The sequence below is a fragment of the Cherax quadricarinatus genome, chromosome 26, assembly GCF_038502225.1.
Source record: "Cherax quadricarinatus isolate ZL_2023a chromosome 26, ASM3850222v1, whole genome shotgun sequence".
NCBI classification, from domain to species: domain Eukaryota; kingdom Metazoa; phylum Arthropoda; class Malacostraca; order Decapoda; family Parastacidae; genus Cherax; species Cherax quadricarinatus.
The window spans coordinates 13,443,379-13,699,710 of record NC_091317.1 but is presented as its reverse complement, the minus strand read 5'-3'; the positions used below and the strand labels follow the sequence as shown (position 1 = coordinate 13,699,710).

The 256,332-nt window shown below is 42.5% G+C and overlaps 2 protein-coding genes and 1 long non-coding RNA gene across 7 annotated transcripts; 2 read left to right on the top strand and 1 right to left on the bottom strand.

Annotated features, from left to right (window-relative positions):
- The first annotated feature begins 41,494 nt into the window (after window positions 1-41,494).
- pyd3 (beta-ureidopropionase pyd3) lies at window positions 41,495-89,900 on the top strand. Its single transcript, XM_053780579.2, has 10 exons — window positions 41,495-41,622; window positions 42,790-42,904; window positions 55,352-55,456; window positions 55,722-55,876; window positions 56,059-56,153; window positions 56,425-56,631; window positions 57,085-57,209; window positions 69,345-69,537; window positions 69,820-69,906; window positions 88,884-89,900. Exons 2-10 carry the CDS (start codon window positions 42,804-42,806, stop codon window positions 88,971-88,973), a joined length of 1,158 nt encoding a protein of 385 aa, XP_053636554.1. The 5' UTR covers window positions 41,495-41,622; window positions 42,790-42,803; the 3' UTR covers window positions 88,974-89,900.
- A 1,779-nt stretch (window positions 89,901-91,679) lies between these two features.
- On the bottom strand, window positions 91,680-197,151 carry LOC128705108 (glycerol-3-phosphate acyltransferase 3-like). 5 transcript variants are annotated; one of them, XM_070088787.1, is made up of 9 exons: window positions 197,018-197,151; window positions 189,413-189,690; window positions 158,420-158,590; window positions 157,584-157,832; window positions 157,245-157,347; window positions 155,270-155,385; window positions 134,392-134,500; window positions 107,702-107,889; window positions 91,680-95,936 (listed from the first exon to the last, which is right to left on the bottom strand). In XM_070088787.1, the coding sequence occupies exons 2-9, from the start codon at window positions 189,682-189,684 to the stop codon at window positions 95,759-95,761; spliced, it is 1,386 nt and encodes a 461-aa protein (XP_069944888.1). In that variant the 5' UTR covers window positions 189,685-189,690; window positions 197,018-197,151; the 3' UTR covers window positions 91,680-95,758. The 5 variants fall into 5 exon arrangements, with proteins under 5 accessions (XP_069944888.1, XP_069944889.1, XP_069944891.1 ...); XM_070088788.1 differs by having other exon boundaries at window positions 157,245-157,335; XM_070088790.1 differs by lacking the exons at window positions 134,392-134,500; window positions 155,270-155,385.
- Window positions 153,687-154,789, top strand: LOC128694161 (uncharacterized). Its single transcript, XR_008407805.2, has 2 exons — window positions 153,687-154,347; window positions 154,500-154,789. It is a non-coding gene; the product is annotated as an uncharacterized lncRNA (long non-coding RNA).
- Window positions 197,152-256,332: the final 59,181 nt, after the last annotated feature.

The window sequence follows — 256,332 nt, the reverse complement described above, 5'->3', positions numbered from 1 at the left end:
CATGAAATATGAACATCAATGGCAGCGCTGTGGTGACCTAAAGGTTTTTGCTCTTGTGATGGGCTTGCAGGGCGGATGCACCAAGTACTGCTGCTTTCTATGTGAATGAGACAGCTGTGCAAGAGGTTCCCACTACATCAGGAGAGACTGGCCACCTCGTCAGTCATTGGAACCTGGGATGAAAAATGTTCAACATCCACCTCTCATTGAACCAAACAAAATTTTACTATCACCACTACACATACGCTACACATACATTAAGATAAGAGAGGGAGTCTTCAATGATTCTCAGATTCAAGAGCTTCTTAACCCTTTCAGGGTTTCGGCCGTACTAGTACGGGTTACGCGCCAGTGTCCATGACGTACTAGTACGCATAAATTCTAGTGCCCTCAAATCTAGTGAGAGAAAGCTGGTAGGCCAACATATGAAAGAATGGGTCTATGTGGTCAGTGTGCGCAGTATAAAAAAAATCCTGCAGCACACAGTGCGTAATGAGAAAAAAAAAAACTTTGTGTTTTTGGATTAAAACAGCGAATTTTCACTATATTTTCATATGGTATTTATTATTGCATTCTAGTTTTCCTGGTGTCATTGTATAGAATGGAAGACATATTACAGAAATTGAGGTGATTTTGACTGGTTTTACAATGAAAAGTACCTTGAAATTGAGCTCAAAGTAGCAGAAATGTTCGATTTTTACCAAAGTTCAAAAGTAAACAAATCATGCTAAGCATCCAATACGCATCAACTGGTGAGTCTAATATTCTTTCACAAGAGTGCCGATATTAATTATACCATTTCTACACTAATGCAGTAGTCTGCATAACAGTAAATCTTATTTTTTTGTGAGAAAAAAAAATTCAAAGTGGAAAGCAAAAGAATGTAAGAGGGGCCTGGGGACGTGACTAATGAACAGAGGAAATGTTATTTTAGTGCCAGGAATGTCTTTCTTGTTTATTCTGGACCCTATTTGGAAATTGGCATCTTTTGAAATTTGTGTGAAATTGGCAAAATTGCTAAATTCTGAAAACTGTATTGGATAGTTGAAATTGGTAAATTGGTGGTTTCTTGTACTCATTCGATAGAAAAACTGGAGTTCTAGTGAAATAGTTGTGATTTTTGTCGACTAGTAGATTGGAATTGGCCGAAAATAGGGTTCAAAGTGGGGAAAATCGCTGATGCATAAACATCATCGAGACCACTAACTTCGCGAGAGCATAATTCCGTAAGTTTTCCATCAATTTTCATACTTTTGGTGTCACTATGATTGGGAAAAGATTCTCTATCTTTTCATAAGAAAAAAATAATTTTTTTTTTCTTTTTTTAAATTTGGGGGACCCTGAGAACAAGTCTCTGAGAGGGCCTGTGGATCTTGAATCAGGTGACTTTGAATCAGACCTTCATGGGGAGGAGAAAGCTAGTTGGGAAGCATTCAGGTTAGTGGCTAAGGGATTTCTCGGAAACAAGGTAAGGCAACTGTGAAAAATTCGTGGAAAACCTCATCAAGGCTTACAAGAACATGGAATGTAACATGTCACTTAAAATCCACTTTTTGGATTCATATTTAGACTTTTTCCCAGTGAACTTTGGGGCAGTTAGTGACGAATTAAGTGAAAGGTTTCACCAAGATATTTCACCATGGAAGAGTGGTACCAGGGCAAATGGGGCACAAGAATTCTTGCAGACTATTGGCAAGAGGTAATTCTTCAGCCCACTATAAGCATCAAGCAAAAAAGCAGAGAGTAGGTATGGATTAGAGTTTAAAACATACTGACACACATTGTATTTTATAATAAAATAATCAACTATTACATGTCTTGTATCTTTTAACCTATTGCCAATAAGCATTTTTCAAGGAGATATTTGCATTCAGGACATGAAAATACATAAGAATTGACTAATCTCATTTAAGAAACATACAAATTTTCAAAAATTGTTGACCATCAATTCACAGGTTTTTGGAGGCTTGAATTGGAGGCTGTGAAATGACAGTCAACCATCATAACCACAGTTACAAGTGTTCATTATGTTCTCATAACTCAGAGATAATATAATGGGACAAGAACTTGATTCTGCCCTGGGCAGCTCTACTTCGGGATGCTCTGTTAAAATGGCAGTTGGGCAAGGGTTGGTAGGTTCTCCAAGTCTCCACTGCTCCAGGATATGGTAGGTTGGAGAGCACCCTAATAGAAGTGGTGCTAGCCCAGTGGATAGCACAGTACACTGTCATTTCAAAGACTCCTCTTCAAATCTCCAAAAAGATCTTCGAATACATTTTGTTAGTATATAACCTCTCAAGGAAGTTGCCGTCACATTGATGAAGGTTTCTTGAACCAAGGATTTTTTTTTTTTTTAGTGGTAATAAGGAATCAATTTTTTCAGATCATATGCCTTTCTGTACTGTGTATATAAAGAAATTGGCCAAAAAATTTTTTAGTGATAGATTTTTTTTTTTTTTTGAGATAGTATTCCTTACTGTACTGTGAACAATAAGGAATTGTTTTATTGTTTTACATGACGGTAGGATTGGTGGTGTATTTTTTCTCTCATAAACATGTGAGGTACCAGGTACGTGTATGTTGCTACTGGTACTTATGCTTAGGTCACACTACACATGCATATACATGTATATGCATACCCATCTGGGTTTTCTTCTGTTTTCTTCATAGATCTTGTTCTTTATTTCCTCTTGTCTCTATGGGGAAGTGGGACAGAATTTTTCCTCCGTAAGCCATGTGTGTCATAAGAGGTGACTAAAATGTGGGGAGCAATGAGTTAGTAACCCCTTGTCCTTTATAAATTACTAAATTTAAAAAGAAAACTTTCATGTTTTTTTGACCTAAAATGAAAAACTTTCATTTTTAGGTCACCCTACCTTGGTGGGATATGACCAGTTTGTTGAAAAAAAGACCAGTATTCCTTTCTAGTAATATAACAATACACCTACCATCCGACTTATGACCTGCTCGACATATGACCAGTCGACTTACGACTGTGTTTTCTATGCCAAATTTCTGGGAAATAAACAAGTGTTTGTGTTGTACACAGTGTTTATCCTAAACCTTACAGTAAAAAATACAGTACTAACAGCATAAAAAGTAAAGTAAAAAATGAAATACCAAAATAAAACAATAAAATAAAGTCATTACAAAAATGTGATGGTGATATTCACTAGTAAAGTTCGACTTATGTCCATTTTGACTTACGACCAGTTGGTCGGGACCAAGCTTGGTCGTAAGTCGGATGGTACCTATACTCAGTAGGGTCTGACAAAGACCCCAATATTGTGATGTCTGTAATCCTGTTTTTTGTGCTACTGTTCACAGAATGAGCACAGGATGCGCAAAAAACTAGCCATTCAGGTGACCCAATAACCGTCTCTCCTTTAAACAAACGTGAATACAGTCTCTCCTCATTTAGCAACGTACTCATTTAGCAACAACTCGGACTTACGACTGGCTCTCTGACCAGTATGCAAACCTAAATAATGTATATTACAGCTAATTTCCTCTATTCTGTTTATTACAATATACAGTACACTGCTGTACAAACATTTAAAAATATGCTACTAGATACATTATAAATGGTGCAAAGGTGACATTAAAACAATATCAAAGATGGTTTATACAAACCCACTATCATTATAGTATGCTCCTCACTTAGCGACGAATTTGTTTACTGACGTGGTCTTAAGAACGGAACTCCATCATTAAGTGAGGAGAGGCTGTATCCCTCCCATTTGCTCAGGTGCTACATGATCATTTCAGGTTTAGCATTTTTTTTTTTTAACAAGTCGGCCGTCTCCCACCGAGGCAGGGTGACCCAAAAAGAAAGAAAATCCCCAAAAAGAAAATACAGTGGACCCCCGCTTTACGATCAGCTCCCAATTTGACCAATTATGTAAGTGTATTTATGTAAGTGCGTTTGTACATGTATGTTTGGGGGTCTGAAATGGACTAATCTAATTCACAATAGTATTCCTTATGGGAACAAATTCGTTCAGTAATGGCACCTGAACATACTTCTGGAATGAAATAATATCGTAAGCCAGGGGTCCACTGTACTTTCATCATTCAACACTTTCACCTCATACATAATCACTGTTTTTGTAGAGGTTCTCAGAACACAACAGTTTAGAAGCATATACATGTACGTATAAAGATACACAACATATCCCTCCAAACTGCCAATATCCCAAATCCCTCCTTTAGAGTGCAGGCATTGTACTTCCCATTTCCATGACTCAAGTCCGGCTATATAAAATAACTGGTTTCCCTGAATTCCTTCACTAAATATTACCCTGCTCACACTCCAACAGCTCGTCAGGTCCCAAATACCATTCGTCTCCATTCACTCCTATCTAACACGCTTACGCACCCTTTCTGGAAGTCCAAGCCCCTTGTCCACAAAACCTCCTTTACCCCCTCCTTCCAACCTTTTTGAGGATGACCCCTACCCTGCCTTCCTTTCCCTACAGATTTAAATGCTCTCCATGTCATTCTGCTTTGATCCATTCTCTCTAAATGACCAAACCACCTCAACAACCCCTCTTCAGCCATCTGACTAATACTTTTATTAACTCCACACCTCCTCATTTCCACACTCCGAATTTTCTGCATAATATTTACACCACACATTGCCCTTAGACAGGACATCTCCACTGCCTCCAACTGCCTCCTCGCTGCAGCATTTACAACCCAAGCTTCACACCCATATGAGAGTGTTGGTACTACTATACTTTCATACATTCCCTTCTGTGCCTCCATAGATAACATTTTTTGTCTCCTCATGAATTTAATAATAATAATCATATACATATAAGTGATAATGAAAAAAATTTTTGGAATATTGTATAGTATCATCAAGCTGAATATAGCTGATAGTAGTATGTACTACTCACTTGATCTCAATGATTGCAGTGCACTGTGAACAAACTATAGTGTGACTTGTTTTAACAAATTACCCTGTGACTTTTTAATAAAATATATTGTGACATTTTTGAACAAGCGTGTCAGCGTGCCTCGTTGTGCTCCCGGTTTTTCTGGTGTTTTCACGGTCGCTCTTACGTGCTAGAACTTTAATTTGTGTCATCAATCCTATACGATACATCCCTCTAGCGCCTGGAACCAATCTTGGGCGGAAAACATTATATACTGAGTAAAAAAAGGAGAATTAGTGTGCACTTCCTAGCAGAGTTTACTGCCAGAGGGGAATCATAGGCCTGTCCCGTGTGGAAAAATAATAATATTGAACTTTGTGTCAGAGGAAAGAAAGTCTCCCTGAAAGCATTGAGTATACATAGTGTATAGTGTATACTACAGTGGCTCCCTAGTATATTGATGATAAAGGCTAAAGTGTCATTTGAAAACAGGTGAATTTGTAAATGAAGTGATAAGCCTATAGAGGCAGGTGCCAGAAGTCGCCAGAAACTTACCACAGGTCAGCTGTTTTTTAATAATCTTCCTGGCCTGCTAGTGTACTCGCATATAATCTAGTGATACCAGTGAATAGCAGAATACAGTGTTGTAGTAGCAACTAACCAGTATTATAATGGTACTTAGTGAAGTGGAGTGACTTTCATTAGTTTCTTTTTCTTGAAATACCAGACGTTACTGTGAATTTCATATAACCTGTAGTTACCAGCGGTCGCAATATACACAACGAGAAGCAATTATTACTACAGAAAAAGCGCCCTTCCTCCAAAATTTGCACCAGTCAACTATAGTGATAATATAGCATTTATTGTGGTGGAGACGAAAAAAAAAATAGAGAAGCTAGATACAGCGATTGATAAACAAAGGTGGAGGCTCGACCGTTCGTCATTGTAGCAGTGCCAGCAGTCACCGGCTCTTCAACACGCAAGTTATACTTTTGTATCAATCAAATCACATATTACTCGGGTAGATAATTTCCAGTAGATCCTTCATGTGTTAGCTCAAATCACCGACCAGTATGGTTTAAATAAGTGACCCACTGATCAGATCAGATAGACTGGTCCGAACCCTTGACTGGTCCGAACATTTGACTGGTCCGAACCCTGGACTGGTTTCAAACGGTTTCGTTGTGCACCACCTAGCAGGTTATTAATAGAATATTCAAGAGGTTGCTAGTAGAATTGCAGTAAATCAACCATTCAAATCATTATGAAGCTGTGTGTAGTCTGTGGTCAGTCAAACAAACGGGCTTCCACATGCATAAATTGTCATTTCTGTGGAAAATGGTGTCACGCCCCTTGTGCAGATATCCAAGAACTAGCTACAAGCAGTATTAAAACAGGGAAGTGTTTTTGGGTATGCCCAAATGAGATAAATCTGTGGACTAAAATCACAAGGGTATTAAAAGAGGTCAACATCAAAGCTGCTTTCATAGAAAACCTGGAAGCTTTCTACAACAGATGGGAACATAAAAAGTCCGGGCTGAATGGTACTGCCCTTGATACTGGCCATGTAGTCAGAAACTGTAAGGCTGGAGATGATGTCCTGGTAGTCAGTAAATGGGGGGCTGATAGTGCTGTCCTGGGAGACAGTAATGGGGAAGCTGGAGGTGCTGTCCTGGGAGACAGTAATGGTGAAGCTGGAGGTGCTGTCCTGGGAGACAGTAATGGTGAAGCTGGAGATGCTGTCCTGGGAGACAGTAATGGGGAAGCTGGAGATGCTGTCCTGGGAGACAGTAATGGTGAAGCTAGAGATTTTGTCCAGGTAGTCGGGAATTATACGCAGGAAGGAATACATATGAATGACCGCATAGGGGACAGGAGCCATAGTAGGGAAACAAGTGTAGTCAAAGATAAGATAAAACCAATATTGCAAACTAGAAATACCGCAGGAAATAGCAAACAAGAGGACTCCACTAGCAATAGTGAGGATATATTACCAAAAACAAATGGTGGGAGCTCCATTGTTGGTGCTAGGGAGGATAGAAGTAAGACAGGGAAACATGCACCAACAGGGAATACAGTCACAGAAACCCAAGGCAAACGGAAACCAAGCCTGTGCACATACTATGCACTCGGTATCTGCTGGCATGGGAAATCTGGAAAAACAGATGGGACGTGCAACTATGACCACCCTAGGAAATGCCATGCCCATATGACAACAGGAAAATGCAAACTCCCTTCCTGTAAGCTTTTTCACCCTGAACTGTGTACCTCTTCAGTACAGGAAAGACTGTGCTATAACTTAAATTGCCAGGCATACCATCTAAAGGGGACAAAAAGATACAAAACATCCAGGCCATGGGAAAACCTGGGTAGCCACAGCCACTCAAGAGGGAGAGGTTTTTTAGTGCCAGGAAGGAAAAAAAACTGGCAGGAAATGGCAGAAATCGTACACCAAATCCAGTCATTCCTGGAGTGGAACCACAGTCGATGGCCTCCACTCCAAACCAACAGATACAGATACTAATGCCTGAAAAAAAATCCCCCCCCAGTACCAACAATACCACCAGTCCGATAACATTCTTCTTTGCAAATATACAGGGTCTAAAGCCAGCAACAAACAACAAAATACCTTTCATCCGTGGACTGCTTGCAGAGGCAAAGGCAATGTTCGCGGCTTTCACTGAGACCCACATAAAGGATCACTTGGACAACGAAATATGGATCCCAGGTTACAACCTATACAGATGTGACAGAGTGAACAGGCAAAAGGGGGGGGTTGGCCTGTACATTGCAGAGTCACTTGTTTGCACAGAACTGCTAAATGCCTCAAATGATGTAGTGGAAGTTTTAGCAGTAAAGGTCGAGAACCAAAACCTAGTCATTGTGATAGTCTACAAGCCTCCGGATGCAACATCCCAGCAATTCCAGGAACAGCTGTTAAAAATTGACCACTGTCTGGAAAACCTTCCAGCTCCTGCACCCAACATCTTGCTCCTGGGGGATTTCAACTTAAGGCACCTAAAATGGAGGAATATAGCAAATAATATTGTTGCAGTAATAACACCAGGAGGCAGCTCTGATGAAAACTCACACTCATGCGAGCTTTTAAATCTCTGCACAAAATTCAATTTAAACCAGCAAATAATAGAGCCTACTAGACTGGAGAATACACTAGACCTCATCTTCACTAACAATGATGATCTGATAAGAAATATCACCATATCAAAAACAATATACTCAGATCACAACATAATTGAGGTTCAGTCATGTATGCGCGGAGCCCCAGACCGACATAATGAGATTAGTCACGAGGGAGCATTCACCAAATTCAACTTCAATAACAAAAACATAAAGTGGGACCAAGTAAACCAAGTCCTAACCGATATAAGCTGGGAAGATATACTAAGCAACACAGACCCCAACTTATGCCTAGAACAGATTAACTCGGTAGCACTCGATGTATGCACAAGGCTTATTCCTCTAAGAAAAAGGAGGAGTAGATGTAAAACAGAAAGAGACAGGCGCTCCCTTTACAGGCGACGGAAAAGAATAACAGAGCGGCTAAAAGAGGTCAATATATCTGAAATGCGTAGGGAGACACTGGTCAGAGAAATAGCAAGCATCGAACTTAAGCTAAAAGAATCCTTTAGGAGTCAGGAATCGCGGGAAGAACTAAAAGCCATAAATGAAATCGAAAGAAACCCAAAGTATTTCTTCTCCTATGCCAAATCAAAATCGAGAACAACGTCCAGTATTGGGCCCCTACTTAAACAAGATGGGTCCTACACAGATGACAACAAGGAAATGAGTGAGCTACTCAAGTCCCAATATGACTCAGTTTTTAGCAAGCCGCTAACCAGACTGAGAGTCGAAGATCAAAATGATTTTTTTATGAGAGAGCCACAAAATTTGATTAACACAAGCCTATCCGATGTTATCCTGACGCCAAATGACTTCGAACAGGCGATAAATGACATGCCCATGCACTCTGCCCCAGGGCCAGACTCATGGAACTCTGTGTTCATCAAGAACTGCAAGAAGCCCCTATCACGAGCCTTTTCCATCCTATGGAGAGGGAGCATGGACACGGGGGTCGTCCCACAGTTACTAAAAACAACAGACATAGCCCCACTCCACAAAGGGGGCAGTAAAGCAACAGCAAAGAACTACAGACCAATAGCACTAACATCCCATATCATAAAAATCTTTGAAAGGGTCCTAAGAAGCAAGATCACCACGCATCTAGAAACCCATCAGTTACACAACCCAGGGCAACATGGGTTTAGAACAGGTCGCTCCTGTCTGTCTCAACTATTGGACCACTACGACAAGGTCCTAAATGCACTAGAAGACAAAAAGAATGCAGATGTAATATATACAGACTTTGCAAAAGCCTTCGACAAGTGTGACCATGGCGTAATAGCGCACAAAATGCGTGCTAAAGGAATAACAGGAAAAGTCGGTCGATGGATCTATAATTTCCTCACTAACAGAACACAGAGAGTAGTCGTCAACAGAGTAAAGTCCGAGGCAGCTACGGTGAAAAGCTCTGTTCCACAAGGCACAGTACTCGCTCCCATCTTGTTCCTCATCCTTATATCCGACATAGACAAGGATGTCAGCCACAGCACCGTGTCTTCCTTTGCAGATGACACCCGAATCTGCATGACAGTGTCTTCCATTGCAGACACTGCAAAGCTCCAGGCAGACATCAACCAAATCTTTCAGTGGGCTGCAGAAAACAATATGAAGTTCAACGATGAGAAATTTCAATTACTCAGATATGGTAAACATGAGGAAATTAAATCTTCATCAGAGTACAAAACAAATTCTGGCCACAAAATAGAGCGAAACACCAACGTCAAAGACCTGGGAGTGATCATGTCGGAGGATCTCACCTTCAAGGACCATAACACTGTATCAATCGCATCTGCTAGAAAAATGACAGGATGGATAATGAGAACCTTCAAAACTAGGGAGGCCAAGCCCATGATGACACTCTTCAGGTCACTTGTTCTATCTAGGCTGGAATATTGCTGCACACTAACAGCACCTTTCAAGGCAGGTGAAATTGCCGACCTAGAAAATGTACAGAGAACTTTCACGGCGCGCATAACGGAGATAAAACACCTCAATTATTGGGAGCGCTTGAGGTTCCTAAACCTGTATTCCCTGGAACGCAGGAGGGAGAGATACATGATTATATACACCTGGAAAATCCTAGAGGGACTAGTACCGAACTTGCACACGAAAATCACCCACTACGAAAGCAAAAGACTTGGCAGACGATGCACCATCCCCCCAATGAAAAGCAGGGGTGTCACTAGCACGTTAAGAGACCATACAATAAGTGTCAGGGGCCCGAGACTGTTCAACTGCCTCCCAGCACACATAAGGGGGATTACCAACAGACCCCTGGCAGTCTTCAAGCTGGCACTGGACAAGCACCTAAAGTCAGTTCCGGATCAGCCGGGCTGTGGCTCGTATGTTGGTTTGCGTGCAGCCAGCAGCAACAGCCTGGCTGATCAGGCTCTGATCCACCAGGAGGCCTGGTCTCAGACCGGGCCGCGGGGGCGTTGACCCCCGGAACTCTCTCCAGGTAAACTCCAGGTCCAGGTCTCCAGGAATAACCCCCACAGATGTTGCTTTTTTTTTTTTTTTGGTGAATATAATAGCAAACCCTTAATACAGCAGAATAGTAGAGAAGAGCAGGTGTGGTAATGGCAAGTGTGATAGACAGAGATGAAATTTTTTGCTGTGATCATAACAGTGATGGATATTTCAGTTCTGCAAACAGTGGACTTTGTCCATTGCTTCTGAACTAGTTAACCAGGGGATTTTGTCTTGTATTTCCGAAGTCAATTAAATTGAGGGTTTACCTTATTAATGGTCTGAACAAAATAAGCCCTCAAGGGAGATGTATTGATGCCAACGAGGGGCTCATAATCCAAAGAATTGTACCCGGGTATCCCTTCCTTGCATCAAACTTAACCTCTGTTTCCTTGGTTTTGTTTGATCCCTACAGATTTATTTCTCTCTTTACCTTCCCTTCTTGCTGATGGACCCTCCTTTAATCCTGACTCTCTCATTGACTTCTTGACAACGACTGATTTACTCCACAAATTTTGATGATGATACCTTTCACACTCCCCTCAGCCCTTTCTACATCAATCTCTTGCTGCCCTCTACCCTTTCACCATCCACTGCCCCGCTGTTCTCCGTAACCTATTACTCATCCATGTCCTTTTTGCCACCTGATACCCTCGCTTCCTTCCTGCCCTGCAGTGCTGTATAGCCCTTGTAGTTTAGCGCTTCTTTTTTATTATAATAATAATACAGATTTAGTGCTCTCCCTCTCCTCCCCCCCTCATGCCTGTAATAATATATGACCCCCTAGGGATTTAGAACATACTCCTAAATATAGTACGTATTAATAATAATGAAAACCAGAAGAGTTACTTCGGAATTTCATACTTTATGCATCTATAGATGTCTTCAATAAATCTCTGTTGAAATGTTGTGACAGTCCATTGTTTTGCACAATAAATTTTTATTATAATATGAATGCAGGGAAAGTTTCCCTGATGGGATGGCAGAAATTATTTCAGAGATGCTTCATGGTCTTGGAAAATATGCAGTCATTTTGAGGGAACAGGAGCCTTACACATCTAAAAGTATTACTCTTCTAAATATGAGCACTGCAGTAGGCCTATTGGCCATGCTATATAGGTCTACTCAGGGAGGCTTCCTGCTACTGGTGATGAGCTCTTGATACAAGGAATTGGATCTATCCTTCCTCTGAACTGAATCTCAGTGCCTCCCACAGGCACTGTATAATCCCTACAGGTTTAGCGCTCCCCCATGATTATAATAATAATAATCAGTGCCTCCCATCTTAATGTGTTGTTGGAAGGTATTCAGGCTCAATTCAGGGAACCAGAGCACAGATCCAATTCCCTAGATCAAGAGCCCCTCACCAGCGTCAAGGAACCTCCCTTGAGGGGTTTCCCCTATGTATAATATTAATTTGCAGGGTCTACTCTCAGCCACTCGTACATAACTCTGTTGCTAAACCATTGTTTTCCTAAATACACACATATGAACAGGAAAGGACTATCTCAAACTATGTAGATCCTTCTCAAATCCAACTCTTCTTCATATATTTATCCAAAATATTTTAAAAGCTGCCCAATCTGTTAGTTTTGCCTGGCAATTTGTTACACTCACTGACAAGGCGCCAGCAACCAGAATGTAAGGTAAGGTGAAGGTGGCTTATTTATCTATTTTAGCAATATGTACATTATTATAACCCTCACACAGTACTGTATGATCACTATGGCCTGGTGGCTAAAGCTCCCGCTTCACACACGGAGGGTCCAGGTTCGATACCCGGCGGGTGGAAACATTTCGACACGTTTCCTTACATCTGTTATCCTGTTCACCTAGCAGCAAATAGGTACTTGGGTGTTAGTCAACTGGTGTGAGTCGCATCCTGGGGGACAAGATTGCGGACCCCAATGGAAATAAGTTAAGCCAGTCCTCGATGATGCCCTGACTTTCTTGGGTAATCCTGGGTGGCTAACCCTCCGGGGTTAAAAATCCGAACGAAATCTTATCTCTTAACCTCATTACATTCAGCTGAAACTGAATCCATGGATTTCAGTATTGACATGCATCACTAACCAGAATGTAAAGTAGTGTAGGATAAAATTGTTTTATGGCAGGGGTGCCATGTGTACACTAAGAGGCATCACAGTGTCTGGGGCCCAAGACTGTTCAACTACCTCCCAACATACATAAGGAAAAATTATCAGTAGACCCCTGGATGTCTTTCAAGAAGGAGCTGGACAGGCACATAAAGTCAGTACCTGACCAGCCAGGCTGTGGTTTGTACGTTGGTTTGTATGCAGCCAGCAGTAACAGCTTGGTTGATCAGGCCCTGATCCACTATGAGGCCTGGTCATGGACTGGGCCGCTTGAGCACTGACCCCTGGACACCTTCCAGATATACTCCAGGTATACCCAACAAAGCCTAGCAGGGCCACATCCACCCCTCCACACATGGCCAGATAACAAAGCAACAACTACAGTATATGCTAAGTTGTACATGACAAATTATGTAATTTTATTTTTTTTTGAGTTATCATTAATGTCACCCTATTTTTGTATGAGTTCTTTAATCCATGTATTGCCACTACATATAAAGCAGTGGGTTTCAAGAACAAAACCCATGTAAATGTGAGATTCTACTAATTTCGATAATTTTCGCTGCTAATTATCCTTTAACGAAGAGGGGAGTCATGATGCTGGTCAAGGACTCTTGATCTAGGGAATTATATGTAGCCTTCCTAAGATCAAATCTGATTACTTGATTTATTAAGCCTTTGTATGACCCTCTAGCTTTCGCTCTTTCCCCAAAATAACAAGAAAGGCACAATACCGTGTCTGGAACGATACACAAATAACCCGCACATAAAAGAGAGAAGCTTACGACGACGTTTCGGTCCGACTTGGACCATTTACAAAGTCTTTGTAAATTTCCCCAAAATATAATCACATAAAGCAAGTTCACCATTTTTTTCTTTCGCAAGAAATTTATTATGATATGAAGACACCCAAGTTTATTATTTGTACTTAAGGCTTTCAACAGTATATCAACTCTTGATACGCCAGTAGGTTTGTAGATTCTTGATAGACTTACTGGTGAGTAGGCTCGGTATGCCTATAGTTGAGTATGCTTTTTATAGGCCTATATGGTGGAAGGTTCTATATGCCTATATGCTGACAGGTTCTTGATACACTTATAGATTGGATGGCACCTTACATGCCTATAGACTGGTAGATTCCTGATGGACTTGTAGGCGAGCAGGCTCTTGATAGACCTGTAGGCTGGAAGCCTTTTGATATAAATATAGTCTAGCAAGCTCTTGATACATTTATAGGCTGGCAGACTTGATATGCATATAGGCTGTCAGGCAGATTCCTGACAGACTCCTGATATGCTGACAAATTTTTGATACCTGGAGAGGGTTTTGGGGGTCAACGCCCCCGCGGTCCGGTCTGTGACCAGGCCTTATGGTGGATCAGGTCGTGGTCAACCAGGCTGTTATTGTTGGCTGCACGTAAACCGGCACATGAACCACAGCCCGGCTGATCAGGTACTGACTTTAGGTGCCTGTCCAGAGGCTGACTTTAGGTGCCTGTCCAGAGCCTTCTTAAGACAGCCAAGGGTCTATTGGTAATCCCTCTTATGTATGCTGAGAGGTAGTTGAACAGTCTTGGGCTCTTGACACTTATTGTGTTGTCTCTTATCGCTCTAGTGGCGCCCCTGCTTTTCATTGATGGGATGTTGCATCGCCTGCTGAGTCTTTTGCTTTCGTAGGGAGTGATTTTCATGTGCAAATTTGGTACTAATCCTTCTGGGATTTTCCAAGTGTATATAATCATGTACCTTTCCCGCCTGCGTTCTAGGGAGTACAGGTTGAGGAGCTTAGCATTCCCAGTAATTTAGGCTTATTGTCGTACTTATGTGTGCCGTGAAGGTTCTCTGTACGTTTCCTTGGTCAGCAATTTCACCTGCCTTGAAAAGCACTGTCAGTGTGCAGCAATATTCCAGACTAGATAGAACAAGTGATCTGAAGAGTGTCATCATGGGTTTGGCATCTCTAGTTCTGAAGGTTCTCATTATCCATCCTGTCATTTTTCTAGCAGATGTGGTAGATACAATGTTGTGGTCTTTAAAAATGAGAGCCTCTTGACACTCACTCCCAGGTCCTTTACATTAACTTTTTGCTCTATTGTGTGGTTGGATTTTGTTTTGTACTCCGATATAGTTTCAATTTCCTCATGTTTTCTATATCGGAGTAATTGAAATTTCTCTTCATTGAACTTCATATTGTTTTCTGCGGCCCATTAATTTGGTTGATGTCTGCCTGGAGTCTTGCAGTTTCTTCAGTGGAGGACACTGTCAAGCAAATTTGGGTGTCATCTGTCTATGTTAGATATGAGGATGAGGAACAGGATGGGGTCGAGTACTGTGTCTTGTGGAACAGAGCTTTTCAGAGTAACCGCCTCAGATTTGATTGTTTACTACTACTCTTTGTGTTCTATTTGTTATTAAATTATACATCCATATACCAACTTTTCCTGTTATTCCTTTAGTATGCATTTTGTGCGCTATTACACCATGGTCACACTTGTCGAAGGCTTTCACAAAGTCTGTATAATACATCTGCATTTTGTTCGTGTTCTAGGGCATCCAGAACCTTGTCATAGTGGTCCAGTAGTTGGGACAGGCAGGAGCGACTTGCTCTAAACCCATGTTACCCTGGGTTGTGTAACTGATGGGTATCTAGATGAGTGGCAGTTTTGCCTCTTAATAATATCAGAAAAGTTTGAATCCACCGAATTCTAAGTCTCAGTCATAAAAAATTAATTTAGGTCTTCGACTCTTTGTCTGGTTAGCAGCTCACTAAAAACTGAGTCATACTGGGACTTGAGTAACTCACTCATTTCGTTGCTGACATCTGTGTAAGACCCATCTCATCTAAGTAAGGGCCCAATACTGGATGTTGTTCTCGACTTAGATTTAGCATGAGAAAAGAAATATCATGGATTTCTTTCAGTTTTCTTTATGGCTTTTAGTTCTTCCCGCATTTCTTGTTTTCTGCGAGATTCCTTTAGCTTAAGTTCGACATTTGCCATTTCTCTGACTAGTGCCTCCCTTTGCAGTACAGATATATTGGCCTCTTTTAGCTGCTCTGTGATTCTTCACCTTCACCTGTATAGGGAGCGCCTTTCTCTTTCTAGTTTACATCTTTTCCTCTTTTCCTTAAAGGATACCTCGAATGCCACAGAGTTAATTTTTCTAGACATAGATTTGGATCCATGTTGCTTAGGATATCTTCCCAGCTTATTTCACGTAAGACATGGTTGACTTGGTCCCACTGGACATTTTTGTTATTGAAGTTGAATCGTACACCAAATCCAGCCATTCCTGGAGTGGAACCACAGTCGATGGCCTCCACTTCAAATCACCAGATACAGATAATAATGCCGGAAAAAAGTCCCCCCCAGTACCACCAATACCACCAGTCCGATGACATCCTTCTTTGCAAATATACAGGGTCTAAAGCCAGCAACAAACAACAAAATACCTTTCATCCGTGGAATGCTTGCAGAGGCAAATGCAATGTTCGCGGCTTTCACAGAGACCCACATGAAGGAACACTTGGAAAACGAAATATGGATCCCAGGTTACAACCTATACAGATGCGACAGAGTGAGCAGGCAAAAGGGAGGGGGGGTTAGCCTGTATATCGCAGAGTCACTTGTTTGCACAGAACTGCTTAATGCCTCAAATGATGTAGTGGAAGTTTTAGCAGTAAAGATCGAGAACCAAAACCTAGTCATTGTGGTAGTCTACAAGCCTCCGGATACAACGTCCCAGCAATTCCAGGAACAGCTGTTAAAAATTGACCACTGTCTGGAAAATCTGCCAGCTCCTGCCCCCAACATCTTGCTCCTTGGGGATTTCAACTTAAGGCACCTAAAATGGAGGAATATAGCAAATAATGTTGTTGCAGTGATAACTCCAGGAGGCAGCTCTTACGAGAATTCACACACACACGAGCTTTTAAATCTCTGCACAAAATTCAACTTAAGCAAATAATAGAGCCTACTAGACTGGAGAATACACTAGACCTCATCTTCACTAACAATGATGATCTGATACGAAATGTCACCATATCAAAAACAATATACTCAGATCACAACATAATCGAGGTTCAGACATGCATGCGCGGAGCTCCGGACCGACATAATGAGATTAGTCATGAGGGAGCCTTCACCAAATTCAACTTCAATAATAAGAACATAAAGTGGGACCAAGTAAACCAAGTCCTAACCGATATAAGCTGGGAAGATAGACTAAGCAACACAGACCCCAACTTGTAAATAACAAAAAAAGGCACAATACCGTGACTGGAGTACTTACACAAATAACCCGCACATAAAAGAGAGAAGCTTACGACGACGTTTCGGTCCGACTTGGACCATTTACAAAGTCACACTAACCAGAAGTGGAGCAGGAGGGCTATATATAGGCAGGAAGAGGTGGTGGGGCGGGGGCGTTGATCCCCGGAACTCTCTCCAGGTAAACTCCAGGTAAACTCCAGGTGAAGGCTCCCTCGTGACTAACCACATTTTGTTTGTCTGGGGCCGCACATTCATGTCTGTACCTCTATTATGTTGTGATTGAGTTTATAGTTTTTGATATGGTAATATTTCGTATCAAATCGTCACTGTTAGTGAAGATGAGGTCTAGTGTATTTTCCAGTCTTGTTGACTTTTTTATTTGCTGGTTAGTTTATTTACCTGGAGTTTACCTGGAGAGAGTTCCGGGGGTCAACGCCCCCGCGGCCCGGTCTGTGACCAGGCCTCCTGGTGGATCAGAGCCTGATCAACCAGGCTGTTACTGCTGGCTGCACGCAAACCAACGTACGAGCCACAGCCCGGCTGATCAGGTACCGACTTTAGGTGCTTGTCCAGTGCCAGCTTGAAGACAGCCAGGGGTCTGTTGGTAATCCCCCTTATGTATGCTGGGAGGCAGTTGAACAGTCTCGGGCCCCTGACGTTTATTGTATGGTCTCTTAACGTGCTAGTGACACCCCTGCTTTTCATTGGGGGGATGTTTCATCGTCTGCCAAGTCTTTTGCTTTCGTTGTGAGTGATTTTCGTATGCAAGTTCGGTACTAGTCCCTCTAGGATTTTCCAGTTGTATATAATCATGTATCTCTCCCGCCTGCATTCCAGGGAGTACAGGTTCAGGAACTTCAAGCGCTCCCAGTAATTGAGGTGTTTTATCTCCGTTATGCGCGCCGTGAAGGTTCTCTGTACATTTTCTAGGTCAGCAATTTCACCTGCCTTGAAAGGAACTGTTAGTGTGCAGCAATATTCCAGCCTAGATAGAACAAGCGACCTGAAGAGTGTCATCATGGGCTTGGCATCCCTAGTTTTGAAGGTTCTCATTATCCATCCTGTCATTTTTCTAGCAGATGCGATTGATACAATGTTATGGTACACATACCCATCCTGTGGGCAGTAGTCAAAAGATTACAGAGGTACACACTGGGTCCAGGGACTGGGACCCAAAGTTATGATAGCTGAACTAGTTACAAATTTAATGAACTCTATGTATATCTGGTCACAATCATGGCAAGTTACAAAGGTAATGAATTAGCCTTACTCCTACACATGGTTACGATCATGAGCAAGTTACAAAGTAATGAGCCACTGATACGTCCACACCTGGTTACAACTGTAATGAGTTATAAATTATTTTTTTTTTATTATCACACTGGCCGATTCCCACCAAGGCAGGGTGGCCCGAAAAAGAAAAACTTTCACCATCATTCACTCCATCACTGTCTTGCCAGAAGGGTGCTTTACACTACAGATTTTAAACTGCAACATTAACACCCCTCCTTCAGAGTGCAGGCACTGTACTTCCCATCTCCAGGACTCAAGTCCGGCCTGCCGGTTTCCCTGAACCCCTTCATAAATGTTACTTTGCTCACACTCCAACAGCACGTCAAGTATTAAAAATCATTCGTCTCCATTCACTCCTATCAAACACGCTCACGCACGCCTGCTGGAAGTCCAAGCCCCTCGCACACAAAACCTCCTTTACCCCCTCCCTCCAACCTTTCCTAGGCCGACTCCTACCCCGCCTTCCTTCCACTACAGACTGATACACTCTTGAAGTCATTCTGTTTCGCTCCATTCTCTCTACATGTCCGAACCACCTCAACAACCCTTCCTCAGCCCTCTGGACAACAGTTTTGGTAATCCCGCACCTCCTCCTAACTTCCAAACTACGAATTCTCTGCATTATATTCACACCACACATTGCCCTCAGACATGACATCTCCACTGCCTCCAGCCTTCTCCTCGCTGCAACATTCATCACCCATGCTTCACACCCATATAAGAGTGTTGGTAAAACTATACTCTCATACATTCCCCTCTTTGCCTCCAAGGACAAAGTTCTTTGTCTCCACAGACTCCTAAGTGCACCACTCACCCTTTTCCCCTCATCAATTCTATGATTCACCTCATCTTTCATAGACCCAACCGCTGACACGTCCACTCCCAAATATCTGAATACATTCACCTCCTCCATACTCTCTCCCTCCAATCTGATATCCAATCTTTCATCACCTAATATTTTTGTTATCCTCATAACCTTACTCTTTCCTGTATTCACTTTTAATTTTCTTCTTTTGCACACCCTACCAAATTCATCCACCAATCTCTGCAACTTCTCTTCAGAATCTCCCAAGAGCACAGTGTCATCAGCAAAGAGCAACTGTGACAACTCCCACTTTATGTGTGATTCTTTATCTTTTAACTCCACGCCTCTTGTCAAGACCCTCGCATTTACTTCTCTTACAACCCCATCTATAAATATATTAAACAACCACGGTGACATCACACATCCTTGTCTAAGGCCTACTTTTACTGGGAAATAATTTCCCTCTTTCCTATGTACTCTAACTTGAGCCTCATTATCCTCGTAAAAACTCTTCACTGCTTTCAGTAACCTACCTCCTACACCATACACCTGCAACATCTGCCACATTGCCCCCCTATCCACCCTGTCATACGCCTTTTCCAAATCCATAAATGCCACAAAGACCTCTTTAGCCTTATCTAAATACTGTTCACTTATATGTTTCACTGTAAACACCTGGTCCACACACCCCCTACCTTTCCTAAAGCCTCCTTGTTCATCTGCTATCCTATTCTCCGTCTTACTTTTAATTCTTTCAATAATAACTCTACCATACTCTTTACCAGGTATACTCAACAGACTTATCCCCCTATAATTTTTGCACTCTCTTTTGTCCCCTTTGCCTTTATACAAAGGAACTATGCATGCTCTCTGCCAATCTCTAGGTACCTTACCCTCTTCCATACATTTATTAAATAATTGCACCAACCACTCCAAAACTATATCCCCACCTGCTTTTAACATTTCTATTTTTATCCCATCAATCCCGGCTGCCTTACCCCCTTTCATTTTACCTACTGCCTCACGAACTTCCCCCACACTCACAACTGGCTCTTCCTCACTTCTACAAGATGTTATTCCTCCTTGCCCTATACACGAAATCACAGCTTCCCCATCTTCATCAACATTTAACAATTCCTCAAAATATTCCCTCCATCTTCCCAATACCTCTAACTCTCCATTTAATAACTCTTCTCTCCTATTTTTAACTGACAAATCCATTTGTTCTCTAGGCTTCCTTAACTTGTTAATCTCACTCCAAAACTTTTTCTTATTTTCAACAAAATTTGTTGATAACATCTCACCCACTCTCTCATTTGCTCTCTTTTTTTACACTGTTTCACCACTCTCTTAACCTCTCTCTTTTTCTCCATATACTCTTCCCTCCTTGCATCACTTCTACTTTGTAAAAACTTCTCATATGCTAACTTTTTCTCCCTTACTACTCTCTTTACATCATCATTCCACCAATCGCTCCTCTTCCCTCCCGCACCCACTTTCCTGTAACCACAAACTTCTGCTGAACACTCTAACACTACATTTTTAAACCTACCCCATACCTCTTCGACCCCATTGCCTATGCTCTCATTAGCCCATCTATCCTCCAATAGCTGTTTACATCTTTCCCTAACTGCCTCCTCTTTTAGTTTATAAACCTTCACCTCTCTCTTCCCTGATGCTTCTATTCTCCTTGTATCCCATCTACCTTTTACTCTCAGTGTAGCTACAACTAGAAAGTGATCTGATATATCTGTGGCCCCTCTATAAACATGTACATCCTTAAGTCTACTCAACAGTCTTTTATCTACCAATACATAATCCAACAAACTACTATCATTTCGCCCTACATCATATCTTGTATACTTATTTATCCTCTTTTTCTTAAAATATGTATTACCTATAACTAAACCCCTTTCTATACAAAGTTCAATCAAAGGGATCCCATTATCATTTACACCTGGCACCCCAAACTTACCTACCACACCCTCTCTAAAAGTTTCTCCTACTTTAGCATTCAGGTCCCCTACCACAATTACTCTCTCACTTGGTTCAAAGGCTCCTATACATTCACTTAACATCTCCCAAAATCTCTCTCTCTCCTCTGCATTCCTCTCTTCTCCAGGTGCATACACGCTTATTATGATCCACTTCTCGCATCCAACCTTTACTTTAATCCACATAATTCTTGCATTTACACATTCATATTCTCTTTTCTCCTTCCATAACTGATCATTCAACATTACTGCTACCCCTTCCTTTGCTCTAACTCTCTCAGATACTCCAGATTTAATCCCATTTATTTCCCCCCACCGAAACTCCCCTACCCCCTTCAGCTTTGTTTCGCTTAGGGCCAGGACGTCCAACTTCTTTTCATTCATAACATCAGCAATCATCTGTTTCTTGTCATCCGCACTACATCCACGCACATTCAAGCATCCCAGTTTTATAAAGTTTTTCTTCTTCTCTTTTTTAGTAAATGTCTGCAGGAGAAGGGGTTACTAGCCCATTGCTCCCAGCATTTTAGTCGCCTCATGCGACACGCATGGCTTACGGAGGAAAGATTCTTTTCCACTTCCCCATGGACAATAGACGAAATAAAGAAGAACAAGAGCTATGTAGAAAAAGGAGAAAAACCTAGATGCATGTATATATATATATGCATGTGCATGTCTGTGAAGTGTGATCAAAGTGTAAGTTGGAGTAGCAAGATATCCCTGTTATCTAGCGTGTTTATGAGACAGAAAAAGACACCAGCAATCCTACCATCATGCAAAACAGTTACAGGTTTCTGTTTCACAGTCATCTGGCAGGACGGTAGTACTTCCCTGGGTGGTTGCTGTCTACCAACCTACTACCTACCTATAAATACAAATATTAAGTGGATCAAACACCCACACGAGCACGCGCACACACACACAAGAGGATGCAAGCACAGACACATGCACACGAGCGTACACACATACGCATACACACAAGCACGCACACCCCACACACATACAAACACCATACACACACACACACCATACACACACACACACACACACACATGGGGGTCCCGAAACATGGAGAGCCAAGATGATGGATGTGGTACTGGAAAACCTCATGCATCAACATGTTAGAGACACTACCAGAGAGAGAGGAGAGGATGAACCAGCTAGACTGGACCTTGTATTCACCTTGAGTTGTTCAGACATCGAGGAAATCATGTATGAAAGGCCCCTGGGAGCTAGTGATCATGTGGTTCTGTGCTTCGACTACATAGTTGAGCTCCAAGTGGAGAGAGTAGCAGGAATAGGGTGGGAAAAACCAAACTACAAAAGGGGGAACTACCCAGGCATGAGGAACTTCCTTCAAGACATTCAGTGGGAGAGGGAACTGACAGGAAAACCAGTACAAGAAATGATGGACTATGTGGCAACAAAATGCAAGGAGGCAGAGGAGAGGTTTGTTCCCAAGGGAAATAGAAATAATGGGAAGAACAGAACGAGTCCTTGGTTCACCCAAAGGTGTAGGGAGGCAAAAACTAGGTGTACTACAGAATGGAAAAGGTACAGAAGACAGAGAACTCAGGAAAATAAAGAGATTACGTGGAGTTTACCTGGAGAGAGTTCCGGGGGTCAACGCCCCCGCGGCCCGGTGTGTGACCAGGCCTCCTGGTGGATCAGAGCCTGATCAACCAGGTTGTTGCTGCTGGCTGCACGCAAACCAACGTACGAGCCACAGCCCGGCTGGTCAGGAACCGACTTTAGGTGCTTGTCCAGTGCCAGCTTGAAGACTGCCAGGGGTCTGTTGGTAATCCCCCTTATGTATGCTGGGAGGCAGTTGAACAGTCTCGGGCCCCTGACACTTATTGTATGGTCTCTTAACGTGCTAGTGACACCCCTGCTTTTCACTGGGGGGATGGTGCATCGTCTGCCAAGTCTTTTGCTTTCGTAGTAAGTGATTTTCGTGTGCAAGTTCGGTACTAGTCCCTCTAGGATTTTCCAGGTGTATATAATCATGTATCTCTCCCTCCTGCGTTCCAGGGAATACAGGTTTAGGAACCTCAAGCGCTCCCAGTAATTGAGGTGTTTTATCTCTGTTATGCGCGCCGTGAAGGTTCTCTGTACATTTTCTAGGTCAGCAATTTCACCTGCCTTGAAAGGTGCTGTTAGTGTGCAGCAATATTCCAGCCTAGATAGAACAAGTGACCTGAAGAGTGTCATCATGGGCTTGGCCTCCCTAGTTTTGAAGGTTCTCATTATCCATCCTGTCATTTTTCTAGCAGATGCGATTGATACAATGTTATGGTCCTTGAAGGTGAGATCCTCCGACATGATCACTCCCAGGTCTTTGACGTTGGTGTTTCGCTCTATTTTGTGGCCAGAATTTGTTTTGTACTCTGATGAAGATTTAATTTCCTCGTGTTTACCATATCTGAGTAACTGAAATTTCTCATCGTTGAACTTCATATTGTTTTCTGCAGCCCACTGAAAGATTTGGTTGATGTCCGCCTGGAGCCTTGCAGTGTCTGCAACGGAAGACACTGTCATGCAGATTCGGGTGTCATCTGCAAAGGAAGACACGGTGCTGTGGCTGACATCCTTGTCTATGTCGGATATAAGGATGAGGAACAAGATGGGAGCGAGTACTGTGCCTTGTGGAACAGAGCTTTTCACCGTAGCTGCCTCGGACTTTACTCTGTTGACGACTACTCTCTGTGCTCTGTTAGTGAGGAAATTATAGATCCATCGACCCACTTTTCCTGTTATTCCTTTAGCACGCATTTTGTGCGCTATTACGCCATGGTCACACTTGTTGTTTAGTTTAATATGTTTATTATGCACCCCATACCCATCCTGTGGGCGGTAGTCAAAAGATTACAGAGGTACATAATTGGTCCAGGGACTGGACTCCAAAGTTTTGATAGCTGAGCAAGTTACAGAGGCAATGAACTCACAATTTACAAAGGTAATGAACTCACAATTTACAAAGGCAATGAACTCACAATTTACAAAGGTAATGAACTCCAGGTAAGTCTGGTCACAATCAGATCACACTTGTCGAAGGCTTTTGCAAAGTCTGTATATATTACATCTGCATTCTTTTTGTCTTCTAGTGCATTTAGGACCTTGTCGTAGTGATCCAATAGTTGAGACAGACAGGAGCGACCTGTTCTAAACCCATGTTGCCCTGGGTTGTGTAACTGATGGGTTTCTAGATGGGTGGTGATCTTGCTTCTTAGGACCCTTTCAAAGACTTTTATGATATGGGATGTTAGTGCTATTGGTCTGTAGTTCTTTGCTGTTGCTTTACTGCCCCCTTTGTGGAGTGGGGCTATGTCTGTTGTTTTTAGTAACTGTGGGACGACCCCCGTGTCCATGCTCCCTCTCCATAGGATGGAAAAGGCTCGTGATAGGGGCTTCTTGCAGTTCTTGATGAACACGGAGTTCCATGAGTCTGGCCCTGGGGCAGAGTGCATGGGCATGTCATTTATCGCCTGTTCGAAGTCATTTGGCGTCAGGATAACATCGGATAGGCTTGTGTTAATCAAATTTTGTGGCTCTCTCATAAAAAAATCATTTTGATCTTCGACTCTCAGTCTGGTTAGCGGCTTGCTAAAAACTGAGTCATATTGGGACTTGAGTAGCTCACTCATTTCCTTGCTCTCATCTGTGTAGGACCCATCTTGTTTAAGTAGGGGCCCAATACTGGACGTTGTTCTCGACTTTGATTTGGCATAGGAGAAGAAATACTTTGGGTTTCTTTCGATTTCATTTATGGCTTTTAGTTCTTCCCGCGATTCCTCACTCCTAGAGGATTCCTTTAGCTTAAGTTCGATGCTTGCTATTTCTCTGACCAGTGTCTCCCTACGCATTTCAGATATATTGACCTCTTTTAGCCGCTCTGTTATTCTTTTCCGTCGCCTGTAAAGGGAGCGCCTGTCTCTTTCTATATTACATCTACTCCTCCTTATCCTTAGAGGAATAAGCCTTGTGCATACATCGAGTGACACCAAGTTAATCCGTTCTAGGCATAAGTTGGGGTCTGTGTTGCTTAGTATATCTTCCCAGCTTATGTCGGTTAGGACTTGGTTTACTTGGTCCCACTTTATGTTTTTGTTATTGAAGTTGAATTTAGTGATTGCTCCCTCGTGACTAGTCTCATTATGTCGGTCTGGGGCTCCACGCACACATGTCTGAACCTCAATTATGTTGTGATCTGAGTATATTGTTTTTGATATGGTGACATTTCTTATCAGATCATCATTGTTAGTGAAGATGTGGTCTAGTGTATTCTCCAGTCTAGTAGGCTCTATTATTTGCTGGTTTAAATTGAATTTTGTGCAGAGATTTAAAAGCTCGTGTGGGTGTGAGTTTTCATCAGAGCTGCCTCCTGGTGTTATTACTGCAACAATATTATTTGCTATATTCCTCCATTTTAGGTGCCTTAAGATTAGCCGAAGAGCCAGAAACGAATATGCACAGATAAGAAGGGAGGCTCAGCGACAATATGAAAATGACATAGCATCAAAAGTCAAGACTGACCCGAAGCTGTTGTACAGCCACATCAGGAGGAAAACAACAGTCAAGGACCAGGTAATCAGACTGAGGAAGGGTGATGGGGAATCCACAAGAAACGACCAGGAGGTATGTCAGGAGCTCAACACGAGATTTAAAGAAGTATTTGCAGTGGAAACCAGTAAGACTCCAGGAAATCAGAACAGGGGGGGAGGCACCAGCAAGTGCTGGATGAAATACATATAACCAAGGAGGAGGTGAAGAAGCTGCTGTGCGAACTTGACACCTCAAAGGCGGTGGGACCAGACAACATCTCTCCATGGGTCCTTAAAGAGGGAGCAGAGATATTGTGTGTACCATTAACAAAGATCTTCAACACATCATTTGAAACTGGGCAACTCCCCGAGGTATGGAAGATGGCAAATGTAGTCCCAATTTTTAAAAAGGGAGTCAGACATGAGGCACTAAACTACAGACCTGTATCACTAACGTGTATAGTATGCAAGGTCATGGAGAAGATCATCAGGAGGAGAGTGGTGGAGCACCTGGAAAGAAACAAGTGTATAATTGACAACCAGCACGGTTTCAAGGAAGGAAAATCCTGTGTCACAAACCTACTAGAGTTTTATGACAAGGTGACAGAAGTAAGACAAGAGAGAGAGGGGTGGATCGACTGCATTTTTTTGGACTGCAAGAAGGCCTTCGACACAGTTCCTCACAAGAGGTTACTGCAAAAGCTAGAGGATCAGGCACACATAGCAGGAAAGGCACTGCAATGGATCAGAGAATACCTGACAGGGAGGCAACAACGAGTCATGGTACGTGACGAGGTGTCAGAGTGGGCGCCTGTGACAAGCGGGATTCCACAGGGGTCAGTCCTAGGACCTGTGCTGTTCTTGGTATATGTGAACGACATAACGGAAGGGATAGACTCAGAAGTGTCCTTGTTTGCAGATGATTTGAAGTTAATGAGAAGAATCAAATTGGATGAGGATCAGGCAGGACTACAAAGAGACCTGGACAGGCTACAAGCCTGGTCCAGTAACTGGCTTCTTGAGTTTAACCCTGCCAAATGCAAAGTCATGAAGATTGGGGAAGGGCAAAGAAGACCGCAGACACAATATAGTTTAGATGGCCAAAGACTGCAAACTTCACTCAAGGAAAAAGATCTGGGGGTGAGTATAACACCGAGCATATCTCCTGAGGCGCACAACAATCAGATAACTGCTGCAGCATACGGGCGCCTGGCAAACCTACGGATAGCGTTCCGATACTTCAGCAAGGATTCGTTCAAGACCCTGTATACCATTTACGTCAGGCCCATACTGGAGTATGCAGCACCAGTTTGGAAGCCACACCTAGTCAAGCACGTCAAGAAATTAGAGAAGGTGCAAAGGTTTGCAACGAGACTAGTCCTAGAGCTACGGGGATTGTCCTACGAAGAAAGGTTGAGGGAAATCGGCCTGACGACACTGGAGGACAGGAGGGTCAGGGGAGACATGATAACGACATATAAAATACTGCACGGAATAGACAAGGTGGACAAAGACGGGATGTTCCAGAGATGGGACACAGACACAAGAGGTCACAATTGGAAGTTGAAGACTCAGATGAATCAAAGGGATGTTAGAAAGTATTTCTTCAGTCATAGAGTGGTCAGGCCGTGGAATGGCCTAGAAAGTGAAGTAGTGGAGGCGGGAACCATACATAGTTTTAAGGCGAGGTATGATAAAGCTCATGGGGCAAGAAGAGAGAGGACCTAGTAGCAATCAGTGAAGAGGCGGGGCGAGGAGCTATGAATCGACCCCTGCAACCACAAATAGGTGAGTACAAATAGGTGAGTACACCATACACACACCATACACACACACACACACACACACACACACACACACACACAGACACATACACACACACACACACACACACACACACACACACACACACACACACACACACACACACACACACACACACACACACACACACACACACACACATATCTTTCCAACGGGATACCAGATCCTGAGGAAAGACAGAGGTAACAGAGGGGGTGGAGGAGTGGCACTGTTGATCAAAAACCCGATGGAGTTTTGATGAGCTGGAGAGAGGAGACAGCAGAGAAGCAAGCGATTACATAGCGGGAACACTTCACTCTGGAGGTCCCAAGGTGGTAATTGCAGTGATGTATAACCCACCACAGAACAGCAGGAGGCCAAGGCAAGAGTACGACGAGAGCAATAGAGCGATGGTTGACACACTGGCTGCAGTGGCCAGAAGGGCTCATGTATGCAGAGCAAAGCTCCTGATCATGGGTGACTTTAACCACAAGGAGATCGATTGGGAGAACTTGGAGCCGCATGGGGGCCAAGACACATGGAGGGCTAAGATGATGGAGGTGGCACTGGAAAACTTCATGTACCAACACGTAAGGGACACTACAAGAGAGGAGAGGATGAACCAGCAAGACTGGACCTAGTATTCACCTTGAGTAGTGCAGATATTGAGGACATCACATATGAAAGACCCCTTGGGGCCAACGATCATGTGGTTTTAAGCTTCGAATACACAGTAGAGCTACAAATGGAGGGGGAAGCAAGAAGGCAAGGACGAATGAAGCCAAACTAAAAGAAAGGGGACTACACGGGAATGAGGAACTTCCTGAACGGGGTTCAGTGGGACAAAGAACTGACAGGGAAGCCAGTTAATGAGATGATGGAATATGTAGCAACAATGTGCAAGGAGGCTGAGGAGAGGTTTGTACCCAAGGGTAACAGGATTAATGAAAAAGCCAGGATGAGCCCATGGTTCACCCAAAGGTGCAGGGAGGCAAAAACCAAGTGTGCTAGGGAATGGAAGAAATATAGAAGGCAAAGGAGACAGGAGAATAAGGAGAGCAGTCGTAGAGCCAGAAATGAATATGCACAGATAAGAAGGGAGGCCCAGCGACAATATGAAAACGACATAGCAACGAAAGCCAAATCTGACCCGAAGCTGTTATACAGCCACATCAGGAGGAAAATAACAATCAAGGACCAGGTAATCAGGCTAAGGAAGGAAGGAGAAGAGACAACAAGAAATGACCGTGAAGTATGTGAGGAACTCAACAAGAGATTTAAAGAAGTGTTCACAGAGGAGACAGAAGGGGCTCCAGAAAGACGGAGAGGTGGGGCACACCACCAAGCACTGGACACAGTACACACAACCGAGGAAGAAGTGAAGAGGCTTCTGAGTGAGCTAGATACCTCAAAGGCAATGGGGCCAGATAACATCTCTCCATGGGTCCTGAGAGAGGGAGCAGAGGCATTATGTGTACCCCTAACAACAATATTCAATACATCTATCGAAACAGGGAGATTGCCTGAGGCATGGAAGACAGCAAATGTAGTCCCAATCTTTAAAAAAGGAGACAGACATGAAGCACTAAACTACAGACCAGTTTCATTGACATGTATAGTATGCAAAGTCATGGAGAAGATTATCAGGAGAAGAGTGGTGGAACACCTAGAAAGGTATGATCTCATCAACAGCAGCCAACATGGTTTCAGGGACGGGAAATCCTGTGTCACAAACCTACTGGAGTTCTATGACATGGTGACAGCAGTAAGACAAGAGAGAGAGAGAGGGGTGGGTGGATTACATTTTCTTGGACTGCAAGGCGTTTGACACAGTTCCACACAAGAGATTAGTGCAAAAACTGGAGGACCAAGCAGGGATAACGGGGAAGGCACTACAATGGATCAGGGAATACTTGTTAGGAAGACAGCAGCGAGTCATGGTACGTGGCGAGGTGTCAGAGTGGGCACCTGTGACCAGTGGGGTCCCACAGAGGTCAGTCCTAGGACCAGTGCTGTTTCTGGTATTTGTGAACGACATGACGGAAGGAATAGACTCCGAAGTGTCCCTGTTTGCAGATGACGTGAAGTTGATGAGAAGAATTCATTCGATCGAAGACCAGGCAGAACTACAAAGGGATCTGGACAGGCTGCAGACCTGGTCCAGCAATTGGCTCTTGGAGTTCAACCCCACCAAGTGCAAAGTCATGAAGATTGGGGAAGGGCAAAGAAGACGCAGACGGAGTACAGTCTAGGGGGCCAGAGACTACAAACCTCACTCAAGGAAAAAGATCTTAGGGTGAGTATAACACCAGGCACATCTCCTGAAGCGCACATCAACCAAATAACTGCTGCAGCATATGGGCGCCTAGCAAACCTCAGAACAGCATTCCGACATCTTAATAGGAATCGTTCAGGACCCTGTACACCGTGTACGTTAGGCCCATATTGGAGTATGCGGCACCAGTTTAGAACCCACACCTAGCCAAGCACGTAAAGAAACTAGAGAAAGTGCAAAGGTTTGCAACAAGACTAGTCCCAGAGCTAAGAGGTATGTCCTACGAGGAGAGGTTAAGGGAAATCAACCTGACGACACTGGAGGAAAGGAGAGATAGGGGGGACATGATAACGACATACAAAATACTGAAAGGAATTGACAAGGTGGACAAAGACAGGATTTTCCAGAGATGGGACACAGCAACAAGGGAACACAGTTGGAAGTTGAAGACACAGATGAATCACAGGGATATTAGGAAGTATTTCTTCAGCCACAGAGTAGTCAGGAAGTGGAATAGTTTGGGAAGCGATGTAGTGGAGGCAGGATCCATACATACCTGGAGTTTACCTGGAGAGAGTTTCGGGGGTCAACGCCCCCGCGGCCCGGTCTGTGACCAGGCCTCCTGGTGGATCAGCGCCTGATCAACCAGGCTGTTGCTGCTGGCTGCACGCAAACCAACGTACGAGCCACAGCCCGGCTGATCAGGAACTGTCTTTAGGTGCTTGTCCAGTGCCAGCTTGAAGACTGCCAGGGGTCTGTTGGTAATCCCCCTTATGTGTGCTGGGAGGCAGTTGAACAGTCTCGGGCCCCTGACACTTATTGTATGGTCTCTTAACGTGCTAGTGACACCCCTGCTTTTCATTGGGGGGATGGTGCATCGTCTGCCAAGTCTTTTGCTTTCGTAGTGAGTGATTTTCGTGTGCAAGTTCGGTACTAGTCCCTCTAGGATTTTCCAGGTGTATATAATCATGTATCTCTCCCTCCTGCGTTCCAGGGAATACAGGTTTAGAAACCCCAAGCGCTCCCAGTAATTGAGGTGTTTTATCTCCGTTTTATCTCTGCTTTAAGCAGAGGTATGATAAAGCTCACGGTTCAGGGAGAATGACCTAGTAGCGACCAGTGAAGAGGCGGGGCCAAGAGCTTTGACTCGACCCCTGCAACCTCATCGAGGTGAGTATAACTAGGTGAGTACACACACACACACACACACACACACACACACACACACACACACACACACACACACACACACACACACACACACACACACACACACACACACACACACACACACACACACACGTGGTAATGCATTATTTACAGCTAGCAAAGTCAGGGTATTTCTCCAGAATGGTCTGTAATATACCACTGTGGATAAAATACTTTGACATTTCTTGAACATTTCTGAGTGAGTTGTCTCTAAATTCATTAATTTTATCGCACTCCAGTACACAATGACGCAAGGTGTGACAATAGTCCATCTGGCAAAGTTTACATTTCGTTTGGTCTACATCTGGTGATGGTGATTTAACCTGCCAAAGATACTTGTAACCCAGCCGGAGCCGGGCGGTAGTGACATCCAAGAGTCTGCTTATTTTGTTGGATGCACCATAGACATGTGACTCCTCCTGCATGATAGAATGATGGTAGATGGACTGACTAGTGTCAATCTCCCTGAGTCTCAAGTCAATAAAGTTCAATTGAAGTTCTTTTCGTATTATTGTTCTCAGACTACTACCTGACAAGCCAAGATTGTAATCTACCTCCTCTTTGAAAGCATACAGCTTAGCCAGTTTATCAGTTCTATCATGCATCTGAAGACCTATTTGCTGGTTTAAGGTGAATTTGGTGCAGAGATTTAATAGCTCGTGTGTGTGAGAATATTCATCTGAGCTGCCTCCTCAGGAGGAGGAATGTAGCATTATTTGCTACATTCCTCCATTTTAGGTGTTTTAGGTTGAAATTCCCCAGGAGCAAAATATTCGGGGCAGGAGCTGGAATATTTTCCAGGCAGTGATAAATTTTCAAAAGCTGTTCCTGGAGCTGTTGGGAAGTTGCATCCGGACGCTAGTATACAACCACAACGACAAGGTTTTAGTTCTCAGTTTTTACTGCCAAAACATTAACATCATTTAAGATGTTTAGTAGTTCCGTGCATATCAGTGACTTTATGACATACAGGCCAACCCTCCCTCCCCTCCCCTCCTTTTTGTCTGTTCGCTCCGTCGCATCTGTATAAGTTATAACCTGGGATCCATATTTCATTGTCATCATGATCCTTTATGTGGGTATCTGTGAAAACCATGAACAATGCGTTTGACTCTGTAAGCAGTCCACCGATGAAAAGTATTTTGTTTGTTGCTGGCTTTAGTCCCTGTATATTTGCAAAGATGAATGTCGTCATATTGATGGTATGTGGGGGAACCTATTTTTTTCCTAGCATTAATGTCTTGTTTTGGAGTGGAGGCCACTGACTGTGACTCCGCTCCAGAAGTAATCAGAGTTCTTGTACGATTTCTGTCATTTCCTGCCAGCTTTTTGTTTTTTTTCCTGGCACTAAAAAGCTTCTCTCCCTGGAGTGGTTGTGGCTACCCAGGTTTTTCAATGATATAGATGTTCTGTATTTTCTTGTCCCCTTAAGGTGGTGTGCCTGACAACATAAGTTTAGGCATTGTCTTCCCCGAACTGAAGAGCGACACATTTCAGGGTGGAAAAAATTACAGGAAGAAAGGTTGCATTTTCGTGTTGTCATACGGGCACTGCATTTTCTGGGGTGGTCAAAGTTGCACGTCCTCCCTGTTTCCAGATATTCCATGTCTGCAGATACCTAAGGATAGAATTTGCACAATTTTGATTTCTGTTTGCCTTGGTTTCTTATGGCTGCATTCCCTACTGGTGCGTATTTTTCTGATTCTTTTCTATCTACATCACTTGTACTAACATTGGTGCCTTCACAAGTTTTTTTCTGGTAGGTTTATATAACCCTCCCCATAAAGGCAGGTTTCTTGATTCCGGTGAGGGGCTCTTGATCCAAGAAACGGACCTGACCTCCCCTTGAATTGAACCTGATTGCCTCCCATTCCCCATGTTAGTTTAATATCTTTATTATGCACCCATACCCATCATGTGGCTGGTAGTCAAAGGATTACAGAAGTACATAATGGGTCCAGGGACTGCCCATGGTCATTATTATCCCAACAGTTTCAGTGTTCCCAAATCAATGTAAAAAAACAGCACTAGGCTCAATATCTTAAGTGATTTTCTCTGTCATCTGTGTGTGTGTACTCACCAATATATGGTTGCAGGGGTCAATTGTCAGTTCCTGTGTGTGTTTGTGTACTCACCAAATTATGGTTGCAGGGGTCGATTCATAACTGGCCTCGCCTCTCCGCTTGTCTTTACTAGGACCGCTATCTCCCTGCTCCATGAGCTTTATCCTCTTCTTAAAACTATGTATGGATCCTGCCTCCACTACATCGCTCTCCAGATAGTTCCACTTCCCGAGAATTCTTATGACCGAAGAATACTTGCTAATATCCCTGTGACTCACCTTAGTTTTCAACTTCCAGGTGTGACCCCATGTTGCTGTGTCCCATCTTTGAAACATTATGTCTCTATCCATCTTTTCAATTCCTCTCGGTATTTTTATGTTATATCCCCCCTGTCCTCTAGTGTAGTCATCCTGATTTCCCTTAACCTCTTCTCATACGACATACCTCTTAGCTCCGGGACCAGTCTTGTTGTAAACCTTTGTATTTTCTCTAATTTCTTGACGTGCATGACCAGGTGTGGATTCTACACTGGTACTGCGTACTCTAGTATGGGTCTGACATAGACGGTATATAGTGTCTTCAGTGATTCCTTACTTAGGTGTCGAAACGCTGTTCTTAGGTTTGCCAGGCGCCCATAAGCTGCAGCAGTTATTTGGTTGATGTGCACTTCAGGAGATGTGCTCAGCATGACACCCCAAGATCTTTTTCCTTGTGTGAGGTTTGCAGCCTTTGACCCCGTAGCATGTACTCCGTCTGCAGGCTCCTTTGTATTTCCCCAAGCTTCGTAACTTTTCCCTTGGTGTGGTTAAATTCCAGGAGCCTTTTGTCAGACCAAGCCTACAGCCTGTCCAGATTCAGTTGTAGCCTTTCCTAGTCCTTGTCTGCACGGAGGGCCCGGGTTCGATTCCCGGCGGGTGGAAACATTTCGACACGTTTCCTTACACCTGTTGTCCTGTTCACCTAGCAGCAAATAGGTACCTGGGTGTTAGTCGACTGGTGTGGGTCGCATCCTGGGGGACAAGATTAAGGACCCCAATGGAAATAAGTTAGACAGTCCTCGATGACGCACTGACTTTCTTGGGTTATCCTGGGTGGCTAACCCTCCGGGGTTAAAAATCCGAACGAAATCTTATCTTATCTTATCTTAGAACAAAATTGTAAGATTCATTCTGGACCTGGGTCCAAGAAAGCATGTAGGCCAGGATGAATTACAGCAGCTGGATATGCTGAATGTTGAAGATAAAGTGAAACAACTGAAGCTAAATCATGTTTATAAAATCTTGCTACCAATTTTGTCAAGGTTGGGAACCAAAGCAATCATAGTACTAGGGGGAGAGAACACAACTTTGTAGTACCCACAGTCAGTGGCCAGGCTTCAAACACCTTTTATTGTACAGCAATAAAGGAATGGAACAGACTGCCCGCACATGTCAAAGCCAGTCATAGCATGAACCAGTTCAAGAAGAGTGCCAAAAGGTGTCTGATGAATGTAGCTACAGAAAAGGAGGGGAATGATTTTTTATTTTTTTTAGCTAACACACGTGTAATTTTACCTTATTCCTAGTAATGACCCTCGTATTGTAGATAGTCTTAATGACCCTCGTGTAGTAGATAGTCGTTTTAGTATAATAATAAGATGTTATCTTCATTATAGAATAATAAGAAAATATTATAACCTTTATATTATAATAATAAGGTAAAAGGACCCCAATGGAAATAAGTCACTGTCTGACTTTTTTGGGTTATCCCAGGTTCTCTACACATATGCTGCTATGTATGATAATCTATGTAACTGTATTTGTGTATGCCTGAATAAACTTACTGTTCTACCCCTTGACAACCAGCAAAGACGAACCCGAGGGCTCGTCCCTGCCCATGTGGGTACTCCTGGTGGGGCCCCCGGTGGGACAAGTCTCAGTTGTCATACAGTATTAAGATAACTACTTCTTTTGTTAAGGGATTAATATAGAATTTTTTACATTGATAAATGAAAAGCTTCGTGAGGAGATGTTAGGTGGACAAAAATTAGCTCTTGTTATAATTGGGACTTTCTATAAAGTAGTTTATTCATGTCAGTTATTTTATCTACCAACCCATGGTCCAAATGTAGAAAATAAACAAACAGGGTCCTGATATAACACGAGAGAGAGTTGGCAGAGATGTTGCCATGGTGACTTAATGCTCTCAGACAGCATTAGTTCATGTAGTCTGATTTTATTTAAGTTTTCCCATGGTATCCAAATATTAAAGGCACTACTGCTGGTCTGTTACTTTTGAGCTTCACCAAGCTTCAGTGTTATACATGATATTAATATCTCAAGTTATGTACGCATTTCCAGCATAAAATATAGATAATTTGGCAATTGTCTTCTCATAGTGGTGTTGTACCATGTTACGTGATGGGTGTATTATGTAAACAGTTCTTGCTGCAAATATTGCAATGTAAATGTGTAGAAGAGAGGAGCTTACGACGACGTTTCGGTCCAAGTCGGACCGAAACGCCGTCGAAAGCTCCTCTCCTGTATGTGCAGGTTATTTGTGTATCGTTCCAGTCACGGTATTGTGCCTTTTTTGTTATTAAATGTGTAGAAACTCTAGGCTTGGTGGTAGTCATGTCCTAGATAAAATATCATCAGTACAAAAACTCCAGACCAGCAAGATGTATTAAATGTTGTGTATAAAAGAGTTGTACACACCGGTTATCTGATCTCAAAAAAATATATCAAGGGATGCACACAATGCGTTAGTCACTATACTATTTTCCTTTAGTTTTTGCCTGCTCCTCTAGCTTTTGTCCAGTCCCTTATGCAGTACTTGATCAAAAACCTTATTGTCCAAGAAAATGCAGTTTGCCCATCCATCTCTTTTCCGTCTTATGTTACCATGTATGACTCATATGGGTTTAGCTCTCCTCATGAATTAATTTAATCCCAAAAATAGGGACCCAAACATTAAACTGCTATTGTAATTTGCACATATGTTACTATGTATCATAATTGTGCTTAAGTGTACGTGTACCTAAATAAACTTATGTATACTGACATACTTCCGTATTTGCACCTCTCAGTGCATATATGTTGTGCTTATTACGCAGAGTCAGTCATTCCTGCCGAATTTCCCTGCCGGTAGATATGACATGACAGGCTAGGAAGAGGTGAAGAAAAGTAGAACGAGGAGGTAGAGAGCCACGAAAAGAGAGTACATAGTAGGTAGTAGACGGGTGCTATTACTTTTCGCCATTGGAGCTTTCGGTCATCTGACCGAGGCCTTTCCCTGGCTTACCGGTCCACCTCTTTAAAAATTATGGTCGTAGTTATAACCATTTTTAAATTATCAAAATAAAACAAACCACATTGTGGCTATAATTAACTTATTTATGTATCGGAACACATTATTTATATAGTAATATAAATTCCTTTACACCAATTCCTTTACACCAATACATAAAGGTGGTGACCCTACAGATGTAAACAACTATAGGCCAATATCAAACTTACCATTGCTATCCAAAATCTTCGAGAAACTCGTGCACAGGAGACTATATTCATTTATAACGTCACAAAACATACTCAACCCCTGCCAATTTGGATTCAGGAAAAATAAAAGCACTAATGATGCAATTGTAAAAATGCTAGACCTGTTTTACACAGCATTGGAAAATAAGGAATATCCGCTAGGAATTTTTATTGACCTAAGAAAAGCGTTTGACACAGTAGACCACGGCATCCTACTCCACAAACTTGACCACTATGGTATAAGGGGCCATGCGCTTGCATATTTCAAATCCTACCTTTCTAATAGGTATCAGTATGTCACCATTAAAGACATAGCCTCATTAATACGGCCACTTGATACTGGAGTTCCGCAGGGAGTGCCCTTGGACCCCTGCCCTTCCAGTTAGAATGATAACAAATTCTCACTACAGGCAGCACACTCCACCAATATTCAATACACTAAACCTACTCACCATACAAAACATCCATACTTATTACTGCACCTATTACATACATAGAACACTTAACTCTGATATTAACCCTCCCCTCAAACATCTCCTTGCCAACCTCAACAGAACACATGACCATAACACAAGGCACAGATCACTCTTTGATGTTCCTCGTGTTCATCTCACACTATGCAAAAACTCAATGCACATAAAAGGCCCTAAAATCTGGAATTCATTACCTGTAAATATAAAAGAAACACTACCTGTTTATAAATTCAAGTCTCTACTCAAAGATCACTTACTCACCCAAAACCAAATAAATACTGAATAACTGAACCTTATAAATTGTATATCTTAAATGTTTCTCACAATTATATCACATAAATGTTAAACCTAAAACCGAATCTAACTTTATTATTTTTTTAAATACACTACCTAACAGAATCCTTCATATGACTGAATGCAACCATATGACCTGTCTTTGTAATACTCACTTGTGCTTTATAGTAATCTGTTTACATTAATGTTTTATCACTGACTTCATCATTGCTTAGTTAATCTTAAGTTAATTTTAAGCCAGCCCGTAATGCTATGCATAGTATAAGTGGCTTTGGCATGCTGCTCTTATCTGTATTTTTTTGTACCTCTGTATGTGTGCTCAAATTTATAATAAATAAAAAAAATAAATAAATCAATGATCTCCCAAACATATCCCAACACCTGAAACCCATTCGCTTTGCTGACGACACGACTTATGTCATCTCCCACCCTAATCTTGCCACCCTCAACACCATTGTTAACGAGGAGCTGCTCAAAATATCGACTTGGATGACAGCCAATAAACTTACACTTAACACTGAAAAAAACCTACTATATTATGTTTGGTAGCAGAGCAGATGTTGCGCAACTTAACATTCAGATCAACAACACTCTAATTGCCAGACATAATGAGGGCAAATTCCTTGGCCTATCCCTCGACAGCAACCTAAATTTCAGCACCCATATCCAACACATAACAAAAAAAGTATCCAAAACGGTTGGGATCCTCTCCAAGATACGATACTACGTGCCGCAAACTGCCCTTCTCACACTATAGCAGGTTAGGTTAGGTAAGGTTCGTCAGGAAACAGGACAAATGTTTCCTGACGCGGGTCTTAGTCAGATGATGACCCGCCTTTGGAGCTTTTGGTCATCTGACCGAGGCCTTCCGCTGGCTTACCGGTCCACCCCTTTAAAAATTATGGTCATTTATAACCATTGTTTTTTTACACTATAGCATTCGCTTATATATCCATACCTCACCTATGCTATTTGTGCTTGGGGTTCAACTGCAGCAACACACCTAAAGCCAATAATAACCCAACAAAAAGCCGCAGTAAGAATAATCACTAAATCCCATCCCAGGCAACACACCCCCACTCTTCATAGATCTAAACTTACTCCCTGTTCAGAGCATCCACATTTACTACTGTGCAATCTATATCTATATGACCTTAAATTCCAATATTATCCTTGACCTAAAACGCTTTCTTGATAGTTGTGACAGGATCCACAGGCATAACACCAGACACAAACATCTCTATGACATTCCCCGTGTCCGACTAAACCTTTACAAAAATTCAATGTATTTCAAAGGACCTAAAATCTGGAACACCCTACCTGAAAACTCGAGAATTGCTGACGCATTCATCACTTTCAAATATACAGTTAGAAAACGTCTTATCTCCCTGATACACCCCGACAACTAATTACATGATAACCACCTGGTGGTTCACAATTACACTCACTCACCCACTGACTATAAACACAGAAATACTAATCTTAATCTTAAAATAATGAATCCTAACAAGTCATAAGTTTGCTTATGATACTCCAATATAGACACTTTGTATTGTGCCAAAACAAAAGCATTCACATTGCTAAACTCACAAATTATGATGTAGTCACTTAGCCTTAATACCATAATCTGTAAGGATTTAATGTTAAGAATTAATCTAAGCCTGCCCGAAATGCCTAGTCATGCTAGGTGTCCTAGTGGCCCCCCTCTGTAATTAGTATTTTATAACATGTAAACCACACAATACCCAAAACCTGTAAACCCCCACATTGTAACCCTTATAGAGAATAAACTTAATTTGCACAGATACCTCACACACTGAGGTCCGGAGATCGAATCCCCGGTACGTCTGGAAAACATTAGGACGTGTCTCCTTAAGACACCTGTTGTCCTTGTTCACCTATCAGTAAAATAGGTGCCTGGGTGTTAGTCGACTGGTGTGAGTCGCATCCTGGGACAAAATGACAAAAATTTGCCCGAAATGCTCTGCATAACAAGCGGCTTTCTATATAGTAGTATGTTATTGATGTCAGCTAGGACTGTATACCTTGTACATGTACTGGTAGAAATAAAGATATATTATTAAAGATCATTATATTCAGACGTAAGGCGTTAACTTGGTCCAGAATAGTCATAGACAACTGGGCAAGTAAGTAAGTAAGTAAGTTTATTCAGGTATACACAAATACAGTTACATAGAATTATCATACATAGCAGCATATGTGTAGAGAACCTAGGATAACCCAAAAAAGTCAGACAGAGTGGCTTATTTCCATTGATTAAAATGTAATCTAATGAAGGGAAGGCTAACTTCTATTCTCTGGATCAAGAACCTTCACAAGCATCGAGGAGCCCCATTTAAAGGATTTTTCACAATGAATAATAGAAAAGCTTTTACGATATCAGAATTAGCTGACAGAAGTAAGTTTATTTAGGTACAGGTACACATAAGTACTATTATCATACATAGTGTAAATTACCTAGGATAACCCCAAAAAAAGTCATAGTAATTTATTTCCAATGGGGACGTAACATTGTGCTAACATAAATCTCATAATTGTAGATGAGTGCAGACAAGTGAATTAATCTCAGTGTAGAAGTTTTATATTACTGTTAACTATGCAGGTGGTAGTCAAAAAAGAAGTAACGGGTCCAGGGACTGAGTTCCACATAGTAACAACAGATCAGATACCACAAGTAGCAGCCATACCAGTAAAAAAAAAAAGACCGAGAGTTACATCTGTATGATACAGCAAATAATTCATCACTGTTCAACATCAAATTTAAGTTTTTATCTTCAATAAATTCCTAATGATCATACTAGAAACAAATGCTGATTTTCTTATTACTGCTTTCTGGTAATTAATTTGCTGTATTGTCATTACAGGGACAGATCATGGAGAAAGATGGTAACTGAGTGGAGGACCTCCCGCCACAAGCGTCATGTTGCCAAATTGTTGTTCCTCGACTTGCATTTGTTTGTTAATGTTTAGCTCAGTCTGTGTATATCCTGCGTTTTGCTGCTAATTTAACACTTTTTGATTAATTTATATCTTTTTTGCAATCTAAAATTTTTCTATCTATCTATCAATCTATATCTATCTATCTATCTCTCTCTCTCTCTCTACATACACAAATAACCCGCACATAAAAGAGAGAAGCTTACGACGACGTTTCGGTCCGACTTGGACCATTGACAAAGTCACACTAACAGAGGTGGAGCAGGACGGCTATATATATAGGCAGGAAGAGGTGGAGGTAGTAGTAGTAGTAGTAGTAGTAGTAGTACAAGAATTGTATATAATACCGACAGGATGAAATGACACATGCACAACACCCGGGCATCCCCACCGTAGACGTTTCGCCATCCAGCCAGCTCTCTCTCTCTCTCTCTCTCTCTCTCTCTCTCTCTCTCTATATATATATATATATATATATATATATATATATATATATATATATATATATATATATATATATATATATATATATATATATATATTGTTTGAAATAATGAAATTGAAACAATTTTAAGTTTGAAGTAAATGATCAAATAGTAGAGCAGTTTCAATTTATTTAGTTTTTTTTTTTGGGGGGGGGGATTAATTTTGAGTAACTGGTCGGTATTAAGTTTCCCTCAAGGGAGGTTCCTTGACGCTGGTGAGGGGCTCATGATATAGGGAATTGGATCTGTGTTCCAGTTCCCTAAATTAAGCCTGAATACCTTCCACATCCTTCTCCCCAATAGGCGCTGTATAATTTTACGGGTTTAGCGCTTCTCCTTGATTATAATAATAATTAAGTAAAGTTTAGGCCGATGCCACAAAATGTTTTTGTAAATACTGTAAGTGTTTAATCGCGTCTAAATTAAATGACATTGAAAGGCAGAAAAATACTGCCAGACACAAGATTATTATTATTATTATAATCAAGGGGGAAGGGCTAAACCCGGAGGATTATACAGCGCCTTGGGGGGGGGATGTGGAAGGCATTCAGGCTTAATTCGGGGAACTGGAGCACAGATCCAATTCCCTAAATCAAGAGCCCCTCACCAACATCAAGGAACCTTCCTTGAGGGGTAAAACCAGACACAAGAAAACCGAAGAGTGATTGAACTCGGCTCAGGGTACGACTTAAGACATAAGGGACGTGTTTCCATATGACACCTGCTGTCCTTGTTCACCCATGAGTAATGGGTACCTGGGTGTTAGTGGACTGGTGTGGGTCGCATCCTGGGACACTGACTTAATTTGCCTGAAATGGTCAGCATAAGAAGCGGCTTTCTATATAGTAGTATGTCATTGATGTCAGCCACGACTGTATACCTTGTACATGTACTTGTAGTAAATAAATATATTACTATTATGTTATTATTATTGTTCAATTTGAAAAGCTGAGCGATGATGTGAGAAGAACAGAGATGAGGAGGAGGAGGAGCAGCACAGCAGTAGTGCTCGTCACGCTGGTGAGGAAGGTTGTCTGCTGTTCTCCCGTCTCTCTCAGGTAATATACATTGCCTTCTTGTTAATTTAAACTGACAGTCAGTTACAGTTATATATATCATCATTTTAAGTCCAATAAGAATAGGGAATAGCGGTTTAAATTTTAGTTAGTGGTTTAATTCAGTTTTGATTTAGGTAAGGACGGGCTGGGTGGGTCCAGCCTGATTTTCTTAGGTTTGTTGTTTGTTTGATGTGATTTGTTTGTTTTTGTATTAAGAGTTCTTAAGGAGTACTATTGTCATACATTAATGCATATATTATACTGATCTTTAAATTACGAGAGCACATATTTGTATACTTTTCACTGTTATTTTGAACCTTCGTCATTTTGCTAATTTTTATTAATCATTACATTATTGGTGGCATGTATAGTATATGATAAGCATTTGACTAAATATATATCATTATTTTAGGTCAGTAACAGGATAAAATCTTCACTCTTCCATTATTTTACCGAAATTAATCTGCAGTATTGTATATTACAGAGTCAATAAATCGGCTGATAACATATATTGGAAACTTGGTTTATAACTTTATTATGCACCACATACCTATCATGTGGGTGGCTGTTTTTTTTCTATCATGTGGGTGGCTGTTTAAAGATGAGAGGCACATGATGGGTCCAGGACCTGGACCCCAAAGTTTTGATAGCTAAGAAAGTTACAGTAGTAATAAACTTTTTACTTATTTGTCTGTTTAGTCTTAATGAGTTGTGTATGCAGACGTGAATTCAGTCACAAAAATATAAGTATAACTTGTGTACGAGTGGCTTAATAAAAATTGTCTTTTTCTGCACAACCAGTTTATAGTTACATTGTATAGTTAGGACTGCCACTGTAGATTGTTCCAGTCTCGCTTGACTGGATAATCATGTGTGGTATAATTGTAGGCTATTGGTGAATTGAATGACAGTTGCAGGCAATTGAATGCAGTCATTACAGGCCGGCCAACTTGTAGCTCAAAAGCACGACTAATTAGATTATTAACCATGAAGGGTTAACCGTGGATAATCCAAGAAACACAAACACTGTCATGTCTGTGGCCCTCAGTCAAGAAAACTTGAATGATGGGGAAATGCATTTCAACGTCTGGGTTATCCAACCTTAGTGGGGGACACAGTTTGGTAAAAATAAATATTTAGGTTTAATGTTTGTGACATTTCTTTCAGATTTAACTGCAATCATGTCGAGTGAGTTTGTAAGTTTGGAACAATGTCTGGAAACCCACATCCCTGAGCAGGAGCTGAAGGAAGTCAAAAGGATTCTCTATGGAGGCGAAGTCCCGTAAGACTGGCGTATTTATTTTATTTTCTCAATATATTACACAAGTAAATGATACTGTTTTCAGTCAGACCATTGTTCATTGTATAAAAATGTGTATTACAACATATAAATTATGTACAGACTAAGATATTTATAGTGATAATAGCCAAATAATTTTTGGCCTAAATGTAATGATTAATAGAGGAGGGGGGAGGGATTCTCCATTAATCAGAATAATGAAAGTTGCAGAAAAAGCACCAGTGCTCTTATGTATACTTAGTATAGTAAGCTACACACAATTTACAGATACATATATATTGAAATAAACATTGAAAATAAATGAGACAGTAACAGCCTTGTTGATCAGGCCCTGGTCCATCAGGAGGCCTGGTCACTGAGTGGGCCATGGGGCCATTGACCCCTGGAACTCCCTCCAGGTACATAGAGGTACTATTTTAATATCCTAGGGTTTACTATATGTATGTGCATCACAATTTTGTGCTATACTAAAGGCGAAAGGTAATTTTAAGACATTAACATTTTATAAAAAATATAGAATAATAATATTTTGACATGATACATGTTTATAGAAAGGAATATAATTCAGTGCACATGCCAAAAGCCCCTTTTTATGCAGAGCATTTTGGGCAAACTTAAAATTAACCTTAGACTAAAAGGCAATAATGGTACATATTGTCATTAGATGAATTACAATGAATACAAGAGAATTGAGTATTCAGTTAGGTCATGCTATATGGCTTAAATCTTGTAGAGAAGACGTACAATTTTGATTATTAACCTTAGACAGCCACAATGTAGTGATTAACATTTAAGATGAATACGTACAGATATTGAGAGTAAGTATATATCGATGAGAGGGTTTTGCCCTTGTTCATGATATTGAGCAAATGCATGTATCGTTTTTACATATGTATTTATGATGGGCTGGGATAGGTTAAAGAGATAAGGTGTTTTTTTAACCCTTTGAGTGTTTCGGTCGTATATATACGTCTTACGAGCCACCGTTTTTGATGTATACATACTCATAAATTCTAGTGGCTTCAAATCAAGCAGGAGAAAGCTGGTAGACACACATGTGAGAGAATGGGTCTGTGTGGTCAGTGTGCACCATATAAAATCCTGCAGCACGCAGTGCATGAGAAAAAAAACAACTCCAGTCAGCATTTTAATTAAAATAAACTGTTTTTTTTAATTAAAATGCTGACCTTGTGGTCTATTTTCGTATAGTATTTATGGATGTATTCTCGTTTTCTTGGTCTCATTTGATAGAATGGAAAACATATTATAGAAATAGATTTTGTTTAGTTTTACTATGAAAAGAACCTTGAAATGGAGCTCAAAGTAGGGGAAATGTTTGATTTTTGCTGATGTTCAAAAGTAAACAAATGATGTTATTTTCCAATAGTCCAAGTAGCCATTCTAATATGCAGTCATGAATGGGTTGACATTATTTATACAATTATTACAATATTGCAGTAGTCTGTATAATGATAAATCTTCTATTTTTTGTTTGAATAAAAATTCAAAATAGAAAGAGTAATATCAGAGGGGCCTGAAGACATGACTGATGAATAAAGAAAATGTTATTTTAGAGCCAGGAATGTCTGCATTGTTCATTCTGGACCCTATTTTGAAATTGTCATATTTTTTAATTTTCGTGAAATTGGTCAAATTGCAAATTTCTACCCACATTATTGGGTAGTTGAAATTGGTAAATGGGCAGTTTCTTGTATTCAATCGATAGAAAAAATGGAATTCTAAAGAAATAGCTATGAGTTTGGTTGACTGGATCAATGGAATTAGCCGAAAATAGGGCTCAAAGTGGGCGAAATCACCGATTCATAAATATTGCCGAGGTCGCTAACTTTGTGAGAGCGTAATTCCATCAGTTTTCCTTCAAATTTCGTTCTTTTGGTGTCATTACAATTGGGAAAAGATTCTATTATTTCATAAGAAAAAAAAAATTTTCTCGGTAATTTTGCGACACCAGGAGACACCTCAGGATTTGGGGTTGTGACAGTTAAGGGGTTAACTGTAGTTTTAAAAATGCTAGCTGAGCGAGTGGTTATGGAGATTTCTGGCAAGGAATTCCAGATTTTGGACTTTTTTATGTACAGTGAGTTTTTGAAAAGATTTGGCCTGACACTGGGAATGTCGTAGAAGTTTTTGCTACTAGTAGTGTCTTAGTCCTATTGCAACTGTCAAGAAAGCGTTTCGGGTCGGGATTTATATTAGGATTGATTGTTCTATAAATGTAAGTTTCACATTAGTATGAGTGAATGTTTTATATGGTGTGTAGGTTTAAGTCTTTGAAGAGGGGAGGGAGGTGTTGTTTAGCAGTGGATTATGTGATCATTCGCACTGCGGCTTTTTATTGTTATTGATTTTTAGGTGTTTTTTCGTTGTGGAACCCCAGGCACAAGTAGCATAGGTGAGGTATGGGTAGATCAGCGAATAGTATAGTGTAAGAAGTGCTGTTTGTGGTACATGGTAACGTATCTTTGAGAGAATGCCAACTGTTTTAGAAACTTTTCTTTGTGTTGGATATGGGTGTTGAATTTCAGGTTATTATCAAGGTGTAGACCCAGGAATTTTCCTTCATTATGTTTAGCAATAAGGGTGGTGTTCAGCATAATGTTTAGTTAGATCTCGCTTGCTCTACTCCCAAACAAAATGTAAAAGGTTTTGTCTACATTAAGTGCAAGTTTTTTGACGATCATCCAGGTTGGTATTTTTGTGAGTTTTTCGTTAACACTAATGTTGAGTGAGGCTAGATTTAGGTGGGAGATGACAAAAGTCATGTTAGCAAAGAGAATAGGCGTAAGTTGTTGTGAAATGCTGGGAAGATCATTGATGTATAAAAGGAAAAAGAGGGGGCCGAGAATACTACCCTGTGTTACACCAGTGTCCAGGGGTCTTGTTGAGGAGATTGTGCCCTTGACAGAGATGTATTGCCTTCTATTAGTAAGGTAGGACTTGATAAATGCAAGTGCATGGCCTCTTATACTGTAATGATCAAGCTCAAGGAGTAGGATGCTGTGATCTACTGTATCAAGAGCTTTCTTAAGGTCGATAGAGTCCAAGCAGGTATTCATTTTTTTCCAGTGCTGTGCAAAGTAGGTCTAGCATTTTTATTATTGCATCATTTGTACTTTTGTTTCTCCTGAATCCAAACTGGCAGATGTTAACCCTTTCAGGGTCCAGAGGCCAAATTTCAAAGTGCACACCACTGTCCAAGAATTTTCAAAAAATAATTTTGTTATTTTTTTCTTGTGAAATGGTAGAGAATCTTTTTCTGAAGGTAATAAAACAAAAAGTACGAAATTTGATGGAAAATTGACGAAATTATGCTCTCGTGAATTTTGATGTGTCAGCAATATTTACTCGTCAGCAATTTTGCCGACTCTGACTCCCATTTTAAGTCAATTACCTAATTGCAGTCAACCAAATTCTTAGCTATTTCACTAGTATTACAGTGGACCCCCGGTTTACGATATTATTTCATTCCAGAAGTATGTTCAGGTGCCAGTACTGAACGAATTTGTTCCCATAAGGAATATTGTGAATTAGATTAGTCCATATCAGACCCCCAAACATACACGTACAAACGCACTTACATAAATACACTTACATAATTGGTCGCATTGGGAGGTGATCGTAAACCGGGGGTCCACTGTACTTCTATTTTATTGACTGAGCACAAGAAATCGCCAACTCATCTGTTTCAACTACAAAATAGTGATTGGAAATTTGTAATTTGGCCAATTTAGTGCAAAGTTCAAAATATTTCAATTTCAAAATAGGTCCAGAATAAACAGTGCAGGCATTCCTGGCACTAAACTAACATTTCCTCTGTTCATCAGTTACATTTTCAGGCTTTACAAATGAATTACACTTTGATTTTTAATTCACATAATGAATTTTTATTCAATCCAAAAAACAGAAGATTTGCTGTCATGCAATATTGTAATAAATGTATAAATAATAACCCATTTGTGAACGTATATTAGACCCACCAGCTGGTGTGTATTAGACATGGTCATTTGTTTACTCTTGAACATTTGCAAAAATTTAACATTTCTGCTACTTTGAGCTCAGTTTCAAGCCACTTTCAGTACTAAAACCAATCAAAATCATCTCTATTCCTGTAACATATCTTCCATTCTATCAAATGAGACCAAGAAATCACAAATACAACTATAAAAAACATACGAAAAAACACTGCAAAGTTGCTGTTTTAATCGAAAATTATGGTCTCAGTTTTTTTCTCTCATTATGAACTGTGTGCTGCAGGATATGTTTTATGAGGTGCACACATACCACATAGATGTATTTTCTCATATCTAGGCCCAAATTTACTGCTCACAGCTTATCAGAGTGAGCTGAGCTCATGGCGTAGATCTACAGTTTGGACCCTGAACGTAAAGCCGTAGATCTACGGCACGGACCCTGAAAGGGTTAAGGATATTTTGGCATGTTAAGAAGAAGTATGACCTTTTGTGTACGAGTTTCTCAAAGATTTTGGAAAGTAAGGGCAAGTTTGATATTGCCCTGTAATTGTTTGTTGGGTCACCACATTTATGTATTGGTGTAATCCTTGCTAGTTTGAATGATGCCAGGAAAGTATTGGTGTCTAGTGATTTGTTGAAAAGTAATGCAGTAGTGGGCGAAAGGATTTGAGCTGCTCGTTTATACAGTAGTGGTGGTACTTGGGTTACATTTCCTGATTTGTTTTTTAGAGTCGATAATCATAGTAACTTCAGTGGGCTCTGATGGTGTAAGATAGAGGGATGTTGGGAAGTTTCCGTCCAGATAATCATTAGCTCAGGCATTGGTGACTGGAATTTTACTGGTGAAATTTAATTCTGTGGTTGAGAAGAAATCATTTAGCCCTTTGACTGTTTCAGCCGTATATATATATGTCTTACAAGCCATTGTTTCGGACGTATATATACTCGATAATTATAGCGGCTTCAAATCAAGCGGGAGAAAGCTGGTAGGCCCACATGTGAGAGAATGGGTCTGTGTGGTCAGTGTGCACTGTATAAAAAAAATCCTGCAGCACGCGGTGCATAATGAGAAAAAAAAAACTCCGACCGTGTTTTTGGATTAAAATGCCAACTTTGAGGTGTATTTTCATATAGTATTTATGCATGTACATGTATTCTCATTTTCTTGGTCTCATTTGATAGAATGGATAACATATTACAGAAATAGAGATGATTTTGATTAGTTTCACGATGAAAACGACCTTGAAATTGAGCTCAAAGTAGCGGAAACGTTATCACACCACACTTCCAATACACGTCAACTGGGGAGTCTAATATTCTTTCATTAGTGCACTGATATTATTTATACCATTTTTACAGTAATGCAGTAGTCTGTATAACAGTAAATCTATTTTTTGTGTGAATAAAAAATCAAAATAGAAAGCAAGACTAATATAAGAGGGGCCTGGAGATGTGACTAATGAACAGAAGATATGTTATTTTAGTGCCAAGAGTGTCTGCATTGTTTATTCTGGACCCTATTTTGAAATTGGCATCTTTTTTCATTTGCATGAACTTGGCCAAATTGCCAGATTCTGACCACTTTATTGGGTAGTTGAAATTGGTAAATGGGCAGTTTCTTGTACTCAATTGATAGAAAAAATAGAGTTCTAAAGAAATTACTATGAATAGTAAGTGTACCACATGACTGTGACAGAATGGCAAAAGCAAAAGCCAGAGAGAGCATCATATTCAACCAGCAGGTAGGCAAGTCTGGCAAATGCTGACTGCAAGTGAACCACATTGCCTCAACACTTGGTGGGCTCGCCTGTGATTGGATAATGAACCAAGGTACTAATTTAATGACAGGTGCCCTAATACAGTGGACCCCCGGTTTTTGTAATTAATCCGTTCCAGAGAGAGTGACTAAACCCGAATCTGATGATTTCTGAATTAATTTTCCCCATAAGAAATAATGGAAATCCAATTAATCTGTTCCGGACACCCAAAAATATTAAAAAAATAATTTTTTTACTTGAAATATACATTTACCTACACAGAAAACAATAAGACATGCATAATAAAACAATAATAAAATGACACTTGCCTTTATTGAAGACTTGTTGATGAGTGATGAGATGGGAAGAGGGGAGAGGATGGAGGGGTACTATTGTTTGGAAGGGGAATGCCCCTCTATAATGACTTCAGGTACCAAGTTCTTTTCTGGGGTTACTTTCCTTCTTTGTTTTTTAATGCCACTAGGACTAGCTTGAGTCACTGGACCCCTGTCACTCAAAAGAGTGTTCCAGAGAGGTCTGTATCTGGCATTTCTTTAACCCTTTGAGGGTTTCGGACGTACTAGTACGGCTTACGACCCAGGGTTTTTGACGTACTAGTACGCCTAAATTCTAGCGCCCTCAAATCTAGTGGGAGAAAGCTGGTAGGCCTTCATATGAAAGAATGGGTCTATGTGGTCAGTGTGCACAGTCTAAAAAAAATCCTGCAGCACACAGTGAATAATGAGAAAAAAAACTGACTGTTTTTTTGGAATAAAACAGCGACTTTGCACTGTATTTTCGTATGGTATTTATTGTTGTATTCTAGTTTTCTTGGTCTCATTTTATAGAATGGAAGACATATTCCAGAAATTGAGATGATTTTGACTGGTTTTACAATGAAAGGTACCTTGAAATTAAGCTCAAAGTAGCAGAAATGTTCGATTTTTTCCAAATTTCAAAAGTAAACAAATCGTGCCAAGCGTCCAATACACGTCAACTGGCGAGTCTAATATTCTTTCACAAGTGCGCCAATAATATTTATACCATTTTTTACACTAATGCAGTAGTCTGCATAACAGTAAATCTTATATTTTTTGTGAGAATAAAAATTCAAAGTGGAAAGCAAAAGAATATAACAGAGGCCTTGAGACGTGACTAATGACCAGAGGAAATGTCATTTTAGTGCCAGGAATGTCTTTCTTGTTTATTCTGGACCCTATTCGGAAATTGGCATCTTTTGAAATTTGTGTGAAATTGGCAAAATTGCTAAATTCTGACCACTGTACTGGATAGTTAAATTTCATTAATGGGTGGTTTCTTGCACCCATTCGATAGAAAAAATGGAGTTCTAGCGAAATATTCATGTTTTTTATCGACTAGTACAGTGGAATTGGCCGAAAATGGGGCTCAAAGTGGGCAAAATCGCCGTTGCGTAAACATCGCCGAGACCGCTAACTTCGCGAGAGCATAATTCCGTAAGTTTTCCATCAAATTTCAAACTTTTGGTGTCTTTATGATCGGGAAAAGATAGAGAATCTTTTCATAAGAGAAATTTTTTTTTTTTTTTTAAATTTGGCCGACCCTGAGAACGAGTTTCGGAGAGGGCCTGTCAACCCTCAAAGGGTTAAAACTTCCCTAAAATGGGACACAACATTGTCATTGTACATGTTGCCAACACAGCCTGCAACAGCTTTGTCAGGGTGAAGTTCATCCATAAATAAAAAAAAGGTACAATACCGTGACGAACGATACACAAATAACCTGCATAGAAGAGAGGCACTTACGACGACGTTTCGGTCCGAATTGGACCATTTACAAAGTCATACACCATAAATGTTTGCACCTCAGTCCACTTTGCACAAATGTCCTTAATCTTTGAAGAAGGCACCTTCCTCCATCTCTCTTCCTCCTCCACTGAAGCAATTTCCTGAGCTGCGGTCTGTTGCTGTTGCAGGTGAAGGTTTTGCAGCTCTTTAGTGATTAGCTCTTCATCGTGGTCTTCCACGATGAAACCACTAACCTCCAACCCCATGGGCTTCCCCAATGCCACAGTAGATTCCACAACTGGCATAGGCTCCTCAGGGTTAGCCCCAAACCCTTCAAACTCCCTCTCTTGTACACATTGCGGCCACAATTTTCTCCAAGCAGAGTTCAAGGTTCTGCAAGTCACTCCCTCCCAAGCCTTACCTATAAGGTTTATGCAACTGAGGATACTGAAGTGATCTTTCCAGAGCTCTCTTAGGGTCAGGTCAGTGTCTGAGGTCACTTCAAAGCACTTTTGAAACACTGCTTTGATGTACAGTTCTTTGAAGTTTGAAATGACCTGCTGGTCCATGGGCTGGAGGAGAGGAGTGGTATTAGGGGGCAAGAACTTCACTGTGATGAAACGTAACTCCTTCACCATTTGCTCTTCCAAGTCTGGAGGATTTATTTTCCAGGAGGTATTTCTTCACACTGGGGCCAAAAACTTCATTGAACCAATCAAGGAAAATGTCCCTCGTGACCCATGCCTTACTGTTTGCTTTCCATATCACACACAATTTACTCTTGGCGACGCTTTTTTGTGAACACTCTGGGATGTTCAGAGTGATACACCAGTAAAGGCTTCACTTTGAAATCCCCATTAGCATTACTACAGAACATGAGAGTTAGCCAGTCTTTCATAGGCTTGTGTCCTGGTAGTACCTTTTCCTCCTGTGTGAAGTAGGCCCTCCTTGGTATTTTCTTCCAAAAGAGGCCTGTTTCATCACAATTGAACACTTGCTTGGGTTTGAATTGTTTAGCCTCTATGTACCCCTTGAATTCCTGAGCATATTTTTCAGTCGCATTTTTGTCAGAACTGGCAGCCTCATCATGCCTTGCCACGCTGTGTATGCCCCTATGCTTCTGAAATCTCTCAAACCAATCTTTGCTGGCCTTAAATTCACTAACATCAGCACCTGTTGCAGGCATTTTCTTCACGATCGTCATGCAACTGCCTTGCCTTTAAACAAATTGTTGACTGCATAACACTATCTCCTGATAATTGTTTCTTGGTGATCTACACCAATAACAGTCTCCACATCTTCCAGCATTTGTGATCTCTGTTTCGTACCTTTCGCAGCAGCTTCCTTGATTTTCTTTTTCTTGGCCACGATAGAACCGATGGTTGTATGGAGTTCGTTATACAACCTGGCCAGCACTGTGACACGTACTCCACTTTCATATTTTGCAATGATGTCTTTCTTGAATTCTGTAGTGTTTCTCGCCCTCTTTACCAAAGGGCTGGCACTAGAAGCTTTCTTTGGGCCCATGGTGGCTTATTAATAGTTACAAGCACTAAAAAGAATGGAATAATACAAAATGTATTGTATGAATGTGTGGGATCGTCTTCACTGGCTGATAAACAATGGCACACTGGCTGTAAATGGTGTGTCGGGCCGCTCGGACCTTGAGAACACGTTCGGGATGAATTACGTACTATTACCGAGTTCACTGACTATCACCAAACGAATACAGTGGACCCCCGCATAACGATCACCTCCGAATGCGACCAATTATGTAAGTGTATTTATGTAAGTGCGTTTGTACGTGTATGTTTGGGGGTCTGAAATGGACTAATCTACTTCACAATATTCCTTATGGGAACAAATTCGGTCAGTACTGGCACTTGAACATACTTCTGGAGTGAAAAAATATCGTTAACCGGGGGTCCACTGTACTTGACGAAAAAACTTTACTTATTCCGAATATTATGTAATCTGACGATGACGTAATCCAGGGGTCCACTGTAATCATTAAAGCCTTAGCATCTGGTTCACTGGTTGGGAGGCAGCCTATATGGGAGTGCGAGATACGCTGAATAAATTGTAACATACTCTTTGCATTCCACAAGGTCTTTGTCTCCTCTCGTTTCAGTGAATCTATTTGAATAGTATAGTTTACCTGGAGTTTACCTGGAGAGGGTTTTGGGGTCAATGCCCCCGTGGCCTGGTCTGAGACCAGGCCTCATGGTGGACCAGGGTCTGATCAACTAGGTTGTTACTGCTGGCCGCATGCAAGCTGACACACAAACCACAGCCTGGCTGATCAGGTACTGACTTTAGGTGCCTGTCCAGTGCCTTCTTGAAGACAGCCAAGGGTCTATTTGTAATTTCCTTATGTATGCTGGGAGGCAATTGAACAGTTGGGGGCCCCGGACACTTATTGTGTTGTCTCTTGAAGCACTCGTGGCGCCCCCTGCTTTTCATCGGGGCAATGTTGCATCTCCTGCTGAGTCTTTTGCTCTCATAGGGAGTGATTTTTGTGTGCATGTTTGGTACCAATCCCTCCAGGACTTTCCAAGTGTATATTATCATGTATCTCTCTCGCCCGCGTTCGAGGGAATACAGATCAAGGACCTTCAACCGTTCCCAATAGTTTAAGTGCCTTATCGTACTTATGTGTGCTGTGAAAGTTCTTTTTATACTCTCCAGGTCTGCAATGTCGCCAGCCTTGAAGGGGGCCGTTAGTGTACAACAGTATTCTAGCCTAGAGAGCACAAGCGATTTGAAGAGAATCATCATGGGCTTGGCATCCCTAGTTTTGAAGGTTCTCATTATCCATCCTATCATTTTCCTAGCAGATGAGGTAGATACACTGTTGTGGTCCTTGAAGGCGAGATCCTCTGACGTTATCACTCCCAGGTCCTTCACATTACTTTTCCGCTCTATTGTATGGTTAGAATTTGTGGTATACCCTGACACATTTTTAATTTCTTCAAGTTTCCCATATCTGAGTTGCTGAAATTTCCCCTTGTTGAACTTCATATTGTTTTGAGTGGCCCATTCGAAGATTTGGTTGATGTCCGCTTGGAATCTCAGTGTCTTCGATGGAGGTCGCTGCCGTGGTAATCCAGGTGTCTTCCGCAAAGGAAGACAGCTATGGCTTACATCTCCGTCAGAAATGAGGATGAGGAATAGAATGGGAGCGAGTACTGTGCCTTGTGGAACAGAGCTTAAACTTTCTGATTAATTTGGTGGGAACTGACGTATAGTGTTTGATAAATTGTCTAGTTATTAAGCCCCTTCTATGTTGTTTCTCATATTAATGTTTTGTATTGATGGACCTTAGGATGCTGTTAGTAAGCCATGGGCAACTTAGTATTTTATGGGTGATCTGTTTAGTTTTTGATTTGACAATGTTTGTTATTGTAATTGTTTTATATGATGGTAGGATTGCTGGTGTCTTTTTTCTGTCTGATAAACATGCAAGATTTCAGGTACATCCTTCTACTTCTACTTACACTTAGGTCACACTACACATACATGTACAAGCATATGTATACACACCCCTCTGGGTTTTCTTCTATTTTCTTTCTAGTTCTTGTTCTTCTTTATTTCCTCTTACCTCCATGGGGAAGTGGAACAGAATTCTTCCTCCGTAAGCTATGCGTGTTGTAAGAGGCGACTAAAATGCCGGGAGCAAGGGGCTAGTAACCCCTTCTCCTGTATAAATTACTAAATTTAAAAAGAGAAACTTTTGTTTTTCTTTTTGGGCCACCATGCCTTGGTGGGATGCTGCCAGTTTGTTGAAAAAAAAAAAAAGAAAAATGTTTGTTATATAGTCTTTGAATTATAGTCTTTGAATTTTATTTATCTCTACTCATTCATCAATACCAGCAAATGAATGGAGAAAGACAGTAAGTACTGGAAAAATTGAGGAAATGATAAAAGTAAGGTGCTTAAAAATCCAGTACCAGCAAGCATGTTAATTAGTGACTTTTGGTATTTCACATTTTGTTGAAGTATGAACGTGCATATAATTTTGGTTTAGAGTAAACTGGTTTGTTGTACTTATGGATGTGGGTAGTTGCTACCTGCAATTTACAGTTTTAGGCAAGCTTTAAGCTGTGGAACTTGTTGGGAACAAATCTCAATAAAATTTTCATATTTGTAATTGAAGCCTGTTTTTGAGTGTTTATAAACAGTTTGCTTATAAAACCAAATTGATAATTTTTAAAGTTTTGATGGCAGTTGCACTTTCACATATTTTAAACATAAGTCTAAAATAGTATGCAATATACTATTTCCAAAGATGATTAATAAGTATTTTGAAAGCATTTAGATAGAAATAAGATAATATGTACTGTACTTTGGATAAATTGGCAAATGTTAATTTTTTAGTACAGCATTAAGAAAGTGTATAGGTAATACTAATAATAATCTTTTTCTATAAGTACATGTACAAGGTATACAGACCTAGCTGACATTCTATATACAGAGCCCCTTGTTATGCAGAGCATTTCGGGCAAATAAAGCCAATTTTGTTCCAAGGATGTGACCCACACCAGCTGGCTAACACTTGTGTAACTATTTTACTGATAGGTGAACATGGACAGCAGGTGTTTTAAAGAAACGTGTCCTAATGTTTCCACCCATACTGAGGATCGATCTCTGGACCTCAGTGTGTGAACTGAGTGCGCTAGCAGTCAAGCTACAGGACACCTAAATGATTGTGTACTGTATGAATTAATAAAGTAAATAGTTAAACTTCTTGAATATAAGTGGATAGGTATGTAAGGAAATAATGTAGGAAACTTAACCTAGACAAGAAAAGATAATTTGCTTTTACTAAGAGCAAACTGGAATAATAGAATTAATAAGACTAACTTTAACTTGGGTTTATAGATTGAAGGTGATTGATATTTCTTTAATTTTCAGTCTTCTTACAATACCAGAGCAAGCTGAAAAATTATCTCAGAAGCACAACTTTGAAATAAAGGGATACCAGATTAGTGCAGCCAAGGAAGATTTAACCTCTCCAAGGTAAGCACATGTCAATGAATTGCCCAAAATTTGGGGAATAACTGGAATTTGATGTATGGGGAGGATTAAAGTTTTAAGTTGGAGAACCCCTAAAAAAAAAAAAAAAAAAAAAACAAAAAAAAAAAAAAAAAAAACAACTTGGTGTGGTATATTGTTTTTTCTTTGATTGGAACATAATGACAGGGTGAAACAAAATTTACAACTTATTTTTCTGGATCCCTCTAAAAATTATATACAATATATCATGTGTAATCTTTTTCTTTAGAATTGTACGTGTAGGTATAACTCAGCATTCCATAGTAGCTGAGACAACAGCTCCAGTTTCTGCACAGCGTGCTGCTATTCATGAGAAAATTACTCTGATGACTGAAGCTGCAGCTCTTTGTGGTGTTAATATACTTTGCTTCCAAGAACTTTGGAGTAAGTCCATATCTATCAATATTTGGAATAATTTTTAAAAATTATTGTAATTATAATTATTTAAATTTTTTGTTCTTACAAATGGAATATTGCCTGATTGTCTACTGTTCTTAAGCTGAAAAAATTATGAGATAGTAGTGTCATTATATGAGCTTATGCTTTCATTAATTTCTTCCATCTAGCTATGCCATACTTTTTCTGCACAAGGGAAAAGCAACCTTGGTGTGAATTTGCAGAATGTGCAGTCTCAGGACCAACTACACAGCTTTGTCAGGAGGTATTTTTTTTTTTTCTTTTCTGGGTACTTACTCCTCATGATCATTACTAGTATAGGTACCCTCTTTAAGGAAATAGCATCTTAATTCTGGAAAAGAACTTTGATCCAAGAAATTTGAGGAACTTCTCCCTGGATCTAATCTGATTGTTTCACTTTCCCAGGGTGATACATGACCCTTATGGATTTAGTACTTCCCCGTGAATATAATTGTTTTAACTTCAGGTAACATTGATATGCAGAACTTTCCATTCTCGATAGTTTCTTTTTCCAGCTTGCTCGAAAGTACAACATGGTGATTGTATCTTCAATTCTAGAAAGAGATCACACTCATGGTGACACGCTATGGAATACTGCAGTAGTCATTAGCAATACAGGATATTACTTGGGAAAATCCCGGAAAAACCACATTCCCAGGGTGGGAGATTTCAGCGAGTCCACCTACTACATGGAAGGAGACACTGGCCATGTAGTCTTCCAGGTAAGCATTTTGTACTAAAGGTAAATGTCATTGAAACAAAAGCAAATTATAAATATTGATAGTATGCAGCATAAACAGGAATTTGACAAACCTGCACTGTAAGAAAGTATTCATTCCTGGTTCTAATTTTTGTAAGTTTAACTTTTGTATGATCCTTTGTTTTTATAGTTGACTAAAAAAAGTTACTGCTGAAGGGATAACACAATCAACATATTAACTTTATCTTGTTTCAAGCATTTCTAAATGTAGCTGAAATGCTTGCATACTGAATCTACATAAGGCCTCTTCCCTCAAATAGTTACAGTACCAAAGAAAAGCATCTTAAAATTTTCCCCACTGACCAAGTGGTACAATATTAATCACTTGCAACCTTTATAGTTTTCAGTATGATACCTCAGTACTTAAAACTGAAAATATTCTGATATATCCAAATGCTATTTGTTCTTTATCTAGACCCATTTTGGTCGCATTGCTGTCAACATCTGTTATGGCCGCCACCATCCCCAGAACTGGATGATGTATGGTGTAAATGGAGCTGAAATTGTCTTCAATCCATCTGCTACTGTAGGAGGCCTCAGGTTATATGCACCTGCTGTTTGTTCATTTATTATCTGCTCACTTTAGTAATTAATTTATTAAAAAATTGTATATGGGAGGGAGGGGGGTTGAGGAGTTGTGGTGCTGTCAGGATGAGCAGGTAATGAAAAAGGATTCCAGTTATCTGGACTTGTCTAGAGATATGAAGAATGATGCCTGTACTCTGCAGGATGGATTAGGATGTTAGAGTTCAGACAGACCTTTGAATTTTAGTGATTGCATACTTCCAACAAGCTTGTTTGAGCATGCTAATAGGAGCAAGTGGAGGCAAGTGAGCTTTTATGATTGACGTGCTGTTGGAATGTGAGTGAGGTAATGTTTATGAAAAAATTCAGAGAAACCGATTAGCCAGACTTAAAGTCCTGGAAATAGGGCCTGCACTCTGAAGGAGGCCCTCTGAAGAGGGCCATCTGAATTGGGGTGTCATTACCCTTCTTTGAAGTGTGAAACAGTGAATGAATAACATGAAAATTTCTTTTTCAGGTCACCTTACCCTGGTCATTAAAAAATTTCTTGCAAGAGCTATTGAGTAATGGTGATTTTTTTTTGTTTTTTTTTGGGGTGTGCAGTCTTGGTGGGAGACTTTTATCTTTTGTATTTTTATATTCAATTCATTTTGCATAGAATGTACTATAGTGAGGATGATGTCTGTACAGAATTCTACATGGATGTCAATATTATCTAGGTTCATAATCTGAAGTTATTTTTTTCCCTCCAAGTGCTTTAAAATATATTTAGTCATTGGATTTACATAACTTCAAACTGGGATTTTTTTTTTAATTTAAAGCAGAAGTCAGCAGACTTTTTTTGAGTATTACCCCAAAACAAATTTGTGTACAGTGAAATTGCCCACTTGACTAAAAATTATTTGTTTGAAAAAATATTACTTTCATAATTTTCCTCTCTTATTAAATAATAAATTTCTGTGCAATTTCATTTGTTTATTGAGCCTTTATTACCCTGAGATTTTTATTTTTACTCCATTTGGGATACTTTACACCAGTTCTTTGACCTCTGTTTTAAAGGCTAACTATTGTATGCATTTAGTAATGTTTGTCTTGTGATAACCTATTTGACCTAGTTGCCTGAGCAGTTATGCTTGTGGCATCTTCATTGTTTTAACCCTGTTGGTTTCGGTCCTGTTTGAAGCCAGTGTTGGTCCTGTAGTACAACGCCATGAGCTCAGCTCACTTAGATAAGTTGATAGCGGTAAATTTGGGCCTAGATATAAGAGACTAGGTCTATGCGATAAGTGTGCACCATATAAAAAATAATCCTGCAGCATGCAGTACATAATGAGAAATAAAAACTGATTGTATTTGGATTAAAACAGCAACTTTGCAGTGTATTTTCATATGGTCTTTATGGTTGTATTCTCATTTTTTTTTAATCTCTCTTGATAGAATGGAAGATATATTACATTTGATTGGTTTAAGGAAAGAAAATAGCTTGAAATTGAGCTCAAAGTAGCAGAAATATTGAATTTTTGCTGATTCTGGAGTACACAAATGACTTTGCTTGTCCAATACATGTCTAGCTTGCCAGTGTAATGCACATTTAAGAATGCACTGACATTATTTAAAGATAAAGATTTTATTTCTTTGCAAGGTTACAATGTGTATTTACAATTTTGATTAGTTAAGTACAAGGAAAACCACTATCATACCCGGGCATTTTGGGCAGACTTATCTGACTTATCCTAATACATAATAACTACTTAAGTCTAGACAAGATAATTGTGGTTAACTTTTTAATAAATATTTTATCTTAACCCTTAAACTGTCCAAACATAGATCTACGTTCACTCGCATGGCGCTCTGAATATTTTGAATATTTGAATATTTTTTCTTTCAACAAACTGGCTGTATCCCACCAAGGCAGGGTGGCCCAAAAAGAAAAACGAAAGCTTCTCTTTTTAAATTTAGTAATACGTACATGTATATACAGGGGGAGGAGTTACTAGTCCCTTGCTCCTGGCATTTTAATCGCCTTTTACGACACACGTGGCTTACGGAGGAAGAATTCTGTTCCACTTCCCCATGGAGATTTTCTACATGTTATAGGATTCAAAAAAAAATTTAGGGTCAGTACTTACCGAGATATAATACCGTGAAGTTGGCACTGGATGCTCACCTGTTGGCAACATCGACTCCTGCCGCTTGCAGAAGTGTTGCCGATATACCTTTTTTCTCGTTTTTATTTTAATTTATATATTTTTTATGTTCTAATAATTACAATTTATAATTGTTCTTGTAATTTCATAGCCAATCTTTGTTCTGACACTAATATTAGGTACTTAAATAGTACTCAAATAGTCAGTCACTTTGACAGGTGAACATTTACACCTGCCTGGGTTATTTACTATTGTCTAGAAATATATACAAAGTATTTATAGGTCCCAGCAATGTTTTAGATACCCTGGCATATACCTTGAAGCATGGTGTTATGAAAAGCATCCCTATACTTTTGACATCCCAGTAACATTTGATAAATGACCACTGCTCCAGCTAACCCTCCCTGTATATTTGTTATCGCTGTTACACGCAAACATGTCTTGTCTCTATCTGCCTGTCTATCTGTATCTGCCTGCCTGCCTGTCTGTCTGCTTATCTGTCTTTCTGTCTGCCTGGAGTATATGTATATCACAAGCCTTGAAGAATCGTGTTGTGACATCTGTTATCAACTCGGTGACATTTGATAAATGGGTGCTCGGGGAACCCTGGCTTTATTTTTCACTGATACACACAAACATGTTTCTGTCTGTCTGTATGTCTATCTGTCTATATATCTATCTGTCTATCTTTGCCTGGAATTTTTGGGTTATCCTAGGTAATTTACACTATGTATAATAACTGTACTTAGGTGTGCATGTGAGACAGAGATGTAGCTAGACAGAGATGTAGCTAGACAGAGATGTAGCTAGACAGAGATGTAGCTAGACAGAGATGTAGCTAGACAGAGATGTAGCTAGACAGAGATGTAGCTAGACAGAGATGTAGCTAGACAGAGATGTAGCTAGACAGAGATGTAGCTAGACAGAGATGTAGCTAGACAGAGATGTAGCTAGACAGAGATGTAGCTAGACAGAGATGTAGCTAGACAGAGATGTAGCTAGACAGAGATGTAGCTAGACAGAGATGTAGCTAGACAGAGATGTAGCTAGACAGAAGTAGTGTCATCTGCAAATAAAATCGGTTTAAGGAGTTAAGATGGGTTTGGGAGGTCATTGATGTAAATGAGAAAGAGATGTGGGCCAAGGATACTCTGCTGTGGGACTCCAACAAGAACTGCTTGTGTAGTGGAGTTAGCTCCATTTATGTATACACACTGGGTTCTATTGCTAAAATTAAATATTAGATAATCGAGAGTGTCCTCTGACCCCGTAATGTTCAAGTTTTTGGTGCAATAGGTCATGGTCAGCTGTATCAAAAACTTTTCGTAAGTCTATGTAAAGACCCAGGGGAAATTCATTTTTTCGAGTGCCGAATATATTAGCTCAAGCATGTGTAATTGCATCATTACGTATTACTTTTTTTCGGCCTGAATCCAAACTGATGGGTTGAGTATGTTGTGGGATACTAAGTAGGAGTAGACTTGTTTGTGAATTAATTTTTTGAAGATTTTTAGTGGAGGCAAGTTTGATATAGGCCTATAATTGTTCAATTCAGTTGGATTGCCACCTTTGAGGATTGGGGTGACCCTTGCTGACTTGAGTATGGATGGGAAGGTGGAAGATTCAATGGAAAAAGTTACAGTAATTGGTGACACATGAGAAGCTTTTTTATACATGAGTGGTGGTAAGTTATTTAGGTCACCTGTCTTGTTCTTTAGTGTTTTGATGATGAGTGAGATTTCAGTAGGATTTGTTGGGGCTAAAAATAGAATATTTGGGTAGTTGCCAGTGAGGTAGTCTTTTGGTTGAATGTTTAAGTTTGGAATTTTGTTTGCTAGCTTTGTTCCTATGGTCTTGATATATGTCGAGTTGGCAGTATCGGTTGGCTGGAGGAGAGGTTCGTCTGGTTTCGTTCAGTTATTCATTCTATTTTGTGACAGCTTTGTAGATCCTAGAATTTCTGATAAGGTTTTACAAGTCTTTTTCACATCATCTTTTATGTCATGAAATCTGTTTTCATTAGTTTTTTTTTACTTCCTTATTAGATTGCTTAGTATTATCTAGTAAAGTTTTGCCGTATCCTTTGTTATTACAGTGGAACCCCGGTATTCGATATTAATCCGTTCCTGAGAGCTCATCGAATACCGAAAATATCGAAAAGCGAATCAGTTTTCCCCATAAGAAATAATGGAAATCAAATTAATCCATGCAAGACACCCAAAAGTATGAAAAAAAAATTTTACCACATGAAATGTTAAGTTTAATGCAATAGAATAATTACAGTAACAACAATAACAATAGAATAATAACAATAGAATAATTGACACTTACCTTTAATGGAGATCTGGTGATGATTGATGGGATGGGAGGAGGGTAGTGTCGAAGTTGTTACTGCTTAGAAGGGGAATCCCCTTCCATTAGGCCTTGAGGTAGCAAGTCCTTTTCCGGGGTTACTTCCCTTCTTCTAATGCCACTAGGACCAACTTGAGAGTCACTGGACCTCTGTCACACAAATCTGTCCATAGAGCTCTGTACCTCCCGTTCCTTTAAGATTTGTCTTAAATGGGCCACAACATTGTCATTGTAAGTCACCAGCACGGCTTGCAATAGCTGTGTTAGGGTGATTTTCATCCATAAAGGTTTGCAGTTCAACCCACTTTGCACACATTTCCTTAATTTTTGAAGTAGGCACAATGGATTCCACAACTGGCATAGGGTTCTCAGGGTTATCCCCAAACCCTTCAAAATCTCTCTTAATTTCCATACTAATTCTCACCCTTTTTACCACAGGGTTGGCACTAAAAGCTTTCTTGGGGCCCATGGTGACTTATTTTGCAGAAACAAGCACCAAAAACAGTGATAATATGGAGTGTACCGAATGTATCCTTAGATTCGCGCACACTGCCTGGCTTGTAAACACTAGCACACACGGGGCAGTTCAGGCCACACGTGGACACGTCACGTATGAATCGCATCGAATACCGAGGCGAAGTTTTTGCGTTAAAATGCATCGAATACCGGATTTATCGGATGCCGATGCCATCGAATACCAGGGGTCCACTGTAGATCCATTCTGTACTGTTTTTCATATACTGTAATGTTTTTTATTAGTAGATTTGAGGATGCTGTTTGTAAGCCAGGGGCTGTTAAGTCTTTGTTGTGATCTTAGTTTTTATTGGGCAGTGCATGTTATAGAGGTTTTGGTTTTTTTGTAAGACAATATTAATACATTCATCAATATTGAGGTTGATTGCTAGCTTGTTTTGCCAGTCATTGTTATTTAATGCTGAAGTAAAGTTATTGACAGATGACTCGTCATGCATTTGGAGGGTGATCTTAGTTGTCCTGAGGTAATTTACGTAAGTTGGTAATTATGCCTGATTTTAATGGGGATATTATGTTTGTCCAGATTTTGGTCTAGTAATGAGGCTTTTGTCTCAGATTCTAGTAGGTTTTGTTCAAGGGTCATGGTCATGGATGAGGTTGATGTTGAAGTTCCCTGTAAGAATCAGGTGGTGTTTATTCAATCTGTGTCAGTTATCATGTTTCTTAGTTTTTCACTAAATGAGTAAATATTTACACGATGGTAGGATTGCTGGTGTCTTTTTTTTCTGTCTCATACACATGCAAGATTTCAGGTACATCTTGCTACTTCTACTTACACTTAGGTCACACTACACATACATGTGCAAGCATATATATACACACCCCTCTGGGTTTTCTTCTATTTTCTTTCTAGTTCTTGTTCTTGTTTATTTCCTCTTACCTCCATGGGGAAGTAGAACAGAATTCTTCCTCCGTAAGCCATGCGTGTTGTAAGAGGCAACTAAAATGCCGGGAGCAAGGGGCTAGTAACCCCTTCTCCTGTATATATTACTAAATGTAAAAGGAGAAACTTTCGTTTTTCCTTTTGGGCCACCCTGCCTTGGTGGGATACGGCCGGTGTGTTGAAAGAAAGAAAGAAGAATAATTATTATTAGTATGTATGTGGTGATGGGCTCTTGATCTAAGGAATTGAATCTGTGCTCGAGTTCCCAAAATTAATAATAATAATAATAATTACAATATGTATATAATAATAATAATACGTACATGCTAAGAATAATAATTATATAAATAATACAATATAATAGTAATAATAATAATATGTTGTCATTTTTAGACATTTCTCATAATTTTTTTCACATTTTTGTGCCAAATGCTTCAAAATACAAATTGGTAACCCTCTGGGTGGCTGTAGGTACAGCTGCTAGACCATAGGTATCTCATTGCCAACAAAGGGTTACAAGGAATAGGCGGTGTGCTTCTCTGAGTGACCGCAGCAGACCCTTGGGATGGTAATTTTGTCTTATATTGTACAAATTTCTTTCACAATGCCTTACCCAAAGAAGTATTCACGTACAATCAGCAAGAAGCGATTAGAAACTATGAAAAAAGCTAGAGAAACAAAGAAGGCAGCAGCATAGAGCTAGGCAGCTGGCCATCACCACCACCACTGTGGCCGCTGCCACCACCACCCACTGCGGCCACAGTGATCATGTCTTCACCTATACATGTATATACATCTGTCTTGACCACACCTGTGGTTACATATGTGACATCCTCACCACTAATCATAGATAAACACAAGCTAGGTGTGGAGCTATGGACTGGGAAGATACTAGAGTGGGAGAGTAAACGGCGGATGCTTTCTGCCGCTGCCGGTGTCACCATCACTTGCCATATTATAGCCTGTTTTATTTGTTCTAGAGTATATATCATGTTTCTTTATTATTATTATTATCACACTGGCCGATTCCCACCAAGGCAGGGTTGCCCGAAAAGAAAGACTTTCACCATAAGTCACTCCATCACTGTCTTGCCAGAAGGGTGCTTTACACTACAGTTTTTAAACTGCAACATTAACACCCCTCCTTCAGAGTGCAGGCACTGTACTTCCCATCTCCAGGACTCAAGTCCGGCCTGCCGGTTTCCCTGAACCCCTTCATAAATGTTACTTTGCTCACACTCCAACAGCATGTCAAGTATTAAAAACCATTTGTCTCCATTCACTCCTATCAAACACGCTCACGCATGCCTACTGGAAGTCCAAGCCCCTCGCACACAAAACCTCCTTTACCCCCTCCCTCCAACCTTTCCTAGGCGGACCCCTACCCCGCCTTCCTTCCACTACAGACTGATACACTCTTGAAGTCACTCTGTTTCGCTCCATTCTCTCTACATGTCCGAACCACCTCAACAACCCTTCCTCAGCCCTCTGGACAACAGTTTTGGTAATCCCGCACCTCCTCCTAACTTCCAAACTACGAATTCTCTGCATTATATTCACACCACACATTGCCCTCAGACATGACATCTCCACTGCCTCCAGCCTTCTCCTCGCTGCAACATTCATCACCCATGCTTCACACCCATATAAGAGCGTTGGTAAAACTATACTCTCATACATTCCCCTCTTTGCCTCCAAGGACAAAGTTCTTTGTCTCCACAGACTTCTAAGTGCGCCACTCACCCTTTTCCCCTCATCAATTCTATGATTCACCTCATCTTTCATAGACCCATCCGCTGACACGTCCACGTCCTCCATACTCTCTCCCTCCAATCTGAAATCCAATCTTTCATCACCTAATCTTTTTGTTATCCTCATAACCTTACTCTTTCCTGTATTCACTTTTAATTTTCTTCTTTTGCACACCCTACCAAATTCATCCACCAATCTCTGCAACTTCTCTTCAGAATCTCCCAAGAGCACAGTGTCATCAGCAAAGAGCAACTGTGACAACTCCCACTTTATGTGTGATTCTTTATCTTTTAACTCCACGCCTTTTGCCAAGACCCTCGCATTTACTTCTCTTACAACCCCATCTATAAATATATTAAACAACCATGGTGACATCACACATCCTTGTCTAAGGCCTACTTTTACTGGGAAATAATTTCCCTCTTTCCTACATACTCTAACTTGAGCCTCACTTTCCTCGTAAAAACTCTTCACTGCTTTCAGTAACCTACCTCCTACACCATACACCTGCAACATCTGCCACATTGCCCCCCTATCCACCCTGTCATACGCCTTTTCCAAATCCATAAATGCCACAAAGACCTCTTTAGCCTTATCTAAATACTGTTCACTTATGTTTCACTGTAAACACCTGGTCCACACACCCCCTACCTTTCCTAAAGCCTCCTTGTTCATCTGCTATCCTATTCTCCGTCTTACTCTTAATTCTTTCAATAATAACTCTACCATACACTTTACCAGGTATACTCAACAGACTTATCCCCCTATAATTTTTGCACTCTCTTTTGTCCCCTTTGCCTTTATACAAAGGAATTATGCATGCTCTCTGCCAATCCCTAGGTACCTTACCCTCTTCCATACATTTATTAAATAATTGCACCAACCACTCCAAAACTATATCCCAACCTGCTTTTAACATTTCCATCTTTATCCCATCAATCCCGGCTGCCTTACCCCCTGTCATTTTACCTACTGCCTCGCGAACTTCCCCCACACTCACAACTGGCTCTTCCTCACTCCTACAAGATGTTATTCCTCCTTGCCCTATACACGAAATCACAGCTTCCCTATCTTCATCAACATTTAACAATTCCTCAAAATATTCCCTCCATCTTCCCAATACCTCTAACTCTCCATTTAATAACTCTCCTCTTCTATTTTTAACTGACAAATCCATTTGTTCTCTTGGCTTCCTTAACTTGTTAATCTCACTCCAAAACTTTTTCTTATTTTCAACAAAATTTGTTGATAACATCTCGCATGTTTCTATGTTATTAATATTGTTTGTCATATTAGATGCATTGTGATAGATAACTAAGCCATGGAGTTGATATTAGCATTATTTTGTCATGCTTCCTGAGAGGCTGGAACGGATTAATTGCATTTCAATTAATTTAAATGAGGAAAATTGTCTCAGCACACAAACAAATCAGGATACGAATGGATTAAATTCGTAAGCTGAGGTTCCATTGTATTGGTATGTAAAGAATTGTTTTAAAGAGATTTTTTTTTTCTCAACAAGTCGGCCGTCTCCCACCGAGGCAGGGTGACCCAAAAAGAAAGAAAATCCCCAAAAAGAAAATACTTTCATCATCATTCAACACTTTCACCTCACTCACACATAATCACTGTTTTTGCAGAGGTGCTCAGAACACAACAGTTTAGAAGCATATACGTATAAAGATACACAACATATCCCTCCAAACTGTTAATATCCCAAAACCCCTCCTTTAGAGTGCAGGCATTGTACTTCCCATTTCCAGGACTCAAGTCCGGCTATATAAAAATAACCGGTTTCCCTGAATCCCTTCACTAAATATTACCCTGCTCACACTCCAACAGATCTTCAGGTCCCAAATACCTTTCGTCTCCATTCACTCCTATCGAACACGCTCGTGCACGCCTGCTGGAAGTCCAAGCCCCTCGCCCACAAAACCTCCCTTACCCCTTCCTTCCAACCTTTTCAAGACCGACCCCTACCCCGCCTTCCTTCTCCTACAGATTTAACTGCTCTCCATGTCATTCTACTTTGATCCATTCTCTCTAAATGACCAAACCACCTCAACAACCCCTCTTCAGCCCTCTGACTAATACTTTTATTAACTCCACACCTAATATCCACACTCCGAATTTTCTGCATAATATTTACACCACACATTACCCTTAGACAGGACATCTCCACTGCCTCCAACTGCCTCCTCGCTGCTGCATTCACAACCCAAACTTCACACCCATATAAGAGTGTTGGTACTACTTTACTTTCATACATTCCCTTCTTTGCCTCCATAGATAATGTTTTTTGACTCCACATATACCTCAACGCACCACTCGCCTTTTTTCCTTCAATTCTATGATTAACCTCATCCTTCATAAATCCATCCGCCGACACGTCAACTCCCAAGTATCTGAAAACATTCACTTCTTCCATACTCCTCCTCCCCAATTTGATATCCAATTTTTCTTTATCTAAATCATTTGATAACCTCATCACCTTACTCTTTTCTATGTTCACTTTCAACTTTCTACCTTTACACACACTCCCAAACTCATCCACTATTATTATTTTTTTTTATTATCACACTGGCCGATTCCCACCAAGGCAGGGTGGCCTGAAAAAGAAAAACTTTCACCATCATTCACTCCATCACTGTCTTGCCAGAGGGGTGCTTTACACTACAGTTTTTAAACTGCAACATTAACACCCCTCCTTCAGAGTGCAGGCACTGTACTTCCCATCTCCAGGACTCAAGTCCGGCCTGCCAGTTTCCCTGAACCCCTTCATAAATGTTACTTTGCTCACACTCCAACAGCACGTCAAGTATTAAAAACCATTTGTCTCCATTCACTCCTATCAAACACGCTCACGCATGCCTGCTGGAAGTCCAAGCCCCTCGCACACAAAACCTCCTTTACCCTCTCCCTCCAACCTTTCCTAGGCCGACCCCTACCCCACCTTCCTTCCACTACAGACTGATACACTCTTGAAGTCATTCTTTTTCGCTCCATTCTCTCTACATGTCCGAACCACCTCAACAACCCTTCCTCAGCCCTCTGGACAACAGTTTTGGTAATCCCGCACCTCCTCCTAACTTCCAAACTACGAATTCTCTGCATTATATTCACACCACACATTGCCCTCAGACATGACATCTCCACTGCCTCCAGCCTTCTCCTTACTGCAACATTCATCACCCATGCTTCACACCCATATAAGAGCGTTGGTAAAACTATACTCTCATACATTCCCCTCTTTGCCTCCAAGGACAAAGTTCTTTGTCTCCACTGACTCCTAAGTGCACCACTCACCCTTTTCCCCTCATCAATTCTATGATTCACCTCATCTTTCATAGACCCATCCGCTGATACGTCCACTCCCAAATATCTGAATACATTCACCTCCTCCATACTCTCTCCCTCCAATCTGATATCCAATCTTTCATCACCTAATCTTTTTGTTATCCTCATAACCTTACTCTTTCCTGTATTCACTTTTAATTTTCTTCTTTTGCATACCCAACCAAATTCATCCACCAATTTTTCTTTAGAATCGCCCATAAGCACAGTATCATCAGCAAAAAGCAACTGTGTCAATTCCCATTTTGTATTTGATTCCCCATAATTTAATCCCACCCCTCTCCCGAACACCCTAGCATTTACTTCTTTTACAACCCCATCTATAAATATATTAAACAACCATGGTGACATTACACATCCCTGTAACTTAAATTTAAATCCTTCTTCATCTTCTACAATTTGGTGATTTTTCAGCTCTTCAGTCTGTTTTCTTTTACACAGCATACATATTTGAAAGCTTGAATAGGTTTGGCCTCAAGGAAAGTGCCTTGATACTGCAGAAGGGGAAGTGGGCTTTTGATCCAAGGACTTTTTCTTTCCCTAAATTGATTCTAAATACCTCCTATTCCCCAGGTACTATATGTCCTCTATGGGTTTAGTGCTTTCTCTGATTAACATAAAATTGTTTGGTTTGTCTTTGCTCTAGTCTTTTATTTTTCATGCTTGTTTTAGTCCTAAGGTTTAGTTCTGGGTGTGATAGCATTGTCAAAATTTTACCTTGGGTGTTTTGTGTTGTACTTTATTGCTAAGCGTGCGGCAATCTCATAGACAAAAATAATCTTCAAATCTTGCCACTTCCTTTCCATTTGCATGTCAGTATATGAAATATCAGTTTAAATAGTAACAATTATAAATTTGCACTCTATCAATTTCATTAAACACAAAAATGTTGTGTTTTGAGGTATGTGGGTGAATTTGAAGTATATCTTTGATGTGGTATTAAATGTTAATCCATATGTTTAAAATGAGACTTCCCATATAGGATGGAGGGTAGACAAAATAAGCCTTAAAGTTTGGTGATAAGAGGCTCTTCAGGGTGTGAAGGGATGTAATTTTTAATTCGTGAGCTTTAAGAGGCAGTTCTGAAGAAATGTCTTGCCTACTCCTGAAATTAACTTTAAATTTCAGTGAACCTTTATGGGGTGTTGAAGCAAGGAATGCAGCAGTTGCTAACAGCTACTTTGCATGTGCCATTAATCGTGTTGGAGTTGAAACTTTCCCCAATGAGTTTACATCTGGAGATGGAAAATCAGCTCACAAAAACACCGATTTCTTCTATGGATCTTCGTTTGTAGCAGCACCTGATGGTTCTCGAACTCCTGTAAGTAGTGTGCATCTATAACAGTTTAGGTTTCAAACCTTCTCAAGGAAATCATTGTTGTAAATGACTGATAAAATGATAAACTTTGGTAACTGGTAACAGATGAAGTGTTTGAGTATGTGCAAACATTTTCAGTAATTGTTAAAACTAGTTTGTTAGGTAGACAGATGTATGTGAAAAGTTGTCATTCAAATTATTCTCTTCATTTTTGGTTATATGTATTAGTATTCCTTAATGTTAGATACCTTTTGCCTTTGATAGTAAAAGGTTAAATTTTTCCAGGGATTGTCTAGGACTCGTGATGGACTTCTTGTCTGCGAGATGGACCTGAATCTGTGCCGACAAGCAAAAGACAGTTGGGGCTTTAGGGTAGGTAAAATGAATAGATTCATTATCCATCCTGGGAGCCACATTACTCGGTTACATGAGTGAAAGAAGTTGAGGAAAATTTTTTGGCAAATTTATCTTAATTTTTTGGTTTGATATCTCCCTTTTATTCCATTAATTTATTGGCAGCTATTGTTTTTGTACTTGAAGGTGAATTATTATTACATTGATGGAGTTCTAAATCCATAGGGGTTCTGCAGCACCTGGGGAGAGGGAAATAGAAAGCATTTAGACCTCCTGGAGAGGGTCACAGCCCAGCTGATAAGGTACCGACTTTAGGTGCCTGTCTAGTGCCTTCTTGAAGACAGCCAGGGGTCTATTGGTAATCTCCCTTACATATGCGAGGAGGCAGTTGAATAGTCTTGGGCTTCTGACACTGTGTTTTCTCTAAGCATACTCATGGCTCCCCTGCTTTTCATTTGGGGGGATATTGTATCTCCTGCCGAGTCTTGCTTTCGTAGGGAGTGATTCTCGTGTGCAAATTTGGGACTAATCTCTCTATGATTTTCTAAGTGTATATTATCATGTATCTTTCTTGCCTGCATTCCTGGGAATACAAATCAAGGGAATTCAGCCGTTCCCAGTAGTTCAGACACTATAGTACAGCCTCTCCTCACTTAATGACTTGAGTTCCATTCCTCAGACAACGTCAGTAAATGAATTTATCACTAAGTGAGGAGCATAATGGTAGTGGGTTTGAGCCAACTATCTATGATATTGTTTTAATGTCACCTTTATACCATTTATAACATTTTTGGTATATTTTTAAATGTTTACACAGCAGTGTACTGTATATTGTAATAAACAGAATAGAGGAAATCAACTCTAATATACATTATTTAGGTATGCATACTGGCCAGAGAGCCCACCTAAGTCCGAGTCGTCAGTAAATGAGTACGTCTCATAAGTGAGGATAGATTGTATTTATGTGTGCCATGAAAGTTCTCTATACATTCTCCACATCTTCAATTTTGCCTGCCTTGAAAGGAGCCCATTAATGTTCAGCAATACAGTGGAGCCCCGAGTTTTGGCCGTAATCCGTTCCAGAAGTTAGGCTTAAACTCGAAATGGCTGAAAGGTGAAGCAATATTTCCCATAAGAAATAATGTATATACAATTAATTTGTTCCAGACTCACAAAAATATTCACAAAAAATACATTTTATAAAGAATAAATATAGTTTTACATACAACACAGATAAATACAGTAGGGCCCCACTTATACGGCAGGTTAGGTTCCAGGCTACCGCCGTAAAGCGGAAATTGCCGTAAAGTGGAACACCCTTTTTTTCCCACTTATAAATGCATACAAATACTAGATAACAAGTTTACACTAACATATATTAAGTTAGCAATAGAACTAGTCATCAAAAAACAATAAAAAAGTACAATACACACATAGTGCACTCATTACATACCTTAAAATATTTATAGTCTTAATCTAGGGTGAGACAAGTAGTATTTATTGTAAGAAATCGAGTGTGGTTTGTATGGTAGTCAGCCGGGCTACCATACCAGGCCAACCCACCCACACATATATTCTATGATATTTAAGCATCCCAGAGCGATAAAATGTATATACAGTTCACTCATTACTTACCTTAAAATATTTGTAGTCTTAATGTAAGGTCAGGAGTAAGTAAATGAGATAAAACGAATAAATGAGAGAGAGAAAGAATGAGTGCATGAGAGAGGACAGGCGCCGAGTTATGTAAACAAACCAGGCGAAGGTAAGTTTTGTAAACAACAAAGTGTACACGTCTGGTTTGTGTACAAGTTACAATGTGTACCGTGATACGGTAGAATAAATAAAGAAGAACACTCCCATTCTCATGTAACATCATTTTGAGAAGAAATGACGCTCTGAGTGAAAGCAGGAAATAAGAAACTCTGAGTTTTTTTGGTTATCCTAGGTTCTCTACACATATGCTGTTATGTATGATAATCTATGTAGTGTATTTGTGTATACCTGAATAAACTCACATACGTACGAAAGGAATGATTTTCTACAGTTACCCCCAGTAACACATTTTCTCTTACGTTAGATTAGAGAAAATGTTATTCTTGGTGTCACTTGTACAAGTTATCTGGCTACCACATCTCATATTTATGTTTATTTATTCTATTGTGGGGTGTATTTATCATCTTTATATGTTATGTATCATGTTTATTATATAATTTTAAAAAAATATCATGGATGGATTAATGAAAATGTGTATATTAACGTAATATACGACATTTAATGAGACTTTGTGATTATTATTTCTAATATGGCCTCACTTGTGCAAGTCGTCTGCTACCACATCTCATATTTGTTTATTTATTCTACTGTGGGGTGTATTTATCATATTTATATGTTATGCATCGTGTTTATTATATAATTTTGAAAAAATATCATAGATGGATTAATGAAAATATTTATTTATTTAATTTATTTATTTATTTATTTATTTATTTATTTACAATTTGAGCATACATACAGAGGTACAAAAAAATACAGATAAGAGCAGCATGCCAAAGCCACTTATACTATGCATAGAATTTCGGGCTGGCTTAAAATTAACTAAGCAATGATGAAATCAGTGATAATACATTATTGTAAACAGATAACTATAAAGCACAAATGAGTATTACAAAGACAGGTCATATGGTTGCATGCATTGTTGTACATTCAGTCGTATGGAGTATTCTGTTAGGTAGTGTATTTAAAAAATAATAAAGTTAGATTGGGTTTTAGGTTTAACATTTATGTGATATAATTGTGAGAAACATTTAAGATATACAATTTATAAGGTTCAGTTATTCAGTATTTATTTGGTTTTGGGTGAGTAAGTGATCTTTGAGAAGAGACTTGAATTTATAAACAGGTAGTGTTTCTTTTATATTTACAGGTAATGAATTCCAGATTTTAGGGCCTTTTATGTGCATTGAGTTTTTGCATAGTGTGAGATGGACACGAGGAACATCAAAGAGTGATCTGTGCCTTGTGTTATGGTCATGTGTTCTGTTGAGGTTGGCAAGGAGATGTTTGAGGGGAGGGTTAATATCAGAGTTAAGTGTTCTATGTATGTAATAGGTGCAGTAATAAGTATGGATGTTTTGTATGGTGAGTAGGTTTAGTGTATTGAATATTGGTGGAGTGTGCTGCCTGTAGTGAGAATTTGTTAACATTCTAACTGCAGCCTTTTGTTGGGTAATTAGTGGTCTGAGATGGTTAATTGTTGTTGAGCCCCATGCACAAATTCCATAGGTTAGATAGGGGTAAATAAGAGAGTGATATAGGGCCAGGAGGGCTGACTGTGGAACATAGTACCGTATCTTCGATAGTATGCCTACAGTCTTGGAAATTTTCTTAGAAATTTGTTGTATATGTGTATGAAATTTGAGTCTATTATCAAGGTGGATTCCTAAGAATTTTCCCTCTGTTAGCTTTGTGATAGGTGATCCGTTTATCGTTATGTTAAGAGGGACATCTGTTACTCTGTTACCAAACTGAATGAAGTAGGTTTTGTCAATGTTTAGTGTAAGTTTGTTAGTCCTCATCCAGGTAGATATTTTCTGTAATTCGGTATTTACAGTATTGGCTAGCGTGACTGGGCTCGGGTGAGAGAAGACGTATGTAGTGTCATCTGCAAATAGTGTGGGTTTGAGTAATTGCGAAGCATTTGGAAGGTCATTTATGTATAGGAGAAAGAGAAGAGGGCCAAGGACACTTCCCTGTGGGACACCAACTGTAATTGGTTGCGCAGAAGAGTTTGCCCCATTTGCGTACACATATTGGCTTCTGTTGCTGAGGTATGACTTGAGGTAGTTGAGGGAGTGCCCTCTTATACCATAGTGTGACAATTTTACGTGGAGCAAGTCATGGTCAACTGTATCAAAAGCTTTACGTAAGTCAATGAAGATCCCCAGTGGGACTTCTTTTTTCTATTGCAGTGTATATATGTTCTAGCATGTGTATTTATTTATTTATTTTATTTATTTATTTATTTAAAAATTTGAGCACACATACAGAGGTACAAAAAATACAGATAAGAGCAGCATGCCAAAGCCACTTATACTATGCATAGCATTACGGGCTGGCTTAAAATTAACTTAAGATGAACTAAGCAATGATGACATCAGTGATAAAACTTTAATGTAAACAGATTACTATAGAGCACAAGTGAGTATTACAAAGACAGGTCATATGGTTGTATGCATTGTTGTACATTCAGTAGAATGGAGTATTCTGTTAGGTAGTGTATTTAAAAAATAATAAAGTTAGATTGGGTTTTAGGTTTAACATTTATGTGATATAATTGTGAGAAACATTTAAGATATACAATTTATAAGGTTCAGTTATTCAGTATTTATTTGGTTTTGGGTGAGTAAGTGATCTTTGAGAAGAGACTTGAATTTATAAACAGGTAGTGTTTCTTTTATATTTACAGGTAATGAGTTCCAGATTTTAGGGCCTTTTATGTGCATTGAGTTTTTGCATAGTGTGAGATGGACACGAGGAACATCAAAGAGTGATCTGTGCCTTGTGTTATGGTCATGTGTTCTGTTGAGGTTGGCAAGGAGATGTTTGAGGGGAGGGTTAATATCAGAGTTAAGTGTTCTATGTATGTAATAGGTGCAGTAATAAGTATGAATGTTTTGTATGGTGAATAGGTTTAGTGTATTGAATATTGGTGGAGTGTGCTGCCTATAGTGAGAATTTGTTATCATTCTAACTGCAGCCTTTTGTTGGGTAATTAGTGGTCTGAGATGGTTACTTGTTGTTGAGCCCCATGCACAAATTCCATAGGTGAGATAGGGGTAAATAAGAGAGTGATATAGGGCCAGAAGGGCTGACTGTGGAGCATAGTACCGTATCTTCGATAGTATGCCTACAGTCTTGGAAATTTTCTTAGAAATTTGTTGTATATGTGTATGAAATTTGAATCTATTATCAAGGTGGATTCCTAAGAATTTTCCCTCTGTTAGCTTTGTGATAGGTGATCCGTTTATCATTATGTTAAGAGGGACATCTGTAGCTCTGTTACCAAACTGAATGAAGTAGGTTTTGTCAATGTTTAGTGTAAGTTTGTTAGTCCTCATCCAGGTAGATATTTTCTGTAATTCGGTATTTACAGTATTGGCTAGCGTGACTGGGCTCGGGTGGGAGAAGACGTATGTAGTGTCATCTGCAAATAGTGTGGGTTTGAGTAATTGCGAAGCATTTGGTAGGTCATTTATGTATAGGAGAAAGAGAAGAGGGCCAAGGACACTTCCCTGTGGGACACCAACTGTAATTGGTTGTGCAGAAGAGTTTGCCCCATTTGCATACACATATTGGCTTCTGTTGCTGAGGTATGACTTGAGGTAGTTGAGGGAGTGCCCTCTTATACCATAGTGTGACAATTTTACGTGGAGCAAGTCATGGTTAACTGTATCAAAAGCTTTACGTAAGTCAATGAAGATCCCCAGTGGGACTTCTTTTTTCTCTATTGCAGTGTATATATGTTCTAGCATGTGTATAATAGCATCATTAGTATTTTTATTAGGCCTGAATCCAAATTGGCAGGGGTTGAGTATGTTTTGGGAGATAAGGTAGGAGTAGATTCGTTTATGAATTAATTTTTCAAAGATTTTTGAGAGAGGGTGTAAGTTGGATATTGGCCTATAGTTATTCAACTCTGTTTGGTCTCCTCCTTTGTGGATCGGGGTGACCCTTGCTATTTTGAGTACTGTAGGGAAGGTGGAGGATTCTATGGATTTGTTAAAGAGTGTTGCAATGATTGGTGATAGCACTTGTGACAGTTTTTTGTATATAAAGGGTGGTAAGGTATTTAAATCTCCTGCCTTGTTTTTTAGTGCGTTGATAATAAGGGAGACTTCGTATGGGTTAGTCGGAGCTAGGAACAGTGTGTTCGGGTAGTTGCCGGTGAGGTAGTCATTTGGTGGGGTATCTGAGCTTGGGATTTTATTGGCAAGGTTTTGTCCTATAGTGGAGAAGAAATCATTGAGTCTGTTTGCTGTTTCTGTTGGTGGGAGTTGGGGTTCATCTGATTTTGCTAATTTTATTTCGCTATTTCGTGATATCTTTTTTGTTCCCAGAATTTCTGATAGGGTTTTCCAGGTCTTTTTTATATCACCTCGTAAGTTGGATAATCTGTTCTCATAATACAATTTTTTTTGCCCTTCTTATCAGGCTGGTTAGGATTGACGAGTAACGTTTTGTTTGGTCTCTGGTTATGTGACCCATTCTGTACTGTTTTTCATATTGGTGTTTTGTATTTATGGATTTGAGAATGCTGGGTGTTAGCCAGGGACTGTTCAGTCTCTTAGCTGTCATCTGTTTAGTTTTTTTAGGGCAGTGCTTGTTATAGAGGTATTGGGTCTTTTTTAGAAAATTATTAATACATTCGTCAATATCTGTATAGATTTCTAGCTCAGTGTGCCAATCAATGTTTGCTACTGCTGTTGTGAAGTTATTAATGGCTGCCTCATTGTGAAGTCTGAAGGTGACTTTAGTAGTGTCTTGGGGTAGTTTACCAAGAGTTGTTATGAGGAAAGTAGGGTAGTGGTCTGTGGTATTATCTGTAATTATGCCTGATTTTAAAGGGGATATGGTGTTGGTCCAGATGTGGTCAAGTAGGGAAACACTAGTCTCTGTAACTCTTGTAGGTTTTGTTACTGTTGGTAGTAACATACAGTTACTCTTTGTGTTTGTGAATTCAGTAACGTGTGGGTCCTGGTCTTGCAGGAGATTTATATTGAAGTCACCTGAGAGTAGTAAGTGATCTTTGTTCATGCGTGCATCAGTTATCATACTTCCTAGGTTTTGACTAAATTGGCTAATGTTTGACTGTGGAACTCTGTAGATGTTTATCAATGTGAGAGGTTTTTGTAGGTATTTGGATTTGAATTTAGCTATTATATATTCCCCATGTTCATCCCTTGTGCAAGTATTAGTGATACATTCTAGTTGGTCTGAGTAGTATATGGCTGTGCCACCCCCTTGTTGGTCTGGCCTACAGTTGTGTATGGCTGTGTAACCAGGAATGGCATAGACATCTGTACTATCAGGCTTTAGCCAGGTTTCAGTTAGTGTAATGATGGACATATTGGCATGTAAGGAATTTAGTAATGCTATGAGGTCATCGTAATGCTTGCTTAAAGATCTGATATTGTAGTTAGATAGTTATGTTGTTGTTGGCACTGAGAAGTGCCTTTGATTGTTCTGCAGTGTAGTAATTACAGTAACTGTTTGATTCATTTAAGTCATTAAATAAGAGGTTGGTATCAGGATCAATGCTTGTAATCATAAGATTTGTAGTGAATCTATAGTTAGAATTAAGTATAAAACAAAGTAAATAGTCTTAAGCTAAAAAATAGCACCTGAATTATTTAACAAATGCAAAATAATGAGCTAAGGTAGTTTTTTTTTTTTTTTTTTTTTTAAGCTAAAATAAAGGTGACAATATAAAAGGGACTAATACAAATAAAGTGATGATCAAATAATGGAGCTTGGGAATATGATAGTAGGTAGTACTATAAAGGTAATTTTTTAAAGTTAGAATTATAGTATAAAATTATAATATAAAAGGGGCTAATATAGGTTGTGGTGAACAATAAAGTGGTAATCAAATAAATGAGTTTTGGAATATAATGGCAAAATTGTGAACTTATTCTACTTTAGCACCTGAGAATAGCACCTTGATTATTTTAACAATTGTGAATATATAAACTAGGGTAGTTATATAAAGCTAAAATAAAGGAGAAAATATATAAGGGACTAAAATTAAGTAATGGTAAACAAAGTTAAATGGACAGATGGTAGGAATTATAATATAAACTTATAATATAAAAATACAATTTTGAAATGGTACTTGCAATTGCACTAGAGTCTGGTATAGGTTGTTGACAAGATCAAGATTATAACTAGATTTAAACTGACAAAATAAAATTCACTATTAAAGTACCAAAAGAATAATAGTAAAAAAATAACAATGGTAATGTCTTGGTTATAATATGATAGTAAGAGGGTAGACAGGTACATAGGTACCCAGGTACCCAGGTACACAGGTACACAGGTACACAGGTACACAGGTACAAAGGATAATATAAAGGTTGGGGTTGAATATACAAACTTGAAAATTTGGCAACAAAATGTTATGGGAAGTATAAGATAATGTTTAATGTATAAGTAAAATTGACTGGTAGTAAATATGGTGTTTAATAAAATTTTAGTAACTAATAATGATTACAAAAAAGTGAAAAAGTAATGTTTATTTCATTCAATATTGCACTGGTAGTTATACTTGGTTATATGGCAGTACAAGGTAATTAAGAGTAATCTAAGATAGTAAATGTGGTCTTAAAACAGGTAAAGGTAATTAGACAAGTAATGGTTATTAAATGTCAAAAATGTATATCAACGTAATATACGACATTTAATGAGACTCGATTATTATTATCATTACTAATATGACGTCTGGAGACATAATCAAACTTACCATTGCTATCCAAAATCTTTGAGAAACTCGTGCACAGGAGACTGTATTCATTTATAACGTCACAAAACATACTCAACACCTGCCAATTTGGATTCAGGAAAAATAAAAGCACTAACGATGCAATCATAAAAATGCTAGATCTGCTTTACACAGCATTGGAAAATAAGGAATATCCACTAGGAATTTTTATTGACCTAAGAAAAGCTTTTGACACAGTAGACCATGGCATCCTACTCCACAAACTTGACCATTATGGTATAAGAGGCCATGCGCTTGCATATTTCAAATCTTACCTTACTAATAGGTATCAGTATGTCACCATTAAAGACACAGCATCAACAACACAGCCACTTGATACTGGAGTTCCGCAGGGAAGTGTCCTTGGTCCCCTGCTCTTTCTCATATACATCAATGATCTTCCAAACTTATCTAGACACCTGAACCCCATTCTCTTTGCTGACGACACGACTTATGTCATCTCTCACCCTAATCTTGCCACCCTCAACACCATTGTTAATGAGGAGCTGATCAAAATATCGACTTGGATGACAGCCAATAAACTTACGCTTAACGTTGACAAAACCTACTACGTTATGTTTGGTAGCAGAGCAGGAGATGCGCAAATTAACATTAAGATCGACAACACTCTAATTGCCAGGCATAATGAGGGCAAATTCCTAGGCCTATACCTCGACAACAACCTGAACTTCAGCACCCATATCCAACACATAACCAAAAAAGTATCCAAAACGGTTGGGATCCTCTCCAAGATACGATACTACGTGCCGCAAACTGCCCTTCTCACACTATACCATTCACTTATATATCCATACCTCACCTATGCTATCTGTGCTTGGGGTTCAACTGCAGCAACACACCTAAAACCAATAATAACCCAACAAAAAGCTGCAGTAAGAATAATCACTAAATCCCATCCCTGGCAACACACCCCCCCACTCTTCATAGATCTAAACTTACTCCCTGTTCAGTACATCCACACTTACTACTGTGCAATCTACATCTACAGGACCTTAAATTCCAATATTAACCTTGACCTAAAACGCTTTCTTGATAGTTGTGACAGAACCCACAGGCACAACACCAGACACAAACATCTCTACGACATTCCCCGTGTCCGACTAAACCTTTACAAAAATTCAATGTATGTCAAAGGCCCTAAAATCTGGAACACCCTACCTGAAAATTCCAAAACTGCAGACACATTCATCACCTTCAAAACTACCATCAGAAAACATCTTATCTCCCTGATACACCCTGTCAACTAATAATACGAATACCACCTGGTGGTTCACACTTACACTCACTCACCCATTTGACCATAAACAGAAATATCAATCTCAATCTCAAAATAATGAATCTTAACTAGTCATAAGTTGGCCTGTGATACTCCAATACTGAAACTATGTATAGTGCCAAAAAAGCATTCACATTGCTAAACTCACAACTAGTATTTAGTCACTTAGCCATAATACCAACTTACCTCATAATTTTGTAATATTTTAAACTTACGATTTAATATAAGTCTGCCCGAAATGCCTAGCCATGCTAAGTGTTCTAGTGGTACACTCTGTAATTATTATTTTACTACATGTAAACCACACAATAACCAAATTCTGTAAACTCAGCATTGTAATCCTTATAGAGAATAAACTTTGAATTGAATTGAATAAAACACTCTTACTGATTTTAATGTGTACCTGCACGCCAGCACAGTATGTAAGTTTATTTAAGTACAGGTATACATAAGTGTAATTATCAGAGTATATATAAAATATGAAATAACTTTTAAAAACACTTAAAATTTTGGAGTTTCCAGACATAATGGAGAGACTTAGTGCTTATGGATCTCAGAGAATGTAAACAAACCAGGTGGGGCGCGGTGACCGTATTAGAAAGTCAGGTTGGGGGAGCCGTATAGCGAGTTTTGGTCATAATTTGAAATGACCGTATTAGCGGAACGCCGTAAAGCAAAACGCCGTAAAGCGGGGCCCTACTGTACATATATATTATACAATAGATAAATTTAAAGTAACATTTACTTACCTTTATTGAAGAGACTTGCTGGCATCTGGAAGATAGGGAGGAGGAGAGAGAGAGGACTTACTGTTTGGAAGGGGAATCCCCTTCCATAAAGACTTTAGGTAACAAGCTCTTATCTGGGGTTACTTCCCTTCTTTGTCTTGTAAGGCCACTTGGACCAGCTTGAGAGTCACTGGACCCCTGTCGCACAAAATAACTGTCAAGAGTGCTCTGTTTCTGGCGTCTCTCTAGGATTTCCCTGAAGTGGGATAAGGTTTTGTTACTGAACACGTTGCAGATATGGCTTGTTTTAGCTTGGTCAGGGTGATACTTTTCAACAAAAGTTTGCTACTCATTCCATTTTGCACACATGTCCTTAATCACTGAAGAAGGCACCTCCTTCACTCCCTCTTTCTCCTCCTCTGAAGCAAGTTCCTCAGCTGTGGTCTGATGCTGTTCCAGTTGAAGCTCTTGCAGTTCATCACCGGTTAGCTCTTCCCTGTGGTCCTCCAACTCTTTCACATCCTCGCCACTTGCATCCAACCCCATGGACTTGCCCAATGCCACAATACCTTCCACAACAGGCAGAGAGTCGGCAGGGTCGGGGTCAGCCTCAAATCCTTCAAAATCCCTCTGGACGACACATTGTGGCCACAATTGTCTCCAAGCAGAGTTCAAAGTCCTGGAAGTCACTCCCTCCCATGCCTTACTTATAAGGCTTATGCAATGGGAGATACTGAAGTGCTTGCTCCAGAAATCTCTTAGAGTTAACTGAGTGTCTGAGTTCACTTTAAAGAACCTTTCAGACACTGCTTTGGTGTAGAGTTTTTTGAAGTTAGAAATGACCTGCTGGTCCATGGGTTGGAGGAGAGGAGTGGTGTTAGGAGGCAAGAACTTAACTGTTATAAAACTGAAGTCCGTAGACAATAGGTCTTCCAAGTTTGGAGGATGAGCAGGAGCATTGTCCATTACCAGGAAGCACTTGAGTGGCAAATTATTTTCCATGAGGTATTTTTTCACACTGGGGCCAAACACTTCATGGACCCACTCTGAAAATTTGCCTCGTGACCCATGCCTCATTATTTGCTTTCCACAAGACACACAGTTTATTCTTGGTGACATTGTTTTTCTTGAACACACTTGGATTTTCTGAGTGATACACCAGTAAAGGCTTCATTTTGCAATCCCCACTAGCATTAGCACAGAACAAAAGAGTTAGCCTGTCATAGTCTTGTGTCCTGGCAATGCCTTTTCCTCCTGAGTAATGTAGGTCCTCTTTGGTATTTTCTCCCAAAACAGGCCTGCTTCATCACAGTTGAACACTTGTTGGGGTTGAATTTTTCAGTCTCTACGTACCCCTTAAATTCACTCACAAAGTTTTCAGCTGCATGTTTCTCTGAACTTGCTGCCTCAAGATGCCTTACCACATTGTGTATGTGACTATACTTCTTAAATCTGTCAAACCAGCCTCTGCTGGCCTTAAATTCACTAACATCAGCACTAGTTCCAGGCATTTTCTTTATAAGATTAGCATGCAACTGCTTTGCCTTCTCACAAATGATCAACTCTGAAACACTATCACCCGCTATCTGTTTATTGTTGATCCACACCACCAACAACTTCTCAATCTCTTTGACTGTTTGTGATCTATTTTTGGATAACATGACAACACCTTTCGCAACATCAGCTTCCTTGATTTCTTTTCTCTTTGCCAGGATAGAAATGATAGTTGATTTGCTTTTGCTGTACATCCTGGCAAGCTACCCCCACACAAATGCCACTCTCATATTTTTCTACTATCTCCTTCACTGCTATGGTGTTCCTCACTTTCTTTACCACATGGCCCATGGTGGCTTATTTCCCATTCACAATTAATGGCTGGCTGGATGGCTGCCTGACTGGATGGCTGCCTGGCTGGATGGCTGCCTGGATGACTGCCTGGCTGGCAGGATGAGCTCGCAGGGTAATGTTCACTCAAGGATAAACAACGCTAGACTGGCTCACGACTCCTGCGTGGACAGGTCTGGTATGCCGGGCGAAACCCGGGGCAATGGCCATAACGCAGGACAAAATTTGGCCCAAAAAATGGTCAAAACCCACAGCGGCTAATTCTCAAGGCAGCCGAAACCTGGGGTTTCGCTGTATTCCAACATAGAGAGAGCAAGCGATTTGAAGAGAACCATCATGGGCTTGGCATCCCTAGTTTTGAAGGTTCTTATTATCCCTCCTATCATTTTCTTAGCAGATGTGTTAGAAACATTGTTGTGATCTTTGAGAGTGAGATCCTCTGACATTATCACTCCCAGATCCTTCACATTAGTTTTTTGCTCTATGTGTGGTTGGAATTTGTTTTATACTCTGATAGTTTTAATTTCCTCAAATTTTCCATATTGGTGTAATTGAAATTTCTCTTTGTTGAACTTCATGTTGTTTTCCACGGCCCAATTGAAGATTCAGTTGATGTCCACTTGGAATCTTTGTTTTCGATGGATGACACCATCATGCAAATTTGGGTGTCATCTACAAATTAAGACATGGTGCTGTGGCTTACATCCCTGTTTGTCAGATATGAGGATGAGGAACAGAATGGGGGCAAGTACAGTGCCTTGTGGAGTTGAGCTTTTCACTGTAGCTGCCTCACTGTTTACTGCTGTATAATCCTATGGGTTTAGCACTCCTCCATAATTATAATACAGTGGACCCCCGCATACCGCACGCATCGCATACCGTACAATCCGCATACCACTCGCTTTTTTCGCAAAAATTTTGCCTCGCATACCGCCCAAAAACCCGCTCACCGCTCTTCGTCCGAGACGCATCCAATGTGCGGCCTGAGCCACGCTCGCATGTTCCGCCGGTGGCATTGTTTACCAGCCAGCCTCCGCGGTAACATCCAAGTATACAATCGGAACATTTCGTATTATTACAGTGTTTTTGGTGATTTTTTCTGGAAAATAAGTGACCATGGGCCCCAAGAAAGCTTCTAGTGCCAACCATACAGCAATAAGGGTGAGAATTACTATAGAGATGAAGAAAAAGATCATTGATAAGTATGAAAGTGGAGTGAGTGTCTCCGAGCTGGCCAGGTTGTATAATAAACCCCAATCAACCATCGCTACTATTGGTGGTACAGCTGCTGCTGCTGCTGTACCACTGTCAGCTGCTGCTGCACTGTCAGCTGCTGCTGCTGTTGTACCACCGTCAGCTGCTGCTGCTGCTGTAGTACCGTCTGCTGCTGCTGTAGCATCGTCTGCTGCTGCTGTAGCATCGTCTGCTGCTGCTGTAGCATCGTCTGCTGCTGCTGTAGCATCGTCTGCTGCTGCTGTAGCATCGTCTGCTGCTGCTGTAGCATCGTCTGCTGCTGCTGTAGCATCGTCTGCTGCTGCTGTAGCATCGTCTGCTGCTGCTGTAGCATCGTCTGCTGCTGCTGTAGCATCGTCTGCTGCTGCTGTAGCATCGTCTGCTGCTGCTGTAGCATCGTCTGCTGCTGCTGTAGCATCGTCTGCTGCTGCTGTAGCATCGTCTGCTGCTGCTGTAGCATCGTCTGCTGCTGCTGTACCACCATCAGCTGCTGCTGCTGCTGTAGCACCGTTGTTGGTGTGGCTTATTGAGAATACCAAGAAACAATTAACCCCAGAGGATTTGCCACCCAGGATAACCCAAAAAAGTCAGTGTCATCGAAGACTGTCTAACTTATTTCCATTGGGGTCCTTAATCTTGTCTCCCAGGATGCAACCCACACCAGTCGACTAACACCCAGGTGAACAGGGAAAAATGCCTGGAACTAGTGCTCATATTGGTGAATTTAAAGCCAGCAAAGGTTGGTTTGAGAGATTTAAGAATTGTAGTGGCATACACAGTGTGATAAGGCCTGTTCTGGAAGAAAATGCCAAACAGGACCTACAGTACTCAGGAGGAAAAGGCACTCCCAGGACAGTGTCTCATCAGTCATTGCTGCATCTTCAATAAAGGTAAGTGTCATTTATTCTTCATTTAGTAGAGTAGTACATGCACAATATATATTGTGCATGTACTACTCTACTATTGTGCATGTATCCTTCTCTTTGTGTGTAGGAAAATGTATATTTCATGTGGTAAAATTTTTTTTTTCATACTTTTGGGTGTCTTGCACGGATTAATTTGATTTCCTTTATTTCTTATGGGGAAAATTCATTCGCATACTGAACATTTCGCATAACAATCAGCCCTCTTGCACGGATTAAAGTTGCTATGCGGGGGTCCACTGTAATACAGTGGTACCCCGAGGTTTCTACAGCTCCCAACTCTAACAATTATGTAAGTGTATTATTGTAGGTGTATTTTGTGGGTCTGAAATGGACTAATCTAATTTGCATTATTCCTTATTCAGTAACTGCGCTCAAACAGCCTTCTGGAACGAATTAAGGCCAAAACTCGGGGTATCACTGTACTCTGTTGACTACTCTTTGTGTTCTATTTATTAGGAAGTTATAGATCTATCTACCAACTTTTCCTGTCATTCCCTTATCACACATTTTGTGTGCTATTAGACCATGGTTGCACTTGTCGAAGGCTCTTGCAAAGTCTGTGTATACTACATCTGCATTTTGTTTGTCCTCCAGTGCATCTAAAAACCTTGTCATAGTGGTCCAGTAGTTGGGACAGGCAGGAGTGGCCTTCTCTAAACCCAAGTTGCCCTGGGTTGTGTGACTGACTGGTATCTAGGTGGGTAGAGATCTTGCTGCTTAGAACCCTTTCAAAGATTTTTATGAAATGAGATGTTAGTGCTATTGGTTTGTTATTCTTTGCAATTTCTTTACTGCCACCTTTGTGGAGGGGGGGGGGGCTGTGTCTGTTGTTTATAGTGACGGTGGGATGACCCCTGTGTCCATGCTCCCTCTCCATAGAATGCTGAAAGCACGTGAAAGGGGCTTCTTGCAGTTCTTAATGAGCGTGGAGTTCCATGAGTCTGGGCCTGGGGCAGAGTGCATGGGCATGTCATTTATTGCTTTTTCAAAGTCCTGTGGTGTTAGGATAATATTTGAGATTTTTGGATTGACCAAATTTTCAGTCTTGGTCATGAAAAATTCATTTAGATTTTAGACTCTTCAATTAATGGCTCACTAAACAGTCATATTGGTACTTTAGTATTTCACTTATTTCCTTGCTATCATTTGTGTAAGTCCCATCTCATCTAAGCAGGGTCCTAATACTGGATGTTGTTTTTGCCTCAGATTTAGCATAAGAAAAGAAATATTTTGAGTTTCTTTCAATTTCATTTATGGCTTTTAGTTCTTCCTGAGTTTATCTCCTGTATGATTCCTTAAGCTTAAGTTCGATATTTGCTATTTCTCTGACCAGTGCCTTCTTTTGTATTTCAGATATGCTGGCTCCTTTCAGCAGCTCTGTGATTCTTTACCTTCGCCTGTATAGGGAGAGTCTCGCATACCTCAAGTGCCACAGAGTTAATTCTTTTTAGGCAAAGGTTCAAATCTGTGATGTTTAGGATAGCTTTCCAGATTGTTTCTTTTAGGACATGGTTGATCCCACTGTGTTTTTTGTTATTGAAGTTAAATTTAGCAAAGGCACCTTCATAACTAGTCACCTTTCTCTGGTCAGGAGCCCTGTGCATTCATGTCTGTACTTCTTATGTTGTGATCTGAGTGTATTGTCTTTGATACTGTAACATTTCATATCAAATCATCATTATTAGTGAAGATGAAGTAAAGTGTATTTTCCAGTCTTGTTGGCTCTGTTATTGACTGGTTTAAGGGGAATTTATTGCAGAGATTTAATAGCTCATGTGTGAATTTTCATCTGAGCTATGTCCTGGGTTATCTCTTCTAGAACATTATTTGCTACATTCCTCCATTTTAGATGTCTTAAGTGGAAATCACCCAGCAGCAAGATGTTTGGTGAGGGGCTGAGAGATTTTCCAGTCAGTGGTCAATTTTTAAATTGATCGCTGTCTGGAATTGTTATTAATAATAATAAAAGATTCCTAGAATTGTTGGGAAGTTGCATAAGGAGGCTTGAATACAGCCACAATGACAAGGTTTGGTTTTCAATCTTTTCTGCCAAAACTTCAACTACATCATTTGAGATGTTTAGTAATTCTGAGCAAATGAGCTACTATGACATACACGCCAACTCTCTCCCCCTGCCCCTTGTTGCCTGTTTGTTCTGTTGCATCTGGATAGGCTATAACCTGGGTTCCATATCATTGTCAAAGTGATCCTTTATGTGGGCCTCTTTGAAAGCTGCAAACATTGCATTTGACTCTGATCAGTCCACTGATGAAAGCTATTGGACCCTGTATATATATTTGGAAAGATAAATGTCGTATTGATGGTATGTATGGGGATGGGGCTTTATTTACTGGCACTAATACCAGTTGTTGTTTAGTAAAGGCCACTGACTGTGCCTCCACTCCAGAAGTGATCTGAGTTAGTGTAAGATTTCTGTCATTTCTTGTCAGCTTTTGTTTTTCTTCTTCCTGGCACTAAAAACTTGTGTCACTGGAGTGGTTGTAGCTCCCAAGGTTTGTTTCCCATGGTCTGAGTGATTTTTATCTTCTCATCCCCTTTAGATGGTGTCTAACAGTATGTGTTGTAGCATTCTTTTATGGACTGAAAAGTAGCACATGGACTGAAGAGTAACACATTTCAGTGTGAAATAATTTTGCATTCTCCTGTGGTCATATGGACGTGGTATTTTTTGAGATGGTCAAAATTGCATGTCCATCCTGTTTTTCCAGATATTCCATACCTACAGATACCCAAGGCATAGAATTTGCATAGGTTACTGAAAGCAGTGAAGAGTTTTTATGAAGATAGTGGAGTATGTAGGAAAGAGGGAGATTATTTCCCAGTAAAAGTAGGCCTTAGACAAGGATGTGTGATGTCACCATGGTTGTTTAATATATTTATAGATGAGGTTGCAAGAGAAGTAAATGCGAGGGTCTTGGCAAGAGGCGTGGAGTTAAAAGATAAAGAATCACACAAAGTGGGAGTTGTCACAGTTGCTCTTTGCTGATGACACTGTGCTCTTGGGAGATTCTGAAGAGAAGTTTCAGAGGTTGGTGGATGAATTTGGTAGGGTATGTAAAAGAAGAAAATTAAAGGTGAATACAGGAAAGAGTAAGGTTATGAGGATAACAAAAAGATTAGGTGATGAAAGATTGGATATCAGATTGGAGGGAGAGAGTATGGAGGAGGTGAATGTATTCAGATATTTGGGAGTGGACGTGTCAGTGGATGGGTCTATGAAAGATGAGGTGAATCATAGAATTGATGAGGGGAAAAGGGTGAGCGGTGCACTTAGGAGTCTGTGGAGACAAAGAACTTTGTCCTTGGAGGCAAAGAGGGGAATGTATGAGAGTATAGTTTTACCAACGCTCTTATATGGGTGTGAAGCATGGGTGATGAATGTTGCAGCGAGGAGAAGGCTGGAGGTAGTGGAGATGTCATGTCTGAGTGCAATGTGTGGTGTGAATATAATGCAGAGAATCCGTAGTTTGGAAGTTAGGAGGGGGTGCGGGATTACCAAAACTGTTGTCCAGAGGGCTGAGGAAGGGTTGTTGAGGTGGTTCGGACATGTAGAGAGAATGGAGAGAAACAGAATGACTTCAAGAGTGTATCAGTCTGTAGTGGAAGGAAGGCCGGGTAGGGGTCGGCCTAGGAAAGGTTGGAGGGAGGGGGTAAAAGAGGTTTTGTGTGCAAACTTCTGCATGCTTCAGTTTAACATGCTGCATACTCCAAGATGAGCCTTACTTGTGTTATATAAAGGTCCCAAAAAGAAACTGACATTCCTGAAAACTGCTCTTACATTTCCAGATGAGCATTGGCTACAGGGATTATTTGACTGATGTGAGCCTCTGATGATATGCTGGGCATGTCCCTTTAGTCTGTACTGTATTTCCAGTCATTTTGCTCCACCCCCAGTTTTCCAAACATTGCATTTACTAAGGGGAAATTAAAGAAACCACACATATATGACCCCTTTTGTCGTTCATCCAGACTCCTTGGAGCCTTTTCTCATCTTTTTGTATTCTTTACAGTTTTACATCAGTAAATAAGGATATATCTGAATTAACCCCATTTGGATTATTTCATATAAACCAGAAACAGTACTGGTCCTAATACCAGTCCTTGCAAAATCTCACTAATTACTCTTTTCCATTCAGATATCTTTTCTGACAGTCTCTCTTTGCTTCCTTTTCCTAAAATACTTTTTCCCACCTGCATAAAGTTTCTGGTGTAGCCTCTTGTGGGGGTACATTACCAAATACCTTCTTGTAGTCTAAAAAAATGCAGTTACCCAACCACATTACTTTTGTTGAACATTGTTGCTTTTATGTTGAAGTATCACCCCCTTGCAGATTAAATATTTTCCTTTGACTATAATCATATGATGTCTTAACATATTTAGTTTTAATATTATACTGGCTCCACAGATGACTCAGCGTTTGGACCTTTATGCATCATCATTGTCTGCTGCCATCCAGCCTGATTATGAACCACCAATAATAAAGGACTTGTGCTAAGAACAACAGATGTAAAAAAAAATTAAAGTGAGATGTTAATTTACTTTGGAGGAATATAATTACTGTATATAGAACTAGTTTCTAAATACAACAACTGTTCTAAAAGCTCATGCAAGAGCAGAACAAAAGGTAATACAGTACATCCATTTACCTAAATCAGTAAATAAGTTAGTTTGGCTTTATGGGGTTATCATAATTTAATTATACATCATTTACTATATGAAACCAATTGTAAAGGTTTAAAACTATATACTTCAGTGAATGGTAAAATTATTTACTATTTTTGTAATGTGATTGATAGGGTTTTGTAGTTTGTAATATATTTACAAAAGTAGTTTTATTATATTCAAAATCCAATCTTCAAAAAATTCCCCCCATTTTTTTTTCCTCATTTTTCTAAATTGGTGCTTTTCATAAATCAGCATTACTTGGATACTGAATTATTTCAGAAGTTTTTTTTTTTTTGTGTGTGTGTGTGCGCATGCGAATGTACATGTATACTGTATTAGGATTCGAGTTTGCTCAAGATTGGAACATGTGGTTAAAAGAATAAGTGCTCTGCCTCCCAGAAATGCTTGAACAATAATATGCTGGTAAGGTTAGGAATAATATCTGGTAATTCAAACTATATTCTTACTCCTAATACAAAATTTCAGTGATAATAATAATTAATCACAAGGATAATTAATATTAATACTATAGGTTAAGAGGATTTTGGTTAGTTGATAAGGAATGTTAATCCTATATAAGTTTAATTGCAAACAGATAGTCCTATTCTTAGGGCATTTCTCCTGCAGATTAGGCAAGTTATTAATTTAGAAGTGTATTTGCTTATGCTATTTTTCACTCCAAATTTTAACTGGATTAAGTTAATTTTGTGTGGTAGCTGTTGGCTTTTTACATTCATAAAATATAATATTACTAAAATTTGTGATATTCATAATACCTTCAATTTTAAGTAAAGATTATGATAAAAGCACACATTTTAAAGAACTCTTTACCTAGGTCATGGTTGGCAAACATATGGTAAGAATAATCAATATCACATGAGAATTTTCTTGGCTAGCAGCCCTTACTGCTGTCTTTTCATAAATTCAGATTGGGCACTCAAAAGCTTGGTAGCCCTAACCTAAGTTAAATAATTCCAGCCTTCAGGACCCAGTCGTGGTCGAAAATTCTAAGTGATATTAGCACTTTTGGACTTTCAGAAAGAGAACTCACAGTACGCAACTGTATGACCACGGGTTTATCGCTTTTCTTTTGAAAATTCAATACTACTGGCACACAGAAAAATCTCTTGGGTACAGTACATATGTTTGCAGATGGCCAACCCTCCCTACTGCATTTCTGATTTTTTTGCCAAAGGTTAAATGTGGTGGTCTTCCATTCTAGGGGGTGCTTTGATGGCAGTGCTCAGCATTGTATGACCCTTGTGAGTTTAGCGCCTAGTTTTGATTATAATAATTTGATGGCAGTGAGTCCCCTCATCAGCAGGTCCCCTTTATATTAAGCCCAATGACCTCTCAGTTTGTGACTGAATAGGTTTAGTACTCTCTCAGGAATATACAATGTTCTTGCTACTTCAGCTTACATTTAGGTTACACTACCACATGCATATACAGTAGAACCTCGGTACTCGAACAGCTCCCTACTCAAACAGTTCAGTATTCGAATGCTTTGGTAAAAAAAATTGCTCGGTAGTTGACCGTTTGCTCAGCACTAGACCAAACAAACATGGCCTGCCAGAACTTTGCTGTAAAATATTACGTGTTTCTTTGAATTTTTTGGTGTTTTTTATATTCTTTCTTTTCAACTGGCGTATCCCACCAAGGCAGGGTGGCCCAAAAAGAAAAATGAAAGTTTCTCTTTTAAATTTAGTAATTTATACGGGAGAAGGGGTTACTAGCCCCTTGCTCCCAGCATTTTAGTCGCCTCTTACAACACGCATGGCTTACGGAGGAAGAATTCTGTTCCACTTCCCCATGGAGATAAGAGGAAATGAACAAAAACTAGAAAGAAAATAGAAGAATACCCAGAGGGGTGTGTATATATATGCTTGTACATGTATGTGTAGTGTGACCTAAGTGCAAGTAGAAGTAGCAAGACATACCTGAAATCTTGCATGTTTATGAGACAGACAAAAGACACCAGCAATCCTACCATCATGTAAAACAATTACAGGCTTTCATTGTACACTCACTTGGCAGGACGGTAGTACCTTCCTGGGCGGTTGCTGTTTACCAACCTACTACCTAGGGTTTTTTATATTATTTGTATAAATAAGTCACCATGGGGCCTACGAAGATTAGAGATAACAGCCGACCAAAAAGAAAATTGGTTGGGAAAAATTCGTTCGGTACTTGAACAGATCGGCACTCAAACAGCCTTCTGGAACGAATTAAGTTCAAGTACTAAGGTTCTGCTGTACATGTATTAGTGAAATCACTAAATAAATGATTTTGAATCATAAACAGTACTGTGGCTAGACAGTGTTGAATCCTTCCTCGCCACGTCCAGCCCTGTGAGAACAGAACGGTGTACCCATTACTTTATCCACGGGGCCAACAATACACACCCATCTTCCATTTTCTTAATAGTTCTTGTTCTTATTTACTTTCATATCCTTGGGTAAGTGGAAAATAATCTTTCCTCCATAAGCCATGAGCATAAAAGCCAACTAAAATACCAGGAGCAAGGGGCTAGTGACTCCTGCTGTATAAATTACTAAATGTAAAAAGAAAAGCTAAATAGTTTTTTTTTTTTTTGGATCACTCTGCCTCGGTGGGAGGCAGCTGGTACGTGAAACAAAAAATAAAAAATTCTTGCTAATCAAGCTGTAACAGGTTACTGTTCTGCACACCTTATTCTTCAGTGTTTGTCTTTTAGTGTTGGCTCGGAAATAAATTCCATGAATTGATTTAATTGTGTATCAGTTGTCAGGTATTTGTTAACCGTAGGTGTAATAAAAATTTAAATTTAATTGACAAATATATGGAGATAGTTGTGTGCCCCTTCCCCCATAAAACCAGGAACTGTGAATGTTATTAAATGTCTTCAGTACAATATTTTTTGTTCGAGATTTCGGTTCATTTTTTATATGAGATGTTATCCTTGAATATTTCCTTAACCTTAATGGTATTAGTGAGAATTACCCTAAGTTCATAAGAAATTTGGGCATGGGAAATCAAGTTACATATTTCACCCAAATTCTACATATTTGCAGAACCTACAGTTAACCTTTTCACTGTCTCGAATGTAGATCTCAGTCTTAATTGTAGCACCCTCAGTTATGCTGTAACCAGTAAACTTTAGCCTAGACATGAAAGAATGGGTTTCAGGTGGGTGTGAACAACAAAAAATCCTGCCCCAGAGTTACCTCATGAGAATGGCTAACCTCTAGCCTTCAGTATGATTTACAACAAAATTTGAGGCATGGTTTTAGGGTGGTTTTTATGGTTTTATTGGCTATTTCTTTAGTATCAAATGATGAAATAAAGATATACTAGTGAAATGGAGAGGATTTGACTCTGTTTCAGCCCAGAAGTGACTGGTAATGTGGTGGTAATGTTTGATTTTTGGCAATTTTTCCTAAGGCAAGGCCTGTTTAATGGATTATTACTAGGTCTGCTTTAATTGAGAGCCTAAACCATGACCAATCTTTAATATTTTATTAGAAGATTTTTTTATTTTTTAACAAGTCAGCCATCTCCCACTGAAGCAGGGTGACCCAAAAACAAAATCCCCAAAAAGAAAATACTTTCATCATTCAACACTTTCACCTCATTCACACATAATCACTGTTTTTGCAGAGGTGCTCAGAATACAACAGTTTAGAAGCATATACGTATAAAGATACACAACATATCCCCCCAAACTGCCAATATCCCAAACCCCTCCTTTAAAGTGCAGGCATTGTACTTCCCATTTCCAGGACTCAGGTACGGCTATATAAAAATAACTGGTTTTCCTGAATCCCTTCACTAAATATTACCCTGCTCACTCTCCAAAAGCTCGCCAGGTCCCAAATACCATTCGTCTCCATTCACTCCTATCTAACACGCTCGCGCACGCTTGTTGGAAGTCCAAACACCTTGCCCACAACACCTCCTTTATCCCCTCCCTCCAACCTTTTTGAGGACGACCCCTACCCTGCCTTCCTTCCTTCTACAGATTTAAATGCTCTCCATGTCATTCTACTTTGATCCATTCTCTTTAAATGACCAAACCACCTCAACAAATCCTCTTCAGCCCTCTGACTAATACTTTTATTAACTCCACACCTAATTTCCACACTCCGAATTTTCTGCATAATATTTACACCACACATTTCTCTTAGACAGGACATCTCCACTGCCTCCAACCACCTCCTCGCTGCAGCATTTACAACCCAAGCTTCACACCCATATAAGAGTGTTGGTACTACTATACTTGCATACATTCCCTTCTTTGCCTCTATAGATAACATTTTTTGCCTCCACATATACCTCAATGCACCACTCACCTTTTTTTCTTCATCATTTCTATGATTAACCTCATCCTTCATAAATCCATCCACTAACACGTCAACTCCCAAATATCTGAAAACATTCACTTCTTCCATACTCCTCCTCCCCAATTTGATATCCAATTTTTCTTTATCTAAATCATTTGATACCCTCATCACCTTACTCTTTTCTATGTTCACTTTCAACTTTCTACCTTTACACACACACCCAAATTCGTCCACTAACCTTTGCAATTTTTCTTTAGAATCTTCCATAAGTACAGTATCATCAGCAAAAAGTAACTGTCACTTCCCATTTTGTATTTAATTCCCCATAATTTAATCCCACCCCTCTCCCGAACACCCTAGCATTTACTTCTTTTACAACCCCATCTATAAATATATTAAACAACCATGGTGACATTACACATCCCTGTCTAAGACCTACTTTTACCAGGAAGTCGTCTCCCTCTCTTCTACACACCCTAACCTGAGCCTCGCTATCCTCTTAAAAACTCTTTACAGCATTTACTAACTTACTACCTATTCCATATACTTGCAACATCTGCCACATTGCTCCCCTATCCACTCTATCATATGCCTTTTCTAAATCCATGAATGCAATGAAAACTTCCTTACCTTTATCTAAATACTGTTCACATATATGCTTCAATGTAAACACTTGATCTACACATCCCCTACCCACTCTAAAACCCCCTTGCTCATCTGCAATCCTACATTCTGTCTTACCTCTAATTATTTCAATAATAACCCTTCCTTACACTTTTCCTGGTATACTCAGTAAACTAATTCCTCTATAATTTTTACAATCTCTTTTGTCCTCCTTCTCTTTATATAAAGGAACTATACATGCTCTCTGCCAATCCCTAGGTACCTTCCCCTCTTTCATACATTTATTTAACAAAAGTTCCAACCACTCTAACACTATATCTTACCCTGCTTTTAACATTTCTGTCATGATCCTGTCAGTTGTAGTTGCTTTACCCCCTTTCATTCTACGTAATGCCTCACGCACCTCCCCCACACTCATATCCTGCTCTTCTTCACTCCTGAAGGATAGTATACCTCCCTGGCCAATGCATAAAATTACTGCCTCCCTTTCTTTGTTGACATTTAAAAGTTCCTCAAAATATTCCTGCCATCTCATCTACTATCTCCCCTACTCTGTTTTTAACTGACAAATCCATTCATTCACTAGGCTTTCTTAACTTGTTTAACTCCAAAATTTTTTATTATTTTCATTAAAATTTCTTGACAGTGCCTCTCCCACTCTATCATCTGCTCTCCTTTTACACACTTGAACCACTCGCTTCACCTTTCTTTTACTCTCCATATACTCTGCTCTTCTTATAACACTTCTGCTTTGTAAAAACCTCTCATAAGCTACCTTTTTCTCTTTTATCACACCCTTTACTTCATCATTCCACCAATCACTCCTCTTTCCTCCTGCACCCATCCTCCTATAACCACAAACTTCTGCCCCACGTTCTAATACTGCATTTTTAAAACTATTCCAACCCTCTTCAACCCTCGCACTACTCATACTTGCACTAGGCCATGTTTCTGCCAATAGTTGCTTATATCTCATCCGAACTTCCTCCTCCCTTAGTTTATACACTTCCACCTCTCTCTTGTTGCCATTTTCCTCTTGTCCCGTCTACCTCTTACTCTTACTAAATAATGATCTGATATATCAGTTGCCCCTTTAGAAGAGAAATAGGGTAAAATTTAATTTTTTTCCTCCATGGATTTAAAATAAATGGCAGGTGTTATGTAGGAGATGCTTGTTGTGACAATGAACAGAAGAAAGGTGCTTTAGTAACTGGAATGCCTATGATGTTAAATTGGACTTGTGTGCAGTATCAGGTTGTTGAAATAGTTGAATGGGCAATTTCTTGCACTCATTCAATAGAAAGGAAGTAATACCAGCTAAAGAGGCAGGATTACGCCTCAAAGTAGGCCTTTATTTTAATGTGAATATGAAAATCTGCTTAGAGGTTAATCCACTTAAATTTAATGCTAGAACCCAGACAGGAGAGGAATTCTACTATTCTAGAAATTGTTACTCCCATTCTAGCTAACACCTTTTAAGGAATCTTGATACTGGTGAAGGGCTCTTGTTGCCAGGATTATTATAATCAGTACCAAGCTCTAAACCACCAGGGCCTTGTTGCAAGGATCTGAAGCTCTGTCTTCTTGGATCGAGCCTGATTGCCTTCCAGGTGTTGTATGATCTCTATGGGTTTAGCTGTTTCCCATTAAACTGTGTGTATAATTCTGGTTAAAACATTTTTTCAATTGATTTGTGGGCATTGCTTAGATTAAAGTGTCTCACAAACTCAATTTGTTGCCGTTTCCTCCACTGGTCCTGCTTCAGCTCCAGGCTCTTGGTATACTTGACAAAACCATCCCACACTAGTTCCACAAACCCTCCTCGGTGGGCTATCAGTGCCTTCACTCTAGTAAAATAGAAAAAAAACTTCAAATACTGTACTGGATTGTGTGCATAAACAAGAGAACACTTTATTTCAATGGCATCTTTTGAATGTGTAATTTTAGCGTATCTTATTTAAGGCATTCCTTTAAATACTTTTAACTCCCCTCTTCCCTTTTTTTTATACCCCTGCAATTTTTGACCTGACAATACTGGAGGACAGGGGAGATAGGGGGAATACGATAACGACTTATAAAATACCGAGAGGAATTGACAAGGTGGACAGAGACAGAATGTTCCAGAGATGAGACACAACAAGAATGGGGACACAGTTGGAAATTGAAGACACAGAGGAATAACAGGGATGTTAGGAAGTATTTCTTCAGTCACAGAGTAGTCAGGAAGTGGAAAAGTTTGGAAAGTGATGTTTACCTGGAGTTTACCTGGAGAGAGTTCCGGGGGTCAACACCCCCGCGGCCCGGTCTGTGACCAGGCCTCCTGGTGGATCAGAGCCTGATCAACCAGGCTGTTAGTGCTGGCTGCACCCAAACCAACGTACAAGCCACAGCCCGGCTGGTCTGGAACCGACTTTAGGTGCTTGTCCAGTGCCAGCTTGAAGACTGCCAGAGGTCTGTTGGTAATCCCCCTTATGTATGCTGGGAGGCAGTTGAACAGTCTTGGGCCCCTGACACTTATTGTATGGTCTCTTAACGTGCTAGTGACACCCCTGCTTTTCATTGGGGGGATGTTGCATTGTCTGCCAAGTCTTTTGCTTTCGTAGTGAGTGATTTTCGTGTGCAAGTTCGGTATTAGTCCCTCTAGGATTTTCCAGGTGTATATAATCATGTATCTCTCCCGCCTGCATTCCAGGGAATACAGGTTTAGGAACCTCAAGCGCTCCCAGTAATTGAGGTGTTTTATCTCCGTTATGCGCTCCGTGAAGGTTCTCTGTACATTTTCTAGGTCAGCAATTTCACCTGCCTTGAAAGGTGCTGTTAGTGTGCAGCAATATTCCAGGCTAGATAGAACAAGTGACCTGAAGAGTGTCATCATGGGCTTGGCCTCCCTAGTTTTGAAGGTTCTCATTATCCATCCTGCCATTTTTCTAGCAGATGCGATTGATACAATGTTATGGTCCTTGAAGGTGAGATCCTCCGACATGATCACTCCCAGGTCTCTGACATTGGTGTTTCGCTCTATTTTGTGGCCAGAATTTGTTTTGTACTCTGATGAAGATTTAATTTCCTCATGTTTACCATATCTGAGTAATTGAAATTTCTCATTGTTGAATTTCATATTGTTTTCTGCAGCCCACTGAAAGATTTGGCTGATGTCCGCCTGGAGCCTTGCAGTGTCTGCAATGGAAGACACTGTCATGCAGATTCGGGTGTCATCTGCAAAGGAAGACACGGTGCTGTGGCTGACATCCTTGTCTATGTCAGATATGAGGATGAGGAACAAGATAGGAGCGAATACTGTGCCTTGTGGAACAGAGCTTTTCACCGTAGCTGCCTCGGACTTTACTCTGTTGACGACTACTCTCTGTGTTCTGTTAGTGAGGAAATTGTAGATCCATCTACCGACTTTTCCTGTTATTCCTTTAGCACGCATTTTGTGCGCTATTACGCCATGGTCACACTTGTCGAAGGCTTTTGCAAAGTCTGTATATATTACATCTGCATTCTTTTTGTCTTCTAGTGCATCTAGGACCTCGTCGTAGTGATCCAATAGTTGAGATAGACAGGAGCGACCTGTTCTAAACCCAAGTTGCCCTGGGCTGTGTAACTGATGGGTTTCTTGATGGATGGTGATCTTGCTTCTTAGGACCCTTTCAAAGATTTTTATGATATGGGATGTTAGTGCTATCGGTCTGTAGTTCTTTGCTGTTGCTTTACTGCCCCCTTTGTGGAGTGGGGCTATGTCTGTTGTTTTTAGTAACTGAGGGACGACCCCCGTGTCCATGCTCCCTCTCCATAGGATGGAAAAGGCTCGTGATAGGGGCTTCTTGCAGTTCTTGATGAACACTGAGTTCCATGAGTCTGGCCCTGGGGCAGAGTGCATGGGCATGTCATTTATCGCCTGTTCGAAGTCATTTGGTGTCAGGATAACATCGGATAGGCTTGTGTTAACCAAATTCTGTGGCTCTCTCATAAAAAATTCATTTTGATCTTCGACTCTCAGTCTGGTTAGCGGCTTGCTAAAAACTGAGTCATATTGGGACTTGAGTAGCTCACTCATTTCCTTGCTGTCATCTGTGTAGGACCCATCTTGTTTAAGTAGGGGCCCAATACTGGACGTTGTTCTCGACTTTGATTTGGCATAGGAGAAGAAATACTTTGGGTTTCTTTCGATTTCATTTATGGCTTTTAGTTCTTCCCGCGATTCCTGACTCCTATAAGATTCCTTTAGCTGAAGTTTGATGCTTGCAATTTCTCTGACCAGTGTCTCCCTACGCATTTCAGATATATTGACCTCTTTTAGCCGCTCTGTTATTCTTTTCCGTTGCCTGTAAAGGGAGCGCCTGTCTCTTTCTATTTTACATCTACTCCTCCTTTTTCTTAGAGGAATAAACCTTGTGCATACATCGAGTGCCACCAAGTTAATCTGTTCTAGGCATAAGTTGGGGTCTGTGTTGCTTAGTATATCTTCCCAGCTTATATCGGTTAGGACTTGGTTTACTTGGTCCCACTTTGTCTTTGTTATTGAAGTTGAATTTGGTGAATGCTCCCTCGTGACTAATCTCATTATGTCGGTCTGGGGCTCCACGCATACATGTAGTGGAGGCAGGATCCATTCATAGCTTTAAGCAGAGGTATGATAAAGCTCATTGTGCAGGGAGACTGACCCAATAGCGGCCAGTGAAGAGGTGGGGCCAGGAGCTAAGACTCGACCCCTGCAACCACAAATAGGTGAGTACACACACACACACACACACACACACACACACACACATATACACACACACACATACACACACACACCACACACACACCACACACACACCACACACACACCACACACACACCACACACACACCACACACACACACACACACCACACACACACACCACACACACACACCACACACACACACACCACACACACACACCACGCACACACACACCACGCACACACACACCACACACACACACACCACACACACACCACACACACACCACACACACACCACACACACACCACACACACCACACACACACCACACACACACCACACACACACACACACCACACACACACACCACACACACACACCACACACACACACCACACACACACACCACACACACACACCACACACACACACCACACACACACACCACACACACACACCACACACACACACCACACACACACACCACACACACACCACACACACCACACACCACACACACCACACACACACCACACACACACACCACACATACACACACACATACACACACATACACACACATACACATACACACACACATACACACACATACACATACACACACACGCGCACGTATGCACATACAACAGGCCTAGTGTCTAATCGACATGTGCCTAGGACCAAATGGTAACTAACCAGTGCTGTTTCTGGTATTTGTGAACGACATGACGGAAGGAATAGACTCCAAAGTGTCCCTGTTTGCAGAGGACGTGAGAAGAATTCATTCGATCGAAGACCAGGCAGGACTACAAAGGGATCTGGACAGGCTGCAGACCTGGTCCAGCAATTGGCTCCTGGAGTTCAACCCCACCAAGTGCAAAGTCATGAAGATTGGGGAAGGGCAAAGAAGACTGCAGATGGAGTACAGTCTATGGGGCCAGAGACTACAAACCTCACTCAAGGAAAATGATCTTGGGGTGAGTATAACACCAGGCACATCTCCTGAAGCGCACATGAACCAAATAACTGCTGCAGCATATGGGCGCCTAGCAAGCCTCAGAACATTCCGACATCTTAATAAGGAATCGTTTAGGACCCTGTACAACGTGTACGTTAGGCCCATATTGGAGTATGCGGCACCAGTTTGGAACCCACACCTAGCCAAGCACGTAAAGAAACTAGAGAAAGTGCAAAGGTTTGCAACAAGACTAGTCCCAGAGCTAAGAGGTATGTCCTACGAGGAGAGGTCAAGGGAAATCAACCTGACGACACTGGAGGACAGGAGATATAGGGGAGACATGATAACAACATACAAAATACTGAGAGGAATTGACAAGGTGGACAAAGACAGGATGTTCCAGAGATGGGACACAACAACAAGGGGACACAGTTGGAAGTTGAAGACACAGATGAATCACAGGGATGTTAGGAAGTATTTCTTCAGCCACAGAGTAGTCAGGAAGTGGAATAGTTTGGGAAGTGATGTAGTGGAGGCAGGATCCATACATAGCTTTAAGCAGAGGTATGATAAAGCTCACAGTTCAGAGAGAGTGACCTAGTAGCGACCAGTGAAGAGGCGGGGCCCGGAGCTTGGACTCGACCCCTGCAACCTAAACTAGGTGAGTACACACACACACACACATGAACGACATAACGGAAGGGATGGACTCAGAAGTGTCCTTGTTTGCAGATGATGTGAAGTTAATGAGGAGAATCAGATCGGTCGAGGATCAGGCAGAACTAGAGAGACCTGGACAGGCTACAAGCCTGGTCCAGCAACTGGCTCCTTGAGTTTAACCCTACCAAATGCAAAGTCATAAAGACTGGGGAAGGGCAAAGAAGACCACAGACACAGTATAGTATAGGTGGCCAAAACTGCAAACCTCACTCAAGGAAAAAGATCTGGGGGCGAGTATAACACCGAGCACATCTGAGGTGCACATCACTCAGATAATGCTGCAGTGTACGAGCGTCTGGCCACCCTAAGGATAGCGTTCCGATACTTCAGTAAGGAATCGTTCAAGACTCTGTACACCATTTATGTCAGGCCCATACTGGAGTATGCAGCACCAGTTTGGAATCCACACTTGGTCAAGCACATCAAGAAATTAGAGAAAGTTCAAAGGTTTGCAACAACGAAGAAAGGTTAAGGGAAATCGGCCTGATGACACTGGAGGACAGGAGGGTCAGGGGAGACATGATAACAGCATATATAATACTGCACGGAATAGACAAGGTGGACAAAGACGGGATGTTCCAGAGATGGGACACAGAAACAAGAGGTCACGATTGGAAGTTGAGGACTCGGATGAATCAAAGGGATGTTAGGAAGTATTTCTTCAATCATAGTCAGGCAGTGGAATAGCCTAGAAAGTGACGTAGTGGAGGCGGGAACCATATATAGTTTTAAGACGAGGTTTGATAAAGCTCATGGAGCAGAGAGAGAGAGAGGACCTAGTAGCAATCAGTGAAGAGGCAGGGCCAGGAGCTGTGAATCGACCCCTGCAACCACAAATAGGTGAGTACACACAGGGTCTTAAACTCTGCTCTGGAGAGCTGAATATCATAATAGAACACTCAACACTTAGTAAGGGAAAATAACTGGAAAGGGACTATAGTGGTGCCACACACATCAGCGAGGCACCCAGGCGCATAGGTCAGGCAAAATACACCCATATTGTAAGGAAGTTTATTCAGGCATACACAAATACTGTGCACAGTTTACCATACATAGCAGCACAGTTGTAGAGAATCGAGTGTAGAGAAACCGGGAGAGCCCAAAAAGCCAGTAATTTATTTTACTGCTTAATTAAGGTAGAACCAGGAAAGAAGGTTCAGGTGATAGTACAGTAATGCACACAGCTGTACACGTAGATGCATACACGTATACATACAAGAGGGTCATAAATTCACACTCGCAAATTTGTACATCCCTACCCTAGCGCAGGTACCTCTATTCCTCCCTCCCCCTCTCTTCCTACTGCTACTACTGGCTTAGCACTTCTTTTTGATTATAATAATAATACTGCTACTACTACTACTATACCTCCTACTCTTCCTTCCTCTCCTCCTCTTCCTTTCCCTCCTCCTCCTCCTCCCTCTCTTCCTCCTCCTCCTCCCTGTCCTCCGATGCAGAGCCTACTAGGCCTACAAACACTGTAAAGGCTGATCCTATCCATCTTGCTCTTGCACACTCACCCACTCTCACTCTCTCCCACACTCACACTCATACTCTCCCACACTCACTCATGCTCTCTCACACACACACTCCCACTCTTACAGTCTCTGACACTATTTCTCCCATACCCTCTCTCACACTCTCACACACACTCGTACTCTCACTCTCTTGCACTCACTCGCACTCACACCCACACACACTCACCCACACTCACGTGCACACACACCATCTCGCACTCCCACTCACTCCCTCACCCTCTCACTCACACACTCCCTCTCCCCCTCCTGTTTCACTCTCCATCTTCCTTCTCCTCCCTACTCCTACTCCCCTTCTCCCTTGCTTTTCCTCCACTTCCATTCCTCCTCTCTCCTTGTACCCTCTAGCCTTCCCCCATCTCTCTCCCCTCTGCTGCTGTCCCCCCTCTTGCTTTCTGTCCTCTCCCCTGTCTCCCTCCCCCTCTCCCTTCCTCCCTCCCCCTCTCTGTCCCTACAACAAACACCCCCTTCACACACGCACTCTTAAAAACACACAAGCTCTTCCTTCTGTGGAAGAAAAATGGAATACCAAAAATCAGGATGGAGAACCAGAGGACTGGTGGGTGAAGCTGCGAGGGGTGGACCTGGGAGACAGAGGTCATGAGAAGGGAGGAGGCTGGAAGAGCTCGACAAGAAAATGTAAGAGAAAATAGCTGAGGAGAGCAGGAAATGGGAGTTACAAGTCACAGCACCAGAAGGTAAGATACAGAGCTTAGTAGAAGAGCTAAAAAGTTTGAAACAGCCTAAAGAACCAAAGGACAGTACAGCCACGGCATCAAGAACTGTTACGTCAGTCACAGATGAGGGGACTGTAAGGAACAAAGGAGCTATACTGTATGTGATGACTATCAGACCCAAGTGGGGCCTGGGGAAAGACAGGGAGAACAGCAGGAACAAATTGGACCAAAGACAATGAAGGAGCTAAGCTATACGCAGAGGCCAGCGCTGTATAGCCCTTGTGGCTTAGCGCTTCTTTTCGATTATAATAATAATATACGCAGAGGCTTTAACAGACAACTGCCATGTCAAGGAACAGCTAAGCACAGGGAGACTGGATAGGGAAGAGACAGTAGGAAGAAACGCATCAATGGCAGGAGCTAATTCGTCTTGGAGGATGCTCAGGGAAGTAAAGTGGGAGGACGAATGGGAGAGGGCAGCTTTTGGCTCCAAGAAGTAGAAGGGGAAACTTACAAAGCAAGAAAACAGGAGGAAAAATAACTATTGAAAGCATCATGAAAGCAATAGGAGAAGACGACATGACCCAGCTGACAAAATTTTGGAGAATTGGGTGGTTTGCGAGAGGGAAAAGAAATGTCCAGTCAAAGTGATTTTCAAGGCAGGCTGAGACAGAACTGGAGAAGAAAAGATGATATTGAAAGAGAGGGTGCAATGTCGCAAGGAGGAATGGGAGGCAAGGAAGGAGGGGAGCAGGAGAAACCAGACCCAGATGAAAGAACAGACACAACCTCCTCCAGTACCACCCACAGAAGACACTTAACCATGGCAACCCCAATGCAATCAAACAACCCAATCCAAAACCCACACACTGTACCCTCTGCCCCCATCCCCCTCACCACAAACCCCACCCCTACAGTAACCCACACGCTTTACCCTCTACCCCCATCCCCCTCACCACAACCCCCACCCCTACTGTAATCCCTCATAGGCCCTCTGTCCCCACACCACAGACCCCACCCCCACAACAAGCCCTATAGGCCCCCACCAGGGCACCTGCTCACCATTCTCCCGGACCACAATTATAGAAAAGTTGAAGGTTTGGTACATGAATGCAGATGGAATAACGAATAAATGTGAGGAGTGACATGAAAGAATCAAGGAGATGTCCCCAGTCACAAAAACAAAACTCACTGGGACAATAGCAGATACAATCTTCCCACCTGGATATCAGATCCTGAGGAAGGATAGAAGGAGCAGAGGGGAAGGAAGGGTTGCACTTCTCATTAAAAACCGATGGGGATATCAGGAAATGGAAGGAATGGACGAGATTGGAGAAAGGGATTACATAGTAGGCACAGTCACGGAAATGTAAGTCATTGCAGTGATGTATAACCCACAACAGAACTGCAGGAGGCCAAGAGAGGAATATGATGAGTGCAACAGAGCAATGGTGGACACACAAGTTAAGGTGGCAAGAAGAGCTCATTCGAGTAGAGCAAAGTTAATCGTTACGGGCGACTTCAACCATAGGGAGATTGAAAACAAGTGGAGAGGAAAACAGGAGTAGAAAGGGAAAAACCAAACTTTAAAAGAGGGGACTACACAGGTATGAGGACCTTCCTGCAGGAGGTTCAGTTGGAGAGAGAGTTGGTAGGAAAATCAGTAAGCAAAATGATGGACTACTTAACAAAATGCTAGGAGGCAGAGGAAAGGTTTGTTTCCAAGGGGTAACAGAAATAATGGGAAGACCAGAATGAACCCTTGGTTTACCCGAATGTGTAGGGAGGCAAAAACTAAGTGCACTAGAGAATGGAAAAAGTACAGAAGGCAAAGGACCCAGGAAAACAGAGACTAGTTGACAAACCAGAAATGAGTATGCACATATTAGGAGGGAGGCCCAGTAGCAGTACAAAAACAATATAGCATCAAAAGTCAAGTCTGACCCGAAACTGCTGTACAGCCACATCAGGAGGAAGACAACAGTCGAGGACCAGGTAATCAGGCTGAGGAAAGAAGGTGGAGAGCTCACAAGAAACGACCAAGAAGTGTGTGAGGAGCTCAGCACGAGATTTCAGGAAGTATTTACAGTGGAGGCAGAAGGGACACTGGGAAGACAAAACAGAGGGGTACACCAACAAGTGTTGGATGAAATACACACAACCGAGGAGAAGGTGAAGAAGCTGTTAAGTGACCTTGATACCTCAAAGGCGGTGGAACCGGACATCTCTCCATGGGTCCCTACAGAGGGAGGAGAGAGTGTGTGTGTGCCACTAACCACAATCTTCAACACGTCCCTTGAAACTGGGCAACTGTTGGAACTTATTTGGTTTGAGAAGTCCCAACAGGGAAAAACACACCGTTCGGTGGCCCTTATACCCCACCCAAAACAAAGCATTCTCTCGAGTTGGCGTGGATTGTTGGTAAGCTTATTTAATTTATAGATTTACCCTTCAGGGAAGGAGTAGGTAGTTTTACTGGTAGTACACTAATATTAGGATTATTGAGGCAACTGCAGATAATAATAATGTAGACCTAAGACCTTAACATAGGTAGTAATAGGCCGATAATGAAGGCAAACACTAGGATAAGTTAGCTAGGGAGAACTGGCAGCCCTAGTTTGAACGAAGAGACGAGGGTCTGGAAGAGAGACCAGCTCGTTCTTCTTAAGAAAGACACCAACTGGACAAAACGTGCCGTGATCAGCAGATGGCGCCCCCCGCGTGTCTTCACATTCGAGACCTGGGGAAATCTGGTAGAGGCACCTCAATGTACCGTAGATGACCTCCGTCAGGCCCATACAGTAAGACGAGACCTCCGCTTTATCTCGTAGATTTCTGGCCAGTGTCTGGGGAGATTGTGAGTGAGTTGATCTGTGGGCCTGTGTTGCAGCTGGCAGAGCATGCCCAGTAAGTACCAGTGTCTCTCGTCAGTCTGGAAGCTAGTGTTCGTGTCTGCATAGTTATACTAGGGGATACCCACCCTCTTGGATATAGGAATTTCTGAGGTGCAGGCAGGTCACTAATAACGATTGAATATTGCAGGAATTTAGGCTCCTGGTTGCACGTGGTTTCTGAGAGGAAGCCCAAAGGGGCTAAGGCTAAGCTTAGGGAAGTTGAAGATCAGGATATATGCTGCAACACCAAGTAAGTTAGTCCTTTATACGTGCATGCAGGCGAGTTTCTTGCAACATCAATCATTTGTGAAAATCTGTCCTATAAGCCACTTGTGAGGCTGAGGTACCCACCTCAGAGCTCGGTGTCAACAGAGTTTGTCAGGGTAGGCTACTCACTTGGAGGCAGTCCACACAAATTTTCACAGCAACTACCTGAGGTATGGAAGAAGGCAAATGTAGTCCCCATCTTTGAGAAAGGAGACAGAAACGAAGCACTAAACTATAGACCAGTGTCACTGACGTGTATAGTATGCAAAGTCATGGAGAAGATTATTAGGAGAGTGGTGGAGCACCTGGAGCGGAACAAGGTTATAAATGATAGCCACCACAGATTCATGGAAGGCAAATCCTGTGTCACAAACCTACTGAAATTTAATGACAAGGTAACCGACATGAGAGGGAGGGGTGGGTTGATTGCATTTTGTTGGACTGCTATAAGGCCTTCGACACAGTTCTTCACAAGAGATTAGTGCAGAAGCTAGAGGATCAGGCACGTATAACAGGAAGGGAACTGCAATGGATCAGAGAATACCTGATAGGGAGGCAACAGTGAGTCATGGTACGTGATGAGGTATCACAGTGGGTGCCTGTGATGAGCGGGGTCCCACAGGGGTCAGTCCTGGGACCAGTGCTATTCTTGGTATATGTGAATGACATGACGGAAGGGATAGACTCAGAAGGGTCCCTGTTTGCAGATGATGTGAAGTTAATGAGGAGAATTAAATCAGATGAGGATCAGACAGGTCTACAAAGAGACGTGGACAGGCTGGACACGTGGTCCAGCAACTAGCTCCTAGAATTTAACCCCGCCAAATGCAAAGCCATGAAGATTGGGAAAGGGCAAAGAAGACCACAGACAGAGTATAGGCTAGGTGGCCAAAAACTGCAAACCTCATTCATCGAGAAAGATCTAGGGGTGAGTATAATACCGAGCACGTCGCCGGAAGCAGACATTAACCAGATAACTGCTGCGGCATATGGGTGCCTGGCAAACCTGAGAATAGCATTCCGATACCTCGGTAAGGAATCGTTCAATACTCTAAACACTGTGTACGTCAGGCCCATACTGGAGTACGCAGTACAAGTTTGGAACCCACACCTGGTCAAGCATGTCAAGATATTAGAGAAAGTGCAAAGGTTTTCAACAAGGCTGGTTCCAGAGCTAGGGGGAATGTCCTACGAAGAAAGGTTAAGGGAAATCGGTCTGACGACACTGGAGGACAGGAGGGTCAGGGGTGACATGATAACGACATACACAATACTGTGTGGAATAAATAAGGTGGACAGAGACAGGATGTTCCAGAGTTGGGACACACAAACAAGGGATTACAATTGGAAGTTGAAGACTCAGATGAGTGAAAGGGATGTTAGGAAGTATTTCTTCAGCTCCAGAGTTGTTAGGAAATGGAATAGTCTAGCAAGTGATGTAGTGGAGGCAGGAACCATACATAGTATGATAGGTATGATAAAGCTCATGGATCAGGGAGAGGGAGGACCCAGTAGCTGTCAGTGAAGAGGCGGAGCCAGAAGCTGAGTATCGACCCCTGTAACGACAATTAGGTGAGTACGTACACACACACACAGACAGGTACACATAAGTAGCTACGCAAATTATCAAACATAATAACATATGTATAAATAACCTAGGATAACCCCCATCCCTCCAAAAAAAAATAAAAAAAAACTGACTTAATTCCATTCCTATTTCCCAGGTGCTGTTACTCTTACAGGATAGTGCTTCCACACGAGTTGGTCCTTTTTCATTATTTTTATCAGCCAGTATGTCTAACACCAGTTCTTTCTCAACACTACAAAAAAAAAAAAGCGTTACTGACCTGTTTGCAAAAGCAACTGCCGACTCTTGTTGTCTTCGCCTGGTTAGTGGCAGGTACCAGACGTCGCAGACTATGGCCCACGAGGTCATCATGCTGAATATGTAAGCACCAAAGGTATTTTGGTACCAGAAGGGATCACCATAACGCAGATCAAATTTAATTGCGACTGGGAAGATGTCGCTATCAATCTGTTAAAAAAAAGGGTATTTTGATGATTTGGAATAAGTGGCAACTGTTTGTGAATGTTGGAGAGAGGATATTATATATTTGCAATTATTATTATTATAATCAAAAAGAAGCGCTAAGCCACAAGGGCTATACAGCATATATATATTTGCAAGCGATGGTTTAGTGGTTAGTTTTGATTATAATAATAAATATCTGCAAGTGTGAGAGGGGTTGGTAGTTACATTAACAATAGGCAAGAGTGAGAGAAGATGGTAGCTCGATCTCTAGTGTACTCAGGTCACACACACAGGTCCAGATTATTATTATTATAATCAAAAGGAAGCGCTAAGCCACAAGGACTATACAGCGCTGCAGGGCAGGAAGGAAGTGAGGGCATCAGGTGGCAAAAGGGAGATGGATGAGCAACAGGTTACGGATAACAGCGGGGCAGTGGATGGTGAAAGGGTAAAGGGCAGCAAGAGACTGAACCAGAAAGGGCTGAGGGGAGTGCGAAAAGTATCATCAGAGTTTGTGGAGTAAATCGGTCGTTGTCAAGAAGTCAATGAGAGAGTCAGGATTAAAGGAGGGTCCATCAGCAAGAAGGGAAGGTAAAGAGAGAGTAGTAGAACGAAGACGACGTTGGAGGTAAATTCTGCGTGCTCGTTGATAGAGAGGGCAGTCTAACAGAATGTGGCTAATCGATACTGGAACTTGACACTGCTCACATTATTATTATAATCAAAAAGAAGCGCTAAGCCACAAGGACTATACAGCGCTGCAGGGCAGGAAGGAAGTGAGGGCATCAGGTGGCAAAAGGGAGATGGATGAGCAACAGGTTACGGATAACAGCGGGGCAGTGGATGGTGAAAGGGTAAAGGGCAGCAAGAGACTGAACCAGAAAGGGCTGAGGGGAGTGCGAAAAGTATCATCAGAGTTTGTGGAGTAAATCGGTCGTTGTCAAGAAGTCAATGAGAGAGTCAGGATTAAAGGAGGGTCCATCAGCAAGAAGGGAAGGTAAAGAGAGAGTAGTAGAACGAAGACGACGTTGGAGGTAAATTCTGCGTGCTCGTTGATAGAGAGGGCAGTCTAACAGAATGTGGCTAATCGATACTGGAACTTGACACTGCTCACAGAGAGGAACAGGGTGCCTCTCCATGAGATACCCATGAGTAAGACGAGTGTGGCCAATGCGAAGGCGGGAGAGAGTGGTCTCCCAACTTCGGCACTGATGACAAGAAGACGGCCAGTAACCTATGCTCGGTTTAATAGAATGAAGTTTGTTACCGAGCAGAGTTGACCAACGTTGTTGCCAACGGGTGCGAAGGTGGGTAGCTATTGCAGCAAAATAGTCCAGAAATGGAACACCTCGATAGGAAATTGGTAGGTCATATACTGCTGACCGCGCAGCAGTGTCTGCCTGTTCATTGCCCTGTACGTCGACATGACCAGGGACCCAACAAAAAACAATATCTTTATGTTTGGTAGAGATACGGCGTAGCCAAAGTTGGATACGGAGAACTAGGGGATGAGATGTATCAAATTTTCGTATAGCCTGTAGAGCACTAAGGGAGTCTGAGACTACTACAAATGATGACACAGGCATAGATGCAATACGAATAAGTGCTGCAAGAATGACATACAGTTCAGCAGTAAAAATGCTAGCTGAAGATAGTAAATGCCCTCGTACGACGCTGTCCGGAAACACTGCTGCGAATCCGACGCCGTCTGAAGACTTAGAGCCATCTGTGTACACAGCGGTGGCATGAGAATGGGAGTGGAAGTGATCAAGAAAAAGAGAGCGGGAAGCCACCGTAGGCAGTTGAGCTTTCGAGCAAGGGAGTGAGAAAGAACAGACCCGAACAGCTGGAACTTCCCAGGGGGGCAGGGAAAAGTGAGATGCTACATGAACATATAAAGGTGGTAACTGAAGGGAAGACAAGAGTGAATGTAGGCGAAGAGAAAAGGGACGGAGCAAACAGGGGCGGCGAACGAATAAAGAATGTCTACTAATATCGGTGACCATTCTATAAATGGAAGGATTGTGTAGATCGTGAGAGCGTACATAGTAACGAAGGCAATGGGCATCACGGCGATCAGACAAGGATGGAACATTTGCTTCTGTGTAGAGGCTCTCAACAGGGGAAGAGCGAAAAGCACCAAGGCACAAACGTAAGCCTTGGTGATGGATAGAGTTAAGGCTAGAGAGAGTAGCAGGAGAGGCCGCGGAATAAATCTGGTCACCATAATCGAGTTTCGATAAAACGAGGGCTGAATGTAGGCGAAGCAGAGTTCGACGATCAGCTCCCCAGGAAAGATGAGCAAGGGTTTTAAGAAGGTTTAGCCGGCTGTGACAAGTTGCCTTCAGAGAGGTAATGTGAGGTTTCCAGGTTAACCGACGGTCAAAGAGAAGGCCTAGAAACCTGACTGTATCACGTTCGGGGATACGGGAGCCATAGAGATACAAAGGATGATCGGAGATAACAGAGCGTCTAGTGAAAGTAATTTGGTGAGTTTTGGTACTTGAAAATTTAAACCCATGTGTGGTGGCCCAAGTGGAAACACGGTCGACCGCATGCTGGAGAGAAACTGCAATAAGGTGACAGTCAGCGCCTGCACAAGCAATAGCGAAGTCATCAACATAGAGTGATGACCAAATATTGGGTGGAAGAACAGAGGCCAAATCATTTATAGCAAGGAGAAAAAGTGTTGTGCTTAGAACACATCCCTGAGGGACACCTTCAGCTTGGACGAAGTCCGGGGAAAGAACATTATTGACTCGAACACGGAAATGTCTGTCAGTTAAAAAGTTCTTGAGGAAGGATGGTAGATTGCCTCGGAGGCCTAAGGAATGGGCCTGGGCCAAAATATTATACCTCCAAGTTGTGTCATATGCCTTCTCAAGGTCAAAAAATATGGCAATAACTGAGTGATTATTCGCAAAGGCATTACGAACATACGTATCCAAGCGTAGTAAGGGGTCTATGGTAGAACGACCCTTACGAAAGCCATATTGACTAGCGGAGAGACTGTTGTGAGTCTCTAAATACCACATTAAACGTCGATTTACGAGGCGTTCCATCACTTTGCAAACTGCACTTGTAAGAGCGATGGGGCGATAGTGGGAGGCATCATGTCCTGTAGTACCCGGTTTGCGGAAAGGGAGAACAATGGCAGATTTCCACAGCTGGGGAAGAACTCCTTGTGCCCAAATAAGATTGAAGAGGTGTAAGAGGACTACAAGGGCTGACCGATGTAAATGTTGTAACATACGAATATGAATGTCATCAGGCCCAGCTGCCGATGATCGGCAAGCTGAGAGCGTTGCCTCCAGTTCTTGAAGTGTAAAAGGCACATTATACTGTTCTTCTCCGAGAGAAGAAAAGTCCAAGGGTACTAACTCTCTGGCAGACTTTGAGGAAAGAAACGAGGGGCATAGATGGAGCCCTCGGGAAATACGGACCAGATGTGTGCCAAGTTCAATGGCAACGTCAAGAGGGTTTGCTATATCAACACCAGTGACCCGTAGAACAGGAGCCGGGTCAGGAGAGTATTTACCACTCAATTTCCTCACTTTTTTCCAGACTGCACTCATAGAAGAAGCAGAGGTGATGGTGGAAACATAGTCTCGCCAACAAGTGCGTTTAGCTTCACGGATGACACGGCGAGCGATCGCACGCTTCTGCTTAAAATCAACAAGTCTCTCAGCGGTTCTATTGTACCGGTACCTGCCCCATGCAGCACGTTTCAAACGTACTGCACGAGCACAAGCAGGAGACCACCAAGGCACGCACTTCTGAGAATGCCTGCCTGAGGTTTGGGGTATAGAATGAGAAGCTGCGGTATAAACTGATGTCGAGAAGATGTGTAGGAGCTCATCAATGGAGGATGAAGAAGGAACCTCACTAAAAGCAGTGAGGTGTGAGTAAAGATCCCAATTTGCCCGATCAAATTGCCAGCGAGGGCTACGGGAAGGTGGTGAATAGGAAGGAGAAGTAAGAATGATCGGAAAATGATCGCTGTCATGTAAGTCTGGTAGAACAGACCAGGTGAAGTCTAGTGCAGTGGAGGAAGAGCAGACTGATAGATCGATGCAAGAGAGAGTATGAGTACGAGGATCAAAATGGGTGGGAGTACCCGTATTTAAAACATGGAGGGGGTGAGAGGCAAGAAAAGCCTCCAACTGAATGCCACGTGAGTCACAATGAGACCCCCCCCAGAGGAAATGGTGGGCATTAAAATCACCAAGTAACAGAAGTGGTGGTGGTAAGGATGAAACAAGAAAGGCAAAGTCTGGGATAGAAAATGCTCGAGAAGGAGAGAGATATAAAGAACATATTGTAAACCACTTATTCAAGTGGATACGGGCTGCAGTGTAATGCAACGAGGTATGGACAAATAGTTGACAGTACGGAATATCATTGCGTAGAAGAAGGGCACTTTCATTAAAGGTCCCATCTGAGAAAGGATCCGAAGAATACAATAAATTATAGCCTGAGATAGGTTGGAAAACAGCCGAGTGTAATTTTGGTTCTTGTAAGCAAGCACCAACAGGGGAAAACCTGGAAAGCAACATCTGAAGCTCACCCCGATTACCCCTGAGGCCGCGGATATTCCACTGTAAATAGGCCATGATTGGCGATGAAGAAAATATCAGGAATCTGTAGGTAAAGGCACCTACGGACTAGAGGGGTTAGAAAAGTCAACGTGTGGTGGCATTGGAAGATGTTCAAGTAGCGAAGGAACGGAGCGTTGCGAAGAATGGGGTTGTGAAGATGGAGGAGAGGGAAGAGAAGGAACAGGAAGTGAATCAGTGTCCATTGAAGGTTTAGTCTCTGCAATATATTCTGAAATGGCTTCAAGTGTTTCTGAATTCAAAGATGTATGGGAAACCATATTGGAGATAGGAGGAGGAGGGTGAGTAAAGAATGGGACAGTAATGGACTGTACCAAAGTAGAGGGGGAGGGAAAAGTGTAAGGGACTGGAGATGAAGTGTGGGGGGGGACAGAAGAGGTAGAAACCTGGGAGGTGACAGAAGAGGGAGAAACTTGGGAGGGGACGGGGGTGGAAGGCATAGTACGAGGAGGAGGGTGAATCTCCACACTTGTAATAGAGCCAGAGAGAGGGGAAGAACTAGGTACAGAGACTGGAAAGGTAACGTGTGGAGGTGGAAGAAGGGAAGGAAGGGGCAAAGAAGATTTGAGCAATGTGGATTTTTTGGACTTCTGAGTAGAGGGGCGATTGGTATTAGGTGTCGTACGAGGTCTTGTCGATACTGGGGCTTGTGAGGAAGGACGCGAAGATGTGAGAACAGACTGAGTTGTAGTCGGGACGTCAGAGCCAAGGACAGCAAAAGGATTAGATGCCGTAGTGGCTATGGGAGGGGTAACAACAGAGGAGGCTGCAGAAGATGGGACCCCAGAAGTGGGGGGACGTTTGGCAACACGAGAATAAGAAACACGGGGTAGTCTCCCTTGGAGGCGGAGATGAGTAACTGCCATAGCATAAGGGAGACCTTCTGCCTCTTTGAGGCAACGGATTTCACGTTCATTTAAGTATACCTGGCAACGGCGGGAGTACGAAGGGTGAGCTTCATTACAATTAAGGCAAGATGGAGGTTGACTGCAAGATGTATTAGAATGGTTGTCGGCACCACAGACTGGGCATTCGGCCATAGATCTGCAATATTTCGCTGGGTGACCAAAACGCCAGCAATTTCTACATTGTTGCGGTGTAGGTATCACCTTTCGAACTTGTAACCGATGTCCCGCGACATATACAGAGGACGGGAGTTCTCGGCTGTCAAAAGTTAAACGAGCCACATTGCAAGGGTAACGTCTCCGCCCCCGGGCAGGAAGGACATAAGTGTCTACTTTGAGGATTGGGAGATCCTGGAGTTCCAGCTGTTCAAAAATGTCATTGCCACATGACTGGAAATTCTGTTGGACTATGGTATGGGGCAGAATGACAGTACCACTACAAGAATTGAGAGAAAGATGTTTTTCAATAGTGATAGGAGTAGTATCGATATTCGAAAGGAGAGAAAGATCATGAGCTTGGGTAGCATTCTGGACAGTGACGATGCGTGTACCGCTCTTGAGAGCGTGAAATGAAATATCTCTGCCAACATGACGCAGGAGCGCTTTGGCAATACTATGGTCAGAAAGGTAGGCAGAAGAAGAAGTTGGTCTTAAAGTAAATTATTATTATTATAATCAAAAAGAAGCGCTAAGCCACAAGGACTATACAGCGCTGCAGGGCAGGAAGGAAGTGAGGGCATCAGGTGGCAAAAGGGAGATGGATGAGCAACAGGTTACGGATAACAGCGGGGCAGTGGATGGTGAAAGGGTAAAGGGCAGCAAGAGACTGAGCCAGAAAGGGCTGAGGGGAGTGCGAAAAGTATCATCAGAGTTTGTGGAGTAAATCGGTCGTTGTCAAGAAGTCAATGAGAGAGTCAGGATTAAAGGAGGGTCCATCAGCAAGAAGGGAAGGTAAAGAGAGAGTAGTAGAACGAAGACGACGTTGGAGGTAAATTCTGCGTGCTCGTTGATAGAGAGGGCAGTCTAACAGAATGTGGCTAATCGATACTGGAACTTGACACTGCTCACAGAGAGGAACAGGGTGCCTCTCCATGAGATACCCATGAGTAAGACGAGTGTGGCCAATGCGAAGGCGGGAGAGAGTGGTCTCCCAACTTCGGCACTGATGACAAGAAGACGGCCAGTAACCTATGCTCGGTTTAATAGAATGAAGTTTGTTACCGAGCAGAGTTGACCAACGTTGTTGCCAACGGGTGCGAAGGTGGGTAGCTATTGCAGCAAAATAGTCCAGAAATGGAACACCTCGATAGGAAATTGGTAGGTCATATACTGCTGACCGCGCAGCAGTGTCTGCCTGTTCATTGCCCTGTACGTCGACATGACCAGGGACCCAACAAAAAACAATATCTTTATGTTTGGTAGAGATACGGCGTAGCCAAAGTTGGATACGGAGAACTAGGGGATGAGATGTATCAAATTTTCGTATAGCCTGTAGAGCACTAAGGGAGTCTGAGACTACTACAAATGATGACACAGGCATAGATGCAATACGAATAAGTGCTGCAAGAATGGCATACAGTTCAGCAGTAAAAATGCTAGCTGAAGATAGTAAATGCCCTCGTACGACGCTGTCCGGAAACACTGCTGCGAATCCGACGCCGTCTGAAGACTTAGAGCCATCTGTGTACACAGCGGTGGCATGAGAATGGGAGTGGAAGTGATCAAGAAAAAGAGAGCGGGAAGCCACCGTAGGCAGTTGAGCTTTCGAGCAAGGGAGTGAGAAAGAACAGACCCGAACAGCTGGAACTTCCCAGGGGGGCAGGGAAAAGTGAGATGCTACATGAACATATAAAGGTGGTAACTGAAGGGAAGACAAGAGTGAATGTAGGCGAAGAGAAAAGGGACGGAGCAAACAGGGGCGGCGAACGAATAAAGAATGTCTACTAATATCAGTGACCATTCTATAAATGGAAGGATTGTGTAGATCGTGAGAGCGTACATAGTAACGAAGGCAATGGGCATCACGGCGATCAGACAAGGATGGAACATTTGCTTCTGTATAGAGGCTCTCAACAGGGGAAGAGCGAAAAGCACCAAGGCACAAACGTAAGCCTTGGTGATGGATAGAGTTAAGGCTAGAGAGAGTAGCAGGAGAGGCCGCGGAATAAATCTGGTCACCATAATCGAGTTTCGATAAAACGAGGGCTGAATGTAGGCGAAGCAGAGTTCGACGATCAGCTCCCCAGGAAAGATGAGCAAGGGTTTTAAGAAGGTTTAGCCGGCTGTGACAAGTTGCCTTCAAAGAGGTAATGTGAGGTTTCCAGGTTAACCGACGGTCAAAGAGAAGGCCTAGAAACCTGACTGTATCACGTTCGGGGATACGGGAGCCATAGAGATACAAAGGATGATCGGAGATAACAGAGCGTCTAGTGAAAGTAATTTGGTGAGTTTTGGTACTTGAAAATTTAAACCCATGTGTGGTGGCCCAAGTGGAAACACGGTCGACCGCATGCTGGAGAGAAACTGCAATAAGGTGACAGTCAGCGCCTGCACAAGCAATAGCGAAGTCATCAACATAGAGTGATGACCAAATATTGGGTGGAAGAACAGAGGCCAAATCATTTATAGCAAGGAGAAAAAGTGTTGTGCTTAGAACACATCCCTGAGGGACACCTTCAGCTTGGACGAAGTCCGGGGAAAGAACATTATTGACTCGAACACGGAAATGTCTGTCAGTTAAAAAGTTCTTAAGGAAGGATGGTAGATTGCCTCGGAGGCCTAAGGAATGGGCCTGGGCCAAAATATTATACCTCCAAGTTGTGTCATATGCCTTCTCAAGGTCAAAAAATATGGCAATAACTGAGTGATTATTCGCAAAGGCATTACGAACATACGTATCCAAGCGTAGTAAGGGGTCTATGGTAGAACGACCCTTACGAAAGCCATATTGACTAGCGGAGAGACTGTTGTGAGTCTCTAAATACCACATTAAACGTCGATTTACGAGGCGTTCCATCACTTTGCAAACTGCACTTGTAAGAGCGATGGGGCGATAGTGGGAGGCATCATGTCCTGTAGTACCCGGTTTGCGGAAAGGGAGAACAATGGCAGATTTCCACAGCTGGGGAAGAACTCCTTGTGCCCAAATAAGATTGAAGAGGTGTAAGAGGACTACAAGGGCTGACCGATGTAAATGTTGTAACATACGAATATGAATGTCATCAGGCCCAGCTGCCGATGATCGGCAGGCTGAGAGCGTTGCCTCCAGTTCTTGAAGTGTAAAAGGCACATTATACTGTTCTTCTCCGAGAGAAGAAAAGTCCAAGGGTACTAACTCTCTGGCAGACTTTGAGGAAAGAAACGAGGGGCATAGATGGAGCCCTCGGGAAATACGGACCAGATGTGTGCCAAGTTCAATGGCAACGTCGAGAGGGTTTGCTATATCAACACCAGTGACCCGTAGAACAGGAGCCGGGTCAGGAGAGTATTTACCACTCAATTTCCTCACTTTTTTCCAGACTGCACTCATAGAAGAAGCAGAGGTGATGGTGGAAACATAGTCTCGCCAACAAGTGCGTTTAGCTTCACGGATGACACGGCGAGCGATCGCACGCTTCTGCTTAAAATCAACAAGTCTCTCAGCGGTTCTATTGTACCGGTACCTGCCCCATGCAGCACGTTTCAAACGTACTGCACGAGCACAAGCAGGAGACCACCAAGGCACGCACTTCTGAGAATGCCTGCCTGAGGTTTGGGGTATAGAATGAGAAGCTGCGGTATAAACTGATGTCGAGAAGATGTGTAGGAGCTCATCAATGGAGGATGAAGAAGGAACCTCACTAAAAGCAGTGAGGTGTGAGTAAAGATCCCAATTTGCCCGATCAAATTGCCAGCGAGGGTTACGGGAAGGTGGTGAATAGGAAGGAGAAGTAAGAATGATCGGAAAATGATCGCTGTCATGTAAGTCTGGTAGAACAGACCAGGTGAAGTCTAGTGCAGTGGAGGAAGAGCAGACTGATAGATCGATGCAAGAGAGAGTATGAGTACGAGGATCAAAATGGGTGGGAGTACCCGTATTTAAAACATGGAGGGGGTGAGAGGCAAGAAAAGCCTCCAACTGAATGCCACGTGAGTCACAATGAGACCCCCCCCAGAGGAAATGGTGGGCATTAAAATCACCAAGTAACAGAAGTGGTGGTGGTAAGGATGAAACAAGAAAGGCAAAGTCTGGGATAGAAAATGCTCGAGAAGGAGAGAGATATAAAGAACATATTGTAAACCACTTATTCAAGTGGATACGGGCTGCAGTGTAATGCAGCGAGGTATGGACAAATAGTTGACAGTACGGAATATCATTGCGTAGAAGAAGGGCACTTTCATTAAAGGTCCCATCTGAGAAAGGATCCGAAGAATACAATAAATTATAGCCTGAGATAGGTTGGAAAACAGCCGAGTGTAATTTTGGTTCTTGTAAGCAAGCACCAACAGGGGAAAACCTGGAAAGCAACATCTGAAGCTCACCCCGATTACCCCTGAGGCCGCGGATATTCCACTGTAAATAGGCCATGATTGGCGATGAAGAAAATATCAGGAATCTGTAGGTAAAGGCACCTACGGACTAGAGGGGTTAGAAAAGTCAACGTGTGGTGGCATTGGAAGATGTTCAAGTAGCGAAGGAACGGAGCGTTGCGAAGAATGGGGTTGTGAAGATGGAGGAGAGGGAAGAGAAGGAACAGGAAGTGAATCAGTGTCCATTGAAGGTTTAGTCTCTGCAATATATTCTGAAATGGCTTCAAGTGTTTCTGAATTCAAAGATGTATGGGAAACCATATTGGAGATAGGAGGAGGAGGGTGAGTAAAGATTGGGACAGTAATGGACTGTACCAAAGTAGAGGGGGAGGGAAAAGTGTAAGGGACTGGAGATGAAGTGTGGGGGGGGACAGAAGAGGTAGAAACCTGGGAGGTGACAGAAGAGGGAGAAACTTGGGAGGGGACGGGGGTGGAAGGCATAGTACGAGGAGGAGGGTGAATCTCCACACTTGTAATAGAGCCAGAGAGAGGGGAAGAACTAGGTACAGAGACTGGAAAGGTAACGTGTGAAGGTGGAAGAAGGGAAGGAAGGGGCAAAGAAGATTTGAGCAATGTGGATTTTTTGGACTTCTGAGTAGAGGGGCGATTGGTATTAGGTGTCGTACGAGGTCTTGTCGATACTGGGGCTTGTGAGGAAGGACGCGAAGATGTGAGAACAGACTGAGTTGTAGTCGGGACGTCAGAGCCAAGGACAGCAAAAGGATTAGATGCCGTAGTGGCTATGGGAGGGGTAACAACAGAGGAGGCTGCAGAAGATGGGACCCCAGAAGTGGGGGGACGTTTGGAAACACGAGAATAAGAAACACGGGGTAGTCTCCCTTGGAGGCGGAGATGAGTAACTGCCATAGCATAAGGGAGACCTTCTGCCTCTTTGAGGCAACGGATTTCACGTTCATTTAAGTAGACCTGGCAACGGCGGGAGTACGAAGGGTGAGCTTCATTACAATTAAGGCAAGATGGAGGTTGACTGCAAGATGTATTAGAATGGTTGTCGGCACCACAGACTGGGCATTCGGCCATAGATCTGCAATATTTTGCTGGGTGACCAAAACGCCAGCAATTTCTACATTGTTGCGGTGTAGGTATCACCTTTCGAACTTGTAACCGATGTCCCGCGACATATACAGAGGACGGGAGTTCTCGGCTGTCAAAAGTTAAACGAGCCACATTGCAAGGGTAACGTCTCCGCCCCCGGGCAGGAAGGACATAAGTGTCTACTTTGAGGATTGGGAGATCCTGGAGTTCCAGCTGTTCAAAAATGTCATTGCCACATGACTGGAAATTCTGTTGGACTATGGTATGGGGCAGAATGACAGTACCACTACAAGAATTGAGAGAAAGATGTTTTTCAATAGTGATAGGAGTAGTATCGATATTCGAAAGGAGAGAAAGATCATGAGCTTGGGTAGCATTCTGGACAGTGACGATGCGTGTACCGCTCTTGAGAGCGTGAAATGAAATATCTCTGCCAACATGACGCAGGAGCGCTTTGGCAATACTATGGTCAGAAAGGTAGGCAGAAGAAGAAGTAGGTCTTAAAGTAAAGAATTTAGTCCATTGTGTGGTCCGAAACTGAGCGTGGAGAGGGAGTGCTTGACGTGTCGGTCGTTTCCGAGTAGAATGGGAAGGTAACGACGGAGCATCATCAGGAGATTGACGTTGGCGTTTAGGAGTAGGACCGGAGTTGGTCCGGCAGGAAATGGGTGGGCGATTCGAAAATTGCCGTACCGTAGAGGGAGAAGCCGGAAGCATAGTCAAAGGAGAGCGGAGTTCAGACAAATCGAAGGAGTCAGTCGAAGCCCCGGTACCTGAAGCGGGTGAGGAAACAGCACCAGCAAGAGGTACAGGGGCATCAGGAGTGTCCGAAGAGTGGTCTAAACACAAGGCAGGGTCAGAATGGGGTGCGGTATCAAGAAGGGGCCCGGGGGTAGTGGTTTCATGGACTAGGGCTGCCATGGTTAGGTTACTCCTTTGCTTTTTGTTTTTAAGAAAAAAAAAGAAAGAAGAAAAGAAAATAAAAATAAAAAAAAGAATAAAAAAAGGGGGGAGCGGGGAGGAATAGTTCCCAGGAGGAATGAAAGGGCCGGAAATCCCCCTCCGCGCCCAAGAGGACTCGACACCGCTAGTAGCGCAGATGCAACATGGAACCCGTGCCATACCCTACCCTTCATGCCAGTAAACCAGCAATCTGGGATAGCAACCTCACATCTGCCGAGCTACCTCGGTGGACAAAAGAGAGGGCGGCCGGATATCCGCCACAAAGCATACCTCCTTCAGCCACCACCCCCGGAATCCGAAAGGTGGCTTCCAGAGATACACCCGTCGCCCAAAAGACACCCAAAGCTACTCCGGGATACCGGAGAGGGATCGGGACATCCCCAGGCAATCCAGATTCCACGGCAAACTACGCCACCGCCAAGAAACCTCAACGGAATGGGATGGACCCCGGTGTCCTTTCCCCTACCTAGGAACTAGTGCGCCTGTGGGAGAAATCACGAAGGCCAAGAAGAGGAAGGGCAAAAGGGAGGGGTGAGGAGGAGGAGGAGGAATGGAAAAAGGGGAGGATGGGGAGGATGGGATAGGGGAGGGGAGAATGGGGGGTAATTAGGTTCGGTCTGAGGAAGAAGACCGACAGGGCTAATTCCTCAGACCAAGAGCCTCTTCACCACGCCAAGGAGCCCCCCTTGAAGAGGTCTTAAAGTATAGAATTTAGTCCATTGTGTGGTCCGAAACTGAGCGTGGAGAGGGAGTGCTTGACGTGTCGGTCGTTTCCGAGTAGAATGGGTAGGTAACGACGGAGCATCATCAGGAGATTGACGTTGACGTTTAGGAGTAGGACCGGAGTTGGTCCGGCAGGAAATGGGTGGGCGATTCGAAAATTGCCGTACCGTAGAGGGAGAAACCGGAAGCATAGTCAAAGGAGAGCGGAGTTCAGACAAATCGAAGGAGTCAGTCGAAGCCCCGGTACCTGAAGCGGGTGAGGAAACAGCACCAGCAAGAGGTACAGGGGCATCAGGAGTGTCCGAAGAGTGGTCTAAACACAAGGCAGGGTCAGAATGGGGTGCGGTATCAAGAAGGGGCCCGGGGGTAGTGGTTTCATGGACTAGGGCTGCAATGGTTAGGTTACTCCTTTGCTTTTTGTTTTTAAGAAAAAAAAAGAAAGAAGAAAAGAAAATAAAAATAAAAAAAAAAAAAGAATAAAAAAAGGGGGGGAGCGGGGAGGAATAGTTCCCAGGAGGAATGAAAGGGCCGGAAATCCCCCTCCGCGCCCAAGAGGACTCGACACCGCTAGTAGCGCAGATGCAGCATGGAACCCGTGCCATACCCTACCCTTCATGCCAGTAAACCAGCAATCTGGGATAGCAACCTCACATCTGCCGAGCTACCTCGGTGGACAAAAGAGAGGGCGGCCGGATATCCGCCACAAAGCATACCTCCTTCAGCCACCACCCCCGGAATCCGAAAGGTGGCTTCCAGAGATACACCCGTCGCCCAAAAGACACCCAAAGCCACTCCGGGATACCGGAGAGGGATCGGGACATCCCTAGGCAATCCAGATTCCACGGCAAACTACGCCACCGCCAAGAAACCTCAACGGAATGGGATGGACCCCGGTGTCCTTTCCCCTACCTAGGAACTAGCGCGCCTGTGGGAGAAATCACGAAGGCTAAAAAGAGGAAGGGCAAAAGGGAGGGGTGAGGAGGAGGAGGAGGAATGGAAAAAGGGGAGGATGGGGAGGATGGGATAGGGGAGGGGAGAATGGGGGGTAATTAGGTTCGGTCTGAGGAAGAAGACCGACAGGGCTAATTCCTCAGACCAAGAGCCTCTTCACCACGCCAAGGAGCCCCCCTTGAAGAGGCACAGGTCCAGAGATCCAATCCCCAGTACGGCTGAAAAACGTTAGAATGTGTTTCCTTAGGATACCTGCTGTCCATGTTCACCTATCGGTATAAAATAGGTACGTGGGTGTTAGTCGACTGGTGTGGGTCGCATCCTGGGACAAAACTAACCTAATTTACCCGAAATGCTCTGCATAACAAACGGTTTTCTATATAGTAGTATGTCATTGATGTCAGCTAGGTCTGTATACCTTGTACATGTACTTGTAGAAATATATTATTATTATTACGTAGCTACCTACACAATCGGCAAGTGTGGGAGAGGATGGCAGCTACATATACAATCGGCAATGTGGGGGAAGAGTCGAGTTTCATATCTTTATTATGTACCCTATACCCATCCTATGGGCAGCAGTCAAAAAGATTATAGACATACATAATGGGTCCAGGGACTGACCGCAAAGTTTTAATATCTAAACAAGTTACAGTGGTAATGATAGAGGATGGTAATTACACTACAGGTAAGCGTGGGAGAGAGGATTTTGGAGGTTCTGGATCTTCTGGAGTATAACTGGATTATTATTATTATTATAATCAAAAAGAAGCGCTAAGCCACAAGGGCTATATACAGCGCTGCAGGGTAGGGAAGGAAGCAAGGGAATTGGATGGCAGAAGGGAGGGGGGATGATCAGCAGGTTACAGAAAACAGCGGGGCAGGGGATAGTACGGGGGTAGAGGGTAGCAAGAGATACAAGTAGAAAGGGCTGAAAGTATCAGAATTTGTGAAGTAAGTCAGTCGTTGTCAAAAAGTCAATGAGAGAGTCCGGATGAAAGGTGGGTCCATCAGCGAGAAGGGAAGGTAAAGAGAGAGCAGCGGGGCGAAGACGACGACAGAGGTAAATTCTGCGTGCTCGTTGATAAAGTGGGCAGTCCAACAGAATGTGGCTGACTGATAATGGAGCTTGGCAATTCTCACAGAGAGGAGCAAGACGCCTCTCCATGAGATATCCATGAGTAAGACGAGTATGGCCAATGCGAAGACGGGAGAGAGTAGTCTCCCAACCTCGACACTGGTGATAAGAAGACGGCCAGTAACCTATACTCGGTTTAATAGACTGAAGTTTGTTGCCGAGCATAGTAGACCAACGTTGTTGCCAACGGGTGTGAAGGTGGGAAGATATTACAGCAAAATAGTCCGTACATGGAATACCTCTATAAGAAACTGGTAGGTCATGTACTGCTGACCGCGCAGCAGTGTCTGCCTGTTCATTGCCCTGTACGTCAACATGACCAGGGACCCAACAAAAAACAATATCTTTATGCTTAGTAAAGATGCGGCGTAGCCAAAGTTGGATACGGAGGACTAAGGGGTGAGGTGTATCAAATTTTTGTATAGCCTGTAAAGCACTAAGGGAGTCTGAGACAACCACAAATGATGACACAGGCATAGATGCAATACGGATAAGTGCTGTAAGGATGGCATATAATTCAGCAGTAAAAATACTAGCTGAAGATAGTAAATGCCCTTGTACGACGCTGTCCGGAAACACTGCTGCGAATCCTACGCCATCAGAAGACTTAGAGCCATCTGTGTACACAGCAATGGCATGAGAATGAGAGTGAAAGTGGTCAAGAAAAAGAGCGGGAAGCGACCGTAGACAGTTGGGCTTTCGAGCAAGGGAGGGAGAAAGAACAGACTCGAACAGCTGGAACTTCCCAGGGGGGTAGGGAAAAGTGAGATGCTACATGTACATAGAAAGGTGGTAGTTGAAGAGAAGACAAGAGCGAATGAAGGCGAAGAGAGAAGGGACGGAGTAAGCAGGGGCGGCGAACAAATAAAGAATGTCTACTAATATCAGTGACCATTCTATAAATGGAAGGATTGCGGAGATCATGAGAGCGTACATAGTAGCGCAGGCAATGGGCATCACGGCGATCGGATAAGGATGGAACGTTCGCTTCTGCATAGAGGCTTTCGACAGGGGAAGAGCGAAAAGCACCAAGGCATAAACGTAATCCTTGGTGATGAATGGGGTTAAGGCTAGAGAGAGTAGCAGGAGATGCCGCTGAATAGATCTGGTCACCATAATCAAGTTTCGATAAAATAAGGGTGGAATGTAGGTGAAGGAGGGTTCGACGATCAGCTCCCCACGAAAGATGAGCAAGGGTTTTAAGAAGGTTCAGCCGGCTGTGACAAGTTGCCTTCAGAGAGGTAATGTGAGGTTTCCAGGATAACCTACGATCAAAGAGGAGGCCCAGAAACTTGACTGTATCACGTTCAGGGATACGTGAGCCATAGAGGTACAAAGGATGATCAGAGATGACAGAGCGTCTAGTGAAAGTGATTTGGTGGGTTTTAGTGCTGGAAAATTTAAACCCATGTGTGGTGGCCCAATTGGAAACACGGTCGACTGCATGCTGGAGAGAAACTGTAAGGAGGTGACAGTCAGTGCCTGCACAGGCAATAGTGAAGTCATCAACATAGAGTGATGACCAAATATTTGATGGAAGACTAGAGGCCAAATCATTAATAGCAAGGAGAAAAAGTGTTGTGCTCAGAACATCCCTGGGGGACACCTTCAGCTTGGACAAAGTCCGGGGAGAGCACATTATTAACCCGAACACGGAAATGCCTGTCAGTTAAAAAGTTCTTAAGGAAGGATGGTAGATTGCCTCGAAGGCCTAAGGAGTGGGCTTGGGCTAAAATATTATACCTCCAAGTTGTGTCATATGCCTTCTCAAGGTCAAAAAATATGGCAATAACTGAGTGGTTATTCGCAAAGGCATTACGAACATACGTATCCAAGCGCAGTAAGGGGTCTATGGTAGAACGTCCCTTACGAAAACCATATTGACGAGTGGAGAGACTGTTGTGTGTCTCTAAATACCACACTAAACGTCTATTTACTAGACGTTCCATTACTTTGCAAACTGCACTGGTAAGAGCAATGGGACGATAGTGGGAGGTTTCATGTCCCGTAGTGCCTGGTTTGCGGAAAGGGAGAACAATGGCGGATTTCCACAGCTGTGGAAGAACTCCTTGTGACCAAATAAGATTGTAAAGGCGTAATAGGACTGCAAGGGCTGACTGATGTAAATGTTGTAGCATACGAATATGAATGTCGTCGGGCCCAGCTGCCGATGATCGACAAGCTGAGAGTGTTGCCTCCAGTTCTTGAAGTGTAAAAGGCACATTATACTGTTCTTCTCTGAGAGAAGAAAAGTCCAAGGGTGCTAACTCTCTGGCAGACTTTGAGGAAAGAAATGAGGGGCATAGATGGAGTCCCTGAGAAATACGGACCAGATGATTGCCAATTTCATTGGCAACATCTAGTGGGTTTGCTATATCAACACCGGCAACCCGCAGAACAGGAGCCGGGTCAGGAGAATATTTACCACTCAGTTTTCGTACTTTTTTCCAGACTGCACTCATAGAGGAAGCAGAGGTGATGGTGGAGACATAATCTCGCCAGCAAGTGCGTTTAGCGTCACGGATGACACGGCGAGCGATCGCACGCTTCTGTTTAAAATCAAGGAGTCGCTCTGTGGTTCTATTGTACCGGTACCTGCCCCATGCAGCGCGTTTCAAACGTACTGCACGAGCACAAGCAGGAGACCACCAAGGCACGCATTTCTGAGAATGCCTGCCCGAAGTTTGGGGTATAGAATGAGAAGCTGCGGTGAAAACGGAGGACGAGAAGAGGTGTAAAAGCTCATCGATGGAGGACGAAGAAGGAACCTCTTTAAAAACAGTCAGGTGTGAGTAAAGGTTCCAATTTGCCCGATTAAATTGCCAGCGTGGGGTGCGAAGAGGTGGCGTATATGAAGGGGAAGTAAGAATGATTGGGAAATGATCACTGTCATGTAAGTCCGGGAGAACAGACCAAGTAAAGTCTAATGCGGCGGAGGAAGAGCAAACTGAGAGATCGATGCAAGAGAGAGTATGAGTCCGAGGATCAAAATGGGTGTGAGTACCTGTATTTAAAACATGGAGGGGGTGGGTGGCAAGAAAAGCCTCTAACTGAATTCCACGGGAATCACAGTGAGACCCTCCCCAGAGGAAATGGTGGGCATTAAAATCACCAAGTAACAGAATCGGTGGCGGTAATGACGAAACAAGGAAGGCAAAATCCGGAATAGATAATGCCCGAGAAGGAGAGAGATATAAAGAACAGAGCGTATACCACCTATGTAAGTGGATACGGACTGCTGTGTAATGCAGCGAAGTATGAATAAATAGCTGATGGTACGGAATATCAGTGCGGAGAAGAAGGGCACTTTCATTAAAGGTCCCATCAGGAAAAGGATCTGAAGAATACAATAAATTATAGCCTGAGATGTGAGAAATAACAGCAGAGTGTAATTTTGGTTCCTGTAAGCAAACACCAACAGGGGCAAACTGGGAGAGTAACATCTGAAGCTCACCCCGATTACCCCTGAGGCCGCGTATATTCCACTGTAAAAAGGCCATGATTGGCAATGATAAAGATACTTGAAATCCGCAGGTAAGGGTTCCTACGGACTAGAAGGGTTAGAAAAGTCCACATGCGGAGGCAGTGGAAAATGTTCAAGCAGCGAAGGAACGGTGCGCTGTGAAGAAAGGAGTTGCGCAGATGGAGCAGAGGAGAGAGAAAGAGCGGAAGGTGGATCAGTGTCCATTGATGGTTTGGTCTCTGCAATATATTCAGAGATTGCTTCAAGTGTTTCGGAATTCAGAGATGTCGTATGGGAGACAATATTGGGAATGGTAGGGGGAGGATGAGTAAAGATTGGAACTGTATTGGACTGTACCAAGGTAGGGGGGGGGGCGAAAGGGTGGAGGGAACTGGAGAAGCGTGGCAGGGGACAGAAGAGACAGGAACCTGGGAGGTGGCAGAAGAGGAAGGAACTTGGGAGGGAACAGGGGAGGAAGGTACATTACGAGGAGGAGGGTGAACCTCTGCACTTGTAACTGATCCAGTGAGAGGGGAAGAACTAGGGACAGAGACAGGGAGGGTAAAATGAGGAGGTGGAAGATGGGTAGGAGGTGTTACCGGACCTTTTTTTGACTTTTGAGAAGTAGAGGGACGATTGGGAAGAGGTGTCGTACGAGGTCTCGTCGATACTGAGGCTTGTAAGAGAGAACTCGAAGAAGCGAGATTAGACTGAGGCGTTGAAGTAGGGACGTCTGAGCCGAGGACAGCAAAAGGATTAGATACAGGAGTGATTATGGGAGAGGTAACCACAGAGGTGGGTGTAGAAGATGGGATACCAGAAGTGGGGGGATGTTTTGAAACACGGGAATAAGAAACACGTGGGAGTCTCCCTTGGAGGCGGAGATGAGAAACTGCCATGGCATAAGGGAGACCTTCTGTCTCTTTGAGGTAACGGATTTCCCGCTCGTTTAAATAGACCTGACAACGGCGAGAGTACGAAGGGTGAGCCTCATGACAGTTAAGGCAAGAGGGAGATCGATTGCAAGACGTATTAGAATGGTCATCGGCACCACAGACTGGGCATTCGGCGATAGATCTGCAATATTTCGCTGGATGGCCAAATCGCCAGCAATTTCTACACTGTTGTGGTGTAGGGATCACCTTTCGAACTTGTAACCGATGTCCTGCTATATAAACGGAGGATGGGAGTTCTCGGCTGTCAAAAGTTAAACGAGCCACATTGCTAGGGTATCGTCTCCGCCCACGGGCAGGAAGAACGTAAGTGTCTACCTTGAGGATTGGGAGATCTTGGAGTTCCAGCTGTTCTAGAATGTCGGTGCCACATGTCTGGAAATTTTGTTGAACTATGGTATGGGGCAGAATAACGGTACCACTACAAGAATTGAGGGAATGATGTTTTTCAAGGGTGACAGGAACAGTATCTATATGGGAAAGACGAGAGAGCTCACGAGCCTGGGTAGCATTCTGTACGGTAATGATGCGCGTACCGCTCTTAAGAGCATGAAAAGAAATATCTTTACCAACATGGCGTAGGAGTGCCTTGCCAATACTATGGTCAGAAAGATAGGCAGTAGAGGAAGTTGGTCGTAAAGTGAAGAATTTAGTCCACTGTTCAGTCTGAAACTGAGCGTGGAAAGGTAGTGAAGGACGTGTCGATCGTTTCTGAGAAGAACGAGAAGGTGAAGGTGGAGAAGTATCATCAGCAGGTAATTGTCGTTGACGTTTAGGCGTGGGACCAGAGTTGGTCCGACGTGGAACGGGTCGGCGATTTGAAAATTGCTGCACCGTAGAGGGAGAGGCCGGAAGCATAGTCAGAGGAGAGCGAAGGTCTGATAAATCGAAGGAGTCAGTCGAGAACCTGAAGCGGGTGAGGAAACAGCACCGGCAATAGGTACAGAGGCATGAGGAATGTCTGAAGAGTGGTCCAAAGACGAGGCGGGGTCAGAACGGGGTGCGGTATCAAGAAGGGGCCCGGGGGTACCAGGTTCATGGACTAGGGCTGCTATGGTTAGGTTACTTCTTTCTATTTGTTTTAAGAAAAAAAAGAAAGAAGAAAAGAAAATAAAAATAAAAAAAAAAAAAAAAAAAAAAAAGGGGGGACCGGGGAGGGATAGTTCCTAGGAGGAATGAAAGGGCCAGAAATCTCCCTCCGCGCCCAAGAGGACTCGACACCGCTAGTAGCGCAGATGCAGCATGGAACCCGTGCCATACCCTACCCTTCATGCCAGTAAACCAGCAATCTGGGATAGCAACCTCACATCTGCCGAGCTACCTCGGTGGACAAAAGAGGGCGGCCGGATATCCGCCACAAAGCATACCTCCTTCAGCCACCACCCCCGGAATCCGAAAGGTGGCTTCCAGAGATACACCCGTCGCCCAAAAGACACCCAAAGCTACTCCGGGATACCGGAGAGGGATCGGGACATCCCTAGGCAATCCAGATTCCATGGCAAACTACGCCACCGCCAAGAAACCTCAACGGAATGGGATGGACCCCGGTGTCCTTTCCCCTACCTAGGAACTAGCGCGCCTGTGGGAGAAATCACGAAGGCTAAAAAGAGGAAGGGCAAAAGGGAGGGGTGAGGAGGAGGAGGAGGAATGGAAAAAGGGGAGGATGGGGAGGATGGGATAGGGGAGGGGAGAATGGGGGGTAATTAGGTTCGGTCTGAGGAAGAAGACCGACAGGGCTAATTCCTCAGACCAAGAGCCTCTTCACCACACCAAGGAGCCCCCCTTGAAGAGGAGTATAACTGGAAGGTGTTCCGGAGGTCAGTACCTCCGCGGCCCGATCTATGACCAGGCCTCCCGTTGGATTATTATTATTATTATTATAAAAAGCGTTAAAACCGCGGTGGATCAGGACCTTATCAGCCAGGCCGTTACTGCCGGCTGCACACAAGTCGGTTCCTGACCAGCCGGGCTGTGGCTCGTACGTTGGTTTGCGTGCAGCCAGCAGTAACAGCCTGGTTGATCAGGCTCTGATCCACCAGGCGGCCTGGTCACAGACCGGGCCGCGGGGGCGTTGACCCCCGGAACTCTCTCCAGGTAAACTCCAGGCTCGAACCACAGCCTGGCTGGCTGGTCAGGTACTCCCCTCCAGGGAAGTTCCTTGATGCTGGTGAGGGGCTCTTGATCTAGGGAATTGGATCTGTGCTCCAGTTCTGTGAATTAAGCCTGAATGCCTTTCACATCCCTCCACAGGCACTGCATAATCCTACGAGTTTAGCGCTTCCCCTTGATTATAATAATGGTCAGGTACTGACTTTTGTGCCAGTCCAGCTTCCTCATGAAGACAGGGGTATTAACTAGAGTATACCTGGAGGGGGATGTTTTCGGGGTCAATGCCCCTACGGCTCAGTCCATGACCAGACCTCGCGGTGGATCAGGGCCTGATCAACCAGGTGGTTACTGCTGGCCGCACGTAAGTCGACGTACAAACCACAGGTACTGACTTAGGTGCCTGTCTAGCTCCTTGAAGACAGCCAGGGGTCTACTGGTGATCCCCCCTTATGTATGCTGGGAGGCAGTTGAAGAGTCTTGGATCCCTGACACTTACTCTGTCTCCTCTCAGTATATTCGTGGCGCCCTTGCTTTTCATTGGGGAGATGTTGCATCTCCTGGCGAGTCTTTTTGCTTTCGTAGAAAGCAATTTTCGTGTGCAGATTTGGGACTAGTTCCTCTAGGATTTTCCAACTGTATATTATGTATCTTTCTCGCCTGTGTTCCAGGGAATACAAATAAAGAGACTTCAGCCATTCCCAGTAATTTAGGTGGCTTAACGCTTCTTTTTGATTATAATAATAATTTATCATACTTATACGTGCTGTGAAAGTTCGTTCTCTGAATATTCTCAAGGTCTACATTTTCGCCTGCCTTGAAAGGTGTCATTGGTGTGCAGCAATATTCCAGCCTAGAGAGAACAAATGATTTGAAGAGAATCATCATGGGCTTGGCATCTCTAGTTTTGTAGTTTCTCATCCATCCTATCATTTTCTTAGCAGCTGTGGTAAATACATGCTGTATAGCCCTTGTGGTTTAGCGCTTCTTTTTGGTAATAATAATAATGTGGTAAATACATTCCTGTGATCTTTGAAAGTGAGATTCTCGAACACTGTCACTCCCAGGTTCTTCACATTATTTTTTCGCTCTATTGTGAGGTTGGAATTAGTTTCAAACTCTGATACTGCTTTTATGTCTAAGAGTTTTCCATAACAGAGTAACTGAAATTTGTCTTAATTGAACTTCATATTGTTTTCTGCGGCTCATTAAAGATTTGCTTGATGTCCGCTTGGAGATTTGCAGTCTTCGATGGATGACACTGTCATGCAAATTCGAGTATCATCCACAAAGGAGGATACGGTGCTGTGGCTTGCATCTCTGGGATAGGCAGGAGCGACCTGCTCTAAACCTACGCTGCCCTGGATTGTGCAACTGATGAGTATCTGAGAGGTTGGCGATCTTGCTTCTCAGAACTCTTTCAAAGATTTTTTTTAAATGAGACGTTGGTGCTATCGGTCTGTAATTCTTTGTAATTGCTTTACTGCCACCTTTGTGGAGTGGGGCCATATCTTTTCGTTTTTAGTGATTGTGGGATGACCCCTGTGTCCATGCTCCCTCTCCAAAGAATGCTTAAGGCACATGAAAGGGGCTTTTTGCAGTTTTTGATGAACATGGAGTTCCACTAGTCTTGGCCTGGGGAAGAGTGTATGTGAATATCATTTATGGCTTTTACTTAGTCTTGTGGTATTAGGATAATATCAGAAATTTTTAATTAACCAAGTTTTGAGTCTCGGTCATAAAAAATAACTTAGATTGTCGACCCTTAGTTTGCTTAACAGCTCAATACACGTTGAATCATATTGAGACTTCAGTATTCTTGATTTCTTTGCTGTCATCTGTGTATGCCCCATATCCTTTACGAAGGGATGTGGTTTTTGCCTTAGATTTGGTTTAGTATTTTTTTCAATTTCATTTATGGCTAAGTTCTTCCTGTGTTTCTTGTCTCCTGTATGATTCCTTAAGCTTAAGTTAGATATCTGCTATTTCTCTGACCAGTGCCTCCTTTCTTATTTCATTTACTGGCCCCTTTCACCAGCACTTTGATTCTTCACCTTCGCCCCTATAGGGAGCATCTCTCTTTCTAGTTTACATCTTCTCTTCGGTTTTCTTCAAATGCTACAGAGTTAATTCTTTCTATTCAAAGGTTCGGCTTAAGTGTTGTTTAAGATCTTTCCAGCTTGTTTAATTTAGGACATGTTTTTTGTCATTGAAGTTAAATTTGGTGAAGGCACCCTTATGTAAGGAAATATTTAATGTTAACTGTGTGTACTCACCCATTTATGGTTGCAGGGGTCAGTTCTCAGATCCTGGCCCTGCAGCTTAATATGTCACTCTTCAGATGCACTCCCCCCTTAGTTTTGTCGGTCCTGTCATACCTTGTTTTAAAATTATGAATGAGCTTGTCTCCATCACGCTCACCAACATCATTCCACTTCCCAACCACTCTGAGACTGAAGAAATGCTTCCTAACGTCACTGAGGCTCTCCAGTGACCAACTTCCAACACTGACACTGTATTTACTCAACTGTACTCACCTAATTGTGGTTGTAGGGGTCGAGACTCAGCTCCTGGCCCCGCCTTTTCTAGGTCCTCTACTAGATCCTCTCTCTCTCTGCTCACTGAGCTTTGTCATACTTCGTCTTAAAGCTGTGTATGGTTCCTGCCTCCACTACATCACTTGCTAAACTATTCCACTTCCTGACAACTCTATGACTGAAGAAATACTTCCTAACATCCCTGTGACTCGTCTGAGTCTTCAGCTTCCATTTGTAACCCCTTGTTTCAGTGTCCCCTCTCTGGAACATGCTGTCTCTGTCTACCTTATCTATTCCATGCAGTATTTTGTATGTCGTTCTCATGTCTCCCCTGACCCTCCTGTCCTCCAGTGTCGTCAGACCGATTTCCCTCAACCTTCGTACGACATTCCCCTGAGCTCCGGGACTAATCTTGTTGCAAACATTTGCACTTTCTCTAATTTCTTGACGTGCTTGACCAGGTGTGGGTTCCAAACTGGTGCTGCATACTCCAGTATGGGCCTGACGTACACGGTGTACAGTGTCTTGAACGATTCCTTACTAAGGTATCGGAACTCTCTTCTCAGGTTTGCCAGGCGCCCATATGCTGCAGCAGTTATCTGGATGATGTGTGTTTCCGGAGACATGCTCATTGTTATGCTCACCCCAAGATCTTTCTCCTTGAGTGAGGTTTGCAGTCTTTGTCCACCTAGCCTATATTCTGCGGCCTTCTTTGCCCTTCCCCAATCTTCATGACTTTGCATTTGGCAGGGTTGAATTCGAGAAGCCAGTTGCTGGACCACGTGTCCAGTCTGTCCAGGTCTCTTTGAAGTCCTGCCTGATCCTCATCTGATTTAATTCTCCTCATTAACTTCACATCATCTGCGAACAGGGACACTTCTGAGTCTATCCCTTCCATCATGTCAATCACATATAAAACTAGCACTGGTTCTAAGACTGACCCCTGTGGGCCCCCGCTCATCATAGGCGCCCACTGTGATACCTCATCATGTACCATGACTCACTGTTGCCTCTCTGTCAGGTATTATCCGATCCATTGCAGTACCCTTCCTGTTATACGTGCCTGATCCTCCAGCTTCTGCACTAATCTCTTGTGAGGAAATGTGTTGAAGGCCTTCCAGCAGTCCAGGAAAATGCAATCAACCCACCCCTCTATCTCGTGTCTTACTTCTGTTACGCTGTCATAGAACTCCAGAAGGTTTACGACACAGGATTTGCCCTCCATGAATCCGTGCTGGTTGTCGTTTATAATCTTGTTCTGTTCCAGGTGCTCCACCACTCTCCTCCTGATAATCTTCCCCATGACTTGGCATACTATACATGTCAGTGACACTGGTCTGTAGTTTAGTGCCTCGTTTCTGTCTTCTTTCTTAAGAATGGGGACTACATTTGCCGTCTTCCATACCTCGGGTAGTTGCCCAGTTTCAAAGGAAGTGTTGAAGATTGTGGTTAGTGGCACATACAGCATCTCTGCTCCTTCTCTAAGGACCCACGGGAAGATGTCCGATCCCATCGCCCTTGAGGTATCAAGGTCACTTAGCAGCTTCTGCACCTCCTGCCCAGTTGTGTGTACGTCATCCTACACTTGTTGGTGTTCCCCTCTGTGCTGTCGTCCAAGAACCCTTCCTGTCTCTACTGTAAATATTTTCTTGAATCTCGTGTTGAGGTCCTCACGTACCTCTTGATCGTGTGTGTGTGTGTGTGTGTGTGTGTGTGTGTGTGTGTGTGTGTGTGTGTGTGTGTGTGTGTGTGTGTGTGTGTGTGTGTGTGTGTGTGTGTGTGCAAATTGCAGTAAATAATGAAAGAATAATGTTAATCATTTACATATGTGGTGAAACAAACATCTTGGTTTTCTTTCTTAAATAAGTTGACTCGCAATGATCAATGCTAAAAAATAAACCTGTACAACAAATGAGAATTTCATTTAAAAAAAATAATAATAACTATGACCATAATTTTTAAAGGGGTGAGCCGGTAAGCCAACGGAAGGTCTTGGTCAGATGATCAAAAGCTCCAATGGCTGGTTATCATCTGACCAAGACCCCAGTCAGTCAGTCAGCACTTGTCCTGTTTCCTGATGAACTTTACCTAACCTAACCTCCATTTTTTCAACTAAAAATCTAACCCTATGGAAAGTTACTTTTAACACACCTTTCCTAATCATTCTTATTAATATTTATTACATTATTGTGCTAAATCTGTTGGGTCACAACGTCTGGGAAAACTAGAAGCATTCATGTTCAGTAGAAGGAAGGGGAGGGGAGATCCAATTCCTTGGACCAAGAGCCTCTCACCAGCATGAACAACCCTCTTTTAAAGGGTTCCTTTCTTAAAAAAAAAAAAAAAAAAAAAAAAAAAGACGCCCACTTTCAATATATTTCAAGAATTTTGGGGGAAAACTGATTTATTGCACCAAATAACTTTTCCCTTAGCCTTCCTTCTACTGTCTGCCAATGTGTAACCCATATAGATTTAGTGCTTGTGATTATTTTGATGCTGGAGGAACCAAAACAAGCGAGTATCACCTCAAATGCGCCTTTCTTAAATTGGAGAACCACGGTGTTGTTGTTGCAGATTCCCTCAGGGAACATCAGGATGGGCGGCTTTGTGTGATCTTGAGCGTGTTTCTCAATCCTGGTATCAGTGGGTAAATTATTATTATAATTACAGGTACTGTATCATCTAATTAGTTTTGTGTGTGTGTGTGTGTGTGTGTGTGTGTGTGTGTGTGTGTGTGTGTGTGTGTGTGTGTGTGTGTGTGAATATGATAATTCTTAATATTTTGATGACGTGCTGAACCTGTATGGGTCATTCAACCCAAGTGTTTGAATGTTAATGTTTATTATGAACCTCATACCCATGGTGTGGGTGGTAGTCAAAAGATTACAGAGGTACATAATGGGTCCAGGGACGGGGACCCAAAGTTATGATAGCTGAACAAGTTACAAAGGTAATGGAGGCTACATTATCAGTGGTTCGACAATGATTATTATTATTATTATAACCAAAAAGAAGCGCTAAGCCACAAGGACTATACAGCGGTTCGACAATGAGCCAAAAAAAAAAAAAAAAAAAAGGGAAAGTGAATGACTAAGTGAGGGAGATTGGCTAGTTAGAAAGTGCCATATCACAAGAGGTGTGCCTCCATATTTAATCTCCTCTGTATTTGACTGAAGAAGCCTACTGTGTAGGCGGAACGTTTCAACAATTAAGATACCCTACTGTTGCACACATCTTATTCGTCTTGTAGATATTGTTTACCATTTTTCATAATTATGCAGAGGAATATTGAGATAACAATGGCAGAACTGGAGAAATAATGAGCAAAGAACTTTTTTTTTTTTAATTTAAAAATGATGAAGAAAGTATGAGCATAGAGAAGAAAGAATAACTTAAAATAATTCATAGAGGAATGCATAAGAGCAAATACAACACTGAGTCATCAGCAAAATTTTGCTGATAAAAAAATTGAGAGATGTTCCCACAGGGAAGGTGACTATGCTGGGGAGAGAGTTGAGCTCTTAATCCAAGGAACGGGATTATCTTCCAATTCTTAGGATTGAACCTGAATGCTTCCCGTTCACTAGGTGTTATATAATCATTACTGGTTTAGCACTTCCTCATGAAAAAAATGTTAAAATATATTTAGAGAGAAATAAGAAAACAGAATAACGACACTCCCTAGACAGGGAGCCGAGGCCGCGTCACCACCTGGAAACTACCCGGGCCAGGAGAGTACTGGTGAATCATGGAGGAGGAGAATAAGCAGAAGCAAATGGACAATAATGGAAGTAGGAAGAAGCTAGTGAAGAGGCAGAGGTAATGAAGAAAATATATTGAGAACTTATTCATGAATGGGATTAAAGAGAAAAGAGGTAGAAGTGGATATAATTATATATATATATATATATATATATATATATATATATATATATATATATATATATATATATATATATATATATATATATAATTATTATTATTATTATATCCTAGGTAGTAGGTTGGTAGACAGCAACCGCCCAGAGAGGTACTACCGTCCTGCCAAGTGAGTGTACAATGAAAGCCTGTAATTGTTTTACATGATGGTAGGATTGCTGGTGTCTTTTGTCTGTCTCATAAACATGCAAGATTTCAGGTACATCTTGCTACTACTACTTGCACTTAGGTCACACTACACATACATGTACAAGCATATATACACACACCCCTCTGGGTTTTCTTCTATTTTCTTTCTAGTTCTTGTTCTTGTTTATTTCCTCTTACCTCCATGGGGAAGTGGAACAGAATTCTTCCTCCCTAAGTCACGCGTGTTGTAAGAGGCAACTAAAATGCCGGGAGCAAGGGGCTAGTAACCCCTTCTGCTGTATATATTACTAAATGTAAAAGGAGAAACTTTCATTTTTCCTTTTGGGCCACCCTGCCTCGGTGGGATACGGCCGGTGTGTTGAGATATATATGTGTGTATGTGTGTGTATGTGTGTGTGTATGTGTGTGTGTGTGTGTGTATATGTGTGTGTGTATATATGTATGTGTGTGTATGTATATGTGTATGTGTACTCACCTATTTGTGGTTGCAGGGGTCGAGTCTTAGCTCCTGGCCCCGCCTCTTCACCGGTTGCTACTGGGCCCTCTCTCTCCCCGCTCCATGAGCTTTATCAAACCTCGTCTTAAAACTGTGTATGGTTCCTGCCTCCACTACGTCATTTTCTAGGCTATTCCACTGCCTTACAACTCTATGACTGAAGAAATACTTCCTAATATCTCTCTGACTCATTTGTGTCTTCAACTTCCAATTGTGGCCTCTTGTTTCTGTGTCCCCTCCCTGGAACATCCTGTCTTTGTCCAACTTGTCTATTCCACGCAGTATTTTATATGTCGTTATCATGTCTCCCCTGACCCTCCTGTCCTCCAGTGTCGTCAGGCCGATTTTCCTTAATCTTTCTTCATAGGACATTCCCCTTAGCTCTGGAACTAACCTTGTCGCAAACCTTTGTACTTTCTCTAGTTTCTTGACGTGCTTTATCAAGTGCGGGTTCCAAACAGGTGCTGCATACTCCAGTATGGGCCTGACATACACGGTGTACAGTGTCTTGAACGATTCCTTACTAAGGTATCGGAATGCTGTTCTCAGGTTTGCCAGGCGCCCATATGCTGCAGCAGTTATCTGATTGATGTGTGCTTCCGGAGACATGCTCGGTGTTATACTCACCCCAAGATCTTTCTCCTTGAGTGAGGTTTGCAGTCTTTGGCCACCTAGCCTATACTCTGTCTGTGGTCTTCTGTGCCCTTCCCCTATCTTCATGACTTTGCATTTGGCAGGATTAAATTCGAGAAGCCATTTGCTGGACCAGGTGTCCAGTCTGTCCAATTCTCTTTGAAGTCCTGCCTGGTCCTCATCAGATTTAATTCTCCTCATTAACTTCACATCATCTGCAAACAGGGACACTTCTGAGTCTAACCCTTCCGTCATGTCGTTCACATATACCAAAAATAGCACTGGTCCTAGGACCGACCCCTGTGGGACCCCGCTCGTCACAGGTGCCCACTGTGATACATCATTACGTACCATGACTCGTTGTTGCCTCCCTGTCAGGTATTCTCTGATCCATTGCAGTGCCCTTCCTGTTATATGCGCCTGATGCTCTAGCTTCTGCACTAATCTCTTGTGAGGAACTGTGTCAAACGCCTTCTTGCAGTTCAAGAAGATGCAATCAACCCACCCCTCTCTCTCGTGTCTTCTGTTATTTTATCATAAAACTCCAGAAGGTTTGTGACACAGGATTTGCCTTCCATGAATCCGTGCTGGTTGGCATTTATACTCTTGTTCCGTTCCAGGTGCTCCACCACTCTCCTCCTGATAATCTTCTCCATAACTTTGCATACTATACACGTCAATGACACAGGTCTATAGTTTAGTGCCTCTTTTCTGTCTCCTTTTTTAAAAATGGGAACTACATTTGCCGTCTTCCATACCTCAGGTAGTTGCCCAGTTTCCAGGGACGTGTTGAAGATTGTGGTAAGTGGCACGCACAACATATCTGCTCACTCTCTAAGGACCCACGGGGAGATGTCCGGTCCCATTGCCTTTGAGGTATCGATGTCCCTTAGCAGTTTCTTCACCTCCTCATCTGTATGTATGTCGTCCAACACTTGGTGTATTCCTTGCTGGTGTCCCCATCTGATCTGTGTGTGTGTGTGTGTGTGTGTGTGTGTGTGTGTGTGTGTGTGTGTGTGTGTGTGTGTGTGTGTCGTGCCGAATATGTAAAACTGGTCAGTTAGCAAGAACTCATTTAAAATTAAGTCCTTTCTAAATTTTTCTCTCGTACGTTTATAGATATATATTTTTTTTCATTTATGTTAATGTAAAAATTAATAATTTTGTACCCAAAAAAAAAAAATAGAAAACTTACCTCATTATAACGAACGCAATTTAATTTGGCCTAATCCAACTAAATATATTTAGACAAATTTACAGTAAATTAATAAACAAACACAATGAAGTATATTTTTTTCATTAGATTCAGAGTGACTTTTGCGAAATTATTGCATACATAAATTTTCGCTTGCCTTATTCAGCAAGAAGAGTATTGCTATTTAAGCCAAAATTGCAAGTTTTACCTATTTAGCACGACATTATAACCACGAGAAGCATTAAACCCATAAGTGTTATACATTATCATTACTTCTATGAAGTGCTAAACCCATATAAGAACATAAGAAAGTAGGAACACTGCAGGATGCCTACTGGCCCGTGCGAGGCAGGTCCAAGTAACCTCCGGGCTTAAACCAATGACCCACTGTGGCATGCAAAATATGTTACAATTTATTCGGCGTGTGTCTCACTCCCATACAGGCTGCCTTCTAACCGGAAACCGGGTGAAGGGTTAAACGACCGATAGGGTACCCATCGTTAAATCAGTACATTGGTTCAATGACCAGTCACAGGCAAGCCCGTTAAAATTGAAGCAGCGTGGTGCACTTGTAAGCATTGACAGACTTGCCTATCTGCTGGTTGATTATGGTGCACTCTCTCTGGCTTTGGTTTGCCATCTGTCACCGTGGTGTACACTTATTATTCTATCTGTATATATTGTACATAGTGTACATACCTGTATATTGTGGGTGAAGGCAAAACGTACATTATAGTCTACTGTTGAGTTTGTTTGCTCCAGTTCCCATTATGACCAGGTCTCACAGGCCATTCATTACCTGTGTAATGCCCACCTAGTCAGGACAAGTCAAGTCACATCCACTTGAGGAAGGAGCACGGCATCAGACCTATTAGCACAAACTGGTCAGGTCCAACTCACGCCCACCCACACCCATTCATGTATTTGTCCATCCTATTTTTAAAACTACACAAGGTCTTAGCTTCTATGACGGTACTCGGGAGTTTCACTCATCCACAACTCTATTACCAAACCAGTGCTTTCCTATATTCTTCCTGAATCTGAACTTTTCCAACTTGAAACCATTATTGCGAGTCCTGTCTTTGTTAGATATTTTTAGCACACTATTTACATTCCCTTTATTTATTCCTGTTTTCCATTAATACACAATCATATTCCCCCTATTTCTATGCCTTTCTAGAGAGTGCAGATTCAGGGTCCTCAGTCTGTCCTCAGAGGGAAAATTTCTGATACGTTTTCCAGTGCATTTATATCTGTTCTATAATACAGTGACCAGAACTGTGCAGCATAATCTGAGGCCTAACCAAAGATATATAGAGTTGAAGAACAACCTGAGGACTCCTATTTTTTATGCTCCTTGATACAAAGCCAAGGATTCCGTTTGCTTTATTGCAAACACTTGTGCACTGTTGTCTTGGTTTCAGATTACTGCTAACCAGAACTCCCAAATCCTTTTTGCAATCAGTACATTATTTAGTGTATGTGTGGCATGGTTATTTTCTTGTCCAATGTTTAGAACTTTGCATTTGTCTATATTAAACTGCATCTGCCACTTCTTTGACCACTGCATCAGTATATTCAATTTTCCAGGAGTGCTCTGATGTCCCCATTAGAATGAATTAGGCGACCTATTTTGGTGTCATCAGCAAACTTGCGTATCTCGCTATTTATTCCCTCATCAAGGTCGTTTACATAAATTGTGAACAACAGAGGGCCCAACACTGATCCCTGTGGAATACCACTCGTGACGTGCCCCCACTCTGATTTCTCCCCATTGATGTAAACTCTTTGCTGCCTATTTGTCAACCATGCCTCTACCCAGAAAATTTTTTCTCCTATTCCGTGTACCTTTATTTTCCTCAATAGCCTCTGATGATAATATATCTTTATTTACTACAAGTACATGTACAAGGTATACAGGCCTAGCTGACATCAATGACATGCTACTGTGTAGAAAGCCGCTTGTTTTGCATAGCAATTCGGGCAAATTAGGTCAGTTTTGTCCCAGGATGCGACCCACACCAGTCGACAAACTCCCTGGTACCCATTTTACTGATCGGTGAACATAGACAACCGGTGTAAAGAAACACGCCCAATGTTTCTACCCTCGCTGGGAATCGAACCCAGGCCCTCGCCATGTGAGGCGAGAGCTTTAGCCATCAGGCCTTAGGGATCTCTATCAAAAGCCTTTCTGAAGTCCATATACACAATATCATATTCATTACCATGATCTACCTCAAATACCTTGGTGAAAAAAGTAAACTCGCAAGGCAGGAACGCCCCTTAGTAAAACCGTGCTGAGATTAATCAATTTATGCCTTTCAAGATGGCTACGAATTGCTTCAGCAATTATTGATTCCATAAATTTTCCCACTATGGAGGTAAGGCTTTGTAAATAGGTATTACATTTGTCATTTTCCACTTGTCTGGTACTATGCTAGTTTGTAGTGATATGTTGGAAAGACTAGCCAAAGGTTTGCTAAGTTCCTCTTTACATTCTTTTAAAACCCTTGCAAGCAGTTCATCAGGGCCTGGGAATTTGTTCGGTCTTAATTTCTCTATTTGTCTGAGGACCATGTCACTAGTTACCCTAATTGTGCATAGTTTATTATCGTCCTGTTCTACATTATTATTATTATCAAAAGGAAGCACTTAACCTACCAGGGCCGTACATAATTTATTTCTTGAATTTCGCTAGTAACTTCCTGCGTAAAAACTGAGGAGAAATAAGAGTTAAAAATTTCACACATTCCCTTTTCACTGTCAGTGATCTGACCCGAGTTACTTTTGAGTGGGCAAATCTTGCTAGGAGTTATACAGCTGGGGAAATGGAAGACATTCAGGTTCGAACCGAGGAGGGAGAGCGCAGGTTGAATTCTAAGCATACATTAAGAGCCCCTCACCAGCATACGTTGAAATTAAAGCACATATGCGGGATCAAATATTGGAATGTTTGGTGTAATTATTCAATATATATGTATGAAAGAAAGTAAAGTACTTTAAGTTGGGCAGATGCCATGTATAGTTCCTTTGTCCATGACGAAAGGGAAAAGCAGTGCATATGAATTATGAGTAAATAAGCCTGTTTATGGGGTCTCTTATCACATAAGAATATAAGAACATAAGAAAGGAGGAACACTGCAGGAGGCCTGTTGGCCCATACTAGGCAGGTCCTTTACAATTCATCCCACTAACAAAACATTTGCCCAACCCAGTTTTCAATGCCACCTAAGAAATAAGCTCTGATGTGAAAGTCCCACTCAAATCCAACCCCTCCCACTCATGTACTTATCCAACCTAAATTTGAAACTACCCAAAGTCCCAGCCTCAATAACCCAACTAGGTAGACTGTTCCACTCATCAACTACCCTATTTCCAAACCAATACTTTCCTATGTCCTATGTCCTATGTGGTGGCCCGGTGGCCTGGTAGCTAAAGCTCCCGCTTCACACACGGAGGGCCCGGGTTCGATTCCCGGCGGGTGGAAACATTTCGACACGTTTCCTTACACCTATTGTCCTGTTCACCTAGCAGAAAATAGGTACCTGGGTGTTAGTCGACTGGTGTGGGTCGCATCCTGGGGGACAAGATTAAGGACCCCAATGGAAATAAGTTAGACAGTCCTCGATGACGCACTGACTTTCTTGGGTTATCCTGGGTGGCTAACCCTCCGGGGTTAAAAATCCGAACGAAATCTTATCTTATCTTCTAAATCTAAACTTATCTAATTTAAATCCATTACTGCGGGTTCTCTCTTGGAGAGACATCCTCAAGACCTTATTAATATCCCCTTTATTAATACCTATCTTCCACTTATACACTTCGATCAGGTCTCCCCTCATTCTTCGTTTAACAAGTGAATGTAACTTAAGAGTCTTCAATCTTTCTTCATAAGGAAGATTTCTAATGCTATGTATTAATTTAGTCATCCTACGCTGAATGTTTTCTAACGAATTTATGTCCATTCTGTAATATGGAGACCAGAACTGAGCTGCATAATCTAGGTGAGGCCTTACTAATGATGTATAAAGCTGCAGTATGACCTCTGGACTTCTGTTGCTTACACTTCTTGATATAAATCCCAGTAATCTATTTGCCTTATTACGTACACTTAGGCATTGCTGTCTTGGTTTAAGGTTGCTGCTCTCCATAACCCCCAAGTCCTTTTCGCAATCTGTATGGCTAAGTTCTACATCATTTAGCTTGTAAGTACTAGGGTTATGGGCACTCCCGAGCTTCAGAACCTTGCATTTATCTACATTGAACTGCATCTGCCACTTTTCTGACCAAGAATAGAGTTTGTTTAAATCCTCCTGAAGTTCCATAACATCTACGTTTAAATCAATTATCCTACCTATCTTTGTGTCATCGGCGAATTTGCTCATATCACTAGTAATTCCCTCATCAAGATCATTGATATATATTATAAACAACAACGGGCCCAAGACTGATCCCTGTGGAACGCCACTTGTTACAGATCCCCACTCGGATTTAACCCCATTTATGGACACTCTCTGCTTCCTGTCAGTGAGCCATGACTCGATCCACGAGAGCACTTTTCCCCTAATGCCATGAGCTGCCACTTTCTTTAACAGTCTATGGTGCGGAACTCTATCAAAAGCCTTACTAAAATCTAAGTAAATAATATCAAATTCTTTATCGTGGTCAACAGCCTCGAAAGCTTTACTGAAGAAAGTTAATAAATTAGTTAGACAAGACCGGCCTCTTGTGAATCCATGCTGAGTATCATTAATCAAGCTATGCTTATCGAGATGGCTTCTTATAATCTCAGCTATAATTGACTCTAGTAATTTGCCTACAATTGAGGTCAGGCTTATTGGGCGGTAATTTGACGGTAACGACTTGTCCCCTGTTTTAAAAATAGGAATTACATTAGCCATCTTCCACATATCAGACACAACACCTGTTTGAAGAGATAAATTAAAAATATTAGTTAATGGTTCACAGAGTTCCATTTTGCATTCCTTAAGAACCCTTGAAAAAACCTCATCAGGACCCGGCGACTTATTTTGCTTCAGTCTGTCTATCTGCTTCACAACCATTTCACTAGTGACTGTGATGTTACATAATTTATCTTCTTCTAGCCCACTATAAAAGTTAATTACTGGAATATTGTTAGTGTCTTCCTGTGTAAAAACTGAGAGAAAATAATTATTAAAAATCGAGCACATTTCATTCTCTTTGTCAGTAAGGTGCCCATAGTTATTTTTAAGGGGACCTATCTTATCTCTAACTTTTGTTCTATAGACCTGGAAAAAACTTTTTTGGGTTAGTTTTAGAATCCCTAGCAACTTTAATTTCATAGTCCCTTTTAGCTTTTCTTATCCCCTTTTTAATGTCCCTCTTAATGTCAATATACTGATTCATAAGATGACCCTCACCTCTTTTGATACGCCTATAAATTCCTTTCTTATGCCCTAGTAGATATTTGAGTCTATTATTCATCCATTTTGGGTCATTTCTATTTGATCTAATTTCTTTATATGGGATAAACGTTCTTTGAGCAGCATGTATAGTGTTCAGAAAACTGTCATATTGATAGCTCACTTCGTTACCCCAGTCAACAGATGATAAGTGTTCTCTAAGCCCATCGTAATCTGCTAAGCGAAAATCTGGGACTGTTACTGAGTTATCGCTACTATCGTACTTCCATTCAATGCTAAATGTAATTGATTCATTGTTTGCCATAACTAAGTCAAGCAGGTTATTTCTCCTTGTAGGTTCTGTCACAAACTGCTTCAAAAAACAATCCTGAACTACTTCTAAGAAGTCGTATGATTCTAAATTCCCAGTCAAGAAATTCCAATCAATATGACTAAAGGTAAAGTCTCCTAGAATTACATTATCGTGCCTTGTGGCCTTAACAATTTCCTCCCATAGTAGTCTCCCTTGGTCCCTATCTAAGTTTGAGGGATGGTATATCACTCCTAAAATCAGTTTTTCTTGCCCCTCTGAAAATTCTATCCAGACTCTGTATGTGTTACTTCAGACTTAATACCCGTTTTTATGCAACAGTTCAAGCGATCTCGGACATACAATGCCACCCCACCCCCCTTCCCGATACTTCTATCTACTTGGAACAATTTAAAACCCTGAATATGACATTCCGCAGGCATGTCCCGACTTTTTGAATTAAACCACGTCTCAGTTAAGGCAAATACATCAATGTTACCTGCACTAGCAACTAATCTCAACTCGTCCATCTTATTCCTAGCACTACGGCAATTAGCATAATAAACATTGAAAGACTCTCCTTTCTCTTTACCCTTCCTGCTCATTTCTGTTTTTCTACTAAACCTATTACTGTCCTTATCACCCAAAGTCCCTGGCTTTTCAATATCTACCTCGTTCTGCTTATTACTAGTTCCCCTAGAACTCGTAATATTACTACACTGGGACTTCACTGTTTTCCTGCCAAAACCCATACCACTAACTATTCCTAGTTTAAAGTCCTAACTGCTCCCTCCACTGCAGTTGCCAGTGCTCCCACCCCACACCTAGATAAGTGAACCCCATCCCTGGCATACATGTCATTTCTGCCATAGAAGAGGTCCCAGTTGTCAATGAATGTTACCGCATTTTCCTTACAATATTTGTCCAGCCAGCAATTGACACCAATTGCCCTGGACAACCATTCATTTCCAACTCCTCTCCTTGGCAAAATACCACATACGACAGGGTTCCCACCCTTACTCCTAATTATTTCTATTGCTGACCTATACCTGCTAATCAGGTCTTCACTCCTACGTCTGCCAACATCGTTGCCTCCAGCACTGAGACAGATAATAGGATTGCTCCCATTACCTCTCATGATGTCATCCAGACGGCTAACAATATCCTCCATCCCAGCCCCAGGAAAGCAAACTCTCTGTCTCCTACTCCTGTCCTTCAAGCAGAATGCCCTATCCATATACCCAACTTGGCTATCCCCAACAACAACAATATTCTTACCTTCCTTGGTGTCGTTCGTCGTGTTGTTCCCAGTAGTCGACTCACATTCGTTGGGTAGCACTGAGAATGTATTAGATGTTTCCACAACAGTTTCCACGGCAGTCTCTTTCTTCTTCATCGTTTCTACCTTTCCATTCGTCCTCTTGATCGTCAACTTCGTTCCCTGCTGTCCAGCCACTGACCAGTTTCCCTTCTTGACCTGAGGACTCAAAACAGGAGGACTACTACGAATCTTCTTGTTTTCCTCGGTCAGTCGCCGAATCTTCAACTTCGCCATCCTCAATTCTTCTTTAAGCTGTTGGTAAAGTTGCTCGATGGAGGGCATCTTGCTTCAATTCGTAGAGAGCGCACAAACAGGTCTTCACAGAGCTAAGTACACATCAACACTGCGCAAAAGCCAACTCAATCAGGAGCTACTGCGCAGCACGTCCACACGGCCCAATAGCGATGCGAACACTCGAGAGAGACGAAATTTATAATTCAAGATTACCAAGGTGGATTTAGGAATGACAAGGGATGTGTAGATCATGTCAGACATTTAAGAAAACCAGTAAGCAATACTCAGATGAGGGAAAGGACCAGTGAAAACCTCTTGATTGAAGGAGATATAAAAAAGACCTGGAAAAGATTCCCAGATTCTGGGGACCCACAAACTGAAAAAAACAAGAATATTGTCCTAACTAAACCTAATGAAACACCACTGCATCCCAGTGATACAGTTAACAAGATAAATGACTTCTTCTCAACCATAGGATCTAATCTCACCAGTAAAATCCCATGTACCAACGCCCGTGCCGGTGACTACCTAGATGGGAATTTCCCAAATTCCTTCTATCTTGTACCAACTGAGCCCACGAAAGTCACCACGATTATGAAGTCACTTAAAAATAACTCTGGGAATCTGTCTCACGTCCCACCCTTATTGTATAAGCGAGCAGCCCATGTCCTTTCACATGCTATTACATTACTTTTTAACAAGTCACTAGAAACTAGCACTTTCCCGATACTACTCAAGACAGCAAGGGTTACACTAATACATAAAGGTGGTGACTCTACAGATGTAAACGACTATAGGCCAATATCAAACTTACCATTGCTATCCAAAATCTTCGAGAAACTCGTGCACAGGAGACTATATTCATTTATAACAGCACAAAGCATACTCAACTCCTGCCAATTTGGCTTCAGAAAAAATAAAAACACTAATGATGCAATTGTAAAAATGCTAGACCTGCTTTACACAGCACTGGAAAATAAGGAATATCGGCTAGGACTTTTTATTGACCTAAGAAAAGCTTTTGACACAGTAGACCACGGCATCCTACTCCACAAACTTGACCATTGTGGTATAAGAGGCCATGCGCTTGCATATTTCAAATCCTACCTCACTAATAGGGATCAATATGTCACCATTAAAGACACAGCCTCATCAACACGACCACTTGATACTGGAGTACCACAGGGAAGTGTCCTTGGTCCCCTGTTCTTCCTCTTATACATCAATGATCTTCCCAACGTATCCCAACACCTGAAACCCATTCTCTTTGCTGACGACACGACTTATGTCATCTCCCACCCAAATCTTGTCATCCTCAACACCATTGTTAAAGAGGAGCTGCTCAAAATATCTACTTAGATGACAGCCAATGGTTTCAAGACAAAACCTACTATATTATGTTTGGTAGCAGAGCAGGTGTTGCACAACTTAACATTAAGATCGACAACACTAATTGCCAGACATAATGAGTGCAAATTCCTAGGCCTATACCTCGACAACAACCTGAATTTCAGCACCCATATCCAACAAATAACAAAAAAAAAAAAGTATCCAAAACGGTTGGGATCCTCTCCAAGATACGACACTGCGTGCCGCAATCTGCCCTTCTCACACTATACCTGCTGTATAGCCCTTGTGGCTTAGCGCTTCTTTTTGATTATAATAATCACACTATACCATTCACTCATTTATCCATACCTCATCTATGCTATTTGTGCTTGTGAATCAGCTGCAGCAACGCACCTAAAGCCAATAATAACCCAACAAAAAGCCGCAGTAAGAATAATCACGCAATCCCATCCCAGGCAACACACCCCCCAACTCTTCATAGATCTAAACTTACTGCTCAGAACATCCACACTTACTACTGTGCAATCTACATCTACAGGACCTTAAATTCCAATATTAACCCTGACCTAAAATGCTTTCTTGATAGTTGTGACAGGACCCACAGACATAACACCAGACACAAACATCTCTATGACATTCCCCATGTCCGACTAAACCTTTACAAAAATTCCATGTACATCAAAGGGTCTAAAATCTGGAACACCCTACCTGAAAACTCTAAAACTGCAGACACATTCATCACTTTCAAAACTACCATTCGAAAACATCTTATCTCCCTGATGAACCCCTCAAGGAAGGTTCCTTGATGTTGGTGAGGGGCTCTTGATTTAGGGAATTGGATCTGTGCTCCAGTTCCCCAAATTAAGCCTGAATGCCTTCCACATACCCCCCCAGGCGCTGTATAATCCTCCGGGTTTAGCGCTTCCCCCTTGATTTTTTTTTTTTTATATTTTATTTAAAACCAACAATAGACAATAGACAAAAGGAAAAACCCTAAAGATGACAATATATGAACAAATAACTGAAAAAACGTTACATTAGATATTGAAACATTAACGAATAACATTACAATATAACAAATATGACCACTATTACCTACATATAAAATCAGATACCGAAGCTTAAAATTGTCCTATACTAGCTACATGTGGATAAGTTAACTTTTCGCAAAAACATGCAAACCTATATTAACTCTTCCTCAAATTAATCATCCTTGCTCTTAATTCACACTAGAATAATAAAATACAAGTATAATAAAGAGCAGTTTGAATCAAAGAACATTCCACAATTATCATAAATTTACCCTAACCTAAGCCTAGTATTTCATCTGTATTATAAATGTCTAATCAACACGAAAATTTTACCACATTCCCCTAACCATATTTGTTGGTGTACATGATACAACCTTGTATTACCATCAAGAGAAAAAAAAAAAAAAGAACAAAAAAGGAAAACCCACTCTTCACCTTTAAAATCAGACTTCAATTTACATACATGTACATACATATAAATAAGTATATAAAGTATGTTGTCTAATTGAACACAATCACTTACAACGTCAGTTATAATATTATGTCAACTCAACCATGAATAACTTCATCCAATTCTTACAACTTCAAGGGTTCGTAAAACTCTTAAACTACATACTTCTATTGGCACCAAATCAATTGTGCTTACAAAAATACAATTGTAAATTAAACTGGAACATAAAAAGCCATTTTGACATTTACACATTGTATCAAAATCATAAATGCGCATAGAAAATATGTATTGTATATCATTGAAAATGTTCATGAGAAAAACCATTAAAGGTATATACAAGAAAGTAAACATACATACAATACATACATATATACATATATATATACATACATACACACATATATATATATATATACATATATACACACACACACACACATATACATACATATATACACACATATACAACACATGCATATATATACACATACATAGTTATAGGTCGATAATTCCAAATATAACTGTATTGTACTTGAAACACTCGGAACAAATAATGTTAAAATTGCACCCCAGACATACCTCATATAACATTCATCAAACTCATCATGCTACCGACCATTCTAGGAAACCAGCCCATTTCATCCCCCTTACCTGCCTTTCAACTCCCGTAAATCCCGTAAAGTGAAATTCCTATAACCCTCACTTAAATCCCTCTCCCATCTCCCCCCATACACCTCCTTATTTCTACACTTTGTCCTATAAAAAGTTGCTGTTAATGCATTAATTCTTTCACACACGTTCGCTCCTCTCATAGCCCAAGACATATAAATATAATCTGTAATTATATACCCTACCGCATTCTCTACCATCTGATTCACCCCACCTATGTCTAAGCTTAAAACCCTCAACACCTGCAAACCCCCCCCCTCCCACTAACCTTATTACCTTACCCAACCAAACCCTTATTAGTTCAATACATTCGCAAAAATACACTATATGGAAAACAGTCTCCCATCCACCACAAGCCTTGCATATCCCATCCTCCCGTATTCTCTTATGGAATAAAACCATTCCAGACGGTAAGATCCCATGTAAAAATCTATACATTACTTCTCGTACTTTAGGTTTTAAACGTAATTTGTTCAAACGCCCCCAGATATTACGCCAATCATACATCGGATAAACACCTTCTACCACTGCTACCACTGCCTTACCTTCCACCCCATCAAGGTTTCCCAATTTAATATGTGAAGGATCGCTCATGTTTATGATGACCCGTAACATTGCCTCACCTATTATGAACTCCCTACCCACCCACCACCGTTGCATATCCTGACGTATCTTATGAAGTCCGCCTTCCCTCGCCCCCCCCTCCCGCTTATAACTACGTTTCAAATACACACTCATAATCCTCTTTTCAACAGCTATAAGACCCAGCCCTCCACGGCCAACCGGGAGTGTGACAACCGCTCTACCTAACCATTCGCTTCCAGTACCCCAAATGAATCTAAAAACGCGCTTTTGTAACCTTTGTATCTCACTACGAAGTATCGGATATATTGCTGCTACATGCCAAAGTTTACTATATAATAGGACATTCGTTGTAATTACTCTTTGATGCAAAGTTAAGTGTGCAGCTCGTAAACCACTGAGGCGCTTCAGTACACCATCTACAATACGCACTGAATTTATTTGTTGTGCTAACTTGATATCACTTACATAAACGATCCCACATATCAGTAATTGGTCCACCTTTTTCCACCTTTCAACTACTTCACATTCCTCACTTAACCTATCTCCAAGATCCATATACTTCGTTTTCTCCTTATTAATTGACATGCCAGAAGCCTTTTCAAAAACATTTACTAACTTTTCCACCCGAGGCAAATCCCTGTTACCACTTACTAAAATCGTTGTGTCATCAACATATCCAACAATGCCAGCCCCCCCACCCCTTTCGTCACCAACCCCATTTGCTGCCAATAAGACCCTAATTCCTCTATAAAAGGGATCCTGTAAACACGCAAAAAATATTTGTGAAAGGGGACAACCTTGACGTAGACCCCTGCTCATCTGAATTTGTTCTCCTAACCTTCCATTTACCTGCACCCGCAAGGATGCATCTTGATACATTAATTTGGCCCATGATATAATTTCCTCTCCAAACCCCTGCCATCTCATAATCTTCCATAACGCTTCCCTTTCTACACTATCATATGCCGCCTCCCAATCTATAGCCAACACCCCCCCCACTCCCAATTTTACTCTTTCTTCAATAAAACTTCTAATCAAACCATGCCCGTCATACATAGACCTTCCCGGCACCCCATATTGTCCCTTATCGATCACTTTACCCAGGACCTTTTTTATTCTGTTAGCTAAAATTCTTGCAAAAATCTTATAATCACCACACAATAACGAAATAGCACGATAGTCTTTAACTGTTAATGGCTCACCTTTAGGCACTAAAACGACCACAGCCATCCGCTGCTGTGCCCCTAAAACCCGATCCCGCTTAATGATATTGAATAATCTTACCAAAAATTCTTTTAAAACGCTCCAATTTTGGAGATAAAAGTCACTGGGCAACCCATCAATTCCTGGTGCCTTTCCTAATTGCGCCCCGGATAAAGCTACCCATGTCTCGCACTCCGTTATCGGCCCTTCCAAAACGAATCGATCATGCTCTGTCAACTCACACTGCACAAACCTTCCAATTGACTGTAATGCTATTTCACTTATTCCCACACTTTGCGTTTTCAACTTAACCCAAGCATCAATATACCCACTCATACCCTCAGTCGTCGTCAACACCTGGTCCACTTTATACCCTTGCATACCTACCTGAACATTCAACCCCATTAACTCCATTGCCTTGCGACGTGTGTGTTGACTCCGCAACACACACGCCGACGGCCGATCTCCCCACAAAACCTCCTCAATCCCGCCCTTAAGCCTTTCCCCATCAAACCTCTCATTTTGTAAATTCCGGATATTTTCCTTCAAACTTTCAATTTCAATAACAGGATAATTAGCATTAATTTGTGCATAACAGTCGCGCAACTGCCCCTCTAAATATTTTTGAAAACCGTATTGTAACTGATTATATCTCTTCCCTCGATTAATATAATATTCCTTAATACGTTTTTTAGCTATTGTTTCCCACCAATTAACCATGGCAACATCCCCTGGTGCTTCTACCACTAAACGATCCCACATATGTCCAAAAGACAAAAGACTATCCTCTTCCTTTAATAACTTTACATTCAATTTCCAAAATGATGGACCCCTCCGAGGCACACCCTCAATATCCACATCTATTACCACTCCTCTATGATCCGAAAAAACCACATCTATCACATCCACCCTCCGCACAGTAACCGCACAAGGCACGTACATTCGGTCCAACCTCGCCGCATAACCTCGTTTAATGAAGGTATGCTCTACCATCCCTCCCCCCCCACACACATCCTTTAACCCCACCCCGGTCAATATATCCCCCAATATACCCAAACAACACCCCGCACCTCTGGGCTCCACATCTTTACGACGTATCACGCAATTCCAATCTCCGCCTATTATTGCAACATTCGGTAAACCACGTAAAAAATAGACCAGCACGTCCCGAACAAATTTAGTTTTAATACTCACGTCACCCTCAGCCGGACCATATACACATACTAAACTAATGGGAACCCTACCCCAAGTTCCATCCACCCTAATTACCCTCCCCTCCCCCCCTTCACTACGCCTTACTATAAACGGGCTAGTTTCCTTTACCAAAATGGCAGCCCCACCTTTCAAACGTGTCGCATGTTCCATGTACACATTATAACCACTCATATCCAACTCATAACCAGGCCTAAAATTATGTTCCTGTAAGAATACCACATCCACACCAAGTCTCACCAAATACTCATTAAACCACTTAAGCTTCCTCTCAGCTCTCAACCCGTTAATATTTATAGTAAAACACTTGAATTCAACAAATGGGTTTTCCTTTTGTCCCCGGCATTGACTTTACCCCAGTTCGTTTTGCAACACCTCTGTCCCTCCCCCCTTTGTTGGGAATCACCTTTGCAATCCCTTGATCCTTGGGTTCACCATTCCCTCTCTTCTGTACCTCCACCCAAGACTTTTTCCCAGGGCGTTGGGCAGGAGTTAGCACATCATCAGAATCCGATGATGCTGCAGTCCTCTTTCGTGTCCCGCCCTCCACCTGCATTTTGACATCTGAAGCACCGTCCTGATGCACCTCCACCTCTACTGCATGCACCTTCAATCCTGTAGACTCTCTCGTCGACAAACCGTCATCTTCTGCCATACCATCATTCACAGCCTTCCCCAGAACTGAGCCTGGGTCTTCCACCTGATCTAGGACCGATTCCTCTAACAAGTCATCCAACGCCTTTACCAAAGACGCCGCCACTTCTTCACCCATATTAGGTAGTCTCTCCTCAAAAACCTTATGTATGTCCAATGACTGAGATTCTCCTTGTAGCGTTACAACTGGCGATTCAAGCTCCTTTTCCTTGTCTACCTCCTCACTCCATGACAACCGTTGTTGGGGCGGTGTAGCAAGAGACTGTTCTCGCTCATCACCAACCTCGTCCACTGGCTGCTGTTGCTGCTGTTGCTGTTGCTGCTGTTGCCGTTGCTGTTGTGCCGGGTACCCACTTCGTTTCTCACACTGCGCCGCGATGTGGTCATATGACCCACATAGCCGACACGTACGTTGTTGCCCCGCATACGTTACATAGACTTGAGTCCTTAATTCTTTCAACACAATATATGAAGGAATAGGGTGCCGAAGAGTCATTTTAACTGTATACGCGCCTTCTAGCGCACCTGCATACGGTCCAGTTGCCCATCTCCCTGCTGTGGCTACGTGAACCGTCCCATAAGTACGCAGTTCACTGGTAATATCAAAATCAGTCGCCTCAAAAGGCACATTCCTGATTTTCACCCAGGTGTAATGTCGAGATACATCATGAAGTCTCACCGACACAGCTGTATTAACCTGTATGATGGTCTCCTGATACTTGTCGACCACTGCCTCGTAGACTTGTGCAGACGTCATCTTAACGAAGATTCTTGTCATTCCATTTAATGCGACACCACATATCTCCTCATTTGCTATACCATAGGTATCGCGAATGATCGCTGGTAATAATAAATCCATGTTGGATCCTGTGACAGCACCACGGATCATCTCAATGCAGACAGTGTTGATTCTTCTTCTGCTATTCAGCGCCATGTTGGAGAAAATAAAGTTTCCACCAACCAACGCTAGGGGCAGCTCAATCAGGTAAACTGCGCAAAACAAACTCAAACAGGAGCGTCTGCGCAGCTCGTCCACACGGCTCGGAGGCGATGAGGACAATTCCCCCTTGATTGTAATAATAATAATTATCTCCCTGATACACCCAGTCAACTAACTGCATGAAAACCACCTGGTGGTTCACACTCACACACCCAATTGACTATAAACACAGAATTAAGAATCATAAAATAATGAATTCTAACTAGTCATAAGTTTGCCTTTGATACTCCAGTACAGAAACTATGTATTGTACCAAAACAAAAACATTCACATTGCTAAATTTACAAACGCTAATGTAGTTAGCCTTAATACCAACTTGCTCCATAATCTGTAATAATTTAGAGTTATGAATTAGTCTGCCCAAAATGCCTAGCCATGCTAGGTGTGATAATGGCCTCCTCTGTAATTAGTATTTTATAACATGTAAATCACACAATATTGTGAGGGAAAAGTAGGTGTAAGTGGGGTTAAGGTTGTTCGGGCAACCAGGAACCATTAGCGAGTTACGTTGCGCGCGCACTCACCCCCCCCTCTCTGGCGGGCTGGGGCAAAACTAGTTCCTGGTGTCCGATTTGTTAAAGTTTCTACTCCTGGTAATATTGACCTTACCTGGTGTGGATTGAAGTTTGGAGAGTCACTTCGCCTCCACTCTTCTCCTAATCAGGTAGGGTGATCTACCAGGAGTATTACTGTTTGTTCTTTTCTAGTGTTTGCTGGTTACCAGTAATGATTTTGGCATTTATCATTCTTTTTCTTTCTTAAATGTTATATTATCATGACTATGGGTAACCAGTTTTATTTTCTCTTATTTGTCAGCTCTGTTCCTGGCGTGGTCTTCCAGGATAGACGCCAGATAAAGGGGCAAGACGTGTTAATAGTACTTATTAACATTATTCTACAACTACCGGCCCTTACCTATACTACTTGTGCTCCATCCAAGTGGTAGGAGATTCCAGAACATCGGATTACCATCTGCCCAGGATAACCTACATAAATAACATCAGAGGAACTATCCAGGGCCATACCTACTCCTACCCAACTACAAGAACTGAAGGCCATTTTTTTTTTATTATATTTAAATTTTAAGTAAAATTCTCAAAAATCATTTTTCTTGTTTTTCCTAAATCATTTCTTTATTTATTTATTTTTCCATTATTTTCTTTTGTTCAGTAGGAAGGCGTTCCACTGACAAATATCCTAAAACATGTAAACCCCGCAATGTAATCTTTATAGAGAATAAACTTCATTTGATTTGATTTGAACTGGAGCTACCCAACCCTTTCTTAGACCAAACCTGATTTCCAACAAGTTTAAAACTTCCCAAAAATACTAATACAATTTTTACTGGTACTCATTACTATAAATACAAAATTGTTAAAAGCATCATTCCAAAATAACGATTTAATTTGTAAAAAAATAATTCTAAAATATAAAACTAGCTCTAAACTATAAGACAACTAGTGCTTAAATATAAGTCAGTTAGCCATAAAATGAGATAACTAGCCATTACAGATTAGTAATATATATTATTAATCTACAAGACAACTATCCCCACAACCATTTGAACATTAATATTCGTAACTTACATTTTCGAGACCCTGGATCTTTCCATGGCCTCTGATCTGTCGAACCAGATGTGGTATGAAGACCTGGACAGTGCCATCATGAACACTCCCAGGATGCCTTTAGTCTTCTGCCCCACCTTCATGCAGGAAGACTAATTATAAGAAGGTAATAAAAATACAAGAAAGCTATAGAATCAGCTGTGTTTTTGCATGCACACTTTCTAACCTAGTTCCATTTGCGGGTGTCGAGTTATAGCTCCTGGTCTCGCCTTTTAACTAGCAATCAGCTTTAGGCTCCTGTAAGTTGCAGCATCTAGTGCTGTAACTTACAGTAGCAGTTTGTAATTTGCTAGCACTGGGTGTTGTGGAAAATTCAGCTAATAATCTGGCATCATTGAGGCCAAATTGGAGTGTTTCATCCTGAATTTGTAATAAGGACCCATATTAATCACCCCTGTTGAAGAATTGGGACAAGAAATTTGTGGGACCTCCAGAATTACATGTGGATAACGGAAGATAAGACGACTACATCATCACTCACACAGGGAAGTGAGTCATTAGTCCTTCCATTTAGGTTTCTCGCTGGCCAGTGTAGGATTCTATTTGTTAGGCAGGTGTTTTGTGATCTGTCTACAGTAATTAAATGGTAAGTGGTATTATGAATTTCTTTTCTAACACCATTATAATTTAGGTACAATAATTATATTGTGTACCCAGCAAGCCTAATCATATACTTTCTACATTTTATAATTTACCATTATTGGTATTAATGTTTAATATTGTAATTATTAAATACTAGGTCTAGCTTTTGGCGAGTGGTGATGCACTGGGCATCGAAGGAGTGACAGTACTGTGACTTACTGTGACTAAGTCCCGCTTACCTTGCCCAAATTACTTGCATGTAATAATTTAGGTAATACCCTGTAAACCTCGTGCACGTAATTTCTCACATAATTAATTCATAAAACCTGTAAGGAAATAGGAAACAGGTTCGATCCAAGGAACGAGATGACACGTCCCATTCCTTGGCTCAAAAGCCCCTCACCAGCATCAATTATCAACACTAAGCTCTAAACCCACCAGGGTCATATAGCGCTGCCTTCACTTGCATCAAGGAACCTCCCTCGAAGGAAACATTTCACAGCAAAACTTCACACAACTCAAATAATGGCAACATCGCTTACTGCAGACTATTGTTTAAACAAACAATACAAATTCTTTTAACCTGTTGACTTGCTGTGTAAGCTGGGTCTTTCATTATTATGGGAGCGCTGAACCCGAAGGGATTATGCAGAGTTGGCGGGGGGGATGGAAGGCACTTAAGCCTAATTCAAGGAATTGGAGCACAGATCCTAGATCAAGAGCCCCCTCACAAACATCAAGAGCCCCTCATCAACGTCACCACCTCATTTGGAAAAATATCTGTGTAAGCCCAAACCTCCGGGTCCTTCTGTCTTTTTTTTCCTCTCTGTCGTAAGTTAACCTTGCAGTTCATGTACCAGTCTCGTGGTGGTTCATGTTCACATTGTGTTTCATTTAGAGTATAGTGAACACTAGATCCATTGCAGATTCAACCTGTCTTATAATTGTGGCATCTTTATCATGAAAATGCATTAGTAAAAATCCCACCATTTTCTACTGCAATAAGTGGGTACCAGTTTTCTTTTAGCGCACCAGAACTTTTTTTTTTTTCATCGCTTTTATCTTATATTCCATTTATTTCCTTTATGGTATGTTATAACTGGACAGAGGACAACCTAACCCGACCTTATCCCTATTAACGAAAATCGAGAGATTAGCTGCAAATCGTATGAGAAAAATTCACATAGTATTTGAGAGGATGGGTTGTCAGGGTCCGAGAAATTCGGATTCCCTCCCTTTCCTTGAATCAAAACAATGTCTCCCATTCCCTAAACGCTTTGTAACTCCTATGGTTGAACGCTTCCTGTTGAATGTAAGAATAATAATATAACACTAGTAAATCAGTAGGACCTACCATGTCATAGCACTGGTCAGTAGCCAGTACCATGGAGTCAATAGGTGATGTATGGTTGGCCACTACGATGCCATGGGTGGGCCGGTTCTCACTGTTGTGAAATCTTTGAGGAACATTTAGGCCATTTTTTAACAGAATAAATTAACAATAATTCTAAAAAAGGAGATAAGATGTCATCTAATATGCTTTTTGTGTTATTCTAAGTAAATGAAAGTAATTCCTCAAAGTTCAGGCATATATAATCATATGCTCACTAGATATATGAACATTATATTGTTATTGTTACGCAATGTGACACTTTTGCATATACTGCGCAAGAAAACACACTGGTATCCCTACCTGGCAACAACAGAGAGTGATCCAGCAATAAAGTCAAAACACCAGGTGACGACACCTGCGTTGAGGCGTCGCTTGAAGTCGCTGGTGGGAAGAAGACCAACTGCAGAGCACAGGACTACCAAGGTAGTAAGACTGAGAACCAGCAGCAACACCCGCACTGGCATGAGGAACACCCACCGTACCACAAACCCCATCGCCCAGAACACCGTTAGGGATGGACTCATGCGAAGGCTAAGTTTCCTCCTGGTCCTGTACCGAAGAGTCATGATGCACACATAGTGACATGACACTGGTGGTGTGTTATAAGGCAAGTATATTACTCTTGAAACACCATTAGCTTTCCCCAGCACCTGGAGAGTATAACTCGTGTATGCGATTTGTTATTTGTAAAGAAGCAGAACTAACAAAGGTCGTGGTGTTGTCTAAATTATTTAGTCAAGCATTAACAAGTGCATCTGGGGTTCACACTCAATATGTTGAGCACATTACTAGTCTAACAAAGAACAAACTCTACTGTAAGTTACATTCCAGACTGTAGATAAATGTTAGAATGTTAGGCTCGTAACCGAAGGGACCGAGGATTGATGCCCATGCTGATCATGTGTGGGTAAGTCTCATAACACTTGCTATATATGGTCATCTAATAGTATCTAAAGAAACATCTAATTTTATCCGATTGTTGTGGGTCGCATCCTAGGAAAGAGCCTCCAGGTAAAATACACCACACTACTGGACTTTGTAAGACTATCATGGACTAATAACCCTAAGTATGTCTTCCTTAACTTGTGAGCATATTTCAGTCTCAACTATGTAAATTAAGATCCAACTCTACCCACCTGGAGAGCATATTCCAAGTCCTCAATTCTGCAGGTGTGAAGCTCTTACTGACGCAATCCTGGACAACGGCCCTCATCCCCGCCGCCAGGTAGGGCATTGGGTCCTGAAAACTGAAGGATCCCATGGAAGATGAAGACTCTGCTCGGGGTGACTCTGGGCAGATCACTACCCTGAAGGAAAACGCACAGGATGCTGAAATATTTCTTTAAAAGCAATGAATAAGTTAGTCAGGTTCAGAAATGCTTCCTCACATCCTTTTGTTTGGGGGCACCTGTAGCATTTTTTTGAATTATTAGTAATATTACATTAATTATGAATCGCTAATTCGTAAAGATTATTAAACGAGGCCTGAGAATGGGATAGGTGATGCGTAATTAAGTTTGCTCTGAATAGGCTAGCTTCAGTTTCTTGGATCAAAAGCCCTTCACTTGCATGAAGACATTTTTCCCTCCTCCCACATAAAGAAGAGGGTAATAGATTGAGACACTTCGCCTCACCTGACTACAGTATATAACACTGCTACGGTCCTATGCTGTACATTCTACAAGACTGATGGACTGAACACATCGACTCCAGGCTGAGGGACTGATTACCTCAAACTACTCCTCTCCTTATAGCTTCCTGCTTTGTATTGGACTGATAAAGCCACTGTGTAGCGAAACGTTTCCTGAATAAAGATTCCCATATGTTGCATAAGTGTCTCAATCTTCAACTTGTCCAGTTGTAGCGGCCGCAGCCGCAGCAAGCAGCAACAAGGCTGCTCCTACATCTTGCCGTCCCCTGGGCCTATCCGAACTCCAGTGATGGCCAAGTTGGCAAGTACTGCTGCAACAACATGCAAGGAACCTATAGTGACATAAAAACTGACGGTGACGACAACGAAATGGACTAAATATGACAAAAGAGGGACCGGCATTCAAGTACCAGACCTGCTGCCAGACGTGAACCAGACATGAGACGTTTTCCACTACAATGAAATAACTGACCTCCATATCAACTGCACCAGTGTTTAACGGGAAGACAACATGGCAGAAAACCTGATCAACTAAATCTCCAAGGAAATGACAGGTCTGTAGGACTTTTTTCTTCAGTGCCAAACGAGGGAAAGAATTGAGCATTTAAACATGGCTGACCGGCATCCAAACAGCCGCTACTGCCAGACGTACAACTAGCGAAGTGAAATTATCATCTTTACTGACGTTCATCTGTTGACAGTAGCATCATATCTGTACCATCATCATATCACCTGTACCAGTGCTAACGAGAGGGAAACACAGGAGACATCGTCAAATCAACAGTACAAAACTCCAAGGTTATAGGTCGGATATCCCTCAGTGCCAGTCGTGAGAAAGAAGTGAATAGTTAAACAGTCAAGGTTAATGTTATAGTAGCTGACCTATATTCAGCTGACCAGTGTACAGTGAGAGAATCATAGCAGAAAACGCCAAATATATCTATAAACTCAAGGAAAGTCAGGTTGTAGGTGGCGTTACTCCCCTCAGTGTTTTAAAAATGGCTGAATCAGCAAAACAGGTCAGGAGACAACAACACCACACAACCCCCGATAAATGGAACTGAGGGGGATTTGGAAGGATAAAACCAGGGAAAAGTGAACAGTGAAGAGGGTTTTGAAGAGGAAATTTTACTAGTAATTCAGTGGTGATTGCTAAAGCAGATACTAAGTGTACTAGGGAAAGGAAAAGAGAAATAAATATTGTATATGAGTAAAAGAGCGAAGAGTGAAAATGGCAGGCATTAGGGGGGTACAGGCTGCCATAATTATATTTATATTTCTTCTTCAATTCCATGAAGAAAGTAATCAGTCATGGGGGCTGGAAAAGATGAATGGAGTAACAGCGCCCTGGACAGTAAAAGCCCAACAGTTGCCATCCTACCAGAAAAGTAAATGTCACTATCGCCGCAAGGTATGGCAACACCGCATACCTAAACAAAAACAGTGGCACACAGCTCTTATTGTAGCGCTCTTAAGTGGTGATATCCAAATTAATCCAGGACCTCAAACTATTGTGCAGAGGCAAAACAGACAGATAAATGACGGCAATAATGACGGTCTAGTAGCTAGGAATGATAACCTTAACTCCATATGTAATGCATACATAGGTCAATGTGAGACAATACAGCCATTATTATCTCAAACACTACCAAACAGGTGCATACACTGTACTAAAGTACGCATGAAAAACAGAAAAGGCACCTTATGTAAAATGTGTAAGGGGTGGGTGCATGATGGATGTATGTACAATTATAGCAACGGTGCCAGAAATCATTTTGTGTGTAACAAATGCACTTTGGCACAGTTACCCTTTAGCAGTGATGACATTGATTTACCTAATTTTAATACAAATGACCCATTGCCATATATTGATGATTATGATTGTTTTATGAAAACAGGCCTTCACTTTATTCATGTCAATGCAAGATCACTTCTTCCTAAATTGGCAGAGATTAGGATTCTAGCTAACAAAATTAGGGCGGCAGTTATAACCATCTCTGAATCTTGGTTGGATGATACGGTGACTGACGACGAGGTCAAAATAGATGGTTACAATATAAAACGCTTAGATAGGAACAGAAAGGGTGGTGGAGTATGTGCCTACATTAGAAATGACTTAGCTTACAACCCAAGACCTGATTTAAATAACAATAAACTGGAGATTCTATGGTTTGAAGTGCTGCTTCCTAAGACCAAACCCATCTTAGTAGGAACTAGTTACCGCCCTCCTACCCAGGACCAGTTCTTAGAAGACTTTTCCAGAGTCTTGTCCGGAGTTGAAAACAATTGCGAGACAATAATACTGGGCGACTTTAATATCTGTTTTCAGCAGCAAAATAACGGGCTATGCAAAAGGTATAAGCAAATTCTAGGATTAAATAGTTACACTCAACTAATTAATACTCCAACCCGGATCACACAGTTCTCAGCCACCCTAACTGACCACATACTTTGTAACCGCTCTGAGAACATTAGTCAGTCAGGCGTCATTACCACAGGTCTTAGTGATCATTTCATCATTTACTGCACCAGGAAAATAACTAGGGATAGGATAGGCCTACACAGGACAATAAAAATGAGGTCAACTAGAAACTACAGTAAAGAAACACTGGTAAATAGGCTACACAATTGTGACTGGACAGAGATAACAAGTTGCACGGACGTAAACGATGCCTGGGAAAAATTCAAAACAATGTTCACTACCATCCTTGATAATATTGCACCAGTTAAAGAGGTTAGGATTAAACGAAGAACTGAGCCCTGGATGAATACTGAGATATTAGATAATATGAAATTCAGAGACCAGCTGCTAAAAAGATTTAAAGCAAACAGACAGGATATTGCAGCACTAAATGAAATCCAAAGGGTGAGGAACAGAGTACAGAGACTTATAAAAGGAGCAAAGGCAAAGCACTACTGCTCAAAAATTGAGTATAAGCATAACCCCAGAAAGCTCTGGCAACAACTAAAACAGTTGGGGTATAGCCATAAGCCAGTAGATAGGTCTAACATAGTACTCACTATCGATAATGAGGTATGCCACGAAACATCTTAGGTGGCAAATAGCTTTAATTCCTACTACACATCTGTTGCATCAACACTAGTAAGTAAACTACCAGCTGCATCAAATACCTTTAACACAGACTCTGATAAGTTTCAAACATACTATACCAATAAAGGGGTAACCCCAAACAGTTGTCAACTAGTAAGTGTATCTCATGACTTTATTCAAAAAGAACTAAGCAGGTTAAACCCAACTAAGAGCACAGGCCCTGATAACATCCCGTCTAAGTTCCTAAAAGATGGTGCTTCTGAACTGTCAATCCCTATTGCTCACATAATAAATCTATCAATCACCACTAATACAGTACCGGAGGGGTTCAAGGAGGCCAGAGTCACTCCTATCTTCAAGAAAAATAGTAGGTCTGATGTAAGCAACTATAGGCCTGTTAGTATACTCAGTATAATATCTAAAATTCTAGAGAGGGCGGTGTATTCTCAAGTAGTTAAGTACCTTAATGACAACAACATTCTCCATAGCTATCAATCGGGCTTTAGAAGATCCTACTCAACCGACACCTCCCTTATTAATCTGATGGATTACCTGAGAACTGAAATGTCAAAGGGGAACCTCATAGGCATGGTAACCTTAGACCTGCAAAAGGCCTTCGATACTGTCAACCACAATATATTATGTAATAAACTTCAAGCTATTGGTATAGGTTCTGTAGACTGGTTTAAGTCCTACCTTAGCAACAGGAGACAAATAGTCAAAATCAACAAAACAGAATCAGAACCCCTGCCGATAACATGTGGAGTTCCCCAAGGTAGTATTCTGGGTCCCTTATTATTCTTATGTTATGTCAATGATATGCCTATCAGTGTCAAGTGCAAACTCCTACTGTATGCAGATGACAGTGCTCTGTTAGTGTCAGGTAAAGACCCGCAAGATATTGCTAATGTTTTAACACTGGAACTGGAGTCCTGCAGCAAATGGTTAGTAGACAACAAACTATCATTACACCTAGGGAAAACTGAAGCCATTCTCTTTGGCACGAAACAAACTGAGAAGGGTAAATAATTTTAATGTTCAATGTAATGGGGAGCCCATCACTTTGGTTTCATCAGTAAAATATTTGGGAATCCCCTTTGACCCATGCATGTCAGGAGAATTGATAGGGAACAGTGTAGTAAAGAAAGCGAATGCCAAACTGAAGTTCCTGTATAGACAAGCACAGTGTCTACCTACTGAGGCTCGCAGGACCCTATGTCTAGCCCTTATACAATGCCATATGGATTACGCTTGCTCTTCTTGGTACTCTGCCTTGACAAAAAAACTGAAAGATAGACTGCAAATCACCCAGAACAAAATCGTAAGATTCATCCTGGGGCTGGGACCAAGAGAACATGTAGGCCAGGATGAATTACAGCAGTTGGATATGCTGAATGTTGAAGACAGAGTAAAACAACTGAAGCTAAATCATGTTTATAAAATTGCTCACAAACAATGTCCAGAATATCTTGCTGTCAATTTTGTCAAGGTTGGGAACCAAAGCAATCATAGTACTAGGGGGAGAGAGCACAACTTTGTAGTACCCACAGTCAGTGGCCAGGCTTCAAACACCTTTTATTGTACAGCAATAAAGGAATGGAACAGACTACCCGCACATGTCAAAGCCAGTCATAGCGTGAACCAGTTCAAGAAGAGTGCCAAAAGGTGTCTGATGAATGTAGCTACAGAAAGGGAGGGGAATGATTTTCTATTTTTTAGCTAACATACGTGTAAATTTTACCTTATTCCTTGTAATGACCCTCGTATTGTAGATAGTCTTAATGACCTTGATGTAGCAGATAGTCTTTTTAGTATGATAATAAGATGTTATCTTCATTGTAGAATAATAAGAAAATATTATAACCTTTATACTATAATAATAAGGTAAAAGGACCCCAATGGAAATAAGTCACTCTGTCTGACTTTTTTGGGTTATCCTAGGTTCTCTACACATATGCTGCTATGTATGATAATTCTATGTAACTGTATTTGTGTATACCTGAATAAACTTACTTACTTACTTACTTACTTACTTTTCAAACCATTCATCACAATGGAGAGGGAGCATGGACACTGGGGTCGTCCCACAGTTACTAAAAACAACAGACATAGCCCCACTCCACAAAGGGGGCAGTAAAGCAACAGCAAAGAACTACAGACCAATAGCACTAACATCCCATATCATAAAAATCTTTGAAAGGGTCCTAAGAAGCAAGATCACCACCCATCTAGAAACCCATCAGTTACACAACCCAGGGCAACATGGGTTTAGAACAGGTCGCTCCTGTCTGTCTCAACTATTGGATCACTACGACAAGGTCCTAAATGCACTAGAAGACAAAAAGAATGCAGATGTAATATATACAGACTTTGCAAAAGCCTTCGACAAGTGTGACCATGGCGTAATAGCGCACAAAATGCGTGCTAAAGGAATAACAGGAAAAGTCGGTCGATGGATCTATAATTTCCTCACTAACAGAACACAGAGAGTAGTCGTCAACAGAGTAAAGTCCGAGGCAGCTACGGTGAAAAGCTCTGTTCCACAAGGCACAGTACTCGCTCCCATCTTGTTCCTCATCCTCATATCCGACATAGACAAGGATGTCAGCCACAGCACCGTGTCTTCCTTTGCAGATGACACCCGAATCTGCATGACAGTGTCTTCCATTGCAGACACTGCAAAGCTCCAGGCGGACATCAACCAAATCTTTCAGTGGGCTGCAGAAAACAATATGAAGTTCAACGATGAGAAATTTCAATTACTCAGATATGGTAAACATGAGGAAATTAAATCTTCATCAGAGTACAAAACAAATTCTGGCCACAAAATAGAGCGAAACACCAACGTCAAAGACCTGGGAGTGATCATGTCGGAGGATCTCACCTTCAAGGACCATAACATTGTATCAATCGCATCTGCTAGAAAAATGACAGGATGGATAATGAGAACCTTCAAAACTAGGGAGGCCAAGCCCATGATGACACTGTTCAGGTCACTTGTTCTATCTAGGCTGGAATATTGCTGCACACTAACAGCACCTTTCAAGGCAGGTGAAATTGGTGACCTAGAAAAATGTACAGAGAACCTTCACGGCGCGCATAACGGAGATAAAACACCTCAATTACTGGGAGTGCTTGAGGTTCCTAAACCTGTATTCCCTGGAACGCAGGAGGGAGAGATACATGATTATATACACCTGGAAAATCCTAGAGGGACTAGTACCGAACTTGCACACGAAAATCACTCACTACGAAAGCAAAAGACTTGGCAGACGATGCACCATCCCCCCAATGAAAAACAGGGGTGTCACTAGCACGTTAAGAGACCATACAATAAGTGTCAGGGGCCCGAGACTGTTCAACTGCCTCCTGGCATACATAAGGGGGATTACCAACAGACCCCTGGCAGTCTTCAAGCTGGCACTGGACAAGCACCTGAAGTCGGTTCCTGACCAGCCGGGCTGTGGCTCGTACGTTGGTTTGCGTGCAGCCAGCAGCAACAGCCTGGTTGATCAGGCTCTGATCCACCAGGAGGCCTGGTCACAGACCGGGCCGCGGGGGCGTTGACCCCCGGAACTCTCTCCAGGTAAACTTCAGGTAATAGGGTAATAACTCGACAAATCTTCTCAAGAGTCTCTGTAAAACAACGTCATAACGTTGCCTTGGCTGTCTTCCCGCACATGTTGAGAGATGTCAATATATTCTCCTTCAACGGGACAAAACACAAAAAAATATGCTTATTAGTGATTAGGAGGTAATTATATTTGTTTATGCCTTACCTTGGCACAACAGAAGTACAGATCTCGTGATAATTCAATTTATAATTTGACCACAATGATAAATGATCTTCGCTGGCGTGATGCAACAATACCGTCACACTGAAGACTATATGGCATTGTTTACCTTATTAATTTTTAAGGGCTGATTTTGATCATTATTGCATTCATTGGGAAGCGCTAAACCCGTAGAGTTCATACAGCACATGAGAAATGCGAGAATCATATTCAGTCCAAGGAAGGGGAGATCTGGTCCAGTTCCCTGGATCAAGAGCCCCTCACCTTTGATTAGAGAGTTGATCTTGAACAGTCGCCCTTTTATATATTAAATTTACATCATTAGAGTAATAATTTGTTTTAACTGGAAAATTTGGTATAATTTTCGTAAATTTATAATGTATAAATTTCAATAATGTAAATGTGTAAAATGTGTTGCTGCTGATCTAAATTTAATTTTTCGAGCGAAAAAAGAATCAGCAGTCGCAGAGAGAGGAGAGGGGAATACTGGTCAAATAACAGTCGAATTGAATCGGACGTCATCAGGGCAAAATTTGAGTGGAGCGGTCTCAGACGACAATCAAATAATGGAGTAATGCCCGCTACTGCCGAATGGGAAGCCAATTTGTGTAAAACCACTATAACAGAGTGGCAAGACTGGAAAATATTGAAGGACACTGGTGACTTCCTTACAACACGCCTTGGATAAGTAATACTAACCTATTTTGTGCAGGAGTTTAACGTTGCCCTTCGTATTTCTACCAGTCTAGGTAGGGTTAAGATGTGTTCCACCTGTGATCCAAATGGTGTGTGTTTATATTAATAATTTAGTTAATGTGTTCACCATATGCTGTTATAGTGTCGATATCAAGTGTAATAGACCCTAATACGTATTCAGTCAAATCAAAACCAATTCATTCAGTCCACCAATACAATCTTACCAGAGTTACTAGTTTTCTTAAATATTAATATATAATTTTAGTTCCCGCTTAGTGTGAGTGTTGTTGGGAAGGTGGGCATCGGAGGAGCCACTGTCCTGCGACCTATTGTTACCTAAGTCCCACTTGCCTCAGAGGTGTAACAAAAAACTGGTGAGTAATAAATGTCTTAATTGCATCTTACCCAAATTACATATATAAAATTAATAGTGAAGCTTGTGCATGTAATTTCTCAAATCAGGAACAACACAACATGCAAGATGCCAGACACAGCTCCAGACACCCGCTGTCTGAAGGCTCAACGTCGGAAGAGCCAGGCGCCTACACTCCGCCTGAGGAAGTAACATTAACCAGCTTTCCCCAGTGGCCGTAGAAACCCGTAGATCGATTTGCTATTAATATATTCATGAGGAATTCTAAGCTAGTACGGGTTTTTACAGTGCCTTGGTTCAGATTCGATCGAAGGAAGGAGAGGGCAACTTTTAATTCTTTAAATAAGAGTCCTTCACTGGTGTCAAGGCACCTACCGCTCACAGGATGAGCACGGGGAGACTAACCACTCAGGCGGCACAACTAACAACTAACCGAATAACTGACAATGTATCAAGGCGTCGTACATCCTCTCTTTTTGCTCTGCTGACTCGTTAATGAAGGTGTCTTGATACCGGTGAAGATAAGATTTTTTGTATTTTTAACCCCCGGAGGGTTGCCCACCAAGGATAGCCCCAAAAAAGGCAGTGCGTCATCAAGGGACTGTCTTATTTCCATTGGGATCCTCAATCTTGTCTCCCAAGATGCGACCTACATCAGTGAACTAACACCCAGGTATTTGTTTGCTAGGTGAACAGGACAGCAGGTTTAAGGAAACACGCCCAATGCTTCCTTTTACACTTGCTGGGGATTGAACCATAGATATGGAAATTTATTTGGTCCCTAAAGTTCCACAGGACAGACACGGCGAACCAAGGGATCTCAGCAAGTCCGTAATGGAACGGCTGAGCTGGGTGGCCCTTAAACCCACCCAAACAAAAAGCGTTCTCCCTGAGTTGGCGTGGTTGGTAAGCTTATTTAATTTATAGATTTACCATTCAGGGAAGGAGTAGGCAGTTTTACTGGTAGTACACTAATATTAGGATCATTGAGGCAACTGTAGATAATAATAATGTAGACCTAAGACCTTAACATGGGTAGTAATAGGCCGATAATGTAGGCAAACACTAGGATAAGTTAGCTAGGGAGAACTGGCAGCCCTAGTTTGAACGAAGAGACGAGGGTCTGGAAGAGAGACCAGCTTGTTCTTCTTAAGACAGACACCAACTGGACAAGACGTGCCGTGAGCAGCAGACGGCGCCCCCCATGTGTCTTCACATTTGAGACCTGGGGAAATCTGGTAGAGGCACCTCGATGTACCATAGATGACCTCCGTCAGGCCCATACAGTAAGACAAGACCTCCACTTTATCTCGTAGATTTCTGGCCAGTGTCTGGGGAGAATTGTGAGTTGATCTGTAGGCCCTTTGCGCAGCAGGCAGTGCATGCCCAGTAAGTACCAGCGTCTCTTGTCAGTCTGGAAGCTAGTGTCCGTGTCTGCATAGTTATACTAGGGGATACACACCCTCTTGGATATAGGAATTTCTGAGGTGCAGGCAATATTCCTGAATATTGCAGGAATTAAGGCTCCCGGTTGCACGTGGTTTCTGAGGGGAAGTCCAGAGGGGCTAAGGCTAAGCTTAGGGAAGTTGAAGATCAGGATATATGCTGCAACACCAAGTAAGTTAGTACCTTTATACGTGCATGCAGGCGAGTTTCTTGCAACATCAATCATTTGTGAAAATCTGTCCTATAAGCCACTTGTGAGGCTGAGGTACCCACCTCAGAGCTCGGTGTCAACAGAGTTTGCCAGGGTAGGCGACTCACTTGGAGGCAGTCCACACAAATTTTCACAAAAGTGGTCCTTCGAAACCGTGATGTGGAATAGCTAGGTTTAGCTATCATAGCTAGGCCACAGTTAGGAACCGGTTTAACAGAGTTAGGTTAAGTTAGCACACCTAGGCCCAGAGTTACACAGAGGCTAGGCCAAGCTGACTATACAAAGAAGTTATTTGCAGTAATTTACAGGCAGGCCAGGTAGGCTAGAGAAGCTTGTGAATTTAATTATTTACAGTGATTACAAGTAATCCAGAGTAGGAGACTTGTGTGTTAATTACTTAGTGGATTTGCAAGGGAGCCACAGTTAGGCTAGGCTTGTGCAATATTTACATCAGTTATAGTAGCTAGGACATATTTAACCTAGTTATTATTTACATGGAGTTATAAAGCCAGGTTTAAGCTATAGCACACTAGCTAGGTTAGGATTTACCTTATCCAACCATCCACACTAGACTGAGTAAGCTAGGCCAAGCTATTTACATACATTATTCATTTACTGTTTCACAAGTTGAATTGTTGAATTTACTTGTGCAAATTAAGTGATTTTTTAATTTTTATACTGCACTTTTTATTGTGTGATTTTCATTGTCTTTGATTCATGTTAATGTGGGATTTGTGAATTGTACTTGACACTAGGTTAAGTCCTGTAATTATTTGCTGACATTGTACAGGAAAGTGCTAGGTTAAGCTTTCACATCGATACACATTTTGATTGGGATTTGAGAGCTAACAGTGTACATTTTAAGTCAGAGTAGAGTCAATATAACAAAGGGAATTGTCAAGCTTGTTGAGAAGCCTTGAGACTCGTTCATTCTCACCTAACACCGTGACGTGCTGTGGAGTGGACTGGGTAAAGTACAATTAGTGTCACACTCCTCTTTAAACTTCGACAATGGCAGATGGGAGTTCAGGAGAATCTGGTTCAGTGTTAACAAAATTAAAATGATCAGTGGCGGCATACAAAGGGCATCTGAACAGAACGCGGAACAGGTGCAAGGCTACTTGCCAATGCAGTAACGAAGACTGCGATGATTTGCAAGCTTGCTTGAAGAGTTTGGGGGAAAAATGGGAAGCCTATGAACAAGCATTCTCAGCATATGAGCTACATGCTATTGAGGATAATGAATCCCAGGGTAGTCTTCAGCAGGCTCTGGACGAATTCACTAAGGATGATGTAGATTGTCATCAGGAGATGAATACGTACAAAGATAAGTTAAGTACATTAAAGGCTAGTATTCCAAGGGTGGTGTCGAACACCGCAGGTACCCCAAACAGCCACACACCTGTCAATATGTTGCCCAGGTTGTCCCAGTTGAATTTACCGATATTTGACGGAACCCTAACTGAGTACATTGCTTTCTGGGATCAGTTTAAAGCCCAGATAGATGACAGGAACGATTTGTCAGATGCCGTCAAATTGCAGTATTTGCGGTCGCAGCTCAAGGGTAAAGCCTTAGACCTGGATCGGCACTACCAGATTACTGACACTAATTACCAACATGCCAAAGACCAATTAGAAGACATGTTTGGCAACACTGAGGAGATAAAAGTGGCCATACTTTATCGGTTGTTGGATCTAGAGGCTTGCCGACATGACCGTCAAAGCCTAGAGAAGTTCCGTATTGAAATTATGAGCTTGACAAACAGTTTCAGAGATTTGCATGATGAGGATGATTCAGAATGCGTCCTTAGCCAGGTGATTCAGAGGAAACTGGCTAGCACTACAGTGCATGAGTGTTACGAGTATGGCCATACCAGTTTTATTTTATAATTGGATATGCCCCTTTATTTTATAATATACATGTTAAGGCTAATATTAATGCTAATATTGTATTATATTATGTTTCGTTACGCTTTAATATTATTTCCATGTAGTGGGAAACCACTAGGTTTAAGTGCCGTTAGCAGTTCAGGTACTGAGGTCTCCCTCAGTCACGTGACCAACCTGACGTCGGCTTACCACTCAGTGGTACCGCCATTAGGTTCACAGCACCTGCTCAGAGTAGGTTCTCAGCTCTTGCTCAGAGCAGGTTCACTACTCAGAGTAGCTTTACGGGAGCAGTCAGGTGTAACATATCGACTTCTTTATTTTTCAACCGATTACGTTCATTTTTGGTGTACTATTAGAAGCTTATATAAAACATCCTGTGCTGAAGTTTCAATCATATCGGCCAAAAAGTAAATGAAATATGCAAAATTTACGAAAAATTGCATTTGGCAGGGGAGTCCTTCTCAGTGGTACTTGGAAAAGTGGTTTTGACACTTGCTGCTGATAGAACACCTCTAATTCCATCATGAACTACGTACCTTTTCTAAAATAAACCTTATCTTCATGCTAAAAAAAAAATAAGTTTCATAACTTTTTTGTCATATTGGAAGATGTCGGTCTTGTTTCCCACATAAATCTAAAAATATTTCGGATAGTTCAGAAAGGTACGTATTTTCGTGTAAATCAATCATTCTCCTATGTTTGTTGTGAAAATCAAGTCAATTCATTCATAAATAAGGATGCAGTCCCCCTAAATAGGTAAATAAGTTACTTTCGAGATATAGGCCGAAGCGCGCGGCACCCCCGCTGCCCGGGAAATAATTTTTTTCCCCGAAAAATTCGCCTTATTTTACACTTTTTCCGCGACCTACGAGTGTTTATTACAGTTAACCATTGTAAATCCGTTTTCTCTCATCACTGATGAGAGAGGGCGGACCCTCTCTTCACCTTCAGGGGAAATATCGATAGAAATTTTTTCCCTGGGGCGTCATATTATGCTATATATATTTTTTTAAGGTGTACTTTTTATGTTTATATGCTATTATTATATTGCATTATGTCATAATAGATCAATTGTGATAGATAAATAAGCCTTATAATTGATATTAGCGTGGGTATGGAATATTTATGGAATATTTTGTTGGCTGGAGGTGTTGGCCATTTTGGGTACTATACCCAGGGTACCTGACTGGTTACTTGATCATATTAGCTCCGCCCACTCTGGCATGATCTCAGATGGTGAATTTGTAAGTAAGTAAATTTATTCAGGTATACACAATACAGTTACATAGAATTATCATACATAGCAGCATATGTGTAGAGAACCTAGGATAACCCAAAAAAGTCAGACAGAGTGACTTATTTCCATTGGGGTCCTTTTACCTTATTATTATAATATAAAGGTTATAATATTTTCTTATTATTCTATAATGAAGATAACATCTTATTATCATACTAAAAAGACTATCTACTACACGAGGGTCATTAAGACTATCTACAATACGAGGGTCATTAAGACTATCTACAATACGAGGGTCATTAAGACTATCTACTACCCGAGGGTCATTACGACTATCTACAATACGAGGGTCATTACTAGGGATAAGGTAAAATTTACACGTATTTTAGCTAAAAAATAGAAAATCATTCCCCTCCCTTTCTGTTGCTTCATTCATCAGACACTTTTTGGCAGTCTTCTTGAACTGGTTCAAGCTATGACTGGCCTTGACATTTGTGGGTAGTCTGTTCCATTCCTTTATTGCTGTACAATAAAAGGTGTTTGAAGCCTGGCCACTGACTGTGGGTACTACAAAGTTGTGCTCTCTCCCCCTAGTACTATGTTTGCTTTGGTTCCCAACCTTGACAAAATTGACAGCAAGATATTCTGGACACTGTTCGTGAGCAATTTTATAAACATGATTTAGCTTCAGTTGTTTTACTCTGTCTTCAACATTCAGCATATCCAACTGCTGTAATTCATCCTGGCCTACATGTTCTCTTGGTCCCAGCCCCAGGATGAATCTTACGATTTTGTTCTGGGTGATTTGCAGTCTATCTTTCAGTTTTTTTGTCAAGGCAGAGTACCAAGAAGAGCAAGCGTAATCCATATGGCATTGTATAAGGGCTAGACATAGGGTCCTGCGAGCCTGGTAGACACTGTGCTTGTCTATACAAGAACTTCAGCCTGGCATTCGCTTTCTTTACTACACTGTTCCCTATCAATTCTCCTGACATGCATGGGTCAAAGGGGATTCCCAGATATTTAACTGATGAAACCAAAGTGATGGACTCCCCATTACACTGAACATTAAAATTATTTACCCTTCTCAGTTTATGTTTCGTTCCAAAGAGAATGGCTTCAGTTTTCCCTAGGTGTAATGATAGTTTGTTGTCTACTAACCATTTGCTGCAGGACTCCAGTTCCAGTGTTAAAACATTAGCAATATCTTTTGGGTCTTTACCTGTCACTAACAGAGCACTGTCATCTGCATACAGTAGGAGTTTGCACTTGACACTGATAGGCATATCATTGACATAACATAAGAATAGTAAGGGACCCAGAATACTACCTTGGGGAACTCCACATGTTATCGGCAGGGGTTCTGATTCCGTTTTGTTGATTTTGACTATTTGTCTCCTGTTGCTAAGGTAGGACTTAAACCAGTCTACAGAACCTATACCGATAGATTGAAGTTTATTACATAATATATTGTGGTTGACAGTATCGAAGGCCTTTTGCAGGTCTAAGGTTACCATACCTATGAGGTTCCCTTTTGACATTTCAGTTCTCAGGTAATCCATCAGATTAATAAGGGAGGTATCGGTTGAGTAGGATCTTCTAAAGCCCGATTGATAGCTATGGAGAATGCTGTTGTCATTAAGGTACTTAACTACTTGAGAATACACCGCCCTCTCCAGAATTTTAGATATTATACTGAGTATACTAACAGGTCTATAGTTGCTTACATCAGACCTATTATTTTTCTTGAAGATAGGAGTAACTCTGGCCTCCTTGAACCCCTCCGGTACGGTATTAGTGGTGATTGATAGATTTATTATGTGAGCAATAGGGATTGACAGTTCAAAAGCACCATCTTTTAGGAACTTAGATGGGATGTTATCAGGGCCTGTGCTCTTAGTTGGGTTTAACCTGCTTAGTTCTTTTTGAATGAAGTCATGAGATACACTTACTAGTTGACAACTGTTTGGGGTTACCCCTTTATTGGTATAGTATGTTTGAAACTTATCAGAGTCTGTGTTAAAGGCATTTGATGCAGCTGGTAGTTTACTTACTAGTGTTGATGCAACAGATGTGTAGTAGGAATTAAAGCAATTTGCCACCTTAGATGTTTCGTGGCATACCTCATTATCGATAGTGAGTACTATGTTAGACCTATCTACTGGCTTATGGCTATATCCCAACTGTTTTAGTTGTTGCCAGAGCTTTCTGGGGTTATGCTTATATTCTTCAATTTTTGAGCAATAGTGCTTTGCCTTTGCTCCTTTTATAAGCCTCTGTACTCTGTTCCTCACCCTTTGGAATTCATTTAGTGCTGCAATATCCTGTCTGTTTGCTTTAAATCTTTTTAGCAGCTGGTCTCTGAATTTCATATTATCTAATATCTCAGTAGTCATCCAGGGTTCAGTTCTTCGTTTAATCCTAACCTCTTTAACTGGTGCAATATTAAGAATGGTAGTGAACATTGTTTTGAATTTTTCCCAGGCATCGTTTACGTCCGTGCAACTTGTTATCTCTGTCCAGTCACAATTGTGTAGCCTATTTACCAGTGTTTCTTTACTGTAGTTTCTAGTTGACCTCATTTTTATTGTCCTGTGTAGGCCTATCCTATCCCTAGTGATTTTCCTAGTGCAGTAAATGATGAAATGATCACTAAGACCTGTGGTAATGACGCCTGACTGACTAATGTTCTCAGCGCGGTTGCAAAGTATGTGGTCAATTAGGGTGGCTGAGAACTGTGTGATCCGGGTTGGTTTATTAATTAGTTGGGTGTAGCTATTTAATCCTAGAATTTGCTTATACCTTTTGCATAGCCCGTTATTCTGTTGCTGAAAACAGATATTGAAGTCGCCCAGTATTATTGTTTCGCAATTGCTTTCAACTCCGGACAAGACTCTGGAAAAGTCTTCTAAGAACTGGTCCTGGGTGGGAGGGCGGTAACTAGTTCCTACTAAGATGGGTTTGGTCTTGGGAAGCAGCACTTCAAACCATAGAATCTCCAGTTTATTGTTATTTAAATCAGGTCTTGGGTTGTAAGCTAAGTCATTTCTAATTGTCGAAGATCAAAATGAATTTTTTATGAGAGAGCCACAAAATTTGATTAACACAAGCCTATCCGATGTTATCCTGACGCCAAATGACTTCGAACAGGCGATAAATGACATGCCCATGCACTCTGCCCCAGGGCCAGACTCATGGAACTCTGTGTTCATCAAGAACTGCAAGAAGCCCCTATCACGAGCCTTTTCCATCCTATGGAGAGGGAGCATGGACACGGGGGTCGTCCCACAGTTACTAAAAACAACAGACATAGCCCCACTCCACAAAGGGGGCAGTAAAGCAACAGCAAAGAACTACAGACCAATAGCACTAACATCCCATATCATAAAAATCTTTGAAAGGGTCCTAAGAAGCAAGATCACCACGCATCTAGAAACCCATCAGTTACACAACCCAGGGCAACATGGGTTTAGAACAGGTCGCTCCTGTCTGTCTCAACTATTGGACCACTACGACAAGGTCCTAAATGCACTAGAAGACAAAAAGAATGCAGATGTAATATATACAGACTTTGCAAAAGCCTTCGACAAGTGTGACCATGGCGTAATAGCGCACAAAATGCGTGCTAAAGGAATAACAGGAAAAGTCGGTCGATGGATCTATAATTTCCTCACTAACAGAACACAGAGAGTAGTCGTCAACAGAGTAAAGTCCGAGGCAGCTACGGTGAAAAGCTCTGTTCCGAACAAGGCACAGTACTCGCTCCCATCTTGTTCCTCATCCTTATATCCGACATAGACAAGGATGTCAGCCACAGCACCGTGTCTTCCTTTGCAGATGACACCCGAATCTGCATGACAGTGTCTTCCATTGCAGACACTGCAAAGCTCCAGGCAGACATCAACCAAATCTTTCAGTGGGCTGCAGAAAACAATATGAAGTTCAACGATGAGAAATTTCAATTACTCATATATGGTAAACATGAGGAAATTAAATCTTCATCAGAGTACAAAACAAATTCTGGCCACAAAATAGAGCGAAACACCAACGTCAAAGACCTGGGAGTGATCATGTCGGAGGATCTCACCTTCAAGGACCATAACATTGTATCAATCGCATCTGCTAGAAAAATGACAGGATGGATAATGAGAACCTTCAAAACTAGGGAGGCCAAGCCCATGATGACACTCTTCAGGTCACTTGTTCTATCTAGGCTGGAATATTGCTGCACACTAACAGCACCTTTCAAGGCAGGTGAAATTGCCGACCTAGAAAATGTACAGAGAACTTTCACGGCACACATAACAGAGATAAAACACCTCAATTATTGGGAGCGCTTGAGGTTCCTAAACCTGTATTCCCTGGAACGCAGGAGGGAGAGATACATGATTATATACACCTGGAAAATCCTAGAGGGACTAGTACCGAACTTGCACACGAAAATCACCCACTACGAAAGCAAAAGACTTGGCAGACGATGCACCATCCCCCCAATGAAAAGCAGGGGTGTCACTAGCACGTTAAGAGACCATACAATAAGTGTCAGGGGCCCGAGACTGTTCAACTGCCTCCCAGCACACATAAGGGGGATTACCAACAGACCCCTGGCAGTCTTCAAGCTGGCACTGGACAAGCACCTAAAGTCAGTTCCTGATCAGCCGGGCTGTGGCTCATATGTTGGTTTGCGTGCAGCCAGCAGCAACAGCCTGGTTGATCAGGCTCTGATCCACCAGGAGGCCTGGTCTCAGACCGGGCCGCGGGGGCGTTGACCCCCGGAACTCTCTCCAGGTAAACTCCAGGTAATGTAGGCACATACTCCACCGCCCTTTCTGTTCCTATCTAAGCGTTTTATATTGTAACCTTCTATTTTGACCTCGTCGTCAGTCACCGTATCATCCAACCAAGATTCAGAGATGGTTATAACTGCCGCCCTAATTTTGTTAGCTAGAATCCTAATCTCTGCCAATTTAGGAAGAAGTGATCTTGCATTGACATGAATAAAGTGAAATCCTGTTTTCATAAAACAATCATAATCATCAATATATGGCAATGGGTCATTTGTATTAAAATTAGGTAAATCAATGTCATCACTGCTAAAGGGTAACTGTGCCAAAGTGCATTTGTTACACACAAAATGAATTCTGGCACCGTTGCTATAATTGTACATACATCCATCATGCACCCACCCCTTACACATTTTACATAAGGTGCCTTTTCTGTTTTTCATGCGTACTTTAGTACAGTGTATGCATCTGTTTGGTAGTGTTTGAGATAATAATGGCTGTATTGTCTCACATTGACCTATGTATGCATTACATATGGAGTTAAGGTTATCATCCCTAGCTACTAGACCGTCATTATTGCCGTCATTTATCTGTCTGTTTTGCCTCTGCACAATAGTTTGAGGTCCTGGATTAATTTGGATATCACCACTTAAGAGCGCTACAATAAGAGCTGTGTGCCATTGTTTTTGTTTGGGTATGCGGTGTTGCCATACCTTGCGGCGATAGTGAGGTTTACTTTTCTGGTAGGATGGCAACTGTTGGGCTTTTACTGTCCTGGGCGCTGTTACTCCATTCACCTTTTCCAACCCCCATGACTGATTTCTTTCTTCATGGAATTGAAGAAGAAATATAAATATAATTATGGCAGCCTGTACCCCTCTAATGCCTGCCATTTTCACTCTTCGCTCTTTTACTCATATACAATAATATTTATTTCTCTTTTCCAGTCCCTAGTACACTTAGTATCTGCTTTAATTACACTGAATTACTAGTAAAATTTCCTCTTCAAAACCCTCTTCACTGCTCACTTTTCCCTTAACTTCACAACACCCTTACATTTAACCCCTTATTCACCCTCCCCTACCCACCTCACTTCACAGTCTGGCTTCACCAATTAACTTCTAACTCCTTTCCATTCTGGTAGACCAGAAAGGTTTAATCAGTGGTTTTATCCTTCCAAATCCCCCTCAATTCCATTTATCGGGGGTTGTGTCGTGTTGTTGTCTCCTGACCTGTTTTGCTGACTCAGCCATTTTTAAAACACTGAGGGGAGTAACACCACCTGACTTTCCTTGAGTTTATAGATATATTTGGCTTTTTCTGCTATGATTCTCTCACTGTACACTGGTCAGCTGAATATAGGTCAGCTGCTAAAATATTAACCTTGACTATTTACCTATTCACTTCTTTCCCACGACTGGCACTGAGGGATAACCGTCCTATACCTTGGAGTTTTATACTGTTGATTTGACGATGTCTCCTGTGTTTCCCTCTCGTTAGCACTGGTACAGGTGATATGATGGTGGTACAGATATGATGCTACTGTCAACAGATGAACGTCAGTAAAGATGAGAATTTCACTTCGCTAGTTGTACGTCTGGCAGTAGCTGCTGTTTGAATGCCGGTCAGCCATGTTTAAAGGCTCAAATCTTTCCCTCGTTTGGCACTGACGAAAAAAGTCCTACAGACCTGGCATTTCCTTGGAGATTTAGTTGATCAGGATTTCTGCCATGTTGTCTTCCCGTTAAACACTGGTGCAGTTGATATGGAGGTCAGTTATTTCATTTAGTGGAAAACGTCTTGTGTCTGGTTCACGTCTGGCAGCAGGTCTGGTACTTGAATGCCGGTCCCTCTTCTGTCATATTTAGTCCATTTCCTTGTCGTCACCGTCAGTTTTTATGTAACTATAGTTAACTTGCATGTTGTTGCAGCAGTACTTGCAAATTTGGCCATCACTGGAGTTCGGATAGGCCCAGGGGACGGCAAGATATAGGAGCAGCCTTGTTGCTGCTTGCTGCGGCTGCAGCAAGCTTCTATTAGACATAAAGATATAAGAAAACGATAAAAATAACACGGGGAAAAACGTCACAAAAACGTCAACAAAGCTGAGTCAGCGCTTCTTACGCAATATGTCGCGTCAGCACTGTCACCATGCCTGTTATAAATGGCTGTAATTCCTTTTAGAAACATCGTACAAGGATAATAATTATACCAGAGTGTAGCCAGAAAGTTCAGCTATTTTTTGGTAACAATAACTCCATTTTCATATTTTTTCGATATTTTTTTGCACCGCGCGCGTGAACCTGAATACTCCCTTACAGCACTCACTGAGAGCAGGTCCTTCACACTCACTCTGACTAGCACTCTCACTTCTAGTCTGGGCTTGCATAGCCAAGGGAGCATACCTCACTCATTGACCTCTCATAAAGACATGTCAAGTTTTCTGTGGTGGTCGTTTTTCTTTCATGACTGACTTCCTTTCTTAAGCTTGTCACTTTCGAGTTATTTATGCTCGGGTGAATTAATCTTCCATGTGACTGAATAAGCCTTGTCGGCCTTGATGTTAATTTGTGGTCTAAGCTATTCTTAGTCATGTTGGATGAAAATGAGACTAAGTCCGTCACTTACGAGTTCTTGTATACTCTGAATTGATAGTTCAGATAAGTCTTTATAACCATTATAAGTTACTTTGTGGCTAGGTCTTAATAACCCTTATAGGTGCATATTATTGGTGATTTTAGTACAAAGCTCAACCTCAAGAGGTTCATTTATTCATATCAATGTACTAGTATGTACCAAGAGAAATGTAAGAGTTAAACTCCTTATTTTATGTTAATCATAACATATCATACATTAAGCTAAAACTCTTCTAGTAAAGATTTTAAGTTTTAGTTATTTGTTTTGTAATCCTGAATTCTTATTAAAAGTTATTGTTACAATAACCGTAAACAGGCCATATGTTCAACAAGAATGCTACCTTAACACTCTACCATACCATTGGAGAAGGTTAAGAAGACGAGATTTGTAACAAATGGGGGCCTGTCCGGGAGGAGTTTGATCCAAGGAAAAGGAGATGATTAATTAGCTCTTTACCTCGTGCAATATTTTGGCATAAAATAATCTCTTGGTACACACTTATTTTCATAATGTCAGGACATTATAAGGCACCAGATAGGGGTGCTAGGTCCTAACTTAATATTCGACATTCTTTAATATTAGAGGAATCTCTAGAACAGGAAGTTGGTAACTTGAGGGTTTGACTCTCAGCAAGTATGGCTCATGTTTGGCCCTCGCTTACCACTCTCCCAGTAAACAAGCAATCATGGGGTATAAGGAACTATGTCCAGTGTGTCTACCTACTCTTCCCCATTGCTAATGGTATTGGCGACTCCATTACTGGGCCGAGTGAAAGGACTGATTTTGGCATTCTTAGTGTCTCCCTAGAAGTTTGGAGCTCTGGTGATTGGTTTGTCTCCTCAGATGTTGGAGCTCCCAAGAGCATCCACACGACGGGAGCTAGCACGGTCAGTGCTGCTGTTTGCGCCACTCGTAAGACCAAGAATCTATTTTCTGAGAGTCATTGCTGTCCTGGGAAGATGCATGTTAGTCTAGTTAGTATATTGAAGGCACAAGTTAAGTAATGACATTTTGGAACAGAACCTACTCTCTGGTTCCTTGATGTTTGCTGCAGGTTGAAGTGTCCTTCATTAATCTGTCCTGCAGCCTTATTGGCATTGTTGGTTCAGCTACTGCTCTAGCTGATACTGATGGTGCCTCTTTCTACAATTGCTTTGTAGTGTTGTTGGTCTCGTTGGTCTGTCATTTGGAGATGTCGAAGACAGAGATGAGAAACAAATTTGTATTTGTTAAAGCTTTTATGGAAAAAGTGTGGTGTGATATTATCACCTCTCCTGCTCTGGAACGAGGGTGAGCGGAGATGATGATAAACTGTAAGGGCTACTCTTGCACAACAGTCACGGATGACACGCTACAGTCGTGGGTGACATCATTGAGAATTCAACAAAATTTGCCTACATGAATAATAAGTGATCAAAGTACTGTCACTTGAGACAAAGTGCTCTTGACAGGATATTTACGACGGGAAAGTCACGGTCTGAGTCGGACTTATCAAAGGCACACATGGCAAGAGACGTGTGCTTTCTCGTATTTTCCTCGTGTGAGCCAACGGTTGTTGTCCTGTCTTACTGTCTGAGCCGTTGCTTCAGCAACTTGTGTTGTGGCTCAGCTGAGAGGAGACAGAGGAACGGTTTGTCTGAGCCCCAAGATAACCTTGAATTCAACGGTTTCCGCCACATTGTCTCGTGCTGCTGCATCTTTTCGTCGGAGCATTGTGCTTAGTTTCCTTCATCACCTGGAAGAGGTTTTTGAAGGTACAAAAGTCCAGCAGAGGGACATGGGAGTAGACTCGACGGACATTACAGGAAGCTCTTCATTTTCTCTTAAAGACGTCGTTGTTCTTGGTGCCTGGGAAAAATTTCACTCACAGGATTTATATTTCATGCACGCCTTCTGACACACTAGTCTGTTTAATAATTCTAGCCCCTGAGCAGAAGCCTGCATATGCCTCCTAACATACTAGCCACTGTCGTATAAGCTAGTCCCTGAGCAGAAGTCGGCATACACTTCTGACATACTAGCCTCTGTTGAATAAGTTAGTCCCTGAGCAGGAGACCACTTACACTTCTGACATACTAACCTCTGTCATGCAAGCTTGTCCCTGAGCAGGAGTCAACACTCTCCTGACACACTAGCCTCTGTATCACAAGTTAGTCCCTGAGCAAGAGTCCATATTTCCGCCAGACTGGTAAACTGGCGAGTCCCTCTGAGCAGAACCTTGTTGATTGTTCTCTCAAGTATGATAATGAACAATGGTGGAATTGATGCCGAAGATTCATCCCCTATGAAGCTGAGGATGACAAATGTTGGTATTACCCATGCAAGTCAGGTGTGGAGACACTGACTTTTTGATTAGCGAGGAAAGTGAAGAGGCTTTGAAGAAAGCTGTTGCTACTGTTGGACCTGTTTTTGTTGCCATTGATGGTTTCACGTAGTTCATTCCAGTTTGTCATGATTATGATGAACCAAAATGTATCTGAGCAGCTGGACCATGGTGTCCTGGCTGTGGGTTATGACACTGAGGACTGCACTGCTTACTGGCTGAGGCAGTCACAGATGCCCACTGTTGGTCCCACCTTCAGGGCCACAGGCATCAAGCAGCCAGACCAGAGTACACAGCGGAACGATTATTAACCAGACTTCTTGATGTCTGCAGGGCTTCGCACAAGATTTTGTTCATGAATTGGAGCACCCACAATGACAGGAACTTGTGGAAGCAGACTTCCTTCAGGTACTTAAAGCTAAACTTCTCTCCAGAGTGCTGCTTGACACGTCCTTTAAGTCACTTGATTACTATACAAGAGCCAAGTGGAAATATCTTGGTCGATTTCCCATGTTTCGCCTCTCGTCTTCCGGGAACTCTTTCTTAACCTGTTCATAGAGCTGGCAGAGGTCGGAGAGGACAGCTCTATGAAGTCATGATCATCTCTATGTTGCTGTCTCTACATGTACGCTGAAGTGCAGCCCAAGAGTATGAAGCATATGTTATAGTGACATACACTGAAATTCAGAGCATCATGGCTCGTGAGACTTACCTTTTTGTGAAATAGTTTTTGGTTTGAATTTTTTTTAGGTTTAAAAAATAAACCTTGTTACTTTTCTTGGTGCGACCTGCGGTCGTGAGGGGGGAGGTGTTACGAGTATGGCCATACCAATTTTATTTTATAATTGGATATGCCCCCCTTTATTTTATAATATACATGTTAAGGCTAATATTAATGCTAATATTGAATTATATTATGTTTTGTTACGCTTTAATATTATTTCCATGTAGTGGGAAACCACTAGGTTTAAGTGCCAGTTAGCATTTCAGGTACCGACGTCTCCCTCAGTCACGTGACCAACCTGACGTCGGCTTACCACTCAGTGGTACCGTCAGTAGGTTCACTACTCTTACTGAGTAGGTTCACCACTCTTACTGAGTAGGTTCACCACTCTGAGTAGGTTCACCACTCTGAGTAGGTTCACCACTCTGAGTAGGTTCACCACTCTGAGTAGGTTCACCACTCTGAGTAGGTTCACCACTCTGAGTAGGTTCACCACTCTGAGTAGGTTCACCACTCTGAGTAGGTTCACCACTCAGAGTAGGTTCACCACTCAGAGTAGGTTCACCACTCAGAGTAGGTTCACCACTCTTACTGAGTAGGTTCACCACTCTTACTGAGTAGGTTCACCACTCTTACTGAGTAGGTTCACCACTCTTACTGAGTAGGTTCACCACTCTTACTGAGTAGGTTCACCACTCTTACTGAGTAGGTTCACCACTCTTACTGAGTAGGTTCACCACTCTTACTGAGTAGGTTCACCACTCTTACTGAGTAGGTTCACCACTCTTACTGAGTAGGTTCACCACTCTTACTGAGTAGGTTCACCACTCTTACTGAGTAGGTTCACCACTCTTACTGAGTAGGTTCACCACTCTTACTGAGTAGGTTCACCACTCTTACTGAGTAGGTTCACCACTCTTACTGAGTAGGTTCACCACTCTTACTGAGTAGGTTCACCACTCTTACTGAGTAGGTTCACCACTCTTACTGAGTAGGTTCACCACTCTTACTGAGTAGGTTCACCACTCTTACTGAGTAGGTTCACCACTCTTACTGAGTAGGTTCACCACTCTTACTGAGTAGGTTCACCACTCTTACTGAGTAGGTTCACCACTCTTACTGAGTAGGTTCACCACTCTTACTGAGTAGGTTCACCACTCTTACTGAGTAGGTTCACCACTCTTACTGAGTAGGTTCACCACTCTTACTGAGTAGGTTCACCACTCTTACTGAGTAGGTTCACCACTCTTACTGAGTAGGTTCACCACTCTTACTGAGTAGGTTCACCACTCTTACTGAGTAGGTTCACCACTCTTACTGAGTAGGTTCACCACTCTTACTGAGTAGGTTCACCACTCTTACTGAGTAGGTTCACCACTCTTACTGAGTAGGTTCACCACTCTTACTGAGTAGGTTCACCACTCTTACTGAGTAGGTTCACCACTCTTACTGAGTAGGTTCACCACTCTTACTGAGTAGGTTCACCACTCTTACTGAGTAGGTTCACCACTCTTACTGAGTAGGTTCACCACTCTTACTGAGTAGGTTCACCACTCTTACTGAGTAGGTTCACCACTCTTACTGAGTAGGTTCACCACTCTTACTGAGTAGGTTCACCACTCTTACTGAGTAGGTTCACCACTCTTACTGAGTAGGTTCACCACTCTTACTGAGTAGGTTCACCACTCTTACTGAGTAGGTTCACCACTCTTACTGAGTAGGTTCACCACTCTTACTGAGTAGGTTCACCACTCTTACTGAGTAGGTTCACCACTCTTACTGAGTAGGTTCACCACTCTTACTGAGTAGGTTCACCACTCTTACTGAGTAGGTTCACCACTCTTACTGAGTAGGTTCACCACTCTTACTGAGTAGGTTCACCACTCTTACTGAGTAGGTTCACCACTCTTACTGAGTAGGTTCACCACTCTTACTGAGTAGGTTCACCACTCTTACTGAGTTCACCACTCTTACTGAGTAGGTTCACCACTCTTACTGAGTAGGTTCACCACTCTTACTGAGTAGGTTCACCACTCTTACTGAGTAGGTTCACCACTCTTACTGAGTAGGTTCACCACTCTTACTGAGTAGGTTCACCACTCTTACTGAGTAGGTTCACCACTCTTACTGAGTAGGTTCACCACTCTTACTGAGTAGGTTCACCACTCTTACTGAGTAGGTTCACCACTCTTACTGAGTAGGTTCACCACTCTTACTGAGTAGGTTCACCACTCTTACTGAGTAGGTTCACCACTCTTACTGAGTAGGTTCACCACTCTTACTGAGTAGGTTCACCACTCTTACTGAGTAGGTTCACCACTCTTACTGAGTAGGTTCACCACTCTTACTGAGTAGGTTCACCACTCTTACTGAGTAGGTTCACCACTCTTACTGAGTAGGTTCACCACTCTTACTGAGTAGGTTCACCACTCTTACTGAGTAGGTTCACCACTCTTACTGAGTAGGTTCACCACTCTTACTGAGTAGGTTCACCACTCTTACTGAGTAGGTTCACCACTCTTACTGAGTAGGTTCACCACTCTTACTGAGTAGGTTCACCACTCTTACTGAGTAGGTTCACCACTCTTACTGAGTAGGTTCACCACTCTTACTGAGTAGGTTCACCACTCTTACTGAGTAGGTTCACCACTCTTACTGAGTAGGTTCACCACTCTTACTGAGTAGGTTCACCACTCTTACTGAGTAGGTTCACCACTCTTACTGAGTAGGTTCACCACTCTTACTGAGTAGGTTCACCACTCTTACTGAGTAGGTTCACCACTCTTACTGAGTAGGTTCACCACTCTTACTGAGTAGGTTCACCACTCTTACTGAGTAGGTTCACCACTCTTACTGAGTAGGTTCACCACTCTTACTGAGTAGGTTCACCACTCTTACTGAGTAGGTTCACCACTCTTACTGAGTAGGTTCACCACTCTTACTGAGTAGGTTCACCACTCTTACTGAGTAGGTTCACCACTCTTACTGAGTAGGTTCACCACTCTTACTGAGTAGGTTCACCACTCTTACTGAGTAGGTTCACCACTCTTACTGAGTAGGTTCACCACTCTTACTGAGTAGGTTCACCACTCTTACTGAGTAGGTTCACCACTCTTACTGAGTAGGTTCACCACTCTTACTGAGTAGGTTCACCACTCTTACTGAGTAGGTTCACCACTCTTACTGAGTAGGTTCACCACTCTTACTGAGTAGGTTCACCACTCTTACTGAGTAGGTTCACCACTCTTACTGAGTAGGTTCACTACCCTTACTGAGTAGGTTCACTACCCTTACTGAGTAGGTTCACTACCCTTACTGAGTAGGTTCACTACTCTTACTGAGTAGGTTCACTACTCTTACTGAGTAGGTTCACTACTCTTACTGAGTAGGTTCACTACTCTTACCGAGTAGGTTCACTACTCAGAGTAGCTTTACAGCACTCGCTGAGAGCAGGTCCTTCACACTCACTCTGACTAGCACTCTCACTTCTAGTCTGGGCTTGCATAGCCAAGGGAGCATACCTCACTCATTGACCTCTCATAAGAGACATGTCAAGTTTTCTGTGGTCGTTTTTCTTTCATGACTGACTTCCTTTCTTAAGCTTGTCACTTTCAAGTTATTTATGCTCGGGTGAATTAATCTTCCATGTGACTGAATAAGCCTTGTCGGCCTTGATGTTAATTTGTGGTCTAAGCTATTCTTAGTCATGTTGGATGAAAATGAGACTAAGTCCGTCACTTACGAGTTCTTGTATACTCTGAATTGATAGTTCAGATAAGTCTTGATAACCATTATAAGTTACTTTGTGGCTAGGTCTTAATAACCCTTATAGGTGCATATTAGTGGTGATTTTAGTACAAAGCTCAACCTCAAGACCCCTCAAGGAAGGTTCCTTGATGTTGGTGAGGGGCTCTTGATTTAGGAAATTGGATCTGTGCTCCAGTTCCCCGAATTTAGCCTGAATGCCTTCCACATCCCCCCCCCCAGGCTCTGTATAATCCTCCGGGTTTAGCGCTTCCCCTTGATTATAATAATAATAATCAACCTCATATCAATGTACTAGTATGTACCAAGAGAAATGTAAGAGTTAAACTCCTTATTTTATGTTAATCATAACATATCATACATTAAGCTAAAACTCTTCTAGTAAAGATTTTAAGTTTTAGTTATTTGTTTTGTAATCCTGAATTCTTATTAAAAGTTATTGTTACAAAACCGTAAACAGGCCCTATGTTCAACAAGAATGCTACCTTAACACTCTACCATACCATTGGAGAAGGTTAAGAAGACGAGTTTTGTAACAATGAGTTACACTTAAAATATCGGACGAATAGGTTCACGATAAAACAAATAGTTGAGGGGTTGGAAGATCTCTTTTCTCATTTGAGTATAGGTGTGAGAGAAGAGTCACCCCCATCACCACAAATACCCAGACAGTTACTCAAAGATCTCGAGAGATCAGTCTAAAGCTCGTACGACTAACGTTGGAGTGCACTATGGTAAAGAGTTGTCTAAGGTAAGAACCTCTAAGCAGAGCCTTAGAGGCACTCATGCCAGAATATGCATGTTCTGCGAAAGCGAACACGCTAGCACAAGTTGCCCGGAGTATACAACACTGAACAGTAGGCAACAGAGACTAAGGGAGTTGAGACTGCTTCAAGTGTTGTGGGGAACACTTTGCGAGAGACTGTGGCACCCAGCTCAGTGAGTGTCGAGTCTGTTGCAAAGGTAAGCACCATACTGCACTATGTCCCAATAATTTAAGGGAACCCTAGGCTAGTAGGGATATCTCTCAGGTAGAGACCCCTCAAGGAAGGTTCCTTGATGTTGGTGAGGGGCTCTTGATTTAGGGAATTGGATCTGTGCTCCAGTTCCCCGAATTAAGCCTGAATGCCTTCCACATATCCCCCCCCCCAGGCGCTGTATAATCCTCCGGGTTTAACGCTTCCCCCTTGATTATAATAATAATCTCAGGTAGAGATAGAAAGTGAGTCCGAGCCTGAAATGGTAGCCAGCGTGATTAGTGGGAGTGAAGTCTCTAATCCGAGTGAGAATCACGGAGGTGCTGCCCTACCTACAGTCATGGCAAAGGTTGTGAGTGGGCACAGGTCTGAAACAACCCGATTATTCTTTGACCCAGGAGCACAAGTATCCTTGATAACAAAGAAGTTGGTGGCTAAATTAAAGTTGAAGGCCACAAAAAAAAAGTTAGAATGATGTTGGGAGGGGCTATAAGTCAGGTCCCACCCAAATCTTATGATGTGGTGGATGTCACAGTCAAATTAGGTGGACATTCCAGGGACATTACAGCCTTGGTGGTAGAGACATTACCCACAGCAATTAAAGCGAGAGGTCTTGCTGCAGAGCTAAGCGATTGAAAGTCCTTGACGTGAAGCTGGCAGACCAGGGAATTACCACTGACAGTCAGAAATGTAGGTGTCCTGGTGGGAGCCAATCATACAGATGACTTCCTGTCTACACGACGGACGTTTAAGAAAGGAATTGGTTTATACAGATCCCCAGTAGGATACATCATAGGTGGCAGGATTCCACCTGAATTCCCTGCCACGCCAGATAGAGGAGAAGCTGTCCCCATGATAGCTGGGGGGAGTAGTGATAATGAATACCAGTATACACGATGAACCGCCAGGGAAGCTGAACCAAGTAGGGAGTGACGAACACTCGGCCACCTTGGGAAAACACTTGTACAGGGTACGTAAAGAGGGAGATAGATTGCCATTAAATCCAGGGAACCTCGTATCAGTGGGACAAAAGGCTACCAGGGCATGTGGGCCACTGGGTGGGAAAGTACGGAGCCACTCAGTCAAGGCTAGACATACAAAAGACATTAAAGTTAAAGGAAAGGGTGCTAAGACCACCGGAACCAACAAGTTTACACCCCCAGAGGTCCACGCAGGGGAAAATGGATGGTTGAAGTTAGACCGGAGTCTGCTCGATGAGAGTGGCCGGACGGCACTCATGTCCAGGGTCCGCCATGGGGGCTCGCGGAAGGTGAACTTGATTTAGACTTAGCGCCTACCTTCGCCGGCAGGAGGATGTGGAAATTTATTTGGTCCCTAAAGTTCCACAGGACAGACACGGCGAACCAAGGGATCCCAGCAAGTCCGTAATGGAACAGCTGAGCTGGGTGGCCCTTAAACCCACCCAAACAAAAAGCGTTCTCCCTGAGTTGGCATGGTTGGTAAGCTTATTTAATTTATAGATTTACCCTTCAGGGAAGGAGTAGGTAGTTTTACTGGTAGTACACTAATATTAGGATCATTGAGGCAACTGTAGATAATAATAATGTAGACCTAAGACCTTAACATAGGTAGTAATAGGCCGATAATGTAGGCAAACACTAGGATAAGTTAGCTAGGAAGAACTGGCAGCCCTAGTTTGAACGAAGAGACGAGGGTCTGGCAGAGAGACCAGCTCGTTCTTCTTAAGACAGACTCCAACTGGACAAGATGTGCCATGATCAGCAGACGGCGCCCCCCACGTGTCTTCACATTCGAGACCTGGGGAAATCTTGTAGAGGCACCTCGATGTACTGTAGATGACCTCCGTCAGGCCCATACAGTAAGACAAGACCTCCACTTTATCTCGTAGATTTCTGGCCAGTGTCTGGGGAGAATTGAGAGTTGATCTGTAGGTCCTTTGAGCAGCAGGCAGTGCATGCCCAGTAAGTACCAGCATCTCTTGTCAGTCTGGAAGCTAGTGTCCGTGTCTGCATAGTTATGCTAGGGGATACACACCCTCTTGGATATAGGAATTTCTGAGGTGCAGGCAGGTCACTAATAACGATTGAATATTGCAGGAATTAAGGCTCCCAGTTGCACGTGGTTTCTGAGGGGAAGTCCAGAGGGGATAAGGCTAAGCTTAGGGAAGTTGAAGATCAGGATATATGCTGCAACACCAAGTAAGTTAGTCCTTTATACGTGCATGCAGGCGAGTTTTTTGCAACATCAATCATTTGTGAAAATCTGTCCTATAAGCCACTTGTGAGGCTGAGGTACCCACCTCAGAGCTCGGTGTCAACAGAGTTTGCCAGGGTAGGCGACTCACTTGGAGGCAGTCCACACAAATTTTCACAATAGACGTGTGAAGCGAGAGCGTTGCCTACCAGGCCACGGGCCGGAGAAATAAGTCCTGCCTCTCAGTGCCAGAAGAATTATTACCCAAATTTTGGGTGGTAATATTTAAAGGAACATTGATTCCTTCCGGAAGAAGAAACAGGAACCATCGTAGTGAATCAAATCAGGTAGATCCCTCCCCCTCCACCGCCAACATCTGACAGATAAAACTTACCCACCGTTCTCTACAGGTTCATCTTCCTCCTCTTCCAGTGGCTCCTCTGTTAATCGAACCTCAGCAAAATGAAAGAGACGATCCAGAAACTCCACATATTTTCTCCTGATCTTGAGTCGTCGCCCCACAGTGGCCACCAGCAGGAAGTAGATGAACACAAACAATTGTCCCCAGATGACGAGTGGCCGCAGCACCTCCCACACCCTCTGGGAGTTTATGTATTCCAGTCCTATGAGAGATTCCCAAATAGTATCGACGAATTTCCAAACCATGGTCACCTGGAAGGAAAATATATAATTATAAAAATGCTTTTGTTGTTAGCTTGATAATTTTATTATGCATCCCATACCCTGGTAAAGGGTTCGTGGTCCAAGGATTTGAAGCTATTCTCTTGCCTATGATCGAATCCTATTGTCTCCCAATCTCCAAGCTCTGTATGATCCGCGTGCGTTTAACGCTCTGTAGTAGGTTGTCAAATATTTCTCATAACATTATTGACGAGGCTATGTAGCTGGTTGTCAAGTATCTCTCATAAGATTAAATAATATTTTGTTCGGACTTTTAACCCCAGAGGGTTAGCCACCCAGGATAACAGGAAAGGCAGCGAGTCATTGAGGGACTGTCTCTTACTTCCACTGGGGTCCTCAATCTTGTCCCCCAGGATGCGACCCACACCAGTCGACTAACACCCAGATACCCTTGCCAACCTCAACAGAACACATGACCATAACACAAGGCACAGATCACTCTTTGATGTTCCTCGTGTCCATCTCACGCTATGCAAAAACTCAATGCACATAAAAGGCCCTAAAATCTGGAATTCATTACCTGTAAATATAAAAGAAACACTACCTGTTTATAAATTCAAGTCTCTTCTCAAAAGATCACTTACTCACTCAAAACCAAATAAATACTGAATAACTGAACCTTATAAATTGTATATCCTATATGTTACTCAATTATATCACACAAATGTTAAACCTAGGACCCAATCTAACTTCATTATTTTTTTAAATACACTACCTAACAGAATACTCCATTCGACTGAATGTACAGCAATGCAAGCAACCATATGACCTGTCTTTGTAATACTCATTTGTGCTTTATAGTTATCTGTTTACAATAATGTTTTATCACTGATTTCATCATTGCTTAGTTAATCTTAAGTTAATTTTAAGCCAGCCCGTAATGCTATGCATATAAGTGGCTTTGACATGCTGCTCTTACCTGTATTTTTTTTGTACCTCTGTATGTATGCTAAAATTACTAAATAAATAAATAAATAAATACACGCCCAGTGTTTCCACCATTTCCAGATATCGAACTATGGACACTTAGCGTGTGAAGCTAAAGCGTTGCCTGCCAGGCCACGGGCCACCATAATAATATGTGGCCATTTAGCAGGTTGTCTAGTATCTCTCAAAGTTATATGGACATTTAGCAGGTTGTCAAATCTCTCTCATAACATGAGTAATGAGGTACTAGAGCAGGTTTACAGTTTTGTTTGTATTGGACGCCGTTATCTTGTCACTCCACCTCATGGACCGGTCATCAGATAAGGCCTGACCGATTAAGATAAATATCCGTCCATGTTTTGAGGTATAGATCCTAGAGTTAATGCTATTATGGTAAAATATTAAACTAATAGGGGTCAGACAGCAAGGGAAATGAGTGGAAATCAGGATTGATTGAGGGCAAGTTAGAATAACTCCACTTCCTTGGATTTATAGTCCTCTAGCTGTATCAAGGCAGTCAGTCTCTTTGAAGTAGTGGTTACCCTGACTTTTGGTTGTCAACCTGCTTCTCATTAATCATATTTCTTTTCGTAGAACCATTAAAGACACCCACGCCCACACACAAATAAATGTGAGGAGCGGCATGAAAGAATCAAAGAAACGTCCCCAGACATCATAGCAGTCACAGAAACGAAACTCTCTCGGACGATAACAGACGCAATCTTCCCACCCAGATATCAGATCCTGAGGAAAGATAGAAGAAGGGGAGGAGGAGTTGCACCGATGGGGATTTGAGGAAAGGGAAGGAATGGGCGAAATTGGAGAAAGGGAGAATAAGGTAGTCATTCCAGTGATGTATAACCTGCCACAGAACTGCAGGGGGCCAAAAGAGGATTATGAAGAGAGCATCAGCAGAATGGACACACCATACCTATAGTATACCTGGAGAGGGTTTCGGGGGTCAACGCCCCCGTGGCCCGGTCTGTGACCAGGCATCATGGTGGATCAGGACCTGATCAACCAGACTGTTACTGTTAGCCACACACAATCCGACATATGAACCAGAGCCCGGCTGGTTAGGTACTGATTTTAGGCGCCTGTCCAGTGTCTTCATGAAGACAGCCAGGGGTCTATTGGTAATCCCACTTATGTATGCTGGGAGGCAGTTGAACAGTCTTGGGCCCCTGACACTTATTGTGTTCTCTTATCGTGCTAGTGGCGCCCCTGCTCTTTATTGGGAGGATGTTGCATCGTCTGCCGAGTCTTTTGCTTTTAAAGGGAGTGATTTTTGTGTGCAAGTTGGTACTAATCCCTCTAGGAATTTCCAAGTGTATGTAATCATGTATCTCTCTCGCCTGCATTCTAGGGAGTACAAGTTGAGAAACTTCAAGCATTCCCAGTAATTGAGATGTTTTATCGCAGTTGTGTGTGCCGTGAAGGTTCTCTATACATTTTCTAGGTCAGCAATTTCACCTGCCTTGAAAGGTGCTGTTAGTGTGCAGCAATATTTCAGCCTAGTTAAAACAAGAGACGAAGTGTCATCATGGGCTTGGCATCCCTAGTTTTGAAGGTTCTCATTATCCATCCTGTCATTTTTCTAGCAAAATTTATTGATACAATGTTATGGTCTTTGAAGGCGAGATCCTCTGGCGTGATCACTCCCAGGTCTTTTACATTAGTTTTTCGATCTATTGTGTGGCTGGAATTTGTTTTATACTCCGATGTAGTTTTAATTTCCTCACGTTTTCCATATCGGAGTAATTGAAATTTTTCATCATCGAACTTCATATTTTCTTTGGCCCATTTAAAGATTTGGTTGATGTCCACCTGGAGTCTTGCGGTATCTTCAATGGAGGACACTGCCATGCAAATTCGGGTGTCATCTGCAAAGGAAGACACGGTGCTGTGGCTGACATCCCTATGTCAGATATGAGGATGAGGAACAGGATGGGAACGAGAACTGTGCCTTGTGGAACAGAGCTTTTCACTCTAGCCGCCTCAGACTTTAGTCTGTTTACTACAACTCTGTTCTATTTGTTGGGAAATTATAGATCCATCTACCAACTTTTCCTGTTATTCCTTTATCACGCATTTTGTGCGCTATTAAACCATGGTCACACTTGTCAAAGGCTTTTGCAAAGTCTGTGTATATTACATCTGCATTTTGCTTGTCTTCTAGAGCATCCAGAACCTTGTCACAGTGGTCCAGTAGCTGGGACAGACAGGAGCGACCTGCTCTAAACCCATTCTGTCCTGGGTTGTGTAACTGATGGGTATCTAGATGGGTGGCGATCTTGCTTCTTAGAACCCTTTCAAAGATTTCTGTGATATGGGATGTTAGCACTATCAGTCTGTAGTTCTTTGCTATTGCTTTCCTGCCCCCTTTGTGGAGTGGTGCTGTCTGTTGTTTTTAGCAGCTGTGGAGCGACCCCTGTATCCATGCTCCCTCTACATTGGATGTTAAAAGCACATGATAGGGGCATCTTGCGTTCTTGATGAACACGGAGTTTTACGAGTCTGGGCCCGGTGCAGAGTGCATGAGCATGTCATTTATCGCCTTTTCGAAGTCATTTGGCGTCAGGATAATATCAGATAGGTTTGTGTGTCCAAAATTCTGTCTCCTCTAAAAAAATCATTCAGGTCTTCGACTCTCAGTCTGGTTAGCGACTCGCTAGAAACCGAGTCATATTGGGACTTGAGTAGCTCACTCATTTCCTTGCTGTCATCTGTGTAGGACCCATCTTGTTTAAGAAAGGGCTTTTAATTCTTCCCACGTTTCTTGACTCTTGTAAGATTCCTTTAGCTTTAGTTCGATGTTTGTTATTTCTCTGACCAGTGTCTGCCTACGTATGGCAGATATATTGGCCTCTTTTAGCCGCTCTGTTATTCTTTGTCTTTGCCTGTATAGGGAGCGCCTTTCTCTTGTTTACATCTTCTCCTCCTTTTCCTTAAAGAATATGCCTTGAGCATACCTTGAGTGCCACAGAGGTAATTTGTTTTAGACATATGATTGAATCCGTGCTGCTTAGGCTATCACTAGCTGAGGTGGCCAGAACAGCTCACATGAGTAGAGCAAATTTATTGGTTATGGGCGATTGCAACCACAAGGAGAGTGATTGGGAAAAAACTGGAACTACATGAGGGTCCCGAAACATGGAGCCAAGATGATGGCTGTGATACTGGAAAACCTCGTGTATCAACATGTTAGGGACACTACCAGAGAGAGGGGAGGATGAACCAGCAAGACTGGACCTCGTGTTCACCCTGAGTAGCTCGGACATTGAGGACACCACATATGAAAGGCCTCTTGGAGCTAGTGATCACGTGGTTCTGAGCTTTGAATACATAGTCACAAGAGGAGAGGGTAACAGGAGTAGAAAAGGAAAAGCCAAACTATAAAAGGGAGGATTGCACAGGTATAATGACCTTCCTGCAAGAGGTTCAGTGGGAAAGAGAACTGGTAGGAAAGTCAGTAAATGAAATGGACTACGTAACAAAATGCAAGGAGACATAGGAAAGATTTGTTTCCAAGGGCAACAGAAATAATGGGAAGATCAGAACGAGTCCTTTGTTTACCCGAAGGTGTAGGGAGGCAAAAACTAAGTACACTAGAGAATGGAAAAAAGTACAGAATGCAAAGGACCCAGGAAAATAAAGAGATTAGTCGAAGAGCCAGAAACGAGTATGCACAGAGGAGGAAGGCCCAGCGACAGTACGAAAACAACATAGCATCAAAAGTCAATTCTGACCCGAAGCTGTTGTATAGCCCCATCAGGAGGAAGACAATAGTCAAGGACAAGGTGATCAGGCTGAGGAAAGAAGGTGGGGAGCTCACAAGAAAAGACCAAAAAGTATGCGAGGAGCTCAACACGAGATTTCAGGAAGTATTTACAGTGGAGACAGAAGGGACACTGGGAAGACAAAACAAAGGGGTACACCAACAAGGGATATATCAACAAGTGTTGGATGAAATACACACAACCGAGGTGAAGAATTTGCTACATAACCTTGATACCTCAAAGACAGTGGGACCAGACATCTCCCTGTGGGTCCTTAGAAAGGGAGCAGAGATGCTGTGTGTGCCACTAACCACAATTTTCAACACATCCATTGAAACTGGGCAACTACCTGAGGTATGGAAGACGGCAAATGTAGTCCCCATTTTTAAAAAAAGAGACAGAAACGAGGCACTAAACTATAGACCAGTGTCACTGAGCAACTGGAACTGAACAAGATTATAAAAGACAACCAACACGGATTCATGGAAGGCAAATCCTGTGTCACAAACCTACTGGAGTTTTGTGACAAGGTAACAGAAGTAAAATTCGAGAGGGGTGGGTAGATTGTATTTTCTTAGACTGCAAGAAAGCCTTTGACAGTTTCTCACAAGAGATTAATGCAAAAACTAGAGGATCATTCACATATAACAGGAAGGGCACTGCAATGGCTCAGAGAGTACCTGACGGGGAGGGAACAAAGAGTTATGGTACGTGATGAGGTATCATAGTGGGCGCCTGTGACAAGCAGGGTCCCAAAGGGGTCAGTCATAGGACCAGTGCTATTTTTGGGATATGAATGACATGATGGAAGGGATAGACTCAGAAGTGTCCCTGTTTGCAAATGATGTGAAGTTAATGAGGAAAATTAAATCAGATGAGGATCAGACAAGATTACAAAGAAACCTGAACAGGCTGGATGCGTGGTCCAGCAACTGACTTCTCGAATTTAACCCCGTCAAATGCAAAGTCATGAAGAATGGGGAAGGACAAAGAAGACCGCAGACAGAGTATAGGCTAGGTGGCCAAAGACTGCAAACCTCAATCAAGGAGAAAGATCTTGGGGCGAGTATAATACCGAGCACATCTGAAGTGCACATCAACCAGATAACTGCTGCAGCATATGGGCACCTGGCAATCCTTCCTGAGAATAGCATTCCGATACCTCAGTAAGGAATCGTTTAAGACTGTGTACACCGCGTACGTCAGGCCCATACTAATCTATGCAGCACCAGTTTGGAACCCACACGTGGTCAAGCAGTTCAAGAAACTAGAGAAAGTACAAAGATTTTCAACAGGACTATTCCCGGAGCTAAGGGAAAGGTCCTACGAAGAAAGGTTGAGGGAAATCGGCCTGACGACACTGGAGGACAGGAGGGTTAGGGGAGACATGATAACGACATACATAATACAGCGAGGAATTGATAAGGTGAACAGTGACTGGATGTTCCAGAGATGGGACACAGAAACAAGGGGTCATGATTGGAAGTTGAAGACTCAGATGAGTCAGATGTTAGGAAGTATTTCTTCAGTCATAAAGTTGTCAGGAAGTGGAATATTCTGGCAAGTGACGTAGTGGAGGCAGGAACCATACACAGCTTTAAGACGAAGTATGTTACAGCTCATGAAGCAGGAAGAAAGAGGACCTAGTAACAATCAGTGAAGAGGCGGGGCCAGGAGCTATGTATCGACTCCTGCAACCACAAATAGGTCAGTACAAATAGGTAAGTAAACCCACACAAACACACTGAAAGTTTGCAAGGAAAAACCATTTGGAACAGTGTTAAAAAAACATTACTATAAATATTTGTTTACCACCAGATGTCATTCTACTTTAAATTAGCAAATAGAATGATCTCCGTTGTCTCATTCTACTTCACTTACTATAAAGACCCTCGGGAAAACTGTCTATACAGCAGTTAATCAACAATTTGAAATTCCTTCTATGAAAACAAACGAGGCACCAGAAACATTACTGTATATTTTTGTAACCACAACGAGATAATCACAAACAATTACAATGAAAATTTTATTTAAATTTGGAGAGTGGCGAGTTAAATGTCACTAATGAGTCCCGAAGGATCATTGTCTCCCTATAATGTTTTAATTTATATAAATGACTTTCAAGAAATAACTATACGATTATTTTTACTGACGATGCTACTATAGGAAATAAAGGCGACTGTAAAGAACTTAAGATATAGGCAGGTAAGATTCGTCAGGAAGCAAGGCAAGTGTTTCCTGACGCGGGTCTTAAGTCATATGATCCGCCACTGGAGTCTTTGATCATCTGACTGAGACCTTCCGCTGGCTTACGTGCCCACCCCCTCTATCAAAATAGGGTTAAACATATTTTAAGTTATAACTTAAGCCAATAAAGGAACATGGGTAACGGAATTTAAAGTAGATAAAATTCACGAATTACAACGAAATACTGAAAGATACCATCTGTGATAGAGAAATAACTGTTTATAACTAATAATATGTTATGACTTAAGAGAATATAAAGTCAAAAGGGACCTAAGGCAGTGTAAAAAATCAGAAAACAATAAGAATATCAGTAATCTGGAAGAAAGAGTCCCTAAAATACTCACCAGTAATATAAAGAAGCACAGCAAATAAGGGCCTCATAAACAACGCAGATACATCAAGCAGTCCGTCTTCTCCCTTCGACTCCTGGCGAGTAACTACGTGGCTCTCAGTGTCTCCCTGATAACACCTCCACACATAATCGAACCCCAAGTGTTTACAAAGTTAAGTGTGAACCAGATGACTGAAGCTTACATTCAGTGTTTCATTTAGAGAACAGTCTATCTCATCTAGGTTGACAACATGTTATGTGACCAGTAGGTTGATCAACCTGGTAGAATTCGCTCAGAAACAAAGGATGGTTGATTAATATGTTTATTATGCAGTAAATAACCATCTTGTGGGGGTTTGATCTCCGGGTGGGTCGAGATGTATGAGCGAGTCTCATTACACCTGCTAACTATGCTCACCTATGCGCCCACTGTGTGGGCGAAACGTTGTCAATAAAAGATCACATTATACTGCTTATATATTTATTTTTGCATTGTGTCGGCATTTTATACCATTTACTTCCTATAGGTACTTGTCTGTTAGTCGACTGTTCTGGGCAGCATCAACTTAGTTAACAATGTAATATTAAGTGAAGGTACCATCACATAGTTTAACATTCAGCGCTACACAGTCATTAACTGGTTGTAACGAACACCTCAATGTCCCAGTCAAAAACTCGTCGGATAATCTAATAGTGTAATTTAAATATGATTAAATAGAGAGCAGGTAGGTCTGTCACAAAACAAAATATATTACTCACAATATCACAGCGAAAATGAACTGTTAAATTGATTGTCAGATAATTTACACTGATAATAAATATGGAGAGACATATTTACGGTGTTGAAAATATAATATGTCCAGTTATCTAAAACAAAATTTGTACATCTCCAGCGCTACGATAGCCACACACACACACACACACACACACACACACACACACACACACACACACACACACACACACACACACACACACACACACACACACACACACACAGATGATGTGAAGTTAATGAGAAGAATTAAATCAGATGAGGATCAGGGAGGACTAGAAAGAGACCTGGACAGACTGAATGCGTGGTCCAGCAATGGCTACTCGAATTTAACCCTGCCAAATGCAAAGTTTTTTTTTTATATTTTTAATGAAGGACACAGTATACAATCTACATGTTGTTATACATAAAACTTAACAAAACGGCTCAACTCTGAGAAAAAATAAATCCTAACTAGGAATGAAACAGAAGAACCTACACATGAGCATTCCTTAACAAAAAAAGCTACAAAAGAAAACCTGTTACACTTATTAATATTTTGTATGAAAACTTTATATACAAAACATTAATTATACACCAAATCATTTCTCATACAATTATTTTGTAGAGTAACATATTACGTACACAGATTCTCGAAAACTTAAACCCCCTGACAATGTTTTCGAGGAGACTAAATCATACTCCCCACACCCCATATAACCCAAATACACATCATATGGAACTTTGCATACTCTAGAATAAATGATAAATTATAAGAAAAAATTTTCTAAGATGTGTGCCTCCTCCCATCACCCACCAGGTACACAGTATGACCAGGTGAAATATACCCTTAATCCGTGTGCAATTCGCCGCTTGACCTGCGCAGAGTGCGGACGTGTGACTACTGCCCTCTGCTGGCCATTGGAGGAGACATATTTTCACAACATGGCGCAGTCTGTGAGAAGGCGTTTGCACACGGTGTGCATTGAATTATTGCGTGGTGCAATAACGCCTCAGTCTGCACAAGTGCTTTTACCGCAAATTATCCGTGACACCTATGGTGTTGCGGATCAAGAACTGTATGGTGTGGCACTAAATGGTGCCTATCGTATTTTCGTCAAGCTGAGTTCAGCTGGAGTGTATGAACGGCTGGTTGACAAGTACCAGGACAGGAGCGTGGATGTTAATTCAGCGATACGTGTTCGCCTAATCGACGTGTCTAAGCATTACACATGGGTGAAAATCCGAAATGTGCCATTTGAGGCGGACGAGAATGATCTGCGGTATGTATTTGAACAGTATGGACCTGTACACCTGGCTATGGCTGGTAAATGGACGGATGGGGCGTATGCCGGCTTGCCGGATGGTACGTTCACGATCAAGATGGAGTTGAGGCATGCCATCCCGTCTTACGTCATACTGGACGCATTTAGGACACAGGTAATGGTGTACTACGCTGGGCAGCAGAAGACGTGTAGGTTATGTGGTGCATATGACCATATGGCGGCCCAGTGTGGGAGATGGCAGCGGAGAAAGGACCTCGGTAGTGAGATGGTGAAAGAGCCAGAACCAGAGGTGGGTCATGCTGATGAGGCACCTGTACATAGAAGTGGCACTTCCTGGAGTGAGGAAGTGGAGCGTGAGCTGCCACTGGTGGGTACCAGCCCATCACTGTCACAGTTAGTGGGAAGTGAGGCATCTGCCTTGGAGAACGGGAAGACTGTGCAGATTGGTGACGTGCGGGTAGAGGGAGGCCTACTGGTGAACGTGCAGGAAAAATCCTTTGAGAAGCAGGTTTCTGAGGATCACTTGAGTGTGGTGAGGAGTACTGTTCAGATTGAAGATGAGGAACTTGGACAATTGGCGACCATGGCAGATGACTCGCCAGGAGTGGTGGATGTGATTGAGGTGACTGCTGAGATTCACAGGGAGGCATCCAGTGAGTTAGAAATGGATGCAGAGTGTGTCAACCGTAAGAGGGCGGCGACATATTCCGACTCGGATGATGTTTTGACCCCGGCACAGAGACCGGGGAAAAAGCCGTGGGTTGATGTGGTGCGTGGGAGCACTAAAGGTACGCCTGGTAAGGTGTTGGATCAGGGGAAGCCACCAGTGGGCAGTGGAGAGAAAAGTGGACGAAGCAGACACACTGAAAGCGTGTCAGTGAAAGGTGAAAAGGGGCAGAGGGTGAAATCACATAAGTAGGTTTCCGGTGCATGACAGTGAATATTAATGGATTGTGTGCGAGTGAGAAGCGTCTGTGGGTAAAGGGATTTTTAAGACGTTATGCTATAGACATTGTTTTTGTGCAGGAACATAATTTCAAGCTGGGAAAGGAATTGGAGGTGGATGGGTACAGAGTGTTTGTGATGTACTCGGAGCGAATGAAGGGAGGGGTGGGAATCCTGATCCGAGAGACGAGCCCGTTTGTTGTTCTTAGGAGTGAAGGGGGGGGGTCGTGTGTTAAGAATAGATGGGTGGTGGAGAGGTGAGCGGATGGCAGTCGTTTGTGTGTATGTGCCGGCTGAGAATGATGTAAGGGTAAAGAATGAATTTGTGAATAACGTATTGGTATATTATTTGCGGTCATTACCGTCAGTGACAATAGTTGGTGGCGACTGGAACTGTGTGGTGCGCAGGAAGGATGTGGAACCGAGAGGGGCAGGGTGTTTTTTGGCAGGTTTAGGGGATCTATTGAGAGGTGTGGGATTGAGGGATATAGTTGATGGAGGGGATTGCGAGATAGAGCACACATTTCATAGAAAGGGATATGCAGCACGATTAGATAGGTTGTATGTGACAAGGGGAGTGAGGGTGACGCGGGTGCAGACGGTGAATGTCGTTTATTCAGATCATAGGGCGGTTTATGCTGATTTAAATTGGGACGGTTTACCTAAGAGATATTTGGGGTACTGGAAGCTGAATGTACGACTACTGGGTGAGGGGGTGGAGGGAGGGGATTTTGAAAGTTTGTGGGAGGACTTATGGGGTGGGGGTAAGAGTGCAAGCGATTTATTGGGGTGGTGGGATGGGGTTGCGAAGACGAGGATCAGGCAATATTATGTGCGAAGGGGAAAGAATGAGGCATGGATGACATATGGGCTTCAACAGTATTTAGAGGGGCGGTTGCAGGGTTGTTATCAGAGGGGTGCTGTGACAGGTGTGTATCCAATGGAGGAAATTGAAGCATTAAAGTGGCAGATAAGGGATATGCACAATGAGAGATTTGATGAGGCGAGGGTGCAAGGTGGGTTAGAGGAGGCGATTTGGGGTGACAGGCCGTCAGCTTGTGTGTTACGGGGACAGCGGAGACGCAGGTTGGCAATGGAAAGTGATAAGCTGGTAGTACACGAGCTTGTGTGTTACTTAGGTGGGTATACGAAGGGTCAGGAGTTGAGAACTACTGAGGGTATGAGTGGTTTTATGGATAGTTGGTTTGGAAAATATTTGCGGAGTGTAGGAGTGAACGGTGAGGATTTAGAGAGATTGGGAGAGAATGTATCTTGTGTGCTGAGTGGAAGTGATCGTATGGCATTGGGAGGGGATATTGAAGAGGGGGAGGTATGGAGAGCTTTGGAGAATATGGCGAGAGGTAAAGCGCCAGGTATAGATGGGTTACCTTGTGAATTCTATGTGAAGCATTGGAGTGTGTTGAAGGATTTTTTAGTGAACCTGATGAATGTGATGAAAAGTGAGGGGAGGATGGGCGAGTTGCAGCGTACCGCAGTAGTAGTTTTGATCCCAAAAGGGGAAGGCCCTACTACAGTGCAGAACTACAGGGCGTTGTCGTTGTTATGTGCTGATTATAAGATATTCGCAAAAATCTTGGGGAACAGGCTGAAGTGCGTGATAGATAGAGTTGTTGCGAGAGGTCAGTATGGGGTGCCTGGGAAGACGATGTATGAGGGACATGGAATAATAAAAGATTTTGTGGAAAGTATGGAGGGGGAGAATGAAAGGGGGGGAGGTGTCTTAGCATTGGATTGGCAGGCTGCGTATGATTGCGTAGAACGAAAGGCACTGTGGCATATCTTACGGAGGCAGGGTTTTGGGGAAGAGATGGTACGTTGGATTGAGACTTTGTATAATAGGGTAGGTGTACGTGTGCAGGTGAATGGGAAATTGGGTGAGTGGGTTTCAATGGGTAGAGGCATAAGGCAGGGTTGTCCTCTGTCTCAACTGTTGTTTGCTTGTATACAGGACCCTTTTTATAGGGCAGTGGGGCGATGTTTAGGGGTGGTACGTGGTGTGGAGAATGGTGGGATGGGAATAATAGGGTATGTGGATGATACAACAATTCTAATGAGCAGGGAGGAAAGTTTACATGAGGTGGAGGATGTAATTGGTGGTTTTGAAGGTGTTACAGGTTTAAAAGTGAATGTGGAGAAATCGAAATTGATTGGTCTTAGGGAATTGGGTAGGGAGGGCGCGATGGGAAACAGCTGTGCGTTGGTGTGTGGTGGATAGACTAAAGGTGTGTGGGATAATTTATATGGGGAATGCCGGGGAGGCACGGATGCTTAATTCTGGGAGGGCAGTGGATAGGTTGGTGGGTAGGTTAAATGTTTTGAGACCCTTGCATTTGACGATACATCAACGTGTAATAGTGGTGAATGTGATGTTATATAGTATGGTCTGGCATGTGGCAGCAGTATATCCGTTGGCAGGACCGGACATAACTAGAATGCTAAAAAAGGTTTTTCGATATATATGGGGTTCTGGGTGTGATTGGTTGGGTAGAAGTGTTGTTATGCTACCGGTCGACAAAGGTGGATTGGGTTTAATAGATATAAGATTAAGGGTTAAGTGTATATATTTGAAGAGGGGGTTTCTCCGAGTGGAAGGTCGTGTGGGGAAGGGTGTGCAAGCATTATATGAGGAGGCACGAAGGTGGTGGGTAGGATCAGAGATGAGAGAGTGTGAGGATGTGCTGCGAGCTTTATTGTATGTTAGAGATCCGTCTAGGATACGGGTAGGTGTTCTGGAGCGTGCTGTAGGGGTGAGGGTGATTGCAAATGTTGAGGGCATATACCCAATGTATGCATGGGGAGACATTTGGGTAAGGTTGCGGTTGGTGCGCATCAGACCAAGAGTGAGAGAGGTAATGTTTCGTTTCCTTCATGGAATATTGCCGTCTGGTGTGGTGCTTCGGGAGAGAGGGTTGATGGTGGAGGACGTATGTAGGGTGTGTGGGGATAGGGAGACAGCTTTTCATGTAGTATATTTTTGTAAAAATTTGGAGTGTATACGGGAGTGGATGGGTGGGATTTTGAGGAGGGTGGGTGGGGGAGGGATATCGGTATTTTTTTTATATTTTTATTGAAAAACGCAATACATAGTTATACATGTAGACAATGTAAGCAATGAAACGTATCCATTATATATAACAAAAGAAAACTCCACATTCCCTACCGTAGCACTAAACTTATACATAAGAACTAAACTAAAGACAGCCCACAGCTTCATATACAGGTGGGTTTATTACATCCAAAATTGCAGCCATAAACACAATATGCAATATAACCCAAAGAATGTCACAGGTACTGACATTTTACATAAAACTGTATGTACGAAGACATTCTCAATTATCCAAAAATTCTTTACACACTATTGTTGTATATTAAACTTCATATCAAATACATAATCCATAACACCTCAATAATTACGAAACAAATAAAGGTTAGAAAATAACAATCTCCACACCTCACCACAGAAAAACTAAACACAGTATAATATAACAAATGATTCGTCCCACCTCACTTCCATACACTACATTCATCCCACCTCACGTCCAAGCGAACTTACACAATCACGTATATTTAGTAATATTTTTCAAATATAATTTCCAGTTTTGAGTAACAAACTTCTTCTACCATATAATGAAATATACATAGTCATTACTATTAAACATTAACTTAAACGAGACTATATTCTTATTCTACAGACCGCAGCATTTCTTGCCTCACCATCCTAACACTACTTAACACATTGTACAGCAACACACGTCCTTATATACCCAACACTCGTCAATAATATTCATTGAACTTCACCGAATACTAATATACAACCCATACTGAGTACATGAAATTCTCTCTTACATACTGCTATATACACTTGATGTATGATAAAAATCACACACATTGCATTATCTCATTATTAGCAGTACATTTGGTACACAGACATATTTATCACGCCCGCATGTCCTTTGCTTTAATACAACCACCAATCCTGATAATACATTACAACATATTCCAAATTTAACTTATCCATAACATACATCAGTATACCATCTCGAGTATGACCGTATACTTTTCACATTCACACAAATATTGCTCATTCCCATGTCCATAAAAATCTTAACAACTTTTCCCTTACGCACCACCACAAACTTACTTAAAACACACTCCACAACTACGCTGCCATTTCACACCATATCATGGAACTCCTCATACGTTCCCAAATTCTGAGACGAGCCCGATGCAACCCCTGAAAATCCAAACATCCCCCCCCCCCCACTTTTTTTTTTTTTTTTTTTTTTTTTTTTTTTTTTTTTTTTTTTTTTTTTTTTTCCTCACTCCGCCAACAAACCTCTGACATTCATACTTCGATATCCTTCAGGAAAAACCCTTTCCCATCTACTTCCATATATCCCCCTATTACGACTAAGTGTTTTGTACATTGTTGCAGCCAATACCTTCTTTCGCACCATCCAATCCCCATTACCCCTCATGGCCCATGATACGAAAACAAAATCAGTTATGATGTACACCAAAGCACGCTGCACAGACTCTTCCACACCTCCCACATCTAAACTCAATGCCCTTAATACCGATATCCCTCCCCCACCCACCCTCCTCAAAATCCCACCCATCCACTCCCGTATACACTCCAAATTTTTACAAAAATATACTACATGAAAAGCTGTCTCCCTATCCCCACACACCCTACATACGTCCTCCACCATCAACCCTCTCTCCCGAAGCACCACACCAGACGGCAATATTCCATGAAGGAAACGAATCATTACCTCTCTCACTCTTGGTCTGATGCGCACCAACCGCAACCTTACCCAAATATCTCCCCATGCATACATTGGGTATATGCCCTCAACATTTGCAATCACCCTCACCCCTACAGCACGCTCCAGAACACCTACCCGTATCCTAGACGGATCTCTAACATACAATAAAGCTCGCAGCACATCCTCACACTCTCTCATCTCTGATCCTACCCACCACCTTCGTGCCTCCTCATATAATGCTTGCACACCCTTCCCCACACGACCTTCCACTCGGAGAAACCCCCTCTTCAAATATATACACTTAACCCTTAATCTTATATCTATTAAACCCAATCCACCTTTGTCGACCGGTAGCATAACAACACTTCTACCCAACCAATCACACCCAGAACCCCATATATATCGAAAAACCTTTTTTAGCATTCTAGTTATGTCCGGTCCTGCCAACGGATATACTGCTGCCACATGCCAGACCATACTATATAACATCACATTCACCACTATTACACGTTGATGTATCGTCAAATGCAAGGGTCTCAAAACATTTAACCTACCCACCAACCTATCCACTGCCCTCCCAGAATTAAGCATCCGTGCCTCCCCGGCATTCCCCATATAAATTATCCCACACACCTTTAGTCTATCCACCACACACCAACGCACAGCTGTTTCCCATCGCGCCCTCCCTACCCAATTCCCTAAGACCAACAATTTCGATTTCTCCACATTCACTTTTAAACCTGTAACACCTTCAAAACCACCAATTACATCCTCCACCTCATGTAAACTTTCCTCCCTGCTCATTAGAATTGTTGTATCATCCACATACCCTATTATTCCCATCCCACCATTCTCCACACCACGTACCACCCCTAAACATCGCCCCACTGCCCTATAAAAAGGGTCCTGTATACAAGCAAACAACAGTTGAGACAGAGGACAACCCTGCCTTATGCCTCTACCCATTGAAACCCACTCACCCAATTTCCCATTCACCTGCACACGTACACCTACCCTATTATACAAAGTCTCAATCCAACGTACCATCTCTTCCCCAAAACCCTGCCTCCGTAAGATATGCCACAGTGCCTTTCGTTCTACGCAATCATACGCAGCCTGCCAATCCAATGCTAAGACACCTCCCCCCCTTTCATTCTCCCCCTCCATACTTTCCACAAAATCTTTTATTATTCCATGTCCCTCATACATCGTCCTTCCAGGCACCCCATACTGACCTCTCGCAACAACTCTATCTATCACGCACTTCAGCCTGTTCCCCAAGATTTTTGCGAATATCTTATAATCAGCACATAACAACGACAACGCCCTGTAGTTCTGCACTGTAGTAGGGCCTTCCCCTTTTGGAATCAATACTACTACTGCAGTACGCTGCAACTCGCCCATCCTCCCCTCACTTTTCATCACATTCATCAGGTTCACTAAAAAATCCTTCAACACACTCCAATGCTTCACATAGAATTCACAAGGTAACCCATCTATACCTGGCGCTTTACCTCTCGCCATATTCTCCAAAGCTCTCCATACCTCCCCCTCTTCAATATCCCCTCCCAATGCCATACGATCACTTCCACTCAGCACACAAGATACATTCTCTCCCAATCTCTCTAAATCCTCACCGTTCACTCCTACACTCCTCAAATATTTTCCAAACCAACTATCCATAAAACCACTCATACCCTCAGTAGTTCTCAACTCCTGACCCTTCGTATACCCACCTAAGTTCTCGTGTACTACCAGCTTATCAATTTCCATTGCCAACCTGCGTCTCCGCTGACCCCGTAACACACAGGCTGACGGCCTGTCACCCCAAATCGCCTCCTCTAACCCACCTTGCACCCTCGCCTCATCAAATCTCTCATTGTGCATATCCCTTATCTGCCACTTTAATGCTTCAATTTCCTCCATTGGATACACACCTGTCACAGCACCCCTCTGATAACAACCCTGCAACCGCCCCTCTAAATACTGTTGAAGCCCATATGTCATCCATGCCTCATTCTTTCCCCTTCGCACATAATATTGCCTGATCCTCGTCTTCGCAACCCCATCCCACCACCCCAATAAATCGCTTGCACTCTTACCCCCACCCCATAAGTCCTCCCACAAACTTTCAAAATCCCCTCCCTCCACCCCCTCACCCAGTAGTCGTACATTCAGCTTCCAGTACCCCAAATATCTCTTAGGCAAACCGTCCCAATTTAAATCAGCATAAACCGCCCTATGATCTGAATAAACGACATTCACCGTCTGCACCCGCGTCACCCTCACTCCCCTTGTCACATACAACCTATCTAATCGTGCAGCATATCCCTTTCTATGAAATGTGTGCTCTATCTCGCAATCCCCTCCATCAACTATATCCCTCAATCCCACACCTCTCAATAGATCCCCTAAACCTGCCAAAAAACACCCTGCCCCTCTCGGTTCCACATCCTTCCTGCGCACCACACAGTTCCAGTCGCCACCAACTATTGTCACTGACGGTAATGACCGCAAATAATATACCAATACGTTATTCACAAATTCATTCTTTACCCTTACATCATTCTCAGCCGGCACATACACACAAACGACTGCCATCCGCTCACCTCTCCACCACCCATCTATTCTTAACACACGACCCCCCCTCCCCTTCACTCCTAAGAACAACAAACGGGCTCGTCTCTCGGATCAGGATTCCCACCCCTCCCTTCATTCGCTCCGAATACATCACAAACACTCTGTACCCATCCACCTCCAATTCCTTTCCCAGCTTGAAATTATGTTCCTGCACAAAAACAATGTCTATAGCATAACGTCTTAAAAATCCCTTTACCCACAGACGCTTCTCACTCGCACACAATCCATTAATATTCACTGTCATGCACCGGAAACCTACTTATGTGATTTCACCCTCTGCCCCTTTTCACCTTTCACTGACACGCTTTCAGTGTGTCTGCTTCGTCCACTTTTCTCTCCACTGCCCACTGGTGGCTTCCCCTGATCCAACACCTGACCAGGCGTACCTTTAGTGCTCCCACGCACCACATCAACCCACGGCTTTTTCCCCGGTCTCTGTGCCGGGGTCAAAACATCATCCGAGTCGGAATATGTCGCCGCCCTCTTACGGTTGACACACTCTGCATCCATTTCTAACTCACTGGATGCCTCCCTGTGAATCTCAGCAGTCACCTCAATCACTTCCACCACTCCTGGCGAGTCATCTGCCATGTTCGCCAATCTTCCAAGTTGCTCATCTTCAATCTGAACAGTACTCCTCACCATACTCAAGTGATCCTCAGAAACCTGCTTCTCAAAGGATTTTTCCTGCACGTTCACCAGTAGGCCTTCCTCTACCCGCACGTCACCAATCTGCACAGTCTTCCCGTTCTCCAAGGCAGATGCCTCACTTCCCACTAACTGTGACAGTGATGGGCTGGTACCCACCAGTGGCAGCTCACGCTCCACTTCCTCACTCCAGGAAGTGCCACTTCTATGTACAGGTGACTCATCAGCATGACCCACCTCTGGTTCTGGCTCTTTCACCATCTCACTACCTAGGTCCTTTCTCCGCTGCCATCTCCCACACTGGGCCGCCATATGGTCATATGCACCACATAACCTACACGTCTTCTGCTGCCCAGCGTAGTACACCATTACCTGTGTCCTAAATGCGTCCAGTATGACGTAAGACGGGATGGCATGCCTCAACTCCATCTTGATCGTGAACGTACCATCCGGCAAGCCGGCATACGCCCCATCCGTCCATTTACCAGCCATAGCCAGGTGTACAGGTCCATACTGTTCAAATACATACCGCAGATCAGTCTCGTCCGCCTCAAATGGCACATTTCGGACTTTCACCCATGTGTAATGCTTAGACACGTCGATTAGGCGAACACGTATCGCTGAATTAACATCCACGCTCCTGTCCTGGTACTTGTCAACCAGCCGTTCATACACTCCAGCTGATCTCAGCTTGACGAAAATACGATAGGCACCATTTAGTGCCACACCATACAGTTCTTGATCCGCAACACCATAGGTGTCACGGATAATTTGCGGTAAAAGCACTTGTGCAGACTGAGGCGTTATCGCACCACGCAATAATTCAATGCACACCGTGTGCAAACGCCTTCTCACAGACTGCGCCATGTTGTGAAAATATGTCTTCTCCAATGGCCAGCAGAGGGCAGTAGTCACACGTCCGCACTCTGCGCAGGTCAAGCGGCGAAAGATATCGGTATTAAGGGCATTGAGTTTAGATGTGGGAGGTGTGGAAGAGTCTGTGCAGCGTGCTTTGGTGTACATCATAACTGATTTTGTTTTCGTATCATGGGCCATGAGGGGTAATGGGGATTGGATGGTGCGAAAGAAGGTATTGGCTGCAACAATGTACAAAACACTTAGTCGTAATAGGGGGATATATGGAAGTAGATGGGAAAGGGTTTTTCCTGAAGGATATCGAAGTATGAATGTCAGAGGTTTGTTGGCGGAGTAGGGAAAAAAAGAAAAAAAAAAAAAAAAAAAAAAAAAAAAAAAAAAAAAAAAAAAAAAAAAAAAGGGGGGGGGGGATGTGTTTGGATGGTCAGGGGTTGCATCGGGCTCGTCTCAGAATTTGGGAATGTATGAGGAGTTCCATGATATGGTGTAAAATGGCAGCGTAGTTGTGGAGTGTGTTTTAAGTAAGTTTGTGGTGGTTTGTAAGGGAAAAGTTGTTAAGATTTTTATGGACATGGAAATGAGCAATATTTGTGTGCATGTGAAAAGTATACTGTCATACTCAGAATGGTATACTGATGTATGTTATGGATAAGTTAAATTTGGAATATGTTGTAATGTATTATCAGGATTGGTGGTTGTATTAAAGCAAAGGACATGCGGGCGTGATAAATATGTCTGTGTACCAAATGTACTGCTAATAATGAGATAATGCAATGTGTGTGATTTTTATCATACATCAAGTGTATATAGCAGTATGTAAGAGAGAATTTCATGTACTCAGTATGGGTTGTATATTAGTATTCGGTGAAGTTCAAGGAATATTATTGACGAGTGTTGGGTATATAAGGATGTGTTGATGTACAATGTGTTAAGTAGTGTTAGGATGGTGAGGCAAGAAATGCTGCGGTCTGTAGAATAAGAATATAGTCTTGTTTAAGTTAATGTTTAATAGTAATGACTATGTATATTTCATTATATGGTAGAAGAAGTTTGTTACTTAAAACTGGAAATTATATTTGAAAAATATTACTAAATATACGTGATTGTGTAAGTTCGCTTGTGGGATGAATGTAGTGTATGGAAGTGAGGTGGGACGAATGTAGTGTATGGAAGTGAGGTGGGACGAATCATTTGTTATATTGTACTGTGTTTAGTTTTTCTGTGGTGAGGTGTGGAGATTGTTATTTTCTAACCTTTATTTGTTTCGTAATTATTGAGGTGTTACGTATTATGTATTTGATATGAAGTTTAATATACAACAATAATAAGTGTGTAAAGAATTTTTGGATAATTGAGAATGTCTTCGTACATACAGTTTTATGTAAAATGTCAATACCTGTGACATTCTTTGGGTTATATTGCATATTGTGTTTATGGCTGCAATTTTGGATGTAATAAACCCACCTGTATATGAAGCTGTGGGCTGTCTTTAGTTTAGTTCTTATGTATAAGTTTAGTGCTACGGTAGGGAATGTGGAGTTTTCTTTTGTTATATATAATGGATACGTTTCATTGCTTACATTGTCTACATGTATAACTATGTATTGCGTTTTTCAATAAAATATAAAAAAAAATCCGTGTGTATATACGTTCCTACCTCATTAACTTCCAAACAGGAAGGAATACTGAATAGGGCAATGTACAATGCCCACTCTCGTACACAGAACATCTAACATTGACAAAGTCGACATAATACAGGAAATACATGAGCCTGGTGCACGCAGGCACCTCGCCCGCACTACAGTTGTTAAATACATGAGCCAGGTGCACGCAGGCACCTCGCCCGCACTACAGTTGTTAAATACATGAGCCTGGTGCACGCAGGCACCTCGCCCGCACTACAGTTGTTAAATACATGAGCCTGGTGCACGCAGGCACCTCGCCCGCACTACAGTTGTTAAATACATGAGCCTGGTGCACGCAGGCACCTCGCCCGCACTACAGTTGTTAAATAGAATAAGAATCAAAACATTAGTCTCTGGGGCAACAAAAATAGAAACCCCGCATCTTTTACAACACAAATAATTCTTAGCTCATTATTTCCTAAATATTTTCAGTTTGGTCCTTTGAAAAGTATCGAAAGGACGCCTTGGCGAACCCACAGAAGCAAGAAAATCTTACCAAAAAAAAACCTCCACCTCTCTCACAGAAGCCCCATTTCAATAACAGAACACCCCACCCACACACACAGACTCATGCACAGACACCCACACAGACACAAACCACACACACACCACACTCAACAAAACACACACACAACACACACACACACACACTCATACACACACACACACAAAGGCCCTCACACAGACAGGCCTTACATCATGTTATCTCACATACACCACTGGAGCAGCCACCATCACCTCCCTTCCTTACTACAATCATCTCCAAGTACTCATCACTCACCTCCAGAAACCAACCCCTTGCTGTCCTTCCTCGGCACCAACTGTAGCAGTCGTGTCACAGTCAGTCCCCGATAACTCTCCGGAAAAAGAGTAACCCACTGACCCCCATATAAGCTCCTATTCCTACCCACTGACCTATAAAAACTCGCCGCTAAGGCCTTGATCCTGACATTACCCCCCACCTCCCTCATTCCCCAAGAAACATACAAAAAATCAACCATTATATACCTTAATGCCCTCGCTACCTCATTAGACACTCCTTCAACGTCTAAAAGTAAAGCCCTAAGGACCCCCACCCTTCCCCCCCAATAATCCAAAAACATCCCTCAACCACACCCTTACATTTTCCAAAAAAGGACAAAAATACACTACATGGAAAGCATTTTCCACATCACCACAATGCGCACATGAAACATCACTCACATATCCCATCTGCCTCAACACCACTTTTGACACCAATGTCCCCATGAGGAATCTGTAGACCACTTCTCTCACCCTTGCAGGCATTCTTAGCTTTCGAAATTCCTCCCATATTACCCTCCAATCATATGTGGGGAAGACAGCCACCCCTTGCAGCGTCTCCCGACGATACTCAACTCCCACCAGCCTTCCTATTCGCAAATGACGCACATCTCGAACTCTTAACATATACCTCAACATATCCTCACACACCTCCAGGTCCCTCCCGCTCCACCAACAACGAAAGTCCCTCATCACCTCCCCCACACGCCGCCCCCTGACCCCCCCTTCACTGAGGTATCTCACCTTGACGTATATTGCCTTCACCCTGGGCCCCAATGCCAACAAACCCAATCCCCCCTGACGCACCCCAGTCATTACTATGTCACGTCCCAACTACGCCCTTCCATAACCCCATATATACCTTAAAATGCCCTCCTCTGGATGTCTGTTACATCACAGTTTCTCAAAGGATATACTGCCGCCGCTCCCCAAACCTTACTGTATACCAACGAATTCACAATCACAGCCCTTTGGTTCAACGTAACATCTCTGGCCCGAAGGCCACGTAGCCTACCCACTGCCCTGTCCCTAACTGCCTCTGAATTAATCTTTCTACTGTCCTGCCTGTCCGCTGTGTACCAAATCCCACAAATCTTAATCCGTTCCACGACATTCCATCCAAACCCCTGACCCAATCTCCCGCCTACCCAAGTGCCCACCTCTAACAACATCGACATGCTTTTGTTTACCCTCATTCCTGTTATGGCCCCAAACTTCTCGATGACTCTACCCACCCTTGAAAAATCCTCCCTTCCACTAAGTAAGATCGTCGTATCATCAATGTAATCACAACCCCCCCGTCATTCCCCTCAACCCCCTCCCCACACAACTCTCGGTCTACAAGCTCATAAAATGGGTTCTGTACACAAGCAAATAATAGCTGTGAAAGCGGGCAACCCTGCCACAAACCCCTCTCCATATGAATCCCAGCACCCAACCTACCGTTCACCTGCACACGCATCATCGCCCCCGCATACAATGCATCCACCCACCAAACCACCTTGGCACCAAAACCCAAATCACACAAACTCTCACGCAAAAACACCCTGTCCACACAATCATACGCATTCTCCCAATCCACCTGTAGAATCCCCCATCCCCCCTCAACAGCCCTCTAAGAAATCCCTTATGCGCCCGTGTCCATCCCGCATACTCCTCCCTGGAATCCCAAACTGACCTCCATATAAAAGCGATCCAACAGCCGCCTTCATTCTAATCCCTAGAATCTTTGCGAACACCTTATAGTCTGCGCACATTAAGGAAATTGCCCGAAAAGCACTCAGCGCCCACGCCCCTTCCTTTTTTGGTACTAATACTACTATGCCTGTACATTGTGACTCATCCATTCTCTGTCCATCTAGCATATTTTTCAAAACCCCAACCAAACAATGCCTCATGCACCCCCAATGAGCCCTATAAAAATCAATAGGCAAACAAACCGTCAATGCCTGATGCCTTACCCGTGTGCATGCTGAAGACCGCGTCTGCCACCTCAGCCTCACTAATATCAGCCTCCAACCCCACCCTATAGTTTTCTCCTATAGCATTATGAACCCCCCTACTGAAAGACGCCCGCCAGGTGCCCCGCCTCCCACACTCTTTCCATTTTCTCCTGAACCATTCATCTGCATAAATGCTCATACTCTCAGTGGAGATGAGGACCGCACCTTCCGGATAATCCCCTACCCCCGCACTAGTCTCTAACTGCAATAACGTGGTCACTCTCCTACGCTCCCTAAACTTACACAACACATACCCAGTCGGTTTATCCCCCCACAACACATCGTCCAACCCTGAACGAAAACATACCGCGTCAAAACATTCATTATGAATCTCCTCAATCCTACCTCGAAGCAGTGCTATATCTTCCCCCTCCCCTATCCCCTCCTGTAACATGCCTGCAACTGTCCCTCCAAATAATTCTGCAAACCATATCTCCATCTCGCTTCCTCACGTCCCTTGACCCTATAAAAATTCGCGATCCCAGGTTTCGCCCGCAATTCCCACCATTCTACAAGCTCCATAGCCTGATCCCTAGCTCCCCAAAACCCATTCCACCACTCCTCAAAACCCATTCCCCCCCCTTTCCCCTGAGCAGCCGCACATTCAACTTCCAATAGCCGGGGTAAATATGCACGGCACCTTCCCAAGACAGATCCACTATCACTGCCCTATGGTCCGAGAAACCCACATCAAAAGTCTGCACCCTCCTGACCTCCAATCCCTGCATGAAGTAAATCCTGTCTAGTCTTGCAGCATACCCCCTGCGAACGAACCTGTGCTCCACCATATAACCTCCTCCCCCTGCAACATCTATGACACTCATGTCCCTCAACACATCCCTCAGAACACTTAATACACAACCCGCACCACTCGGTTCAACATCCTGGCCCCTAATTACACAATTCCAATCCACACCAATAATCATGATGGCAGGCAATCCCCGCAGATGGTACAATAAGTCTTCCCTCACAAAATCCGCTTTTACCCATGTATTGCTCGACGCCAGCACATACACTTGTATGAAACATGCCCTTCTATCACCCCATACACCATCTACCCACACAACCCTCCCCCCTGCCTCCTCCCAGCCCATGACACGCAAGGGGCTGGTCTCCTTTATCGCTATCGCCACCCCCCCTTTCAACTGCCAAGCACAACTAACGTACAACTTATTCCCATGCAACAACAACTCACTACCAATCTTATGATTGTGTTCCTGCAAGAAACACATGTCCACCTGGAACCTACATAAGAACCACACTAACCACACAGTTTTGATCTCAGTCTTGAAACCGTTCACATTTAGAGTGACACACCTGAAAGTTATAAGAACGGCGGCTTCCGTCTATGCCTCTGTGGCTTGCCTACCATATCTTTTCCTGTGCGTCGACCCGATGCCTCAAAAGACTTTCCCCTGCCTCCCTCCCCACCTTTTACCCTTTCACTACATAAATCAGGATCCACTAGATCCTTTCAGTCCAGCAACTCCTCATCCTTTGCCCAAGCTTTTTTACCTGGCCTCTGCCCCGGCGTGAGTACCTCCTCAGCCTCAACCATGCCAGCCGGCCTTTTCCTAGATCCACTACCCACACACATGTCTTCGTCTGACAAATTCTCCTGATGGACCTCCACCTCCACCACTTGTTCTAAGCGAGTTCCACACAATGTTTGTACCACAGATTGCTGTTCCTCCCTCACATCAGCCTCGGCTGCGCTTAAGGCGGAGGTTCCCGACCCATCCAAAAAACCTCTCAACACGTCCTCCAGTAAATCTTCCTGAGGAACATCGTTCCTTCCTGATGGAGCCCCCGATGGTCCTGTCTGCTCCCCCAAACCTACCGGGAGTGTAACACAGGTACTGACCGTCTGTATTTCCCGATCAACCTCTTCACTCCAATGACCACTCGTCCCTGCTTCCTCCTCTCCCAACTCTGGCATCAACTCACAAGGCCGCTGCTCTACTGCCAATGTACCAGGAGCCCTGGTAGGCTGCCTCCTTGGACACTGTGCTGCCATATGGTCGTAGGAGCTACATAATCGACAGGTCCTTCTCTGGCCGGCATAGTGCACAAAGACCTGCGTCCTGTAACCCACTAGCATGACGTAAGATGGTATAGGCCTAGCCATCGTCATTTTGAGGGTATAAGAACCCTCAGGTCGTCCCTCGTATGGCCCATCTTTACATACTCCCATCGTAACTGAATGAACTTTACCATAACTGTTGAAGACCTCCTGAATACTATACACAGTCGCCTCAAAAGGGACGTTTCTCACCTTCACCCATGTATAGTACCTAGATACGTCGTGCAAGACGACGTCCACTGTCGAGTTCACAGTCATCTTCCTCTCCTGGTATTCGTCAACAAGTCCGTCATAGACGCCGGTACGATTCAGTTTCAGGAATACTCTGGTCATCCCATTTAAGGCTACACCATATACTTCATCGTTGGGGACACCATAGACGTCTCTGATGATGGCGGGTAGCAATGTATTCATCGTTTCGCCACTGAGCGTGCCACGTACCAGCTGTATACAGTGTTGATCCGCTGACCCACTCGATACGCCATTTTGCCTTCCAGTTGCTAAAGGTCACCACCAGAGGGCAGGTGTAGCTACTAGGCATGCGTCCTCTCTGCCCGGAGGTCGAGAGATGAATTCTGATCGGGAAGGGTAAAGAAGATCGCAGACAGAGTATAGGCTAGGTGGCCAAAGATTGCAAACCTCACTCGAGAAGAAAGATTCTGGGGTGAGCATAATAACAGCACATCTCCGGAAGCACACATCAACCAGATAACTGCTGCAGCATACGGGCGCATGGCAAACCTGAGAATAGCTTTCTGATACCTCAGTAAGGAATCGTTTAAGATTGTGTACACCATGTATGTTAGGCCCGTACTGGAGTATGCAGCACCAGTTTGGAACCCACACCTGGTCAAGTACGTCAAGAAATTAGAGAAAATACAAAGATTTTCAACAGGACTAGTCCTGGAACTAAGGGAAATGACCTACGAAGAAAGGTTAAGGGAAATCGGCCTGACGACACTGGAGGACAGGAGGGTTAGAGGAGACATGATAACGACATATATAATACTGAGAGGTGGTCAGAGACAGAATGTTCCAGAGATGGGACACAGAAACAAGGGTTCTCAGTTGGAAGTTGAAGACTCAGATGAGTCGAAGGGATGTTAGAAAGTATTTCTTCAGTCATAGAGTTGTTAGGAAGTGGAATATTCTGGAAAGTTACGTAGTGGAGGCGGGAATTATACATAGTTTTAAGATGAGGTTTGATAAACTCTTGGACCAGGGAGAGAATGGATCTAGTAGTAACCAGTGAAGTGGAGGGGCTAGGAGCTGTGATTCTCCCCCTGCAACCACAACTAGGTGAGTACACCACTGTAGTTTAGTTATCAGAGGATTCAAGCCTCGCGTCTAGACGCTGACTTCGTCAGTATTTGATATCAAGGCCAGTAAGGTTAGGTAAGGTTCGTCAGGAAACAGGACAAGTGTTTCCTGACGCGGGTCTTGGTCATATGATGTCCCGGCGTTGGAGCTTTTGGTCATCTGACCGAGGTCTTTCCCTGGCTTACCGGTCCACCCCTTTAAAAATTATGGTCATAGTTACAACCATTTTCAACGCCAGTAGAAAATGTTATAGATTTAAGATAATGGGAAAAATGTTGTTTTTTTGTGAAAAAAATTTTGACCCAAAGGATACTAGGCTCAAAGGCTATAGGGCTAGTAATACATTTTTTTTTTTTGGGGGGGGGGGGAGGACGGAGCGTTATACCCTCAGGGGTTATGTAGCTCCTGTGGGGAATGGGAAGCAAGTAGGTTCGATCTAAGGAAGAGTAGGTCAGGTTTATTTCCTTCCATAAAGAGTCCCGCTGGTGAAGTCGATAGTATTGAAACCCTGTGGTCTGGTGGCTAAAGCTCTCGTTTCACACCGCAGGTGTCTGGGTTCGATTCCCAGAGAAGGTAGAAACATTGAGTGTGTTTCTTTACACCGGTTGTCTATATTCACCCATCAGTAAAATAGGTACCTGGGTGTTAGTCGACTGGTGTGGGTCGCATCCTGGGACACTGACTTAATTTGCCCGAAATGCTCAGCATAACAAGCGGCTTTCTATATAGTAGTATGTCACTGATGTCAGCTAGGACTGTATACCTTGTACATGTACTGGTAGTAATGAAGATATTATTATTATTATTATTATTATTATTATTATTATTATTATTATTATTATTATTATAAATACTGGTAGTGTACAGGTGACGCGCAGCCTTCATGACTTGTGTAGTTAGGTGACTTTAAACCCAATGTTGCTGTAATGCTTCATGATAATAATAATAATAATAATAATAATAATAATAATAATAATAATAATAATAATAATAATAATAATAATAATAATAATAATAAAATAATAATAACATTAATAAAATAATAATAAAAATAATAATAATAATAACAAAATATTAATAATAACATTAATAAAATAACAATAATATATATTTTTTTTATTATCACACTGGCCGATTCCCACCAAGGCAGGGTGGCCCGAAAAAGAAAAACTTTCACCATCATTCACTCCATCACTGTCTTGCCAGAAGGGTGCTTTACACTACAGTTTTTAAACTGCAACATCAACACCAACATCAAACCAAGTAAATGTAGACAGCCTGTACTGCCTGCACAGACAGCCCATGCTGTCTGCCAGCTTAGTTCATATTTCGCGCCATGCTGGTGCTGCCACCTATAGGCCTTGCCACTTCAGTATGCCTAGACTTGCCTCTCTCTCACTCACACAGCGGCCTAACAGCAAGACACAAGGCCTCCCAGCTCTCTCTCGTGGGATGGCCCTGCCCGGGCCATGGGCACAAACACACAAGCCTGTGTACCCACCACGACTTAACAATAAAGTAAGAAGCCTCCGAAGAAGTTATCATTTACTCCCCGCTACCAGAACACCAAATAATCCTTTTTATAAATGGTGGAAAGCGGTGGTCACAGCAGTGTGTTTGCCCTGAGAGAAGAAGGAAGAGGTATGAAGTCATCTTCACTTCATCACCCTACACAAGAAGCATCCGTCTCTCAACAAGTTATCCTGATGTCGTGTCTGCACGTTTGAGCATCCAGACACAGGTACAAGCAGGATCCAGGCCGAAATTTGCCGAAATTCTCCGAGAATTGTAAGTGACCCCACGCTACAGCGTCCCACGCTGTTTCTCAAGTCACGTGTTCAGCGTCACTTGTATGTTGCTGTTGTTGTTCAGCTCAGCACAGCTGTTTCAGCAAGCCAGAGGTGAGTTTTGTTGTGATTTCTGGGTCCAGTGTGAGCTTCTCCACGTGTTTGTGGGTGGGGGAGGAGAGGAAGTGGCTGTTCCTCACCTTGCCCATGCTCGCCCTACTCACGCTCACCCGTCTACCATATACTCACCACTGCCCCACTCCCTCTGCTGTGTTTTCTGCTGTTTTTCGTGTGAATTCATTGCCAGAGCTGTGTATCAGAGTGCCCGAGGCCACTCGAAGCTACGTGGATCAGCATGCCACGTAGATCATGACACCACGTGGATCCCGACGCCACGTGGGTGTGGGCGATGTCACGTGGATCTACCAGCCACGTGAGTTACCAGATGTCCCAGGCCTCATGCTGTGGTCTGCTGCCCGCATCACATCGACGTCACCCACGATGCTGGCCGACTTCATGATGTCACGATGTCTGCTGACATCACCTCACAATGTCTGCCTGACGTCACCTCGAGATGTCTGCTGACGTCATCATGCCTGACATCACATGATGTCACCATCGAGTGTTCAGTAATTATTTTAGTATTGTTGAGAAGACTGAGAGAAGATATATGTTGTGTTAATTCCTCTCAGTCAGTGTTCTCACATTTTAGTATGTCTTAGAGTCAGTTTTATGCACAGAAAAGCATCATTTGCTAGTTTAAGCCATGTTGTACCTCGGGTGTGTAAAGTTTCCGTGTGTCCAGTGAGGTCTGAGCCAGACCTGAGTAGCACCACTGTGTTAAGTCACCCGTGTGACCAGTGTGTTTGACAGCTATCAGACAGCCCTGAGCCTGAGCCCCCTTGTACAGAAAGCTTTTATGCTTGTTGTTCGTGATGTTCTGCAGAATCGTACCTGCTACGATTCCCATCGAGATTTGTTTCACTTCACCTCCAGACCGTCAGAGTGCAGTTATATGTAGAGAAACAAGTCTGGGGACGCTTAGACTAACCTCTACTATAACTCCAACTGCCGAGAGAATGATACTCGCCAAGCCGCAGTTAGCCCTGTCGGCAGGCGCTGTGTCAGCCTCGTGCCACAAGCTTCAGTGAGCAGCCTGCACAAAGAAGATGTCACTTTGACTGCTAGCTCTCTCACTGCAGTCTGGTGTATGATGTTACGACTCCCAGATGTTTCGCCCAGTCGTCTCTGCCACGACTCGCTCCACAACTCGCTCCACGACTCGCTCCACGCTCGTCGGCAGTGACAGCCCAGCGACAGTACCAGTTGAGAAGTGTCCTCCTGAGTCGCTTGCCAGAAGTCCTGCTCAGTTGCCAAGTTTTGTCGATGCCTCACTCGAGGGCACCAGCATGTCATGCCCCAGGTTGAGTGAAAACCTGCAGCGACTCCTACGATGACTGCTTCACTGTTCCAGAGGAGACCGTACCCTGTTACATCACAGCTCAGCCGCAGCGATGTCTCCCGTGTTGCAGTATCTGTCCAGATGCAGGAAGGTGTGCAGTGATGCCCTGCCGAGTTTTGTCGACGCCTCACTCGAGGGCACCAGCATGTCATGCCCCAGGTTGAGTGAAAACCTGCAGTGACTCCTACGATGACTGCTTCACCGTTCCAGAGGAGACCGTACCCTGTTATGTCACAGCTCAGCCGCAGCGATGTCTTCCGTGTTGCAGTATCTGTCCAGACGCAGGAAGGCGTGCAGTGATGCCCTTCGACGCTCACTGCCTATGACCACGATGTTTAGCACACCCCACATGTTTTTTTCTTCCCTCCCTGTAGGAAGTTTTTTTTTCCATGTCCATATGTATATACATGTTTTTATTTTGTGTTCTGTGCCCTGTTCTTACGAGAGAGAGACCGAGTTCCTTTTACCACCAGTATCGTCACATCGGGACGACGCGCGGTAGGTGGCCGAGCATATGTAGACAGCCTGTACTGTCTGCACAGACAGCCCATGCTGTCTGCCAGTTTAGTTCATATTTCGCGCCATGCTGGTGCTGCCACCTATAGGCCTTGCCACTTCAGTATGCCCAGACTTGCCTCTCTCTCACTCACACAGCAGCCTAGCAGCAAGACACAAGGCCTCCCAGCTCTCTCTTGTGGGATGGCCCTGCCCAGGCCATGGGCACAAACACACAAGCCTGTGTACCCACCACGACTTAACAATAAAGTAAGAAGCCTCCGAAGAAGTTATCATTTACTCCCCGCTACCAGAACACCAAATAATCCTTTTTATATAAATCACTAAGAATTGAAGCCATTTATTTGTGAGCTGTTATTTAGATGATCATATTAGCTAAGATAACCTACTGATACATGAAGAATAACTCGCAATTCCATGATGGAAATAATTCACATCAAAGTCATCAGTAAAAAAAAAAGGTAATAATCATAATTATTATTTTTAAAAATGTGTAGGGGTATACCAGTGGAAGGTCTCGGTCAGATGACCAAAACCTCCAGCTGCAGGTCATCGCATGTCTAACACCAGCGTCAGGAAACATTTATCCTGGTTCCTGACACACCTTATACCAACCATGATCAGTATAAGCACCTCTGGAATTCAATCAGAGGACCTAGGTTGTATCCTTGGCGAGGCGGAACGTGTGGGTTTAGCCGATTTTTGTGAGTCGCATCCCAAGAAGGACCTTACAATGATACCTCAAGGAAATATCCCTCACTGATTTTTCTTGGATTGTTAATAAAATGTAATTTTCGGGTGTTAGGCGACTGATGTGGGTGGCATCCTGGGGACAAAATTAACCTAAAATTGTAAGAAATGCTGTATACATTGTATCAGGTACTTATAGAAATAAAAATTATCATTAAAAAGTATTGTGAATTTTAGCTATATGTTTGGGAGAGGCTGGTAGTCCATATATCTCTCATACATTGTCCTCATCACTCTCGGGCCGTGTGGACAGCTGCGCAGTAGCTCCTGAATCAACTGATTTCTGCGCAGTTTTCAGAGACCACTACAAGTTACAAGATGGCGGACTGTCAAGGCAGGAGAGTAAACACGGTCTGTGTTGCATTCACACAAGGCTCCCTCAGTGTTTCTACAAGGCATACATTGATGCCATGCATTATACGCGACGTCTACGGTATCCCCAATGAAGAATTATATGGTGTGGCTTTGAATGGGATGTCAAGGATGTTTATAAAATTCGTGAATGCCGGCTTCTACAACAAGATTGTGGAAACTTTTCAAGAAAGGAGAATGGTGGTGAATTCAGCTCTGAAAGTGTGTCTACATGACGTGTCGACGTATATCACCTGGGTCAAGGTGAGAAACGTGCCTTTCGAGGCGGAGGAGTATGATCTGCGGGATGTTTTTGGCAGATACGGAACAGTGCATGCAGCGACCAAGGGAGTGTGGAGAGAGGGCCCACACAAGGAGTTCCCGGAGGGCTCCTTCACCATCAAGATGACGCTCCGCCAGTCAATTCCCTCTTACGTACGTCTGGAGAAATATAGGACCCAGGTGTTTGTTCATTACGCGGGCCAAAGGAAGACTTGCAGACTATGCAACTCTTTTGAGCATATGGCTGCCCAGTGCCCCGTCGACTGGTTGTCCACTCACGGGACCATTCACCTGTGGGCCTACAGGCTGAGGCTTTCGTGACTGAGCCTGGTACCTCAGCTGGGCAAGTTCCCAGGCTTTGGAGTGACAAGATGCAACAGGAGGACACGCAGTCTACGATGTGTGCCACCCTGTCAGTGGATGCATCGACCGTGCCCACGCTTACAGTGGATCCTGTGAGGCCTGAGGTTTTGCCACAGGATAAGTTGCTGGAAGACGTGTTGCAGGACCTTCTAGATGGAACAGAACATGGTCCTGCTGTTTCGATGGCGTGTCGTGAGTTAACGACTGAGGAATCCCCCAACATGGAAATGCAGGACAAAACCACATTCGTAAGGACGCATGAGGTGGTGGTGGAGGTTCACCAGGAGGCTTCGTCTAGCGAGGAGATGCATGTGGATGCCAGCTCCCACAAACGATCGGCGGGAGCGTTGGATATGGACGATGTCTTGACACCAGGACAGCGCCCGGGGAGGAAATCATGGGCGTAAGTGGCTGAGCCACCTATCACAGAAGGGATAGTTTCAAGGTCCCAGCATAAGGGTAGAGTATGGGGGGAGGGGGGTCTCGAGAAGCCGAAGGACAAAGACAGGCACTCTAATGTGCGTGTGGGAACAGGAAAGACCCAAAAACATAGAGGTAAACCACCTTTTTTGTAAATTCAAGTGTTACTATCAATGCCAATGGCCTAAGGACGGAAGTTAAAAAAGTGTGGATGGAGTGGTTTTTGCATCATTATGATGTGGATGTATGTTTTATGCAAGAACATAATTGTAAATTTGGTAGAGAGTTATGGTTGAAAGGCTACCAAATGTATGTGAGTAAGTCTTTAAAATTAAAGGGTGGGGTGGCTATAGTGGTAAAGGAGTCCAGCCCTTGGAGCATCTTGGGATGGGAGGAGGGGGGAGATGGACGGGTGGTAAGGGTGGATGGGTATTGGGGTGGGGTTAGAGTTTGTTTTATCGGAGTTTATATGCCAATGGACAGTAACTCTAAAGTTAAAATAGACTTTGTAAGGGAGGCTTTAACATTTCACATTCGGGGTTTGCCTTTAATTTCGGTCTTAGGTGGGGATTGGAATTGCATTATCAGCCATGGGGATGTTGAGCCGAGGGAGGCGGGGTGCGTTCTACCTGTCCTGAGAAATCTGCTGGGGGATGCAGGGGTTTATGATGTAGTTGGGAGGGGTGGGTGGGGGGGTGGAACATACGTTTGTGTGCAGAGGCTACGCGGGTCGTCTGGATAGGATTTATGCAACACAAGGTATTCGAGTTGGGCACATACAGACCCTTGACTGGGGTTTTCCGATCACCATGCAGTGCTAGCGGACTTGGACTGGGATGGAATGATCAGGGTTTATTCAGGGTATTGGAAACTTAATGGGCAGCTCTTGGAGGGTGAAGGGGATTGGTCCACTTTTCAGGGTTGGTGGAAGAATATCTGGGAAACGCGGAGGGCAGATGAATGTTTGTTGGAATGGTGGGAAACGCGTGCCAAACCCGGAATAGTGAGTTATTATAAGAAGCGGGGAAAGGAGGAGGCAAGGTGGAGGTTTGGGCTACAAAACTATTTGGAGGGGCAGCTAAATGATTACTATGTGGGGGGTGGAAGTTGTAGGTATGATGACATTGAACATCTTCGTAGTCGACTTGCAGAAATTCACAATGAACGTTTTAATGCAGTTCGAGTCAGAGCAGGTATGGAAGAAGTGCTCTGGGGTGACAAACCTTCAGGTTGTGTCTTGCACAAATTTAGGGTCAGACAACAGGCGACGTCCCTCTTGCAATTGGAAGTATGCACGGGTTTGGGTGGTTACCTGCCGGGTCAAGTACTCCTCACCACGGACAGCATGAGTTTTTATGCTGATCTATGGTTTGAGGAAAAGCATCGGTGGGGAGTAGGGATGGTCCATGTGGGTGGCCTGGTGAGGAGGGATTTCAGAAAAGTTATAAGTGACAGGGATAGAATGGTACTAGAAGATAGAATTCGAGTGGAGGAGGTAGAGGAGGCGATTTTTAGTATGAGTAAAGGAAAGGCACCAGGTATAGATGGCATTTCGAATGATTTTTATAGGGCGCATTGAGGAAGTATAAAGCATTGTTTGGTTGATGTACTGAATTACATGCTCATGGAGGGGAGGTTAGGTATGTCGCAAAGTACAGGGGTAGTTGTTTTGGTGCCCAAAAAGGGAGGGGAGAGGGGTCTGATTGCATATAGAGCAATATCTCTTATGTGCTCGAACTATAAAATCTTTGCAAAAGTTTTAGGAAACAGAATGAAGAAGGTTATGGGGTCGGTTATTCACGAGGGTCAGCTAGGCATACCAGGTAGGAGCATGAGGGACGGACATGTATGTATTAGGGAATTTTTGGAGGAATGTCAAGGGGGGTTGTCCTCAGGCTTGACTGGCAAAATGCTTACGACTGTGTTGATAGAGATTTATTGAGGCTTATTTTACTGAAGCAGTGTTTTGGAGAGGAGATTGTAAGATGGGTTGATACTTTGTATGTCTCGGCTATGATACTTGTACAGGTAAACGGTAAATTGGGGCAGCCGGTCCGTATGGAAAGGGGTTTGAGGCAAGGGTGCCCCCTCTCCCAGCTGCTTTTTGCTTGTATGCAAAACCCCTTTTATGAGCTGGTGGATGGTGGTTTGAGGCGTGGGATGCGGGGCAGTGACCATGCAGCATGTGTGGTCGGGTATGTAGATGATACCACGATTTTGTTAAAAGGGGAGGAAGATTTGCGGATCGTGGGATGGATTGTTGAGTTTTTTGGGGCAAAGTCTGGCATGTGCGTCAATAAAGCAAAATCGAAATTATTGGAGGTGGGTACATGGGTGGGGGGGAGGTTGGGCGAAAAGTATGGGTGGTCAGTCGTGATGCAACTTAGAATATGTGGTATTGTGTACATGGCAGATGAGAGGGAGGGCCGAAGGGTGAACTCTGAATTGGTGGTTAACAAGGCTTTAGATCGACTTCAGGGGTTAAGAGCTGGGAATGTATCTTTGCAACAGAGGACTGTAGTGGTTAATACACTTGTTTATAGTAAAGTATGGGGTGTGGCTGAGGTGTACCCTTTAAGAGACATGGATATTCAGGAACTGCAGAGAAGGGTCTTACATTATGTCTGGGGTTTCGGGAGAGCTTGGTTAAGCCGGGAGGTTGTCATGACCCATGTTCGTCGTGGGGATTTAGTTCTCTTGGCTTTGGGGCCACGAGTGAAGGCCCTCTTTGTTAAGCAGTGGTTCCTCAGGGCAGGTGGTGAGAAGAGCATCTGGGTGGGTCGGGTAATGATCGAACTGCGTAAATGGTGGAGCGGCAGGGGATTAATCGAGTGTGAGGACATGCTACGTTTGTTGTTAAAGTTGAGAAATGCGCAATGGATCCGGGTGGGGCAAATGGTCAGCATATGTTGTCGTGGGGAAATTGTACAGGGATTGTCTGTATTTCCGCTGTATAACTGGGGGGAAATATGGGATGGATTTTGTAAACTTAAGTTGGCACCAAGGGTTCGTGAATTGGTGTACAGATTTGTCATGGGGATTTTAGCATCAAAATCGGTCTTAAATAGGATGGGTTTGGTAAGGGAGGCGGATTGTTTACGTTGCGGTCTCGAAGAAACAGCTTTTCATGCAGTCTACTTTTGTAATACCTTGGACAAAGTTCGTTCGTGGTTGGGGCGGGTTTTCGATTTTCTTAGTGGGGGAACTATCTCAACCTTACGGGCCTTAACATTAGATGTTAGTGGAGTATCAAGTGAGGTACGAAGAGCAATAATGTACGTGGTGGCTGATTTCCTCTATATATCGTGGGGTATGCGGGAAACCGGGGGATCAGTTAGGATCAGGGCAATTGCGGCAGGTATCTGCAGAACGTATTTATTTATTTATTTATTTATTTATTTCCAATTTGTGCACACATACAGAGGTACAAAAAAATACAGATAAGAGCAGTATGCAAAAGCCACTTATACTATGCATAGCATTACGGGCTGGCTTAAAATTAACTTAAGATTGACTAAGCAATGATTATTATTATTATTATAATCAAAAAGAAGCGCTAAGCCACAAGGACTATACAGCGCTGCTACTAAGCAATGATGAAATCAGTGATAAAACATTAATGTAAACAGATAACTATAAAGCACAAGTGAGTATTACAAAGACAGGTCATATGGTTGCATTCAGTTAGGTAGTGATTCTGTTAGGTAGTGTATTTAAAAAATAATAAAGTTAGATTGGGTTTTAGGTTTAACATTTATGTGATATAATTGTGAGAAACATTTAAGATATACAATTTATAATGTTCAGTTATTCAGTATTTATTTGGTTTTGGGTGAGTAAGTAATCTTTGAGAAGAGACTTGAATTTATAAACAGGTTGTGTTTCTTTTATATTTACAGGTAATGAATTCCAGATTTTAGGGCCTTTTATGTGCATTGAGTTTTTGCATAGCGTGAGATGGACACGAGGAACATCAAAGAGTGATCTGTGCCTTGTGTTATGGTCATGTGTTCTGTTGAGGTTGGCAAGGAGATGTTTGAGGGGAGGGTTAATATCAGAGTTAAGTGTTCTATGTATGTAATAGGTGCAGTAATAAGTATGGATGTTTTGTATGGTGAGTAGGTTTAGTGTATTGAATATTGGTGGAGTGTGCTGCCTGTAGTGAGAATTTGTTATCATTCTAACGTATTGCAGAAATAAACTCATATATGGTAGAAGTTGGGATAATAGTTTTCCTGCAAACTATCGAAGTCTTATTGTTCAAAGGTTGTTGCAACTGGGGGTGGGGTAAGGCAATGGGGGGCTGGACTCCCCCCGTGGTAGCACCAAACGGTATGTTCGGGACTTCAGGGTAGAGGGCGGGTTTTAGGGAGTGATATGTATGTATTATGAATGGTTACGTGCGTGTGTGTGTGTATGAATATGGCGTTGTGTGGAATTGAGATCTTGGATTAATCCTAAAATGGTCATGCATCCTGATAATACAGATAAAAAGCAATTTTTCAGTATATGTTCCAGCCTCTAGCAAGACTGAACCGGTTCCCGACTATGGCCGGGGTTTGATGAAGTATGTTGGGTCTTTCCTGGGATTTCCGTTAGGTTTTGTTTAGTCATTTGTAAGCGGAAGCCACGCTAATATCACCGCTAAAAGTACACGTCATACTGGCTTTTAAGGAGAATGTTCATAAGCAGACCTTTTGGTGATGGTGGTAAAATTTTGATGAAGGGCAAACAGTTTCATTCGCCTAAGATTGTTTTTGTATATGTAGTAGCAGTCACCGCTGTGAGGGGAAGGGGAGATGTATCATGTCCTATATTGTAATCTTTGGGCATTCAAGTTCCTCAGGCAGCAGCTTTTGTGGGATATGTTGTTCTGTCACCCAGTGATATCACATGCATTTATTTTTATCATTTATGGTGCATTTAATCAGTTGATGTCCAATTAAGCACCTTTACTAAAATCACTGTATACAAGTAAGGTATATTTTTTGTGGGTTTATAATTAGTTTAAGAAACTACATATGGGGTTTGTCGGGGTATCATGTGTCTTAGTGTTTCCTCATATGTAATCATACATGCTAGATCTGTAAAAGTCTTATGTTAATTGTTAAAGGCTTTTTGCATATTTTGATTCCTTTTTCAATATATGCAAAACCAAAAATAAAGAACACCATGTTTCAATTTCAAGAGTCATGTAGGTTTCTGATAGTTATTGTGGAAATTATTTAATTTCCGCATCTATAGTGCCTAATAAGTGTTTAATGTGTTGATTTGGGTCAAAATGTATTTGTATTTTGAATGGAACCAACTGGGTTCCCGCTGCACCTGCGCAGATGTTCGGGGGTATAGGTCGAGCTGGGGCACGAGAGGCGGCAGTGTGGGGTATAGGTCGAGCTGGGGCACGAGGTGGCGGCAGTGTGGGGGTATAGGTCGAGCTGGTGCACGAGAGGCAGGAGTGTTTTGAATGTAGTGAGGAGGCTGGGAAACATGGGATCAGGAAATTGGCGTTCATGGCGGCCTAAGGATTAATATAGGCCTCACTTCCTAATAGGAAGTGTTGTAACTGTTCCTGGTGAAGAGTGAGGGAACATGATTTACGTGACCACCGTAATAAAGTAATAAAATGAGTGGATAATAGTAGGACCAGGGGTGACGGGTGCGCCGCCATGGAATGTGTCCAGGGGAAATTACCCGTGAGTTAATCCTCACTCATCGGTCTCAGATCTTAATGGAGTGGCCTCTAATGTGTATAATAATTATGAGACGTTAAATCGTCTTGTGAATGGTAATGTAATCAGTGATAATAACATTAAGTTAAGAGAATGCGGGAAGTGAAATAAATCGCCCTGCTATGAGTGAACGCGTGGTTCTCGTCCTGAGGATACCTGGAGTTTACCTGGAGAGAGTTCCGGGGGTCAACGCCCCCGCGGCCCGGTCTGTGACCAGGCCTCCTGGTGGATCAGAGCCTGATCAACCAGGCTGTTACTGCTGGCTGCACGCAAACCAACGTACGAGCCACAGCCCGGCTGGTCAGGTACCGACTTTAGGTGCTTGTCCAGTGCCAGCTTGAAGACTGCCAGGACTCTGTTGGTAATCCCCCTTATGTATGCTGGGAGGCAGTTGAGCAGTCTCGGGCCCCTGACACTTATTGTATGGTCTCTTAACGTGCTAGTGACACCCCTGCTTTTCATTGGGGGGATGTTGCATCGTCTGCCAAGTCTTTTGCTTTCGTAGTGAGTGATTTTCGTGTGCAAGTTCGGTACTAGTCCCTCTAGGATTTTCCAGGTGTATGTAACCATGTATCTCTCCCGCCTGCATTCCAGGGAATACAGGTTCAGGAACCTCAAGTGCTCCCAGTAATTGAGGTGTTTTATCTCCGTTATGCGCACCGTGAAGGTTCTCTGTACATTTTCTAGTTCAGCAATTTCACCTGCCTTGAAAGGTGCTGTTAGTGTGCAGCAATATTCCAGCCTAGATAGAACAAGTGACCTGAAGAGTGTCATCATGGGCTTGGTATCCCTAATTTTGAAGGTTCTCATTATCCATCCTGTCATTTTTCTAGCAGATGCGAATGATACAATGTTATGGTCCTTGAAGGTGAGACCCTCCGACATGATCACTCCCAGGTCTTTGACGTTGGTGTTTCGCTCTATTTTGCGGCCAGCATTTGTTTTGTACTCTGATGAAGATTTAATTTCCTCGTGTTTACCATATCTGAGTAATTGGAATTTCTCATCGTTGAACTTCATATTGTTTTCTGCAGCCCACTGAAAGATTTGGTTGATGTCCGCCTGGAGCCTTGCAGTGTCTGCAATGGAAGACACTGTCATGCAGATTCGGGTGTCATCTGCAAAGGAAGACACGGTGCTGTGGCTGACATCCTTGTCTATGTCAGATATGAGGATGAGGAACAAGATGGGAGCGAGTACTGTGCCTTGTGGAACAGAGCTTTTCACCGTAGCTGCCTCGGACTTCACTCTGTTGACTACTACTCTCTGTGTTCTGTTAGTAAGGAAATTATAGATCCATCGACCAACTTTTCCTGTTATTCCTTTAGCATGCATTTTGTGCGCTATTACGCCATGGTCACACTTGTCGAGGCTTTTGCAAAGTCTGCATATATTACATCTGCATTCTTTTTGTCTTCTAGTGCATCTAGGACCTTGTCGTAGTTATCCAATAGTTGAGACAGACAGTAGCGACCTGTTCTAAACCCATGTTGCCCTGGGTTGTGTAATTGATGGGTTTCTAGATGGGTGGTGATCTTGCTTCTTAGGACCATTTGAAAGATTTTTATGATATGGGATGTTAGTGCTATCAGTCTGTAGTTCTTTGCTATTGCTTTACTGCCCCCTTTGTGGAGAGGGCTATGTCTGTTGCTTTTAGTAACTGTGGGATTCGATCCCGTCACAAGTGGCAACATTTACCTGGAGTTTACCTGGAGAGAGTTCCGGGGGTCAACGCCCCCGCGGCCCGGTCTGTGACCAGGCCTCCTGGTGGATCAGAGCCTGATCAACCAGGCTGTTGCTGCTGGCTGCACGCAAACCAACGTACGAGCCACAGCCCGGCTGATCAGGAACTGACTTTAGGTGCTTGTCCAGTGCCAGCTTGAAGACTGCCAGGGGTCTATTGGTAATCCCCCTTATGTGTGCTGGGAGGTAGTTGAACAGTCTCGGGCCCCTGACACTTATTGTATGGTCTCTTAACGTGCTAGTGACACCCCTGCTTTTCATTGGGGGGATGGTGCATCGTCTGCCAAGTCTTTTGCTTTCGTAGTGAGTGATTTTCGTGTGCATCTGCGTATCTGCTAGAAAAATGACAGGATGGATAATGAGAACCTTCAAAACTAGGGAGGCCAAGCCCATGATGACACTCTTCAGGTCACTTGTTCTATCTAGGCTGGAATATTGCTGCACTCTAACAGCACCTTTCAAGGCAGATGAAATTGCTGACCTAGAAAATGTACAGAGAACTTTCACGGCGCGCATAACGGAGATAAAACACCTCAATTACTGGGAGCGCTTGAGGTTTCTAAACCTGTATTCCCTGGAACGCAGGAGGGAGAGATACATGATTATATACACCTGGAAAATCCTAGAGGGACTAGTACCGAACTTGCACACGAAAATCACTCACTACGAAAGCAAAAGACTTGGCAGACGATGCACCATCCCCCCAATGAAAAGCAGGGGTGTCACTAGCACGTTAAGAGACCATACAATAAGTGTCAGGGGCCCGAGACTGTTCAACTGCCTCCCAGCACACATAAGGGGGATTACCAACAGACCCCTGGCAGTCTTCAAGCTGGCACTGGACAAGCACCTAAAGTCAGTTCCTGATCAGCCGGGCTGTGGCTCGTACGTTGGTTTGCGTGCAGCCAGCAGCAACAGCCTGGTTGATCAGGCTCTGATCCACCAGGAGGCCTGGTCACAGACCGGGCCGCGGGGGCGTTGACCCCCGAAACTCTCTCCAGGTAAACTAGTCCCTCTAGGATTTTCCAGGTGTATATAATCATGTATCCCTCCTGCGTTCCAGGGAATACAGGTTTAGGAACCTCAAGCGCTCCCAGTAATTGAGGTGTTTTATCTCCGTTATGCGCGCCGTGAAAGTTCTCTGTACATTTTCTAGGTCGGCAATTTCACCTGCCTTGAAAGGTGCTGTTAGTGTGCAGCAATATTCCAGCCTAGATAGAACGTTGTACATATTTACTTACACCTGTTGCTCCTATGTCCGTTGCCTGGTAGGCAACGCTCTCGCTTCACACTCTGAATGTCCATGGTTGGATCCCCGGCAAGGGTGGAAACATTGGTCGTATTTCCTGATACACCCTGTCAACTAATAAAAGGAATACCACCTGGTGGTTCACACTTACACTCACTCACCCATTTGACCATAAACAGAATTAATCTCAATCTCAAAATAATGAATCTTAACTAGTCAAAAGTTAGCCTGTGATACTCCAATACTGAAACTATGTATAGTGCCAAAACAAAAGCATTCACATTGCTAAACTCACAACTAGTATTTAGTCACTTAGCCATAATACCAACTTATCTCATAATTCTGTAACATTTTAAACCTAAGATTTAATTTAAGTCTGCCCGAAATGCCTAGCCATGCTAGGCGTTCTAGTGGTACACTCTGTAATTATTATTTTACTACATGTAAACCACACAATAACCAAATTCTGTAAACTCAGCATTGTAATACTTATAGAGAATAAAGTTTGAATTTGAATTTGAATTTGAATTTGTTCCGTTCACCTAGCAAGTAGGTACCTGGGTGTAAGTCGACTGGTGTGGGTCGCATCCTGGAGGATAAGATTTAAGGACCCTAATGGAAATAAGACAGTCCTCGATGACGCTCTGACTTTCTTGGGCTATCCTGGGTGGCTAACCCTCCAGGGTTAAAAAATCCGAACAAAATCTTGTCTCTTATCTTATTCTAGGATTATATAGTTACACTTAACTAATTAATGCACCAACCCGGATGAAGCAGTTCTCAGCCACCCTAACTGACCATATGCACTTCGTAACAGCAGTTAGTTTAATATGTTTATTATGCACCCCATACCCATCCTGTGGGCGGTAGTCAAAAGATTACAGAGGTACATAATTGGTCCAGGGACTGGACTCCAAAGTTTTGATAGCTGAGCAAGTTACAGAGGTAATGAATTCACAATTTACAAAGGTAATGAACTCACAATTTACAAAGGTAATGAACTCCAGGTAGGTCTGGTCACAATCATGACAAGTTACAAAGGTATTTACAGATTACAGAGGTACGTAATGGGTCCAGGGACTGTGCCCCAAAGTTTTGACAGCTGAACTAGGTACAAAGGTAATGAGCTCACAAGTTACAAAGGTAATGAATTCTGTAGAATGGTTACTTACGTTTATACATGCTACAATCATGAATAAATTATAGAGTAATGAGCAATTCACACTTCCACACCCGGTCACAACTGTAATGAGTTATTTATTATCATCACACTGGCCGATTCCCACCAAGGCAGGGTGGCCCGAAAAAGAAAAACTTTCACCATCATTCACTCCATCACTGTTTTGCCAGAAGGGTGCTTTACACTACAGTTTTTAAACTGCAACATTAACACCCCTCCTTCAGAGTGCAGGCACTGTACTTCCCATCTCCAGGACTCAAGTCCGGCCTGCCGGTTTCCCTGAACCCCTTCATGAGTTATTGGTGCAAATATTGATTGTTGAGTCACACACACACACACACACACACACACACACACACACACACACACACACACACACACACACACACACACACACACACACACACTTTAGTTTAATATCTTTATTATGCTCCCCATACCCATCCTGTGGGCGGTAGTCAAAAGATTACAAAGGTACATAATGGGTCCAGTGACTGGACCCCAAAGTTATGATAGCTGAACTTGTTACAAAGGTAATGAATTCCAGGTAGATCTGGTCACAATCATGGCAAGTTACAGAGGTAATGAATCAGCTTCACTCCTATACATGGTTACAGTCATGAACAAATTACAAAGTAATGAACCACTGATACGTCCACACCTGGTCACAATTGTAATGAGTTATAAATACAAATATTAAGTGGATCATACACCCACACTAGCGCGCGCGCGCACATACACACACGAGGGCGCACACGAGCGTACAAATATGTAACAGCACTGATAACATTAGTGTTGCACCCCACTCCCCCTCCACCCTCACGACCCTCCCACCCCAAAATACGCAATGGACTGGTTTCCTTTACAGCCACAGCAACCCCACCTTTCAACCTCAAAGAGCCACTCACATACAACTTATAACCTTTCAAAGACAACTCACAACCAAACTTATAATTGTGCTCCTGAATGAAACATATATCTACATTAAATCTCTTTAAAAACCATTCCACCCATACTCTTTTAACCTCGGCTCTCAGGCCATTAACATTGATCGTTACAACCTTGAATTATGACAGTAAAGGCGGCTTGCCCCGCCACCTTGGAATGGCACCCGCGTGACCTGGCTGCTGACTAGAGCCCCGTTTGTCACCTTGCCTGTCCAGTCCCCCAACCCCCCCCCCCTTATCCTTTGAACCTTTCAGTACTTCAGCACCGCTACACCCACTCTCCGGGAGATCCAACCTGGGCTTCCAAGACTTCTTCCCAGGTCTCTGCCCTGGCGTTAAGACGTCATCCATATCAGACATCCCAGCTGTTCTCTTGCGTGAACCTCTGTCTCCACATGTAACCTCCTCTTCCATGCACGCTCTGTGCACCTCAGCCACTACTGTGTGCTTCTTCCCCTCATTGCACACGGTCTTCCCACGTCCCGATGAGACTGTAGTCTCCTCCAATGAGCGTCCACGCTGCTCATCATCCAGACTCCCCTCCACCTCACCCAGGAAGGTATTCAAAACCTCATCCAACATTCCATCCTGTTGCATTACAGGCTCACCGTCATCGTTCGTCGTCGTCGTCTGCTCAGGCCCCGTCCCCACAGGTAACGTAGCACATGAGTCCGTCTCCGCCTCTGCTTTATCCACTTCCTCTCTCCAACTGCACGATGCCTGCCTTTCGGCCGCATCTGTCTCCTGCGCCACAGGACCCAACTGCTGATCCACCGGTGTTGGCATCTGTTCCCTCCGTCCTGGTTTCCTATGGCATTGGGCTGCCATATGGTCAAATGATCCGCACAGCCTACAAGTCCGCCTCTGTCCTGCATAGTATACGTAGACCTGCGTTCGGAACTCTTCCAGTAAAACATACGAAGGAATTGATTGCTGTCAACATGACTCACGAAATCGTAATGACACGATTGCAAACAAACCATACCCCGACCGGGATTGAACCCATGGTCAGAGAGTCTCAAAACTCCAGACCGTCGCGTTAGCCACTAATGCGACGGTCTGGAGTTTTGAGACTCTGACTGCGGGTTCAATCCCGGCCGGGGTATGGTTTGAATTGATTGCCGTAACGTCATCTTCAGATTGAAGGATCCCTCGGGCAGTCCCACGTAAGCCCCTTCCTTCCACACTCCCAATTCTGCCGCATGAATCTTGCCATAACGACGGAAGATCGCAACCACATCATACTCTGTAGCTTCAAAGGGCACATTCCTGACTTTTACGTATGTCACATAGCTGGATACATCATGTAGACATACCTCCACTGCTGCATTCACGGCCATCCTCTTCTCGTGGTACTTGTCAACTATGCTTGAGTAAAATTCAGCATTTATAAATTTGATGAAAATCCTCGTAACTCCGTTAACAGCCACACCATAAAGCTCTTCATTGGGTATCCCATACACATCACGAATAATCGTAGGGAGTAGCACCTGCATTGTAGAACTGCTTAGGGCCCCACGTACTAATTCCACACAGACAGTATTCACACGTCTGCCATGTCTATCCGCCATGTTGATTGCTCAAAACAGGCAAACTGCGCAGAAAATCAACTGAATCGGGAGCGCCTGCGCAGCACGTCCACACGGCCCTGAAGCAAAGAGGACAATGCTAATAGATATTATATAATCACATAGCTAGACCTATAGCATATATGTTTAGGAACATATTTTATAATACTTAAAACATTATGACAAAATAATAATACAAAACATCAATACACGATGTTACATTACAGTGGTTCGAGCCCATAATAACAATATATAAATGAAAACAAAACACAGAACGTAAATCGCAACACCAGGAAGCATATAGTTTAACATGCAGACATAAAACAGATGTTCATGGAAAACTAGAAATGAAACATTATAACAACCCGTATGCAACATCCCTGTGCAAATAGTTACTATAAGAATACAACACACACTACAACTCCCCCCCCCTATTCCCAACAGCTGTATCTACAGTCACCATCATAACCAAAACTATAAAGTAACATTAATTAACACTGTTGAAAATAGAAACATTCTGAAACACACTTCATACATAACCACATTCCTGCATAACCGAGGAAAGACAAATGCATAAACACATATATAACATACGTACAAAAACTACAATGAATACAGCGGTATACACAGACACAGCATACCTCTCCAAAAGCGTAATTAAACCCCTACATAACAATACAGCATAATAAAATAGTCTACAGAAACATACCATCACTTCATAGAAGTACTAAGTATTAATAATAATATATAAAAATTAAAATCCAATAAAATCCAAAAAAAAAAAGAAAACATAAATCAACATATCTTAATACAGAAGCTTTCTTAAACATGTTTCATACATAGCCACACCCTGCAAGACACAGGAAGTACATTTGTTAAAAATTATACATTAGCATAATAAGAACCTTCACAGTCATCATGCACACAAGAGGCTCACAGTCACATAAAGTACCAGACTTCATACCTTGCTAAATTAAAGCTCCATCTTACTCATACCAGTTTCTCAACCCCTCACTTCGCATAACACATTTCTTTAAAATTCCCTGACACCAAGCCACTCACTTGACCCACACAACTCGCATTACACCTCTTGTCCTCCAAATGCACCAATCACGCCCGCGCCTTCCTCAAGAAGCCAGCCTCGTCACGTCCCCTGAATTTGCAATGCCCATAAGTCCTCCACTCGAAAGCTACGATATCCATCTGAAAATTTGAAATACCATCTATTCCCAGTGATATCCTTATTCCTCCTTTGTGTCCCATAAAATATCGCTGCCAGGGCCCTAATTCGCTCCCCCACCGGCGCTTTCCGTAAAACCCACGAAGTATACACGAAGTCGGCTACCAGATAACCCATCGCATTTTGTACCGGCACCCCCACCCCCCACATCCAAGCTTAATGCCCGTAGAACAGAAATACCACCCCCACCCACCATCCGTAAAACCCTGCTAAACCACTCTCTCACTGGTTCCAACCTTTCACAAAAATATACTGCATGGAAAACAGTGTCAATACCCCCACACTCACAACATTCCCGTCCCTCCTGCACACGCCTATTACCTAATACCTCCCCTGACTGCAATATATTATGGAGAAATTTAAACATTACCTCCCGCACCACAGCCTTCAATCGCAACCCTTGCAGGCGCCCCCATATATCACTCCATGCATACATCGGATACAAACCCACAACCCTAGCAACTACCTCCCCACCACCCACCCGAGCCAGTGTACCTATCTTAACCCCGCAGGGTTCCCTTGCATAACACAACAACCTCAACATTCCCTCACACACCTGAACACCCCTACCCCTCGCCCAACATACCAAGTCCCTTTTCACCCATGCCAAACCTGTACCTGTGATTCTGCCCTCCCTCAAATAACTATGTTTAACGTACATACCCAACAACCTTAGATGCAGTGCCATTAACCCCAGCCCTCCCTGGCGTACCGGTAAACACACAACATCTCTCGACAACCAATCACAACCCGAACCCCAAATATAGTGATACACACGCTTCAACAGACGCTTCTCATCACATGTTTCCAAGGGATATATACCTGCCACATGCCATAGCTTACTATACAGTTTCACATTCACCACAATAGCACGCTGGTGCAGCGTCAAACTTCCTGTATGCAAACCTGCTAATCTACCCAAAACCCTATCCACAGCTTCTTTCGAATTCACCTTCCGTGCCTCCAGGATATTTTCCATGTGAACAACCCCACATACCTTAAGTCTACTTACCAGGGACCAACCTTCACCCTGTTCGTATACCCCACCCACACCATCCCCCACCCTCAATAACATCGACTTGTCTCTATTAAGAGTCATCCCTGTTGCCCTGCCAAAACTCTCCACCAACTCACTAACCCTAGGTAAATCTTCAGACCTTCTAAATAGCACTGTGGTGTCATCAACATATCCAACGATCCCCGGTTCCACAGACACCCCATCCCACACCATCCCTTCCCGTAAGCCCCAACGCACAGCCCTATAGAACGGGTCCTGGAATAATGCAAAGAGAAGCTGCGACACAGGGCATCCCTGCCTTAAGCCCCTTTCCATCCTAACAGGTTGACCTAATCTACCATTCACTTGTACCCTAACTGTTGCCTTCTCATACAACACCTTAGTCCAACTGACGATTTCCCTCCCAAACCCCTGCCATTACATAAACTTCCACAACGCCTCACACTCCACACAGTCATACACTGCATGCCAATCTAATGCTAAAACCCCACCCTTGATGTTTCCCCCACTTTCATCTATAAACCTACGTATAATCCCCTGCCCCACACACATCGAACGCCCGGGCACTCCATATTGACCCTCGTCCAAAACGTTGGCAAGAACACCTTTCAACCTATTTCCCAACACTTTAGCAAAGATCTTGTAATCGCCACACATTAAGGTGATTGAACGGTAGTCATGCACACATTCACAAGACTTTTTTTTAGGGACCATGACCACTACACCCGTTCTCTGCTGTTCCCCCAACCTACCCCTGGTTATCATGGCATTAAATAACTCCACTAAAAACTCATGCAAACACTCCCAGTTTTCCCTATAAAAATCACAAGGGATGCCATCAATACAAGGCGATTTATGCATGCTCATCCCCTCCACTGCCACCCTAATCTCCTCCTCACTTATAGGCCCACCCAAACTCAATCGATCCTTATGCACTAGATTACAGTTTACCCATTCGCCCATGGCGCCTAATGCCTCACAATTAACCCCCACACTTTTACCATTCTTCTCGTACCACGCATCCACATAACAACCCATACCCTCTGTAGACGAAAGCACCTGCCCCTGACGATATCCTGCCAATTTCTCCTGTACCCACAAACTCATCACCTCTGTTGCCCTACTATGTGTTCCCTGCTCCCGCAAGACATACGCCGACGAACGGTCCCCCCCATAAGACCTCAACAAGGCACCCTGCAACCCTTGCAGCATCAAAATTGCGATTTTGAATATCCCTAATCCGTTGTTTCAAACCCTCAATCTCACCCATCGGATATGCACCCCCCCCCCTCCCATATAGCATTCTTGTAGTTGACTCTCAAGGTAATTTAAAATCCCATATTGAAACTGCCTCTCTTCCTTTCCCCTCTTCTGATAAAAATCCCTCACCTTTCCCTTACAGACCGAGTCCCACCACCCAATGACATCAACCCCCCCCCTCCATCAGCCCACCACCTTTTCCAAGCATGCACAAAAGATTCCCTCCACTCCCCTGTTTTCAATAATCCAACATTCATCTTCCAGAAACCTCTGAAATGCTTTGGCAAACCCTCCCAATTTAAATCCACCAGAACATGATGAACATGATGATCAGAGAAGCTTACTTTCAATGTACACACACTGCTCACCCTCACCCGCCGAGATACATAAATATGATCAAGCCTCACCGCATAATCATGCTTAATAAACGTATGTGTCACTCCACTCACCTCCCCTCCAACATCCACTACATTCACACCTCTCAACAGATCCCCTAAAAACCCCGAAAAAAACCCTCCCCCTAGGCTCTACATCCTTACGTCGGACAACACAGTTCCAATCACCCCCTATAATTGTAATACCTGGCAGCAATCTGAAATGGTAGACAAGGACATCCCTAAAGAATCTATTTTTAATACCCATATCCCCTTCCGCCGGCCCATTCACCCCAATGAAACCCACCTGAACCCCTCTCCACATACCCTCGACCCTAACCACCCTCCCCTCCTCCCCTACCTCACACCTATGCAAAAGAAATGGGCTGGCTTCCTTAATTAATAGCGCCACACCACCTTTCAGTCATGTAGAGCAACCCATGTACAAGTCATATCCGGTAATTGACAATTCACCTAAATATTTATAATTATGCTCCTGCAAGAACACAAGGTCTGGCACATATCTCCTCAAATAACCCTCCAGAACTTTACATTTGCCCACTGCCTTCAACCCATTGACGTTTAAAGTAAGACACCTGAAGGCCATAATGAGGGCTTTCCCTTAGACACCCTAACACACTTAGAACCCTGGCGAGAAACCCCACCCCGCCCCCCACACTTTCCATCACCTTCACCTTGCTCATGCTCTACATTCTTTAAACCACCTTTCTCTCTAGTCTAGGCGTTGGATCATGCCAGGTTTTCTTCCCCGTCCTTTGCCCAGGCGTCAAAACATCCTCACTATTAGAAATGACAGCCGTCCTCTTGCGAGAGCCATGCTTCTCACGCTTCGCCTCCTCCTGGGCATCTTCCCTGTGGACCTCCACTGCCACACTCTGGACCCGCCCCTCATCACTCACAACCTTCTCATTGAGGCCACCCACCTCAGCCTCTACACTCACATCATCCAAGCCAGCATTGACCAAAACATCCAGTAAGCCGTCCAGGGCCTCCTGAATTGTAGCTTCCAAAACATGGTGTGCAATTGCAGACTCCTCACCACTCTTCACCGACACCAAGTCTACGTCCTCGTCAAGTCCAGTGAGTGTCACACACTCAGGCAACGATGCCTCCTCCCTCTCCACCTCCACACTCCACGCCTCCCGTGACAAAGGCTTACGTTGTGTTGCCGTTGCATATGTCAGTTGGTCTGTAGTACCATCAGATCCCACCTCAGCTTCAGGTTTCCCACGTCTCGTTGGACAAGTCGGCGCTATGTGGTCGTACGCCCCACACACACGGCATGTACGCCTCTGACCTGAGTATGTTGCGTATACCTGAGTCTGGAAGTCCTCCATTCCCACATAAGATGGAATAGGATGCCTTAGGGACATTTTCAGGGAAAATGTCCCTTCAGGGAAGCCAACTAGTGGCCCATCTCACCAACGTCCCAATGTCGCCATGTGAATCATCCCATATCGTCCAAACACCTGCCGTAAATCACTTTCATCTGCCTCGAAAGGTACATTACGCACCTTGACCCATGTGTAGAATCTTGATACGTCATGAAGATGGACACTAATGCCAGGGGTAACCGTCTTAACCACGTCCTGATACTTGGCCACCATGTTGTCATATGTACTGCTCAGCCGGAACTTGATGAAAATGCGTGCCACATGATTCAGTGAGACTCCATAAAGATCTTCATTAGCGATACCGTACGTATCCCGCAATATAGTCGTCAGCAAATGTTGGTATTCTGGGCAGTAAGCACGCCCCTCACTAATTCCAAACAGATAGTGTTCACGCGTCTGCGGCCACTCTCCGTTATGATGAAAAAAACTGTCACCTGCCACCAGGGGTCAGAGCGCAGTTCCAAGTACGTCCTCTCTACTCAAGAGATGAGAGACGAATAGGAAAACTGCGCAGAAAGCCAGATGATTCGGGAGCCACTGGGCAGCCTGTCCGCATGGTCCAAGAGCGATGTGGACAATCGTAGTACTATGATTGCTTTGGTTCCCAACCTTGACAAAACTGGCAGCAAGATATTCTGGACACTGTTCGTGAGCAATTTTATAAACATGATTTAGCTTCAGTTGTTTTACTGTCTTCAACATTCAGCATATCCAACTGCTGTAATTCATCCTGGCCTACATGCTTTCTTGGACCCAGCGCTTGGATGAATCTTACAATTTTGTTCTGGGTGATTTGCAGTTTATCTTTCAGTTTTTTTTTGTCAAGGCAGAGTACCATGAAGAGCAAGCGTAATCCCTATGACATTGTATAACGGCTAGACATAGGGTCCTGCGAGCCTCAGTAGGTAGACACTGTGCTTGTCTATAGAGGAACTTCAGTCTGGCATTCGCTTTCTTTGTTACACTGTTCCCTATCAGATCGTGTTACTGAAAGAAATATCCTTATTGGGGTCAATATGCTTAGGTTAGCCCATTCTAACCCCTGCACAGAAGCCCTCCAAACTTTCCTCAGCACTGGTGAACATCTTTCCAGATGGATCGAAAAAACTGGAACCGACCTCCGCATGAACCAGCTACATGATCTATGTAAAGTTGGGCAACAGAGACACTTCCCTGCTCCCATGGGATATTACCCCATTCCAAACTACCATTTCTCCATTTCTCCCAAAAACTCCTCTTAAATCTTTTTAGCAGCTGGTCTCTGAATTTCATATTATCTAATATCTCAGTAGTCATCCAGGGTTCAGTTCTTCGTTTAATCCTAACCTCTTTAACTGGTGCAATATTATCAAGGATGGTAGTGAACATTGTTTTTAATTTTTCCCAGGCATCGTTTACGTCCGTGCAACTTGTTATCTCCCTCCACTCACAATTGTGTAGCCTATTTACCAGTGTTTCTTTACTGTAGTTTATAGCTGATCTCATTTTTATTGTCCTGTGTAGGCCTATCCTATCCCTAGTGATTTTCCTGGTGCAGTAAATGATGAAATGATCATTAAGACCTGTGGTAATGACGCCTGACTGACTAATGTTCTTCAGAGCGGTTACAAAGTATGTGGTCAATTAGGGTGGCTGAGAACTGTGTGATCCGGGTTGGTGTATTAATTAGCTGAGTGTAACTATTTAAACCTAGAATTTGCTTATACCTTTTGCATAGCCTGTTATTTTGCTGTTGAAAACAGATATTGAAGTTGCCCAGTATTTTTGTCTCGCAATTGTTTTCAAGTCCGGACAATACTCTGGAAAAGTCTTCTAAGAACTGGTCATGGGTGGGAGGGCGATAACTAGTTCCTACTAAGATGGGTTTAATCTTGGGAAGCAGCACTTCAAACCATAGAATCTCCAGTTTATTGTTATTTAAGTCAGGTCTTGGGTTGTAAGCTAAGTCATTTCTAATGTAGGCACATACTCCACCACCCTTTCTGTTCCTATCAAAGCGTTTTGTATTGTAACCTTCTATTTTGACCTCGTCGTCAGTCACCGTATCATCCAACCAGGATTCAGAGATGGATATAACTGCCGCCATAGTTCTGTTAGCTAGAATCCTAATCTCTGCCAATTTTGGAAAAAGTGATCTTGCGTTGACACGAATAAAGTGAAGGCCTGTTTTCATAAAACAATTATAATCATCAGTATATGGCAATGGGTCATTTGTATTGAAATTAGGTAAATCAGTGTCATCATTGTTAAAGGGTAACTGTGCCAAAGTGCATTTGTTACACAAAATTAATTCTGGCACCGTTACTATAATTGTACATGCATCCATTATGCACCCACCCCGTACACATTTTACATAAGGTGCCTTTTCTGTTTTTCATGCGTACTTTAGTACAGTGTATGCACCTGTTTGGTGGTGTTTGAGATAAGAATGGCTGTATTGTCTCACATCGACCTATATATGCATTACATAAGGGGTTAAGGTTATCATTCCTAGCTACTAGACCGTCATTAACACCGTCATTTATCTGTCTGTTTTGCCTCTGCACAATAGTTTGAGGTCCTGGATTAATTTGGATATCACCACTACAATAAGAGCTGTGTGCCACTGTTTTTGTTTGGGTATGCAGTGTTGCCATACCTTGCGGCGATAGTGACATTTACTTTTCTGGTAGGATGGCAACTGTTGGGCTTTTACTGTCCAGGATGCTATTACTCCATTCGCTTTTTCCAGCCCCCATGACTGATTTCTTCTTCATGGAATTCCAGGAGAAAGATAAATATTATTATGGAAGCTTGTACCCTCCTAATGCCTGCCATTTTCACTCTTCACTCTTTTACTCATATACAACAATATTTATTTCTCTTTTCCAGTCACCTAGCAAACCCTAGTATCTGCTTTAGCAATCACTACTGAATTACTAGTAAATGTTCTATTTCAAAACCCTCTTCACTGCTCACTTTTCCCTTAACTTCACAAACCCCTTTCAGTTAACCCCTTATTACACACTCTCCTTCCTGCCTCGCTTCACAGTCCGGTTTCGCCTATTAACTTCTAACTCCTTTCCATTCTGGCAGGACCAGAAAGTTTTAATCAATGATTTTATCCGTCCAAATCCCCCTCAATTTCATTTATCGGGGGTTGTGTCGTGTTGTTGACTCCTGACCTGGTCTGCTGACTCAGCCATTTTTAAAAGCACTGAGGGAAGTAAACGCCACCTACAACCTGACTTTCCTTGAGTTTTCTCCTATGATTCTCTCACTGTACACTGTTCACTGTCATCCTTGATAATATTGTACCAGTTAAAGAGGTTACGATAAACGAAGAACTGAACTCTGGATTACTGCAGAGATATTAGATAATATCAAATTCAGGGATCAGTTGCTAAAAATATTTAAGGCAAACAGACAAGATATTGCAGCACTAAATGAATTCCAGAGGTTGAGGAACAGTGCAGAGGCTTATAAAAGCAGCAGTGAAAAGAACTAAGCATGTTAAACCAAACTAAGAGCACTGGTCCAGATAACATCCCATCTAAGTTCCTAAAAGATGGTGCCTTTGAATTGACAGTCCCCATTGCACACATAATAATTCTGTCCATCACCACTAATACTTTTCCTGGAGGGGTTCAAGGAGGCCAGAGTTACTCCTGTATTCAAGAAAAATAGTAGGCCTGATGTCAGCAACTATGAGCCTATTCGTATACTCGGTGTGATGTCCAAAATTCTAGAGAAGGGGTGTACTATTAAGTATCATAATGACTAAAACATTCTCCATAGTTACCAATCAGGTTTCAGGAGATCTTACTCAACTGACAGCTCCCTAATTAATGTAATTTATCACATTTATAAAATTGCTCACAAGCAGTGTCCAGAATATCTTGCTGCCAAGTTGGTAAAGGCTGAGAACCAAAGCAATTATAGTACTAGGGAAGTTTCAGTTTAATATGTTTATTATGCACCTCATACCCATCCTGTGGGAGGTAGTCAAAAGATTACAGAGGTGCATAATGGGTCCAGGCCCCAAAGTTCTGATAGTAGAGCAAGGGGAAAGAAACAATTTTGTAGTACCCGCAGGCTTCAAACACCTTTTATTGTACAACAATAAAGAAGTGGAACAGACTGCCTGCACATGTCAAAGCCAGTCATAGCATGAACCAGTTCAATAAGAGTGCCAAAAGGTACCTAATGAATGTAACGACAAAAAGGGAGGAGAGTGACTTCTTGTGTATGTACCTATTACTGTGATCTGATCCTCTCTTCAATGTTAATGTAAATAACTCAGTTTACCATATTCCTAGTACATCTTCTTTTAGTGTAACTGCTTCTCACATAGTTGAGTTACATAGCTATTTTAACTTTTAAGGTTTAAATAAGATATTACAATGACCCAAATGGGAATAAGTTACTTTGTCATACTCTTTTTGTTTGGTTATCCCGGGTAATCTACAAATGTGCTGATATGTATGATAATTTATGAAACTATTTATGTGTACGTGTACCTGAATAAACATACCTGGGTGTGAGCCAACTTGTGTAGGTCGTATCCTGGACTATAATGGAAATAAGCCACAAGGATTGGCTTTTTTTTTTTAAGATATCCTGAGATACTAACGCACCGAGTTAATAATCCTAAAATAATCTTCATCGTCAAGGACATATGTGTTCCTGCTTAGAGGAATTACTTTATCTTAGTTACCTATAATAACAAAATTAAAAAAAAGAAAATATATAACAAACAGTAGTAGGAGAAAACTATAGTCTCTTACTGTTTAACACTAACTTGGTAATTCCTGTTCTTGATTCTTCAAAAACTCAAAATTCGATTCTTTTATTCCATTGTGTAGTATACAAACTGTAGTTTATATGCAATAAAGTATTGTTAAGCACAAAGAAAGCCACTAGCATGTATGAGCATTTATGGCAGACTACTACTAATGCTTATAGACTACTTAAAACAAGACCCAAGTGGTAATACGTAACTTTGACTTTTTTAGGTTACCCAGGTAATCTACACATATGTTGCTATGTATGATAATTTATGTAACTGTATTTATGTGTACTTGTATATGAATAAAAACTTGCTTACATAGGTTAATTGTCTCTGGCGGCCTGGTGGTTAACGCTCTGGCTTCACACGGTGAGGGCCTGGGTGCGATTCCCAGCCAGAGTAGAAACATTGGACGTGTTTCTTTCCACCTGTTGTCTATGTTCCCCATCAGTAAAATGGGTACCTGGGTGTTAGTCGACTGGTGTTACCTGGAGGTTATTCCGGGGATCAACGCCCCCGCGGCCCGGTCCATGACCAGGCCTCCCGATGGATCAGGGCCTGATCAACTAGGCTGTTACTGCTGGCCGCACGCAGTCCGACGTACGAGCCACAGCCCGGCTGATCCGGCACCGACTTTAGGTATCTGTCCAGCTCTCTCTTGAAGGCAGCCAGGGACACTGACCTAATTTGCCCGACATGCGGAGCATAACAAGCGGCTTTCTATATAGTAGTATGTCACTGATGTCAGCTAGGACTGTATACCTTGTACATGTACTTGTAGTAAATAAAGATATTATTATTATTAAAGATTCGCCGGTATGCTCCCGGCCCGGGCCTTTTCCAAGTGGTGGCCCGGCCTTGGTTCCCTGTCTAGGGAGTGTCTGAGACCTAAGTCTCCCATGGGAGGAGGCACAAATACCCCCTCATCTTAGGGATCAACTGTCCCCAGGCCTAGCCACAAGCTAGGCCTCTCTGGTCTGCCATCCCCGCCCCAAGGGGGCTAATGGGAATGACAGTCTTGTGAGCTGCAAGCTCTGGCTCAGGCACCTACCCTACCCTAGAAGGGTTAGGAATGGTGTCGATGAGGTTAATGGTAAATTTTAATTGTGTATTATTATAAAGAGAGCTAGTAAAAAAAATATAATCAGAAAAATTTATAGTAGAGGTAGCAGAAAAAATAATAGCTTAGGAACCTCAAGCGCTCCCAATAATTGAGGTGTTTTATCTCCGTTATGCGCGCCGTGAAAGTTCTCTGTACATTTTCTAGGTCGGCAATTTCACCTGCCTTGAAAGGTGCTGTTAGTGTGCAGCAATATTCCAGCCTAGATAGAACAAGTGACCTGAAGAGTGTCATCATGGGCTTGGCCTCCCTAGTTTTGAAGGTTCTCATTATCCATCCTGTCATTTTTCTAGCAGATGCGATTGATACAGTGTTATGGTCCTTGAAGGTGAGATCCTCCGACATGATCACTCCCAGGTCTTTGACGTTGGTGTTTCGCTCTATTTTGTGGCCAGAATTTGTTTTGTACTCTGATGAAGATTTAATTTCCTCATGTTTACCATATCTGAGTAATTGAAATTTCTCATCGTTGAACTTCATATTGTTTTCTGCAGCCCACTGAAAGATTTGGTTGATGTCTGCCTGGAGCTTTGCAGTGTCTGCAATGGAAGACACTGTCATGCAGATTCGGGTGTCATCTGCAAAGGAAGACACGGTGCTGTGGCTGACATCCTTGTCTATGTCGGATATAAGGATGAGGAACAAGATGGGAGCGAGTACTGTGCCTTGTGGAACAGAGCTTTTCACCGTAGCTGCCTCGGACTTTACTCTGTTGACGACTACTCTCTGTGTTCTGTTAGTGAGGAAATTATAGATCCATCGACCGACTTTTCCTGTTATTCCTTTAGCACGCATTTTGTGCGCTATTACGCCATGGTCACACTTGTCGAAGGCTTTTGCAAAGTCTGTATATATTACATCTGCATTCTTTTTGTCTTCTAGTGCATTTAGGACCTTGTCGTAGTGGTCCAATAGTTGAGACAGACAGGAGCGACCTGTTCTAAACCCATGTTGCCCTGGGTTGTGTAACTGATGGGTTTCTAGATGCGTGGTGATCTTGCTTCTTAGGACCCTTTCAAAGATTTTTATGATATGGGATGTTAGTGCTATTGGTCTGTAGTTCTTACGATTTACGGTAGTACATTTTAATATTTTAAACTGATTTAGTTAAGTTACCTGGAGTTTACCTGGAGAGAGTTCCGGGGGTCAACGCCCCCGCGGCCCGGTCTGTGACCAGGCCTCCTGGCAGTGTGCATGAGGCACCTATGAACAAGTGGGAATTCTTGAGTAGTTTAACTGGTTCTATGAATTCAGACTAGGAAAGATTATATGAGAGATAGTGAAGAAACCGAAGTAGGTGGATGAGTTGGTTTTGTTTGGCATTTCAAAGTGTTGGTATATATATATATATATATATATATATATATATATATATATATATATATATATATATATATATATATATATATATATATATATATATATATATATATATATATATATATATATATATATATATATATATATATATATATATATATATATATATATATATATATATATATATATATATATATATATTATATATATATATATATATATATATATATATATATATATATATATATATTAGGCACAGTAATGAGTGTATATTATGTATATTAGTAAGTTCAAACTCTTAAGGAGGAGGGGTGTGTATGGAGCTTCACAGCTCCTGGCCCCGCGCGCGCGTGAGTGTGTGTGTGTGACCAAACTATTAATATTTGCACCAATAACTCATAGTTGTGACCGGGTGTGGACGTGTGAATTGCTCATTACTCTATAATTTGTTCATGATTGTAGCCATGTTTAAACGTAAGTAAATTTACTTACTTACTTGATTCATTACCTTTGTAACTTGTCAGTTCATTACCTCTGCACCTTTTTCAGCTATCAAAACTTTGGAGCCCAGTCCTTGGACCCATTATGTACATCTGTAATCTTTTGACTACCACCCACAGGATGGGTATGAGGTGCATAATAAACATATTAAACTACTAACTAACTAACGCACAGCAGTTTTTTTGCTGGGTTATTAATGGCTTAAGGTGATTAGTCGTAGTAGAACCCCAAGCACAAATACCATTGGTGAGGTGAGGGTAGATTAGTAAGTAAGTAAGTTTATTCAGGTATACACAAATACAGTTACATAGAATTATCATACATAGCAGCATATGTGTAGAGAACCTAGGATAACCCAAAAAAGTCAGACAGAGTGACTTATTTCCATTGGGGTCCTTTAGAGAGTGGCATGGTGTAAGTAGTGCCGTTTGGGGTATGTCTACTGTTTTGGAGGCCTTCCTGACTATGTGTTAGATGTGGGCATAAAATTTCAGGCTGCAGTCAAGATGAAGACCTAAAAATTTACCCTCAGTGTGACTTGTAATGGGGGAACCATTGATCAATATGTTTAGGTAGATATTTAAAGCTCTGTGAACAGGCAAAAGGGGGGTTGGGGTTGGCCTGTACATTGCAGAGTCACTTGCTTGCACAGAACTGCTAAATGCCTCAAATGATGTAGTGGAAGTTTTAGCAGTAAAGGTCGAGAACCAAAACCTAGTCATTGTGGTAGTCTACAAGCCTCCGGATGCAACATCCCAGCAATTCCAGGAACAGCTGTTAAAAATTGACCACTGTCTGGAAAATCTGCCAGCTTCTGCACCCAACATCTTGCTCCTGGGGGATTTCAACTTAAGGCACCTAAAACGGAGGAATATAGCAAATAATATTGTTGCAGTAATAACACCAGGAGGCAGCTCTGATGGAAACTCACACTCACACGAGCTTTTAAATCTCTGCACAAAATTCAATTTAAACCAGCAAATAATAGAGCCTACTAGACTGGAGAATACACTAGACCTCATCTTCACTAACAATGATGATCTGATACGAAATGTCACCATATCAAAAACAATATACTCAGATCACAACATAATTGAGGTTCAGACATGTATGCGCGGAGCCCCAGACCGACATAATGAGATTAGTCACGAGGGAGCATTCACCAAATTCAACTTCAATAACAAAAACATAAAGTGGGACCAAGTAAACCAAGTAATAACCGATATAAGCTGGGAAGATATACTAAGCAACACAGACCCCAACTTATGCCTAGAACAGATTAACTTGGTGGCACTCGATGTATGCACAAGGCTTATTCCTCTAAGAAAAAGGAGGAGTAGATGTAAAATAGAAAGAGACAGGCTCTCCCTTTACAGGCAATGGAAAAGAATAACAGAGCGGCTAAAAGAGGTCAATATATATATGAAATGCGTAGGGAGACACTGGTCAGAGAAATAGTAAACATCGAACTTAAGCTAAAGGAATCTTATAGGAGCCAGGAATCGCGGGAAGAACTAAAAGCCATAAATGAAATCGAAAGAAACCCAAAGTATTTCTTCTCCTATGCCAAATCAAAGTCCAGAACAACGTCCAGTATTGGGCCCCTACTTAAACAAGATGGGTCCTACGCAGATGACAGCAAGGAAATGAGTGAGCTACTCAAGTCCCAATATGACTCAGTTATTAGCAAGCCGCTAACCAGTCTGAGAGTCGAAGATCAAAATGAATTTTTTATGAGAGAGCCACAGAATTTGGTTAACACAAGCCTATCTGATGTTATCCTGATGCCAAATGACTTCGAACAGGCGATAAATGACATGTCCATGCACTCTGCCCCAGGGCCAGACTCATGGAGCTCCCTGTTCATCAAGAACTGCAAGAAGCCCCTATCACGAGCTTTTACCATCCTATGGAGAGGGAGCATGGACACGGGGGTCGTCCCACAGTTACTAAAAAAAACAGACATAGCCCCACTCCACAAAGGGGGCAGTAAAGCAATGGCAAAGAACTACAGACCGATGGCACTAACATCCCATATCATAAAAATCTTTGAAAGGGTCCTAAGAAGCAAGATCACCACCCATCTAGAAACCCATCAATTACACAACCCAGGGCAACATGGGTTTAGAACAGGTCGCTCCTGTCTGTCTCAACTATTGGATCACTAAGACAAGGTCCTAAATGCACTAGAAGACAAAAAGAATGCAGATGTAATATAAACAGACTTTGCAAAAGCCTTCGACAAGTGTGACCATGGCGTAATAGCGCACAAAATGCGTGCTGAAGGACTAACAGGAAAAGTTGGTCGATGGATCTATAATTTCCTCGCTAACAGAAGAGAGAGAGTAGTAGTCAACAGAGTAAAGTCCGAGGCAGCTACGGTGAAAAGCTCTGTTCCACAAGGCACAGTACTCGCTCCCATCTTGTTCCTCATCCTCATATTTGACATAGACAAGGATGTCAGCCACAGCACCGTGTCTTCCTTTGCAGATGACACCCGAATCTGCATGACAGTGTCTTCCATTGCAGACACTGCAAGGCTCCAGGCGGACATCAACCAAATCTTTCAGTGGGCTGCAGAAAACACTATGAAGTTCAACGATGAGAAATTTCAATTACTCAGATATGGTAAACACGAGGAAATTAAATCTTCATCAGAGTACAAAACAAATTCCATAAGAACATAAGAAAGGAGGAACACTGCAGCAGGCCTGTTGGCCCATACTAGGCAGGTCCTTTACAATTCATCCCACTAACAAACATTTGACCAACCCAATTTTCAATGCTACCCAAGAAATAAGCTCTGATGTTCAAGTCCCACTCAAATCCAACCCCTCCCACTCATGTATTTATCCAACCTAAATTTGAAACTACCCAAAGTCCTAGCCTCAATAACCCAACTAGGTAGTCTGTTCCACTCATCTACTACCCTATTTCCAAACCAATACTTTCCTATGTCCTTTCTAAATCTAAACTTATCTAATTTAAATCCATTACTGCGGGTTCTCTCTTGGAGAGATATCCTCAAGACCTTGTTAATATCCCCTTTATTAATACATAGGAACATAAGAAAGGAGGAACACTGCATCAGGCTTGTTGGCCCATACTAGGCAGGTCTTTTACAATTCATCCCACTAACAAACATTTGACCAGCCCAATACCTATCTTCCACTTATACACTTCGATCAGGTCTCCCCTCATTCTTCGTCTAACAAATGAATGTAACTTAAGAGTCTTCAATATTTCTTCATAAGGAAGATTTCTAATGCTATGTATTAATTTAGTCATCCTACGCTGAATGTCTTCTAACGAATTTATGTCCATTCTGTAATATAGAGACCAGAATTGAGCTGCATAATCTAGGTGAGGCCTTACTAATGATGTATAAAGCTGCAGCATGACCTCTGGACTTCTGTTGCTTACACTTCTTGATATAAATCCCAGTAATCTATTTAAATCCCATTAATCTATAGTATTAACAAACTATAGTATTAACAAACTATAGTATTAACAAACTATAGTATTAACAAACTATAGTATTAACAAACTATAGTATTAACAAACTATAGTATTAACAAACTATAGTATTAACAAACTATAGTATTAACAAACTATAGTATTAACAAACCAAATTACCCTATTACCAAACTAAAAGTACCCAATTACCCAACCAAACTACCCTATTACCAGAGACCTTTCTTTCGATATCAGCACATGTTCAGAAAATTGGGAAGCAAATGCCAAGATCATTTTCAGTTTTACCCAAGCAATGATCTTTGATAACTGTTTCACCTGAGATGCATATCCAATTTAAATACAACCTGTCTTACTCACAAATTTATCCAACCAAAATTTGATGCTACCCAATGTTTTCCCATCAAAAACTAGAGTGCAAAAAAAATTTCTCTAATGCACAATTCAATTTACAAACGAATACCTGACTACGTTGGGTTCTTGGGTTAGGTCCTTGGGAGACATGGACCTGTCTCACATGAACCAGTAGGCCTGCTGCAGTGTTCCTTCTTTTTTATGTTCACAAGTATTTTCTATTCTGTCGCTTCAGATTAGAGTGTAGATCCTAGTATCTAAACCTATCTCCACAGGATATTCATAAAATAAGTGAATCATCTATGTATTTCCAACTTTAAATTTATTCCTGACTATGGAACTGAACTTCTCCAATCTCAAATCAAGGGTGATGGACTGATTACATCGTCTTCATATCTCTACTGTTCCTGCCTACTTTCTGTATTCGACTGAAGAAGCCTACTGTGAAGGCGATACGTTTCGGAATAAAGTTGCCTAACTGTTGCCTGTGAGTCTTACCTACCAACCTCTCAGTATTGTATACCAGACACTGCAACACAATGGCATCTTAGTACAGAAAACACCTCTTGTATTTGAGTGGCTCTTGCAAATGAGTGGATAGAGTTATCAGACCTTATTTTTTAGGGAGCATTGAAAATTTCGAAGATTTTAGATGGTAAGGGTAAGTTTGTTATAGGCCTGTAGTTTATTTCAGTTGGACGGCCTCCTTTAAAGATCGGGGAAACGCTTGCTATCTTGAGTATGGATGGGAAAGTTGAAGATTCCACTGATTTGTTCAACAGAGTTGTAATATGAGCGACAGTACATAAGCTGCTTTTTGTACATGAGTGGTGGTGGATTATTTAAGCCTCTTGTCTTGTTTTTTAGTGATTTTATGATGAGTGAGACTTCAGTAGGACTAACTGGAGCTAGATATAGAATATTTGGGTAATTTCCAGTAAGGTTGGGATTTTCCTTGCTAGTTCTGATCCTATAGTGGAGAGGAAAGTATGTTGGCAGTGTCTGCAGGCTGGATGTCAGGTTCATTGGGTTTAGTTAATTCTATATTTCTATTTCTGGACAGTTCTCGAGAGTCCAGCATTTCAGAGAGCAAGTTTATTTAGGTACAGTTATACATAAGTACAGGTACACAAATTTAGGTGACTACAATTAATATATTAATATATGTGATAATTACCTAGGATAACTCCAAATTACAGAAAATATCTACCTGGATGAGGACTAACAAACTTACACTAAACATTGACAAAACCTACTTCATTCAGTTTGGTAACAGAGCTACAGATGTCCCTCTTAACATAATGATAAACGGATCACCTATCACAAAACTAACAGAGGGAAAATTCTTAGGAATCCACCTTGATAATAGACTCAAATTTCATACACATATACATCAAATTTCTAAGAAAATTTCCAAGACTGTAGGCATACTATCGAAGATACGGTACTATGTTCCACAGTCAGCCCTCCTGGCCCTATATCACTCTCTTATTTACCCCTATCTCACCTATGGAATTTGTGCATGGGGCTCAACAACAATTAACCATCTCAGACCACTAATTACCCAACAAAAGGCTGCCGTTAGAATGATAACAAATTCTCACTACAGGCAGCACACTCCACCAATATTCAAAACACTCAACCTACTTACCATACAAAACATCCATACTTATTATTGCACCTATTACATACATAGAACACTTAACTCTGATATTAACCCTCCCCTCAAACATCTCCTTGCCAACCTCAGCAGAACACCTGACCATAACACAAGGCACAGATCACTCTTTGATGTTCCTCGTGTCCATCTCACACTATGCAAAAACTCAATGCACATAAAAGGCCCTAAAATCTGGAATTCATTACCTGTAAATATAAAAGAAACACTACCTGTTTATAAATTCAAGTCTCTTCTCAAAGATCACTTACTCACCCAAAACCAAATAAATACTGAATAACTGAACCTTATAAATTGTATATCTTAAATGTTTCTCACAATTATATCACATAAATGTTAAACCTAAAACCCAATCTAACTTTATTATTTTTTAAATACACTACCTAACAGAATCACTACCTAACTGAATGCAACCATATTACCTGTCTTTGTAATACTCACTTGTGCTTTATAGTAATCTGTTTACATTTTTTTTTTTTTTTTTTTTTTTTATTTTATTTAAAATACAATACATAGCTTAACATAAAAACCCTTAAACTAGGGTTGATACACATTGTATATAAACACATTTTGAAAACAATCTCTCAGAACGTACAATAGCAAATAAACACAATATTAACAAACACAAGAGGTTACACAATTATACTAGAAAATATCGCTTGTGACAAAACATAACATTAAGAAAATGGGCAATCTTAACCCTATGTACACAAGAACAACAACAAGAACATAACATGTAGGTGACCCCTGTAGCAGGTTCAATAATATAAATAAAACCATAATCCCTTCGGGTATACACTATTTACATAATATACTGGGACATTGCCAATGCACAATACAATACAATAAGAAGAATAGTATGATAAATATATAAATATATCGGTTACTCACAACCAACACAAATAATCGATAACCGAAAGAACCTACATCACAATCTCATGATAAAACAAAGTACATACTCGCCTTACCACAAGTCTTACGAGTCAGCCACAAAACTAGAAAAAGCCATAATCATTCCGCACTCATCTACAGGCTATACACATTATATAACATAGCAATAAAATGCTCGGTACAAACACACAAAACCCCGTTTGCCAGGCCATAGCCGAAAGGTACATCAAGTACTTCAACAAAGAAAGAAGGCAGTAGACTCTGACTTAAGACATCTATAACACATATAACTTCACCACCACATCCACTCACACAACCACATTTTCTTCAACCACGCATTACACAGATACACACAGTAAACCAGCCGTTGTGCATACCCAACCCCGGAGACAAGCCCGTTCCATCCCCTGAAATTCACTCCCCCCCCCCCCCTTTCACAACGTTAACAATGCTCTCACACTCATACTACGGTACCCTGCTGAAAAAGCCTGGTCCCAGCGACTTCCATATATTTCCCGATTATAACACAACGTTCTATAAATGGTCCCCGCCAACACCCTTTTGCGCACCTCCCAATCCCCATTCCTTCTCATTGCCCAGGATACAAAAACAAAATCCGCTATTATATACGTGATTGCACGTTGCACAGGCGCCTCGACGCCTCCCACGTCCAAACTTAACGCCCTCAATACTAATATCCCGCCTCCTCCCACTGTCCTCAGAACCTTACCCATCCATTCCCTGATACTCCCCAAATTATCACAAAAATACACTACATGAAACGCAGTCTCCTCATCCCCGCACACCCGACACGCGCCCTCCACCATCAACCCTCTTTCCTTAAGTGCAGCACCCGACGGCAGTATACCATGGAGAAAACGGAAAAATACCTCTCGCACATTTGGACGCACGCGCATCAACCGTAATCTTTCCCATATATCCTTCCACGCATACATAGGGTAGATACTCTCAGCCTTCACGACTACCTTCGCCCTTACAACACGCTCCAAAACACCCACTCGAACTTTATTAGGGTCCCGTACATGCAGCAACGCCCGCAACACGTCTTCACACACTTTCATCTCCGACCCTCCCCACCACATTCGCACCTCTTCATGCAAGCCATTCACGCCCCTCCCTGCATGACCCCGCACACGGCGTAACCCCCACTTCAAATAAATGCACTTGACTCTTAACCGTAAATCAATCAACCCCAATCCTCCTCTGTTGACCGGTAAAGTAACCACACTCCTACTCAACCATTCACACCCGGAACCCCAAAGAAAATGGAAAACCCTCTTTAACAGCCTCGTAACATCCGGACCTGCTAACGGATATACCGCAGCCACGTGCCAGACTTTACTGTATAACAACACATTCACAACAATCGCACGCTGATGTACTGTCAAATGAGTTGGTCTCAACCCATCCAATCGCCCCACCACTCGATCCACAACAAGTCCAGAATTAACCATCCTCGCCTCTCTCGCACTACGCATATACACTATTCCACACACTTTTATCCTGTCCACCATATTCCAACGTACATTCCTTCCCCAACTCTCTCTTCCCACCCAATCTCCTAAGACCAGTAATTTTGATTTTTCCACATTAACTCTTAACCCGGTAACCCCCGCGAAATTATCAATAACATCTCCAACCGCACGTAAACTCCTCTGCGTTCGCACGAGTATTGTCGTGTCATCCACATACCCTATTATTCCCTGCACTCCACTT

What these genes read in the sequence shown, in the direction of transcription:
- pyd3 (XM_053780579.2), top strand. Translation starts at nt 42,804, where the DNA reads ATGTCGAGTGAGTTTGTAAGTTTGGAACAATGTCTGGAAACCCACATC. An exon ending in TTGCTTCCAAGAACTTTGGA is followed by an intron (nt 55,877 to 56,058) that starts GTAAGTCCATAT and finishes TCTTCCATCTAG; the next exon opens with CTATGCCATACTTTTTCTGC. An exon ending in CTGATGGTTCTCGAACTCCT is followed by an intron (nt 69,538 to 69,819) that starts GTAAGTAGTGTG and finishes AAATTTTTCCAG; the next exon opens with GGATTGTCTAGGACTCGTGA.
- LOC128705108 (XM_070088787.1), bottom strand. Translation starts at nt 189,684, where the DNA reads ATGGTTTGGAAATTCGTCGATACTATTTGGGAATCTCTCATAGGACTG. An exon ending in GAACCTGTAGAGAACGGTGG is followed by an intron (nt 158,591 to 189,412) that starts GTAAGTTTTATC and finishes GTTTTCCTTCAG; the next exon opens with GGTAGTGATCTGCCCAGAGT. An exon ending in CTGACCAGTGCTATGACATG is followed by an intron (nt 155,386 to 157,244) that starts GTAGGTCCTACT and finishes TCCTGCATGAAG; the next exon opens with GTGGGGCAGAAGACTAAAGG.